This window comes from Pseudophryne corroboree, chromosome 10 (assembly GCF_028390025.1).
Source record: "Pseudophryne corroboree isolate aPseCor3 chromosome 10, aPseCor3.hap2, whole genome shotgun sequence".
NCBI classification, from domain to species: Eukaryota; Metazoa; Chordata; class Amphibia; order Anura; family Myobatrachidae; genus Pseudophryne; species Pseudophryne corroboree.
The window spans coordinates 23,221,367-23,509,724 of NC_086453.1; the positions used below are offsets into that span (position 1 = coordinate 23,221,367).

The window sequence follows — 288,358 nt, forward strand, 5'->3', positions numbered from 1 at the left end:
ATGCTGGAGAGACAGAAGGGGGCTGGCTGGCGAGACAGAATGGGGCTGGCTGGTGAGACACTGATGCTGGAGAGACAGAAGGGGGCTGGCTGGAGAGACAGAAGGGGGCTGGCTGGTGAGACACTGATGCTGGAGAGACAGAAGGGGGCTGGCTGGTGAGACACTGATGCTGGAGAGACAGAACGGGGCTGGCTGGTGAGACACTGGGGCTGAAGAGACAGAAGGGGGCTGGCTGGAGAGACAGAAGGGGGCTGGCTGGTGAGACACTGGGGCTGGAGAGGCAGAAGGAGGCTGGCTGGAGAGACAGAAGGGGGCTGGCTGGTGAGACACTGATGCTGGAGAGACAGAAGGGGGCTGGCTGGAGAGACAGAAGGGGGCTGGCTGGTCAGACACTGATGCTGGAGAGACAGAAGGGGGCTGGCTGGTGAGACACTGGGGCTGGGGAGGCAGGAGGAGGCTGGCTGGAGAGACAGAAGGGGGCTTGCTGGAGAGACACTGGTGCTGGAGAGACAGAAGGAGGCTGGCTGAGAGACAGAAGGGGGCTGACTGGTGAGACACTGGGGCTGGAGAGGCAGGAGGAGGCTGGCTGGAGAGACAGAAGGGGGCTGGCTGGTGAGACACTGGGGCTGTAGAGGCAGAAGGAGGCTGGCTGGTGAGATACTGGGGCTGGAGAGACAGAAGGGGGCTGGCTGGTGAGACACTGGGGCTGGAGAGACAGAAGGGGGCTGGCTGGTGAGACACTGGGGCTGGAGAGACAGAAGGGGGATGGCTGGAGAGACAGAAGGGGGCTGGCTGGTGAGACACTGATGCTGGAGAGACAGAAGGAGGCTGGCTGGAGAGACAGAAGGGGGCTGGCTGGTGAGACACTGGTGCTGGAGAGACAGAAGGAGGCTACCTGGAGAGACAGAAGGGGGCTGGCTGGTGAGACACTGATGCTGGAGAGACAGAAGGGGGCTGGCTGGTGAGACACTGATGCTGGAGAGACAGAAGGGGGCTGGCTGGTGAGACACTGATGCTGGAGAGACAGAAGGAGGCTGGCTGGAGAGACACTGGTGCTGGAGAGACAGAAGGGGGCTGGCTGGAGAGACAGAAGGGGGCTGGCTGGTAAGACAGAAGGGGGCTGGCTGGTGAGACACTGGGGCTGGAGAGGCAGAAGGAGGCTGGCTGGAGAGACAGAAGGGTGCTGGCTGGTGAGACACTGATGCTGGAGAGACAGAAGGGGGCTGGCTGGAGAGACAGAAGGGGGCTGGCTGGTGAGACTCTTGTGCTGGAGAGACAGAAGGAGGCTAGCTGGAGAGACAGAAGGGGGCTGGCTGGTGAGACACTGATGCTGGAGAGACAGAAGGGGGCTGGCTGGAGAGACAGAAGGGGGCTGGCTGGTGAGACACTGGTGCTGGAGAGACAGAAGGAGGCTGGCTGGAGAGACAGAAGGGGGCTGGCTGGTGAGACACTGATGCTGGAGAGACAGAAGGAGGCTGGCTGGAGAGACACTGGTGCTGGAGAGACAGAAGGGGGCTGGCTGGTGAGACAGAAGGGGGCTGGCTGGTGAGACAGAAGGGGGCTGGCTGGTGAGACACTGGTGCTGGAGAGACAGAAGGGGGCTGGCTGGAGAGACACTGGTGCTGGAGAGACAGAAGGAGGCTGGCTGGAGAGACACTGGTGCTGGTGAGACAGAAGGGGGCTGGCTGGTGAGACAGAAGGGGGCTGGCTGGTGAGACACTGGTGCGGGAGAGACAGAAGGGGGCTGGCTGGTGAGACACTGGGGCTGGAGAGGCAGGAGGAGGCTGGCTGGAGATACACGGGGGGAGCTGGAAAGAAAGGAGGGGCTGCTTGACCTGGATAAACACTGGGTGGGGGTGATACACTGTGGGGCTGCAAAACCCCAGGGGAATGAGGCTGGAGAGACACAAGTGGGGGATGAGGCTGAAGAGAACTGCAGGGAAGTGGCTGGAGATGATCAGCTACTGGCAGGATTACTGGCACATTACTTCTTCCTCAGTGGTGGTGGTGGTGGATCACCACCGTCTATTACATCTCCAGGTGCCTGGTATGAACTTACTTCCATGCCTAACACACACAATAAGAATGCACAGCAGATACAGTAACTATGGTCCAGCGACCGGCAATAGATGCAGACATGGATGCGTTTATAGCGGATTGAGAAACAGCCCCTATAAGTATAATAGTAAACTGGTAATAATAGTATATTGGTAAGCTAACTCTGGACCAGAACTGCAATCCCAAGTAGGATAGTGGGGCTAGCCTGGCATGGAGTCCCATGAAGACAGAATAAGCATGCCTGCAATGTTATGTCCCTTGCTCATTGCCCAATCTCAAACAAAGTTAATAAATTATACTTGTGTGTGATGTAGAGCAATATTCTCATCATAATAAAGTGGAAGATGTCGCCCCCTTGTGGCTATCAGCTAAAAGTACAAATATATTTCCATTATAACACAGTATCATCATTTTTTTTTTTTTTTGTACTGTTCATTTATTAAACTTTCCATACATACATCTTACATAAGGTAGCAAAGTCTATTGGCATACTTACAAGTATGAATTAAGTAATGAACATTCTCTGTAGTTTAACATTAGCAACTAGGTAAATCACTATACAGTAAATTAGCACGAAGGTCCGAAATTGTGGCATCAATCCCTTATAGCTCACAGATCCTGTGTGTCTGCAGTACCCACATGTAAAACAGGATGATGCATACGGCTCATATATAACATGCAACACCGAACATTTCCATCCCCAGAAGTATTTTTCTGTACAAATCTTTGGTAACAAAAGCTGAGGATGAAAGTTCCCCTGATCTCAGAACTCTTCTTCCTCACAAAACACATCCAGAAAAAAAAAATACACAACAATTATAAAAAGTTTACAAAATTCATTTTTTATAGATCCCATCCACATCCTGACATTTAATAGAAGGCACACAACTGATATTTAGCAGAAGATTGGAAGTTATGTCTCTGATTGCATTTGGGGCCAGATTCATGTTTGGAAGCAAAGCAAAAAAGCAAGCAACTGGGCAAAACCATGTTGCACTGCAGTTGGGGCAGGTGTAACATGTGCAGAGAGTTAGATTTGGGTGGGGTGTGTTCAGGAGCGGATTGGGAACAAAAAGCGGCCCTGGAAAAATGTGTACTAGTGGCCCCGCATGGGCAGCACAAGAGGTGTAAGGTCTAGCCATGGGCCATGGCAGCAGCACCCTCCCCCCAAGACTTTCCAGATAGTGGGCATGTCCAGCATCAAGGGGAAGTTAAAAAGAAATAAAATTAAATATTATGAGCACATTATATGATACACCTTCAGAATTTAGGAAACTATATAATTCTTTAGAAAGAAATATTTTCTTGCTTATTACACCAACCCATACTTACCGACAATCTGGCTGCCCCCTCCGGGAGGGGGCAGCCAGGTCGGAGCAGCAGGGGTGTTGAGATGCGGCTTGATGACGCTTAGGGGTGGGGTTGGGGGCGTGGCTGCACGATCACGTCATCGTGGCCCCGCCCCTGTCTAGCAATGCCGTTAATATTGGCATTGCAAGGCAGGGGGCGGGGCCAGGATGACGCAAATCGCGTCATCTGACTCCCGGACCGCGTACTTTGAACTGCACCGCCGGGGGTTATGTAGGTGATGCGGGTGGGTTGCGGGTGGTGGGCACTCGTCCGGGAGACTTGCCTTTTCTTCCGGGGGGCCGGGAGTGCCACCCGATTTTCGGGAGCCTCCCGGCCATTCCGGGAGAGTAGGCAAGTATGCACCAACCGTATCCTAATCACTATTCACTCAATCTTATACGTCAGCCAAGCAGGCAGACAGAGCATACACTAGATCATCTGCAATCACAGGCTAAGTGGCAAAGTCATTTTCATATATGCAAATTACTTTGCATCTTATTCATTATGTCTATAAAAAGGACCACATGTCCTCAAACAAAACAGGCCCCATGGGTGCGGCGGCCCACCGGGAATCTTCCCTGTGAGCCCTATGGCCAATCCGCCTCTGGGTGTGTTCAAAGTGAAATCTAAATTGTAGAAATAAAGCTGTCGAACATGTGTGGGCTACATGCAGAAGCAGCCAGTATTTACTCTGCACAGAAAAAAAATATATATGTATTTGCTCGACTGCCATGGCAACATGGGGGATGATTCAGACCTGATTGTAGATGTGCTAAATTTAGCACATCTACCATCAGCTTCCCTGACATGAGGGGACGTCCAGCACAGGGCTAGTCCGCCCCGCATGTCAGGGCCTTCCCCTCTCCCCCGCACAAGTACAAAAGCATTGCACGGTGGCAATGCTTTTGTACCGGAAGAGTAGCTCCCAGCCAACGCAGCTCCTGCACGCTGGCAGGGAGCTACTCGTCGCAGCGGCTGCATGTGATGTCACGCAGCCGCAGCCCGCTCCCCCAATGGTCCGGGCACGCCTGTGTTGCCCGGACCATGCCCCCCTAAACGGTGGCCAAATGCCACCAGCCCACCCCCTCCCGCCCAGCGACCGCCTCTGCCTGTCAATCAGGCAGAGGCGATCACAATGCTAAGACAGCCGACGGCTATCAGCGCATTCGCAGTTCAGACCCGATTGCTGCTGTGCGAAAACGCACAGCAGCGATCGGGTCTGAATGACCCCCATGGTTTGTTCCAGACGCCAAGTTACTTGCTTTACTTACAAACACGAATCAGCCCCTTGATGTGAGATGGTGAATGCAGAAGAGGGGACATTTTCAATAGTGTTCCGTCATTAGTTGGCCTCGTTCTGTAAAATTGTGTTCCACAATCACACCATATAGAAGTGAATTTATAGTACATACGTATGCATACGTATACTACATACACATTAAGCAAGTAACTTTGCACCTAGGCAAAGCCATGTTGAATTGCAGGATGGTGGGGCAGAAAAAGAGGCAGAGGATTTGATAAGAGAAGAGATCAGAGGGGTGTTTATAAGCCTCTCTGCTCGCTATATCATGTACCATATGACTGTGGTTTGCATGGTAGTCCATGAGACTGTAGAATTATAAATCATTAACAGCAGCCTAAAGAAACAAACCAAGGAAAAAATAGTAAATATCAATATTCTTCTCATAGCCACAATGATTTATAATGAAAAAAATATAATTTGTTCCTGGGATGGCTGCTTTAACAATGAACTGGACACCCAATTTATCCAAATATTCCCTTTAAAATATGTAAAAAAAAATCACTCCTAGAGTAACATCCATTGTGACTAACTAAGACCCAGGGAAACCTGCACTAAATGCAACAAAATAGGCTTGTGCACTTACAGGAGCACCAGTTGCAGATCACATAATTTTACCCGGCATATTTGAGAGAGGCAGCCTACAGCCACTACACAGGCTACACCGCCTGTCCCCTTCTCCATTCTCCTCATCCTCCACTTTTCTGCATCTTTCAGTGACCTGCGCGCAGAGTTCTGGCTCCAGATATCTATGTAAGCAGTGCCCCTCTTTTTCCATTCCCACCACTTACTCCCCCCCATTTTTGTCCCATCCTCTGTGTCTCTGCTTTCCCTTTCTGCATCTGTTGCCATCATTTTATCTCTCCACCTGTATGTGTATCGGCCCCTCTGTCTCCCCATATATGGTTTTCTGCCCCCTCCCCCTTTGTATGTATCGTATTGCACCCCCCATCCCCATATTGCCCATCCATATTCTCCCATCTACTCCCAAAATCCACTGTTGGTTCAACACCACTGGCCGGATGCAGTCCGAGTTGACCGGAAGTGCGGGTCAGGGCCGATTCTAACCCTTGTGGTTCACCGGTCAAAAATATTGGGCGTGGCTTCATACAGGGGCATGGTCAGTTATGCCCCCTGTAGAGTTGTACCCCATTTGCTCCCCTGTAGAGTTGTGCCCCCATTTGTGCCCCCTGGAGAGTTGTGCCCCCATTTGTGCCCCCTATAGAGTTGTGCCCCATTTGCTCCCCTGTAGAGTTGTGCCCCCATTTGCTCCCCCTGTAGAGTTGTGCCCCCATTTGTGCCCCCTGTAGAGTTGTGCCCCCATTTATGCCCCCTGTAGAGTTGTGCCCCCATTTGTGCCCCCTGTAGAGTTGTGCCCCCATTTGTGCCCCCTGGAGAGTTGTGCCCCCATTTGTGCCCCTGTAAAGTTGTGCCCCCATTTGTGCCCCCTGTAGAGTTGTGCCCCCATTTGCTCCCCTGTAGAGTTGTGCCCCCATTTGTGCCCCCTGTAGAGTTGTGCCCCCATTTGTGCCCCCTGGAGAGTTGTGCCCCCATTATCTCCCCTGTAGAGTTGTGCCCCCATTTGTGTCCCATGTAGAGTTGTGCCCCCATTTGTGCCTCCTGTAGAGTTGTGCCCCCATTTGTGCCCCCTGTAGATATGTGCCCCATTTGTGCCCCCTGGAGAGTTGTGCCCCCATTTGTGCCCCCTGGAGAGTTGTGCCCCCATTAGCGCCACTTACAAAAAAATTAATACTTACTATCCCCGCTCCTGATTCCCGACCCGCTGCTGACCTCCGCCGGCGCCGCTCCTCGGATCTATGGGAGAGACGTCATGACGTCTCTCCCATAGCACAGCATAGACACTAGAGGTCAATTATGACCCCTTGCATCTATGTGCCAGTCCCACAATGCTGTGCGGTGCGCGATGACATCATCGCGCACCGCACAGCAAAGGTCCTCTCCACCAAGCGAAACTAGACGGGTAGCGTAACCCGTCTAGTTTCCTTCACAGCGTCGCACAGCACCGGGGGGCACTGACAAACAGTAGCAGATCTTGCCATGGCGCAGCGCCCTCCGGATGGCGCCGGCGCCTTCTGGAAGGCGGCGCCCTGGGCAAAAATCCTGTGTGCCCGTAGCAAGATCCGCTACTGGTGCGAGTTCCCAGATGAACTCACACGTTTTTTCAAAGTAGCAACCATTTACAAGGCACGGTTTTACCTTGTAAACATTTGCCGCTTTAAAAAAACATTCGAGTTCGGCCAGGAACCCGCACCTCTGGCCAACTTGGACTTCATTACATCCAATCCATGATCCTCTCTCTTCTTTCCCTCATCTTCCACTTCTTCCCTCTTCATGCCTTTCTATCCCCCTCTCCTGTTTTATGTGACTGTCAAAACCAGCGCTGGAGACGCGCGACCATGCGCAGCACCACATGACTGTAACTAAAGATGTGCTGAGTATTGCAATAGGAAACGTTTGTGGCGAGAGTCAGTTTATCGCAAGATTAGGTCTGCACGCGCACAGCCGGTTGTTATGCTAGAAAAACCTCACTCGTTTTGCTCGCTAACCTATTGGGTGCGGGTAACAGCGGGCGTGATTTTGCTGGCGGATAAGAAATGCTGAAGTAGTGCGTGATGTTACAACGGAACATTGCTGCAAATCGACTCTCCTCTGTCTAGGGGTGCCGTGAAAAAAAAAATGTTGATGGCCTAAGGGTGCCATGAGCGGTGAAAGTCTGGAAAGCACTGCCCTAGCCAAAATATCCTCCATAAATCGCTCTTTCATGCTATCTTGTGGTGCGCCCGTTCTGCGCAGCTTATAACCTGATTGAAACTTTCCATAATGTCTAGGTTTTACTTTGCATATATTTGCTATATTCACATCAGAGTAGATATTTTTACCTTTCAAAACCATAAAGTGCTTTAGGCAATTTCGTGGCCTGGTTTCCACATAGTAGTGCCACAGAAAGTGTGACTCAACTGTGATTATATGCAGTGCTGGATTAAACCAAGTGGAGGGCCCCTAGACAGTCAAAATCTTGGGGCCCCCCTTTCAAACTATCGCCTAATAGCGTTTTTAATGTTACCAACCAACAGTCTACGATCTGGGAACTGTAATGTGAATCTGATGTCTGTGGTTTATGTCTGTATGTTTATGTAGTTGTTGATGGGTACATTACATTAATATAGTATTTTCTCTACATTGTAGAGTCTTTAATGAAACGTTTTTGTTTCTTTGAGTTGATTTTATCTTTTGGAAACAATTTAAGAAAGCGTGATTGTAATTTTTTTTTTCAAGATCAAATCAATACTATTTTGATCCATTGTCGTGGGGCCCCTAAAAGCCGTGGGGCCCTTAGGCCAGTGCCTATTTGGTAAAATGGCGCTGAATATATGCCATGCTAGACTGTAGTTATCAACGGTATCATACAATGGAGTATGGTCTGTACTCAGTAGGACGTACAGATAAAACTATATTCATTATGACTGCTATTCGTGCCCTGACTCGTTAGACCTAACTAATTAAAGAAATCCAAAAGCAAACGGGGCAAGAACCACGTTCCACCAATCCCAAAATTTCAGGCAGTAGTGTGGCCATGCCCCAAATTGCTTAGTCATACGCCAGATCCACACGCACTGTGCGGCAGTCACGACAAAGGGTCGCACGATTCGGCAGTGTGACGAGTGCGGCGCTTGCTGGAAGTATCAGAACTCCGAGATAAAATCCATTTCTACTTATGTCTGACTTTTCTCCCCTAAGCCCATTCTCCGAGGAGTAAGGACAATGTGCACTTTTTATTAATCTCCCCCCAATTTAGAATATGAAAGTAGTAAAATGTTATTAAATTAAAAGGAAAAAGTGTACAGGTGCTTTCCGATACAGCCCGCTGATTGCCACGGCTGGTAAGGTCATCAGACTCCTGAGTTCTTCTTCACCGGCACAGTAACATTATAGCAGTTTATAGAAATGACAATGATTGTAAGCACGGCCTTGGGGGCTGCTGACACACCCGCCATTGTCCCTGTGTTTATTGCTCCCTTTTATACTGCAGAAAAATGGTTGTCACGTAGCAGACACTGAATCCAAACTCAATGTTCTCTCCTGAAAGCAGTTCTCACAGTGATTTCACTGCATCCCTATAATCCCAGTGGCATCCACTTTGCTCTGCAAAAAAAACAAAAAAAACAAAAAAAAAACATGTATTTATAATTGGGATTGGTTACTTATGCCCTTATTTATCAATGAGTGATAAATTTCACTGTGAGCGATAAATTGCACCAGCCAATAAGCTCCTACTTTTCATGTCACAGGCTGGGTTTGAAAAATGACAGTTAGGAACGGATTGGCTGGTGAAATGTATCACTCACAGTGATAAATAAGGGCATTAGTTCTAAGCTTGGATTGGCAATATGGCAAATGGATAGCCTGAGAGCAGGATCATGTTTAGGGGTGGGTGACGAGCCGCTCCAACCCTTCATTGTCACTGGCCACCAGATCGAATGGGGGTGCAGTGCGCTAAATTTAGGCCTGGGCAGCTGTGCACTCTTCCAGGCGGTTCAGATGTTACTCAGCCGCACAGTGTAGCCTCTGAATCACTGGTCAGGTCGGACTTCTGGGGAGGGCTGGGGCAACTTATGTGTGTTTTACTTTTTACTGTGGGGCCAGTGTGTTTTATTTTAACTGTGGGATCCAATGTGTTTTAATTTATTGTATAGCCATATAAGCCATTGTGTTTTTTTGGTTTTTTTTTTGTTTGTGTGGGGGAGGGGGGATGACACTGTATTTTATTTACCTTTTTACCATGGGGGCCATTGTGTTTTATAAAATTTTTTTAACATGGGGGCTGTTGTGTTTCAAATTTGTTTTTATAGTGGACACAATTGCGTTAATTTTATTTTTACCATGGGGGGCCAGTGTATGTTATTTATTTATTTTATTGTGAGGACCATTGTATTTTTATTATATTTTTTTACTGTGGGGGCCAGTGTGTTTAATTTTTTTTTTTTTTTTTACTGTGGAGGCAATTATGGTTTTCTTTTTTTACATGTAGGCCATTGTGTTTTTTTTTTGTTTTTTTACCATGGGGGCCAGTGTGTGTCATATTTTTTTCTACTTTTGGGGCCATTGTGTTTCACTTTTTTATTACTGTGGGGGACAGTGTGTTTAATTTTTGGCAATTGTATTATTTTTTCACTGTAGGAGTCAGTATGTTTAATTTTTTTTTACTGTAGGGCCAATGTAGGGCCAGAATGTTTTATGTTTCTTACTGGGGGGGGGGGGGGGGGCATTGTATTTTATGTACTTTTTTTTTAACCATGTGTTTTATTTTTTCTGTGAGGACTATTGTGTTTTATTTTTTACTATGGGGACCATTGTGTTTAGTTTCGTTTTTTTCCATGGGGACCATGTGCTTCATTTTTTTTAATATGAGGGCCATTGTGTTTTAGTTTTCACTTTTATTGTGGGGACAATTGTGTTTTTTTATATCATGCGGGACACGGTGTTTTATTATTTTTTTATCATTGAGGCCATTGTGTTTTATTTGTTTTTTTAATGTGGGAGCCAATGTGTTTCAATTTTTGACTGTGGAGGCAACTGTGTCTTTTTACCATAAGGGCCATTGTGTTTTATGTTTTTCTATGGGAGCCAATGTGCTTTGTTTTTTACTCTGGGGGCCAGTGTATTGGGTTTTTTTTTTTTACTCTTGGGGCCATTGTGTTTTACTTTTTAGTATTGGGGCCAGTGAGTTTATTTTTTTCTACTGTGTTGCCAATTGTGTTTTATTTTTTCACTGTGGGGGCCCGTGTTTTTTTTTTACTATGGGGCAACTGTGTTGTACTTTTTTTTTTACTGTGGGGACCATTGTGTTTTATCTTATTTACTGTGGAGGCTAATTTTTTTTTTACCATGTGGAGCAGCGTGTTGTATTTCTTTTACCCTGGGGGGGACACACACATTTTGTTTAATTTATTTTTTTTACCATGGGGACTATTGTGTTTTTTTTTTTTACTGTGGGGGCCATTGTGTTGTTGTTTTATTTAACCATGGGAGCCAGTGTGTTTTAATAAATTAAATTTTTACTATGGAGCCAGTGTGGTTCATTTTTTACCAAGGGGGCCAGTGTGTTTTATTGTTTTACTGTGGGGGTCACTGTGTAATTTTTCTTTAATGGTGGAGGCCAGTGTGTTTTAATACTTTTTTTACTGAGAGGGAGGAAGGGGGGGGGGGCATTGTATTCAAACAAAAATTTACCATGGGTTTACCATTGGGTTTTGTTTCGTTAATGTAGGGGCCACTGTGTTTTGTTTTACTGTGGTGAGAACTGTGGGGGTTTTTTTTTACCACGAGGGCAGTTTATTTTATTTATCTCTTACCATGGGGGCCATTGTGTTTTATTTTTTAATGTGAGGGCCAGTTTGTTTATTTATTTATTTTTTACCGTGGATGCAACTGTGTTTTTTTTTTTTTTTACCATGGGGGCAATACTGTTTTATTTATTTTTTCCATGGTAACCAATGTGTTTTTTTTTTTAATGTAGGGTGCATTGTGTTTTATTTATTTACTGTGGGGTCCATTGTGTTGTTGTTTTATTTAACCATGGGAGCCAGTGTGTTTTATTAAATTACATTTTTACTATGGGGCAGTGTGGTTTATTTTTTACCACGGGGCCAGTGTGTTTTATTGTTTTACTGTGGGGGTCACTGTGTGTAATTTTTCTTTAATGGTGGTGGCCAGTGTGTTTTAATACTTTTTTTTTACTTATTTTTTTTTTTTTTTACCGTGGATGCAACGGTGGGGTTTTTTGTTTTGTTTTTCACCATGGGGGACATACTGTTTTATTTATTTTTTCCATGGGAACCAATGGTTTTTTTTTAATGTAGGGTGCATTGTGTTTTATTTTTTTTTACTGTGGGGACCATTGTGTGTGTTTATTTTATTATTATTTATTATGGGGGCCAGTGTGTTTTATTTTTTTTTACTGTGGGAGTATATGTGCTTTATTTTTTAACTGCTGTGGTCATTAGGTTTATTTTTTTTATTGTGGGTTTATTGTGTTTATTTTTTTTTACTGCAGGGACCATTGCATTTTTAATATTTACTGTGAGAGACAGTGTTTTTTTTTTACTGTGGTTCCCATTGTGCTTTATTTTTTATTTAACTGTGAGGACAATTGTGTTCTTTTTTTTTTTACTGTGGGGGACCATTGTGTGTATTTTTTTAACTGTGAGGGCAAATGTGTTTTATTTTTGCTATCAGGGTCAGTTTGATTTATTTTCTTCTGTGGGTCCAATGTGTTTGTTTTATTTCCTGTGGTGGCTAATGTATGGGTCTCAGAGTTTGTGAGTTTATTGGACTCGGAGCAGGACCTGAAGTGTGTATTTGGCTGTATGTAGAAACCTTTGAGGTTTGATGAGATTTTCACATAGGCAAAATTTGTTTACTGATCTAAGTAGTAGTTACTTACTACCAGTATGGGCTGGCAAATAGGATAACAACATGGGACTGTGGAAAGTGCCTAGAGCAGACCTAGCATAGAGAGTCTTTGAAGATATTTGTTGATATGGCAAATAATGGCCGCAACACAGGAGACAAGAGAGATTCTGAGGACACTCTTGTATAAAGGGTTAAAATAATAACTGTAAGTAGTGATGCCGAGTGTACAAAGGAACACACCGGAAACTGTGGAGAGCCACCAGTAGTACTGACTGGCACCGGGATTCTTCTAAGTTAGCCCTGTGACCAATCCGCCCCTGGACCATTTATAATCCCTTATTAATTAAGGATGACAATATTGGTTGTCAGCATATGAAACAGAATCGAAACACAATGTTGCCCAAATAGAAAAATGGCAAAATAATCACAAATGTAACCTCTATTTACAGGAAATAGAATCGGAAAATTAATAAAATGTGAAAATTTTTAAAAATAGGATTTTAATACCTACCGGTAAATTCTTTTCTCCTAGTCCGTAGAGGATGCTGGGGTCCACTTCAGTACCATGGGGTATAGACGGTTTCGCAGGAGCCATGGGCACTTTAAGACTTTTCAAGGGTGTGAACTGGCTCCTCCCTCTATGCCCCTCCTCCAGACCTCAGTTATAGGAACCGAGCCCAGGGAGACGGACATTTCGAGGAAAGGATTTACTTTTATACTAATGGTGAGATTCATACCAGCTCACACCTCAACCATGCTGCACAACATGGCATTCAACATGACGCATGCCAACAGGCATGAACCATTTACAGCAACATGCTGAAAACAAATGAAACACAACTTGTGTGACTATAAAGAACAAACTGCAGGTAAAGTACGCACTGGGTCGGGTGCCCAGCATCCTCTACGGACTAGGAGAAAATTCTATTTTCTCATACGTCCTAGAGGATGCTGGGGTCCACTTCAGTACCATGGGGTTATACCAAAGCTCCAGTACGGGCAGGAGAGTGTGGATGACCCTGCAGCACCGATTGACCAAACTTTAGGTCCTCATCGGCCAATGTGTCAGACTTATAAAATTTAGCAAATGTGTTTGACCCTGACCAAGTAGCTGCTCGGCAAAGTTGTAAAGCCGAGACGCCCCGGGCTGTCGCCCAGGATGAGCCCACTTTCCTAGTAGAATGGGCCTTCACCGACTTAGGTACCGGCAAGCCTGCCGTAGTATGAGCGTGCTGAATTGTCCCTCTGATCCAGCGCGCAATAGTCTGCTTAGAAGCAGGACACCCAATCTTGCTGGGAGCATACAGGACAAACAGAGCTGATCTTGCAACATAAATCTTCAAAGCTCTAACCACATCTAGAGACTGTGACTCAGTGAAAGTGTCAGAAGCTACTGGCACCACAATAGGTTGGTTTATGTGGAAGGACGAAACCACCTTTTGGAAGAAATTGTTGACGAGTTCTTAACTCTGCCCTATCTTCATGGAAGATCAGGTAAGGGCTCTTGTGAAACAAGGCCCCCCGACTCAGACACCAGCCTTGCGGATGCCAAGGCCAATAGAATCACCACTTTCCAAGTGAGAAACTTCAATTCTATCTCCTGCAGAGGTTCAAACCAATCTGATTGAAGGATCTGCAACACCACATTAAGGTCCCATGGTGCCACTGGAGGCACAAATGGAGGCTGGATGTGCAGAACCCCTTTCACGAACGTCTGAACTTCTGGAAAGGAGGCCAATTGTTTTTGAAAGGAAACTGATAAGGCCGAAATCTGGACCTTGATTAACCCCAATCTAAGGCCCGCATCCACACCAGCCTGCAGAAAATGGAGAAAATGTCCCAACTCAAACTCTTCCGTAGGAGCCTTCTTGGATTCACACCATGACACACATTTTCTCCAAATATGGTGGTAATGTTTAGACATTACTCCTTTCCTGGCCTGAATAAGAGTGGGGATGACTTCCTTGGGAATACGCTTTCGGGCTAGGTTCAGGCGCTCAACAGCCATGCCATCAAACGTAGCCATGGTAAGTCTTGATACACACACGGCCCCTGCTGTAGTAGGTCCTCTCGAGGAGGAAGAGGCAGAGGATCTTCTATGAGCAACTCCTGAAGATCTGTATACCAAGCCCTCCTTGGCCAGTCTGGGGCAATGAAGATTGCTCGAACTCTTGTTCTTCTTCTTATTTTGAGAACTTTTGGAATCAGTGGAAGTGGAGGGAAAACATATACCGACCGAAACACCCACTGGGTCACCAATGCATCCACTGCTATTGCTTGAGGGTCTCTCGACCTGGAACAATATCTCTGAAGCTTCTTGTTTAGACGAGATGACATCATATCTACTTGAGGAACTCCCCAAAGACTTGTCACCTCTGCAAAGACTTCTTGGTGGAGGCCCCACTCTCTTGGATGGAAATCGTGTCTGCTGAGGAAGTCTGGTTCCCAGTTGTCCACTCCCGGAATGAAAATTGCTGACAGAGCTCTTACATGTCTTTCTGCCCAGAGGAGAATCCTTGTCACCTCTGCCATTGCCGCTCTGCTTTTCTTCCGCCTTGCCTGTTTATGTACGCAACTGCTGTTACATTGTCCGACTGGATCTGCACGGGATGATCTTGAAGAAGATGTACCGCTTGTAGAAGGCCATTGTAAATGGCTCTCAATTCCAGAACGTTTATGTGAAGGCAGGCTTCCTGACCTGACCATTTTCCTTGGAAGCTTTCCCCCTGTGTGACAGCTCCCCAGCCTCGGAGACTTGCATCCATGGTTATTAGGACCCAGCCGTGAATCCCAAATCTGCGTCCCTCTAGTAGGTGAGAACTGTGTAGCCACCACAGGAGCGAAATCCTGGCTTTGGGGGGATAGGATTATTCCGGTGCATGTGTAGGTGGGATCCAGAACACTTGTCCAACAGGTCCCACTGGAATACTCTGGCATGAAATCGGCCAAACTGTATGGCCTCGTAGCTGCTACCATTTTCCCCAACAACCGAATGCATTGATAGATCGACACGCTTGTTGGTTTCAATATTTGTTTGACCATTTTCTGGATTTCCAGAGCCTTTTCCACTGGAAGAAATACTCTCCGTACTTCTGTGTCCAGAATCATCCCTAAAAAGGACAATCTTGTCGTCGGTTCTAACTGCGACTTTGGAAAATTCATGATCCAACCGTGTTTTTGGAGTATTGACAGGGAGAGTGCGATGTTCTGCACCAACTGTTCCCTGGATCTCGCTTTTATCAGGAGATCGTCCAGATAAGGAATTATATTGACTCATTTTTGACGAAGGAGGACCATCATCTCCGCCATCACCTTGGTGAATACCCTTGGTGCCGTGGAGTGTCTGAACGGCAACGTCTGGAACTGGTAATGGCAATCCTGTACTGCAAATCTCAGATAAGCTTGGTGAGGAGGATAAATGGGAACATACAAGTAAGCATCCTTTATGTCTGCTGACACCATGAAGTCCCCCTCCTCCAGACTGGAAATCACTACCCTCAGGGATTCCATCTTGAACTTGAACCTTTTCAGGTAGAGATTCAGATTTTTCAGGTTTAAAATCGGTCTGACCGAGCCGTCCGGCTTCGGAACTACGAAGAGGCGTGAATAAAACCTTCTCCTTGCTATGACAAGAGTACAAGGACAATGACTTGATCCTGACATAATTTTTGAATTGCAGTTGTTACTGCCTCTCTTTCTGGAAGAGAAGCTGGCAAGGTCGATTTGAAAAATCGGCATGGGGGGACGTCTTGAAACTCTAGTTTGTACCCATGGGACACTATTTGTAAGACACATGGGTCCAGGCCAGATTGAATCCAGATTTAACTGAAAAGTTTCAGACGTGCTCCCACCCAAACGGACTCCCGCAAGGGAGCACCAGCGTCATGCTGCAGATTTGGCAGAAGTAGGGGTGGACTTCTGCTCCTGCGATCCGGGAGACGCTGCAGATTTCTTTCCTTTTCCCCTTCCCCTACCTGCAAAAAATGGGGAACCTTTGGCCTTTTTGTATTTGTTGGGCCGAAAGGACTGCATGTGAGAGTGATGTGTCTTTTTCGCCGGTGTAGGAGCATAAGGCAAGAATATCGACTTACCTTCGGTAGCCGCCGAGACTAACGCATCCAGCCCATCACCAAACAAGGCCTCACCTTTATACGGGAGAGCCTCCATATTTCTTTTGGAATCTGCATCGGCATTCCACTGGCGAATCCACAACGCCCTCCGAGCCGATACTGCCATGGTAGCAGTTCTTGATCCCAAGAGACCAATATATTTCATAGTTTCTAGTACGTACGCAGCAGCGTCTTTGATAAGACCTAACGTTAGGAGTATCTCGTCTCCATCTATTGTGTCAATGTCTAATGACAAGTTTTCTGACCACTTCTCAATAGCACTACTCACCCACGACAATGGTAGGCCTGAGTAGTGTCCCATTGGCCACATCAATAGATCACCTCACTTACTTGCGTTCTGTCGGCTCCTTAAATGAAGCCATTCCAGGCGCAGGGAGAAACACCTTTTCTCTTTTATGACAGGGCCCTAAATGCGGGGTGACTCTCACCTTTTGGAAAAAGGTAAGCTGCCTGAATTCCTTTTGGGAATCTGAAATTTCTTTTCAGGTTAAATAAGACCTGAGGTTGAGGGAAAATGACATTACTTCTTTACTAAAGTAAACCCTCTCCTTGTGGTAAAAGAGGGGGCTTCGTAACTTCTAACACCTCCTTTATAGCTAAAACATGTTTTGAATGCATTTTTGCTAACGTAGGACCTATTCCCCTGGAATCACTAGTGTCGACACAGGAATCAGAGTCCGTGTCGGTATCAGTTTGTGCAAATTTTTATGTGACCCAGAGGGGTCCCTGTGGATGAAAGGCAGAACTATTAAAAATCACATCTTCAACAGAATATATTCAGTTTTCTGTATGAGATTCAGTAGTGATTCATACTATCATGTAACATTTCACCCAGTCAGGCTCTTGGTGTCATATTACACCTCTGTGTCTCTAACATGTCTCACACAGAGGAAGAACTCCCTGCCACAGACATGTCACACACGTGCACAACCACACCACAGACACTCCGGGACTTATAGGGGACAGACCCACAGGAAAATCTGTCAGAGGGACACAGATAGGATTTGCCAGTTCACAACCCAGCACCAGTAACACAATGTCTGTGAACACAAAATAACCACTGACATGCAGCGCTTTTATAATGTTAATCACACAATTATATAGCACCAAATTCACTGTGGCCCCCCCATTTTTGCACCCTGATACTTGTTCAGCAGTGGAGGAGGACCAGCGTTCTTCCTTGCAGTCTGGAAGAGAGAAAATGGCGCTGAGCAGTGTGCTGGCTGACTGAGGAGGAAGCTCCACTCTTCAATGGCGTGTTTCTCCTCAGCTTTTTTGAGGTAATTTTTTATACTGGCGGGGGTAGGACTGTGCCTCAGCAACTTATGCCCCTTATTTATGCCAGTTTCCATAGGTTTCATGCTGCCCAGGGCGCCCCCCCCCTGCGCCCTGCAGTGACTGTGTATGTGTGGCAAACATGGCGCGCTGCGCACCCGCCAGCCGTGCTGTACCTTTAGCCGTCACTTTCTTGATTGAAGATCTGTCTTCTAACACTCACCTGTCTTCTGACTTCTGGCTCTGTGAGGGGGGTGATGGCGTGATGTGGGAGTGAGCATCTAGGCACGGCTAGCATTCAGTTCCCTTCAGGAGCTAATGGTGTCCTGTCAGCCAGAAGCAGAGCCATGAAACTCTTTAGAAAGTTGGTTCCTACTTCTGCCCCCTCGTCCCACGAAGCAGGGAGACTGTTGCCAGCAGTTCTCCCTGAAAATAAAAAACCTAACATAAGTCTTTTCAGAGAAACTCAGTAGAGCTCCTCTGGAGTGCATCCAGTCTGCCTGGGCACATTTCTAAAACTGAGGTCTGGAGGAGGGGCATAGAGGGAGGAGCCAGTTCACACCCTTGAAAAGTCTTAAAGTGCCCATGGCTCCTGCAGAACCGTCTATACCCCATGGTACTGAAGTGGACCCCAGCATCCTCTAGGACGTATGAGAAATGGGGAATAAAAAAATCAGTATTAGCACACAATGAAATATAAATATTGATTTTTTTTAAATTAAATTCAGATGCAACCTGTTGAACTTAAAGAGTCATGACAGGTAATATTTGCCATATTCTCTTTTGCCGAGTTCCATACCCACCTTCATGGCTCTGTAGATCCAGTTTTGGTATTGATCCACCTTGGCGTACACACCGGGTTTGTTTGGCAAAGCGCAGCCTATCCCCCAGCTCACAATGCCACACAGCCGCCATCTTGAAGTGCGTGAGATGGTATCCTCGCAAACAAAAGGGCCTCCACTGTCCCCCTAGGTCAGACACATATGAGTTAGATCATAGTGAAGAACACTCTACAGTAGGTTGAATGTAGACACTTTATGTATAGGAGGTGATGAATCAATCAAGCTGTGAAAACCAAGCTGTGGACCATTAGAGATGTTGACCATAGCAACCAATCATCTTCCACCTATCATTTTATAGAATCTACTTGATAAATGCAACCTTGAATCTGATTGGTCTTTTCCCTCCTTGATACAGCTCCCTCATAGTTACTAAACACACACATTTTGTAGTTGTTTCATCACAGTTGAAAGATAATTATGTTGACCTTCATTGTGAACACTCTGTAATATTTAATTTACGGTTTGTATCTAGCTCCTCCCACTCCATAGCTGATTACACATGGACATCACAGAACAGCTAACTGGATACGACCGGGTTCACGCCCCAGTGAATCGCACCTAAAAGAGCCTAAAGTCTCTGTAAAACCCTCTATCCATGAAGAGAAATCAGTCACCTGACAAGCATCAATGCCGCCCTCTGCGTATCCGGCACAGAACATCTTCCCGGTGATCTGGTTGCTGTAATAGTCCGGCTGGTTACACACTGAACTGCTGATTATTGGCACCGATGCTTCTTGCAGGATGTCGGACTGTTGACCTGAGAAGTCAGATATGTCAGACATAAAGGGGATTAGTGCACACGCCTACAAACATGGCGGAACACAGAAACTCACCAAAAATGCAATGCCAGGATGTTATAGAGGCTATACAGTCTTGGACAACACCATGGGGGTAATTCAGATCTGTTGTGCGTTTTCGCAAAGCGTGTGATCAGGTCCAAACTGCGCATGCTACAACGGGCATCGCAGCTCAGCGACGGGATGGTGCGAAGGATCCATTCGCACGGGCGTTTACATGGTGATTGACAGGAAGAGGCCGTTTGTGGGTGGCAACTGACCAATTACAGGGAGTGTCCGGAAAAACGCAGGCGTTCCCAAGTGTTTTGAGGGAGGGTTCCTGACGTCAGCTCCGGCCCCCATCAGCCTGATTCTATCGCACTGGAGGAGTAAGTCCTGGACTGCGCAGAGACTGCGCACACTGATTTTTAGCAGCTCTGCTAACACATAGGAACGCACACTTGCACAGCGACAATACACTCCCCCTGTAGGCGGCGACTATCTGATCGCAGGGCTGCAAAAAACGCAGCCCAGCGATCAGATCTGAATTACCCCCCATGTCTTACAGTTGTGCTCACCTGCTAGTGTTTCCATGAGGTCTCATCTGCTGTTACCTGCGTGCAGCTATAGTTGAATAACTCACCCAGGTTCTGTTGCAAGAAGAACCCTTACCTAGTACTGTGGAGACACTGCTGAGGCTGCCCACAGAATTTGGAATCCATTGAAGATACAAACAACAGGATTTGTCTGACACGAGAGACAGTTAAGATACCCTAACATATTCCCTTTATATCGGACGGTTACGTCAGAGCCCAAAGTGGCTGCCAATCTTAATTACTATCTGATCAGAAACCGTACGGTTCTGAAAGGGGATGGGAGAAAACGTGAACAGATGTTGCTATGTTATAGTTTTGCCCAATGAGGTTGCATATTGGACCAGTATAGTGGATATTAGTATAATATAAATTTCCTACTGGAACACACAGAGAAGCGTATATTTCCCCCAAACAGATCTGTGCACTTTATAATGTACAATTGCAAATAATCTACTGTGAATCTCTGCTATAGACTCACCGTAATACTGAGTGTTGCCCCAACCGGTAACTGTGCAGACCTTCCCATCTACGATCTGTTGTCCCAGTGCAGGTAGACAGGCAGGCTGTACGTATTCTAGTGATACAATCAAATAAATAAACAAATGAAATACATTTATACAGTATATAGAAATAGATTTTGCAGGAGACTCTGTAATCCCAGCAATGGGTTTCTGGTGTTGCAATTTGTTAAAGTGTACTTCTATGTGTTTTTACTAATGTATTCCTATACTGGGGTTCTTCAGCATGGATTACCCTCCTATATACCTACACCACCAGCACAACATGACACAGACCAGCATACACGTACAAACAATATAGTGTACTGTATGTGTAATGCTGACATCTATGTCATACCAATTCTCTGTGTATTGTATGGCATACACTAGAATGCTCCTTGGGGTCCGGTATGAAATGCTGACGCTGGGTATTCCGGCGGTCATAAAACCAACGCCGGGATCCAGATGATGATGTGACCGACAGGGGTGAGTGTGGGGTGTTCTCCCTCCTCCCCTACCCCCTAATCCTCTTTTCCCGCAGCCTAACCCTAACATCCTCCCTTAGTGCCTTACCCTTACCAGCCCCCCGGAGGTGCCTAAACCTAAGTCCCCACCCCTGCTGGCTAAACCTAACTCGCCACTCCCCCCAGCCCTAAACCTAATCCGTCGGCTATACTTACAGTCGATAAGCCTTTCGGTGCTTCGGCGTTGGGATTCTGACTGCATCCCGCTCTGTGTACTGTATGTTGGTCCCTGGGAAATTCTTTCTTTTGCATGGTGGGCACTGGAAGGTCACTAGGATGTTCAATATACTGTATGGCAATCAGTGGGATACTCTGTGCATTATATGGCATCACTGGGATGCTCTCTATTGTATGGTAATCACTGGGATGCTCCCTCTATTGTATGGTAATTACTGGGATGATCTCTCTAGTGTATGGCAATCACTGGGATGCTCTCTCTATTGTATGGTAATCACTGGGATGTTCCCTCTATTGTATGGTAATTACTGGGATGATCTCTCTATTGTATGGTAATTACTGGGATGCTCTTTCTATTGTATGGTAATCACTGGGATGCTCTCTCTATTGTATGGCAATCACTGAGATGCTCTCTCTATTGTATGGTAGTCACTGGGATGATCTCTCTATTGTATGATAATTACTGGGATGCGCTTTCTATTGTATGGTAATCACTGGGATGCTCTCTCTATTGCATGGTAATCACTGGGATGCTCTCTCTGTTGTATGGTAATCACTGGGATGCTCAGCTCTGGGCCCCATAGCAGCTGCACTCCCTGCACCTATGGTAGCTACACCCCTGTATATAACACATGTAACTGTGACAGGGAAGGTGGCCCCTCTCAGCTCTGGGCCCCATAGCAGCTGCACTGCCTGCACCTATGTTAGCTACACCCTGTATATAACACATGTAACTGTGTCAGGGAAGGTGGCCCCTCTCAGCTCTGGGTCCCATAGCAGCTGCACTCCCTGCACCTATGGTAGCTACACCCTGTATATAACACATGTAACTATGACAGGGAAGGTGGCCTCTCTCAGCTCTGGCCCCATAGCAGCTGCACTCCCTGCACCTATGGTAGCTACACCCTGTATATAACACATGTAACTGTGATAGGGTAGGTGGCCCCTCTCAGCTCTGGGCCCCATAGCAGCTGTACTCCCTGCACCTATGGTAGCTACACCCTGTATATATAACACATGTAACTGTGACAGGGAAGGTGGCCCCTCTCAGCTCTGGCCCCATAGCAGCTGCACTGCATGCACCTATGGTAGCTACACCCTGTATATAACACATGTAACTGTGACAGGGAAGGTGGCCTCTCTCCGCTCTGGGCCCATAGCAGCTGCACTCCCTGCACCTATGGTAGCTACACCCTGTATATAACACATGTAACTGTGACAGGGAAGGTGGCCTCTCTTAGCTCTGGGCCCATAGCAGCTGCACTCCCTGCACCTATGGTAGCTACACCCTGTATATAACACATGTAACTGTGACAGGGAAGGTGGCCCCTCTCAGCTCCGGGCCCCATAGCAGCTGCACTCCCTGCACCTATGGTAGCTACACCCTGTATATAACACATGTAACTGTGACAGGGAAGGTGGCCCCTCTCAGCTCTGGGCCCCATAGCAGCTGCACTGCCTGCACCTATGGTAGCTACACCCTGTATATAACACATGTAACTGTGACAGGGAAGGTGGCCCCTCTCAGCTCCGGGCCCCATAGCAGCTGCACTGCCTGCACCTATGGTAGCTAAACCCTGTATATAACACATGTAACTGTGACAGGGAAGGTGGCCCCTCTCAGCTCTGGGCCCCATAGCAGCTGCACTCCCTGCACCTATGGTAGTTACACCCTGTATATAACACATGTAACTGTGACAAGGAAGGTGGCCCCTCTCAGCTCTGGGCCCCATAGCAGCTGCACTCCCTGCACCTATGGTAGCTACACCCTGTATATAACACATGTAACTGTGACAGGGAATGTGGTCCCTCTCAGCTCTGGGCCCATAGTAGCTGCACTCCCTGCACCTATGGTAGCTACACCCTGTATATAACACATGTAACTATGACAGGGAAGGTGGCCTCTCTCAGCTCTGGCCCCATAGCAGCTGCACTGTCCCTGCACCTATGGTAGCTACACCCTTTATATAACACATGTAACTGTGACAGGGAAGGTGGCCCCTCTCAGCTCTGGGCCCCATAGCAGCTGTACTCCCTGCACCTATGGTAGCTACACCCTGTATATAACACATGTAACTGTGACAGGGAAGGTGGCCCCTCTCAGCTCTGGCTACATAGCAGCTGCACTGCATGCACCTATGGTAGCTACACCCTGTATATAACACATGTAACTGTGACAGGGAAGGTGGCCTCTCTCAGCTCTGGGCCCATAGCAGCTGCACTCCCTGCACCTATGGTAGCTACACCCTGTATATAACACATGTAACTGTGACAGGGAAGGTGGCCTCTCTTAGCTCTGGGCCCATAGCAGCTGCACTCCCTGCACCTATGGTAGCTACACCCTGTATATAACACATGTAACTGTGACAGGGAAGGTGGCCCCTCTCAGCTCCGGGCCCCATAGCAGCTGCACTCTCTGCACCTATGGTAGCTACACCCTGTATATAACACATGTAACTGTGACAGGGAAGGTGGCCCCTCTCAGCTCTGGGCCCCATAGCAGCTGCACTGCCTGCACCTATGGTAGCTACACCCTGTATATAACACATGTAACTGTGACAGGGAAGGTGGCCCCTCTCAGCTCCGGGCCCCATAGCAGCTGCACTCCCTGCACCTATGGTAGCTAAACCCTGTATATAACACATGTAACTGTGACAGGGAAGGTGGCCCCTCTCAGCTCTGGGCCCCATATCAGCTGCACTCCCTGCACCTATGGTAGCTACACCCTGTATATAACACATGTAACTGTGACAGGGAATGTGGTCCCTCTCAGCTCTGGGCCCATAGCAGCTGCACTCCCTGCACCTATGGTAGCTACACCCTGTATATAACACATGTAACTGTGACAGGGAATGTGGTCCCTCTCAGCTCTGGGCCCATAGCAGCTGCACTCCATGCACCTATGGTAGCTACACCCTGTATATAACACATGTAACTGTGACAGGGAATGTGGTCCCTCTCAGCTCTGGGCCCATAGCAGCTGCACTCCCTGCACCTATGGTAGCTACACCCTGTATATAACACATGTAACTGTGACAGGGAATGTGGTCCCTCTCAGCTCTGGGCCCATAGCAGCTGCACTCCCTGCACCTATGGTAGCTACACCCTGTATATAACACATGTAACTGTGACAGGGAAGGTGGCCCCTCTCAGCTCTGGGCCTCATAGCAGCTGCACTCCCTGCACCTATGGTAGCTACACCCTGTATATAACACATGTAACTGTGACAGGGAAGGTGGCCCCTCTCAGCTCTGGCCCCATAGCAGCTGCACTCCCTGCACCTATGGTAGCTACACCCTGTATATAACACATGTAACTGTGACAGGGAAGGTGGCCCCTCTCAGCTCTGGCCCCATAGCAGCTGCACTCCCTGCACCTATGGTAGCTACACCCTGTATATAACACATGTAACTGTGACAGGGAAGGTGGCCCCTCTCAGCTCTGGCCCCATAGCAGCTGCACTCCCTGCACCTATGGTAGCTACACCCTGTATATATAACACATGTAACTGTGACAGGGAAGGTGGCCCCTCTCAGCTCTGGTCCCCATAGCAGCTGCACTCCCTGCACCTATGGTAGTTACACCCTCTATATAACACATGTAACTGTGACAGGGAAGGTGGCTCCTCTCAGCTCTGGGCTTACACCTACGGTAGCTATGCTCATGGTTCACAGCTACCAAAAGACATGTATGCAGTCAAGAAATAAAGGATATATATATATATATATATATATATATATATATATATATATATATATATAAAAAATGCAGCCGCACTCGGAGAACTTACACAAGTCAAAAATGTATTAAATAAGCATCATATAAGACACCAAAGTTCGGGGCCTCAACACCCCTTTGTCCAGGTGAGCTCTCTTGTTTAATATGGCTATTTTCTGCTGAGGGCACCGGAGCAGATAATGTACATTAAGGAAGTGCCGGTCCAGTAACGTCTATATATATATATATATATATATATATATATAGCTATCTGATCATCTGACAGAGGTTACGACTGCAAGCAGAAAACCCAGATAAGAGAGCCCTGGATGGCTTTATTGTCTTTTTCTCTAGTCTGCCATCTAGTGGCCAGATAGAACTGTAATTTGTAGTAATTGCACACATATCAATGTATCTACTGTATTTATGTAAAGTTCTTTATTCACGTTAATGTAACAGATCACAAAACAATAAACACATACAGCATTTACAATAGGTTTTGTATTTTATCATCATTACAGGCTTTATCACCAGAAAGGGTGAGGACCATCCACAATCTGTGTTCTGATGGACTAAGATTAAGGGGTCTATTTACTAAGCCTTGAATGGAGATAAAATACAGACCAATCAGCTCCTAACTGTCATTTTTCAAACACAGCCTGTGACATGGCAGTTAGTAGCTGATTGGCTGGTACTTTATCTCTCTCCTAGGCTCAGTAAGTAGGCCCCTAAGTCCTCTACACCGGGTAACGTAATAACATAGGGTGATACAAAGGTAAATTGTGGATTTATACCTGTGAATGTGAGCGGGGTAAGTAGGTGCACCAGTGCAATGTCATTGCTGTTCTCCTCACTGTCGGGGTTTGTAAAAGGTAAGTACTCCACGTGGTAGATGACACTTTTCACACCCTGCAGGTAACCCCGGGGTGAGAGATGCGACACCCCACCTGCAAACACTCTCCAGAGACCCATCACCCGGTTCCTCCTGCGGATATAATATTGTCTGAATGTTACGTCTCATTATCTTAGGCTGTAGGTCGTCCATGTAGTACGAAATATGCCCCACGCGTTTCATGCATCTCCAATTGTCTAGATAGTAGATCGTACTCAAATAATTTACAGTTGTTCTATTGAGGTAGGATGAACATTCCGTGATAAACTCATAGGGGAGATGTAACGTGTGCAGAGAGAGTTAGATTTGGGTGGGTTATTTTGTTTCTGTGCAGGTTAAAGCTGGCTGCTTTATTTCTCTGACGTCCTAGTGGATGCTGGGGACTCTGTAAGGACCATGGGGAATAGACGGGCTCCGCAGGAGACTGGGCACTCTATAGAAAGATTTAGGACTATCTGGTGTGCACTGGCTCCTCCCCCTATGACCCTCATCCAAGCCTCAGTTAGATTTCTGTGCCCGGCTGAGCAGGATGCACACTAGGGGCTCTACTGAGCTCCTAGAAGAAAGTATAGTTTAGGTTTTTTATTTTCAGTGAGACCTGCTGGCAACAGGCTCACTGCAACGAGGGACTAAGGGGAGAAGAAGCGAACCTACCTAAGTGGTGGTAGCTTGGGCTTCTTAGGCTACTGGACACCATTAGCTCCAGAGGGATCGAACACAGGACCCGACCTCGTCGTCCGTTCCCGGAGCCGCGCCGCCGTCCCCCTTACAGAGCCAGAAACAAGAAGGTGGTCCGGAAAATCGGCGGCTGAAGACTTCTGTCTTCTCCAAGGTAGCGCACAGCACTGCAGCTGTGCGCCATTGCTCCTCATGCACACCACACACTGCGGTCACTGATGGGTGCAGGGCGCTGGGGGGGGGGCGCCCTGAGCAGCAATAGTAACACCTTGGCTGGCAAAACTAACACCATATATAGCCCCAGAGGCTATATAGGTGTATATTAACCCCTGCCAGAAACGATAAAATAGCAGGAGAAAGCCCGCTGAAAAAGGGGCGGAGCCAACTCCCTCAGCACACTGGCGCCATTATTCCCTCACAGCTTCGCTGGAAGGAAGCTCCCTGGCTCTCCCCTGCAGTCCTGCACTACAGAAAGGGTAAAAAAGAGAGGGGGGGCACAATTTAGGCGCAGTATATATATATTATAGGCAGCTATAGGGGAAAACACTCTGTATAGTGATATCCCTGTGTTATATAGCGCCCTGGTGTGTGCTGGCATACTCTCCCTCTGTCTCCCCAAAGGGCTTTGTGGGGTCCTGTCCTCTGTAAGAGCATTCCCTGTGTGTCTGCTGTGTGTCGGTACTGCTGTGTCGACATGTATGATGAGGATAATGATGTGGAGGCGGAGCAAATGCCTGTGAATGTGATGTCACCCCCTGCGGGGTCGACACCAGTGTGGATGGACTTATGGAAGGAATTACGTGACAGTGTCAGCTCCTTACATAAAAGGTTTGACGACATAGGACAGCCGGCTACTCAGCTTGTGCCTGTCCAAGCGTCTCAAATGTCATCAGGGGCTATAAAACGCCCGCTACCTCAGATGACAGATGCAGACGTCGACACGGATACCGACTCCAGTGTCGACGATGATGAGACGAGTGTACCCTCCAATAGATCCACCCGTTATATGATTGAGGCTATGAAAAATGTATTACACATTTCTGATGATACCCCAGGTACCACAAAAAAGGGTATTATGTTTGGTGAGAAAAAACTACCAGTAGTTTTTCCTGCATCTGACGAATTAAATGAGGTGTGTGAGGAAGCGTGGACTTCCCCAGATAAGAAATTGATCATTTCTAAACGGTTAATGGCTGCGTACCCTTTCCCGCCAGAGGATATGTCACGCTGGGAAACACCCCCTAGGGTAGATAAAGCGCTGACACGCTTATCAAAGAAGGTGGCACTACCGTCTCCGGATACGGCCGCCCTAAAAGAACCTGCTGATAGAAAGCTGGAAAATACCCTAAAAGCTATATACACACACACTGGCATTATATTGAGACCCGCTATTGCATCAGCTTGGATGTGCAGTGCTGCAGCTGCGTGGTCAGACTCCCTGTCGGAAAACATTGATACCATGGATAGGGACAATATTTTGCTAACGATTGACCATATAAAAGACGCGGTCTTATACATGCGTGATGCACAGAGAGATATTTGCCGGCTGGCATCAAAAATAAGCGCTATGTCCATTGCCGCCAGACGGGGGTTATGGACTAGGCAATGGTCAGGTGATGCCGACTCCAAGCGGCACATGGAAGTTTTACCCTATAAAGGGGTGGAACTTTTTGGGGAAGGTCTTTCAGACCTCGTTTCCACAGCTACTGCTGGGAAATCGACTTTTTTGCCACAGGCTACCCCACAACAAAAGAAAGCACCGTATTATCAGGTACAATCTTTTCGGCCCCAGAAAACTAAGCGGGCTAGAGGCTCATCCTTTCTGCCGAGGGGCAGAGGAAGGGGGAAAAAGCTGCAGCACACAGCTAGTTCCCAAGAGCAGAAGTCCTCCCCTGAGTCCGGTAAGTCCACAGCATGACGCTGGGGCTGCTCAGGCGGAATCGGGAACGGTGGGGGCACGTCTCAGGTTTTTAAGCACACAGTGGGCTTTCTCACAAGTGGATACCTGGGTCCTTCAAGTAGTATCTCAGGGGTACAGGCTGGAATTCGAGACGTCTCCCCCCCGCCGTTTCCTAAAATCTGCCTTGCCGGCAACTCCCTCTGCCAGGGAGGCAGTGTTGGTGGCTATTCAAAAACTGTATTCACAGAAAGTGATTGTCAAGGTACCCCTCCTTCAGCAAGGAAAGGGTTACTACTCCACAATGTTTGTGGTACCGAAACCGGACGGTTCGGTGAGACCCATCTTAAATTTAAAAGCCTTGAACACTTATATCAAAAGGTTCAAGTTCAAGATGGAATCGCTCAGGGCGGTTATTGCGAGCCTGGAGGAGGGGGATTACATGGTATCCCTGGACATCAAGGATGCGTACCTGCATGTCCCCATTTACCCTCCGCACCAGGAGTACCTCAGATTTGTGGTACAGGACTGTCACTATCAGTTCCAGACGCTGCCATTTGGGTTATCCACGGCACCGAGGGTCTTTACCAAGGTAATGGCCGAAATGATGATACTCCTTCGCAAGAAGGGAGTTTTAATTATCCCGTACTTGGACGATCTCCTGATAAAGGCGAGGTCCAAAGAACAGTTGATAGTGGGGGTGGCACTTTCTCAGGAAGTGCTACGACAGCACGGCTGGATTCTCAATATTCCAAAGTCACAGCTGGTCCCGACGACACGTCTTCTGTTCCTGGGAATGATTCTGGACACAGACCAGAAAAGAGTGTTTCTTCCACTGGAAAAAGCCGAGGAATTGTCATCTCTGGTCAGAGACATCCTAAAACCAGGAAAAGTGTCGATACATCAATGCACACGAGTCCTGGGAAAAATGGTAGCTTCGTACGAAGCAATTCCATTCGGAAGGTTCCACGCAAGGATGTTCCAGTGGGACCTGTTGGACAAATGGTCCGGGTCCCATCTCCAGATGCAACAGCGGATAACCCTATCGGCCAGAACCAGGGTGTCGCTGCTGTGGTGGCTGCAGAGGGCTCATCTACTAGAGGGCCGCAGATTCGGAATACAGGACTGGGTCCTGGTGACCACGGATGCCAGCCTTCGGGGCTGGGGGGCAGTCACAAAGGGAAGACATTTCCAAGGACTGTGGTCAAATCAGGAGATTTCTCTCCACATAAATATCCTGGAGCTAAGGGCCATTTACAATGCCCTAAGCCAGGCAAGACCCCTGCTTCAAAACCAGCCGGTACTGATCCAGTCAGACAACATCACGGCGGTCGCCCATGTAAACAGACAGGGCGGCACGAGAAGCAGGATGGCGATGGCAGAAGCCACAAGGATTCTCAGATGGGCAGAGAATCATGTGTTAGCACTGACGGCAGTGTTCATTCCGGGAGTGGACAACTGGGAAGCAGACTTCCTCAGCAGGCACGACCTCCACCCGGGAGAATGGGGACTTCATCCAGAAGTCTTCCAAATGCTGGTCAACCGGTGGGAAAAACCACAGGTAGACATGATGGCGTCCCGCCTCAACAAGAAGTTGAAAAGATATTGCGCCCGGTCAAGAGACCCTCAGGCGATAGCGATGGACGCTCTAGTGACACCATGGGTGTACCAGTCGGTTTATGTGTTTCCTCCTCTACCTCTCATACCCAAGGTACTGAGAATAATAAGAAGGCGAGGAGTGAAAACCATACTTGTGGTTCCGGATTGGCCAAGAAGAGCTTGGTACCCGGAACTTCAAGAGATGCTTACAGAGGACCCTTGGCCTCTGCCGCTCAGACAAGACCTGCTGCAGCAGGGACCCTGTCTGTTCCAAGACTTACCGCGGCTGCGTTTGACGGCATGGCGGTTGAACACCGGATCCTGAAGGAAAAGGGTATTCCGGAGGAAGTCATCCCTACCCTGATCAAAGCCAGGAAGGATGTCACCGCAAGACATTATCACCGCATTTGGCGAAAATATGTTGCTTGGTGTGAGGCCATGAAGGCCCCGACGGAGGAATTTCACCTGGGTCGATTCCTGCACTTCCTGCAAGCAGGGGTGACGTTGGGCCTCAAATTGGGGTCCATAAAGGTCCAGATTTCGGCTCTGTCGATTTTCTTCCAAAAAGAACTGGCTTCACTGCCTGAAGTTCAGACTTTTGTCAAAAGAGTACTGCATATTCAGCCTCCTTTTGTGCCCCCAGTGGCACCTTAGGATCTCAATGTGGTTTTGGCATTCCTGAAATCACATTGGTTCGAACCACTTAAGACTGTGGATTTAAAATATCTCACGTGGAAAGTGGTCATGCTGTTGGCCCTGGCGTCGGCCAGGCGGGTTTCAGAATTGGCGGCTTTGTCTTGTAAAAGCCCTTATCTGATTTTCGATATGGATAGGGCAGAATTAAGGACTCGTCCTCAGTTTCTCCCAAAGGTGGTCTCTGCTTTTCACTTGAACCAACCTATTGTGGTGCCTGCGGCTACTAGGGACTTGGAGGATTCCAAGTTGCTGGACGTAGTCAGGGCCCTAAAAATGTATATTTCCAGGACGGCTGGAGTCAGAAAGACTGACTCGCTGTTTATCCTGTATGCACCCACCAAGCTGGGTGCTCCTGCTTCTAAGCAGTCTATTGCGCGCTGGATTTGTAGCACTATTCAGTTGGCGCATTCTGCGGTAGGCTTGCCACAGCCTAAATCTGTAAAAGCCCATTCCACACGGAAGGTGGGCTCATCTTGGGCGGCTGCCCGAGGGGTCTCGGCTTTACAACTTTGCCGAGCAGCTACTTGGTCGGGGGCAAACACGTTTGCAAAATTCTACAAATTTGATACCCTGGCTGAGGAGGACCTGGAATTCTCTCATTCGGTGCTGCAGAGTCATCCGCACTCTCCCGCCCGTTTGGGAGCTTTGGTATAATCCCCATGGTCCTTACGGAGTCCCCAGCATCCACTAGGACGTCAGAGAAAATAAGAATTTACTCACCGGTAATTCTATTTCTCGTAGTCCGTAGTGGATGCTGGGCGCCCATCCCAAGTGCGGATTGTCTGCAATACCTGTACATAGTTATTGTTACAAAAATCGGGTTTTGTTGTGAGCCATCTCTTCAGAGGCTCCATTTGTTATCATACTGTTAACCGGGGTTCCTATCACGTGTTATATGGTGTGATTGGTGTGGCTGGTATGAGTCTTACCCGGGATTCAAAAATCCTTCCTTATTGTGTCAGCTCTTCCGGGCACAGTATCCTAACTGAGGCTTGGAGGAGGGTCATAGGGGGAGGAGCCAGTGCACACCAGATAGTCCTAAATCTTTCTATAGAGTGCCCAGTCTCCTGCGGAGCCCGTCTATTCCCCATGGTCCTTATGGAGTCCCCAGCATCCACTACGGACTACGAGAAATAGAATTACCGGTGAGTAAATTCTTATTTTTTACACTGCAATTTAGATTTTAATTTGAACGCACCTCACGCACCCCACCCCACCCCACCCAAATCTAACTCTCTCTGCACATGTAATATCTGCCCCACCTGCACTGCACATGGTTTTGCCCACTAGAGGAAAATGTTATTTTGCAATCAACCTTGAAATAGACCCAATGGGGGTCATTCCAAGTTGATCGCTAGCTGAAAATGTTCGCTGTGCAGCAATGAGGCATAAAAATGGCACTTCTGCGCATGCGTATGCTGCGCAATGCGCACGCAAAACGTACTTTCACAACGGCTGATGTAGTTTCACACAAGGTCTAACGAAGCTTTTCATTCGCACTGCTGGCCGCAGAGTGATTGACATGAAGTGGGCGTTTCTGGGTGTCAACTGACCGTTTTTAGGGAGTGTTCAAAAAAACGCAGGCGTGCCAGGAAAAATGCAGGCGTGGCTGGGCGAACGCAGGGCGTGTTTGTGACATCAAAACAGGACCTGAATAGTCTGAAGTGATCGCGAGCGCTGAGTAGGTCTAGAGCTACTCTGAAACTGCACAAAATTATTTTGTAGCCGCTCTGCGATCCTTTCGTTCGCACTTCTGCTAAGCTAAAATACACTCCCAGTGGGAGGCGGCATAGCGTGTGCACGGCTGCTAAAAACTGCTAGCGAGCGATCAACTCGGAATGACCACCAGTGTGCACTAATACAGCTGCTAATTTGTGTGCAGCTAATCTGTTAATGCTGCTGCCTTGAGATGTATTGAGACGCCCGCATGCAGCTTTACAGGTCCAAGTGACTACATACAAAGATGCAGCATTGCTTGCACATCAGTCAGTTACTGAATTAGTGAGTAGCCCTGTGGTCGCGCAGCACGGTCATCGGAATTGAGACCCTTTAGCTACTGTTACTGCGTACGGGATCTCAGACGCAGGCTGACACATGCCCCCAAATACAGTCCGTTATCTCCCCTAAATGGTCCCTGACTGTCAATCACTTGGCAAATAAACCTCTCTGCAACCGCTGTTATAAGACTATCACATCATGATTCAGACACAAGTACAGATGGACGGTAATTGCTCAACTGCGAACACATGGGGTTTGGGTACATCTCAGAATCAGACCCTATACACATATCACAGACAACAAAACAGCAGCTTGCTGTAGAAAAGGGATGCAATTAAGGTTACCGGTTGTTGGGATCATGGCGGTCAGGAGACCGACGCCGGAATCCCGTCAGCCAGCGAAAATGCCGCTCGTCAGAATCTCGACCAAAGCCCACAGATCCCACCCTGGTGGTGGTCCATGCCACCACCTGAGGGGGAATCTAATAGTGTTACTTGCCACCATGCCCGAAGCGCAGCAAGCCCACGAGGGGACTCGCTGCGCTCACCATCGGGATTCCGGCATCGGTCTCCTGACCGTCGGTATCCCTACTTCCGGTATACATACTGGACCTATAGAAAGAAACTCAGAATATCAGGGCATTCGCCCGTATAATCACAGTAGGGAAAGAGGACTTGTTACCGGCATCTATACTACACATAAGCAGGGCCGGTTCTAGCCCTTGTGGCGCCACGGGCGAAAATATGGGCATGGCTTCATAAAGGGGCATGGTCAAATGTAAACAATTTTGTAAAAAATTAATACTCACCATCCCCGCTCCTGATTCCCGACCGCTGCTGCTCGCTGCCCTCTGTCTCCGGCCGCCGGCGCCGCTCCACTGATCTATGGGAGAGACGTCATGACGTCTCTCCCATAGCACCGCATAGACACTAGAGGTCAATCATGACCCCTTGTGTCTATGTGGCGTTCCACAATGATGTCATCGCACACCGCACAGCAGTGTCAGCCAGCTCTGGGGGGGGGGGGGGGGGGCACCACCAGTAGCGGATCTTGCCATGGCGGCGGCGCCCTCCGGGTGGCGGTGGTGCCCTCTGGAAGGCGGCGCCCCGGCCAAAGGTTCCGTGTGCCTGTAGCAAGATCCGCTACTGCACATAAGTCAGGCCTGTGATAGGTATGGGCTGATTAGCCGGATGTCTTACGGTGTCACTAGAGTCAGATTTCTATGTGAGAAGATAACTAACCACATAGGCAGGCAGCAGAAATATTTACTGTAGATTGTAGTTATATCTGGGGCTGACAGAAGGGATTAGCACAATTGTGGCTGAATTTTGGCCAGGGACATTATACAGGCACACAAAATTCCAACAATAAAATCTTCAAATTCCACTTTTGCATCCCTTTTTGCTATATATAATCAGTGGTTTCTCTATAACGGGTACACTGTGTGTTGTGGGCATGGGTCCCTAGGTCCAGACTGTCCCACACCCTGTACCCAGTATTTCAGGAATTACCTCTCCGGAGTCCCGCAGCAGCGGCAGTGACTGAGCATTGGGTGGTGCTCAGCTCTCTGGGAAAATGGTGCGGCGGCCATTTTCCTGGCATTTTGCACATGTGCAGTATGGATAATCGCTAGGAAAATGGCAACCGTGACATTTTCCCAGAGACCTGCGCATCACATAGTGCTCAGAGTAATTGCCGCTGCCTGCTAGAGAGGAGGAGGTCCAGACGGAGCCTACACACAGGCCCCCTACTCTTTCGTTACGCTCTTGTATATAATACTGGGGGTAGCAGTTGATTTATCGAAGGACACAGTACCGACGGTCATAATCCCTACAGCCATGGACTGACAGTCAAAATACTGACACGTTAAAAATACCGACATTCATTATGCGACATGGTCAAAATGCCGACATAGTCAGAATACCGACATGTGAAATGCCGACATGTCAACGTGTTTTTAAGGAATCTTTGCCCAAAAACAGGCTTGTTCATACTTTACCATTCCAGTGGACCTGGAGGGGGAATATAATAGTGTGCCGAGCCATACGAGGGGACGTGGTACACTTAGATGGTGTCAATGTTGACCTATGTCGACATTGACACAAAAAACAGAAAAACTCATGTTGGTATTTTGGCATGTCGCCATTTTGACTATGTTGGCATTTTGAACATGTCGCATAATGAATTTCGGTATTTTGACTGTGTCGGTATTCTGACTGTAGGTCAATTGCTGTCGGAATTATGACAGTCAGTATTGTGTCCATTGGTAAATCATACTGAACCCCACTCACCCCCCTTAGCACCTACCCCTATTAAGCTGTTCCGTTACCTGTAACCTAAGCGTATGGAATTTTTGGGACTCTGGCTGGCGTTCTCTAAGTCTGGTCCTGCCTGCAGTATTTTGTTATCCTTTATTTATATGGCGCCACAAGGGTTCCGAAGCACCCAATTACAGAGTACATATGCACATAATCAAAACAGGAAAATAGCAACTTACAGTTGAAGACAATATAGGACAAATACAGGGTAAATAAGCATAGCTACATCAGCAGATGACACTGGAATAAGGATCAGGTGGCAGAAGACTGCTGGATTTGGTGCAGTTGAAGATTATTAAAGTAAGAAAAGGATAAGTACATGAGGGAAGAGGGCCCTACTCGTGAGAGCTTACATTCTAAAGGGGAGGGGTAGACAGACAGGGGTGACACAGATGGGGTACATAGAGAGCCTGGAACAGAGGGTTAGGATGAGATTTGGCTGGGTTTGGTGAAGAAGTGGGTCTTGAGAGCCCGTTTGAAGTTCTGTAGAGCGGTGGAGAGTCTGAGGGGGAGAGGTAGGGAATTCCAGAGAAATGGAGCAGCACGTGAAAAATCTTAAAGGTAGGAGTGAGAGGAAGTAATCAGTAGACAGGAGAGACGGCGTGCATTAGCAGAGTGAAGAGTACGGGTGGGAGAGTAAAGGGAGATAAGGTCAGAGATGTAGATGGGAGAAGAGTGGGTGAGGGCTTTGTAAGTGAGTTTAAGAAGATTGAAATGGATTCTGAAAGGGAAGGGGAGACAGTGAAGGTCTTGTAGGAGAGGGGAGGTGGATGTAGTGCGTTTGGTGAGGAAAATGAGCCGGGCGTTAGCATTGAGGATAGATTGGAGTGCAGAGAGGTATTTGTCAGGAATGCCAGTCAGGAGGAGATTACAGTAGTCCAGTCTGGAGATGACCAGTGAGTGGATAAGAATCTTAGTAGCATCCTGGGTGAGAAAGGGTCTGATCCTGGAAATATTTTTTAGATGAAAACGGCAGGTTTGTGAGAGGTGCTGAATGTGTGGTTTGAAGGAAAGGGAGGAGTCAAGGATTACTCCAAGACAGCGCACTTGGGGGCTAGAGGAGATAGTGGTGCCATCAATAGATAATGATATTGTAGAAGGTGAGGATATGCGGGAGGGAGGGAAGATGATCAGCTCGGTCTTAGACATGTTAAGTTTAAGAAAGCGCTGGGACATCCAGGAAGAGGTAGCAGAGAGACAGTTGGAGATATGAGTGAGGAGAGCAGGGAAGAGGTCTGGAGAGGAAAGATAGATTTGAGTGTCATCAGCATAGAGATGATATTGGAAACCAAAAGAACTAATGAGCTTACCTAGTGAGGACGTATAGAGAGAGAAGAGAAGAGGACCAAGGACAGAACCTTGGGGTACACCTACAGTTAGTGGAAGTGAGGGGGAGGTGGAGTCATGAGAGGTGACAGAGAATGAACGGTCAGAGATGTAGGAAGACAGCCAAGAGAGGACAGTAGCATGCAGACCAATGGAGTGAAGGATTTGCAGTAGGAGAGGATGGTCCACAGTGTCAAAAGCAGCAGAGAGATCAAGAAGAATAAGTAGAGAGTAGTGGCCCTTAGATTTAGCAGCACGGAGGTCATTGCATACTTTTGTAAAGGCAGTTTCAGTGGAGTGGAGAGGACGGAAGCCAGATTGAAATGGGTCAAGCAGTGAGTGTGAGGAAAGAAAAGAAGTGCTTGATGAGAGGGAGAGAATGAGAAGGTGGGAAAGATGGGAACAGGCAGGAGAGAGGTAGCGAAGGAGGCGGGAGGGGATCGGGTCAAGTGGGGAGGTGGTGAGGGGACAGGAACGAATGAGGACCATGACTTCCTCACCAGATGCATTAGGTGGAGGTAGGATGACAAGCTCAGTTTTGTATATGTTGACTTTGAGATACAGTATCACCCTGCCATCCAAGTCAAGATGGCATGGAGGTAGTCAGACACACAACAGAGGAGTGAAGACATGGGAGGATGAAGCTACTGTAAGGATAGCAGTCCCTGTAAACTTTAGATGCAGAAAGCCAGATGTGGCTTCCTCTTGTCCCTGGTCACCCAGCAATTGTCCACAGATTTTAAAATGAAGATTGGGCTCAATAAATATTCGCCTTATGATGTCACAACGGTCTCTGAGGGATTATGTTAGAAGTAAGGCGGTTGTAGACATTACGCTCAAGGAGTTTGGAGACAAAAGGGAGAAGAGAGATGGATAGGTAGTTGGAGAGAGTGTTTGGATCAAGGGTAGGTTTTTAAAGAATAGGAGAGATGAGTGCATGTTTGAAGGCAGAGGAGACAGTGCCTGATGAGAGGGAGAGAATGAGAAGGTGGGAAAGATGGGAACAGGCAGGAGAGAGGTAGCGAAGGAGGCGGGAGGGGATAGGGTCAAGTGGGGAGGTGGTGAGGGGACAGGAACGAATGAGGACAATGAGTTCCTCACCAGATGCATGGGAGAAAGATGTCAGAGTTGGTGAGAGGGATGGGAAGGGGTGGTAAGGGATGGGAGGAGGCTGGTTGCTGATAGTCTGATGTGATGTGATGTCCTGACGTATGGAGTCAATTTTGGGTGTGAAGTAAGCGGCAAAGTCAAGAGCAGAGAGTGAGGAAGGGAGACAATGTGGAGGTGGGCTGAGGAGTGAGTTGAGAGTGGCAAAGAGGCGCCAGGGGTTGGAAGACTGGGAGGAGATGAGGTTCTTGAAGTATGACTGTTTAGCAAGAGAAAGGGCAGCACTGTAGGATGAGAGCATAAGTTTGTATACTGTGCTATTTCAGGAGACCACCATACCTTGCAAAACTGTATGGTTGTAACTTGTGAGTACTTACTCAGGAAAACAGTGGGCAGCTGTCAAAACCCATTCGCTTGATATCAGGGAGCCTCCGCACAAGTGGGCTCCATCATATCTCAGGCTGACCTGCCATGGCCACCGACCCAGAGCAGCATCTTGCCCCCCAACAATCCTATCCACAGCCATCTTCCTGCGCCCACAGTCTGGGGATCCATAGGAGAGAAAAAGTTAGGGAGGGCCGGACACCACCATAGTCCCAGTTTCAGCATTTCCCACATCGGCCTCAATACCGCCCTGTCACCCAATGACTCTCCCCTGCCCAGCGAGCTTGGGTGACTTATTGCTGCAGTTACCTTGGCACTGAACGGAGAGAAACCGGCCACTCGGACATTCACTGTGGAAGAAAAGAGAGATAAGTGAAGATCATTCAATGACCCAGTGGGGCACCCACCACCAACAGGAGCAACATGCTTGGACAGTATAACATTATGGGGGAGATGTATCAAGCATTGGTGAGAGACAAATTGGAGAAGTTTACCAAAGCAACGAATCAGATTTTGTCATTTCTCTAGCATAGGCTTTGAAATGACAGTTCTAAGCTGATTGATTGCTTTGGGCAACTTCTCCACATTATCCCTCTCTCTCCAAGACTTGATGCATCTCCCCCTTATAAGTGATATGGAACATGTGAAGATTGATAAATGGCCCCCAGAGTGCCCTTACCTAAAATAAATACTACACAGGCACTTACCACACGTACAATATGTCTGTAAGCCTTTTAGTGCTGCTTAACTGGGATTCCTGTACACAAAAATACCCTGAGCTGCCATTTGTTCCTGCTGCCTCCACTCTGAGCACCTGGTGGCTCATAGACCTTGGGAAATGACATAGAGACATTTATGTTACATGTTAGGATACAAGTGTTAGGTGCCTCTGCCATTTGTCAAAAAATACCATGTACTTTGGGTAGTGTGTAGGCCTAAGCTTAACAGTAATAACGTACAATCACAAAAGGGACAGTTATCAGCATAATTCAGTGGTTCTTGAACTGTGTGCGGTGGCTCCCTGGGGCGCCTCAGGGCACTTGCAGGGGTGCCTCAGGTTGGTGGTCCAGGACCAATTCAAATTATTTATGGTCAATGTATTAGGCAAAACCAGTGCTGGTGACTGCCAATCATAAAACATGTGGATAAGCAAAAGCAAATCTTGTCCTTCTTGTCAAAAAGCAGTATTCAAATGGACGACAGGCAAGTCAGGAAGCAGGTGATTGCAGTTATCAAAGCGAGAGATAAGAAGAGCATGGACAAGGGACAACATCCTGGCAGAGGAAACAGCGATGCTTGGAAATGTTGTGAAGTTGGAGGGGTCAGGACTAGCGACGGCCATCGACCTTTGATGGTTATCAACTGTTGATAGTATGATACCCATGGCAAATAGATTTGCCATCAATGGATATTCACCGATGATGAACATTGACAGCAGAGGTCCAAAGGCGGATGTCAGCTTTGGTCTGCGCATGTATGGCAATAATCTGTAGACCATCGATGGTTCAACCATGGGTTGAGGTTTCCCCTCAATGGTTTGATAGCCATCTTTAGACAGGACTGGGTGAGAGACTAGATATGAAGAGAGATGGTGATAGTGGAGTCAATGATTAGGACTAGGCAGTGCAGGTGTTGAAGAGAGGAAAGGGTGACATGATCTACCGAGAGAGAGATGGGAGATGGTGCTGAGACATTAGGTGGAGGTAGGATGACAAGCTCAGTTTTGTATGTGTTGACTTGGATGGCAGAGTGATACTGTATCTCAAAGTCAAGATGGCATGGAGGCAGTCAGACACACAACAGAGGAGTGAAGACATGGGAGGATGAAGCTACTGTAAAGATCGCAGTCCCTGAAAACTTTAGATGCAGAAAGCCAGATGTGGCTTCCTCTGGTCCCCGTGCACCCAACAATTGTCCACAGATTTTAAAATGAAGATTGTGCTCAATAAATATTCGCCTTATGATGTCACAACTGTCTCTGAGGGATTATGTTAGTTATAATGTTAGCTGATTAATTAACCACAAGTTTAGTAATGGGGTTGAGAATTCTTCTTTGTGGGTGAAAATGAGGCACTCGTCTAAATAAGACACCGTAGCTGATTACAGATTAACCAGAACATCAGGATAACAGTACAGAGAGATCTGCTTATCTGGGGTCCACCAGGACTGTCCTGAAATACCTGATGAAGCCCATTTCTTCACAGCTTAGAGTTGCCACTGCCCCATTGGCTACAGATGAGCAGACCAGACGCCACAGCTTTTCTTGCTCATCGTACACTGTGAGCCGATGATCTGGAGAGTTGACCTGGACTGAGACAATAGTGGGAAGGATGAGATGAACTGAGAACTGACCATTGTTTATGTATTATGCATATTACATTATTGCAGGTTAGAGAAACCTTAAAGTGGCCAAACATGGGCCATCTAATAGCTCAGCCAGAGTGTCACAGACAGGAGCCATTCCCAGCTGACCACAATCAACCAGATCACATGATTTTACTGTAAACGTTCATTATAATGTTATAGAGACATATGTTGGTAAAGAAGGTTCCTCTGACTCTGGGGACTTTATGCAAGTGTCTAACTTTGCTAAAAAATGATCCGACCAGCCTATAAGCGATTTAATGGTAATGTGTTATGGAACCCATTTTGTAAGCTAAACAAAATATCATAGTTTTAACATTGCGTTTCCCTGTATAATGTAAGCGATGTGCATTCAATTCCTATACACTACATTCCCTGGACCAGCTTGCAGATTTCCAACTTGTGTGACACAAACTTAAGACACAAAACATAGAAACAGAATTTGACGGCAGATAAGAACCTCTTAGCAAATCCAGTCTGCCCCTATTTTACCTTTTGTTAACCTCAACCCTATTTGATCCTTAGTTCTTTGTAAAGATATTCTTATGTCTATCTCAAGCAGGTTTAAATTGTCCTACTGTCTTAGCCTCTACCACCTCTGACGGGAGTCTATTCCACATATAAACTACGCTTTCTGAAGAGTAATTTTTTCCCTCAAATTTCCCCTGAACCTACATCCTTCAGCACGTGTCCTCATGTTCTAATACTTCTCTTCCTTTGAAGAATGTTTCCGTCCTGTACCTTGTTAAAACCATTGATAACGTTGAAAGTTTCTATCATGTCCCCTCTTTCCCTTCTCTGCTCCAAACTATACATATTTACATCCGATCTTATAGATTGTAGATTGGTATAACTGGCTCTAAATAAGTTGGCTATATATTTATTAATAACAAACCCTAGCAATAATCAACTTGTTCTCTCCCATCCGCAGGGGTCAGAAGGGGTCACAAAGTCAAGGAACACAACGCTGTAAGCAGCCAAACTCCGCACATTCCATTGGTCTCATGGGAAGATTGATTACCTATATATAGATTGCCGTTTTCATTCCTCAAAACATACGTCACTGGGAAAAGAGAACAGAGCAGGTGAGAGTAGGGACACAGACGCTAGCGGTGTCAATTGTTGTATTATGACTCAGTAATTGACTATCTAGAACATTCTCATATTAATCATGTAAATGGTTTGTTTTGAAATTCGATCACCAGATTCCCATGTCTTGTTATCAGGCTGGAATGGAAATCCCCAAATAAAGTTAGAACAGTTTAATTCACAATAGTCTGTGTTTTTAAGCTGGTTCAATGGCTGTCATATCCCGCTGGGTCATCTGTTAGTTACCTGTAACTGACACCTAACAATGATATTATGAATCTAGGGTTACACTGAACAGCAGGCAGGCTGAATGGTGATGATGTGTGACACAACTGAGGCTTACAGTATACCTGCTGCTTTTATTTAACATTATCATTTATATACAGAGGTGAAGAGATCTGGAAATGTTATTTTATGGAATGACTATATAAATTTACACTATAATATTATGTAATTTTTCTATTAAAAACAGCATTTTCTGAAGAAAAAGAAATTTTTGTATTTTCTGCATATTTCTGTAATATCATATGCAGCATTGTTTTATATGTTTTTCCCTAATTGGAACGGTGGTGCGCACACAAGAACTATCCCACATTCAGCCCCCGTGCAATGCTGCCTATGCCTCATTGTGGGGCACCTAAAATTAGGGGCAAAGCTGGAATTGGGACAAAGTGCTGACCCATGGGACACCGGGACTGTTCCCTCACATTGCAACAGTTGTGAGGTATGATTTTGTTATAAGTGCAGTTTCTACCCCGGGGCAACCTCTCCTGCCAGGTAAAACCCGCTACTGCCTGGAGCCCCATGAGTCTTTAGTGCAGTCCTACCGTTTATAAAGAAATTGGCACCTTTGAAACATCAAAATATTTTTTGAGTTTGAGGTTTCGGCTGGTGTAAAACTCATCTCCATTGGAGTAGTGGAAGCGGCCGTGAAACAGTAGGTTACCCTGTGGCACTAGGCAAGCAGTCTTACTACCCAGCTGGGATATTGCACTATACTCCACAGAATGAAAACCACTAGCACAAAGGTTCTCAAACGCGGTCCTCAAGGCACCGCAACAGTCCAGGTTTATCCAGCACAGATAGTTAAATCAAATTGACTGAGGTACTAATTAAGTCACCTGTGGCCAAGTATAGATATACTTAAAACTGTTGGGGTGCATTGAGGACCACATTTGAGAACCTCTGCACTAGCATATAAAAATGGGGACTGCTATATAACACAAGGGCCTGGGAGGGCCGCATGGGGTCCTGGGCCATCACTGCTTTGTATGATGCTATTGGCTGAGAACACTTTACCGTAATTACAGAAAGGCTTTCCTTACCTACTGCCCAGACTGTGACTCCGATTCCAGCCAATGCGACAAATATACAGACAGTCAGTCCCAGAATCCTCAGCGGGGTCCAGTGACAGCCTTTGCCCACTGCGGCCAGAAGGGGAGTTTAAATGTTGATATTAATTTAATCAAGCTTATCACTTTATTAGACGGCTGGGTCTATGTACTAAGCTCTGGTGAGTGGACAAAGATTAAATACCAAAGAATCAGCTCCTAACTGTCATTTTTTAAACAACCTGTAACATGAGAGTTAGAAGCTGATTGGCTGGTGCATTATCTCTGTCCAATGTATATCTTTCCAAGGTTTAGCACATAGACGTTCCATAAGACGGTGAGACGGTATAACAGGAAAGTTTGCAGGCAGAATATACGCAATGTAATAATATACACCAATAGAGTTTCAGTGGAAGAATTCAGTTGTACAGTACATAATAACATGTATTCACCAAGCCTGCAATGGGCTTTCTCTTATTCCTGTAACACCAAACCATCACTTATGCTTTCTAGAACTGGCGGTAAGCGATACCGGCTCGGCAATCTGCTGTTTTATTGGAGAGTGTTACAAGTTAATATTGCTTGGATAAGTCGGTGGGTATTTAGTAATTAATAAAGAACTGGACACTGACGTATTGTGCATGTTATACTTTCATTGTTTTCTGAGATTCACATTAAGTGGATCTGCAAACAGAGAGTACATCAACAAGAGGCACAGACAACTGGGGAGAAAGTGTTTCTTTGTAAAGGTCCAATGGAACTAAGGGCTTAATTCAGATCTGATCGCAGCAGCAAATTTGTTAGCTAATGGGCAAAACCATGTGCACTGCAGGTGGGGTCAGATGTAACATGTGCAGAAAGAGTTAGATTTGGGTGGGTTATTTTATTTCTGTGCAGGGTAAATACTGGCTGCTTTATCTTTACACTGCAATTAAGATTTCAGTTTGAACACACCCCACCCAAATCTATGCCCCCTTAACCTTGTGGCGTGCAATATTTGTATTATATGGAGTATTACATCCAATCATAATTGTGTGAGTGGTTAAATATTGCACGGACAAAGGGCGTGCAATGGTTAGGGGGTCGTAGCCCCTTGCAACGGCGTGAACAGCGCACGCAGGGCCTGATGGTTGGGGGAGTGGCAGGTGCGGGGAAGATGCGGATGGGGGAGGGGGTCCAGGGGTGCCGCGGGTGGGGGAGGGACGGTTGCGGGGCTGGTGTGGTGGTGGGGGAGGGGCAGGTGCCGCGGGTGTAGGTCCCGAGCCACAGCTGGTGGGGGAAGGGCAGGTGCGGTGGGTGGGGGAGGAGCGGGTGAGGGGGTGCTGCGGGTGGGGGAGGGGTCTGGAGCCACCATGGGTGGTGGAAGGGTGTGTGCGGGTGCCACGGATGGGGCCCCGGAGGTACTGCGAGTGGGGGAGGGGTGGGTAATGCTTCTCCTGCTAAGCTGCTGTCCTTCCTTTGGCAGTGGCTCTCCCGGAGACTCGCGCAGCAGCCAATCACTATTGTTAGCGTCAGTGTCCCTACGCGCCGCATTACAGGGAAGAAGATGCACTCAATAAACTACAGCTCCCAGCAGGCCTTAGCGCTGGAATGCTTCGGCGCCAAGGGCTGCTGGGAGCTGTAGTTTATTTAGTGCATCTATTTCCCTGTAATGCGGCGCGTTGTGACACCGGTGCTAACAATAGTGGCTGGCTGGCAGAACTGAGTGACTGGCTGAATCAATGTAAAAGGTGAGAGTGCTGTGCAGTGTCAGTGACACTGCACACCCACTGCCATGGCCGGATTAACAATGGGGCGGATGGAGCTGCAGCTCCAAGCCCCCCATTGAAAATAGGCCCACAGACCTCCCTGCAGTGCAGGTAGTAGCCAGTGCTGACAGGAAAAAAAACATTTCCTGTCAGCACATACAGCAGATCCCTCACCTCCGGCTGCACATTCACCCTCACCCCAAACTGGGTAACCTGTGCCCTGACCTCTTCGTGTTGCAAGGGGGCGGGGCTTCGGACGGGGGCGGAGCCTCGGAAATAGCTCCGAGACAGCAGCCTCCTGTCAAGACCCTTCCCCTCTTGCATGAGGCATGTTATTGTTGGGAAGCTGCAGCAGGAGTGGTATGCTGCAGCAAAAACATTTATGTTTTGATGGGCGAGGGGGCGGGGCTTCGGACGGGCATGGGGGTGGAGCCTCGGAGATAGCTCCGAGGCTCCGCCCTCGTGTCCGTCCGAAGCCCCTTAGTGTCAGTGTCAGTAAGTTTTGTATTGTGTCTGTGTCAGTAAGTTTTGCATTGTGTGTGTGTGTGTGTGTCAGTAAGTGGTGTCTGTGTAAGTTTTGTGTTGTCCCGTGTGTGTATGTTTTGCGTTGCGTGTGTCAGTCAGTCCTGCAAGTGTGGCGGTACGCTCCGGTACGGCGTACCATTAAGAATGTGTCCGCCAGTATGCCATACCCCTGTAAAACACCACCACCAAGCTCTTAGATCTTGCTCGGATTCGCCGCCAGCACCTTCTTCCTTTTCCAGGAAAAGGACTGCTGCGAGCATGAAAGTGATGTCATCACCCTCCCGCACCTGGCAGACTGGCAGAGAAAAAGTGACGGTGGGGTGCCGGGCCAGCGGTGTGTGGGTGGTATTCAGTATACCAGTTGTTGGGATCCCGGCGCACAGTATACCGGCGCCGGAATCCTGACAACCGGCATACCGACACCTTTTCTCCCTCTTGGGGGTCCACGACCCCCCTGGATGGAGCATAGCGTGGCGCTTACGCACGCCACCGTGCCCGCAGCATGGCGAGCACAGCGAGCCCTCAAGGGGCTCATTTGCGCTTGCCCTGCTGTCGTGAAGCCGGCGCCGGTATGCTGGCCGCCGGGGACCCGGCCGCCGGCAACTCTTACTACACCCCGGTGAGTAACTCTAATGGTCGGGACCCCTCCTCACAAGTACAATGAGGCGACACTCCAGAGTTTTGCTGGTGCAGTAAGATTTATTGATCCAGAATCATACTTAATAAATCTTACTGCACCAGCAAGACTCGGGAGTGCAGCCTCATTGTACTCTATCCACAGCTTGAAAAACAGAAGGAGGGAACTGGAGCAAATATTCACATTATAACAGGATGAGTGCTGGGTACACATCTTATATATAATATTTTTTATTCTATAACCAGTGTCACATCCTGCTGTCCTTGTCTCTGTAGTCCGCAGGGACAGGCGGTGTCTGTGCCATGGATTCACATAATATATAACCACTCCACCTAGTGTCACATGGTCACATCCCTTAATGACATGTGACCACGCCCACGGCACGCAAGCACAGTACCACTGAGAAAAAAATTCTGTGTGCAGCACTAGTGTCAGTAAGAAGTGTCTGTCAGTAAGTAGTGTTTGTGTCAGTACATTTTGCATGGTGTCTGTCAGTAAGTTTTGTGTTGTGTTTGTGTGTCAGTAAGTAGTATTTTTGTCAGTATGTTTTGCATTGTGTGTGTGTGTCTGTCAGTAAGTGGTGTCTGTCAGTTAGTTTTGTGTTGTGTGTGTGTGTGTGTGTCAGTAAGTAGTGTCTGTCAGTAGGTTTTGTACTGTGTGTGTCAGTAAGTAGTGTCTGTCAGTAAGTGGTGGGTGTCTGTGTCAGTAATACCCCTTTCACACCGCAAAAATAACCTGGTATAGACCGGGTATATTGCCGGGTCGACAAGTTTCGATGTGCGCTGTGAAAGGGGTCATGGGCGAATTCCGGGTTGCCTGACCCGGTAATTCAACCCGGGAATAAAGCAACCCGGGACCCGTTCACTGCATAGGGAGTGGCGGCGCGGAGATGATCTCATCTCCCAGCGCCGCCTCCGCACCCGCCCCTGATGCCGACTCCATCTCCGCCCACGGATGGCAACCCGACCCAGCAAATTGCCGGGTCGAGTTGGCGGTGTGTAGGGTCCAATGCCGGGTCCCACCCAGGAATGGACCCATTTCCAATTCCCAGGTGGGACCTGGCATTGTGATGTGAGAGCGGTATAAGTATTGTGTTGTGTGTGTGTCAGTAAGTAATGTCTGAGTCAGTAAGTTTATCTGTGTTGTGCGTGTGTGTCAGTCAGTAATATCTATCAGTAAGTGGTGTCTGTGTCGGTAAGTTTTGTGTTGTGCGTGTTAGTAAGTAGTGTCTGTCAGTAAGTGGTGATTGTGTCAGTAAGCTTTGTGTTGTGTGTGCGTGTGTGTCAGTAAGTAGTGTCTGTCAGTAAGTGGTGACTGTGTTACTCACATGGCATAGGCCACACCCCCTATTTAGACCACACCCACACCACACTGATCACACCACCACATCACTAGTCACACCACTGCAGCGCTTCACACCTCCTGCCGAGGCACACAATAGGCCCTTCCTAAATTTCAGCTCCAGGCCCATATGGACCTTAATCTGGCACTGCCCACTGCACTGCACAGCACTGTCACCTTTTACATTGATTCAGCGTCCAGACATTACCCTCCGCGATATCACCCACTCTATCCGTTACATTAGCTATCTCTGGGCTTCCAGGCCAGCAGCCCAGGTGCTGTGTTGCGGAGTCAGGACCTCTGGGGATCTGGGCGTGGCTGTGGCGGGGAGGCACTTCTGTGACATCATCTGCAGAGGAGGCTCCGGGGCTCAGAGAGTATGCGGTGCAGGGAGGGCTATGAAAGCCTTCCGCTGTGCCACTTTCAAAGACATCTATGCCGGTGGCTGCAGCAGCTTCTGTTCCACCTGTGCTGAGGCTAGGGAGTGGGGATTGTTGATGCCGGAGGGGCCAGGCAGACTGGCAGCAGGACATAGGGGGTCATTCCGACCTGATCGTAGCTGTCCTAAATTTAGCACAGCTACGATCACTTACACTGACATGCGGGGGGACGCCCAGCACAGGGCTAGTCCTCCTCGTATGTCAGGCCGCCCCCCCGCACATGTACAAAAGCATCGCACAGCAGCGAAGCTTTTGTACTTGAAGAGTAACCTCAAGCCAGCACTGCTCCTGCGGCTGGCCGGGAGTAACTCATCGCTGCCCTGGTCACAGCGGCAGCGTGTGATATCACGCAGCCACTGCGGGCCCGCCCCCTCACGGTCTGGCCACACCATGCCCACAAAACAGTGGCCAAACGCCGCCGTGCTGCCCCCTCCCCTGAGGCAGAGACAATCGCTAGGCAATGACAGGCTTCGGCTATCAGCCATGCGCAGGCACACTGAGGTGCTGGGGCATGTGCAGAACTGACCTGATCGCTGCGCTGCGATGAACTGCAGCTAGCGATCAGGTCAGAATGACCCCCATAGGACGCTGCAGTAAAAGTTTTTTCCCCCCCTATGTACAGCGCAGAGACTTGCTGCAGATGCAGTGGCATACCCTCCAGCTGCACCTTTTTGGCAGGTACAGTCCCTTTTTTATGGTCTGTACTGATTTTGGCTCTCCAAACTGCCATTGAAAGTACAGGAAAAGGGGCGTGGTCATGCCTCTGTACCCGTGGTCACGCCCCCTTTTTGAATTTGTCCCGATTTTTATGTGTAAATTGTTGGAGGGTATGTTGCTGCAGATGCAGTGGGCCTATTTTGGGGTGTGGGACTGGAGCTGCAGCTCCATCAGCCAAATTGTTATTCCTGCTCTGGAAACACACACAGCAGTCAAAGGGCAGAGCCTCCCATTGGATGTAACCTGTTTGGGAGGGCATTTCTTGCCCCATCAGCTGTGGACTGGGTGTGATAGACCTGCTGCTAAACCAATGAGAGCTCCTAGCCACTCCCAGCGTTATCCACACAGTCACAGATCTGGGCTATTATATAGGAGATTATTTCTTTAATGTCACAGTTTTTGAAGCATCAGTTCTAGTTTAACATCTAGGATCCCTGACACAACGGGAATAGTTGAAAGTGTTTTTACCAGGTCCCGTTATCATGACAGGACCAGGTCCTACTGGAAATAACTAAAGTCACCATCTGAATGGGCTTTAATTATTATAAGAATGATCCTATGGCTGTTGCAATTTTCATTTCAGAAACACATTACAGCCCGCAATATACGGGCAGGGTTGAGCGTACAAGTGGTTTGGGACTTGGTCCAACGTGCAGGTCTAATTACAAAGACCAGTGTAGATCTCTGAGGGGTGTTACATCCCTGTTACATATGTGTTATGGTACATGCATATGGGGTGACACCTAACGTCGCCCCCTTGTCTGATTCGCATTCCACTGAAATAGTTTTAAAAGAGCAGAAAGTAGCTCAAATGGGACTTTAACAATCAGTCTCGGGGTTGCACTCAAAAGAGCAAAGCAGAGGTCTTCTATTGACACAAAATGTGCACAAAAGTGACCCCCATTGCTTTGCTTTTTTGAGGATTTTGGACATAGAAATATGAAATATCTTGGTGATAATAATTTTTATATTTCTATTGAGAAACACGAAAGTTCTCAATAAGCGGTCACAAGAATGTCATGATATTATAGATAACTTTTTACAGATTTGTTATCATACACATAAGGGGGATTAAATTTTTGCGTGAAAAATGTGCTTTTATCACGATACCGCGAAACCGGAGCTATTCAATTATTCTCAAAAATTTACCAGCGATGATTCTCCATAGGTTTAATGCAAATTTCTTTCCACCTCCTCCTCAGCAGGTAAAAAGTTGGTGGAAATCCCTATTTTGAAGGCAACAATGTCAGGACTTGGTTGAGAAACCCTGGGACACCCTCCTTAATCACTAAAGAGGCGTTTTTTTATTGGGTTAATTGGGCCAATAATGGCATGTCATTTTAAGGGTGAATAAATGCAGGAAATTTGGGGTAAAGATATGGGACAGGTATATGGGGGTACTTTATAAGTGGGTCAGGTGTTTTTAGGCCTGCAGATGGGAGTTATTGGTTGTTGTTTTTTAAGTTTTTTTTTAAGTGACTTAAAATGACTCATATATACAGTAATACCAATTTTCTATGTGCCCCGAATTTAAATCTTGAATACTGTGTGCAATTTTGGGCACCATATTACAAAAAGGATATCCTGAAGCTAGAAAAGGTTCAGAGGCGGGCGACCAAACTAATCAAGGGCATGGAGACGCTGGAATATGAGGAAAGGCTTGCAAGGCTAGGCATGTTTACATTGTAAAAGAGGAGACTAAGAGGGGACATGATCAACATCTACAAATATATAAGGGGTCAATACACAGAGCTCGGGAGGGACCTGTTTTCTATAAGATCAGCACAGAGGACACGTGGTCACTCACTTAGGTTAGAGGAGAGGAGTTTCCGCACATTGATGCGAAAAGGTTTTTTCACAGTAAGGACGATACGTGTTTGGAATTCCCTGCCTGAGAGAGTAGTAACTGCAGACTCAGTCATCACCTTTAAGAATGGGTTAGATAAATTCCTATTGGATAAAGATATTCAGGGTTATGGTGCGTAGGCATGCATTATAGTTAATTTAACTAGTCCTAACATAAAAATAACTAGTCCTATAATAAGACTGCATAGGAGACCACAAATAGGTTGAACTCGATGGACAATTGTCTTTTTTCAACCTTAGTTACTATGTTACTATGTTACTAAATAGAACATTTATTTTGCAGAAAAGCGCTTGTTTACTATAATTTTTTCACTGTTTTAGAAAAATGCTTATAATAGCCAATTGGCACAATTTAAGAACCCCAAATACTTTTATTATGGCCACTAATAGACTTACAGTATATAGTGTTATCTATATATTAGTTTGTCTTTATTTGTGGGTACAGGCAGAGTTCCCCATTTTCACCTACACTTACCGCCAGTAGCATCAGCACTAATTATCGCATGAATGCCATAATGGTGAATTTCTAATTGGATTGTGCGATAAACGGGAGCACGCATTCTGGCGAAAAGCAGCATTCTCACGCGCTATGTTTGGAAAGTAAACCTGCAATAAACTACCACATTTATCAGGGATGATTGAATTCCCCCCATATGCTTTCTGAGTCCTATCACAGTAGACGCCTGGCGTGATTTAGACGCCGCGCCACGAGTAGCAGTTCCCAAAGTTCTGTACTTTTTTCTGAATGTTGCATCTTATTTGCATTGTGTCCGTACACAAAAATCGCTACTGTAGCTACTTAGGAGGAGTAATGGTGTCGCATAAGAATTGGTATAAAGTGGCAGATTGAGCCTAATGATGTGTGGCACGTTATATGGCGTGTTGCGTGACGCGAGGCTTGGTGCAGCTTTTTAATTTCTGATCTCTGTCTTTTGCCCTTTTTGACCAGATTAGAGAACATGAATTGCCAGCACAGAATTCATCGGCTATTGGTGGTCATTCCGAGTTGATGGCTAGCTGCATTCGTTCGCTGTGCAGCGATGAGGCAAAAAAAGTCACTTCTGCGCATGCGTATGCGGCGCAATGCGCACGCACGACGTACTATTACAACGGCCGATGTAGTTTCACACAGGGTCTAGCGAAGCTTTTCAGTCGCACTGCTGGCCGCAGAGTGATTGACATGAAGTGGGCGTTTCTGGGTGTCAACTGACCGTTTTCAGGGAGTGTTCGAAAAAACGCAGGCGTGCCAGGAAAAACACAGGCGTGGCAGAAAAAACGCAGGCGTGGCTGGGTGAACGCAGGGCGTGTTTGTGACGTCAATACAGGAACTGAACAGTCTGAAGTCATCGTAAGCGCTGAGTAGGTTTTGAGCTACTCTAAAACTGCACAAAAAAAAAATTGCAGCCGCTCTGCGATCCTTTCGTTCGCACTTCTGCTAAGCTAAAATACACTCCCAGTGGGCGGCGGCATAGCGTTTGCACGGCTGCAAAAAACTGCTAGCGTGCGAACAACTCGGAATGACCACCATTGGCTCATCTCATTGGTGCAATATCTATTTGAAACACAGGGTTCCTCGCCGGCGGAATCTGGAGTTTTTTACTCACCGTCCTTCTGTACCATTTCTGAGGAGCTTTCATGTAACATCACAAGAATGTTCCGATGAATGTCCAGACACCCTGAAACCAAGACATGGGTCAGTAACGTTACGACGTTCCACCTGCAATTACCCTTCTATAAAGGCTCTTTTGTCTGTTCTCCAGCACGCAGAAAGAGTCCTTGGATTATTCATCCTCAAACCATAAGTCTATCACAAAGGAGGAGAGTAAATAGTGAAATCTCTTAATACACACAAAGGATTATATTTCATATAAGGAAATGTGGTCCTAATAAACTGGTTCTAGCAGTAGATGTTGGCTTGAGTTTAGAGTATATGGGTCCTATAAATCATAACATTTGCGGCTGTTTTTGGGTGACACCCGTACAGGGTGAAAGGACCCCAGCAAATATCTCCGATAGGTTTCTATGGGGATGCAATGGTGTCAGATTTACTGGGCACTCCGGAGATTTGACCTGACGTCTTGCGTTATCTGAAGATGGCATTCGCCGCAGCAGTCTATGGGCTACATTACGCAAACAATGCCCAATGGACAAAATCTGACCACTAGTCCGATTGATCAGCCCTCTCGTGTCATTGCTGGCCGATCGTTTGTAATCTCACTTAATACTGTACTTTCCCTCTGGCTTTCTGTAGCCGATGCTTGTTGCTGATGGAGCTAAATGTTCTCCTGCCCTTATTTAATAAACTTTGGGGTCTATATACTAAGCCTTCGAGAGAGATAAAGTGGACAGAGATAAAGTAACAGCCAACCAGCTCCTAACTGCCAGGTCACAGGCTGTGTTTGAAAATTGACAGGGGCTGGTTGGCTGGTTGTACTTTATCTCTCTCCACTTTATTTTATTTATTATTTATTAGCGGTTTCTTATATAGCGCAGCATATTTTGTTGCACTTTACAATTATCTCTGTCCAAGGCTTATTACATACTGTAGACCCCTACAATAATAGATACATGTCCATGACCTTGCACATAACAGAGAGAAAGAGAGAGAAAAAACAAGTAGACAGACTTTTACCCTTATTTATCAATGAGTGATAAATTTCACTGTGATTAGAGAGGTGCAAGTGGGTGGGTACAGGTGGGTACGGCGTACCCTTAAGAATTTAGCCGTGGTTACCCCGTGCCCACGCCGACGGGCCGCCGCTCGCTCCCTTCGCTGCTGCTGCTCATCGCTGCTGCATGAGGGGAGGAGAGCACAGCGTTCGCCTCTCCTGCCCCTCAGTGTCTTCAATTCAACACCGGCCCGTGAGCCAATCAGAGCTCGCGGACCGGCAGCCAAGGCTCCTGATTGGCTGGCGGACCACGAGCTTTGATTGGTTCACGGATCGGCGCTGAATTGAAGGTAGAGACCCGCACCGCTGCCAGAGACTGAGGGGCAGGAGAGGCGCAGGCTGCGCTCTCCTCCCCTCACAGAGCAGCAGGGGAAGGGGGGGGGGGCATGTGTGCCTGGCACTGGGGGCATATCTGGCACTGGGGGCATATCTGGCACTGGGGGCATATCTGGCACTGCGGAACATGTGTATCTGGCACTGGGGGCATATCTGGCACTGCGGAACATGTGTATCTGGCACTGGGGGCATGTCTGGCACTGCGGAACATGTGTATCTGGCACTGGGGACATTTCTGTATCTGGCACTGGGGACATTTCTGTATCTGCCACTGGGGGCATATCTGGCACTGGGGTCATATCTGTATCTGGCACTGGGGGCATATCGGGCACTGGGGGCATCTCTGTATCTCTCACTGTGGGGGCATATCTGGCACTGGGAGCATATCTGGCACTGGGGACATTTCTGTATCTGGCACTGGGGGCATATCTGGCACTGTGGGGGCATTTCTGTATCTGGCACTGGGGGCATATCAGGCACTGGGGGCATATCTGCCACCAGGAGCGGTTCTTGGTGCGAAAAAGCAGTGCCTGCACCTGGGGCGCTGCGGCCTGGGGGCGCGGCCGCAGTCAACCCACAGGCACCGCCGCCTACCCACACCCTGCTCCCCGGATGCAGCAGACGCCGTGGGCTGTGTGGGCTTCTGCTGCAGCCGGCTCCAGTGACAGACACTAGAGGTCAGACACTGTGCGGCGAGAGGAGCCGTGGGAGGCCAGATGGAGCAGCTGCAGCGGTTGGGAAGCAGGAGCGGGGCAGTGGTAAGTATTGTTTTTTTTTATTTTTGCGTGTGTTTGTAAGCGGCTACTAAGGGGCACAGCGACAGGGGGCACAACTACTGGGGGCACAGCAAAAGGAGACACAGCAACAGAGGGCACAACTACTGGGGGCAAAGCAACAGGGGGCACAACTACTGGGGCAAATCTACTGGGGGCATAGCTACAGGGGTCACAGTGACAGGGGGCACAACTACTGGGGGCAAAGCACAGGGGGCACAGCGATGGGGCACAACTACTGGGGCAAATCTACTGGGGGCAAATCAACTGGGGGGCACAACTACTTGGGGCAAATCTGGGGGCACAGCTACTGGGGGCATAACTGTGGCCACGCCCCTCCCCTATAAAGTCACGCCCCTCCCCTATGAAGCCACGCCCCTATTTTTTATGCGCACCTCTGGCGCGCACTAACTGTTTTGCTGCAAGTGGGGGGCGCCATTGGAAACTTTCGCACTGGACGCCACAAGGTGTTGAATATGCCCTGTCTGCCACTGTGGGGCAATGTGTATCTGGCACTGGGGGCATTTCTGTATCTGGCACTGGGGGCATTATCTGGTACTGGGAGCATATCTGCCACTGGGGGGACATGTGTATCTGGCACTGGGGACATTTCTGTATCTGGCACTGGGGGGCAATGTATATCTGACACAGTGGGGGCATTTGTGTATCTGGCACTGTGAGGCAATGTATATCTTGCACTGTGGGGCAATGTATATCTGGCACTGTGGGGGCATTTGTGTATCTGGCACTGGGGGGCAATGTATATCTGACACAGTGGGGGCATTTGTGTATCTGGCACTGTGAGGCAATGTATATCTTGCACTGTGGGGCAATGTGTATCAGGCACTGTGGGGCAATGTGTATCTGGCACTCTGGGGGCATTTGTGTATCTGGCACTGTGGGGCAATGTGTATCTGGCACTGTGGGGCAATGTGTATCTGGCCCTCTGGGGCAATGTGTATCTGGCCCTGTGGGGCAATGTGTATCTGGCAATATCTAGCAATGTGTATCTGGCACAGTGAGGCAATGTGTATCTGGCACAGTGGGGCAATGTATATCTGGAACTGTGGGGCAATGTATATCTGGCACTGTGGGACAACGTGTATCTGGCACTGTGGGGCAATGTATATCTGGCACTGTGGGACAACGTGTATCTGGCACTATTGAGGTCATATGTGTATCTGCCCCTCCCCCCATATGTGTATCACGCCCCCATTTTCATTGGCCACGCCCCATGTGGCATTTGGTCACACCCATTTTTTGGGCGCGCGCGCACACAGTACCTATAAGACATTTTTTCTACTTGCACCACTGACTGTGAATGATAAATTGCACCAGCCAATCCGCTCCTAAGTGTCATTTTTTAAACACAGTCTGTGACATGGAAGTTGGGAGCTGATTGGTTGGTGCAATTTATCACTCACAGTGAAATTTATCACTCATTGATAAATAAGGGCATTTATGTCTAGTTTGTGGTACACACATTGACAAAAAAAAAATAAAAAAATCAAGGGCCTAATTCAGAGATTTCTGTTACTGTACATTTACATTAATGCACAATGTTTTTGGATGCGCGCATGCACAGAAACTGCGCTGAGGGTATGCAGATATGGGGCGGCAATATCACTTACAGTGCCAAAAAGTTGCAGCATAATTGACAAGCCGCTGGCATTTGGGGGTGAGGGCGGAGTGGCGTCAGGCAGCGTTGCAGTAAATGGGAGCATTGCGTTTCAGTTCTCTGGTGGAGCTGAAGCCAGTGGCTGCACCCTGGGAGCGTGAGGGTCACTCAGGTGACCATTGTCAACGCAAATGATCCCACGCTGCTTCCTTGGAGGCATATATTTACTCTAGACGCCTCATGAGAATATCATTGCACAGCCGCTGCGTACAAAGACGACGCATCTGAGGTACAATGCCATAGATTAGTCTGTAGGCCAAATAGTTACATGACCCCTTTGCCCATCCCCTGGGGACATTATAACTGTGTGGGGTGTGGGCGGACGTGGAAATTCTCTTACCTTACTGGATGTCCGCCGCCTTCTCCCCCTCAAATCTCAGCCGAGGAGGCCGGGGGTCTTTGGAGACCATTCCACTAAAAAAGACATGAGACAGAGACACGGATGAGAGGATGATGAGAGAAAAAGGAAAGATAAAGAGAATCAACAACACAGAGGACAGCTGAGATAGGGACTGCATTGTGTAAGGGGGGAGAGCACAGCAATTACAGGTGGACTGCGGAGGGGTTTCTGATAGAGAGGGTGAGGAAGACAGAAGAAAAGCCCAAGAGTGTCTAGTAGTGGGAAAGGGGATCTACGGAACCTGGGAAAGGGCGTCTCATTGCCATGAGAGAGACAAGCCACTTTGTGTCCTAGAGGAATCAGGTGAGGAAGGTATGCGCTCTGTGTCCAGAAAGGAAGGGGGGGTGATGAGAGGCAGGGCGAGAGGAAGGGAGGAGAGAATACAAAACTTCTGACAGCACCTTGCACCCATCCCCCTCGCCCTCTTATAGAGGATACGCTTCCTGCCCTGACAGTCGCTGTTTTGATAACCTTTGGCTCTCCGGTTTCTGTAGGACTACAAGGTCCAGCATGCCTTCCTAGCCTATGACTTACAAAGCACTGCAAAGTTTGCAATTCCACAAAAGCTGGAAGTCCACTGCTGAATTAGCTCAGAATGCCTGCTGGGACTGACAGTTCCACCCCAACCAAAGAGCTGCAGGTGGCCTAGGACTGTCTAGCAATGCATGCTGGGTCTTGTAGTTCCACCACAGCTAGAAACCCACAGGTTGGCTGTCTCGGGATTATTAGATAGAATAAGAAGCTCATCCAAAGGTTCCTCCATCTCTCTGTCAGATAACAATGGCTGATTGTACAGTAACGGGGATGTCTTTCACTGAGAACAGATCAGAGATAGCTTCTGGCTTTGTTAATGGGAAGGCACAATAGGGATTGTTCTGGCTGGAGGTTATTGCAGCGATCACAGTGCAGAAGCTTCATATAATTGTGCTGAAAATCTACCTTACTCATGCACATTTGAGATATTCAATGCAAACCTTGGCCCTCATTCCGAGTTGATCGGTCGCAAGGCGAATTTAGCAGAGTTACACACGCTAAGCCTACGCCTACTGGGAGTGAATCTTAGCATCCTAAAATTGCGACCGATGTATTCGCATTATTGCGATCACAAACTACTTAGCAGTTTTAGAGTAGCTCCAGACTTACTCTGCCTGTGCGATCAGTTCAGTGCTTGTCGTTCCTGGATTGACGTCAGAAACACACCCAGCGTTCGCTCAGACACTCCCCCGTTTCTCCGGCCACTCCTGCGTTTTTTCCGGAAACGGTAGCGTTTTCATACACACGCCCCTAAAACGCCGTGTTTCCGCCCAGTAACACCCATTTCCTGTCAATCACACTACGATCGCCGGAGCGAAGAAAAAGCCGTGAGTAAAAATCCTATCTTCATAGCAAAGTTACTTGGCGCAGTCGCAGTGCGACTATTGCGCATGCGCACTAAGCGAAATTTCACTGCGATGCGATGAAAAATAACGAGCGATCAACTCGGAATGAGGGCCCTTATTTGGACTAGAAAGCAGTTACATGTAGAATATATAGGTGGTCAGAAAAATACAATTCCCAGACCCCAGTTTGCAGAACATACAGAATTAGCTACTATGAGAGATATAGCTTTCCACAATTCTTTGCAATGCAGTATACTGTATAAGTATCACTGTGCTTCATGCAAACCTTTAATTAAATTTATTTACTTCTGACAGGTTCCTGCATAGTTAATTAATACTTCAGTGGATTCATATGGTGAATGGTCGTTTAAAATGACTACAGCATATTGGTTTGTTAAAAGCTCTGGTGCCGGTTTCATATTTTAACAATGGTATTTATATATTTATTTCTTGGGGGCGATTGTGGTAGCAAATGGGCTGGGGGGTGCTGGGAATTGTAGTTCCATTCAGAAATAAAGAAAAAAGCAAGTGCATACTTCAAGCACTAAGAATAAATTATACTGGCTTTACTATACTGTAAGGTTTCTTAGTACATGTTTGGCCAACAATGAAAGCCCACCTACCTGCAGCCCAGCCCCCCCCCCCCCCTTCCCCCACATACTCACCTTTTCCATCTGTATTTGTGTATGTATATATTGTACATTTGAAGATGAGACTCCTTCTATTTGGACTTTCACCCTACCCATCTGCCCTTAGGGGATTTTAATTCGTTTATAGTCCTTGCATAGCAGCTACTCATTAGAATGGGTACTATGCAAGGTAAGTCCTGGATAAATTTATATAATGTATCAGTATTTAGAGCTGGGCGGGTTCAGGTCTCAGAGAACCGAACCGTACCGAACTTCAGCATTCAAGTCCAGTTCCGAGCCCGGCTCGGGTTTTCCCGCCTGACACAGAAACTCGAACGTGGCAAAACGTCATCATCCCGCTGTCGGATTCTCGCGGGATATGGATTCCATATAAGGAGCCGCGCGTCCCCGCCATTTTCACTCCGGCATTGGAGAGTGTACAGAGAGGACGTGTCTCCGTTCTCTCAGTGTCCTCAGTGTCCGTGGCTTGTGCTGAATCTGTCCAGTCACAGTGGTGGTGTCCTCTGCTGCCATATGTCCAGTGCTGCTGTATAGGGTGCTGTGTTGTGCTGCATCAGTTCAGGGTGGTGTATTGTGCTGCATCAGTTCAGTCACAGTGGTGGTGTCCTCTGCTGCCATATGTCCAGTGCTGCTGTTTAATAAGTCCCTTACAGTGTTGCTGTGTTGTCCTGCCAGTAGTAGTGTCCTGTGCATCAGTCAGTCCAGTGACCATTCACAGTAGTGGTGTCATCTGCTGCCATATGCCCAGTGCTGCTGTATAATTAGTCCCTTACAGTGCTGCATCAGACCAGTGGTAGTGTCCTGGCCATCAGTCATTCCAGTGTCCAGGCAGTCACAGTGGTATACGCTGCTGCTATATGTCCACTGCTGACGTATAATAATAATAATAATAATAATAACAACAACAACAACAACAACAAGTCCCTCACAGTGTTGCTGTTTTGTGCTGCATCAGACCAGTGGTAGTGTCCTGGCCATCAGCTATCAGTCATTCCTGTGCCGCATATTGTGTTATATAACTCCAGAAAAATAATGGAGAACAAACAGTTGGAGGATAAAATAGGGAAAGATCAAGAACCACTTCCTCCTAGTGCTGAAGCTGCTGCCACTAGTCATGACATAGACGATGAAATGCCATCAACGTCGTCTGCCAAGGCTCATGCCCATTATGATAATAGGGGGCATGTAAAATCCAAAAAGCCAAAGTTCAGTAAAAAAAACCCCAAAAAATAAATTTAAATGGTCTGAGGAGAAACGTGAACTTGCCAATATGCCATTTACAACACGGAGTGGCAAGGAATGGCTTAGGCCCTGGCCTATGTTCATGACTAGTGGTTCAGCTTCACATGACGATAGAAGACCTCATTCTCCCACTAGAAAAATTAAAAGAGTTAAGCTGGAAAGAGAGCAGAAAAGAACTGTGCGTTCTACGATGGTATCACAAATCCCCAAGGAGAGTCCAAGTGTGTCGGTGGTTGCAATGCCTGACCTTTCCAACACTGGACAGGAAGAGGTGGCGCCTTCCACCATTTGCACGCCCCCTGCAAGTGCTGGAAGGAGCACCCACAATCCAGTTCCTGATATTGAAATTGAAGAAGTCACTGTTGAAGTACACCAGGATGAGGATATGGGTGTTTCTGGAGCTGAGAAGGAAGTTGACAATGAGGATTCTGATGGTGATGTGGTTTGTTTAAGTCAGGCACCGGGGGAGACACCTGTTGTCCGTGGGATGGAGAAGCCCATTGTGATGCCTGGGCAAACTACCAAAAATGCAACCTCTTTGGTGTGGAATTATTTATCCACAAATCCGGACAACAGGTGTCAAGCCGTGTGTTGCCTTTGTCAATCCGTAATAAGTAGGGGTAAGGACGTTAACCACCTAGGAAGATCCTCCCTTATATGTCACCTGCAGCACATTTATCAGAAGTCATTGTCAAGTTCAGAAACTTTGAGTAAGAGCGTAAGCAGTCCACTGACACCTAAATCCCTTCTTCCTCTTGTACCCAAGCTCCTGCAAGCCACACCACCATCAACTTCCTCCTCAGTCAGGAACGTCAGTAGTACTGAAGGCCATGTCACTGTCAAGACTGAGGAGTCCTCTCCTAACCGGGATTCCTCCGTAGGATCCTTGAGTGGTACGCCTGCTGTTGCTGCCGCTGCTGTTGTTGCTGCTGGCAGTCGATCGTCATCCCAGAGCGGAAGTCGGAAGACCACTTGTACTACTTCCAGTAAGCAATTGACTGTCCAACAGTCCTTTGTGAGGAAGATGAAATATGACAGCAGTCATCCTGTTGCAAAGCGGTTAACTGAGGCCTTGACACTTATGTTATTAGACGTGCGTCCGGTATCCGCCATTAGATCAGTGGGACTTAGAGAACTGATGGAGATGGTGTGTACCCGGTATCAAATCCCATCTAGGTTCCACTTCTCTAGGCAGGCGATACCGAGAATGTACAAAGACATCAGAAAAAGAGTCACCAGTGTCCTACAAAATGCGGTTGTATCCAGTGTCCACTTAACCACGGACATGTGGACAAGTGGAGCAGGGCAGACTCAGGACTATATGACTGTGACAGCCCACTGGGTAGATGTATTGCCTCCCGCAGCAACAACAGCAGCGGCAACAGTAGCAGCATCTCGCAAAAACCAACTCGTTCCTAGGCAGGCTACGCTTTGTATCACCACTTTCCAGAAGAGGCACACAGCTGACAACCTCTTATGGAAACTGAGGGACATTATCGCAGAATGGCAAACCCAAATTGGACTCTCCTGGGGAATTGTGATATCGGACAACGCCACCAATATTGTGCGTGCATTACATCTGGGCAAATTCCAGCGCGTCCCATGTTTTGCACATACAATTAATTTGGTGATGCAGAATTTTTTTTAAAATGACAGGGGTGTACAGGAGATGCTGTCGGTGGCCCAAAAAATTGTGGGCCACTTTTGACATTCTGCCACTGCGTGCCAAAGACTGGAGCGCCATCAAACACTCCTAAACCTGCCCTGCCATCAACTGAAGCAAGAAGTGGTAATGAGGTGGAATTCAACACTCTATATGCTTCAGAGGATGGAGGAGCAGCAAAAGGCCATTAAAGCCTATACATCCACCTACGATATAGGCAAAGGAGGGGGAATACACCTGACTCAAGTGCAGTGGAGAATGATTTCTGTCTTGTGCAAGGTTCTCCAACCCTTCGAACTTGCCACACGTGAAGTCAGTTCAGACACTGCCAGCTTGAGTCAGGTCATTCCCCTCATCAGGCTTTTGCAGAAGAAGCTGGATAAATTGAAGGAGGAGCTAAGATGGAGCGATTCCGAAAAGTATGTGGAACTTGTGGATGGAGCCCTTCATTCGCTTTGCCAGGATTCAAGGGTGGTCAATCTGTTGAAATCAGAGCACTACATTTTGGCCACCGTGCTCGATCCTAGGTTTAAAGCCTACGTTGTATCTCTCTTTCTGGCATACACAAGTTTGCAGAGGTGCAAAGACCTGCTGGTGAGTAAATTGTCACCTCAAGCGGAACGTGACCCATCAACAGCTCCTCCTTCATTTTCTCACGCAACTGGGGCTGCGAGGAAATGGATAAGATTTTCTAGCCCACCCACTGGCGGTGATGCAGGGCAGTCAGGAGTGAAAGCTAACATCTGGTCCGGACTGAAGGACCTTCCAACGATTACTGACCTGCCTACTGTCACTGCATATGATTCTGTCACCATTGAAAGAAGGGTGAATGATTATATGAGTGACAGTATCCAAGTAGGCATGTCAGACAGTCCGTATGTATACTAGTGATGAGCGGGTTCGGATCCTCGGAATCCGAACCCCCCCGAACTTCACCCATTTTACACGGTTCCGAGGCAGACTCGGATCCTCCCGCCTTGCTCGGTTAACCCGAGCGCCCCCGAACGTCATCATCCCGCTGTCGGATTCTCGCGAGATTCGGATTCTATATAAGGAGCCGAGCGTCGCCGCCATTTTTCACTCGTGCATTGGAAATGATAGTGAGAGGACGTGGCTGGCGTCCTCTCACTTTGTTTCAGGGGGCTGCAAAAGTGCAAATATCTTTATTCTGGGGACCAGCAATATTATAGAAGGAGTAAAGTGCAGAGTTTTGCTGACCAGTGACCACCAGTATTATACGTTCTCTGCCTGAAAAACCCTCCATATCTGTGCTCAGTGTGCTGCATATATCTGTGCTCACACTGCTTTATTGTGGGGACTGGGGACCAGCAGTATTATATAGGAGGAGTACAGTGCAGAGTTTTGCTGACCAGTGACCACCAGTATTATACGTTCTCTGCCTGAAAAACGCTCCATATCTGTGCTCAGTGTGCTGCATATATCTGTGCTCACACGTCTTTATTGTGGGGACTGGGGACTAGAGATGAGCGCCGGAAATTTTTCGGGTTTTGTGTTTTGGTTTTGGGTTCGGTTCCGCGGCCGTGTTTTGGGTTCGACCGCGTTTTGGCAAAACCTCACCGAATTTTTTTTGTCGGATTCGGGTGTGTTTTGGATTCGGGTGTTTTTTTCAAAAAACACTAAAAAACAGCTTAAATCATAGAATTTGGGGGTCATTTTGATCCCAAAGTATTATTAACCTCAAAAACCATAATTTACACTCATTTTCAGTCTATTCTGAATACCTCACACCTCACAATATTATTTTTAGTCCTAAAATTTGCACCTAGGTCGCTGGATGACTAAGCTAAGCGACCCTAGTGGCCGACACAAACACCGGGCCCATCTAGGAGTGTCACTGCAGTGTCACGCAGGATGGCCCTTCCAAAAAATACTCCCCAAACAGCACATGACGCAAAGAAAAAAAGAGGCGCAATGAGGTAGCTGTGTGAGTAAGATAAGCGACCCTAGTGGCCAACACAAACACCGGGCCCATCTAGGAGTGTCACTGCAGTGTCACGCAGGATGTCCCTTCCAAAAAACCCTCCCCAAACAGCACATGACGCAAAGAAAAAAAGAGGCGCAATGAGGTAGCTGTGTGAGTAAGATAAGCGACCCTAGTAGCCGACACAAACACCGGGCCCATCTAGGAGTGTCACTGCAGTGTCACGCAGGATGTCCCTTCCAAAAAACCCTCCCCAAACAGCACATGACGCAAAGAAAAAAAGAGGCGCAATGAGGTAGCTGTGTGAGTAAGATAAGCGACCCTAGTGGCCGACACAAACACCGGGCCCATCTCGGAGTGTCACTGCAGTGTCACGCAGGATGTCCCTTCCAAAAAACCCTCCCCAAACAGCACATGACGCAAAGAAAAAAAGAGGCGCAATGAGGTAGCTGTGTGAGTAAGATAAGCGACCCTAGTGGCCGACACAAACACCGGGCCCATCTAGGAGTGTCACTGCAGTGTCACGCAGGATGTCCCTTCCAAAAAACCCTCCCCAAACAGCACATGACGCAAAGAAAAAAAGAGGCGCAATGAGGTAGCTGTGTGAGTAAGATAAGCGACCCTAGTGGCCGACACAAACACCGGGCCCATCTAGGAGTGTCACTGCAGTGTCACGCAGGATGTCCCTTCCAAAAAACCCTCCCCAAACAGCACATGACGCAAAGAAAAAAAGAGGCGCAATGAGGTAGCTGTGTGAGTAAAATAAGCGACCCTAGTGGCCGACACAAACACCGGGCCCATCTAGGAGTGGCACTGCAGTGTCACGCAGGATGTCCCTTCCAAAAAACCCTCCCCAAACAGCACATGACGCAAAGAAAAAAAGAGGCGCAATGAGGTAGCTGTGTGAGTAAGATAAGCGACCCTAGTGGCCGACACAAACACCGGGCCCATCTAGGAGTGTCACTGCAGTGTCACGCAGGATGTCCCTTCCAAAAAAACCTCCCCAAACAGCACATGACGCAAAGAAAAAAAGAGGCGCAATGAGGTAGCTGTGTGAGTAAGATAAGCGACCCTAGTGGCCGACACAAACACCGGGCCCATCTAGGAGTGTCACTGCAGTGTCACGCAGGATGTCCCTTCCAAAAAACCCTCCCCAAACAGCACATGACGCAAAGAAAAAAAGAGGCGCAATGAGGTAGCTGTGTGAGTAAGATAAGCGACCCTAGTGGCCGACACAAACACCGGGCCCATCTAGGAGTGTCACTGCAGTGTCACGCAGGATGTCCCTTCCAAAAAACCCTCCCCAAACAGCACATGACGCAAAGAAAAATTAAAGAAAAAAGAGGTGCAAGATGGAATTGTCCTTGGGCCCTCCCACCCACCCTTATGTTGTATAAACAGGACATGCACACTTTAACCAACCCATCATTTCAGTGACAGGGTCTGCCACACGACTGTGACTGAAATGACGGGTTGGTTTGGACCCCCACCAAAAAAGAAGCAATTAATCTCTCCTTGCACAAACTGGCTCTACAGAGGCAAGATGTCCACCTCATCATCATCCTCCGATATATCACCGTGTACATCCCCCTCCTCACAGATTATCAATTCGTCCCCACTGGAATCCACCATCTCAGCTCCCTGTGTACTTTGTGGAGGCAATTGCTGCTGGTCAATGTCTCCACGGAGGAATTGATTATAATTCATTTTAATGAACATCATCTTCTCCACATTTTCTGGAAGTAACCTCGTACGCCGATTGCTGACAAGGTGAGCGGCGGCACTAAACACTCTTTCGGAGTACACACTTGTGGGAGGGCAACTTAGGTAGACTAAAGCCAGTTTGTGCAAGGGCCTCCAAATTGCCTCTTTTTCCTGCCAGTATAAGTACGGACTGTGTGACGTGCCTACTTGGATGCGGTCACTCATATAATCCTCCACCATTCTTTCAATGTTGAGAGAATCATATGCAGTGACAGTAGACGACATGTCCGTAATCGTTGTCAGGTCCTTCAGTCCGGACCAGATGTCAGCATCAGCAGTCGCTCCAGACTGCCCTGCATCACCGCCAGCGGGTGGGCTCGGAATTCTGAGCCTTTTCCTCGCACCCCCAGTTGCGGGAGAATGTGAAGGAGGAGATGTTGACAGGTCGCGTTCCGCTTGACTTGACAATTTTCTCACCAGCAGGTCTTTCAACCCCAGCAGACTTGTGTCTGCCGGAAAGAGAGATCCAAGGTAGGCTTTAAATCTAGGATCGAGCACGGTGGCCAAAATGTAGTGCTCTGATTTCAACAGATTGACCACCCGTGAATCCTTGTTAAGCGAATTAAGGGCTCCATCCACAAGTCCCACATGCCTAGCGGAATCGCTCCGTGTTAGCTCCTCCTTCAATGTCTCCAGCTTCTTCTGCAAAAGCCTGATGAGGGGAATGACCTGACTCAGGCTGGCAGTGTCTGAACTGACTTCACGTGTGGCAAGTTCAAAGGGCATCAGAACCTTGCACAACGTTGAAATCATTCTCCACTGCACTTGAGACAGGTGCATTCCACCTCCTATATCGTGCTCAATTGTATAGGCTTGAATGGCCTTTTGCTGCTCCTCCAACCTCTGAAGCATATAGAGGGTTGAATTCCACCTCGTTACCACTTCTTGCTTCAGATGATGGCAGGGCAGGTTCAGTAGTTTTTGGTGGTGCTCCAGTCTTCTGTACGTGGTGCCTGTACGCCGAAAGTGTCCCGCAATTCTTCTGGCCACCGACAGCATCTCTTGCACGCCCCTGTCGTTTTTTAAAAAATTCTGCACCACCAAATTCAAGGTATGTGCAAAACATGGGACGTGCTGGAATTTGCCCATATTTAATGCACACACAATATTGCTGGCGTTGTCCGATGCCACAAATCCACAGGAGAGTCCAATTGGGGTAAGCCATTCCGCGATGATCTTCCTCAGTTGCCGTAAGAGGTTTTCAGCTGTGTGCGTATTCTGGAAAGCGGTGATACAAAGCGTAGCCTGCCTAGGAAAGAGTTGGCGTTTGCGAGATGCTGCTACTGGTGCCGCCGCTGCTGTTCTTGCGGCGGGAGTCCATACATCTACCCAGTGGGCTGTCACAGTCATATAGTCCTGACCCTGCCCTGCTCCACTTGTCCACATGTCCGTGGTTAAGTGGACATTGGGTACAGCTGCATTTTTTAGGACACTGGTGAGTCTTTTTCTGAGGTCTGTGTACATTTTCGGTATCGCCTGACTAGAGAAGTGGAACCTAGATGGTATTTGGTAACGGGGGCACACTACCTCAAGAAATTGTCTAGTTCCCTGTGAACTAACGGCGGATACCGGACGCACGTCTAACACCAACATAGTTGTCAAGGCCTCAGTTATCCGCTTTGCAGCAGGATGACTGCTGTGATATTTCATCTTCCTCGCAAAGGACTGTTGGACAGTCAATTGCTTACTGGAAGTAGTACAAGTGGTCTTCCGACTTCCCCTCTGGGATGACCATCGACTCCCAGCAGCAACAACAGCAGCGCCAGCAGCAGTAGGCGTTACACGCAAGGATGCATTGGAGGAATCCCAGGCAGGAGAGGACTCGTCAGAATTGCCAGTGACATGGCCTGCAGGACTATTGGCATTCCTGGGGAAGGAGGAAATTGACACTGAGGGAGTTGGTGGTGGGGTGGTTTGCGTGAGCTTGGTTACAAGAGGAAGGGATTTACTGGTCAGTGGACTGCTTCCGCTGTCACCCAAAGTTTTTGAACTTGTCACTGACTTATTATGAATGCGCTGCAGGTGACGTATAAGGGAGGATGTTCCGAGGTGGTTAACGTCCTTACCCCTACTTATTACAGCTTGACAAAGGCAACACACGGCTTGACACCTGTTGTCCGCATTTCTGATGAAATACCTCCACACTGAAGAGCTGATTTTTTTGGTATTTTCACCAGGCATGTCAACGGCCATATTCCTCCCACGGACAACAGGTGTCTCCCCGGGTGCCTGACTTAAACAAACCACCTCACCATCAGAATCCTCCTGGTCAATTTCCTCCCCAGCGCCAGCAACACCCATATCCTCCTCACCCTGGTGTACTTCAACACTGACATCTTCAATCTGACTATCAGGAACTGGACTGCGGGTGCTCCTTCCAGCACTTGCAGGGGGCGTGCAAATGGTGGAAGGCGCATGCTCTTCACGTCCAGTGTTGGGAAGGTCAGGCATCGCAACCGACACAATTGGACTCTCCTTGTGGATTTGGGATTTCGAAGAACGCACAGTTCTTTGCGGTGCTTTTGCCAGCTTGAGTCTTTTCAGTTTTCTAGCGAGATGCTGAGTGCTTCCATCCTCCTGTGAAGCTGAACCACTAGCCATGAACATAGGCCAGGGCCTCAGCCGTTCCTTGCCACTCCGTGTGGTAAATGGCATATTGGCAAGTTTACGCTTCTCCTCCGACAATTTTATTTTAGGTTTTGGAGTCCTTTTTTTACTGATATTTGGTGTTTTGGATTTGACATGCTCTGTACTATGCCATTGGGCATCGGCCTTGGCAGACGACGTTGCTGGCATTTCATCGTCTCGGCCATGACTAGTGGCAGCAGCTTCAGCACGAGGTGGAAGTGGATCTTGATCTTTCCCTATTTTTGGAACCTCAACATTTTTGTTCTCCATATTTTAATAGGCACAACTAAAAGGCACCTCAGGTAAACAATGGAGATGGATGGATACTAGCATACAATTATGGATGGACTGCCGAGTGCCGACACAGAGGTAGCTACAGCCGTGGACTACCGTACTGTGTCTGCTGCTAATATAGACTGGATGATTGATAATGAGATGAAATCAATATATATATGTATGTATATATAATATCACTAGTACTGCAGCCGGACAGGTAGATAATATATTTATTAGGTATTGGTAATGATGACTGATGACGGACCTGCTGGACACTGTCAGCTCAGCAGCACCGCAGACTGCTACAGTAAGCTACTATACTATAGTAGTATGTACAAAGAAGAAAGAAAAAGAAAAAACCACGGGTAGGTGGTATACAATATTATATATATATATATATATTATATACAATTATATATATATTAAACTGGTGGTGATTGATTATTAAACTGGTGGTCAGGTCAAGTTGCAACTTGCAACTAGTACTCCGAGTCCTAAGCAGACAATCACAAAATATATTATTATACTGGTGGTCAGTGTGGTCACAACAATGGCAGTGTGGCACTGACTCTGGCAGCAAAAGTGTGCACTGTACGTTATATGTACTCCTGAGTCCTGCTCTCAGACTCTAACTGCTCCCCACTGTCAGTGTCTCCCCCACAAGTCAGATAATACACTTACAGTCACACTATCTAATCTATAAATATCACTTCAGCAAGTAGTATAGTAGTATACAGTATAATAGTACTCCTCCTAATAATGCTCCCCAAAATACTGTGTCTCTCTCTTCTCTAAACGGAGAGGACGCCAGCCACGTCCTCTCCCTATGACTCTATAAATATCACTTCAGCAAGTAGTAGAGTAGTATACAGTATAGTAGTACTCCTCCTAATAATGCTCCCCAAAATACTGTGTCTCTCTCTTCTCTAAACGGAGAGGACGCCAGCCACGTCCTCTCCCCCTATGACTCTATAATATCACTTCAGCAAGTAGTATAGTAGTATACAGTATAGTAGTACTCCTCCTAATAATGCTCCCCAAAATACTGTGTCTCTCTCTTCTCTAAACGGAGAGGACGCCAGCCACGTCCTCTCCCTATGACTCTATAAATATCACTTCAGCAAGTAGTATAGTAGTATACAGTATAGTAGTACTCCTCCTAATAATGCTCCCCAAAATACTGTGTCTCTCTCTTCTCTAAACGGAGAGGACGCCAGCCACGTCCTCTCCCTATGACTCCATAAATATCACTTCAGCAAGTAGTAGAGTAGTATACAGTATAGTAGTACTCCTCCTAATAATGCTCCCCAAAATACTGTGTCTCTCTCTTCTCTAAACGGAGAGGACGCCAGCCACGTCCTCTCCCTATGACTCTATAAATATCACTTCAGCAAGTAGTAGAGTAGTATACAATATAGTAGTACTCCTCCTAATAATGCTCCCCAAAATACTGTGTCTCTCTCTTCTCTAAACGGAGAGGACGCCAGCCACGTCCTCTCCCTATGACTCTATAAATATCACTTCAGCAAGTAGTAGAGTAGTATACAGTATAGTAGTACTCCTCCTAATAATGCTCCCCAAAATACTGTGTCTCTCTCTTCTCTAAACGGAGAGGACGCCAGCCACGTCCTCTCCCTATGACTCTATAAATATCACTTCAGCAAGTAGTAGAGTAGTATACAGTATAGTAGTACTCCTCCTAATAATGCTCCCCAAAATACTGTCTGAGTAGTATACAGTATAGTACTCCTCCTCCTAATAATGCTCCCCAAAATACTGTGTCTCTCTCTTCTCTAAACGGAGAGGACGCCAGCCACGTCCTCTCCCCCTATGACTCTATAATATCACTTCAGCAAGTAGTATAGTAGTATACAGTATAGTAGTACTCCTCCTAATAATGCTCCCCAAAATACTGTGTCTCTCTCTTCTCTAAACGGAGAGGACGCCAGCCACGTCCTCTCCCTATGACTCTATAAATATCACTTCAGCAAGTAGTATAGTAGTATACAGTATAGTAGTACTCCTCCTAATAATGCTCCCCAAAATACTGTGTCTCTCTCTTCTCTAAACGGAGAGGACGCCAGCCACGTCCTCTCCCTATGACTCTATAAATATCACTTCAGCAAGTAGTAGAGTAGTATACAGTATAGTAGTACTCCTCCTAATAATGCTCCCCAAAATACTGTGTCTCTCTTCTCTAAACGGAGAGGACGCCAGCCACGTCCTCTCCCTATGACTCTATAAATATCACTTCAGCAAGTAGTAGAGTAGTATACAGTATAGTAGTACTCCTCCTAATAATGCTCCCCAAAATACTGTGTCTGAGTAGTATACAGTATAGTAGTACTCCTCCTAATAATGCTCCCCAAAATACTGTGTCTCTCTCTTCTCTAAACGGAGAGGACGCCAGCCACGTCCTCTCCCCCTATGACTCTATAATATCACTTCAGCAAGTAGTATAGTAGTATACAGTATAGTAGTACTCCTCCTAATAATGCTCCCCAAAATACTGTGTCTCTCTCTTCTCTAAACGGAGAGGACACCAGCCACGTCCTCTCCCTATGACTCTATAAATATCACTTCAGCAAGTAGTAGAGTAGTATACAGTATAGTAGTACTCCTCCTAATAATGCTCCCCAAAATAGTATACTGTGTCTCTCTCTTCTCTAAACGGAGAGGACGCCAGCCACGTCCTCTCCCTATGACTCTATAAATATCACTTCAGCAAGTAGTATAGTAGTATACAGTATAGTAGTACTCCTCCTAATAATGCTCCCCAAAATACTGTGTCTCTCTCTTCTCTAAACGGAGAGGACGCCAGCCACGTCCTCTCCCTATGACTCTATAAATATCACTTCAGCAAGTAGTAGAGTAGTATACAGTATAGTAGTACTACTCCTAATAATGCTCCCCAAAATAGTATACTGTGTCTCTCTCTTCTCTAAACGGAGAGGACGCCAGCCACGTCCTCTCCCTATGACTCTATAAATATCACTTCAGCAAGTAGTATAGTAGTATACAGTATAGTAGTACTCCTCCTAATAATGCTCCCCAAAATACTGTGTCTCTCTCTTCTCTAAACGGAGAGGACGCCAGCCACGTCCTCTCCCTATGACTCTCAATGCACGTGTGAAAATGGCGGCGACACGCGGCTCCTTATATAGAATCCGAGTCTCGCGAGAATCCGACAGCGGGATGATGACGTTCGGGCGTGCTCGGGTTAACCGAGCAAGGCGGGAGGATCCGAGCCTGCTCGGACCCGTGGAAAAAAGCTGAAGTTCGGGCGGGTTCGGATTCAGAGGAACCGAACCCGCTCATCCCTACTGGGGACCAGCAGTATTATATAGGAGGAGTACAGTGCAGAGTTTTGCTGACCAGTGACCACCAGTATTATACGTTCTCTGCCTGAAAAACGCTCCATATCTGTGCTCAGTGTGCTGCATATATCTGTGCTCACACTGCTTTATTGTGGGGACTGGGGACCACCAGAATTCTATAGGAGGAGTACAGTGCAGAGTTTTGCTGACCAGAGACCAGTGACCACCAGTATTATACGTTCTCTGCCTGAAAAACGCTCCATATCTGTGCTCAGTGTGCTGCATATATCTGTGCTCACACTGCTTTATTGTGGGGACTGGGGACCACCAGTATTATATAGGAGGAGTACAGTGCAGAGTTTTGCTGACCAGTGACCAGTGACCACCAGTATTATACGTTCTCTGCCTGAAAAACGCTCCATATCTGTGCTCAGTGTGCTGCATATATCTGTGCTCACACTGCTTTATTGTGGGGACAGGGGACCATCAGTATTATATAGGAGGAGTACAGTCCAGAGTTTTGCTGACCAGTGACCAGTGACCACCAGTATTATACGTTCTCTGCCTGAAAAACGCTCCATATCTGTGCTACATTGTAGTATATAGTAGGAGTACAGTGCATAATTTTGCTGACCACCAGTATATAATATATAGCAGTACGGTACAGAAGGCCACTGCTCTACCTACCTCTGTGTCGTCAAGTATACTATCCATCCATACCTGTGGTGCATTTCAGTTTTTCACAGTTTGCTGACCACCAGTATATAATATATAGCAATACGGTACAGTAGGCCACTGCTCTACCTACCTCTGTGTCGTCAAGTATACTATCCATCCATACCTGTGGTGCATTTCAGTTTTGCACAGTTTGCTGACCACCAGTATATAATATATAGCAGTACGGTACTATCAAAGTCGAAAAATATTGCAGAACACACATCACGTACAAACTGCACACACATGCCCACTGCACGTGCACTGGTTCTGCCGTGCGTGCACATATCCGCAATTTGCGTATGGTCGCTCCCGCGGTACTGCGCATTGGCGCGTGGTATGGGTATTTACGGCAGTTTGTGAACGCATGGAGAGCCATCAAAACACATTACATATTTAATCCAAATAGTGCACAATGTACACATAGTCTCCCTGCACCACATCAGAAAGTAATAGCTGTTTAAATGGTAACAGAACAAAGGGATTCACCTTTACAGGATAAGAGGGGACAGACTAAGGTTATAAGGTGGTGATTGGTATCCAGCCGTAGGGTATTTTAAGGGTAACATTCCGGTGTTGGTCTGCGGAAGATCACATGTTCCTGCGGATAGTTATGTGCAGAAGCAGAATATAGATATAAACTGTATTTACTGTATATTATGTATGCGGCGGGAATCCAGAGGAGACCACCCACAAGAGCAGTTGGGAAAGACATCGCCTACCTTTTCAAATCAACCTATGACCTCTCCTGTACTGTAAAAGTGCATTCCTGTGTCCATTGTATTGCTTTTGGAAGAATTTTATAAATAAAGCCTGCTGCAGGCCTGGTCTGGAGAAGACTCACAAAGTTATCTATCAGATGACCGAGGACCGGGCCGGGTAGTGCAAGCGATTCCAATCACGTATGTACATTGACTGTAGCCATTATTCTGTTATATTGTCTTGTATTGTAGTGTATGATTTGTATTGTAAACCCCCTTTCAGAAATAATCCACTGTGGTGTCGGAACCCAGCGGTAAAATCACAATTGGTGTCGTGTCCTCATTGCCCTGCTAAGGTTTTAAGTGTATTATTATTGCATTGCTGTAGAAGGTTTAAAGTGTATCTCTGGGTGTGTACGCGCTGTGAGTACTTTGTACCGTCAGCGCGGTGTTTGTACGCTAAGTCCGTACACAGCACGGGACTTTATACACTAATAGCACATAAACTACGTAGAGTGTGTATTAAGTATAGCGGCCGCAGCGGCTGAAGGTTTAAAGTGTATTTAAGGTGTGTTTAAGGTATAGCTTTCATTCCTGTAAGATAATCAGCATTATCAATTGGGGGCTCTCCGGTTTTCCACATTTTTACTTCCTAAAGGGTCACAGCAGACTTAATCTATCAGCACAAAGGTGGACAGGGATCCTACGTATCCTTTTCTTGGTCGGTGGATGCACTGAGAAACCCTACTCAATTGCTGATTAGATGGTGTCTGCTCTGTATGGTTTGTAGGGATGCTGGTAGAACTCGTAAGGTAAACAGGAAAAAAACTATTTAAAATCTGTGAATTTATTTTTGGCGCCAAATGCGTACACAACAAAAGCGTACACCCATACTCTTTGCATACTCTCTCACATTGTTGCCATAACATTCAGATTGCTAGATTCATAATATAAATATTAAGGAAGTAAGTGTAAAACACAAACACAGTCTGGCCTAGTTATAAGGGTTTATACAGAAAAGAAACTGTGTGGCGTGTTAAGTGAGCGATTATAGTTAATATTGCTCACATTTATCGAAATTGTGTGAGTTGTTTTATTGCGTCCGCACATTAGTACACGTGGTGGTACGGAACGTGAGGACAGCGTACACAAAACGTGCACGTGGGGCAAGGCCGCACACGTGGCATAGAGGTATGCACGGTTGCGTAATTACGCAAGCTTGCGTAGCGTTGTGTGCGCATAATAAAACCACACGATAGTTCGTTAAGTTTAAAGGTGGGACAGTAGCCACGCTACAATAGCACCAATCCACCCGGTTTATAAAGAAATTTAGTATAAAAACAAAATTTAGTATAAATAATTTTCTTTTATTTAAATTGCCTCTGGGTGTAAAGCTGCCAACTTGAATGAATCCAAATTTTATGTACAGAAAAATAAAGTGTATTTGAGTGAGCAAATGCAGGAGTGAGTGGATACTGAACCCAAGAATTAAGTGGTCTAGGTGGTCTGCTAGGTGGTCTAGGTGGACATGCTGGGTTAGTAGAGGCCCGGTGGCGTAGGGTTCGCAACCCTGCATTATTAACTAAGTGGTCTAGGTGGTCTTGGTGGACTGAGTGGTATCCCATACAACTCTAGGTGGTCTGCTAGGTGGTCTACAGCAATCATAGGGCATATAGATAACTAGTATCTATAGGCTGTGCTATTGCATCACATATCCGTTTGTTCTGCATAGCACAACGTGATACTATTGTGTCATAGGTGCTGTGGAAGAGCATACGCAGACGTGATTGTATAGACAAAGGGGTTTTTCTTTGATAAACTTCAGGAAATCTCCCTGGTGGGCTTCACTGGAAAGGGTGAAGGATAGTTATCTAATTTCTCTGTTTTTCACCCTACAAACAATTCCAGTTGAAAGATACCGAAAAGGAAATTTTCACTGCCTCTCTCAGGAAAATATTCCAAACAGAACTTCCACCGAAAGAAATTACGGTGTAAGGTCTGATAGGACCCCTTAGTTGGGTACATTGCGATCCGCTATCAACAGTGTATCATTGTATTGGCCATCATGGGCGCGAGCGAGTGGAAGGCGCTCAGGTATACTTCCACCGTCTACTTATATTGAGTATTTTGGTGTTTGTGGGAATTTTTTTAAAGATATTAGAAGATACCCACAAATATAGTAGCCAGTTGCTCAAGTAAGAGACGTTTAGACAGGGTTCAGGCAGAATTGTGGCCAAAAGGCTCAGCAAGGTTTATCATGTGTGAAAAATATGGTTCACACACAGAAGGTTTATGCAATGAGTGGATATGTATGACTAACAATGATAGGGTACCATTCCCTTCGGTGGGCAGCTTTGAACCAGAGGTATTACAGAACTTAAGGTTAAGGATATGTCTGATAAAATCCAAGAAACAAAGGATTAAACATACAGACTGTTTAAATTTATGGCAACAGGAGGGGGATATGCAAAAGGAATTAGCTCGCGCAGCAGGTTCCAAACCTAGCAGGAAAACAATGGCGACAGCACCACCACCACCATATATTACTGGGGAGAAAATGGCTACAGGCAATGATACATTGGTACAGGATAAAAGTGTAATTGATAAATGTACTAATGCTAACCCTTGCCAGTTGTATCCCATTTTAAATTTTCCCCAGGACTGCGAACAAGAAGATGAGCCCAGCACGATATCGGCACTCTCTCTAGCAGCCACCATACAAGACACTCAGGTGGGCACGGTCCAACCAACAAGAGCAGTAGTCAGGCCCCCTAGCGGAGGGATAAGTGAGGTTGTGTCCACAGGTAAGTACGGTACCGTACATTATGCAGAAACCATAGCACCCCACATTGTAGAATCAAACCAGAATGATGTAATTGAATTAAATCCTGTCAGGGTGATTGCAGTCCCCAATGGGAAGACTGACGCTCAGGGAGTAACTCCCATCAGTAAAATTGCCATGCATTGTCCCTGGTCCCGGACAGAATTAAGGTCAATTATGTCAGAATTTCCTGATCCCAGAAAGGATCTAGTCGCATGCCAGAGGTTTATTAAAGAATTAGGTAACGCTACCGAACCCACAAACAAAGATTGGCAAACAGTGCTACGGGTATGTTTACCCTCCAATATTGACCCCGCAAAATATATAACTGATTGCAACTTAGAATCAGAAGTACCTCTCACTGATGAGTACACTCAGGAGACTGTACGACAAATCAATCTTCAATCAGGAATATATTTCCCTACTGTTGTCAAATGGAATAAAATCTTTTCCATAAGACAAAAGGAAGGTGAAACGGCATCCGAATATTTCCATCGAGCACTGCAGGAAATGGCTAGATACACTGGCATCGAGGACATTAGAGACAATGCACATCATAGGGAGGTTGCTGTTTCAGTATTAATGGACGGGTTGAAGGAGGCACTCAGAACAAGGGTACAGACCTCTCTACCAAACTGGAGAGGTATCTCAGTGGCTGCATTGAGAGAGTCCGCTGTTGAGCATGATAGGAACATCATTAAACACAGGTAGTCACAGGGGAAAAACTGATGACGGTAAGTATACAGGCCCTTACGGCAAAACCCCATCAGCCGAAAACCCGGACCCCTGTTGTTTGGGACAGACCTAGAACATGTTTAATTTGTAGGAAGGAAGGGCATTTTGCCAAAGACTGTAAGAGTGATAGAGCGCATAGCTAAGATAGAACCCTAGACAGAGAATACGAACCACACTACTACTCACATAATTGGGATCAGGGACCACATAGGAGAAGTTACGAGCCACATGCAGGGGAAACAAGGAGGTACCCACCAAGGAGAGATGGGCAGACCTCCGGAAATTCTCAGCTACCTCCCCCACATATCGTAGCTGCCAATGTGCTGCGGGAGGGTCTCACCACACCTGTAGTCTGCAGCCAGTGAAGTTGATTGCTAGCCTTGGTAGTGAACCTGAGGTCACGGTTGATGTAGCTGGTATGCCATTACCTTTTCTTGTAGACGCAGGGGCGGCCAGGTCAGTGTTAAATTCGACAGTAGGTATAAAAACCACGGGTAAAACAATTTCGGCAATGGGAATAACAGGAACGGTGCAACACTACCCTTTGAGTAGACCGGCAGATATTACGATAGGGCCCTTGCAAACCAAACATTCTTTCCTGTTGGCTGCATCGGCTCCGACTAACCTGCTTGGAAGAGATTTATTGTGTAAAATGCGGTGTGTCATATATTGTACTCCTGAGGGTGTCTTCTTGGATATACCCGAGAATCACGTTCAGGAAGTGCAAGATATATTAGACACCCCTCAAAGGCTAATGTCACACTCTGCTGTTATAGACAAGTGTCCATCAAAGGTAGAGGAAATGATCTCACAAATACCGGGTTCCCTTTGGACCAAAGATGGACAAGACACTGGATTGATGGCGAATGTAGCGCCGGTAGTAGTGCAAGTAAAAGACGGTAGGATAGCTCCAAAAATCCCTCAGTATCCTCTGAAGCCAGAGGTAGAATTAGGAGTGTACCCCGTCATAGAGCGGTTGCTACAACAGGGCATACTAGTCAGGACGTCCAGCACTCCCAATAGTCCCATCTTCCCTGTGAAAATGAGTGGGGGGAGGTGTTACAGGCTAGTGCAGGATCTAAGGGGGATAAATAAGATAGTTGAGAGCCAATTCCCCGTAGTGCCCAATCCAGCTGTCATCCTCATGCAAATTCCCCCTACTGCAAAATTTTTCACTGTCATTGACCTCTGTTCTGCCTTCTTTTCTGTCCCTCTGCACCCTGACAGCCAATACCTCTTTGCATTTACATACAGGGGAGTACAGTACACCTGGACTCGTCTCCCCCAAGGTTTCATTGACAGCCCAAGTATTTTCTCCCAGGCTATGCATGACTGTTTACAATCCTTTCAACCTGAGAGTGGATCAGTATTAATACAGTATGTCGATGACTTATTGCTGTGTTCTGATTCACTCGAATCGTCCTTGAAAGACACGAAACAGCTTCTGTTTCATCTTTCCCATACAGGACACAAGGTTTCAAAGGATAAGTTGCAGCTGTGCCAGACCAGGGTAAAATATTTGGGACATTGCTTGACTCAAGGACTTAGACATCTCACCGCTGATAGAATACAGGCGATTCGCGACATGACTCTGCCACAAACCCAGCAACAGATCCGCACTTTCCTTGGAATGTGTGGGTACTGCCGAAACTGGATCCCAGGATTCTCCATACTGGCTTTACCTTTGCAAGAAATGGTCTCCTCGAACAAACCAGATCGGATCTCGCACACAGATGAGTCCGAACTGGCCTTTGAGAGACTCAAACAGTGCCTATCACAGGCACCTGCATTAGGTATGCCAGATTATGGGAAGCCCTTTGAATTATACGGTACAGAAAGTGCAGGGTGCGCAGCAGGAGTTTTAACCCAGAGACATGGTGATGCCAGCAGGTCGGTAGCTTATTACAGTGCACAGTTGGACACCGTAGCGCGGTCTCTCCCCACATGCTTGCGAAGTGTTGCAGCGATAGCTCTGCTAGTAAGTAAAAGCGAAGACGTAGTGTTAGGACACAACCTGACCATCCATACACCTCATGCAGTATCAGCCTTACTGAACTCCGTCCAAACCAGACATGTCTCATCGGCACGGTTTACAAGGTGGGAATTATCACTGATGGCCCCTGTAAACATCACCATTAAGAGATGCAGCGCACTAAATCCTGGAACTTACTTGCCAAGTGTGCCTGGACAGGCACAAAGGGTGGAGGATGAGAATGATGGTGAAGGAGGATTTAGTGCAGATACTGATACGCATGATTGTATGGAATACCTGAATCAGACTTTCACTGTGAGACCTGACATCAGTGACAACCCACTGGAAGGCGTAGACTTTACCTTTTACACTGACGGTAGATGCCACAGACAGATGGACTCGGGAGACCTGTGTACTGGATACGCAGTTGTAGACGACAGAGGTATCATAGAAGCTGAACCCCTGGGCCCACCGCACTCAGCACAAGTTGCTGAGCTGGTCGCCCTAACCAGAGCGTGTGAATTGGCCAAGGGTAAGTCAGCTAATATATACACAGATTCTAGGTATGCCTTTGGAGTGGTGCATGATTTCGGGGCCCTATGGCGCCTCAGAAATTTCATGACGCAGCTGGCACACCTGTAGCGCATGCGTCCCACATAAAAAGGCTTCTAACAGCGATACAAGAACCAGACAGAGTGGCTGTTATCAAGTGCAAAGCACACACTTACAACCAAGACCCAATTTCACTTGGTAACAGCCGGGCAGACGAAGCTGCTAAATCAGCAGCCAGCACCCCCATACATACAAACAAACATCACATCACTGATGACATTCAACACAATCAGCACCCAAAAATTAATTGAAATGCAAAATTTGTGTTCTCCTCAGGAAAAGGTGGTCTGGAGGTCAAAGGGGTATGACCAGGAGTCCTCAGGACTCTGGACAGGTGGACACGGTAAGCCAGTGGCCCCCAGAGCATATCTTCCAAGCTTAGCTGAGGCGGCACACGGTCTGACTCATCTGGGTAAAGAGGGTATGTGTAAGCTGGTGAGAGCTTACTGGTGTGCGCCAGGATTCTCTTCTCATGCGGGTAAGAGAGCAATGACATGTCTTACTTGCTTGAGGAAGAATATTGGAAAGTCAATACCAACAGAGTCATCCCATATCCCTCCGACAGACGGCCCTTTTCAGGTAATACAAATTGATTTCATGCAGTTACCACCCTGTAGGAATTTAAAATATGTGTTAGTCTGTATTGATGTATTTTCCAATTGGGTAGAAGCGTTCCCTGCTGCCACAAATACTGCTACGTTCACTGCAAAGAAAATTGTGCAGGAATTTGTGTGCAGATATGGTATCCCTAGAATAATTGAAAGCGATAGGGGTACCCATTTTACAGGTGAAGTCTTTCAGGTAATGTGCAAACTGATGGGAATTAATAGCAAGCTGCATACTCCGTACCGACCACAGGCGAGTGCGAAGGTGGAGAGAATGAACAGCACTATTAAGAACAAGCTGAGCAAAGTGATGGCTGAGACTGGATTGTTGTGGCCAGAAGCTTTGCCACTAGTATTATACAGCAGCAGAACCACTCCCAGGTCCCCCCTTAACCTATCACCCTTTGAGATTCTTTTTGGCCGACAACCCCATGTAATGATAGACCCCAGGATGATTTGAAATGCAATAACGAAGTGACTGTAAAATATTTGGTTAAGATGAGCCAGCAGCTGAGGAATCAGAATAGAAATCTAAAGCTGGTGATTCCTGACCTACCGAACAGTAATTGTCATGACATTGAACCTGGGGATTATGTAATGATTCGAAATTTTCTACGCTCAGGTTGCCTCATTGACAGGTGGGAAGGACCGTACCAAGTCTTGCTAACCAGCACGACAGCATTAAAGGTTGCCGAAAGAGAGACTTGGGTCCACTCGTCCCACTGTAAGAAGGTCGCTGACCCGGAGAGAACCCTTGAGAAAGAGCGTAGAGAACATTGTATCACTGGAGTGTCTGTTCCGGGAAGGTTGAGAGTCAGTACTGTTGAGACGGCACCTGAGCGCGGAGAACAACAAGACCAGAGGCGGTTGTCGCACCAGTTTTTATTTTTTTTCTCCATCTCCCACTACCCTTCTTCCCTCCTTCTCTTTCTCCCCCTTCTTGTTTCCCTTCTCTTCCCTTAACAAGATGGACTTACCCCAAGAGACTGCATTCCGGGTTTTCCTGTTAATCCTGTTGTTGACCAGGACAGTCTATTTTGGTGAGGGTCCCAGAGAGGTCGAGAAAGGATCTGGAATGGGTTCTGATGGCGAGGATGGATTTGTAGAATCTCAAGAGCAACACATCACTCGAGCAAAGGCGAGTATCAGAAAGCGCTCTGGTAGTCAGGGAGCTCGGAGGCACTGTGAAGGGTTATTGTCTGAGGAAAATTGCATTTGTAGGAATTGTGAGAACATAGTCGAGGATGGTTGCATCCAGAGATGTCAGTCCAGCCTTAATATCGACATGGACCGTCATCCATTGAGTGATTACCACTTACTAGTGGGTAAGGTCTTAAACAAGACAGAATGCTGGGTGTGCTCACAAGTACCTCAAGGTCAGAGCAAGTCAGGATTAGTACCGTACCCTTTAGCAATAGATGAGGTACTCTAATTACGGGGTGGGAGACCGGTGGACAAGAAATTCAATATTTCTAGGCCCCCTAGTTTGAAGCTCCACCAGTATCATGTAGATAGATCCTTATTATGTTTCAATATTTCCAATTACCGAACACCGGGAAATTGGGAAGTGACGTGGAATAACCAGACAATGACCTTTTCGCACAGAGCTGATAGGATACCCATAGACTCTGAACTTGTACGCCAAATAGCCAACAGTGGAAGGTATTTCCGGTATAGGTATACTCGAGGAAGCAAGACCATGTAGGTTGGAGAAGTATCACCAGGATACTGTGCTGATATCATCCAGCCCGATACTTGTACTGAGCAGATGGGAGAACTAGGGATGGGGTTTTTCACTTGGAAAGTTTGTAATATAGTAATGTCATATTCTGTCCCCTATGTTCTCCCCGATGATGCCTATTTCATATGTGGGAGGAAGGCGTACAAGTGGCTTGCCCCGAGCTCAGAGGGATTGTGTTATGTTGGAAGAGTGTTGCCAGAGGTCATGACCATAACCCATGATAAGATGAAAGATGTTCACCGCAGTGCTCAGGCTCCTTATACTCATACTCACTATGAACACATCGTCAAGAGACACCTCATAGATAGGACAGAGCACGTAGCCTCTGATTTGATCCACGAATCCACTGGGATTCAATTGCTTCTCGCATTAGACATCACCCGTACTGCCAGAGGAATTATAAATTATAGGTATATCCATGCGCTAGCGAACTTGATAGATAATATCACTGAGATGTATGGCGACACCTTCAGGTATACGGGAAGGGAGTTACAAGCTTATAGGATGGAACTGATTCAGCACAGGATGGTCCTAAATTATATCACAGCCGTGATGGGTGGGTACTGTGTCACTTTGGCAACTCAATATGGTGTGAAGTGCTGTACGTATATTACAAACAGCACTGACGACCCCACAGAGATTATCGATCAAAATATGGACGATATCTTGCAGTTGAAGTGGGAGTTACGGAGGGGAGACAGCCTTACCCTGACGGCTGTGGGTAATGAGCTGACCGGCTGGATGTCATGGTTGAACCCACGAAATTGGTTCTCAGGATTAGGAGAGTGGGCTCAAAATGTTATTATGAGTGTAGGGAAGTTTCTCCTTTGTATCCTGGGAGTCGTCATAATTATTGGCTTGATATTTAGGTGTGTTCGAATTCTGACGCGGCGCAAGCACGGCACAAATTTGATGAGTCTAAGGAGCAAGGGCACTGTTACAGCACCACACCAGATACACCCATCCGGAAAAGAAATCATCCCTACCCAAGAATGTTTATGTAAATGTTATGTGAATGTATTTTAGATATGTGTCTTATCTTCATCTCTACAACCTTCAGTTAATGACACACATAGTCGACAGGTGATATCCACATATACTAGCACTCACATATGTTCCCCCTCCATGTATCATCAACTAAATGTGCACCCCATTTGTTGGAACAAGAAGCCGAAAAGAGCTCGGTAGTGTTTGTTGGCCCACTTACAGACCCTTAATACGGGATAAGAAGGATTTAATGTATACTTCGCAATACCTCGAAGCTTATTTAGAACATATACGGCACGATGATATATGCCCCTCAGACATGGATTCATACATACATGCTTTTACTATCCCACTAGGTCATACATTTCCCGCCTACCACTCTCCTCCGACCATCCAATCGTCTGTAGATATTGTATTGATATTTTTCTGTTTAGTGAATAGATAGTGGCAGTTATTGGAGACTGACAAAGGGTGGACTGTCAAAGTTGAAAAATATTGCAGAACACACATCACGTACAAACTGCACACACATGCCCACTGTGCGTGCACTTGTTCTGCGTGCGTGCACATATCCTCAATTTGCGTATGGTCGCTCCCACGGTCCTGCGCATCGGCGCGTGGTATGGGTATTTACGGCAGAGTTTGTGAACGCATGGAGAGCCATCAAAACACATTACATATTTAATCCAAATAGTGCACAATGTACACATAGTCTCCTTACACCACATCAGAAAGTACTAACTGTTTAAATGGTAACAGAACAAAGGGATTCACCTTTACAGGTTAAGAGGGGGCAGACTAAGGTTATAAGGTGGTGATTGGTATCCAGCTGTAGGGTATTTTAAGGGTAACATTCCGGTGTTGGTCTGCGGAAGATTGCATCTTCCTGTGGATTGTTATGTGCAGAAGCAGAATATAGATATAAACTGTATTTACTGTATATTATGTATGCGGCGGGAATCCAGAGGAGACCACCCACAAGAGCAGTTGGGAAAGACATCGCCTACTTATTCAAATCAACCTATGACCTCTCTTGTACTGTAAAAGTGCATTCCTGTGTCCAATGGACAAAGGGATTACAGTATCCATTGTATTGCTTTTGGAAGAATTGTATAAATAAAGCCTGCTGCAGCCTGGTCTGGAGAAGACTCACAAAGTTATCTATCAGATGACCGAGGACCGGGCCGGGTAGCGCATTCGATTCCAATCACGTATGTACATTGACTGTAGCCATTATTCTGTTATATTGTCTTGTATTGTAGTGTATGATTTGTATTGTAAACCCCCTTTCAGAAATAATCCACTGTGGTGTCGGAACCCAGCGGTAAAATCACAATTGGTGTCGTGTCCTCATTGCCCTGCTAAGGTTTTAAGTGTATTATTATTGCATTGCATTGCTGTAGAAGGTTTAAAGTGTATCTCTGGGTGTGTACGCGCTGTGAGTACGTTGTACCATCAGCACAGCGTTTGTACGCTAAGTCCGTACACAGCACGGAACTTTGGAGGTCATTCCAAGTCGTTCGCTCAGAAAATTTCTTCGCATCGCAGCGTTTTTCCGCTTAGTGCGCATGCGCAATGTCCGCACTGCGACTGCGCCAAGTAAATTTGCTATGAAGTTTGGATTTTTACTCACGGCTTTTTCTTCGCTCAGGCGATCGTAGTGTGATTGACAGGAAATGGGTGTTACTGGGCGGAAACTGGCCGTTTTATGGGCGTGTGGGAAAAAACGCTACCGTTTTTCGGAAAAAACGCGGGAGTGGCTGGAGAAACGGAGGAGTATCTGGGCGAACGCTGGGTGTGTTTGTGACGTCAAACCAGGAACGACAAGCACTGAACTGATCGCAGATGCCGAGTAAGTCTGAAGCTACTCTGAAACTGCTATGAGATGTGTAATCGCAATATTGCGAATCTTTCGTTCGCAATTTTAAGAAGCTAAGATTCACTCCCAGTAGGCGGCGGCTTAGCGTGTGCAATACTGCTAAAATCGCCTTGCGAGCGAACAACTCGGAATGAGGGCCTTTATACGCTAATAGCGTATAAAGTACGTAGAGTGTGTATTAAGTATAGCGGCCGCAGCGGCTGAAGGTTTAAAGTGTATTTAAGGTGTGTTTAAGGTATAGCTTTCATTCCTGTAAGATAATCAGCATTATCAGTACAGAAGGCCACTGCTCTACCTACCTCTGTGTCGTCAAGTATACTATCCATCCATACCTGTGGTGCATTTCAGTTGTGCGCAGTATATATAGTAGTAGGCCATTGCTATTGATACTGGCATATAATTCCACACATTAAAAAATGGAGAACAAAAATGTGGAGGGTAAAATAGGGAAAGATCAAGATCCACTTCCACCTCGTGCTGAAGCTGCTGCCACTAGTCATGGCCGAGACGATGAAATGCCATCAACGTCGTCTGCCAAGGCCGATGCCCAATGTCATAGTAGAGAGCATGTAAAATCCAAAACACAAAAGTTCAGTAAAATGACCCAAAAATCAAAATTAAAAGCGTCTGAGGAGAAGCGTAAACTTGCCAATATGCCATTTACGACACGGAGTGGCAAGGAACGGCTGAGGCCCTGGCCTATGTTCATGGCTAGTGGTTCAGCTTCACATGAGGATGGAAGCACTCAACCTCTCGCTAGAAAAATGAAAAGGTTTAAGCTGGCAAAAGCACAGCAAAGAACTGTGCATTCTTCTAAATCACAAATCCCCAAGGAGAGTCCAATTGTGTCTGCTGCGATGCCTGACCTTCCCAACACTGGACGGGAAGAGGTAGTGCCTTCCACCATTTGCATGCCCCCCTGCAAGTGCTGGAAGGAGCACCCGCAGTCCAGTTCCTGATAGTCAAATTGAAGATGTCACTGTTGAAGTACACCAGGATGAGGATATGGGTGTTGCTGGCGCTGAGGAGGAAATTGACAAGGAGGATTCTGATGGTGAGGTGGTTTGTTTAAGTCAGGCACCCGGGGAGACACCTGTTGTCCGTGGGATGAATATGGCCATTGACATGCCTGGTCAAAAAAATCACCTCTTTGGTGTGGAATTATGTTAAAACAAATGCGGACAACAGGTGTCAAGCCGTGTGTCGCCTTTGTCAAGCTGTAATAAGTAGGGGTAAGGACGTTAACCACCTTGGAACATCCTCCCTTATACGTCACCTGGAGCGCATTCATCAGAAGTCATTGACAACTTCAAAAACTTTGGGTGACAGCGGAAGCAGTCCACTGACAACTAAATCCCTTCCTCTTGTAACCAAGCTCCTGCAAACCACACCACCAACTCCCTTAGTGTCAATTTCCTCCTTACACAGGAAAGCCAATAGTCCTGCAGGCCATGCCACTGTCAAGTCTGACGAGTCCTCTCCTGCCTGGGATTCCTCCGATGCATCCTTGAGTGTAACGCCTACTGCTGCTGGCGCTGCTGTTGTTGCTGCTGGGAGTCGATCGTCATCCCAGAGGGGAAGTCGGAAGACCACTTGTACTACTTCCAGTAAGCAATTGACTGTCCAACAGTCCTTTGCGAGGAAGATGAAATATCACAGCAGTCATCCTGCTGCCAAGCGGATAACTCAGGCCTTGGCAGCCTGGGCGGTGAGAAGCGTGTTTCCGGTATACACCGTTAATTCAGAGGCAACTAGAGACTTGATTGAGGTACTGTGTCCCCGGTACCAAATACAATCTAGGTTCCATTTCTCTAGGCAGGCGATACCGAAAATGTACACAGACATCAGAAAAAGAGTCACCAGTGTCCTAAAAAATGCAGTTGTACCCAATGTCCACTTAACCACGGACATGTGGACAAGTGGAGCAGGGCAGACTCAGGACTATATGACTGTGACAGCCCACTGGGTAGATGTATTGCCTCCCGCAGCAAGAACAGCAGCGGCGGCACCAGTAGCAGCATCTCGCCATCGCCAACTTGTTCCTAGGCAGGCTACGCTTTGTATCACCGCTTTCCATAAGAGGCACACAGCTGACAACCTCTTACGGAAACTGAGGAACATCATCGCAGAATGGCTTACCCCAATTGGACTCTCCTGGGGATTTGTGACATCGGACAACGCCACGAATATTGTGCGTGCATTACATCTGGGCAAATTCCAGCACGTCCCATGTTTTGCACAAACATTGAATTTGGTGGTGCAGAATTATTTAAAAAACGACAGGGGCGTGCAAGAGATGCTGTCGGTGGCCCGAAGAATTGCGGGCCACTTTCGGCATTCAGCCACCGCGTGCCGAAGACTGGAGCACCAGCAAACAGTCCTGAACCTGCCCTGCCATCATCTGAAGCAAGAGGTGGTAACGAGGTGGAATTCAACCCTCTATATGCTTCAGAGGATGGAGGAGCAGCAAAAGGCCATTCAAGCCTATACATCTGCCTACGATAAAGGCAAAGGAGGGGGAATGCACCTGACTCAAGCGCAGTGGAGAATGATTTCAACGTTGTGCAAGGTTCTGCAACCATTTGAACTTGCCACACGTGAAGTCAGTTCAGACACTCCCAGCATGAGTCAGGTCATTCCCCTCATCAGGCTTTTGCAGAAGAAGCTGGAGACATTGAAGGAGTAGCTAAAACAGAACGATTCCGCTAGGCATGTGGGACTTGTGGATGAAGCCCTTAATTCGCTTAACCAGGATTCATGGGTGGTCAATCTGCGTTGTATCTCTCTTTCCGGCAGACACAAGTCTGCAGAGGTTCAAAGACCTGCTGGTGAGAAAATTGTCAAGTCAAGCGGAACGTGACCCGTCAACAGCTCCTCCTTCACATTCTCCCGCAACTGGGGGTGCGAGGAAAAGGCTAAGAATTCCGAGCCCACCCGCTGGCGGTGATGCAGGGCAGTCTGGAGCGAGTGCTGACATCTGGTCCGGACTGAAGGACCTGCCAACGATTACTGACATGTCATCTACTGTCACTGCATATGGGCCCTCATTCCGAGTTGTTCGCTCGGTATTTTTCATCGCATCGCAGTGAAAATCCGCTTAGTACGCATGCGCAATGTTCGCACTGCGACTGCGCCAAGTAACTTTACTATGAAGAAAGTAATTTTACTCACGGCTTTTTCTTCGCTCCGGCGATCGTAATGTGATTGACAGGAAATGGGTGTTACTGGGCGGAAACACGGCGTTTCAGGGGCGTGTGGCTGAAAACGCTACCGTTTCCGGAAAAAACGCAGGAGTGGCCGGGGAAACGGTGGGAGTGCCTGGGCGAACGCTGGGTGTGTTTGTGACGTCAACCAGGAACGACAAGCACTGAAATGATCGCACAGGCAGAGTAAGTCTGGAGCTACTCTGAAACTGCTAAGTAGTTAGTAATCGCAATATTGCGAATACATCGGTCGCAATTTTAAGAAGCTAAGATTCACTCCCAGTAGGCGGCGGCTTAGCGTGTGTAACTCTGCTAAATTCGCCTTGCGACCGATCAACTCGGAATGAGGGCCATGATTCTGTCACCATTGAAAGAATGGTGGAGGATTATATGAGTGACCGCATCCAAGTAGGTACGTCAGACAGTCCGTACGTATACTGGCAGGAAAAATAAGCAATTTGGAGGCCCTTGCAGAAACTGGCTTTATTTTACCTAAGTTGCCCCCCCTCCAGTGTGTACTCCGAAAGAGTGTTTAGTGCAGCCGCTCACCTTGTCAGCAATCGGCGTACGAGGTTACTTCCAGAAAATGTGGAGAAAATGATGTTTATCAAAATGAATAATAATCAATTACTCCGTGGAGACATTCACCAGCAATTGCCTCCAGAAAGTACACAGGGACCTGAGATGGTGGATTCCAGTGAAGACGAATTAATAATCTGTGAGGAGGGGGATGTACACAGTGAAAGGGGTGAGGAATCGGACGATGAGGAGGAGGTGGACATCTTGCCTCTGTAGAGCCAATTTGTGCAAGGAGAGATTGATTGCTTCTTTTTTGGTGGGGGCCCAAACCAACCAGTCATTTCAGTCACAGTTGTGTGGCAGACCCTGTCGCTGAAATGATGGGTTTGTTAAAGTGTGCATGTCCTGTTTAAACAACATAAAGGTGGGTGGGAGGGCCCAAGGACAATTCCATCTTGCACCTCTTTTTTCTTTCATTTTTCTTTGCGCCATGTGCTGTTTGGTGACTATTTTTTTTGAAGTGCCATCCTGCCTGACACTGCAGTGCCACTCCTAGATGGGCCAGGTGTTTGTGTCGGCCACTTGTGTCGCTTAGCTTAGCCATCCAGCGACCTTGGTGCACCTCTTTTTTTCTTTGCATCATGTGCTGTTTGGGGACTATTTTTTGAAGTGCCATCCTGTCTGACACTGCAGTGCCACTCCTAGATGGCCCAGGTGTTTGTGTCGGCCACTTGGGTCGCTTAGCTTAGTCACACAGCTACCTCATTGCGCCTCTTTTTTTCTTTGCATCATGTGCTGTTTGGGGACTATTTTTTTGAAGTGCCATCCTGTCTGCCACTGCAGTGCCACTCCTAGATGGGCCAGGTGTTTGTGTCGGCCACTTGGGTCGCTTAGCTAAGTCATCCAGCGACCTCGGTGCAAATTTTAGGACTAAATATAATATTGTGAGGTGTGAGGTGTTCAGAATAGACTGAAAATGAGTGGAAATTATGGTTATTGAGGTTAATAATACTATGGGATCAAAATGACCCCCAAATTCTATGATTTAAGCTGTTTTTGAGGGTTTTTTGTAAAAAAAACACCCGAATCCAAAACACACCCGAATCCGACAAAAAATTTTCAGGGAGGTTTTGCCAAAACGCGTCCGAATCCAAAACACGGCTGCGGAACTGAATCCAAAACCAAAACACAAAACCCGAAAAATTTCCGGTGCACATCACTAATGTATACTGGCAGGAAAAAGAGGCAATTTAGATGCCCTTGCACAAACTGGCTTTATTTTACCTAAGTTGCCCCTCCTCCAGTGTGTACTCCGAAAGACTGTTTAGTGCAGACGGTAACCTTGTCAGCGATCGGCGTAGGAGGTTACTTCCACAAAATGTGGAGAAGATGATGTTCATCAAAATGAATTATTAATTCCTCCGGGAAGACCTTTACCAGCAATTGCCTCCAGACAGTACAGAGGAACCTGTGATGGTGGATTCCAGTGGGGACGAATTAATACTCTGTGAGGATAAGGAGCAGAGCCAGATTAACAATGGGGCGGATGGAGCTCCAGCTCCAGGCCTCCCCTTAAAAATTGGCCCATCATCATGGCAGCATGATGATCGAAAGCCACCAACTGGCCACATGGTCAGCCATAAATCATAGCTATTAAGATTGCATTTATATTTTTCTCACAAAATTATGCATTTTTTTTTTATAGTTTTGCATATGTAGGGAAACATTGGAGCTGATAGTGTAGGGGTGTACACGCCCACATGACTCTGGCCACACCCACACAGCACTAATCACACCTCCCCCATTTCTCACAATAGGCCCTTGAATATTTTCAGCTCCAGGCCCATGTGGCCTTTTATCCGGCCCTGAGGAGGAGGATGTACACAGTGAAAGGGGTGAGGAATCGGAGAATGAGGATGAGGTGGACATCTTGCCTTTGTAGAGCCAGTTTGTGCAAGGAGAGATTGCTTCTTTTTTGGTGGGGGATTAATTGCTTCTTTTTTTGTGGGGGCCCAAACAAACCAATCATTTCAGTCCCAGTCGTGTGGCAGACCCTGTCACTGAAATGATTGGTTTGCTAAAGTGTGCATGTCCTGTTTATACAACATAAGGGTGGGTGGGAGGGCCCAAGGACAATTCCATCTTGCACCTCTTTTTCTTCTTATCATCATGTGCTGTTTGGGGACTATTTTGTTTAAAGTGCCATCCTGTCTGACACTGCCGTACAAGTCCAGTATTACTGCTATTTAATTCCAGTGATTTGGACGTATAATTCCAGTGATTTGGACGTATAATTCCAGTGATTTTGTCATTTAATTCCAGTAATTTGGACGTATAATTCCAGTGATTTGGACGTATAATTCCAGTGGGAATTGTTTGTGTCACTTGGCTTAGTCATACAGCTACCTCATTGCACATTTTCAACATCTTTGCATGAGGTGCTGTTTGGGGCCTAGTTTTTGAAAAGTGCCATCCTGTCTGACACTGCCGTATGAGTCCAGGGGTACTGCTGTATTAGTCCTGGGGTACTGCCGTATAAGTCCACCAATTGCAGAATTTTAAAAAAAGGACAGTGGCGTGCTAGAGATGCTGTCAGTGTTCCAAACAATTGCGGTCCACTCTCGACATTCAGCCACTGCGTGACACTACTTGATGGGCCAGGTGGTTGTGTCGCTTAGCTTAGTCATACAGCAACCTCGGTGCACCTTTTTTTCTTCTTTGCATTATGTGCGGTTTGGAGACTAGTTTTGGAATAGTGCCATCTTGTCTGCAACTGCAGTGCCACTCCTAGATGGGCCAGGTGTTTGTGCCACACACTTGTGTCGCTTAGCTTGGTCATACAGCCACCTCGGTGCAACTTTTAGGCCTAAAACAATATTGTGAGATGTGAGGTGTTCAGAATAGACTGGAAATTAGTGGAAATGAATGTTATTGAGGTTAATAACACAGTAGGAGCAAAATTACCCCCAAATTCTGTGATTTTAGCTGTTTTTATGGTTTTTTCAAAAATCATCCAGATCCAAAACCAAAACACTAAAGGGTGGTTTTGGCAAAACCAAGCCAAAACCAAAGCACGAAAGTGGTATTAGAACCAAAACCACAACTCTATCAGTGGGATGTTAGGGACCCACCTGATAAAGGTTTACCTTGTCGTGGTAGGTGGGCTTACAGTTTTGGACAAACATATACTAAGAGACCTTATTATTACTCCATGTGTAATTGTAGAGCTTATTATAATTGTTCTGATTATTAGTATTCTGATATTCAATTGTTTTCTCAGCGTCAGCCAGTAGATGGCGATCAGGAGAGCTATTCAATTGTTGCTCCGTACGGGCACGATCAGCTGCCGGTGTCTGTATTTCAGCTTGCATCCCCCAGGGATGATGGAGATTGGGGTGGGGGCAATTGAATATTGCCCCCACCCTAATCTCCTGTAACTTTAGATGGGAGATCGGGCACGATAAACAATTGAATTCCGCCCTTTGAGGTCTATTTACTAAGCCTTTGATGGAGAGAGATAAAGTATCAGCCAATCAGCTCCTAACTGCCATGCTACAGGATGTGTTTGAAAAATGACAGGAGCCGGTTAGCTGGTACTTTATCTCTCTTCACTTCTTCTCCATCTAAGGCTTAGCAAATAGACCCCTTACTCTAGGTGCCTAGCATCATATGCTATGCACCTAGAGTAAGATTTATATCAAATCTTGGAGAGAGATAAAGTAGAGAAGTTGGTCAAAGCAGCCAATCCAGCACAGCCTGTAAAAATGACAGAAGTTGATTAGTAGTGGTACTTTTTCTCTCTGTACTTCATCTTTCTTCAAGATTTGATAAATCTACCCACATGTGATAAGGTGTGACACGCTGGTGTTCTTCTGTATACACCTAACACTGTACACTGGATGAGACTTGCCTGTCAAATCAGTTCACTAAACAAATATTATTTCTTTCATTGCAATTTATAAGTATTCTTTCACACATATACCAATTAAGTAGCTGCATTAACTGTGCCTGCACTTGATTAATGCATAAAGTTCTGATAAGGTAATTATGTACAAGTTGGAACACGGGGGGTAATTCCAAGTTGATCGCAGCAGGATTTTTGTTAGCAAATGGGCAAAATCATGTGCACTGCAGCGGAGGCAGATTTAACATGTGCAGAGAGAGTTAGATTTGGGTGGGGTGTGTTCAATCTGCAATCTAATGTGCAGTGTAAAAATAAAGCAGCCAATATTTACCCTGCACAGAAACAATATAACCCTCCCAAATCTAACTCTCTCTGCACATGTTATATCTGCCTCCCCTGCAGTGCACATGGTTTTGCCCAACTGCTAAAAAAAAATCCTGCTGCGATCAACTTGGAATTACCCCCATGGTGAGACCCTGATAGTGCAATGTACATGGAGCATTTACAGACTACTTGGACTTGTGTTCTACAGTATTTAGGCTTAATTCAGACCTGATCGCTCCTCTGTAAACTTATAGAGGTTTGCGATCAGATAGTCGCCGCCCAGTGAACATCCGCCCCGTGCAAGTCTGCATACGCCATGAGAAAATCTCTGCGAACGCCGGTCAGCTGCAAATCCGTTCGCAACTCACTCACCATCGAATCATTTTTCCAGTCTGTGCAGTCTTTGTGTATCCCAGAACTTACTCCTACAGTGCGATGAGAACAGGCTGATCGGGGCCAGAGCTGACGTCACACACCCTCCCTGAAAACGTTTGGGAACGCCTCCATTTTTCCTGATACTCCCAGAAACGGGCAGTATTGTTGGTAAAAGAGTGACAGCAGCAGACAAACAATTGCCAATTTCAGGTAGAAATCCTATACCAAGTATAAGGGGTTACACCAACAGAACAGGTAATTAGCATAATGATTTTAATTGGGAAAAGATAATTTTGTATAATATTTTAGCTTGAGCTGAGTGCAATTACTCTTTCATTTACAACAAGGGTCTGTTGTAAGGTGATCCTAATATGCAGCTGTGCGCCCTTTATTAAAGTTATACACAGGATAAAGGGAGCGGGTCACGGTGACTCACCTGCGACAAGTGACATCACTAGCCATGAAATACAGATGATGTCATTGTTAAGAAGAATCACTCATAGGGATATGTTTTACAGGATTTTCCATATCTTATGTCACTTGTGCAGATTCACACCTGTGATTTTATTTTACTTCTTGCAGCTTTGAGACATTCTAACATTGTACACTGGGATTATTGGTGATGTGAGATTGTGGTTTTTGTTAGGAGACCCCTAAATATCTCATACATTGGTTGATCTGTCAGTCGCTTAACCACTGGCTAAATGGTTTGTTTAAAAAATAGCTCAGACATTGGGGGTCATTCTGACCCGATCGCACGCTGCAGTTTATCGCAGCGGTGTGATCGGGTCAGAACTACGCATGTACTGGCGCCGCAGTGCGCCGGCGCATGCAAGACAGCCAAAGGCCGTCGGGCTGCTACGATTGCCTCTGCCTGATTGACAGGCAGAGGCGGTCGTTGGGCAAGGGGGCGGAATGGCGACGCTTGGTCGGCGTTTTGTGTGCGCGGTACGGCCAACGCAGGCGAGGGTGGACCGAACGGGGGGCGGGCTGCAGCGGCTGCGTGATGTCACACGCAGCCGCTGTGGGTCGGGGAGCGATGAGTAGCTCCCAGCCAGCACGCTAGAGCTGCGCTGGTCGGGAGCTACTCTTAAAGTGCAAAGGCATTGCCGCTGTGCGATACCTTCGCACTTCTGCGGTGGGGGGGGTGGCGGCACTGACATGCGGGGCGGGATAGCCCGGTGCTTGGCGTCCCCCCCCATGTCAGTGTGAATGATCGTAGCACACAGCTACGATCATCTCGGAATGACCCCCATTGTTATTTTTTAAATGTAATTAAGTTTACACATTTTTAAAACTGTATTGACATATTTTATAGAGATTTGCGCAGATCCCATTTTTTGGTGTTGATTATAATTCATCATCGTGTTTTGGTTCGGATTTGGTTTTTGGTTAGGTTAAAAGTCGACAATCATTGATAAAAATCAATTAAAATCGATAAAAAAAACAATTAAATTATGTCATTTTTGCAATCCAAAACCAGAAATTCTGATTTCAAATCCAAATTCCGGACCATGAGAAGATCTGATCCGGGACTTGGTTCGGATCAGATCTCCTCAGAAGATCCGGACGGGGTTTTGGTTTGGTTCGGATCCACAAAATGCAGGTGGATTCAGATTTCTGGAGAACTTTACCGCACATCTCTAATATTTTATTGAAATTAAAAAATTTATTCCTAGGGAATGTCTCAGAACTCGCCCCCACATATCCATAGGCTGCCATTGTAACAGTACCTCTCACTTTCCCCCAGTGTCAATAGATACACAGTGGCACTACCCCCACCACCTAGTGGTGTTTCATACCCAATGTCCACAGGTCCTCACTGTGACACTTATGTATCAATATAAACATACTGTATGTATATACAGTAATAAACTAGGGGTATTACCTTCTTCCAGATCCCCACCTGTTGCCATTACACCACCATCAAGCACAGTGCAGTGGTGCACGTGTTAAAGGATATTTATCATCAGTCCCTATAACCATGTACTATAACCCACAGAAGCCAATCAGATGTCTGCTTTCATTTTCTCCTTTGAATTAGCAAAAACAGTTGCTCAGAATGAGACTATTGTTATAGAGTTGCCAGTTTTCATAAAACAGACCTAACTATAAACATAGAAACATAGAATTTGACCACAGATAAAAGCCACTTGGCCCATCTAGTATCTCTATGTACAGTACATGCACACAGTTACACATTAGGGTTAATATTTGTCGGGAGCCAATTAACCCACCAGTATATTTTTGGACTGTGGGAGGAAAACGGAGTACCCAGAGGAAACCCACGCTAGCACGGGGAGGAAATACAAACTCCAGACAGTTAGAGCTGTGGCGGGAATTCAACCCATTACCTCAGTGCTAAGAGGCAGTAATGCTAACCACTACACCATCCGTGCTCCCAGAAGTAATAACTAGTAATAATATTTGCATGAAAGTGTATGTAAAAGACAATTATATTCTATTGACCTCGGGGTGACATCATTTTTTTGTATAAAGATGGCTGATTCAGCGTAGTGCATGTTTACATTCTAAGGGCCTGAAGGATAATTCATGTTCTTGGAGACAAGAAATTAGATAAAAATCTGGTAACAGTACCAATTTTCAGAACATTTTAAGAAGAATAAATCTTGAACAAGGTTATATGAGAATTACCTTTAAAATAAATTTGGACTGCACCAAACACCCTAATCTATCTTCTGAGAGTTAGCTATTTAGGATTGACTAACTCATTAACCTCAGCAACTAGGGACCTAGAAGCTGTGAGAGGATAAGTGTGGACTACAGCCAGCTCCAGGTGTGCATTACCTTAAGGGGAGTCTAGAGACTGGTAATATATCTAACATTTGCTGATGTGGCACATTACACGACCAAGTTCACTAACTTTTGTGATGTTAGGATACTGGGTTTTAGTTCTTTTTTATTTCCCTGTGTTTTATTTTCATTAAAATTATAGCAATATAATCTGTTTGTCCATATTTGTAGTATTCTTTTTTTGTACCAACAACATTTTCTGGATTAAAATTCACTTTAATCTAGCGTATTCTAAATGTCTCTTGTGGAACTCAAAGCTACGAATTTATGAGTAAGTAAGTGTGAAATATTAATATTTGTACAGGATGTTTAAAGACCCTGTTAAAGTCTTTTGTAGTGGCAGAGGAGATTTTGTATTTATCCTAAGTGACCGAAGTGTTCAACCCTTCATGACCCAGCCGTCTTAAATTATGTTATCTGAGGGCAGGCTGGAAGTATGATAGTATGGCCCTATTATATATATATATATATATATATATATATATATAAATCCACAGTTTGTCATAAACTATATCTTTGCACACACTTTTTTTTACTCACATTTCTCCAACCATTTCTGCTTCGTCCCCTAGCTGTTTGCAGTAGAGATGAGCAAAATGCTCTGCAAAACATTTGTCGTTACAAATCTGTTTTGGAAGCTTTCATTTATTGGAATATGGCCATAAGTGCTCCAATTACTATACTATCCACACCACACAGCACAATGACTTGACATCGCCGTGTCACAGCTGCTCTTATACATCCATGAAATGTCAATTTACACCTCTGCGAAATGGCCTGTTCTGCAGCAAGACTCAATTTCCACAAAGGCTCAGTCTAAGGTTACACAATTCCAACTTGCAGCTTATTTACTTCCATGCCTTGATATTTTGCTGCCCTCTACTGGTTGATAACAATATATAACTGAGCGGTGAGGTGCATGACATATATGAAGTTCAGGTTTCTGTAATCTGAAAACAATGGGCCTAAAGAAAAACATAAACTATACTTCTACAACTGTAGCTTAAAAAACAATGTTATATTAAGACAAATATAACAAATTAGTGAAATTTACATTATGGGGGTCAATCCAAATAACTGCGAGTTCATAGTGGCGCACATAAGTGCGGCTGTTTGCTACACTTATGGTATCTCCAGACTTGCAGATTTATGTGTGCAGCCCTGTACTGCTGTGTATAAAAATCCAAGAGTAAATGGTGAGCTTGGGGCCGCGACATGTGAAAATTGTGGTGCCGTTGTTGGCGTTTCAACGTCGCTGCTAATACAACTCACCCCCTTCACCGGTAATTGGATTGACCCCTATGTTTTGTTAAACTGTTAAAAAAAAATTGCATTTTGAGTAAAAAAATGTATAATAATTCTATGTAATATATATATATACATATATATATATATATATGCTTACGGCTGCCCAATATGCTGTCAGTGTCTACCATTGTAAGAGTGGCTTCTGTGACTGAGAGTGAGCGATTGTAAGAGAACATTTTTCAGGAGCTATAGAGAAAAATGTTACTCAAATCGCTAATATTTCGTGAGGAAGACCTCCCCACCAAGTGGGCTGTTGTCATATAGCTCAACCAAGGTAGGGTTCATACCAACCTCCAAGCAACTTAACAGTGAACCTACAGTATGTGCCAGACATGACATTAACGCAGAAGTTCCACATGCCAGACCAAACTACCATATTTACAGCAGGTAAAGACTAAGTGGTTTGTCTCACCTGCCTGTTTAGCTTATACAGTAACTCCTTTCCTCCACGCCATAAGTATCCAACAACCTCAACCTCCTGGCAATAACAGAAACATGGCTCACACAGAGGCTGCCTCACTAGAGACTCTGTCACACTAGTCTCAACTTCATCAACACCCACAGGATGCAGTCAATGAGGTGGGGTTAAAATGTTACTGCCCCAATATTACACATTCACAGTTGTTCCCGATATGCCATTGCTCATAATGCTTTTATGTATTTGGTCAATAAAAGACAGGACTATAGGCTACAAATCATCGAATGGCTGAGCAGGTTCCAGTCTTACACCTCATCCAGCTGGTTTGGAATGAACAAGACAGAAAGATAGCCCCCCCCCCCTCCCCTTCCCCCACCCGGTGGGCCCTACTGCCTGGTGGGACAATCCCTTCCTCTAGGGATCAAGTTCCAGATTGTACATTTGCATTATCTATTATATATGTTACATTATATTGCACAGGACTATGGTGTATTTTCTACAGTGCATTGCTCTTATTAATATAGTACATTATAGTGCACTAGCAGTATTTACTATATATATTTATCAAGGGGCCCAGACCAAGCTAATGGTTAGCCAAGCCTGTAAGCATGGGCCCCTATCACTGCATTTCCCCAGTGGGCCCTTCTTACCCCAGTCTGACACTGATAGCAGATGTTAATATTTAGCTTGATTCAGGTAGAAATTTTTAGTGTTCTCTGCAGCCTGTAGTTTTTGTTTTTTTATTTTTTCAAGATGTAGGATGCAATGCATTTTTTAATGCATGAAGGAGATTAAACATCCAAGCCTGGGATTGCTTTCCTCCGGGCAGAGAAGGGTTAATGGTTTCTGGAAGGCTTTGTTGTGAGTTGGGGTGAAGTCTGGTTATCCTATGGAGTGGGAGATAGTGGGTGGGGTTTTAGGTCCATTTCAAGTTCGCTCTAGGAATCCATCTTAAGGAATTGTTTCCTCGTGGATTTTGACCCCCATCGCTCCTTACCATGTGTAGTCGTTATGTTGTGGTGTCAGCTTTTGTGGCAGGAAAGAATGGTTTCAGTTGCCATCTGTCTTTTGGGCTTAAGGTGCTCTTTCCTCCAATACATGTCTTAGGCTGATTTTACCCTACCGTGGTCAGCGGCACCAGGTGGGCCTCATGTTGTTGTGTCATTAGGGTGGGAGGTGGAAACCTTGGGTGTGGTTATGGGGGCTGGCTGCACACCACCCCTGTGGTAAATTGGTGTATGCAGTTGGCGATCTTGCACTGTGGGGACCGTTCTTTCTGGGCCACCATACTTTCTTTCTTTCTTTCTTTCTTTCTTTCTTTCTTTCTTTCTTTCTTTCTTTCTTTCTTTCTTTCTTTCTACCTTAAATAGTTTCGTTTTAAATAAATAAAGATGACCTAACTTTCCCCTTATGCAAGTCTCCCTGTCTTTATTTATAAGGGTTAAGGTAGTATTGTTTTGGCCTTTCTCTGTCAGGAGGAGGCATTCATCAGGTGATGGGGAGTTTAATCTTTATTGAAGCATTGTACTGTAGATAATATACAATCAAAACATAACACACAAAGTAAATCTTGTACAGGAAAATAACTTGAGGCATTCAGCCATGTGATATACATGTTTGTATCACAGTTGAATCAAATACTTAAAGGTATAAGGCTGGGCAATATAAATAAATAAAATCATGTACACTACATAAGAAAGTTATAATACAAGTTACATAGGTATAGTGTGAGGATACCTACATCTGTAAACAAATAGAATAGACATAGAATAGGTGTATAATTGTCAGGCCATTTAGGTTAAAAAAAAAAGTAAATAAAAGATAAGTAATAATGTAAGTCTCTCCCCCGTCCACCACCCCCAGCCCTGAGAAACTCTGCAATTCCCACCGCTCAGACAGCATTTAAGTTGAGTTCAATAGGTGGATCATTATCTATCAGGCATTATAGGTACCAAAAGGTATTATGGAGACAGTGATGAATCCGACATCTCATCTCAATGGACAATGTGGTATTATAACTCTCCCAAATATAAAAAAAATCCATCTTATGTTCCTTATCCAGTGTTACCTCCACTCAATCCATACACAATAAATAGAAAATTTTTGATCTAAACAAGAATAATGATGGAGGAGATGGGGAAATTCATGTAGTTTTGTTTTGCGAGCAGCTTCGCTAATGGCCAGGAGTATTCGCTTGTCTCCTTTTACTTATTGAAACATTGGCCGGCAGTAGACCAAACAATGCCCATTCTGCAGTGAAAGGGAGGTAATTAACCAAGTGATCTTCAGCATTTTGCGTGACCTGGAGCCTAACAAATGTATAGAGCCCAAACCAGTGAAACAAATCTGCGTTGTCTGCCCCCAACCTGTAGCATGATTGAGTGAGGAAACTTCTATGTGGAAAAAGATATGCATGGTGGAACATATTCAAAAACATTTCAGTGCACATGGCCGATTTCTCATCTCTGCTCAAGACTCTAACCCCAAACGACTTTTTAATACATTTAAATAACTTTTTATCCCTCCCTCACCAATCCCACCAGCCACTGTCAGTGCGCAAGATCTCGCTTCCTATTTCAATGACAAAATTGATAATTTACTAGATGAAATGGTAAGCTCTTCCACAGCCAGTGACCTGCCCAATTCCCTGCCTGAACCCTCTAACACCTTCTCTTCATTTGATCCCACAAATGAAGATGAATTATCTGCACTCTTCTCATCTGCCTAATCTACTACCTCTCCTCTAGATTTTATATCCTAACAAATTAGTAAAGCTCTGTCTGCTGTGCTCATCCCAACCTTAACTAGCCTCTGTAATCTCTCTCTCTCTCTCTCTCTCTCTCTCTCTCTCTCTGTACTGGTATATTTCCTTCTCTGTACAAGCATGCAGTGATTACTCCCATTCTGAAAAAAATAAATTCTGACCCCAAATCTCTTTCAAACTACCGTCCCATCTCTCAGCTCCCATGCCCCTCCAAGCTACTTGAGAGACTTGCCTACACTCGCCTCACACACTTTCTTAACTCACACAGCCTACTGGACCCACTTCAGTCAGGATTTCGTGCCCAACACTCCACAGAGATAGCACTGACTAAGGTAGTGAGTGATCTGGTCACTGCTAAATCTAAAGGACATTACTCTCTACTTATTCTCCTTGATCTCTCTGCTGCTTTTGACACTGTTGACCACTCTCTTCTCATACAAATACTACAATTCCTAGGTCTTCAGGACACAGCCCTTTCTTGGTTCTCATCCTACCTATCTAATAGCTCCTTCAGTGTTCGTTTCTCTGAATCTATCTCCTCTTTGCTACCTCTTTCAGTTGGAGTACCACAAGACTCAGTCTTAGGTCCTTTGCTTTTCTCAATCTATACCTCATCTCTTGGTAAACTAATCAACTCTTTTTGATTTCAGTATCATCTGTATGCAGATGATACTCAAATCTACCTATCCTCCCCTGATTTGTCACCATCTGTATTGGGCCGTGTCACTGAATGCCTTTCTGCCATTTCATCTTTGATGACATCTCACCTCCTCAAACTTAATATTTCCAAAACGGAATTCGTTATATTTCCACCAGGCAATAGTAGATACCACCTGATATCTCTATCACTGTTGATAACTCAGCAATCATCCCTATCCCACAAGCTTGCTGCCTAGGTGTCATTCTTGACTCTGAACTGTCCTTTGTTCCCCACATTCAATCTGTCTCAAGATCATGTTACATTCATCTAAGATACATTTCCAAAATACGACCATATCTTACACAAGACACAGCAAAAACTCTAATCCATGTCTCATTATCTCCCACATTGATTACTGTAATAGTCTCCTGACTGGTCTTCCCAAACATAGTCTCTCACCACTACAATCCATTCTGAATGTAGCTGCGAGACTAATCTTCCTCGCTAGACGTTCATCGTCTGCAGATCCGCTCTGTCAGTCCCTCCATTGGTTACCAGTATTCTACCATATTAAATATAAAATACTTTTACTTACATACAAGGCTATTAACCAAACTATGCCAACTTACATCTCTTCACTCATCTCAAAATATCTCCCTACCCGACCTCTCCGCTCTGCACAAAATCTGCATCTCTCATCCACACGTATTACTTGTCCCCACTCAAAATTACAAGACTTTATCCAGGCTTCACCCACTCTGTGAAATGCCCTCCCACGCATAATAAGACTTACCTCTAGTCTCCAAATCTTTAAATGTCCCTGAAAACTCATCTCTTCAGAGAAGCCTGTCCTCCAAGTGTAACTATGGGGATCGCAGTAACCCACATAACCTTTAATGCCTCCCTATCTTATTACATCCTCTCTGTACAGTCCACACATAACCTCACATATCTTGTCTTTCTTAACTCTCACACCCTCCTGACACCTGGCCAACATTGCGGGGTGATCATATCATACAACCCATTAAGAACCTAGCAATCTGGTGTACTATTATGCAATAGATAGCATCTATCCTTGTGTATCAATGCCTATTTACCTATAGATTGTGAGCAGGGCCTTCCTACCTCTGTCTGTCTGTTATTACCCAGTTTTGTCCAATTACTGTTGTTCTAATTTTAAAGCGCAACAGAATATGCTGCGCTATAGAGGAAACTGTCAACCTTCAGTCGAGTCAGCAAATAGCACATTAGCATGCCATATCCCCCTCACAGAATGGCCACCCCACACAAATCCTAATTGATGAGGAGAGAGCAATTCCAGTCGAATCAACTGTAGGTGATCCGCCAAGATCTTTGCGAGAAGTTTGGTGTCCGTATTTAAGACACATATGGGTATGTACGAATAGATAATGGGTATGCATGAATAGATTGGGCCAATTGGGGTTTGGGGAGCAAAATAGTAGTTGTGCATGTAAAATACAGGAAAAGGGTAACAATTGATCAATAAATCATTAAATAGAGCCGCCAAAGCCGGTGCCACTTGCTGCTGCAGGAGCTTGTAATAATCATTAGAGACCCCATCTGGACCAGAGGACTTGCCCAGATGTAACTTCAACATGGCCAATAGCCCCTCATCAATGGTGACATCTTCACTAAGCAACTCCCTTTTTATCTAATACTCCAGTAGTATCTACTTGCAGTGGATATAACAATAAAGAATGATACTTACTCCCACTTTCAGCAAAGCAGTGTCAGAGTGGTTAGTTCATTCCAGACAGCAAAAAAAGCAGAGTATCCCAAACATGCACATTTGCAGATTAGCAGCGATAAAACATACACAGTTTTTGCAGCTTAGAATATTCACATTGATTTTAATTCAAAAAGTATCTTGACGGATATATACTCTGAGGAACCACAGTAACTGCATTGTCTTACAATGGATCAATGAGATCAAATTATCTAGAGTATTCCACTTGGCATATTATATGCAATTTTCTAAGTTCCAGGCAACACTTTATCCCTTTTTCAGTCTTAATATCCACAGATCAAATTAAATAATTGGCCAAGGGAAGGGGAATTCCAGAATCAAGTGTCTTCGTTAAACTATGAGTATCACCACTTAAGGAGATTCCCCTGGGGACCATCCACACAGTGAGTCCAGACACTTAACACAATCCAGGTCAGAGCAAAAGCAGAACAATATGAGACACTTTAGGTACAGTTTCTCAGACCTCTGTAGTGTGGGCACATGAACAGTCTCTGTATCTATGCTTTGTGGTGGAACCTTATGGAAACCATAGCTTACTTAAAAGACACAATGAAGAGACAGAAGGATTTGAGAAAGCCTACATCCACAGAAGATCTGTGGTTAGTTCTCCAAGATGTTTGGAACAACCTCCCTGCCGAGATCATTTAAAAACTGTGTGCAAGTGTACCTAGAAGAATTGATGCTGTTCTGAAGGCAAAGGGCGATCACAGCAAATATTGATTTGATTTAGATCTCTCTTCTGTTCATTCACTTTGCATTTTGTTCATTGATCAAAATAAACTAACACCTCTTTTTTTGAGAGCATTCTGACTTTGCAGCATTTTTTCCACACCTGCCTAAAACTTTTGCACAGTACTGTATATGCAGGTTAATTTGCACTTTAGCCATTATGATTGTAAATGATCTGTTTGCACTATCTGTCTGCTTAGTTAACATGCATGATTAAGTGAATGGCAAGCAGCATTGTGCTGTATGGTATCCGGTCTCTAGGTTGACCACACTTATGTCGACAACAGTGTCGGACTGGGGTATGAAGGGCCCACCGGGGAAATGCAGTGATAGGGGCCCATACTTAGGGGTGTGGCCAGCCAACAAAGGGTGTGTGGCCAGCCTCCACAGAGGCTTGAAATACACAATAGTCTAGTGCAGTGTAATGCAACAGATCTACCATGTATAATACAAGTGCAGAGTCCGGAACCTGATCCCTAGAGGAAGGAGTTGGGGCCCTCAGGCAGTGGGGCCTACCGGTGGTTTCCCCGGTACCCCTGTGGGCCAGTCCAACCCTGGTCGACAATGTCTAGGTCGACCACTATTGGTCGACAGTAACTAGGTAAAGAAGGTTTCTAGGTCGACAGGGTCTCTAGGTCGACATGTTATAGGTCGACAGGTCAAAAGGTCGACATGAGTTTTTCACAATTTTTTTCTTTTTTTGAACTTTTTCATACTTTACGATCTACGTGGACTACGATTGGGAATAGTAACCTTGCCCGAAGCATGGCGAACGAAGCGAGCCATGCGAGGGGACACGGTGCACTAATTGGGGTTCCTGGTCACTGTATGGAGAGAACGTCACCCAAAAATAATAAAAAAAACTCATGTCGACCTTTTGACCTGTCGACCTAGAACATGTCGACCTAGAATCCCTGTCGACCTAGTTACTGTCTAACAATAGTGGTCGACCGAGACACTGTCGACCTAAGTATGGTTGCCCCTCCTTACCACACCCGTGCTGTATGGCGTCAGTATTGGGGTTTTCAGTCTGCGCAGCTGGTTTTTCTAACGCATTTCATACTTTGTGTACTTTACCAAGGTAACTTATGGCGGCAATGAGAGGTCCTTTTATGTAACCAGGCTTCTTAGAGGTGCAGAAAATATCAGAAAAGAGCTGTAACATTATCACTAATCTTATAATAGTATTGCTTTTATTCATTTTTAATGCTTTTTTTTATTGCTTTATTGATTTTTTGATTCAAGCCAGTTATTCACAACGACCTCTGCAGTCTGCCTGGACCAATATGTAATGTGTAGCGCTGACTCTCATGTGTCAGACTTCCATTTCTCTGTAGAGTGTAAGCTTGCGAGCAGGGCCCTCTTACCTCTCTGTCTGTCCGTTATTACCCTGCCTCAATTTATACCTGTTCTGTTACTAACTGTAAAGTGCAGCGGAATATGCTGGTGCTAAATATATACAGAATGAAACAATCCTAGTGACAACCTCTCACCCCCTGAATTCTGCCAAGGTCACTGGATACCTGGTAAAACCATGGTCTTAAATAGGCACCCGCAAATCTGTAGCTCTGGCTATCTCTGTACCCCTGTGTGTAGTTTCACAGTTAGCATCATAATTACTTTCACTTAGAGATGAGCTGGTTCGGTTCCCAGAGAATCCCCAAACTTCACGCTCCGAGCCCAGATCCGAGTCCGGCTCGGGACTTCCAGCCAGACTCAGAAACCAGAACCAAGCAAAACATCATCATCCCGCTGTCGGAATCTCCTGGGTTTTGGATTCCATATAAACAACCACATGTCGCCGCCATTTTCACTCCGGACTTGGAGAGTGAGGGAGACAGACCTCTGTCTCTCTGTGGGTGGTGGCGTGGGGTGGGGTTAGTGTGTGCTCTGTTGGGGTGCTGCTGTAGTCACTGTGGTGTACCTGTGCTGTGTTAGGGGTGCTGTCCTGGCTGTCACTGGTGTTTCATGTGATGTTACGGGTGCTGCAGCTGTACATGGGTGTAGCTGTCCTCCTGTATGCTGTAAAATATAGGGGTGATACTGTTAAAATAACATTACACTGGACCCGTATGCTGTAAAAATTCAGGGCTGCAGTTGTTTAAAAAAAGCACACTGCTCCTGTATGCTATAAAATATAGGGGTGATGCTGTTAAAATAACATTACACTGGCCCTGTATGCTGTAAAAATTCAGGGGAGCAGTTGTTAAAAACTAAAAGTACACTGGCCCTGTATGCTGTAAAAATATAGGGGCGCTGCTGTTAAAATAACATTACACTGGCCCTGTATGCTGTAAAAATTCAGGGGTGCTTCTGTTGTTTAAATTAAATAACACTGGTCCTGTATGCTGTAAGAATACAGGGGTGCTGTGAAAATAAAGGGCACTGTTCTGTGTGCTGTAATAATAAAGGGGTGCTGTCCTTTGAAATGAAGAACAACAATTTGGTGGAAAAAATAGAAGAAAATCAGGAACCACTTCCAGTACATAGTACTAGTGCTGAAGCTTCTGCTGCCACCTGTCATGACATTGCAATTCCATCAACGTCGTCTGCTAAGGCCGATGCCCAATGTCATAGAGGCCATGTTAAATCCAAGAAGCAAAAAATAATAATCAGAAAAAAAAGGAATTATCTGACGAGAAACGTAAAATTGGCAATATGCCATTCACGATATGAAGTGGCAAGGAAAGGCTAAGGCCTTGGCCAATGTTCATGATTGGTGGCTCAGCTTCTCATGAGGATGGAAGCTCTCCTCCATCTTGAAACATTTAAAAAATTAAGCTTGTTAAAGCACAGGAAAAAACAACTGTGTATTCAGAGATTTCACAAATCCCCAAGGAGAGTCCAAGTGTATCCGCGGTTGTGATGTCTAGGCCTGACCTTCCCAAGACTGTATGGAAAGAGGATGCTCCTACCACCATTTGCACACCCCCTGCAAGTGCTGGGAAGAGCACCGCCAGTCCAGTTGTTGATATTGAGGTTGAGGATGTCACTGTAGACGTACACCAGGATGAGGAGGACATTGGTGTAGCTGGCGCTGAGGAGGAAGTTGATGATGAGGATTCTGATGGTGATGTGGTTTGTTTGAATAAGGCACCTGTAGAGACAGTTTTTGTCCGTGGGAGGAGAAAGCCAATTTTCATGCCTAGGCAAAATACCAAAAAAGCCACCTCTTTGGTGTGGAATTATTTATCCACAAATCCGGACAACAGGTGTCAAGCCGTGTGTTGCCTTTGTCAATCCGTAATAAGTAGGGGTAAGGATGTTAACCACCTAGGAACATCCTCCCTTATATGTCACCTGCAGCACATTTATCAGAAGTCAGTGTCAAGTTCAGAAACTTTGAGTAAGAGCGTAAGCAGTCCACTGACACCTAAATCCCTTCTTCCTGTTGTACCCAAGCTCCTGCAAGCCACACCACCAACTCCCTCAATGTCAATTTCCTCCTCAGTCAGGAATGGAAGTAATCCTGCAGGCCATGTCACTAGCATGACTAAAGAGGCCTCTCCTAACCGGGATTCCTCCGGAGGATCCTTGAGTGGTATGCCTACTGCTTCTGCTGCCGCTGCTGTTGTTGCTGCTGGGAGTCGATCGTCATCACAGACGGGAAGTCGGAAGACCACTTGTACTACTTAAACTAAGCAATTGACTGTCCTACAGTCCTTTGCGAGGAAGATGAATATTACAGCAGTCACCCTGTTGCAAAGCGGATTACTGAGGCCATAACAACTATGCTGGTGTTAGACAGTTGATGGAAGTACTGTGTCCCCGGTACCAAATCCTGTCTAGATTCCGCTTCACTAGGAAAGTGATTCCTGGACTGTACAGAGACATTAAGAAAAGTGTCCTCAGTGTCCTGAATAATGCGGTTGTACCCACTATCCACTTAACCACGGACATGTGGACAAGTGGAACAGGGCAAACTAAGGACTAAGGACTGTGACAGCCCACTGGGTAGATGTATTGCCCCCTGCAGCAACAACAGCAGCGGCACTGGTAGCAGCATCTCACAAACGCCAACTCATTCCTAGGCAGGCTACGCTGTGTATCACTGGTTTCCATTAGAGGCACACCGCTGACAACCTCTTATGGAGGGACATCATCACACAATGGCTTACCCCACTTAGACTCTCCTGGGGATTTGTGATATCGTACAACGCCACCAATATTGTGGGTGCATTACATCTGGGCAAATTCCAGCATGTCCCATGTTTTGCACATACAATTAATTTGATAGTGCAGATTTTTTTGAAAAATTACAGGGGCGTGCAGGAGATGCTGTTGGTGGCCCAAAAAATTGCAGGCCACCTTCGATAGTCAGTGACTGCATGCCGAAGACTTGAGCGCCAGCAAACACCCATGAACCTACCCTGCCATCACCTGAAGCAAGAGGTTGTAACATGGTGGAATTCAATACTCTATATGGTTCAGAGGATGGAGGAGCAGCAAAAGGCCATTCAAGCCTATACATCCACCTATGATATAGGCAAAGGAGGGGGAATGCACCTGACTCAACACAGTGGAGAATGATTTCCATGTTGTGCAAGGTTCTCAAACCCTTCGAACTTGCCACACGTGAAGTCAGTTCAGACACTGCCAGCTTGAGTCAGGTTATTCCCCTCATCAGGCTTTTGCAGAAGCAGCTGGAGAAAGTGAAGGAGGAGCTAATACGGAGCGATTCTGCTAAGCATGCGGGACTTGTGGATGGAGCCCTTCATTCGTTTTGCAAGGATTCAAGGGTGGTCAATCTATTGAAATCAGAGCACTACATTTTGGCCACCGTCCTCGATCCTAGATTTAAAGTCTACGTTGTATCTCTCTTTCCGGCAGACACAAGGCTGCAGAGGCGCAAAGACCTGATGGTGAGAAAATTGTCAACTCAAGCTCCTCCTTCATTTTCTACCGCAACTTGGGCTGTGAGGAAAAGGATAAGATTTCCTAGCCCACCTGCTGGCGGTGATGCAGGGCAGTCAGGTGCAAGTTTGACATCTGGTCCTGACTGAAGGACCTGCCAACGATTACTGACATGTATACTGTCATTGCATATGATGCTGTCACCATTGAAAGAATGGTGGAGGATTATATCGGTGACAGCACCCAAGTAGGCACGTCAGACAGTCCGTATGTATACTGACAGGATAAAGAGGCAATTTGGAGGCCCTTGCACAAACTGGCTTTATTTTACCTAAGTTGCTTCCCCTCCAATATGTACTCCAAAAGAGTGTTTAGTGCAGCCGGTAACCTTGTCAGCGATTGGCGTAGGAGGTTACTTCCACAAAATGTGGAGAAGATGATGTTCAGCAAAATTATTTAAAAATTCCTCCGGGAAGACCTTTACCAGCAATTGCCTCCAGAAAGTACACAGGGACCTGTGATGGTGGATTCCAATGGGGATGAATTAATACTGTGAGGAGGAGGATGTACACACTGAAGGGGTGAGGAATCGGAGGATGAGGATGAGGATGACATCTTGCCTCTGTAGAGCCAGTTTGTGCAAGGAGAGATGAATTGCTCCTTTTTTGGTGGGGGGGGATTAATTGCTTCTTTTTTTGTGGGGGCCCAAACAAACCAATCATTTCAGTCACAGTCGTGTGGCAGACCCTGTCGCTGAAATGATTGGTGTGTTAAACTGTGCATGTCCTGTTTATACAACATAAGGGTGGGTGGGAGGGCCCAAGGACAATTCCATCTTGCACCTCTTATTTTCTTCTTTGCATTATGTGCTCTTTGGGGCCTAGTTTTTAAAAGTGTCATCCTGTCTGCCACTGCAGTGCCACTCCTAGATGGGCCAGGTGTTTGTGCCGCACACTTGTGTCGCTTAGTATGGTCATCCAGCGACCTTGGTGCCACCTTTAGGCCTAAAAACAACATTGTGAGGTGTGAGGTGTTCAGAATACACTGGAAACAAGTGGAAATGAATGTTATTGAGGTTAATAATACCGTAGGGATAAAATTTCTCCCAAATTCTAGGATTTTAGCTGTTTTTGTTTTTTCAAAAATCATCCAGATCCAAACCCAAAACCCAAAAGGGGGGTTTTGGCAAAACCAATCCAGATCCAAAACACGAGCGGGGATGCAGATCCAAAACCATAACACAAAACCCGAGAAAGTGTCCACCGCACATCTCTACTTTCCATACAGATTTCCCACAAGCACAGATAGACCATTTATCATGTTGTATAATCACCATTATAATGGCAATCCTATTACATACGTGGGTCCTGTTTATCAATTATTATTTGCAGAATATCCTCCAAAATTACCCATTCTCTGCGAGTACCCACAAATAATAAGTATCCTCTGAATGTAGCTATGGGGAACCGCAGTAGGATCCCCTGATTTTATTCACAAAAACAGGCCCCACAGAAACCTATGGCACTGCTTTGCTGCCGAATTTACAAGCACCAGAATCTGAAGATGGCATTAGCCTTTGTAGCCTTTAACCACTTGCCTGGCATGGTGGCATCAGATGTGAGTACACCAGGCTGGGCTTTACCTGACATGGTCGCATCTGATGCGACAAGTCAGAAAGTGTGTCTGCAGGAAGAGAATCTTCCTGCAGCTTCCGCTCTCCAGAGGGACCTCATGGTCTCGCTGCTTCCTGGTTCCCTCCCCTTTTTGCTTGCTGTGCTGATTGGGTAGACCGCAGGACACCCTGGCTGCAGACATCAACAGGCGCTGGGGAATGTTAAAATGCAGCCCCTTATCATCCCTCTTGACCTCCAGTGGCTACAGGGAGCAGCTAGTGTCGAAAATGCAAATTAGCGATGGTCGCAATATTACGAACATAGATGGTTGCGATGTTCCAACCATTGATGTTTGTACCAATGTTTAGTTTTTTTAAATTGTTGCTTAAAAAAAACGAATTCAATCAGTTAAAAAAAAATTAGAGCTTTTTTTGGGAAAAAATATTAACTAATTTAGTGGTTAAGCTAAATATTGCAAAAAGCAGAGGGAGAGGGTTAGGGTTCTGCACATGCCCAGTAGTGTAGCGGTCACTGGGAAGTGAAAGGAAAGTGGTCACTAATGTGATATCTTTACTTTTACACTTGGGGTCTGATTCATGGGCGTAATTCAGATTTGTTCGCACCCTAGCTATTTTGTGCAGCGCTGCGAACAGATAGACGCCGCCTATAGGGGAGTGTATTTTAGCTTTGCAAGTGTGCGAACGCCCTATACAAAAACATTTTGTGCAGTTTCTGAGTAGCTCTGACCTTCCTCAGCCGCTGCGATCACTTCAACCTATTCAAGCCCGGAATTGATGTCAGACACCCGCCTTGCAAACGCTTTAACACGCCTGTGTTTTTCCAACCACTCCCAGAAAACGGTCAGTTGACACCCACAAACGCCCTCTTCCTGTCAATCTCCTTGCGAACGGCTGTGCGAATGGATTCTTCGCTAGAAGTAAGGCACAACGATCTGCTTTGTAACCATACGGCGCGCCTGCGCATTGCAGAGCATGCGCATGTGCAGTAGTTACCTGATCGCTGCGCAGCGAAAAACGCTAGCGAGCAAACAGATCTGAATTAGGCCCCATGTTCGTAAAGATAGCAAAATAAACAAGTGACTTTTTTCTGGAAATATTTTATTAGATACACGAGCAACCAAGAAAGACATACATCTGTACAAACCAAAGACAGAATCTCTACTAAACTGTAAACATGCGCCCCAACTTTATACATCATAAAAAGAGTCCAATTTCTCATAGTCCATGGAGAAAAAGCCCTATAACAATAACAGGGCTTCAAAATAAAAGCAATAAAATGGGGCCACAACCAACAAGAAACAAAAACAACACACATTTATATATTTACAACACAAGCAAAGAAGAACTGAGCAAGAACTTCAAGCGTATGTAAAGCCATACACAAAAAAACAACAACCTTTAAACATCTAAGGGAGTGTAAAAGGATAGCAAAAGCCAAAGTCAAGAGAAGCGCCCAACTTTGGCCACCCACTCAAGGGGGTTTGAGGTGACGCCATAACCTGGACCACCCCACGGCCTCCATCTGACATCTCTCCAGATCCCTTATCTTCCAAACCTCATGCAGAATATCAGCCACCACATCCCAGGGGAATACTTTTTGCTGTTAGGGTCTCCTGCCCTGTGCTGCCACGTCGTCATGGCAACCGGGAGACAAGTGCTAGCGGAGTGACCTGAGCGCAGCTGATACTCCGGTTCGGGTCTTTTGCTGTGCAGTGGTTACAGGCTCTGTGCACGGCAGGGGATCCGGTGCTGGTTTTTGTGCCCACAGTCTGTGAGGTCTGAGTGGGGCGTGGACAGCACCTGCTTTATAAGGCCTCTTCTCAGGTTAAGCAGATGCTGCTGAATCTTTGTTGGTTAGTCAGTTCCTGAAAGTTAGCCAGTACTGTGTAGCTTTGTATTTGTTGTTGCTTACTGCAAATAGGCCTGGGGATTTGGTACTACACTCTGCCAATCCAGACCTAGCAGTAAGACTGGAGTCAGTCGTTTAGCTTGCTGGGGTTCTTTTACTACTCTGTGAACTTAGCAAGTTTGCGGCTGTATTCTGTCAAAGTCAGAAAAATATCACGATGCACACTGCCATATTTGCACCTCACACAGGTCTGCGCTGCGCATGCGTGCGCTCTCCCGTGCGTGCGCATACTCGCTGTTGCGGGCACCCGCGGGCGCGCGGTATGTGCATTTACGGTAGAGTTCATGTGTTCGTAGCGTGCGACTCAATCGTTACATATTTTCACTATATAATGTATTTTGTAGATCAGGGTCCCTTTGATAGATTCTGAAAGTTTGGTTAATGTAGAATGTTCATGGACAGAGAAATCCCTCTTTGTTTGATACGAAGGGTCAGACAGGAGTAATACAGTGGTGTTTAGTATCCATCGGAAGAGTATTTAATTAGCAATATTCCGGTGTTGGTTTGAAGCGGATTAATCGCTCGTGCGAATAGTTATGGACATAAGAAGTTTATGTCCATTTACTATTATTTGCACTTACTTATCCATGCGGCGGGAAACCTAGTTTCCCACCCACCTGAGCAGTTGGAAATCGTCACAGCCCACCTGTATGAATCAACCTATGACCTTTTGTTATAATGCGAGGAGGAATTCCTGTGTCCAATGAACAATGAGATTGTAGGGACCATTGAATTGTATTGTGTGTGGGGCATAAATAGACGAGCCGATCACATCCAGCTCACTCTTCAACGGTTATCATTGCTGAAAATCGGGAGCTGGATGTCCAGAGGCGCATGCGATCGTTTCCTTTGTGCGTAAGTTTTCTCCGCAATCATATTGTCTTTCTTGTTGTTATGGGCCATATCTCTCTCTCTCTCTCTCTTCTCCTCTTTCTCTCGTATTCTCTTAAACGTAATAGTATTGTATTGTATTTCCTGTGTAGTTATCTGGTTAGGTAGTCTATGTTATATTGTAGTGTATGACTTGTATTGTATTAATTCTTTTGCAAGTATAACATTCATAATATATATATTAGGCGTTGGACCCTAAGCACGGTATCTGTGTATTTCTCATAGTGTTAAGTATTCTCAGAGCGTCGGTGACGCTCAAACAGCTTTTAAGTTAATAAGGTTACACTGTGTTGCATCTACACCCTATCTCTACACTAAGGTTTTACAGCATATTACATTGTTTATGGTTTAGATACAAAGGTTTAACATTGTGAGCGTCAGCGCCGCTGGTGATCTCCTCGTGGTCCCGAGCGTCCGCTACGCTATAGCGAATCATTACGTTAGTCGGCAGCCAATAGCGTGCCTGCCTGTGATCTCTTGGCCGTGAGCGAACGTGACGCTTGAGCGTCTCGACTACGGCTAAGCGATTGTTACGCAACGAGCGTACCCTTACGGTACTCCATACGTAAATAGCGTACAGTGTTCTTAGACCTCATAAAGGGTTTTATATAAGATAAATATTTAGCTTTATCAATTGGCGGCTCGTCCTGTCCTTCACATATCTCTGCTAGGTAATTTCAGCAGACATTATCCATCAGCAAAGGGCGGGAGATCATATTCTTCGCAGTGCTGACGGGATAAGCGTCTGCTTCGCTTAGTAAAGGGTGCTGAAGGAATCCGGAACCGGAGGTAAGAACAACACACTAGTGTCTTTTAAAACTGTTTATTTCTGTCTTGCGTACACACGCACATATCTGCATTTCTTTTTCATTCGTGTATTTTCATATATCACTCTCCTGTTTGCCATTTTAAAATTGATAAAACGTGCTAAGAGAGATTTGTCGCTATTTCATAGTTAAAGTGTAAAAGTAATGCGTTAAGGGATAAAGTGTAAAGCACACACGCAGCTCTACCTAAAGGTAAAAGGAGAGATTGGTGTGTTGCGCGGTAGACGATCGAGGATCATCTACATTGATAAACGTGTTAGTTGTGTTACGGTGGACACTGGTTTTGTGTACGCGTGTCTCTAACAAAGGGCTGAGACTCGCGTACGCAAAGGCCGACGCACGCAGCGTAAATTACGCAACGGAGCGTCTGGGTACGCCCACGTAACTCAAGTCACACGATAGTGTTGATTTTTAAGTAACGCAACAGGCGATAAGTAACGCAACAGGCGATAAGTAACGCAACAGGCGATAAGTAACGCAACAGGTGATAAATAGCGCAACAGGCGATAAATAGCGCAAATCTATTTTAAATCCGAAATTTAAATTAACAGATCCTTCTCCAAATTTACAACACATCTGGTCTAAAGAAAAATTTCTGCGCAGAAATAGAAATAGAAACAAAAGTGTGTATGTGGTGAGTGAGTGTTTGTTTTTACAATTTTGGGGATTGAACCACAGAAATCACCGAGTTCTCGTGAAGGTACATACGTGTAAGTGACATACATGGTGGCTAGGGAGGCATCTCTGGTTAAACATAGAATTTGAGCATTAGAGTGTAGCAGACCAGGAGGTCATACTGTAACAGACCAGGAGGTCAGACCAGGAGGTCGCATAACAGACCAGGAGGTCCAGGTACAGCAGACAAGGAAGTCCGCTATAGAGACAAGGCACAACACCAAGAAGGGTTGGTGCGACACCCATATAGGACAATAAAGCTCAGGCTGAAGGAATTTGCAGCTGCTGAATGTCGATTCCACTGGTCGCTCCGTACATAAGATTAGTTGCTTATGTACTGAACGATTGTACCGCACGTAATTGTGTGCATTAGTTAGTAACCTGACCAGTACCATTTGTGTACAAACCCGGTCATAAACGCTATTTGTACATTCTAACGTGATTTGTGTAATTTTTTATTTTATCCAAAAAGGGAAGTTCTCTGGTCACTCAGGAATTATCCGACAACCCCACCTTTACTGGAAAGGGTCAATGCTCTGCGGATCACACCCACATGTTCCAGTAAACTCAGGTTAATAGGGGCCCTGGGTCGAGTACGCCAGCACTATATCAGTGTGTGGGCATATTGGTCGGCGTGGGCGAGTGAGTGAGGTGCTCGGTAAACTTCACCGTCAGCCTATCTTTGAATATTTTGGTTTTTTTAAGGGTTCGCAACACCTGCAAATTATGGGGGCCAGTTGTTCAGGAAGGGGGCGATCAACCTCGGTTCGGGTTGATTCTGTAAACCGACCAGTCGGGTCGGCAAGGTACGTAATGTGTGAAAAATACGGAAGGCACACAGAAATTTTATGTGATGAATGGGAGAAAATGACTGTACATGACGGGGAGAAATTCCCAAGAGTAGGTAGCTTCAGCCCAGAAGTGTTAATGAATTTAAGGAGAAGGATATGTCTCATTAAATCAGCAAAGAGACGAATCAAACATTATGATTATTTGCAGCTATGGCAACAGGAGGGTGAAATACAGAGAGGATTGGCTCAGGCGGCGGGATCTGGCCCTATCAGGAAACTGATAGCCACGGCCCCGCCGCCACCATACATATCAGGAGAGAAATTGGTTGCGGAGAATGAGGCATCAGGGGGTAACAAACAGGCACTTAGCAACTGTATAAATGTTAAGGATAATGTTAATAAGTTAACCCATGCAAGTATTAACCCGTGCAAGTTGTACCCTGTTTTGAACTTTCCCCAGGAGTGTGATCAAGAGGACGAATCGGCAACAATATCGGCGCTCTCTCTAGCAGCCACCATATCAGAAACAACAGTAGGCACGGCCCAACCCATAAGATTAGTAACAAAGCCCCCTAGCGGAGGGACAGGTGAGGTCGTATCAACGGGTAAGTACGGCACCATACACTATGCTGAGACTATTTCACCACAGGCTGTAGAACCTACACAGAATGATGTTGTTAGAATTAATCCTGTTAAGGTAATAGTAGTGCCAAATGGGAAAACGGACACTTCAGGAGTCACTCCTGTTAGGAACATTGCCATGTACAGCCCGTTTTCCCGAATGGAATTAAGGACCATAGTGTCTGAATTCCCTGACCCCAGAAAAGACTTAGTTGCAAGCCAAAAATACATCAGAGACCTAGGAAACACTTTAGAGCCCAATAACAAAGATTGGCAGGTATTGCTGAGGGCATGTTTACCCTCCAATGTCGACGCAGCTCAATTTTTAGCTGACTGTGGACTGGATCAGGATGTACCTCTTACAGATGTGTACAACAAAGATAACGTAAAAAGAATAAATTCACAGTTAAAGGAGTATTTCCCAGCTGTAGCCAAATGGAATAGAATTTTTTCCATTAAACAAAAAGAATCGGAAACAGCTGCTGATTATTTTCACCGGGCATTATTAGAAATGGCAAAGTACACTGGCATAGAGGACATTAGGACCAATGCAAATCATCAAGAAGTAGCAGTAACTGTGCTAATGGATGGTTTAAAAGAGGCATTAAAGACCAGGGTACAGACCACACAACCATGTTGGCGAGGTCTGTCGGTGGCTACTTTGAGAGAGGCTGCTATTGATCACGACCGGAATATCACCAGACACAGGGAGTCGCAAGGTGATAAGTTAATGTCAGTAAGTATACAGGCCCTGACCACAAAACAGCCTGTGTTTATATCACCAAACCCTGTGGGTAAGTCAAAGGTGGTAACATGTTATTTTTGTCATAAACAGGGACACATAGCACGAGACTGTAGAGCGAAAAATTCGCAAAGATCATACCAACCCCCTAGACAACGACACGACACACGACATTGGGAGCAAGGTCCGCAGAGACGGAGTTATGAGCCACATACAGGGGAAACAAAAAGATACCCCCCGAACAGAGACTGGCAAGCCACTGGTAGTTCCCATTTAACCCCTTCACAAGTAGTTGCTGCCAGCGGGATTCAGGGAGGTCACCATACCCAATAGGGGTGTGGCCATACCTGTAATCTCCAGCCAGTAAAATTGATTGCAAATCTTGGAAGTGAACCAGAAATTGCAATTGATGTAGCTGGTAAAACATTAAACTTTCTTGTAGATACAGGGGCGGCCAAATCAGTGATAAATTCGACAGTGGGCATGAGAACCACTGGTAAGACAATTCCAGCCATAGGGGTAACGGGAGTAGTCCAGCACTACCCTGTTAGCAAACCAGCCGAGATTACAGTAGGGCCTTTACATACCAAGCATTCCTTCTTGCTGGCTGCATCGGCACCGACTAATCTCCTGGGAAGAGACTTATTGTGCAAAATGGGGTGCGTCATTTATTGTACTCCTGAAGGTGTATTCTTGGACATACCTGAGAATCACGCTCAGGAAGTGCGAGACATGTTAGACTCCCCGTCAAAATTAATGTCACATACCATTATGACAAATAGGACTCCATCCCAAGTAGAGGAAATGACATCCCAGATACCAGAGTCACTTTGGACTAAAGATGGACAGGACACTGGATTAATGGCAAACGTAGCTCCGGTAGTTGTACAAGTAAAAGATGGTAGGATAGCTCCAAAAATCCCACAGTACCCTCTGAAGCCAGAGGTGGAGTTAGGAGTGTATCCCGTAATAGAGCGCTTGCTACAACAGGGCATTCTGGTAAGAACGTCCAGCACTGCCAATAGTCCCATCTTCCCTGTGAAAAAGAGTGGGGGGAGGGGTTACCGGCTAGTGCAGGATCTAAGGGGGATTAACAAAATAGTTGAGAGTCAGTTCCCCGTAGTGCCAAATCCAGCTGTCATCCTTATGCAAATCCCTCCCACTGCGAAATTTTTCACTGTTATTGACCTCTGCTCCGCCTTCTTCTCGGTACCTCTGCACCCTGACAGCCAATATTTGTTTGCATTCACATACAGAGGAGTCCAATACACATGGACTCGATTACCACAAGGTTTCATAGACAGTCCAAGTATCTTTTCCCAGGCTTTGCATGATTGTTTACAGTCTTTCCAACCAGAGAGTGGATCAGTATTAATACAGTACGTGGATGATCTACTACTGTGTTCTGATTCATTGGAAGCATCCCTGAAGGATACGAAACAGCTCCTGTTTCATCTTTCAGACACAGGACACAAGGTTTCCAAAGACAAGTTGCAATTATGCCAAACTAAGGTAAAATATTTGGGACACTGTCTAACACAAGGACTGAGACACCTGACCGCTGATAGAATTCAAGCAATTAGAGACATGACTCTGCCACAAACCCAGCAACAGATCAGAACATTTTTAGGAATGTGTGGGTATTGCCGTAACTGGATCCCAGGGTTTTCCATTCTAGCGTTACCTTTGCAGGAGATGGTCTCCTCAAACAAACCTGATCGGATTTCGCATACAGACGAGTCCGAGATGGCATTTGAGAGACTTAAACAGTGCCTAACGCAGGCACCAGCATTAGGTATGCCAGACTATGGGAAACCCTTTGAGCTGTACGGAACAGAAAGTGCTGGTTGCGCGGCAGGCGTCTTAACCCAAAAGCACGGTGATGCCAGCAGGCCAGTAGCATACTACAGCGCTCAGCTAGATACGGTAGCGCGATCCCTCCCCACATGCTTGCGAAGCGTTGCTGCGATAGCATTGCTAGTAACGAAAAGCGAAGATGTAGTGCTAGGTCACAACCTCACAATTCATACACCACATGCAGTGTCAGCCTTGCTAAATTCTGCCCAAACCAGGCACGTCTCATCAGCGCGGTTTACAAGATGGGAATTGGCACTAATGGCCCCCGTAAACATCACCATAAGGAGATGCAGTGCATTAAATCCTGCAACATATCTCCCAGGTGTGCCTGGACAGGCACAAAGGGTGGAGGATGAGAGTGGTGGGGAAGGAGAATTTAACACAAAGGAAGACACACATGATTGTATGGAATATTTGACCCAAAATTTTACCGCAAGGCCTGACATCAGTGACAACCCACTGGAAGATGTAGATCTAACTTTCTACACGGACGGTAGTTGTCACAGACAGTCAGACTCGGGAGACTTGTGTACTGGATACGCAGTCGTAGATGACCAAGGCACCATAGAAGCGGAACCGCTAGGCCCACCTCACTCAGCCCAGGTTGCTGAACTGGTCGCCCTAACCAGAGCATGTGAATTGGCTAAGGGGAAATCAGCCAATATCTACACCGACTCTAGATACGCATTCGGGGTAGTCCATGATTTCGGAGCCCTATGGCGCCTCAGAAATTTAATGACGGCAGCTGGTACACCGATAGCGCATGCAGCCCACATCAAAAGGCTTCTAACAGCGATACAGGAACCCGACAGAGTGGCTGTTATCAAGTGTAAAGCACACACATATAGCCAGGACCCAGTATCACTTGGTAACAGCCGAGCAGATGAAGCTGCTAAGTTAGCAGCTGGTACCCCCAGACAGACAGACACCACACAACTGATGGTATTTAATACCATCAACACACAGAAGTTGAGTGAGATGCAAAATTTGTGTTCCACACAGGAAAAGGCAGTCTGGAAGGCAAAGGGATATGGCCAGAAGTCCTCAGGACTCTGGACGGATGGACAAGGTAAACCGGTGGCCCCCAGAGCATATCTTCCATGTTTAGCTGAGGCAGCACACGGGCTGACTCATCTGGGCAAGGAGGGAATGTGCAAGTTGGTAAGAGCATATTGGTGCGCCCCAGGATTTTCATCTCATGCAAGTAAGAAAGCAATGTCATGCCTTACCTGTTTGAGAAAGAACATCGGAAAGGCAATACCAACAGAACCATCTCATATCCCACCTGCAGGCGGCCCTTTCCAGGTAATACAGATTGACTTTATTCAATTACCCCCTTGTCGAAATTTGAAATATGTACTTGTTTGTATAGATGTATTCTCAAATTGGGTCGAAGCATTTCCTGCGGCCACAAATACCGCTATGTTTACTGCTAAGAAAATTGTGCAGGAATTTGTATGTAGATATGGTATCCCTAGAATAATTGAAAGTGATAGGGGTACCCATTTTACAGGTGATGTCTTTCAAGGAATGTGTAAGTTGATGGGAATTGATAGCAAGCTGCACACTCCATACCGTCCACAGGCGAGTGCGAAAGTGGAAAGAGTGAACAGCACTATTAAAAATAAACTGAGCAAAGTTATGGCAGAGACCGGATTGACATGGCCAGAAGCTTTACCCATTGTACTATACAGCATCAGAACCACTCCCAGGTCCCCTCTTAATCTGTCTCCCTTTGAAATCTTGTTTGGTCGACAACCACATGTTATGATTAACCCTCAGGATGATTTGAAGTGTAACAATGAAGTGACTGTAAAGTACTTGATTAACATGAGTAAACAGCTAAGGAATCAAAATGATAATTTGAAGTTAGTGATTCCTGATTTACCAGATAGTAATTGTCATGACATTGAACCTGGGGATTATGTAATGATACGGAATTTTCTACGCTCAGGTTGCCTTATTGACAGATGGGAAGGACCATACCAAGTCTTATTGACTAGCACTACAGCATTGAAGGTTGCCGAGAGAGAGACTTGGGTTCATTCGTCCCACTGTAAGAAGGTTGCTGATCCAGAGAGGTCCCGTGATAAGGAACAGACGGTAGAAGAAGTTGTATCACTGGAGTGTCTGTTCCAGGAGGACTGAGGCGGCACCTGAGCATCGAGAATCACAAGATCAAAAGCAGTTGTCGATCCCCCGTTTCCCTTTTATTGTTTTTCTCCACTTCCCATCCCCTCTCCCTCAAATTATTTTTCCCCCTTCTTATTCTTCTTCGTTTCCTCCTAAGATGGACTTGCCTCAAGAGACTGTGATCCGGATTTTCCTGTTGACCATGCTGTTGACCAGAGCAGTCTGTTCCGGCGAGAGTACCATGGAGGTCGAGAAAGGTTCTGGAATGGGTTCTGATGACAAAGATGGAGGCGTAGTTTTCCAAGAACAACTTAACCAACAAGCAAAGGCGAGTATCAGAAAACGATCCGATAGCATTGACCATAGAAGGAATTGTGAAGGATTGTTAGCTGAAGAAAACTGTATCTGTAGGCTCTGTGACAATGTAGTTGAGGATGGGTGCATCAAGAAATGCCAATCCAGTTTTAATATCCACATGGACCGGCATCCCTTGAGTGACTATCACTCTTTAGTGGGTAGTGTGTTAAATCAAACAGATTGTTGGGTATGCTCTCAAGTACCTCAAGGTCATAGCAAATCAGGACTAGTACCATTTCCTTTAACGATAGGGGAGGTACTTGAGCTAAGTGGTGGGAGGCCGGTGGACAGGAGGTTTAATATCTCCAGTCCTCCTAGTTTGAAGCTCCACCAATATCATGTGGATAGATCCCTCATATGTTTTAACATTTCCAATCCCCGAAAGCCGGGAAATTGGGAAGTGTCATGGAGTAACCAAACCATGACCTTTTCATATAGAGCAGATAGAATGCCGACAGATACAGAGCTTATACGCCACATAGCCAGTATAGGAAAATCTTTCCGATATAGGTATACCCTAGGAAGTAGGATTACGAGAGTTGGAGAGGTATCACCAGGATACTGTGCACATATCGTACAAGCTGATACGTGTACTAGACAGATGGGAGAATTAGGGTTAGGAGATTTCACATGGAAGATGTGTAATATGGTTATGTCCTACTCCGTCCCATATGTTCTCCCCGATGATGCATATTTCATATGCGGGAGGAAGGCGTATAAGTGGCTTGCCCCAAACTCTGAAGGATTGTGTTATATTGGAAAAGTACTGCCTGAAGTAATGACTGTATCACATGCCAAAATGAAAGATATACACCGTGTTGCCAAGCTCCTTATACTCATACCCATTACGAGCACGTAGTTAAACGGCACCTGATAGAAAGAACAGAGCATCCGGCCTCTGACATGATCCATGAATCCACCGGGATTCAGTTTCTAATCGCGTTAGACATCACTCGCACCGCCAGAGGAGTGTTGAATTATAAATACATATCTGCGCTCGCAAATTTGTTAGACAATATCACAGAAATGTATGATGACACGTTTAGGTATACTGGAAGAGAACTTCAAGCTTATAAAACAGAACTAGTTCAGCATAGAATGATTCTCAATTATCTCACAGCAGTAACAGGTGGATATTGTGTCACACTGGCAACGCAGTACGGCGTGAAATGTTGCACATATATTACAAATAGTACCGAGGACCCGGTCGAGGTCATAGACCAAAAGATGGACGATATTCTCCAATTGAAGTGGGAATTTCGCAGGAGACATAATCTCACTCTTGCTGCTGTAGGTAATGAGCTGACTGGTTGGGTGTCATGTTTGAACCCGCGAAATTGGTTCTCCGGTTTAGGAGAATGGGCTCAAGGAGTCATAATGGATGTAGGGAAGTTTCTCCTATGTATCTTAGGTGTTATCATAACGATTGGCTTGATATTTAGATGCGGTCAGGCTTTAACGAAGTGCAAACGAAGTACCAGGGTGATGAGTTTAAGGAGTGAGGAAATTGTAATTCCAATGGATTTGATTTATGACCCAAATGTAGAAACAATGATGTGATGAAAATGCGATTTCTACGGTCCATTTCTTTCACCTGTTTTTCCGTTTTCTCCAAGGTAAAAAGACCCACTTGGACGAGGAATTTGATGATCCTGTATACAGACAACTGATGGATTAAAGAAGAAGTTTTGACAACCTTATACACAGATATTTGATGAACTTTGCCATAGACCCCCAGTTTCCCTAGAAATTTTAAAATTACGCTAGCCCAACACTTTTGTAAGTCTATGGACATTGACAAAGCTTTTTGCCCACACGCCTTTTGGCAAAAGCACAAAGAAGACTGCATTCAACAGACACCGAACAAGACTTCAACCGACAAATGTTCATTTACCTGACATAGAATACCACTGCATTTACCGTAATTATATCTTTTCTTCATCTCTACGACCTTCAGGTAATTACACACATAGTATAGGGAATACAGGCACAGATATCAGCAATCACATATTCCCCCATTCATGTATCATCAACTAAAATGTGCTCCCCATTTTGTTACAACCACAGCCGAAAAGAGCTCGGTAAAGTTTGACAGCCCATCCACAGACCCGTACCACGGGATAAGAAGGAATTCAAATGTATACTTCGCAATGCCTCGAAGCTTGATTTAAAACACGTACGGCACGATGATACATGACCCCCAAGCACGGATTCATACACACATGCTTCTGCTATCTCACTAGGTCATACCCTTTTCCTACCTTCTCCTCTCCTCCCCTACCCAACCATGTAAATGTATTAACCCCTGACATATATTTTTCTCTTTTTGAAATGTTTTAGGAAGTGGCAGTTATTGTTGACTGCCAAAGGGTGGACTGTCAAAGTCAGAAAACTATCACGATGCACACTGCCATATTTGCACCTCACACAGGTCTGCGCTGCGCATGCGTGCGCTCTCCCGTGCGTGCGCATACTCGCTGTTGCGGGCACCCGCGGGCGCGCGGTATGTGCATTTACGGTAGAGTTCATGTGTTCGTAGCATGCGACTCAATCGTTACATATTTTCACTATATAATGTATTTTGTAGATCAGGGTCCCTTTGATAGATTCTGAAAGTTTGGTTAATGTAGAATGTTCATGGACAGAGAAATCCCTCTTTGTTTGATACAAAGGGTCAGACAGGAGTAATACAGTGGTGTTTAGTATCCATCGGAAGAGTATTTAATTAGCAATATTCCGGTGTTGGTTTGAAGCGGATTAATCGCTCGTGCGAATAGTTATGGACATAAGAAGTTTATGTCCATTTACTATTATTTGCACTTACTTATCCATGCGGCGGGAAACCTAGTTTCCCACCCACCTGAGCAGTTGGAAATCGTCACAGCCCACCTGTATGAATCAACCTATGACCTTTTGTTATAATGCGAGGAGGAATTCCTGTGTCCAATGAACAATGAGATTGTAGGGACCATTGAATTGTATTGTGTGTGGGGCATAAATAGACGAGCCAATCACATCCAGCTCACTCTTCAACGGTTATCATTGCTGAAAATCGGGAGCTGGATGTCCAGAGGCGCATGCGATCGTTTCCTTTGTGCGTAAGTTTTCTCCGCAATCATATTGTCTTTCTTGTTGTTATGGGCCATATCTCTCTCTCTCTCTCTCTCTCTTCTCCTCTTTCTCTCGTATTCTCTTAAACGTAATAGTATTGTATTGTATTTCCTGTGTAGTTATCTGGTTAGGTAGTCTATGTTATATTGTAGTGTATGACTTGTATTGTATTAATTCTTTTGCAAGTATAACATTCATAATATATATATTAGGCGTTGGACCCTAAGCACGGTATCTGTGTATTTCTCATAGTGTTAAGTATTCTCAGAGCGTCGGTGACGCTCAAACAGCTTTTAAGTTAATAAGGTTACACTGTGTTGCATCTACACCCTATCTCTACACTAAGGTTTTACAGCATATTACATTGTTTATGGTTTAGATACAAAGGTTTAACATTGTGAGCGTCAGCGCCGCTGGTGATCTCCTCGTGGTCCCGAGCGTCCGCTACGCTATAGCGAATCATTACGTTAGTCGGCAGCCAATAGCGTGCCTGCCTGTGATCTCTTGGCCGTGAGCGAACGTGATGCTTGAGCGTCTCGACTACGGCTAAGCGATTGTTACGCAACGAGCGTACCCTTACGGTACTCCATACGTAAATAGCGTACAGTGTTCTTAGACCTCATAAAGGGTTTTATATAAGATAAATATTTAGCTTTATCAATTCTAAGACTTGCCTGCCTAAATCCTGTCTCACTGTGCAAGGTGTCAGGTGTCAGTTTAGTGGCAGTAAGCTGAACCTGTGCACTGCAAGTGAGAATTAGGATTGTGGAGACTCTCCTTGTGTCTATCATTCCATCTCTGACCAAGGAGTTTACTGCCACACCCGTTGGTAACCCTTTAGGGTTTTGCTGTTGCCCTTAGCAACAGCATTTCGGGTTCTCTACGTATTAAAACACAACATCTTGCTTTTCCCATCTGAGCATTACTAATACTAGGGAGACACCCAGTTCCTTAGCCTCTGGGCTTCTCTGTTCACTTTGTGTGTATTTTGTCACCCTATCACCTTCTGTGTCTGTCTGTGAGTTCATTTGCTTTGCATACCTATCCATTCAGACACCAGTACATTCCTGCAGGCACTGGTGTGCATAACAGTTCAAACACCAGTACATTCCTGCAGGCACTGGAGTGCATAACAGTTCTGACACCAGTACATTCCTGCAGGCACTGGTGTGCATAACATTTGCCTAATGGAGATCTGACACCGTGCATTCCATGTGAAGTATCTAACTACTACACTGACTAAAAACAAGGTGGATAACTCAAAGTAACCAACCCTCTTGAACACCCCATAAGCCCACTCAGGGTAACTCAGCCCCGAAAGGCATGGGATGCCCAAGGCCCTGGACACTCTCCTATAAACATCCACACTGAAGAGACACTTGAGCAAGAAATGGTCCATTGTCGCCTCCTCCCCTAGACACTCCTCACGTGGGCAGCCACAATCATCGGCATTTCTATACTTCAAGTTTCCCCTCACGTAGAGCCTTCCATGAAAGGAGAGCCAGGTAATGTCCCGAAATGATATCCTCTGGGAGTTAACCAGAGCAAGCCCGTCGAAGACAAACTTCCCGGGCAGTCCTTCAATGACAGCGGTTCCCAGAAGTGAGACCACAAAATCCTCCTCTCCAACACCCTTTTAGAGAAGCTTTTGACCTCTCTCACCTCCAGGCCCCATCGCCTTGTCATTTTCAAGCTAAGAATTACGCAGGTCGGGAGGTACCGGTGCCTAACTCGCAAGCTCTTTACACTTCCTCCCCTTAAACCATGCGTTGAGGAAGGGAGACATCCAGACTCTAAAACCCTTTAGCCATCGAGGAGGAGTCTCTAACTGGAGGCCTTCCAGATGTAATTTAAGATAGGTCAACAAAAAGAATAGAACTGGGTTGACCATTCCCAGGCCTCCTTCCCTCCTCGATCTGTAGGTGACAATCCTCTTGATTAGATTCTGCCTATTTCCCCAGAGCATCCAGAAAAATAAAGCATAAATCTTAGTCCACCTAGATTCCAGCAAGAGACACACGTAGCTGACATACAAGAAAATTGGGATCAGAAAGGTTTTAGTAAGATCCACCCTTTCCCTGAGAGACAACTTCCATCTCTTCCAATGCTCCACTTTCTGGCTGGCCTCATCCAGCATAAGATCCCAATTTCGGGTGGCATAATCGCCAGGGCTAAATCTGATGCCTAAAACTTTGATCTCTTGGCTCGCCTGGGGAAGGCCATCCAGAAGGTCAAAATCCTGACCCTCCTGTCCCATCCAGAAAACCTCACTCTTATCCTGGTTGACCTGAGAACCTGAAGCTTCAGAGTACTCCTGGACAGCCGACACCATACCATCTGCCTCTGATGGATCTCCTGGGGCCTTCTTCATAGACAAAGAGTCTATGGCCTTTATGACCTCTTCAACTGTTATCTCATTCCCTAAGGAATCAAGAGACCTGCCATGGCTCTCAAGACCCGGAGTCTCCCTCAGAAACCGCTCCATCCTCTCTCTGATGAGTGATTTCACAGACAAAAGGTCAGAGTAAAAGGATCGCACAACCTCCAGAATGCCCCCTCCCCCCTATCCTCACGGAGGACACCCTGGCCATCGCACAACACCCTCACCTCCTTACAGCTGACAGAGTTCCTACAGCTCTGGTAAGGATCAGGCGAGTGGTATTTACCATAATCCCTCTCCAGAACCAAGGAAGCATACCGGTCATACTGGTACTCCTTCATCTGAGCTTTCACCCGGAAGATTTCCCCACCATCCCCCTGCTCAGAAATCAAGAAATCTAGTCTCTCATGGCATGGTAGATATTCCTTTTTACCAAGTTCTTTTTGGCTACGAGGTTGCGGAAAAAGCTGCGAGCCCTTTTCTTGCATACCTCCCACCACTCTGACCTACTCCATCCCATCTCCAAAAGTGACTCCTGAGATTAAAAGAAGTCTCTGAAGGACTGTCTAATCTCTTCCTCTTTCAGAAGCTCAGAGTTTAAGCGCCACAGGCCCAACCCTTTCTGAGGGGATTCTGAGGCGTTAAAGCATGCACACAGACAAACGTGATCAGAGAACTCTACTGGCTTCAGCTCAGGGGCCAAAGTTTTTGAACTCTCCTAAACATAAAATCTATCTATTCTACTCCTACATCTACCTCTAGAAAAGGTGAACCCCGTAAGGTCTGATAAATGGCGAATGTGCACATCCACCAGACCTGCCTACCTAACCATACTATCTAAAAAATAGGAATCATAACCCAGAGCAGTCTTTAAACCCCCCGTTGTCTTTTGGCCTAAGAACGGTATTGAAATCACCACCAAAGACTATCTGCCAGGCTGAAAAACGATACATCTTTATCTCCCTGAAAAGACACTTCCTATCCCACTTAGTCTGGGGGCTTAGGTCGTGTCCTCTCAGGTTCACATCCAAAACCATACACCTGCCTACCTGAAGCTCAATAACCCAGTTATCATGCCGGTAAAAAGGACCTCCAGCCCACTGCATGACTCGGCCGCAAGAAACCAGAAAGACGGCCCATGCCTCCACTCAAGTTTTGCCTTGTGAAGGTCTGCAAGCTGCCCAATCCTGGTCTCCTGCAAAAACAAAATATCAACTTCCAGTTTGCTAAAAAAAAACTCAAAAGCCATGTGCCAAGCGCGTACTGAAAGGATTGAGGCCACATTAAGTGTGGCAAACCTTATGGGCTGAGAAGCCATCCTTCAGGGTTATTGAAGTAGGGCTTAACTCACTTCTTCTTTGCTTTCTTCGGAGACTCCTCATCTGAGGAGCCCCACCACTTGCACCTCACACTGGTCGGCAAGGAGTCCCCCTCCAAAACTACCTCCTCGTTAGAGGAAGGAGCCTTGCCAAACCCCGGAGAAGAAACCACAACTTTAATAGCTACACCTGCATCAGACACCGCAAGGGGGCAACCAATAGTTAGATCCCCCTCAGCATCTGGGGGAGCAGGAGGAACAGGGGGAAAGGGAAGGAGAGAAAAGGGGACAGGGAGTTGGTCAGAAAGAACCTGAGGGGCAGGAGCTGGTTCCCTCACAGAAACCACTGAAGAGGATACAGCATCAGGCACAGGACCCTGAAGGCCCAGACAAGGAGAAGAAGGCAGCGCCCCACCCACCCCCTGAACTTTATCATGCACCTTAGGTGCCCTACCCATTAAAGGAGCCTCCAGCTTATCTAAAACTTCCTCCACCTCCTTCTCTTTGTGTCTGCCTTTCCCCTTATCCTTAGCTGACACAATCTGATAAGGGGAAGGTACCCAATACAACATTTTCTTCTTCTTCATTATTTTAGGCTGGAAGACTAAATCTCCATTCTCAGCTCTAACAATTTCCCCTTCCTCCTCCTCATCACTGGAAAGCACGTCAAAATGATTGGAAAGAAACAATGCCCCATTCTCCTTACCCCTAGCTCTGCTAGCCCTCTTCTTATTTCTCTTCACCACCTTACAGGGCTCCTCCCCAACCACACCAGGACCACTAGTAGCCAACCCTGACGTGCCTTCACCATCCTCCACCCGATCTTCTCTATCTGCAACAGACACTTCACCTAATGTGGCCACCACAGGAGAATGCTCTGTACCAAAAACCTCCTCCTGTACTCTCTTTGCCACCTCAGCAAATTCTGTGTTCAGACTAGTATTGTGAAAGGCCATGGGGCATCGACTGAAGAGGTGCCCTTCAGAGGCACACAGATTGCAAGTGATCACACCACAATCTCTAGCTAGATGCCCCACCTTATTACACCAGGAACACTTCTGCTCCGGGCAATCTTAACTAATGTGCCTGAAATCCCCACAACGGTGGCACATCCGGGGTTGGCCTGGATAAAAACACTGTATGCGATCACGACCTATGTAGGCCGCAGATGGAACATGCATGCCATGGTGCAACTTAACAGTGGCCTCCCAGGCCCCACCCCAGACATCGAAAGCACCAGGAGCCTTCACTAACGGTGTAACCAAGGACTCTACATACCTTAATAACCAGGACATATCAACCTCGCTCAGAGATTCGTTACGGACCAATACCGTGACTTTAGCCGTCTCCTTTTCAGTTACAGCAAAAGGCCGGAAATTAACCTGCCCACTTCTCCCAAAAGGCATGTAACCCATTATAAGTCATGAAACTCACATCGTATTCATTGGAACCAACTGGGTGGATGCACACAAAAAGATCTTTGGCCACAAAACCCATATCAAAAAATGTTTAAAAAAAATCATGTCGAGTTGGAGGGGCTGCATTATCGATCCATTTGAGCTGAACCACGTTCCTGCGCTTTACAGGTTGACCCCCACTTCCTCCTGAGGTCACTACTCTATTCACCAAACCACCCGGACCACTCACCACTGCCCTTGCATAAGTTACCACCTCTGGCTCAATTGGAGGCATTGACTCCACATTTTTAATATTAACCCCTTGTGAACCACTTACTACAACTGGCATAGGGTTTGCACTGCTATTTCTATTATTCTCCCTTTCTATTAGCACTAAAGCAGCCCCCACTCTAGCAGGAACCTCCAAATTGCAGAATATTGTTTCTACCAGCTGCGTTTGGACATTGTTTAGACTCCCTTTATTCAAAGCTGGCATACCCTGTGCCAATTTTGCTGGGCTCTTACCAACCAATGCACTGACAGTTTTAACATTACCACCTGCCGGATCAGCTTCCTCAAGGCATTGTACAGGCTCACCCAACCGCTGCCCCTCAATTTACTTTCTGACCTTAGAATCAAAAGTCACTGTTGACACGGCTACTGCCGACACAGCCACCGTTTGCACAGAGACTGCTGCCACCTCTACTTTGTCAGTATCCATAGCAATAACTCCCGACGGATGAACATCATTATCCTGAACACACATTGCAGACGGCAATGCCCCCTCCAACTGCCGGATGGCCTCATAAGTTAGATTAACACCTTCCTCACTATCCATAACCTCTACAGCAACATTAGGCGGAAGCACGTCCACAGACTCCGCCTCCGACTGGCCACTCTCACTAGTGGCAGCCATTTTGGACAACAAGACCTCCAGTTCATCTTCTTTCAGCTTTAGCCTTCCTTCTTACTCCCGCAGCTCAACTGTTAAGGCAGGCCTATCTGTGCTGAATGCTTTATTCCTATGCTTCCATATCTATTTTCTCTTCAACCGACACCTCCACTATAGGAACTGAATCCGCAGCCAGGACGACCATAGCTGCCATCCCCAGCTGCTCTCCCTCAGCAGACACCAGACCACCCTCCCCTTTCATACATGCTGAGGCTTCCTGCACCTCCATTTTCTCAGTTGCAGACGCATCACCAGCATTAGGCTGCATATTTGCATTGTCCCCTGCAGACATGTTACCAGCATTTGGCTGCATATTTGCATTGTCCCCTGCAGACATATCACCAGCATTAGGCTGCATAGTTACACCATCCGCCATTAAATCTGGCGTACTCACAGTTTCAGCTTCCTGCCGCACAAACTTGCTTCCCGCAGACTGCTCACCATCCATGCCAGCCAGGGCTTGCTCCATAGTAGACGTCCCACCGTATTGCCTCCCTCCAACCTCCATATTCACCACCTTGCTGGCAGCCATTACACACTTCCCACCAGGGGCCTCCTCCAAATGCTGCTCGGCTGACTGCGTGCCATCCGCCTGTACCGCAACATGAAGCTGAGGCGGGGACAGTCTGCCCGGGGATATCAGCATCCCCCCGCTTGGCAGCAGTAGCAGTATCTCTGCTGGCTGCATCTCCTCAGAAACATTAGAATCACCAGAGTCAGCCATAACTAATATGATGCTCTAGGCAAGATTTTGGCTGGTGCCCCCTAGCACTGCCTCTAGTTCCGCCTCTGACCCTGCAACCCTTTCCCAGCACCATTAACCCTCGCCCATAGCAGTCCTCATTTTGGTGCTCCTACCCCCTATATTTTAAATAGGAACAGTGCGCAAGGGGCATGGCCACACAGCAGTACCCCCAATTCAAATTATGCCACACACACTGGCGTTTCTATAATGGGTGCAGTGTGTGCGGTGCACATGTGCCCCTGAGTCCAGAGGGAGCCCCCACTGCACACGCTGCACCCATTTTTAAAAATACTCACCCCTCCGAAGTCCAGCGCCGGCATCCGCAGCGCTATTAGAACTCCATGAAAATGGCTCAGCGGCCATTTTCACAGAGTTCTGCGCATGCGCAATAAAGAAATCTCAGGGTAAATGGCCACCGTGCCATTTTCCCGGAGATTTGCGCATGCACAGTAGAGTCTGAGCCCTCAAGTGCTCAGACTCTACAGCGCTCTGGGCAGAGAGGAGGGGGCCTGAATGGAGGAGGCTGAACACGGGACTCCTCCTCTCTTAAAACTCCCCTGGCCACACAGTAGTGCAACTTTATTCACATTATATCATGCAATAGTGTCCCTTATTCACATTACATCACACAGTAGTACTGTCAGGTTCGGTTTGGCTTGTGACCCCGGAGGGGGCGCTAGTGGGTCAGTGGAGGTAGGATGGAAGAAGTGAGGAGGCTGGATTGGGTTTCTGCGCATGTGCGCAATGGTGTTTTATTAAATAAAAAGTTCAACAGTAAGGCAGCAGAAATACTTGCAGAAATAAACAATAAGGAATGCAATGGTAATGGTGCAGCGTGGAAGCTGAGAGTCTATGGAGAAAGTAGTATGACTGTATGATTGATTAATATACTGGTATGGGAACCAGAGTTGTTTAAAACGTGGAGCCAGCAGAGATGGTGGTATATGTAGCAAACCTGGTAGCAGATGCAGGAGACTTGGTGAAAAGTTCACAGTGCAGTTGATAAGGCACAGGCAGCTTGCAAGCTGCTTCACAGGTGAGGTGATGGAATGCACCTGGAGAGAGAGTCTCTACTGCTGAGGGCTGAAGCACACTGAAGCTGTAGAAATGCGTGGAGCCAGATAACCAACGCAGGAGTTGCTGGTGCTTGTAGTTCCACGGAGATACAGGTAGGTAACCAGGAACACGGAGAAACAGAAGGTAACCAGGAACACGGAGGAACAGGAGAGCGGATCCAGACACATGGGTCGCAGGTGTGACACAAAGTTCAGGACAACCACAGACTCACCCTGCAGCTCCTGATATACCCCCTGGTCTGCAGGCATTGGCTGGAGTAGAACGAGGAGGTGCGGCCAAGCTCTGGATTGGCCGCCGCACTCAGACTGAGGGAAACTGTCATGGCGGCGCCCATGCCGCGGCCCGGCGGGAACGCGGCGTGCTCACACGCCCGCTGACAACAGGAGCGTTCCCAGGCCCAGGATGACATCCGGTGACAGGGAGACGGGTGACAGCAAAACGTAGGGACCCCGGACGGAGTCCGCACCGACGGACAGATGTAGCTGTGGTGAGTCGTTTACTGACAAGTACCACTTTACCTTATATACGTTACTCCTAACAGTAGTGCCCTTATTCACATTACATCACACTGAATTGCTCTTTATTCACATTAGATCACACAGTAGTGTCCTTTCTATACGTTACGCCACAAAGTAGAGCACCTTATACACATAATGCCACACATTAGTAACACCTTTATACACATAATGCCACACATTAGTAACACCTTTATACACATAATACCACACAGTAATGCCGATTACACATATGACACACATTATTTGTCAGGATAGGCTGTGTATGTGGATCCGTTGTACTCAGTCCACCCAAAGGAGCGGATGCCCCTGTGTGCTGGAAACAAGGATGAAGATAATTCCTTCTCATATATTTATTAAGACAACAGAACTGAGAAGCTGAGGTAAAAGTTCAGGATTAAGGAACTGCAGGGAAGGAAGTCACTAAATGACACAAGACGTGAACGAAGAACTGTAACAACCGGATCTTGGATAATGTGAAGACGTGGATGAAGAACTGTGAAAGCTGATTGCTGGATGATATGAAGACGTGGACAAAGAACTGTGAACACTGGATGCTGGATGGTATTAAGTCGTGGATGAAGAAGTGTGAGTGCTGGATGTTGGAGTTAGTGAACCGCCACGAGAATCCTGCGAAACCCGAAGGCACTGGTGTGATAGCGGTCGATCGTGACTGCCCCGTGGAGAGCTGGCAGGCGTTGTACAGTGAGAGTCGGCTGAAAATTCGGAGATCCTGATGGAACCAATTACAAGAGATGCACAGAACAGCTGCAGGAGCACAAAGCTAGGTACACAGTAACCACAACAAAGCACTGGCACAGAATGCAATAATCCCAGCCTATTTATAGGCAACAGGAAAAACAGGATTGGCTGGCACTCAATCTTCTTACTAATTGCTGCTACCCTTGGTCTCCAACATAGCCGCTCCCAGCACTGCAGACACGCAAGGGAACAGCTAGCCACTAGGTCCTCCTCCAGCCTCCAGGAAGCCGCACTCATGCTGCCCAACCCAGCCGCATCCCTGTGCAGCCACAGAGCCACCGCAGACAGCCCACCGGCAACGGCTTGAGAGCGGGTCCCGCGGCGGTAAGCACACGCTGCCTGACATCATTAATGTCTTTATAAACAACAATGTGCCACATTATGACAACTTTTATTAATGCCCTTATACACATAATGCCTCTTACACATATGCCGAACACTACTGCACAACCAACCCACCCGCACACAGAACTCACCTGGCCGCAAACACTGTAACCTCTGCCTCTGATTGGATACAGATGTGTCCTCATACATCTTGTCTCAAAATGCCATGCAGCAGGAGATGGCTGGATTGAGTCAGCTGGCAGCTCTGCTAACGTTGGGCGCCTTTTTTTGATGAAAATGCATCTTATTTGCATTTCTATATGGCTAGGATGCACATGCTGCTTCTGCTGATTAAAATGATATGCAGCATGCCTATATTCTGTGTGCGACAGTGGCTGTATCTGCATATGTTACAGTTACAGTGATTTCTAGGAATACACTGTAACGTAGCATTTCGTATGCATATACAGCTGCAGTCACACACAGAATATAGGTGGTCATTCCGAGTTGTTAGCTCGCTAGCTGTTTTTAGCAGCCGTGCAAACGCTATGCCGCCTCCCACTGGGAGTGTATTTTAGCTTAGCAGAAGTGCGAACGAAAGGATCGCAGAGCGGCGGCAAAGTTTTTTTGTGCAGTTTTAGAGTAGCTCAATACCTACTCAGCGCTTACGATCACTTCAGACTGTTCAGTTCCTGTTTTGACGTCACAAACACACCCTGCGTTCGCCCAGCCACGCCTGCGTTTTTCCTGACACGCCTGCGTAATTTTGAACACTCCCTGAAAATGGTCAGTTGACACCCAGAAACACCCACTTCATGTCAATCACACTGCGGCCAGCAGTGCGACTGAAAAGCTTCACTAGACCATGTGTGAAACTACATCGTTCGTTGTAATAGTACGTTGCGCGTGCGCACTGCGCCGCATACGCATGCGCAGAAGTGCCTTTTTTTGCCTCATCGATGCACAGCGAACGAATGCAGCTAGCGATCAACTCGGAATGACCACCATAGGCATGCCACATATCATTTTAATCAGCAGAAGCTGCTTGTGCCCCCAGGCATACCAAATGCTCTAGGCATTTGCCTAGTTTTCCTATGCCTAGGACCTGCTCTGAGAATCACTGTGATTTTCTTCCACAGACACATCACTTTTCTGGGACAGGCTCTCCAAGCACTGGAGAACATCTTTAAATCCCACCTTCCCATCCGTCTTCACTTTTTCCTGGCTACTATAATGCCCAGCTGTAAACGGGACTAGGCCTGGGCAAGGCCCAGTAGCCAGGGACCTCTCCTGGACCTTCTCCACAGGAGGCTCCATCCCTTTCAGGAGAGGCCTCCAGGAAACACTGGTGCTCTGTCTTGCCTCTGGAAATCAAGAGCTCAGCAGCACACATGCTCACACCACAGCTGAACTTTGTGTCTGGAACAAACCACGTTGCCATGCAAGGGGAGCAAATACATTTATATTTTTTTCTGTGCAGGGTAGATACTGCCTGATTTTGCATGTAGCTCACACGTTTGACAGCTTTATTCTTACACTGCAATTTAGTTTTCAGTTTGGACACACCCCACCCAAATCTAACTCTCTCTGCACATGTTACATCTGCCACACCTGCAGTGCAGCAGGGTTTTGCCCGGTTATGTGCTTTTTTCCTTTACTTACAGCTTTACTTACTGACATGAATCAGCCCTTTTGTACAGACAAGATTCTATCAAAGCCATAGCCAAATTAATGGAGGGAGGGTGGAGGGGAGGGGGGGGGGGGGCGCAGGGGATATTATATCTTCTAAATTGGGGGGAGAAGAAGGGGAGATTTCCACACAGGACCAGTACAATGGTTCAGATTAATTGAAACCAACAATCAGATATATACACATATACTGTATATACTGTACATAAATACATATGTTTTTCTGCTGGGAACGCGGGCAAACGTCATCATCCCGCTGTCGGATTCTCGCAAGAATCGTATTCTATATAAAGAGCCACACATCGCCGCCATTTTCACTCGTGCATTGGAGATTGAACGGAGAGGACGTGGCAGCGTTCTCTCCCTGAAAAGCTCCGTAATCTGTGCTCAGTGTGCTGCAAATATCTGTGCTCAGTGTGCTGCAAATATCTACGTTCTCTGCCTGAAAACGCTCCATATCTGTGCTCAGTGTGCTGCAAGTATTTGTGCTCAGTGTGCTGCAAATATCTGTGCTCAGTGTGCTGCATTTTGGTGACCAGCAGTATACATACAGTACAGTACAGTAGGCCATTGCTGTATCTTGCAGCTCCGTGTCACTGCAAGTATCCATCCATATCTGTGATGCATTTTTGTGAGCAGTATATATAGTAGTACAGTGCAGCATTTTGGTGACCAACAGTATATAGTTGTACAGTACAACAGGCCATTGCTATTGATATAATAATATTACTGGCATATAATTCCACACATTAAAAAATGGAGAACAATAATGTGGAGGGTAAAATAGGGAAAGATCAAGATCCACTTCCACCTCGTGCTGAAGCTGCTGCCACTAGTCATGGCCGAGACGATGAAATGCCATCAACGTCGTCTGCCAAGGCCGATGCCCAATGTCATAGTAGAGAGCATGTAAAATCCAAAAAACTAAAGTTCAGTAAAATTACCCAAAAATCTAAATTAATAGCGTCTGAGGAGAAGCTTAAACTTGCCAATATGCCATTTACGACATGGAGTGGCAAGGAACGGCTGAGGCCCTGGCCTGTGTTTATGGCTAGTGGTTCAGCTTCACATGAGGATGGAAGCACTCATCCTCTCTCTAGAAAAATGAAAAGACTTAAGCTGGCAAAAGCACAGCAAAGAACTGTGCATTCTTCTAAATCACAAATCCCCAAGGAGAGTCCAATTGTGTCGGTTGCGATGCCTGACCTTCCCAACACTGGACGTGAAGAGCATGCGCCTTCCACCATTTGCACGCCCCCTGCAAGTCCTGGAAGGAGCACCCGCAGTCCAGTTCCTGATAGTCAAATTGAAGATGTCAGTGTTGAAGTACACCAGGATGAGGATATGGGTGTTGCTGGCGCTGAGGAGGAAATTGACAAGGAGGATTCTGATGGTGAGGTGGTTTGTTTAAGTCAGGCACCAAGGGAGACACCTGTTGTCCGTGGGACGAATATGGCCATTGACATGCCTGGTCAAATTACAAAAAAATATCACCTCTTCGGTGCGGAATTATTTTAACAGAAATGCGGACAACATGTGTCTTGCCATGTGTTGCCTTTGTCAAACTGTAATAAGCAGGGGTAATGACGTTAACCACCTCAGAACATCCTCCCTTATACGTCACCTGGAGCGCATTCATCAGAAGTCATTGACAAGTTCAAAAACTTTGGGTGACAGCGGAAGCAGTCCACTTACAACTAAATCCCTTCCTCTGGGACCCAAGCTCCTGCAAACCACACCACCAACTCCCTCAGTGTCAATTTCCTCCTTAGACAGGAACGCCAATAGTCCTGCAGGCCATGTCACTGGCAAGTCTGATGAGTCCTCTCCTGACTGGGATTCCTCCGATGGATCCTTGAGTGTAACGCTTACTGCTGCAGGTGCTGCTGTTGTTGCTGCTGAGAGTCGATCATCATCCCAGAGGGGAAGTTGGAAGACCACTTGTACTACTTCCAGTAAGCAATTGACTGTCCAACAGTCCTTTGCGAGGAAGATTAAATATCACAGCAGTCATCCTGTTGCAAAGCGGATAATTCAGGCCTTGGCAGCTGTGTTGGTGTTAGACGTGCGTCTGGTATCCGACGTTAGTTCACAGGGACTTAGAGAATTTCTTGAGGTAGTGTGTCCCCGGTACCAAATACCATCTAGGTTCCATTTCTCTAGGCAGGCGATACCGAGAATGTACACAGACGTCAGAAAAAGACTCACCAGTGTCCTAAAAAATGCAGTTGTACCCAATGTCCACTTAACCACGGACATGTGGACAAGTGGAGCAGGGCAGACTCAGGACTATATTACTGTGACAGCCCACTGGGTAGATGTATTGCCTCCTGCAGCAACAACAGCAGCGGCGGCACCAGTAGCAGCATCTCGCAAATGCCAACTCGTTCCTAGGCAGGCTACGCTTTGTATCACAGCTTTCCATAAGAGGCACACAGCTGACAACCTCTTACGGAAACTGAGGAACATCATCGCAGAATGGCTTATCCCAATTGGACTCTCCTGGGGATTTGTGACATCAGAAAACGCCACCAATATTGTGCGTGCATTACATCTGGGCAAATTCCAGCATGTCCCATGTTTTGCACATACATTGAATTTGGTGGTGCAGAAATTTTTTTTAAATGACAGGGGCGTGCAAGAGATGCTGTCGGTGGCCCGAAGAATTGCGGGCCACTTTCGGCATTCAGCCACCGCGTGCCAAAGACTGGAGCACCAGCAAACACTCCTGAACCTGCCCCGCCATCATCTGAAGCAAGAGGTGGTAACAAGGTGGAATTCAACCCTCTATATGCTTCAGAGGATGGAGGAGCAGCAAAAGGCCATTCAAGCCTATACATCTGCCGACGATATAGGCAAAGGAGGGGGAATGCACCTGACTCAAGTGCAGTGGAGAATGATTTCAACGTTGTGTAAGGTTCTGCAACCCTTTGAACTTGCCACACATGAAGTTAGTCCAGACACTGCCAGCCTGAGTCAGGTCATTCCCCTCATTAGGCTTTTGCAGAAGCAGCTGGAGAGATTGAAGGAGGAGCTAAAACAGAGCGATTCCACTAGGCATGTGGGACTTGTGGATGGAGCGCTTCATTTGCTTAACCAGGATTCGCAGGTGGTCAATCTGTTGAAATCAGAGCACTACATTTTGGCCAACGTGCTCGATTCTAGGTTTAAAGCCTACGTTGTATCTCTCTTTCTGGCAGACACAAGTCTGCAGAGGTTCAAAGACCTGCTGGTGAGACACTTGTCAACTCAAGCGGAATGTGACCCGTCAACAGCTCCTCCTTCACGTTCTCCCGCAACTGGGGCAGCGAGGAAAAGGCTAAGAATTCCGAGCCCACCCGCTGGCAGTGATGCAGGGCAGTCTGGCGCAAGTGCTGACATCTGGTCCGGACTGAAGGACCTGCCAACGATTACTGACATGTCGTCTACTGTCACTGCATATGATTCTGTCACCATTGAAAGAATGGTGGAGGATTATATGATTGTCAGCATCCAAGTAGGCACGTCAGACAGTCCGTACGTATACTGGCAGGAAAAAGAGGCAATTTGGAGGCCCTTGCACAAGCTGGCTTTATTTTACCTAAGTTGTCCCCCCCCTCCCCCCTCCAGTGTGTACTCCGAAAGAGTGTTTAGTGCAGCCGGTCACCTTGTCAGCGAATCAATTGCCTCCAGAAAGTACACAGGGACTTGAGATGGTGTATTCCAGTGGTGACGATTTAATACTCTGTGAGGAGGGGGATGTACACAGTGAAAGGGGTGAGGAATCGGAGGATGATGATGAGGTGGACATCTTGCCTCTGTAGAGCCAGTTTGAGCAAGGAGAGATTGATTGCTTCTTTTTTTGGTGGGGGCCCAAACCAACCAGTCATTTCAGCCACAGTCATGTGGCAGACCCTGTGGCTGAAATGATGGGTTTGTTAATGTGTGCATGTCCTGTTTATACAACATAAGGGTGGGTGGGAGGGCCCAAGGACAATTCTATCTGAGGGCCCAAGGACAATTTCATCTTGCACCTCTTTTTTTTAAATTTATCTTTGCATCATGTGATGTTTGGGGACATTTTTTTTAAGTGCCATCCTGTCTGACACTGCAGTGCCACTCCTAGATGGGCCAGGTGTTTGTGCCGCCCACTTGGGTTGCTTAGCTTAGTCATCCAGCGACCTCGGTGCAAATTTTAGGACTAAAAATAATATTGTGAGGTGTTCAGAATAGACTGGAAATGAGTGGAAATTATGGTTATTGAGGTTAATAATACTATATGATAAGAATTACCCCCAAATTCTATAATTTAAGCTGCTTCTGAGGGGTTTTTGAAAAAAAAACACCAGAATCCAAAACACACCCGATTCCGACAAAACATTTTCAGGGAGGTTTTGCCAAAACGCGTCCGAATCCAAAACACGGGCACGGAACCAAATCCAATACCAAAACACAAAACCTGAAAAATTTCCGGTGCACATCTCTACTTTTTATACACTGGGCCATGTATGGAATACACTATTAATATTTAATACTAAAGATGGTCTAGGGCAAAGGTTCTCAAACTCTGTCCCCAGGACCCCACACAGTTCATTTTCCAGGACACCTGTGGATTTTTTAAATGTGACAGTTGGTGAGACACGGTGCACCTGCATGGTGACCTGGAAAACGTGAACTGTGTGAGGTCCTGAGGACCGAGTTTGAGAACCTATGGTCTAGGGTACAGGCTGTATAAAACATTTAAATAACAAGTTTTATGGTAAGAACTTACCCTTGTTAAAATTCTTTCTGTGAGGTACACTGGGCTCCACAAGTCTGGACAATGGGGTGTAGAGTAGGATCTTTATCCGAGGCACCAACAGGCTCAAAGCTTTGACTGTTCCCAGAATGCACAGCGCCGCCTCCTATATCACCCCGCCTCCCAGAACAGGAGCTCAGTTTAATTAACCAGCCCAATGCAGTAGCAGTAAAAGAGACGACAACGGTTAATAGCCACATACACCACACTCTCACGACAAGAGAAGTGTCAGCGGCTAATGCCATATCAACCCAAAGAAGCTAAGTGCGTCAGGGTGGGCGCCTTGTGGAGCCCAGTGTACCTCGCAGAAAGAGTTTTAACAATGGTAAGTTCTTACCATAAAACTCATTTTCTGCTGCGGGGTACACTGGGCTCCACAAGTCTGGACAATGGGGATGTCCTAAAGGAGTTCCCTATGGGAGGGGACGCACTGTAGCGGGCACAAGAACCCAGCGTCCAAAGTCCAAAGGAAGCATCCTGGGAAGCGGCAGTATCGAAGGCATAGAACCTTATGAACGTGTTCCCAGAGGACCACGTAGCCGCCTTGCACAATTGGTCAAGGGTCGCACCACGTTGGGCCGCCCAAGAAGGTCCAACAGACCGAGTAGAATGGGCCGTAATGTGAACAAGTGCTAACAGACCAGCCTTCACATAAGCATGCACAATCAGCATTCTAATCCACCTGGCCAGGGTCTGCTTGTGAGCAGGCCAGCCACGTTTGTGAAATCCAAACAAAACAAAGAGAGAATAAGACTTTCGAATAGAAGCAGTTCTCTTCACATAGATACGGAGAGCCCATACCACATCCAAAGACCGCTCTTTGGGAGACAAATCAGGAGAGACAAAAGCTGGAACCACAATCTCCTGATTAAGGTGGAACGAAGAAACCACCTTAGGTAAATAGCCATGACGAGTCCTAAGAACCGCCCGGTCACGGTGAAAAATCAGATATGGGGAACTACAAGACAAGGCACCCAAATCCGACACTCTTCTAGAAGAGGCAATAGCCAGCAAGTACACCACCTTAAGGGAAAGCCACTTAAGGTCAGCTGAACCAAGAGGTTCAAATGGAGGCTTCTACAATGCCTCCAAAACCACCGACAAGTCCCAAGGAGCCACAGGCGGGACATAAGGAGGTTGGATACGCAACACACCCTGAGTGAAAGTATGAACGTCAGGTAAAGTCGCAATTTTTCTCTGAAACCACACCGACAAGGCAGAAATATGAACCTTGAGGGAGGCCAGACGCAGGCCTAAATCTAGGCCATGCTGTAGAAAAGCCAAAAGTTTGGCTGTACTAAACTTGGAAGCGTCATAATGGTTAGATGCGCACCAAAGTAGGAATGCCAGACCTGATGGTAAATCCGAGCGGAGGCCGGTTTCCGGGCCCGCAACATAGTTTTAATGACCTTTTCAGAAAAACCCTTAGCTCTTAAGACGGAAGCTTCAAGAGCCACGCCGTCAAAGACAGCCGGGCTAGGTCCTGGTAGACACAGGGGCCCTTAACGAGAAGGTCTGGGCGTTGTGGAAGTAGAAGTGGATGCTCTGACGATAGGCCTTGCAGGTCTGAGAACCAGTGCCGTCTGGGTCACGCCGGAGCTATGAGAAGCAGATTTCCTTTTTCTTGCTTGAACTTCCGAATTACCCTGGGCAGGACTGACACCGGAGGGAACACGTACTGCAGCCGAAACCTCCACGGCACTGCCAGCGCATCCACAAATGCCGCTTGAGGATCCCTTGTCCTTGCTTCGAAGACCGGAACCTTGTGATTGTGTCGAGACGCCATCAGATCCACATCTGGAAGACCCCACCTTTCCAAGAGGAGTTGAAACACTTCTGGATGGAGGCTCCACTCGCCGGCATGCACGTCCTGATGACTGAGAAAGTCCGCTTCCCAATTCAGGACTCCCGGAATGAATATTGCTGAAATTGCCGGTAGATGGCGCTCTGCCCAGCGTAGAATCCGTGAGGCTTCCTTCATTGCCAAATGGCTTCGAGTGCCGCCTTGATGATTTATGTAAGCCACTGTGGTGGCGCTGTCCAACTGTACTTGAACAGGGCGGTTCTGAATCAAATGCTGGGCTAGGTTCAACGCATTGAAGACCACCCGCAATTCCAGAATGTTGATCGAGAGGAGAGATTCCTCCTTGGTCCACCGACCCTGCAAGGAGTGCTGCTCCAGCACCGCGCCCCAACCTCTTAGACTGGCATCTGTCGTCAACAGGACCCAGTTGGATATCCAGAAGGGACGGCCTCTGCACAATTGTCGGTCCTGGAGCCACCAGAGCAGCGACAGACGGACCTCCGAAGTCAAAGAGATCATTTGAGACCTGATCCGGTGAGGCAGGCCATCCCACTTGGCTAGAATCAGCTTCTGGAGGGGGCGAGAATGGAATTGACCATGTCGAATGCTGACACCATGAGGCTCAGCACCTGCATTGCCGAATGTATCGATTCTTGCGGACGAGAAAGGAAGCAACGAATCCTGTCCTGAAGTTTCAGGACTTTCTCCTGAGACAAGAACAACCTCTAGTTGTGAGTGTCCAACAGCGCTCCCAGATGCACCATGCTCTGAGCAGGGACCAGGTAGGATTTCTACCAGTTGATGAGCCACCCGTGGGCTTGTAGAAACCGAAACGTCATATCCAGATGACGCAGGAGAAGATCTGGGGAATTTGCCAGGATTAACAAGTCATCCAGATACGGTAGTATCCTGACCTCTTGACGGCGGAGTACCACCGTCAACACCGCCATAACTTTGGTGAAGACTCGCGGAGCCGTTGTTAAACCAAAAGGTAACGCCCGAAACTGGTAATGGAGGTTGCCAATAGAGAACCTCAGGTATTGTTGATGTGACACTGCTATAGGAATATGCAGGTAAGCATCCTGTATGTCCAGGGAGACCATGTAGTCCCCAGGTTCCAAGGCCAGAACTATAGAGCGAAGGGTTTCCATACGGAACTTGGAAACCTTCACAAACTTGTTCAGTGCCTTGAGGTTGAGAATGGGCCGGGAGGCAGGCTTATCGGTCTTGGCTGCTGGCTGACGGGCAGCCAAGGCTCTTTTGGGCTTTGGCTTACCAGGTTTGGAAGTGCGGGCCTGCTTATGGTACGCCTGACCTTTTGCTTTACCTGAAGGACGAAAGGGGTGAAAGGACGTGCCTTTGGCCTTCGACACAAAAGGAGCTGTATTAGGCAGACTGGCAGTTTTGGCAGTAGCCAAGTCAGCCACTATCTTATTTAAGTCCTCCCCAAACAGAATATCCCCCTTGAAAGGGAGTACCTCCAGGGTTTTTCTAGAGTCCAGATCCACAGACCAGGATCTCAGCCACAATATCCTGCGAGCCAGGACTGACGTAGTAGAGGCCTTGGCTGCTAGGATACCGGCATCAGAAGCTGCCTCTTTAATATAGCGAGAAAGCTGTGACAATATATGACAAGCATTGTCTAGCATGGTCAGAGGAGATTTCAGCTTCTAACTCCAAGGCCCATGCTTCAATAACCTCTGCCGCCCATGTAGCTGCAATAGTGGGCCTTTGTGCAACACCCGTGAGGGTGTAAATCGCTTTTAGACAACCCTCGACACGTTTATCCGTAGGGACGTGACAGTAGTGACAGGTAGAGCTGAGGAAACCACCATCCTAGCCACATGTGAGTCTACTGGAGGAGGCGTTTCCCAATTCTTAGACAGCTCTGGCGCGAGGGGATAGCGAGCCAGCATCTTCTTTTGAGGCACAAACTTCGTACCCGGGCTTTGCCAGGGTTCCTGACGTATATCCACTAGGTGGTCAGAGTGAGGTAAAACTTTTTTAATCACCTTCTGATGCTTGAACCTATCTGGTTTCTTAGGAGGAACGTATGGCTCGGGATCATCTGTAATCTGCAGAATTAACTTAATAGCCTCCAAAAGATCAGGAACATCCACATGTGAACTACCCTCCCCATCAGCCGTATCTGAGTCAGAACCTGTGGGGTCAGTGTATGTGCTGTCTTCATCAGACGAGGTGTCAGGGACAGCAGTGGATTGTGGGGAGATGAGCGCTCGCTTAGAGGACCTCTTGGACTTAGGCGAGCGTTGGTCAGATTTTTAGTAGTCAGGGACTGTTTCAACTTCTTTAATTGAGCAGATAAATCGTCCGCCCACGGCGGGTTAGCTGCAGGGACCACATACGGTTGTACCGGCATTGGGGGTCCCATAGGGGGTTAGTTTATGAACTAGCATATGCAGAAGTGTGGAAAAAACAGCCCACGGAGGGTCAGTATGTGCCACCGTTGCCACAGTCCCACTGGGGGGCAAGGAGCCCCCAGAACCAGAGCCCACAGCTGCTATATTCTCCAGATATGTGCCTGTGGCTTCAGCAACACCAGCAGTGTGTTCCGCCCCAGAACCGTTACCCTCAGAAGCAGACATGATATAACTTGCAGTATGAGGTAACACAGTACAATTATCAGCAGCACCATATCCCTAAACCCAAACCCCTGCACAGTGTAGTCAGCACTACCAGAGATAAAGGAGATATATGGTGACTAAATGACTAAATCACAGAGAAAAATACGTATTACAGTATATCTTTGTGAAAATCCTATATTAAATAACACCTGACGCACCAAGCCCCCTCAGGTTATGGAATATATGGATAGCAAGTTGAGTGAAAGACACGAAATGGACACCACTCAGCTATCAATGCACACACAGATAGTCACAGTCTGTACAATGCAGAGGTTATTACTGACAATAATACTGCACTGGACTAGCTTACACAGCTATATAGTCAATAGATATAACACTACACAGTAAGAACTGGATGTATATCACAGGGTAATTGTACTATAAACCCCTGACTAAATGCACTCTTTCTTACTAACACTGACTAAAAAGGCAGGTAGAATACTTAAGTGTCATGTAAAGTCACAGCGCTGACAACCAGGCGGCTTTACATAGGAGGATTTGCCCAAGCAGTCCCAGGAACAGTGAGCTGAGGAGTAATGGCACCGCAGACACTGACAGGGAGTGAGGAAAGACAGAGATGCAGCTCCAGGGCGGGAACACTTGCTGGAAATGGCGTCCTGGGGCTGGGGGAGGGGCTTCAGGTCTAAGCCTTATCCCCCTTGCTGGCAAAACCACCGGGTACTGTGGACGATATTAAAATCGGTTTTAAGAGAAAACCTGACCTGCGCCCATGCCCTGGTGATCTAGTGGGATCGCCTGTATCCACAGTGTCCACCGCCAGTGCGCACGGCCCGCCTCCCACTGACCACGCCAGATCGTGATAAAGACCGGGTCCCGCGAGCGGGAACCACTTACCACCTCCCGAAGCGTGGCCACGCAATCCTGGAGAGCCCCAGCCGTGTGTGTCTAACATGAAGAAAACCGGAGCCTCAGCTGTAGGTACCTGGCAACCAGGGCTCGGGAGTGTACAGCGCCGCTTGGGAGAGCTGGAGCTGCAGCAGAGAATGTCAGAAGACATTTACCCCTGCTGCTGCCCTTGAAGTCTTCACTTTTTACCTCATAAAAAGCTTTTCTCAGGGCTGCTTGGAGCAGCCCCTCTGTTAAGTGCCTGCTTACTGCAGCACCAACTGACAAACTGAGCTCCTGTGCTGGGAGGCGGGGTGATATAGGAGGCGGCGCTGTGCATTCTGGGAACAGTCAAAGCTTTGATCCTGTTGGTGCCTTGGATCAAGATCCTACTCTACACCCCATCGTCCAGACTTGTGGAGCCCAGTGTACCCCGCAGCAGAAAATACAATGAGATAAGTGGCCGGGAAAAGGTTAAACATACCTTAATATATACACAAACATAATAGAACATTTTCTAAGGACACATTCTCCCACCTCATGGTAAGGCTCCTGTCTCTTCATCCTGGTAGCTACTCTCTGGTCCAGTGTTCTGACTGAGGACTCAAACTTGGAAGAAGAAGCTGCGACCACTGGGCATGTGCAACAGCTCTGCTAGGTCCCTTAAACTGCATGATGTGACGGCAGCTCTAGTAATATTATTATATACCATTGCTATTGTTATAACTTGAGCCACATGCCAAGAGGAGGTGGGTTTCTGGGCAACCAGAACCCCCCTCTGTGCATTTGCCTATGGGCTCCTTGATGTTGGCAGGAACTGACAGGGAAGGCAGCATGGACCGCCAGGACTAGACCAAGTTACAGGGTAACCAAGGGGGCAGGGCCAGTTCTAGACCAAGCAGAACCCAGGGCAAAAATTTCCTGTGGTAGGGGCTGGCCTGTTAAAGCTCCAGACTGAGACACTCTGGGACTGGTAGTTACACTGCCACATAACACCATGCCAAATAGAAACAACAAACTTTACTGGCCAGAGGAAGCAACATGGGGCTCAGCAGCTGCTGTGGAAGTACAAAGGCAGGAAGACATGCTGGGACTTCTAGTCCCACAGCTATGGAACAAAGCGGTACTCACAGGGTGGCTTACCCTCGGAATCCCCTGAACATCGGGGCCTTGTGCGGGTGTCCCCATTGTTCCCCACTCATACAGGACCTGGGTGCTATGTGCTGACAAATATTTGCAGTATACATGAAAAAGGATAGAGAAAGAAATTGTACTCCGTGGGGTACAAAAAGAATAAGAGGAATATAAAAAATTACTTTTATTATACTTCATTAAAATATGTCATTCATTTTTTTCCGAGATAAGGGAGAAAGACCCAGTGTGTCATAGAATAGAAATGTGATTAAGTACAGGATTTCCATTCAGTGCTAGCTGTAATAAACAATAAAGAATATAGATTGTCTTGTGTCTTATTTCTGGTCTCCAAATATCATGTATATTTATTTAATATTAATATATTATCAGTAATTTATATAGTGCACACATATTCTGCAGCGCTGTACAGAGAATATTTGTCCATTAACATCAGTTCCTGCCCCAGTGGAAATTTACAAATAAATATTAAATTAAGTAAACTGTGTTTATACAGTATGTCATCCTTAGGTTCTATTGTGTGGTGAGCAAATGCGTAACTAGGGTTTTCGGTGCCCAGGGCAAGATGAATAGTGCCCCCCCCCCCAAAGTAAATAAATAAAATCAACTATGTGTGCGTGCCAGAAAAATGGGGGTGGTCACGCACCAGAAGGGGCGTGGTCACATACCAGAAGGGGCGTGGTCACATACCAGAAGGGGCATGGCCACTGAAAATGGGGCATGACAAAATGACTATCACCTGCCCCCTGTGTCACCTCTCAGCACACTTTCACCTCCCCCTGCATTGCCTCTCAGCACACTATCACCTACCCCCTGCGTTGTCTCTCAGCCCACTATCACCTACCTCCTGCGTCGTCTCTCAGCCCACTATCACCTACCTCCTGCGTTGTCTCTCAGCCCACTATCACCTACCTCCTGCGTCATCTCTCAGCCCACTATCACCTACCCCCTGCTTCATCTCTCAGCACACTATCACCTACTCCTTGTGTCGTCTCTCAGCACACTATCACCTACCCCTTGTGTCGTCTCTTAGCACACTATCACCTCCCCCTGCTTCATCTCTCAGCACACTATCACCTACCTCCTGCGTCGTCTCTCAGCCCACTATCACCTACCTCCTGCGTCGTCTCTCAGCCCACTATCACCTACCCCTTGTGTCGTCTCTCAGCACACTATCACCTACCCCCTGCTTCACCTCTCAGCACACTATCACCTACCCCTTGTGTCGTCTCTCAGCACACTATCACCTGCCCCTTGTGTCGTCTCTCAGCACACTATCACCTACCCCTTGTGTCATCTCTCAGCACACTATCACCTACCCCTTGTGTCATCTCTCAGCACACTATCACCTCCCCCTTGTGTCATCTCTCAGCACACTATCACCTACCCCTTGTGTCATCTCTCAGCACACTATCACCTACCCCTTGTGTCTTCTCTCAGCACACTATCACCTCCCCCTGCGTCGTCTCTCAGCACACTATCACCTCCCCCTTGTGTCATCTCTCAGCACACTATCACCTACCCCTTGTGTCATCTCTCAGCACACTATCACCTCCCCCTTGTGTCATCTCTCAGCACACTATCACCTACCCCTTGTGTCGTCTCTCAGCACACTATCACCTCCCCCTGCGTCGTCTCTCAGCACACTATCACCTCCCCCTGCGTCGTCTCTCAGCACACTATCACCTCCCCCTGCATCATCTCTCAGCACACTATCACCTACCCCTTGTGTCGTCTCTCAGCACACTATCACCTCCCCCTGCGTAGTCTCTCAGCACACTATCACCTACCCCCTGTGTCGTCTCTCAGCACACTATCACCTACCCCTTGTGTCGTCTCTTAGCACACTATCACCTCCCCCTGCTTCATCTATCAGCACACTATCACCTACCTCCTGCGTCGTCTCTGAGCCCACTATCACCTACCTCCTGCGTCGTCTCTCAGCCCACTATCACCTACCCCTTGTGTCATCTCTCAGCACACTATCACCTACCCCCTGCTTCATCTCTCAGCACACTATCACCTCCCCCTTGTGTCGTCTCTCAGCACACCATCACCTGCCCCTTGTCATTTCTCAGCACACTATCACCTACTCCTTGTATCGTCTCTCAGCACACTATCACCTACCCCTTGTGTCGTCTCTCAGCACACTATCACCTACCCCCTGCTTCATCTCTCAGCACACTATCACCTCCCCCTTGTGTCGTCTCTCAGCACACCATCACCTGCCCCTTGTAATCTCTCAGCACACTATCACCTACTCCTTGTATCGTCTCTCAGCACACTATCACCTACCCCTTGTGTCGTCTCTCAGCACACTATCACCTGCCCCTTGTGTCGTCTCTCAGCACACTATCACCTACCCCTGTGTCATCTCTCAGCACACTATCACCTACCCCTTGTGTCGTCTCTCAGCACACTATCACCTGCCCCTTGTGTCGTCTCTCAGCACACTATCACCTACCCCTTGTGTCGTCTCTCAGCACACTATCACCTACCCCTTGTGTCATCTCTCAGCACACTATCACCTACCCCTTGCGTCGTCTCTCAGCACACTATCACCTCCCCCTGCGTCGTCTCTCAGCACACTATCACCTCCCCCTGCATCATCTCTCAGCACACTATCACCTACCCCTTGTGTCGTCTCTCAGCACACTATCACCTCCCCCTGTATCGTCTCTCAGCACACTATCACCTACCCCTTGCGAGCGATTAGGTCTGAATTACCCCCTCAATCAAGTAGCCTACAGTAGTTTTTATATATGCATCATTTTTATATTATTATTTACCCTTTATATTTAAATAATGTATTCAATTAGTTATGATCAAATTTGTTTTTCCTAGTGCTATTAACCTTGTTAATGTGGCTTGAGATATATATATACACACACACACACACACACACACACACACACACACACACACACACATATATCCTACCTATCTTATCGCTCCTTCAGTGTTCGTTTCTCTGATTCCACCTCTCCTTCGCTACCTCTCTCAGTTGGAGTACCGCAAGGCTCAGTCCTAGGTCCTCTGCTTTTCTCTATCTATACCACATCTCTTGGCAAACTAATCAACTCTTTCGGATTTCAGTACCATCTGTATGCGGATGATACTCAAATCTACCTATCCTCCCCTGATTTGTCACCATCTGTATTGGGCCGTGTCACTGAGTGCCTTTCTGCCATTTCATCTTGGATGACATCTCGCCACCTCAAACTTAATATTTCCAAAACAGAATTAATTATATTTCCACCGGCCAATAGTAGTTTCCAACCTGATATCTCTATCACTGTTGAGAACTCTGCAATCACCCCTACCCCACAAGCTCGCTGCCTAGGTGTCATTCTTGACTCTGAACTGTCCTTTGTTACCCACATTCAATCTGTCTCAAGATCATGTTACATACATCTAAGAAACATATCCAAAATACACCCTTATCTTACACAAGACATAGCAAAAACTCTAATCCATGCTCTCATTATCTCCCGCATTGATTATTGTAATAGTCTCCTGACCGGTCTTCCCAAACATAGGCTCTCACCACTACAATCCATTTTGAATGCAGCTGCGAGGCTAATCTTCCTTGCCAGACGTTCATCGTCTGCAGATCTGCTCTGTCAGTCCCTCCATTGGTTCCCGGTATTCTACCGTATTAAATATAAAATTATTTTACTCACATACAAGGCTATTAACCAAACTGCACCAACATACATCTCTTCACTCATCTCAAAATATCTCCCTACCCGACCTCTCCGCTCTGCACAAGATCTACGTCTCTCATCCACACGCATTACTTGTTCACACTCAAAATTACAGGACTTTATCCAGGCTTCACCCACTCTGTGGAATGCCCTCCCACGCACAGTAAGACTCGCCTCTAGTCTCCAAACCTTTAAATGTTCCCTGAAAACTCACCTCTTCAGACAAGCCTATCAAATTCCAGACCCACGCACATAACCTTCAGTGCTTCCCTATCTAATTACATCCTCTGTAGAGTATTCATAACATCACATATCTTGTCTTTCTTTAGTCTCACACCCTCCTGACACTTGGATAACTTTGTGGGGTATCATCATACAACCCATTAAGAACCTAGCAATCTGGTGGACCATTATGCAATAGGTAGCATCTATCCTTGTGTATCTATGCCTATTTCCCTATAGATTGTAAGCTTGCGAGCAGGGCCTTCCTACCTCTATGTCTGTCTGTTTTTACCCAGTTTTGTTCTATTACTGTTGTTCTAATTGTAAAGCGCAACGGAATATGCTGCGCTATATAAGAAACTGTTAATAAATAAATAAATAAATAAATATATACTGTATATAATACATAAAGCTAATAAATTATAGCACATGTACAAAAATGTTGGTATGCTGTGTTTAAAGCCCGTATGACTATGAAGCATTGGTTGATTGGAGGCAGAGGTTCCTTGCCGAAGTCAGCTAGGAAGGAATCTGTCTGTGTGGTGGTCACATTCAGATTAGGCAGCCTCACAAAACTTGTGACCATGGTGTCTGAGGAAGCAGCTGATGGTGATTTTAAAGGCGGAGAAATGCGTTACACATATTAAGGAGCCCATTCACTACCGTCACGGAGAGAAACCACGGACCCCAATAAGATCGGAACCTACAGCGCATTACAGATCCCGGTAACAACTATGCTAATTGGCTAGAAATAGCAGTGAACTGGCGGGATTAAGCTGTGTGCTTTGGAACCAGGGGAAACGAGTGGACATGAGTCTTTGATTTGAAAGCTACGAATTACATGCATGTTAAAAAGTATCAATAAGCTGTGCACAGCTGTGACTTACAGAACTGTCTTTCTAAAAAATCTCTACAACAAGGACTGTGTTACATTGTACTGGACTTGTTAAACAGGATACAATAGGACTCTATATGCAAAAAACACAAGGCTCCAAGTTTTAGGATCAGTAATTTATGATGCACTGAGCACAAGTTTATATATGAACAATTCATATGTAATTTTATATTTCTGAATAATTGTGTTCTTATATGCTTAATGTACATATGGGCTGTGTATGTATGTTTTAAGTTTTTTATGTGTCTCTAGGAGAAAATAAATGACATTTATTCTAATTAAACCATATGACTGCCAAAGAGGATGAAAATCCATTTTTTATATATATAGTGATGTTTAGATATCTATATTGTTTTGTTTTTGTTTTTATTAATAAATAAAACTAAATATTTGCTAGTGGTGTAGCGCATCCCCACCAAAAAAACTATTTTTGTGACCGTTAGCTCTGGTTCACCTTCCGCTGGCTGAGAGAGGTCAGTGTGTGTAGCTGTAGCTCTATCCAGAGGGTCCGCTAATCGTGGCAAAATGCAGTGAGTGGGTGGAGCCTAATTCTGCGAGTGGGTGGAGCTACACTCGCAAGCCGCAATTAGCAATAAAATTAATTTGGTCCATCAGGGGGGGGTTTCTGGGTACTCAGAACCCCCCCCCCCCCTGGGTGTGCCACTGACAGGGCACTTAAGGCAGAGGAGCCTGTGAGGAGGGGGGTGGGGGTGGTTGTATATTAATTTGTGCATACCTTCCAACATGTCCCATCGCAGGAGGGACAAAATAGTCTAAACATGGATTTCCCTCTTAATATATGATTAACGTCATCAGTGTTGAACTATTTATTTGATAAGAAAGGTGTTTCAACACAGGTGATTGCAATCATACATTAACAAGGATGTCCAGGTAGAGAGCCTTTCGTCCCTACTGGAATGGGTCATGGTGGGAGGTATGGATTGTGTTTATTTAAATGAATCCAATGGTGTATATTAGATCTAAACTAATAGTTTAATAATGCCTGGGTACTGTTTATAGCTCCACCTAATAAATAGACCACTATTTAATACAGATTTCTTGTAGTGGAACAAAGACAACTTAAACAATTTTAAAATACACTTATAAAAATAAAATCTGTAATTTATCTTTTCACATGCATGTAAAGGACACACATGTGAAAAGGACACACCTGATGTTCTAAAAAAACTTAATGACATCAGATTGGATGATACCCACATACTTGTTAGTATGGCTGTAGAATCATTGTATACATGCATTTCACATGAATTAAGTCTTAAAGCCGTCGAATACTTTCTTAAAATGGAAGGCTTTGGCGATTTTCAAAATCTACTGTTGAGACTTCTTGATTTCATACTAAACAGAAACTACTTTGTATTTGACAATCATTTCTACCTCCAGATAAGGGGCACAGCAATTGGGGTGGCGTGTGCTTCCACTTATGCTAAACTCTTCCTCGGTTGGTGGGAGAGGGAAGTCGTGTTTGCTGATGACAGCGAGCTGCATACACAACACATCATCATGTGGTTACGCTACATAGATGATGTGTTTATGATATGGGAAGGCACTGAAGGAGAACTTGAAGATTTTGTCAGTGGTCTGAATAACAACAAGCATATCCTCAAGCTTACCATTGAGTATGATAGAAATGAGATCACATTTTTGGATTTAAAAATCTACAGGGATAAAACAATTGTCCTGGCAACTAAACTGTATCGGAAAGATACAGCAACTAATAGCATATTGCACAATTCCAGTTCCCATTTTCCACCCACTATATCCAATATACCAAAGAGTGAATTCTTAAGACTTAAGAGAAACTGCTCGGATCCTCAAGCTTATAAACAGAAACGTTATGAATTAACGAATCGTTTATGGGAACGTGGATATAGTCATAGATGCATTAAAAAAGCCAGGTCATCCCTCTTACATACAGATAGAAATACTTTACTCTTCAAAGAGAAGACGGCACAGACCCATTTGGAAGAAATGAGATTTGTAGGTGATTTCTGTAAGGAATGGAAATCACTACAAAATGGTATTCAGAAGCATTGGCATATTCTCCTATCTGATTTGGCTTCCAATCTCAATGAGAAAGTCTCAATGAGTTGAAGGTGGTCCCCCAATCTCAAAGACCAACTGGTGAGAGGTCATTATGATCAGAATCCACCCAAACTTCCCACAGTAAAAGGTACATTTCCTTGCGGGACATGCAAGGCTTGTGGATATATGAAGTCCATACAAGAAATTCCTGATAAATATGGTAAAGCATGTAAAATTTTGGATCTCTTTAACTGCAGAACCACGAATGTAGTTTATTGCATAATGTGCACATATAGCATGAAATATGTGGAATTACCACTCGAATGTTGAAAACAAGAGTTTTGCAACATCTGGGAACAATTAGAAATGCAACTAAGGATATTAACAACCACAAATCACCACAGTTGCAATACATTTTTACCAACAACAGAACAAAAGCTTGCACAAATTACAAGTATTTGGTTTGCAGAAAATTAAACTAGGCATTAGAGGTGGTAATGCATTGCAGGCGTTATTAAAAAAGAAAAGCGAGTGGACCTTTAAATTGGGCTGTTTAGTGCCTAACGTTTTGAATTAACATATCAACTACACAATATGACTTTGAGTTTTTCATATTGGGTACAGAATGGACTAGACCAGTGGTTTCCAAACTTTTTTAAATCACGGCGCCCTAGAATATCAGAATTTTTTTCACGGCACCCCTAGGCCAAAAATTTCTTATTGAGAAATTTAGAAATAAATATTACATTAAGCAGATCGCGTTTATAATATGTCATCCTTAGGGTCAGTTATGTGGTGAGGGACAAGATTTGCTTCTGTTTGGCCACATATTTTATGACTGGCAGCCACCAGCACTGGTTTTGCCTATTATATCGACAATGAATAATTTTAATTGGTCCTGGACCCTCAACCCAGGGCACCCCTGCAAGTGTCCCGAGGCACCCCAGGGAGCCACGGCACACAGTTTGGGAACCTTTGGACTAGACACCTGTTTCAAGCATGTACTCTAACTCTAAGCCAATTAATCAACTATTCCTGAAAAAATCCTATCTAAACATACCTAAATGTATTAGCCTATTTTAATTTCATCATTCACGGTTCTGTCACACAGGTTTATTAAAAATATACTATTTTCACTTCTCTTTTCTTCTTTTTTTCCTTTTTATAGTTAGGTTTTCACTTATTGATATTTATTTGCAGTGATTTTTGACACAGTAAGAAAAGTGCATAATTACAAATATGGGCCCAGTTCACAAATAACTAAGATAATCACTTTAACACAAGCATGAGAGGTTTTTCTTTTCACTGCAATATAATATATTCATTTATTATTATAGCACTGCACCTTAGGGCACAATTGTATTTATGTTTTAGGCGGATGCATAAGAGGGGATAGGCACACATGTATGTAGATGCAAGCATGTGCATATATAGGCACCTATAAGGTGTGTGTGCATATATGCACATATACGGTTGAGCATAATATTAAGATATAAGTTATGTCAGGAATAATGATCTTAGATGTGATATCAAAAATGTTAGTTTGAAACTCATATTTATGTATTAACACACAAATGGACCTGAGTTCCTGGGTAATTATACTCTTGTGGGTTAGTAAAATTGTGAAGAAAGCCCCTTTAAAAAAAATCTTCTTTCCATATCTGCAGTTCATGGGATTTTTATACCCAAACATGCCGCTAAAAAGGTAATTCTTGTGAAAAATATACAGACGGACAATATATGGAATAACCACTTACGATATCATATCCTGAGATACTCTCTGCATGCAATTACATTTTTTAAAAATTACTTTGAGCACAAAATGAGTAATTTGTGGCTGGGCACACTCATATATGCAGGTATATATGTGTGCATATGCACTTAGGCGCACGCAATATTAGACCAAAACAAAATACAATACCATCTATAGAAGAATGTGACATGGCGTGTCTTTTTAATTTTTATATGCGTACACAACCAACAAAAGACTAGAGGTTTGTTACTGATATTATGTGGGGTGCGTGCAATACTAGAATAATATAACATGTAAAATGATTTACTGAAGGATATGACATGGTGACTATTCCAATTTGAAAAGAAAAAGGTTTTATATCTTTTATTCAATTAACTACATATGTTTTCAATGTGGACTTGTATATGTGTGCGCAACCACTATGATAATATAAGATCTGGTACTAACAGAACAGGAATTCATATATATTATCTATTAATGGATGTGATAAAAATGTGTCCGTTAGTCAAATTAAATTGATGTTAAACTACATAAGTTATAAAAACTTTTATGCATGAATATGTATCCGTATATGGTTAATTAATATAAGGTAACATGGAGTTGGAAGTTTTCTCACAGGAGAAAATGTGAGAAGGTGATTACTTTAATCTTACCCCAGCGACCAATAACAGGTGATAACAATACCTGATAAATTTGACTGAGAGCGGATTATTATTATTATTATACTTTATTTATATGGCGCCACAAGGGTTCCGCAGCGCCCAATTACAGAGTACATAAATAATCAAACAGGAAAACAGCAACTTACAGTTGATGACAGTAAAGGACAAGTACAGGGTAAATAAACCTAGTTACATCAGCAGATGACACTGGAATAAGTATCAGGTGACAGAAGACTGCTGGATTTGGTGCAGTTGAAGATTCTTAAAGTAAGAAAGGATAAGCACATGAGGGAAGAGGGCCCTGCTCGTGAGAGCTTACATTCTAAAGATTGGGGGAATGATGTTTAAAACAATGGACTTTCGGAAATCACGTCAGGCAGAACTGGTGAGCAAGCCCGTGTGTGGTGAAACGTACGTCCAGTGAGTTAATTACAGGTAACGGCTCCTCACAGCAGGAGGAAGTCGCGTTCAGCAGACAGCCGACCGCCGATAGCAGCACGGCAAGACACTACCTCTCATACACCTACTTTTTTCTCAAGCGTCCACACCTCCCTGCACGCGCATTTGGACCCTGCAATGCTGGCAGTGTCAGGGTCCACCTAACACCTGACACAGGGGTACGGAGTGGAACTGCAGCTACATTTCTATCGGCCTGGCAGCTGTCCCCACTCTCACCCTCCATCCGCTCTTAGAAGATGGTGGAAAGCAGATGGGGGCATGTGTTCAACAGGCTGACTTTCTATCATCCACACTGATTAAGATCATTCTTAATTGATACACAGCACTACTGCTATTTATTTTAAGCTAAGTACCGAATGTCTTATGATATGGCAAGGATAAGTGAGCAACACTTTATGTGGCAGTAAAGAAAACAAAGTGGATATAATTTCACTTTTCACTACACTAATTTTGCTGCTACACACTATTGAGGGGTACCCCTGTTAAACAATTGATATCTGAATGATCACTTTGTGTCTCAAATTGCATTCTAAATGGTTAGACTATTTTCTTATATTATTGTGGTGATTGCCTCATATTGACTTGGAAATCTGTAAATGTTAACCATTCTGTGCTCTAAATACTCAAAAAAATCTTTAGGTATGGTTCATAGAAAATGGGCACAGAGTATATAAGATCAGCGGATTATTAAAAACTCAAAGTGATTGATCCTCTTTCGTGCTTCTCCATGTATTTATTTATTTATTTATTTATTTATTCACATACCCAACTGTGTTACAGCAGAATGATATTTGCTAATCAGGACATAGTTTACATTGGTGGGTTGTAATTCAGTGCGTTAGCATATGAAACGTGATGTTTGCTTCATGCATTAGTAAGTGCTGACAATACATGTACTGCTCAGGTCCTCTAAGAGATTTGAGTGAGCTATGAAATATTAAACTGATAGCAGCAGGTTAATAGAAAATTGTCTGCGGTTTGAGGATTCATTCTCAAAGATGATAATTGATGTATCTGCGCTGTTTAAAAAAAATAATAATAATTTTTAATGCTGAAACATGTTTAAGCAGTATTGAGTTTGGTAATTGAGACACAGTATACAGTATATCCTGGATTGAAACTCAGTATTTAAAACTCACAATATGACTGTGATAATTGCTAAAAGGAACACTGTCTCATGCTGTATTTACAGTATGTAGGGGGTCATTCCGAGTTGATCACAGCTGTGCTAAATTTAGCACAGCTACGATCATTCACACTGTCATGCGGGGGGACACCCAGCACAGGGCTATCACACCCCGCATGTCAGTGCCACCCCCGCCTCCCCGCCCGCAGAAGTGCAAAGGCATCGCACATTGGTGATGCCTTTGCACTTCAAGAGTAGCTCCCGGACAGCGTAGCTTTAGCGTGCTGGCCGGGAGCTACTCATCACGCAGCTGCTGCGGCCCGCCCCCCATTTGGTCCGGCCACGCCTGCGTTGGATGAATCAAACCCACGAAACGGCTCGCAAACGCCGCCGTTCCACCCCCTCCCGCCCAGCGATCGCCTCTGCCTGTCAATCAGGCAGAGGCGATCGCATCCTTGCTACAGCCTTCGGCTGTCTTGCATGTGCCGGCGCACTACGGTGCCGGCACATGCGCAGCAGGGACCCGTTCGCTCTGCTGCGTTAAAACGCAGCGAGCGAATGGGTCAGAATGACCCCCAGTAAGCGCTGTCATCATTTGTATCATATGTCCAAATGTGTTACAGCAGAACAGTATTTGTTGATTAAAACACAGTTTACAATTTTGGGCTGCAATCCAGAGCGTTGAGATCAGCATACGACTGTGATGATTATTGGAAGGGTCATTGGGGGTAATTCCAAGTTGCAAATTTGTTTGCAGTTAGGCAAAACCATGTGCACTGCAGGGGGGGGCAGATATAATATTTGCAGAGAGAGTTAGATTTGGGTGGGTTATTTTGTTTCTGTGCAGGGTACATACTGGCTGCTTTATTTTCACACTGCAATTAAGATTGCAGATTGAACACACCCCACCCAAATCTAACTCTCTCTGCACATGTTATATCTGCCCCCCCTGCAGTGCACATGGGGGGTAATTCTGAGTTGATCGCAGCAGCAAGTTTGTTAGCAGTTGGGCAAAACCATGTGCACTGCAGGGAGTGGGGGGGGGGGGCAGATATAACATGTGCAGAGAGAGTTAGATTTTGGTTTGTTATTTTGTTTCTGTGCAGGGTAAATACTGGCTGCTTTATTTTTACACTGCAATTTAGATTTCAGTTTGAACACACCCCACTCAAATCTAACTCTCTCTGCACATGTTATATCTGCCTCCCCTGCAGTGCACATGCTTTTGCCCAACTGCTAACAAATTTGCTGCTGCGATAACTTGGAATTACCCCCAATGGCTCATGCATTATTTAAAAATAGCAAGTACCGACAATACACGCACTGCTCAAATCCTGTAAGAGATTTGAGTTAGTAGGAGATCAATAGAAAGTTCTCTGCAGTTTGAGGATTTTCTCTTAGTGGCGATAATGAAGATGTCTGTGCTTTTTCCATACATTTTTGTAGTTTAATGCCTAACGTGTTTAAGCAGTGTTGAGTTTGATAATTGAGACACAGTATATATCCTGGATTGAAACCTAGTATCTAAAACTCACTATATGACTGTAATAATTGCTAGAAGGAACATTGGGGGTCATTCCGAGTTGATCGCTCTCTAGCTGTTTTTAGCAGCCGTGCAAACGCTATGCCGCCTCCCACTGGGAGTGTATTTTAGCTTACCAGAAGTGTGAACGAAAGGATTGCAGAGTGGCTACAAAATAATTTCGTGCAGTTTCAGAGTAGCTCCAGACCTACTCAGCGCTTGCAATCACTTCAGACTGTTCAGTTCCTGTTTTGACGTCACGAACACGCCCTGCATTCGGCCAGCCACACCTGCGTTTTTCCTGGCATGCCTGCGTTTTTCCAAACACTCCCTGAAAACGGTCAGTTGACACCGGGAAACGCCCTCTTCCTGTCAATCACTCTGCGGCCAGCAGTGCGACTGAAATGCTTCGCTAGACCTTGTGTGAAACTACATCGGCCATTGTGAAAGTACATCGTGATTCGCACGTGCGCATTGCGCCGCATACGCATGTGCAGAAGTGCCTTTTTCTGCATCATCGCTGCACAGCGAACATTTTCTGCGAGCAATCAACTCGGAATGACCCCCATTGTTTCATGTTGTAAGCGCTGGCAACATTTGTATCATTCCAACCCTCTGAGGACTCAAAACATGTTAACCCAGCAAGCCCGGACATATTAATTACTAATAATAGAGGGCAGTAGTGTGGTTACATCTCTCCTCAGTTATTGAGGGACACTGTACCACATTGTGTATGTGAAGGCGCTGTATGGAATCCGGATCTATGCTGCAGTGGCTCGTTGTTGAACTAAGAAGCATAATATTTATATGCCGGATAAATAAATAGAAGACAATCAAGCCATGTGACTTTATATATCTGTTTTATTACAGGATTGAGTAATACACTCACACTGAATAATAGTCACCACAAAGACAGTTACATGTCTATAAAATAATTTTTCTTGGGGGAATGTGACATAGATACTTATTTTGTACATGTGTATACATACATGATAGACATAAAAAATATTTATACCCCTTATATTTTAATGAAAATATTAAAAGTTACGTTTTAATATAACTAATCATATCAATGTAATATCAATTAATTTAAAAGAGTGCTTCAAAAAGGCAATCCCCTTCTTTTCCCGGCAACTGCCTTTGTTTATCTGTGTGTATGTACTGTATGTGTATCTGTGTGTATGTATATGTGTGTCTCTGTGTATGTGTGTATCTGTGTGTGTGTACTACCACAGGTGGAATTTTGTGTAAGCGTCACTACCACAGTGGGCATTGTGTAAGCAGCGCTACCACAGGGGGCATTGTGTAAGCGGCGCTACCACAGGGGGCATTGTGTAAGCGGCACTACCACAGGGGGTATTGTGTAAGCGGCACTACCATAGGGGGCATTGTGTAAGCGTAACTATCACAGGGGGCATTGTGTAAGCGGCACTACCACAGGGGACATTTTGTGTAAGCGTCACTACCACAGTGGGCATTGTGTAAGCAGCGCTACCACAGGGGGCATTGTGTAAGCGGCACTACCACAGGGGGTATTGTGTAAGCGGCACTACCATAGGGGGCATTGTGTAAGCGTAACTATCACAGGGGGCATTGTGTAAGCGGCACTACCACAGGGGACATTTTGTGTAAGCGACACAACTACAGGGGGCATTATGAGCATAAGCGGGACTACCCCTTTTTCGGTGTGCACCAAAGGCGCGCGCTGTCACTTTGTAAAGTATGGGAGGGTGCAACTGTATAGTTTGCAGGGGGGCACCAAACAGCCTAGCACCGGCCCTGTATATATATATATATATATATATACACACACACACACACACACACACACACACACACACACACACACATGTATTTATCTAAATATAGGGCAGGGCACTAATATTTATCTTGCTGGGAGGAACTTAGTCCACTGGTTAAACAACTTTAAGATCTGAATATTTACAGTAGACACATATCTGTGTCGCAACATTCCTCATCCGGGAGAACCTTGGTCTGTGATCTCTGGACTCCAGTTCCTTATTTCAGTAACCTGACATGAAAAGGACTATGAGTATCTGGATGGATTTGTGTAGACGTTGTGCTGTCAGTTACTGCTGATGGCCCCAGGGTGAATAGGGTGAGTGCTGGGAACTGACTTTTGCCTCAGGATATATTTTCCTGTCTTTATGACACAATTAAGGACAAGAAAACAAATGTGTCGCTGGAATTACTGAATTTGCTGCTCTGAACTTTTTAAAGTGACAATGGTCTCTATAAATGTACATTCTGCACCTGGCACCTGGACCCTTGATACCCTTGGGATTGCGTAAAAACTGTAACAATCTGGACCCCGGAATGGAATGATCAGGACCCCGGGAACGCTGGACCGCATCCCTGCAGCAATATCAGCCACTTTGGAGATAGTAGTGAGTGTCCCCATCCAGGGGGGCAGGCTTACCGACTTTCTGACTGCTCCATGGGGGTGGGGGTTGCCAGGATGGTATTACAGGGTGTGTGGCCTCATCGCTGGTGGACAGTTTGGGGGCGTGACCACGCACTGCTTCATCATGGCCTCACTCTTGCTATTCAATGCCCTGATTACAGGCATTGAATAGCGGGGGGCGGGACTACGATGACACGATTCAGTGCAAATCGCACCATTGGTCTCCCTGGTGTCCCTACTATGTAGGAGTGCTGTGAGGGGCTGCAAGGTGAGGCCGGATCTGGGAGACTTATCTATCTTTCCAGGGGGCCGAGAGCGCAGAGCCTATGTTGGGGTGTGTCTCGTCCCGGGGGGTGTATATGACAGCAGTCACCGGGGGGGACTGTATGATCCATGGATGTGGTAAAAAATCAAAATGGTCCGGATCATACAGGGCGGCTGTAATCTCTCTCTTCCCGTCTCCCGGTGACTGCTGACACATACATCTCACCGGACGAGACTCCCCCCGGACTGGGATGGACAGGGTCACACAGTACTATCTACACAATGGCTGAGTATGCCACAGCCTGCAGGGATGCGTTCCGGGGTCCGGACCAGTCCGGTTTTTACCAAATCCCCCTTTGTACAGTTAATCTGGGGAATAATATTCCATTTCTCAGTGTCAGAGACGTTACAGCGTCTTGCACGGAAACAATGCCTTGGATCTTGGCTTCTGGAAATAGATTGGGAATGGGAATTTATTTAAAGCTGAATGACGGATTTAGAGATGAGAAACTTCTCCAAAACTGTTGCGCAAAATGTTTCCGTGGATTCCACGATGAATGAGAAGACTCCTCTAGGTAAGATTATTCTTTATTAAGTGTAATTGTCGGCATCTTAATTCTGATTAATCAGTGGCCCAAATGTAATAGGTTCCGATTTGCAGGTCCCAGCGCAATTATGGCGAGACAGCGGCCATGTTCATAGCCAGGTTATTTCTTGCCTTAAAACGAATTGCCGCTTTAAAACTAGCAGCAATTTCACTTGAATCCCGCTGTGACCAGCAAATCAGAATGATTCTGAGGTGCAGCGTCTATTGGTGGACGCCTGCCTGTGATTTTATGTGAATGCCAATACAAACTCCTTCCATTGTGTGCATCTGTGCTGTCTAATGAGCCAGGACTGAGACACCAACTTTATGCAACCATGCACACTGTAATTCCTATAGCAGGTTCAGTGTCACCACCTCATCTCTATTACATAGGTTCTCAAACTCGGTCCTCAGGACCCCACACAGTGCATGTTTTGCAGGTCTCCTCACAGAATCACAAGTGAAATAATTAGCTCCACCTGCGGACCTTTTACAACGTGTCAGTGAGTAATTAATACACCTGTGCACCTGCTGGGTTACCTACAAAACATGCACTGTGTGGGGTCCTGAGGACCGAGTTTGAGAACCTGTGATCTAGTGGTATTCAGAGTTGCAGAATGTGTGTATTAATGGCACCGCTGTTTGGTTTGTTATGCAATAGTGCAGATCTGCATTGTGCCTAAAGGGTAAACCGGAAAACCTGTCACTGTGCTAGGTAATCTGATGGTGTTTTGTTGCAAACCTCTGAGGTTCTGATTGGACCTCAGTGTAATGTGTGCGGAGAGACTGCATGACGACTAGTATCCAAAAAATGTGATTGCGCAGTAAATATTGTCATAAATGTGTTTGTGATGTAAGTTTGGTGCTGCCATGTTACTAATGGGTACGAGACAGGATAATCATGTCTTGTAAATGTAACAACGTCTAGAGATCAGATCTACAGTATAAGAGAGGCATCCCTGAAGGAGCTTGTCTCTGTGGGGAGTTCACCTGAAGACAAACCATATATGGAGCTGAAACATTGTAACAAATTACAGTGGAGAACTTTCATTCTGTTTGTGTAAATGTGTTTTCAGTATTACTGAATGTACAGTATCTGGCTTTTCTAGCATGGTATAGTGTTACAGATCCCAGTGAAAACTGAGGCCCTAGAACAGACGTTCCCAAACGCGGTCCTCAAGGCATCCCAACTGTCCAGGTTTTAGGTATATCCCTGGCTTAGCACAGATGGTTACATTAAATTGTCTAAGGTGCTAATTAAGTCACCTGTGGACAAGCATGGATACATTTAAAACCAGGCCTTGAGGACCGCGTTTGGCTACCTCTGCCCTAGAAGGTAATAGTCTCTAATTTTGTAAAAATTGCAGGTGTGTAATTACATCAAAATTGAAAGAAAACTGCGCATTGTAGAAAAAAAAGTCACCTTCCGCAATTTTTAATGTTGCTAAAAAGCAACAGAAAAACATTTGCCGTAGACGTGACTGTGACATGGGTTTAAAAAATAAACAAATCACAATAAAAGTGACAAAGGGGTATATCCCCCACGCGGCTTTATATAAAATCCACTTTTCATGCTTGCTGAAAACAAGCAGAATGGTAGATAGAATGCACTGGTGAATAAATGTAACTAGACCGCAAAATCCAGTATTATCTATTTACTAAACATACTAATACACACCGAACACGATAGAAAAAGTAAAAAAATAAGCATCACATAACAATCATATGTAGAATATACCGCACATCACATAATAACTAACTATATATATATATATATATACATATAGTTAGTTATTATTATACATATACATATAGTGTGTGTGTGTGTGTGTGTGTGTGTGTGTGTGTGTGTGTGTGTGTGTGTGTTATACATATACACACACACATCTTCAGGATAGATTAATGGCACCAATAGCTTTACAAGAGTCTCTTTTAATTGCAACAATGGCCCTCATTCCGAGTTGTTCGCTCGCAAGCTGCTTTTAGCAGCATTGCACACGCTAAGCCGCCGCCTATTGGGAGTGAATCTTAGCTTAGCAAAATTGCGAACGAAAGATTCTCAAAAAAACCTCTTAGCAGTTTCAGAGTAGCTCCAGACTTACTCGGCATCTGCGATCAGTTCAGTGCTTGTCGTTCCAGGTTTGACGTCATAAACACACCCAGCGTTCGCCCAGACACTCCTCCGTTTCTCCAGCCACTCCCGCATTTTTCCCAGAAACGGTAGCGTTTTTTCCCACACACCCATAAAACGGCCTGTTTCCGCCCAGAAACACCCACTTCCTGTCAATCACATTACGATCGCCTGAGCGAAGAAAAAGCCGTGAGTAAAATACCTAACTGCATAGCAAATTTACTTGGCGCAGTCGCAGTGCGAACATTGCGCATGCGTACTAAGCGGAAAATCGCTGCGATGCGAAGAAATTTACCGAGCGAACCACTCGGAATGAGGGCCAATATTCAAAAGAGTATGGCAACAATGTAACACATGTCAGATGTGGTAATATGTATTCATGTGCTTTATTAAAGAGACACACTAGCAAAGTTTTTGGTTCTCAAACCATACCAGGTAATCTCAGTACTGGGACAAATAGTGAAAGCACCAGCAACTAGACCTGTGATTAATGAATGCAATGATCAACCCTCATATAGCAGCACTTGCAGCTCAGTAATGGTGACCATTGATAATTAACCTACCGATGGCCATCCCTAGCCCAATGCATATTTTTGCACCTGGGCCCATCACTCACCAATTCTGTCACTGACACACGTGGTATATACTAAACTCCAGACTCATATCAGATTTAACTTTCATACTGTGCATATGACTGTACGTAGTTGCGAATAGCACAAAGCAATACATCAAGGTATAATGTACTGTACAAAGCGGAGGCTCATCTAAATTCTAAGTAAAGAAATGGACACCTTTAGGAATTATCAAGAGGGATTTCTTTATACTGAGATATTCATTGGACTCAAATAAGATATAAGAGGAAATGAGGATTTGCATCTGAAAGACAGAAAGGTCATTTAGAAATTGCATTATGCACAGAAGCACAACTCTAGCGAGCAGCAGGGTGCAGAGACATCTAGGCACTTGTGATGTCATGGTGTCACAGAACAAACACCAGGAGCATGAAGATGGACATGTCCTGCCATAGCCAGATTAAGGAGAGGTCGCAGGGCATACTGTATGCTGGGCCCCCCTTCTGTCAGGGGGCCCCCTGCCAGAGCATACTCACATCACTAGCTCTCCCTCTTGTGCAGCAGTAGAACCAGGCAGCCAGAATGTGAGCAGTAGAGTATGCAGTACAGGCAGAGACAAAGGAGTATCGGGTTTCATGAGATAAAGACTAAACTTCCCAACCAGAGCAGAGATAGGAGGGGGCAGAGAGCTGCAAGTGACCCCGGGATCCCAGCTTCTCCTCCTCTCCACCTGGGTGTCTGGGTCCTGTGTAACCTGTTATCTAATGAGACCATTCAGGTTGAGAGAGAGAGAGAGAGAGAGAGAGAGAGAGAGAGAGAGAGAGAGAGAGAGAGAGAGAAAGAAACATACACACAGAGAGTCCTCCTGAGTCCTGTCCCAGTGTGTAAGTAGTACAGAGGCTGCTGCTATTGCATTCTTGTAAGATAAATTATAGATTTTATTTTTCTGTGTGTATTTTAAGGTTGATTAAGTGCCCTTTGTTCCCCTACAGGAAAACTTTATAAAATATTTGTCTCTCAATTAGCTATAGTTATAAACAGTACCCAAGCATTATTAAACTATTTAAATGTAATTTACACCATTAGTTAAAATGTAATATACACAATCCATACCTCATAAGAATTCCAGGAGGGACAACATGCTATCTACCTGGAAATTAAATAATTCAACACAGGTGACTCCATTTTGTCCCTCCTGGAATGGATCATGTTGGGAGGTAAGCACAATATAATATGTAATACCATTACTCCAGGGCCCCCTGTTATAAGTGCCCCCCTACACACACACACACACACACACACACACACACACACACACTACCCCCCCCCAAGGCAGCATCCATTGCACCCCCTTATGTCCTGAGTGGTGCCACCAATTACACACGTCTCCTTATGCCCCTACATAACCCAAATGCTCTGTTGTAATGTCATGCTCAAATGTCAGTGCAGGTAACTTTGGACAAGATGGCGGCTTTAGGGAAACAGCAGTGGTATACGGCTCTCAATAGGAAGATGGTATTCTCCGAATAAAGGATATGAGCTGAAAAGGGTTGTGCTTTGAGGCAACAGGCCCATACCCTCCAACATGACCCGCCCCACTAGGTACAAAATGCTCTGTTTCTGGACTTCCCTCTTAAGTTATTATTGCCATCACCTGTGAAGAAACAGCTTTCTTATCATGTAACTAGTTCAACACAGGTGATGGAAATCATAAATTAAGAGGGAAGTCCAGGAACAGAGCATTTTGTACCTAGTGGGGCGGGTCATGTTGGAGGGTTTGCAGGCCTATTATTTGGGCCCTGCATTTTTTAACCTTTACCTACAGAGGCAGAAAGCTTTTCCATGGACCATGACACTTGAAAGGCTCTTACCAATCAAGTTGGTGCACTTTTGCATAGAAGTACACAATACAACACACAGGCTAGTGAACGTGTCTGTTACACATGTCGGTATAGTAGCTTCTGCATGCTTTATGTAATGCAGCCATTCATATTTGGGGTCCCAATGTAAGTGCCACCCATTTATTAGGTTCCCAAGAATGAAAGTTCTTAGAGCTAGACTGTGGTAGCTAACGACATCTTCAGATTACACAACGAGCCCCCGCTCCTTCCTGTTGTAAGGAGAACCCAAATGCAGAGTGGTCAGTAGCTTTAGGAAACATGTTGCAAGTTCCCTTTATGTAAGAGTTGCATATTTAATTTAATTCATTTATGCAGTTTGGTTAATGGCCTTGTGTGTGAGTAAAAGTATTTTATATTGAATACGGTAGAATACTGGTAACCAATGGAGGGACTGAGAGTGGATCTGCAGACGATGAACGTCTAGTGAGGAAGATAAGCCTCCCCGCTGCATTCAGAATGGATTGTAGTGGTGAGAGCCAGGGCCGGTTCCAGCCCTTGTGGCGCCCCGGGCGAAAAATAGGGGCGTGGCTTCATACAGGGGCATGGTCAGTTATGCCCCCTGTAGAGTTGTGCCCCCATTTGTGCCCCCATTTGTGCCCCCTGTACAGTAGCGCTGCTTACAAATAAAAATAAAATTAATACTTACTATCCCCGCTCCTGATTCCCGACCGCTGCAGACCTCCTCTGGCGCCACTCCTCCCCTCGGATCTATGGGAGAGACGTCATGACGTCTCTCCCATAGCACAGCATAGACAGACACTAGAGGTCAATTATGACCCCTAACGTCTGTGCCAGTCCCACAATGCTGTGCGGTGTGTGATGATGTCATTGCGCACCGCACAGCAAAGATCCTCTCCACGAAGGGAAACTAGACGGGTAGCGTCTAGTTCCCTTCACAGTGGGGGACACAGCAGGAGGCACTGCCAAACAGTAGCGGATCTTGACATGGTGTGGCGCCCTTCGGATGGCGCCGGCGCCCACCGGAAGGCGGCGGCCTGGGCAAAAGTCCTGCTTGCCCATGGCAAGATCCGCTACTAGTGAGAGCCTATGTTTGGGAAGACCGGTCAGGAGACTATTACAATAATCAATGCGGGAGATAATGAGAGCATGGATTATAGTTTTTGCTGTGTCTTGTGTAAGATATGGTCGTATTTTGGATATGTTTCTTAGATGTATGTAACATGATCTTGAGACAGATTGAATGTGGGGAACAAAGGACAGATCAGAGTCAAGTATGACATCTAAGCAGCGAGCTTGTGGGGTAGGGATGATTGCCGAATTCTCAACATTGTATTCTAAATGAAAGATTCTTTTACTATTATTCTTTATATCATTTGATATCTCATGAATATGAGTCATTATGTTATGGTGTAAAAATAAAGGTATCCAGCATTTGTAGGCTACATGCAAAAGCAGCCAGTATTTACACTGCATGCAAACATTATAAAAGTATTTGCACCCCCTGCTGTGCCGCATGGTTTGTCCATTTGCTTTCTTTTGATTTGTTCCATACTCAGGATCAGCCCTATAACAAGGGCCTGTAAGGAGGAATTTCATAAGATATTTTAATAATAAAAGTAGTCTTGACTTTTAACTTTTTCATAGATGTATTTTGGTCTGGGGTCTCTGACTACTAGACCCATATACAAGTGACCCACTTCATGGCATAATGAGCGAGGGCTAAGGAGTGGTAACCCCCCCCCCCCCAATACTGGGCAGTTTTAGAATAACCCAGGACTCAAAGCACCAGCACAAAGGTCCGGAGCACTTAGCAGTAAAGCAGTGTTTCCCAACCTCGGTCCTCAAGGCACACCAACAGTCCTGGTTTTAGTGATATCCAGGCTTGAACACAGGTGACTTAATTAGTACCTCAGTTATTTTGATTTAACCACCTGTGCTGAAGCCTGGATATCACTAAAACCTGCACTGTTGGTGTGCCTTGAGGACCACGGTTGGGAATGCCTGCAGTAAAGTGACCACATAATGTATCAGATGTATTGGAGTTGGAGAGTACAGAATAAGCATTGAGGTTAATTGAATGTGCCATTCACAGTGCACCCAGCATCTGCATTACTAGGCAGCTCTACAGATGTGCACCATGGGAGATGAGTGGGTGTATTTATTACCCAGTAAGCATGGCTGGATTGTAGCCCAAGGTGGTGCAGTAAGAGGGCTGAGACCCCTATTACAGCACTCGTACTCCCATAGTAAATGTCACTCATTCTGCCAGAGTGGTCTGTAGTTTCCTGGTGATTCACCCAATTCTCACCTTAACACATCTAAACTATATTGGATGGTTTTCTCATTGTTTTGTACATACAATTTTCTTTGTAGGTTGGAATTTTGAAAGAGGATGAAAGAACAAAATAATATTATTTATATTACAACCTTATAGTTATGTTCAGGGCATACTGTATGTCACAATATAGACTGACAGGGTCGTAACTAGGTGTGGGTGGACGGTGCGTGGCACACAGAGCAGTTTCCCTCTGGGCGCAACCGTCCGCATCTATCTGCTATCCTCTTTGCATGCTGCTTGGCCATTACTGCAGGGATCAGAGCCGGGGGGTCTTAACAGCTGCCGTTGCGCCGGCTCCCTGCACTGGACTGCGGGGACCGGCGCAGCAGCTGTTGTTTTCCGGCTCCCAATCCCCACACTTCGTATGTGGTTCAGGGTGCAGGTTCTTCCATTGATTTAGGTAGTGAAACTTATAGCTAAATAAATGTAATTTCAGACTTTTGCATGAGTGGAAACACCCACTTATCGTGCTGGACTGAAACGTTCACTGTTTGTCAGCACAAAATAAACCATGTGAATTCAACACTGCAGTTCAATAACTTAGTTTACCTACCTTTAAAATAAAATACTAGCTGGTATATTGTATACTGTATGTCATTTTTATCTGTTTTCCTGAGATTGATATTATCTATTGCAGCTATGAACTTAAAATAGTGCTACTATACACTTTCTTAAAAGAGTACTCTTGTTTGGGAAGCCTACTTGGGCTAATTTTAGGCACAAATACTCCGTGGTCCCTGTCTGCTGTGATGCACATGCTCTTAGCCGTGGCTTTTGCATATTGAATCAGCACATTACTGGCTAACGTCTATGGAATTTGACTGCAGAGCCTTAAGTTACAAGTATGCTTTACAAAAACACTTTTTTTGTAACTGTGTGAATTGCTAGTCCCCTTACAAATGTGCCTGATTGGGGTGCAGAAATAACCTTAATTTCTGTCGTAATGTGTTAAAGGAGGACTCTGACTTCCATAATGTCTAAAAAGGGGACTCTGCTTGCCATAATGGGGGTAATTCTGAGTTGATAGCAGCAGCAAGTTTTTTAGCAATTGGGCCAAACCATGTGCACTGCAGGGGGGGGGGGGGGGGGGGGGGCAGATATAACATTTGCAGAGAGAGTTAGATTTGGGTGGGTTATAGTGTTTCTGTGCAGGGTAAATACTGGCTGCTTTATTTTTACACTGCAATTTAGATTTCAGTTTGAATACACCCCACCCAAATCTAGCTCTCTCTGCACATGTTATATCTGCCCCCCCTGCAGTGCACATGGTTTTGCCCAACTGCTAACAAAATTGCTGCTGCGATCAACTCAGAATTAGGCCCAATGTGCAAAAGGGGACTCTTCCTGCTGTAATGTCTAAAAGGGCACTTTGCCTGCCGTAATGTCTAAAAGGGGACTCTGCCTGCCGTAATGTGTAAAAGGGGACTCTGCCTGCCGTAATGTCTAAAAGGGGACTCTGTCTGCCGTAATGTGTAAAAGGGGGCTCTGCCTGCTTTAATGTGTAAAAGGGGACTCTACCTGCCGTAATGTCTAAAAAGGGGGACTGTCTGCCGTAATGTGTAAAATAAGGCTCTACCAGCCGTAATGTGTAAAAGGGGATTCTGCCTGCCGTAATGTGTAAAAGGGGCTCTACCTGGTGTAGTGGTGCAACTGTGCGGCGTAATTTGAATAATGGAGTCTACTGTGCACTGTAATATGAATTGGTATTATTTGGTGGTCACACCCCTTCCCCATGAAGCCACGCCCCTATATTTTTTGCGTGCCTGATGCTGTTCCTTGCACACAGCGCTAAAATGTCTAGTTACAGCACTGGGGACTGCATTGTGCCAAAGGCCACTTATACCGCAAGATGCGCTTCGTCCGCCTGCGGAAAAATAAGGATTGCCAGCTCTCCTGGTCTGTTCATCCATACTCTTTCCTATTATCGCCAGGTTCATTAGCTCCAATTTCTCATTGTTGATACATTTTTGTGTAAGTTTTGGGACGGCAGCAATAACATATATTTGCCTCCCTGATCCGGAAAGATCAAAGACCCTGGACTGCCAGTTCATACTGTCATGCTTGTCGCAGGCTGGTTTGCAAAATGCCAGCTGAGACCAGTGGCGATGACAGGTAGACAGACTGCAGTATACAGACACTGTGATGTCTAGTTTGTTCCATGGATAATTATTAGCTCAGCATGAAGAGTTTCTCGAAGGACTTTACCCCTAATTTTCGGTCACTTTGCCATTTGTGCACACAATAGAACATCACACAAATTCCAGGCCATTCCCAAACCGCAAGAAGAGGCTGATAGGCCAGAGATGAGTATAATAACTGTGTATAATAATTAACAACTGAGACTGTAGACTTCGCACAATTCCTGAATTAAATATCAGCAGAATTCTAAATTGAGCGGATGCTGTATCAGTTCTGCCACCATTGGTATGTATTGCCGGTGTTTGTGTGGGCTTCCACCTGGTGATATACGGTTTCCCCCCACATGCCAAAAACATACAGATAAGTAAAATGATTACTTGCAAAAATTAAATTAGTGTCTATGCAGTGCTATAACAGGACAGCAGTGCGCCCGGTGCCGGCCCTGCTCCCACGCCCTGTACTGGCCACGCCCCCTGCTCTGGCTCCGCTCCCCACACCCATGCCCTATGCCAGCCCTGCTCCTGCTCCCTGTACTGTTTCCGCTCCCCACACCCATGCCCTATGCCAGCCCTGCTCCTGCTCCCTGTACTGGCTCCACTCCCCACTCCCATGCCCTATGCCAGCCCTGCTCCTACGCCCTGTTCTGGCTCCGCTCCCCACTCCCATGCCCTATTCCAGCCCTGCTCCTACGCCCTGTTCTGGCTCCGCTCCCCACTCCCATGCCCTATACCAGCCCTGCTCCCGCTTACTGTATTGGCTCCGCTCCCCACTCTCATGCCCTATGCCAGCCCTGTGCCAGCTTCACTCCTGCTTCATGTACCGTCTACGCTCCCTGTTCCCATGCCCCCATGCCAGCCCATTCCAAGCACCATGCAACCCACATTCAGGTGCCGTGGGGCAGCAATGACGCCTCCCCTGGGCTGCCCCCTGTGCGTTGGCACCACTCGCACACATCTAGCTACAGTCCTGCGTGTATGTTTACCCATGTGATAGGGAATGTAGATTGTAAGCTCCACTGAGGCAAGGACATCACTGTACAGCGCTGTGTAATATGTGTGCACTATAAATAGCTATTACTTACAGCATGACATCACTACTCCCCTCCCACTCGTTATACATCTCGCCCGTTATTCACATGTGAACTGGGAAAGCGACCTAATGCCCGCAGTCCTATCCACAAGGGAGGTACTCTCAGCATTGTATCACCTTTTTAAAGGTTGTATATAATTAAGACAGAAATAATATTGAACTATGTTATTTACTGTAAAATGCTTTAACATGAAGTTATACTCAAAATCCAACTGACATTGGGGGTAATTCTGAGTTGATCGCAGCAGCACGTTTGTTGGCAATTGGGCAAAACCATGTGCACTGCAGGGGGGGGGGCAGATATAACATTTGCAGAGAGAATTAGATTTGGGTGGGCTATTTTGTTTCTGTGCAGGGTAAATACTGGCTGCTTTATTTTTACACTGCAATTTAGATTTCAGTTTGAATACACCCCACCCAAATCTAACTCTCTCTGCACATGTTACATCTGCCCCCCCCCCCTGCAGTGCACATGGTTTTGCCCAACTGCTAAAAACGTTCCTGCTGCGATCAACTTGGAATTAGGCTCATTGTAACAATCCAATACAAATGAACATCATAATTTAGTATTTAATTCCGTTTATTCTAGAATTCTGAGGCTCCTCCTCTTCAGTCACAGACTAAGCCTATGTATACACTGAGTGACTGTGGTGCCCATGAGTTATACACAATATAGACACTTAACAGTTTCACAAATAAAAAATTGCAACATTAGATGTTCCATGTATACATTGTAAGATACAATAAAACCACAAACATAGAACCACATTGGGAAATTAGGGGGTCATTCCGATTTGATCGTAGCTGTGCTAAATTTAGCACAGCTACGATCATGAACTCAGACATGTGGGGGGACACCCAGCACAGGTCTATCCCGACCCGCATGTCAGTGCCGCCTCCCCCCGCAGAACTGCAAAGGCATCGCACAGTAGCAATGCCTTTGCACTTCAAGAGTAGCTCCCGGTCAGCGCAGCTTTATCGTGCTGGCCGGGAGCTACTCGTCGCTCCCCGGCCCGCAGCGGCTGCCTGTGATGTTACACAGCCGCTGCGGGCCACTCCCCGCACGGTCCGGCCACGCCTGCGTTGGCGGGACCGCGGCCACGAAACGGCGTCCAAATGGTGCCGTTTCGCCCCTTCCCACCCATCGACCGCCTCTGCCTGTCAATCAGGCAGAGGCAATCGTAGCGCAGCGACGGGTGGCCATGCGCCGGCTCATTCGCAGTTCTGACCCGATCGCTATGCTGCGAAAAACTGCAGCGTGCGATTGGGTTAGAATGACCCCCTTAGGGTCTTAGTCAGGTTTGTTAGCAAACCAAAAAAGCAAGCAATTGGGCAAAACCACGCTGCACTGCAGGTGGGGCAGGTGTAACATGTGCAGAGAGAGTTAGATTTGGGTGGGGTGTGTTCAAACTGAAATCTAAATTGCAGTGTAAAAATAAAGCAGCCAGTATTTACCCTGTACAGAAACAATACAACCCACCCAAATCTAACTCTCTCTGCACATGTTACATCTGCTTCACCTTCAGTGCAACATGGTTTTGTCCATTTGCTTGCTTTTTTGGTTTGCTAACAAACCTGAATAACCCTCTTAGACTGTGTGGGGCTAATTCAGGTTGGATTGAGAATCGCGATCCAACCAAAATTTTTACGATTTCCCCATGGGCGCATGTGCAGCACCCGTCCTGTGCATGCACCCGCACTTTCTGCAGGGGGGGGGGCGCAGAAAAAGCGATTGCCTCTGCCTGTCAATCAGGCAGAGGTGGTCGCGGGGCGTAGTGGTGGTGGAGGGGCTACGCTCCATTTTCAGGGAGGATACGGAGCATTGCGGTGGCGAGGCCCTATATCCAGTTTGCCCCTAAATAATTACAACTCACTCTAATTTTGTAGAACAATATCTGTCAGTGGATGGTGAACGCGATTCTGATGGCACCCTAGCAAAAAGGATTAAAGGATGTGACATAGCAAGTGCCCCAGTCAATTTGATTATACCATTTGTGCACAATTATGGAAATCCTTAAAACCTGGACTGTTAGGGTATGTTAAGGGCCAGGGGGAAAATTTACTAGGATGGGAGTTCTATTTAAGATAGGATGTTGCCCATAGCAACCAATCACATTCCAGGTATTATCTTCTAGAAGGTGCTAGATAAATGAGAAGTAGAATCTGATTGGTTGCTATGGGCAACATCGTATCTTAAATAGAACTCCCATCTTGGTAAATTTACCCCCAAGTTTCAGAAACCCCGATGTATGTACCGGATATGATACAGGTGTACTTGTTTTTGGCAATATTTCTCAGCGTAAATTGTTACTAAGGGGTCTATTTACTTAGCCTTGGACGGAGATTAAGTACCAGCCAATCAGCTCCTAATTGTCACATGCTGTGTTTAAAAAATGACATGTAGGTGCTGATTGGCTGGTACTTTATCTCTGTCCACTTTACCTCCATCCATGGCTTAGAAAATAATTTTTAAAGCCCATAAACAAAAATAAAATGCAGAATAAAATGAATTCTACTTGTGTGCTCCTTCTTCATCTTCTTCACAGAGCAGAACTTTGTCTTCTTTCTGGGCATTTACTCTCAGAACCTTTATAGCGTCTGTGTGTTCTGATTCTGGGTATGACACAACAGTATTCCGTATGTCACCAAAAGCAAACAGCTCTCCAGTGCTGTGTACAGGACAGCCAGTACAAACCAATGCGATCTGGTCACTTCAGCTGGAGACCATCTTTGTGTGAAACAAATGACTCGCTAACATGTAGCTCCACACAATATCATCTTAAAATAGTTTTTCTTTGTAACCAATAGCTAATCCCATATTGGTCCAGATATCTAGAGATTAATTTTATTGCTAAAAACAGGTAATAAAAATCACCTTCTGATTTTATTATCATTTCCAGCAAATCTCAGAGAAGAAAACTCACTTCAAAAAACAAAACATACTTTCTCATTAAAACACGCTATATGCTATACTTTTTACAAAGATATATATATCTATATCTATATATATATATATATATATATATATATATATAGCTATATCTATCTATCTATCTATCTATCTATCTATCTATCTATCTATCTATCTATCTATCTATCTATCTATCTATCTATCTATCTATCTATCTATATATATATATAGTGTGTGTGTGTGTGTGCCAATAGGTAACAACATGTGGTTTGGTGCTCAGAACACCTAAAGGACAATTCCGCCCAAAACAGAAAATTCTATTCTTATTACCCTACCAATGGGTCACCAACATCTTTTTCATGCCCGCGGCCGCTCAGCGCCATACTACGTCCTTTCGCTGGTATTTAGTTGTCACTGGACAACATTCCTCCAGTATGGATAAACCTGAATTTTCATACTGAACACTTACTTGGTATAATGTACAACAAAACACCTTTTTCAATTTAATAAATGATTTTCAGTACAGGTGGGCACTACAACACCACCCAACTGCAAACTCTCCTGGTCACGTGACTGGTATATTTTCTATGATAGCATAATACATGTCATATCCTTTCCACCCAGTTCAGCCATTGTTCGATCACCTGGGAACAGTCCAATTAGCTGCAGATCTAAGATCCTATTTCCGTCTGAGTTAGATCGTGGTCAGTTCCTTATGCTCAGGCATCTGGCACTTACCAGGGGAGGGTCTCCAGTCAGACTCAGCAGCAGGAAGGGCCGGTCGGGAATAACAGGACAGGTGGTGCGCACCTATTCTCTGCCTCATACAGGGACTTTGGTGTATCTGATGGGAAATCAGCGCTGACCCTTCAACCGGCCTCTCTGTCACTGATTAACCAGCTGGGGCTGCAGCCAGTGTCCTCTGCTCTTACTGACTTTATAACTAACCTTTAAGGGATGATGCATTTCATTTCAAAGACTTCCAAGAGATGCCAGCGGGAAGGAAGGAAGGAAGCTTTTATGTCTCAGACTGGTGTCCATGGCTCTTGTGTACTGGATGTTACAAACCAGATATTAGATTTTCCCTTTTGCTCTACCAATTTGGAATCACTCTATCTCCTGAGTCACGGCGGTGGCCTCCATGCAAGCTAACATTGTACACACGAAAGTGGCCATATTGTATGACGCCTGGACATTGAATGCGCAAATATCACCATCACTGGGGCTTGTAAGTGTGGTCGGGAGGCCGGGCCGGACTGGCCATCTGGCACTTCTGGCAAATGCTAGAAGGGACGATAGCTTGATGGGCCTGTTTGACCACACTGAGACCAAGGGCCAGCCGGGCAGCTCCGCCTCCCAGTGCACTGCTTGGCTGCCCGGCATACAGAAACATGGTGCGTGCCGCAAGGTCAGACCCCCATGAGCCATGACCGTGTCCCCTTTGTGGATTGCACTGGCAAATAAAATGACAGGACTATTATAGAGCCCCAGCCTGTCCCTATTGGGAGGTGACTTCATGTGCCAGAATATAATGCGCATGCGCAGGTATCCGGGAACATGGCACCCGCTATGTTCCGGAGACTAGTCACTACACTGCATGTGCGGCGGCCATTTTGCCAGTGATTTTTGCAGCGGCTGCAGCGCTGATGTGGAAAAGGTAAGTAATAAAACGTGGGTACAGTGTGTGCGGTGTGGGGCCCCCTGTACTTAGAGACACATATGCACCGCTTACACTGCACCCATTAAATAATATGCCAGTGGCCTCAGCCTGTATTTATTGGGGATAGTTCCAAAGACCAGAAGTTCATCAAATATGTTGTACATCCTGCTACTATGCCCAATTATTATTATTATTATTATTATTATTATTATCCTTTATTTATATGATGTCAAAAGGGATCCTCAGCGCCCAATTACAGAATACATAAATTAAATAATAAAAACAGGAAAATAGTGACTTACGGCTGAAGACAATATAGGAAAAGTACAGGGTAAATAAACAGCTACATCAGCAGACGACTCTGACATAAGTATCAGGTGGCAAAAGATGGTTTAAGTAAGAGAAGGATAAGCACATGAGGGAAGAGGGCCCTGCTCGTGAGAGCTTACATTCTAAAGGGGAGGGGTAGACAGACAGGGGTGACACAGATGGGGTAGACAGTGAACGAAGAACAAAGGTTTAGGATGAGATTACGCTGGGTTTGGTAAAGAAGTGGGTCTTCAGAGCCTGTTTGAAGTTCTGTAGAGAGGTGGAGAGTCTGAGGGGGAGAGGTAGGGAATTCCAGAGGAAGGGAGCAGCACGTGAGAAAACTTGTAGGTAGGAGTGGGAGGAGGTCATCATTAGGCAGGAGAGTCAGCGTGCATTAGCGGAGTGAAGAGGACGGGTGGGAGTGTAAAGGGAGATAAGATCAGAGGTGTAAAAGGGAGAGGAGTGGGTGAGTGTGTTGTAAGTGAGTGTGAGAAGTTTGAATTGGATTCTGAAAGGGAAGGGAAGCCAGTGAAGATCTAGTAAGAGTGGAGAGGTGGACGTAGTGCGTTTGAGGAAGATGAACCGGGCAGCAGCATTGAGGATAGATTGAAGTGGAGAGATGTAATTGTCAGGGAGGCCAGTTAGGAGGAGATTACAATAATCCAGTCTGGAAATGATCAGTAAGTGGATCATGGTCTTGGTGGCATCCTTGGTGAGAGTGTCTGATCCTGGAAATATTTTTAAGATTAAAATGGCAGGTTTGTGAGAGGTGCTAAATCTTTAGTTTGAAGGAGAGGGAGGAGACAAGGATTACTCCAAGACAGCGCACTTAGGGGCTAGAGGAGATAGTATTGCCATCAATGGATAATGAGATTGTAGGAGGTGAGGTTGTACATGAGGGAGGGAATATGATCAGCTCAGTCTTAGACATGTTGAGGAAGAGATAGCAGAGAGACAGTTGGAGGTACGAGTGAGGACTGCAGGGAAGAGGTCCGGGGAGGAAAGGTGGATTTGAGTATAATCAGCATAGAGATTATATTGGAAGATAAAAGAGCTAATGAGTTCACCTGAAGAGAACGTATAGAGAGAGACAGAGAAAAGGAGAAGACCAAGAACAGAACCTTGGGGGACATCTACAGTTAGTGTAAGCGTGGTGGGGTGGAGTCATGAGGTGAGACAGAGAAGGAATGGTCAGAGAGGTAGGAGAACAGCCAGGAGAGGGCAGAATCATGCAGACCAAGTGAGTGAAGGATTTGCAGAAGGAGAGGGTGGTCCACAGTGTGTTAAGCAGCAGAGGGGTCAGGAAGAACAAGGATAGAGTAGTGGCCCTTAGATTTGTCAGCATGGAGGTCATCGTAGATTTTTGGTATATTGGTTTCATACAGCAGTCAGCAATGATTGGCACACTCTGATAGCCAATGATGTAGCCAGAACTTTGTGGGCTCTACAGCAACATTTTTAAGGGTACCAATGCATATAGACAGACACCTTTCCGAAGCATTTGTCAGTGTTATGCCCCATAGTAGTGCCTTAGTTTACATGATGTCACATTGTAGGGCTGCCAGTACACATTATGCCACACAGTACCCCCAATTCACATTTTGACATAGAGTCCCCATAATATGCCACATTATAGCGCCCCCTACTCATACTGTGCCACATGAACGTGATTCCACTTCATATTATATAACATTATAATGCCCCTCAGTTCATTTTATACCACATCACAATGAGCAGGTCCAGTGGCATAAATAAATACAGTATATTCTAGGCCCCAAGGCAAAAGTTTGTAAGGGTCCTTATGTATGACCCACTGGTGAAAAATATATATAACACATGTAACTGTGACAGGGGAGGTGGCCCCTCTCAGCTCCGGGCCCCATAGCAGCTGCACTCCTTACACCTATGGTAGCTACACCCTGTATATAACACATGTAACTGTGACAGGAAAGGTGGCCCCTCTCAGCTCCGGGCCCCATAGCAGCTGCACTCCCTGCCCCTATGGTAGCTACACCCCTGTATATAACACATGTAACTGTGACAGGGAAGGTGGCCCCTCTCAGCTCCGTGCCCCATAGCAGCTGCACTCCCTGCACCTATGGTAGCTACACCCTCTATATAACACATGTAACTGTGACAGGGAAGGTGGCTCCTCTTAGCTCTGGGACCCATAGCAGCTGCACTCCCTGCACCTATGGTAGCTACACCCTGTATATAAAACATGTAACTGATATGGAAGGTGGCCACTCTCAGCTCTGGGCCCCTTAGCAGCTACACTCCTTGCACATATGGTAGCTACACCCTGTATATAACACATGTAACTGTGACAGGGAAGGTGGCTCCTCTCAGCTCTGGCCCCATAGCAGCTGCACTCCCTGCACTTATGGTAGCTACACCCTGTATGTAACACATGTAACTGATATGGAAGGTGGCCACTCTCAGCTCTGGGCCCCATAGCAGCTACACTCCTTGCACATATGGTAGCTACACCCTGTATATAACACATGTAACTGTGACAGGGAAGGTGGCCCCTCTCAGCTCTGGCCCCATAGCAGCTGCACTCCCTGCACCTATGGTAGCTACACCCTGTATGTAACACATGTAACTGTGACAGGGAAGGTGGCCCCTCTCAGCTCTGGCCCCATAGCAGCTGCACTCCCTGCACCTATGGTAGCTACACCCTGTATGTAAGACATGTAACTGTGACACTATTCCTTGTTATAGATTAGGCACATTATTTTACTTACTGTAAATAAAATAAACTTTAATAGTCGTACCTGTTTTCTCCTTTTCGACTTCCTTTATGTCTTCACAGATTTAGTGTGGCAAGTAATGAATGGCACACCGATTAAACCACTTACCAGTAAATATCTATTTTATTACCACATATCAAACTTTAATGGATATTCAGCATGGCTAAATCTGTTACTCTTTAGAACAAACCTTAAAATGTATTCTGACAATCACTGACTTATAAGAATAAATTTATTATACTATACGCAACAATATTACAAAGGTGAATAGTAATACTTATGCATGTAACTATTTTAAGATTTTTAGTTATACAGTTTAAATAATATAGTATATAGTGTACACTACAAATCTTTAGTTAAATGTTACTGTATCTATCCTAAGAATAATTTTCCTATCTCAAGTATCTATTTTATTGTCTATACTGCGCAGTACCTATAGGCCTTTGCGTTGGTGCACATGAAGTTCTTCCCAGGTAACCCCTTTAAGGAATAAATCCAGTCATTTGTAATCCAGGTATAGCTAATGTTGCTGCACTATCTCCTTTTTATACTATAAATATTAAGAGTGTTGGTGTTAGGTCCGAGGCTTCCAGATACTAATCAACGCTGCACTATGTTCCCGTTTTCTCAAATTATATATCAACTGAAGTATTTCTGTAGTAACTGGCATGCAAGCGTCTCAGCTGTCCTGAAATCTGCTATGCTAAGAGTTACTTTATTACTTCTCCTGAGGATTCCTGTTTTCTCAAATTATATATCAACTGAAGGATTTCTGTAGTAACTGGCATGCAAGCTTCTCGGCTGTCCTGAAATCTGCTATACTGAGAGTTACTTTATTACTTCTCCTGAGGTATGCCTGCAAATTTATGCAAATAATTAATACTTCAAGGTTCACTTTTATTTGTGGTACCCTGTAGGAGGAATTATCTTTACAGAACTCCGGATGACAGCTGAGTTAATATATATAGAAACACTTCAACTGTTAACTTCGGTATAGGCACTGCTGCTGTGGTAAGTCTATCACTTAAAAGGAGTTAACAGTGTGGTGTGAGGTGCTTAACTATGGCTCTTGCCGGGGGGAACGGTACTCAATACTGTTGTCAATTAGAGCCCACCTCCTTCCTTTTAGGGGAACATCCGGGGCCGCCTCCCTCACCAGCCTCCTAAATACCTCAACCTCTCTGCAGCACGGAAATCCTAGCTGGGTTGATCCGGAGTGGCTATATAAGGAGGTCTTCTACATGTGTCTGTCAGGCCTCTCCCCGGTACCTCTGTCTCAGCTGCGGCTACCTCTCTCCGTCGTTGTCCGACTGCTAGAATGGGCGCCTCTGTTACACTCCGGTCCTTCACTGCCACTGGGAAGCGCCGTCTTGATCGTCGTCTCCTCTCCGGCAGGGGTTTTCACTCGACACTCCGCGGCTGAGGTAAGGTCGTCTCTCCTACTGCGCAGCAGCTCCGTTCTCTTTGCTGTCGTCCCGAGACCTCCGTCAACGGTCCCGCGGGTCTCCCTTTTATCACTCCATCCTCAGTACCCGGATTAGTCCCGCCAGAGCATTGCCGCACGCGCCGGCATTGTCAGTTACCTGCTCTCGTTCCCCTTTTCCATTGGTACCATGCTATCCGTCCCTTGTTCAGTATTCAGGCAGCTGATTCTGATTTCCCTCCGTGAGGGAGATATACCTGGTATATATCTTCTCTCTATGAGAGTGTCACACTAGGGTATAATTTTTCCCTCTGTGAGGGTCATTTATAGACAACAAATCATTACTGATTTTCTCTCACCAATGCAACTATATATATATATATATATATATATATATATATATATATATATAAACGTTTGTAGAAAAGGGCACTCAATCCAGCTTTGAAAAAAATTCTTTTAATATCACCCCACCATGGGCATTTAAAAGGTGAACAACAAATTGCGGTGGCTCGGCATGAAATAACTTGAAGAATTATCCGCAAAACATTTGGCGTATCAACGCCTAAAAATCATATCCATAAAGTGAGTTTCATAGTCATAGGGATACAAATGGTAACTTAGCTGTCCGTCGACCTCGGTCACTAAATGACCGTTCAAGACCATAACATCATGTCACTGTCACCCCGCCAAAGTGTAGAGCCATCAATGCATGAACACCACCAAATCACACTTAATATATCACCCAAAAAAAATATTGAAAACGAGAAAACTACTTACAGGTGGGCTAGCCGCAAGGTCCACTGCTCCCGGCGTGCGTTCCACCCATCTGCGCATGCATCACCATGCATGCCGGTATTGCTCACAGGGAGTGGAAACCTCTGCGTTCCACTACATCCATTGCTTCCCCAGTGTGCGTTCCAATTGCCGTCACGTCACTTCCGGTGACGTGCGGTGGGCGCAACACTAACAGGAGGATTATTACAGTCACTATGGTAACAGGGCGTCATGAGAGACAAGCTACCGCCCGCTCATCACCACCCTGTCATCCAAACCGTGACTACACAATATACCACTCGGGACAACTATACCCTATGAGCAAACAGGACCAATTAAAACATGCTCACCCTGTGTATAAGCACTGGGAGGATGAATCACAGTAATCATTCCTACCAACAGGTAGTGCGCAAAATGGGGGTCAATATAGTTAAGAACTTGCCAGGGACCGACCAGACACACACCTGTAGTAGTTGTTACTACCTAGTAAGTGCTTAGTAAACACAAAGACCAATAACAACTTGTGGTGTTCAAACAAAGATGCTCCCACTAAAGCAGTCCACCATCAAATGCCCGGTACAATTTCGACAAGAAAAACACAAATAAAAATAATAACAATAATAATAATAATAATAATAATAATAATAAAGCAAAATAAAAATAATAATAAAAATAAATAATAAACAGAAAATAACAATAACACACTTATATAAGGTGCGTTAAAAAATGAATCAATGAAAAAATGAAAAAATGACCACCTGTAACAAATGTTACAGGCCAGACCTATATACATATTAATATATTACTTAAACTAATAATGTGATCTATGGTTAATACATGGTCAGTGAAAAACCTAATTGATGAATAAGCAATATTACAGAAAGCATTTCATGTTAATATTTTCATTCAACCCCCGTGGGGATTTAGTGTCCAACCTGAAAATCCATCTGGACTCACTTTGAAGGAGTTTTTTCCCCCGGTCACCACCCCTCGGTAGATTAGGTACATGATCTATAATCATACATTTAAGCGTTGCCAGTTGGTGTCCATTCGTCAAAAAGTGCCGAGCCACCGGTTTATCGCTTTGTTTGTTGATCATTGCTTGTCTGATCGAAAGGCGATGGTTAGCCATTCTTTCTCTGAAGGTGGTAATCATCTTCCCCACATAATACAACCCACAGGGACACACTAAGATATAAATCACGTGATCCGTGGTACAAGTGACATGATGTTTAATAGAAATTTTCTTGCCAGTGTGTGGGTGGGAGAAGACTTTACCAGAGAGCATACTGTTGCAGGTAGTGCATCCCATGCAGCGGAAACAACCATGTTTTTTTGAACGTAACCACGTTTCTTTGGCTTTAGGGGTAAAGTTCTTCATTGGCTGCATAAGGAGCTGTTTTAGGTTTGGTCCACGTGCAAATGACACTAATGGTTTCTTAGATATATTCTTAAATGCAATATCCGAGGCAATTATCGGCCAGTGTTTTCTAACCGAACTGGCAAATACAGGGGCGTTAACATCAAAGTGAGTTGTAACCACCATTCTATCTGCTGTCCGTGGTTTAGGTTTACTCCTCCCAGCAGAAAAGATATGTCGTGCCCGTTTCAATGCCTTTTTCACCAAACCGGTACCATATCCCCTCTCCTCAAACCTTGTCATCATCTCAGACAATTGTTGCTCCCTCAAGTCATCCTGTGAATTGTTTCGCATGACACGTAAAAACTGTGAGATCGGGAGTCCATTTTTGAGGGCCCGGGGGTGGTGACTAGTGGAATGCAGGAACGTATTCCTATCCGTATTTTTTCGAAATAAAGTGGTCCCTATTGAATCCTCCTTTCTAAAAATGCGTACATCTAAAAACTCTATTTGGTCGGTCTGAATGTTGTGCGTGAAGCGAATCGGGCTATCAAGGCCATTCAATTCCGTTACCATCTGTAGAAAACTCTCGCGGGAATCACCCCACAGGATGAACACATCGTCTATGTATCTATAATAGTGCAGAATGCTGGGACCAAACTTGGGATAAATATTAACACTCTCGTATTCCGTCATATAGATGTTAGCATATACCGGCGCCAAGTTTGATCCCATCGCGGTCCCAGCATTCTGCACATAATATGCTTCTGCATACTGAAAATGATTTTGAGTAAGGATGACCTCAATCATTTCACATACATAATCAATTGGTGGTCCTATAAAAGCAAAATTCGACAAAGCCAACCTAACTGCTGAGATGCCACTATCATGGGGAATCACAGTGTATAACGATGACACATCCATCGTTGCAAACAAGAAGTCTTTTGGAAGTGTATCAACAGAGGCGAGTTTATTTAAAAAGTCACCAGTGTCCTGTATATAGCTCTTGCTGCATCGTACCACTGGCTGCAGCAGGAAATCTTTATATTTGGCTAAGGGTTGTAAAACAGATTTCTCTGCCGACACAATTGGGCGACCAGGGGTCTGTCCAGGGACTTATGGATCTTAGGGATACAGTATAGTATTGGACATACTGGATGGTCCACTGTCAGAATTTTCACCAACCGTTCATCCAACCAGCCACCCATTAAACCCTGTTCCAATAAACGATCAACCTTAACCTTAATTTCATACATTGGGTTGTAAGTTTTCTTGGTATAAGTTGTTCTATCATTCAACTGAGTTCTAACATCCTCATCATAATACTGTGAATCTAATATCACAACACCCCCACCTTTGTCCGCCATGCGGATAACGATATCACTGTTATTCTGGAGTGACTTGATGGCGTCCCTTTGTTCATGAGTAATATTCTGATAATATCCAGATTTTTTAGAGGACCTTTTAAGGTCATCGTCCACCATCCTCAAAAAAGTTCTAATACTAGGATTGGCGGACGGGGGGTCAAATTCACTAGATCTTTTAATCGAAAACGTATTATCAACAACCTTGGTGTCCGTAGAATCCTTAAAGAATTCACGCAACCGTAGCTTTCTACCCAATTTGCACATATCTAGTTGTACATCAAACTCCTCACGTACATAAGTGGGTATGAAAGACAATCCAAGGGATAATACTGACTGTTCAGCCGATGTCAACAAATGTTTGGATAAATTAAAAATATTTTCAGTGCTCACTTCCTTCTTCTTCCCCTTCTTCCCCTGGCCCCTCCGCGTACGGCCCTTCTTTCTAAATTGCCACCTATCCCTCTGGGGTCTAGCTGGGTCCCTAAAAAATTCTGGCCACTAGGGGGTAGTGTGTCATTATTTTCCGTTTCAGAAGAGGAATATGAAGAATCCACAGAGTAAGGTACCCTATGTCTTTTGTCAAAAAATCTTTGTCTCGGGAATCTTGATGTTTCACCCGTTAACCACCTATATACCGTGTGATTCCTATAGTCACTCTGAACCGTTTCTAATTTATTTTTCTTAAAGGTTATAAGCTCCTTTTTATATCGATCTATCTGTGTGGTTAATTTTTCAATCCATTTTTCAGATTTATCCTCAATTAATTTAGGTTGTAATTGTACCCGGAACTCCTCCAGGTCAGCCCTTGTCTGTTGTAGCTCAGTTCCAACCTCCTCGACCACCAATAAAATGAGGTCGAGGGAACATTTGTTTAAGACACCGCACCATTTGCTACAAAAACTGGGGTTGGTGCGTCCTATGGTGGGAATATTGTGGATCCTGAAACCCCTAGGGATTTTTTTCTGTCGATAGTAGTCAGACAAGAACTGACCATGGAGTACCAGGTCAATTTCACGTTTACTTAGCCTCAACAGTTTGTAATAGAGGTCAACCGCATTATCAGCTGGTAGCTGATTAAATTCCTCTTGTTCGAATAATACCTTATCCGCATCCTCGTCTGTGAGGCTAACCTGAGCGTTTTCTGCTAGGTTCAGTAAATTTTCGTCAAGTAACCTGGCCCCTTGTGACATAATTCAACTTATGCCTAATGGGCAATGAATTAATAGTTAAATACTTTACAACCCAAATCAATCTTAATGGAAGAGACAAAACTTCAAATGGGAAAAGTAATAGATCAAACTAATATAGACATATATAATGGCATCGCAGTTAATCACAGCCAACCTATTCTCCAGTATGCTATATATTAATACAATCTGTGTTCAGCCTAACTCTTAAGTAGACAACACGCACAACATAGACCGACCAAATAAGTGCTATATCACTGACCATGTATATCATACATACAAAAATACATTAAATGAATTTAAATTGAACAAACAAAAAAACAAACAATTTGTCAAAATATTTGTACCACAACAAAAAGGGGTACCATGAACAGAAAAAAGATAATCTATATAGAAAAGACAATACTCCGAGGTGCTAAGTATAAAGAGCTGAGTACCAGAATCAGCTCATAGAAAGATCCTGTACATAAATACTTGCACACCCTAATATTTAAATGTATGGTGCTCCTTAAGTTCTGTTCCATTACAGTCCAGATAAATATAAACGTTTGTAGAAAAGGGCACTCAATCCAGCTTTGAAAAAAATTCTTTTAATATCACCCCACCATGGGCATTTAAAAGGTGAACAACAAATTGCGGTGGCTCGGCATGAAATAACTTGAAGAATTATCCGCAAAACATTTGGCGTATCAACGCCTAAAAATCATATCCATAAAGTGAGTTTCAAATGTATGATTATAGATCATGTACCTAATCTACCGAGGGGTGGTGACCGGGGGAAAAAACTCCTTCAAAGTGAGTCCAGATGGATTTTCAGGTTGGACACTAAATCCCCACGGGGGTTGAATGAAAATATTAACATGAAATGCTTTCTGTAATATTGCTTATTCATCAATTAGGTTTTTCACTGACCATGTATTAACCATAGATCACATTATTAGTTTAAGTAATATATTAATATGTATATAGGTCTGGCCTGTAACATTTGTTACAGGTGGTCATTTTTTCATTTTTTCATTGATTCATTTTTTAACGCACCTTATATAAGTGTGTTATTGTTATTTTCTGTTTATTATTTATTTTTATTATTATTTTTATTTTGCTTTATTATTATTATTATTATTATTATTATTGTTATTATTTTTATTTGTGTTTTTCTTGTCGAAATTGTACCGGGCATTTGATGGTGGACTGCTTTAGTGGGAGCATCTTTGTTTGAACACCACAAGTTGTTATTGGTCTTTGTGTTTACTAAGCACTTACTAGGTAGTAACAACTACTACAGGTGTGTGTCTGGTCGGTCCCTGGCAAGTTCTTAACTATATTGACCCCCATTTTGCGCACTACCTGTTGGTAGGAATGATTACTGTGATTCATCCTCCCAGTGCTTATACACAGGGTGAGCATGTTTTAATTGGTCCTGTTTGCTCATAGGGTATAGTTGTCCCGAGTGGTATATTGTGTAGTCACGGTTTGGATGACAGGGTGGTGATGAGCGGGCGGTAGCTTGTCTCTCATGACGCCCTGTTACCATAGTGACTGTAATAATCCTCCTGTTAGTGTTGCGCCCACCGCACGTCACCGGAAGTGACGTGACGGCAATTGGAACGCACACTGGGGAAGCAATGGATGTAGTGGAACGCAGAGGTTTCCACTCCCTGTGAGCAATACCGGCATGCATGGTGATGCATGCGCAGATGGGTGGAACGCACGCCGGGAGCAGTGGACCTTGCGGCTAGCCCACCTGTAAGTAGTTTTCTCGTTTTCAATATTTTTTTTTGGGTGATATATTAAGTGTGATTTGGTGGTGTTCATGCATTGATGGCTCTACACTTTGGCGGGGTGACAGTGACATGATGTTATGGTCTTGAACGGTCATTTAGTGACCGAGGTCGACGGACAGCTAAGTTACCATTTGTATCCCTATGACTATGAAACTCACTTTATGGATATGATTTTTAGGCGTTGATACGCCAAATGTTTTGCGGATAATTCTTCAAGTTATTTCATGCCGAGCCACCGCAATTTGTTGTTCACCTTTTAAATGCCCATGGTGGGGTGATATTAAAAGAATTTTTTTCAAAGCTGGATTGAGTGCCCTTTTCTACAAACGTTTATATTTATCTGGACTGTAATGGAACAGAACTTAAGGAGCACCATACATTTAAATATTAGGGTGTGCAAGTATTTATGTACAGGATCTATATATATATATATATATAATGTAGTTTTCTTCAACTGATATCACTTTAATAAATTAATTTATTCATTATTCTCCATCATAATAGACAGGATATTATACTCCCTGCACCTATGGTAGCTACACCCTGTATGTAACACATGTAACTGTGACAGGGAAGGTGGCCCCTCTCAGCTCTGGGACCCATAGCAGCAGCACTCCCTGCACCTATGGTAGCTACACCCTGTATATAACACATGTGACTGTGACAGGGAAGGTGGCACCTCTCAGCTCTGGGCCCCATAACAGCTGCACTCCCTGCACCTATGGTAGCTATGCCCTGTATATAACACATGTAACTGTGACAGGGAAGGTGGCCCCTCTCAGCTCTGGCCCCATAGCAGCTGCACTGCCTGCACCTATGGTAGCTACACCCTGTATATAACACATGTAACTGTGACAGGGAAGGTGGCCCCTCTCAGCTCTGGGCCCCATAGCAGCTGCACTCCTTGCACCTATGGTAGCTACACCCCTGTATATAACACATGTAACTGTGACAGGGAAGGTGGCCCCTCTCAGCTCTGGCCCCATAGCAGCTGCACTGCCTGCACCTATGGTAGCTACACCCCTGTATATAACACATGTAACTGTGACAGGGACGGTGGCCTCTCTCAGCTCTGGGCCCCATAGCAGCTGCACTCCTTGCACCTATTGTAGCTACACCCTGTATATAACACATGTAACTGTGACAGGGAAGGTGGCCCCTCTCAGCTCTGGCCCCATAGCAGCTGCACTGCCTGCACCTATGGTAGCTACACCCTGTATATAACACATGTAACTGTGACAGGGAAGGTGGCTCCTCTCAGCTCTGGGCCCCATAGCAGCTGCACTCCCTGCACCTATGGTAGCTACCCCCTGTATATAACACATGTAACTGTGACAGGGAAGGTGGGCCCTCTCAGCTCTGGTCCCCATAGCAGCTGCACTGTCTGCACCTATGGTAGCTACACCCTGTATATAACACATGTAACTGTGACAGGGAAGGTGGCTCCTCTCAGCTCTGGGCCCCATAGCAGCTGCACTCCCTGCACCTATGGTAGCTACCCCCTGTATATAACACATGTAACTGTGACAGGGAAGGTGGCCCCTCTCAGCTCTGGCCCCATAGCAGCTGCACTACCTGCACCTATGGTAGCCACACCCCTGTATATAACACATGTAACTGTGACAGGGAAGGTGGCCCCTCTCAGCTCTGGGTCCCATAGCAGCTGCTCTCCCTGCACCTATGGTAGCTACCCCCTGTATATAACACATGTAACTGTGACAGGGAAGGTGGCCCTTTCAGCTCTAGGCCCCATAGCAGCTGCACTCCCTGCACCTATGGTAGCTACACACTGTATATAACACATGTAACTGTGACAGGGAAGGTGGCCCCTCTCAGCTCTGGGCCCCATAGCAGCTGCACTGCCTGCACCTATGGTAGCTACACCCTGTATATAACACATGTAACTGTGACAGGGAAGGTGGCCCCTCTCAGCTCTGGGCCCCATAGCAGCCGTACTCCCTCCGTCCATGTTTATAGTAATTATCTGCTAACTGGAATTAACCTCTGTTATGACTGGGCAAAAGGTTTAGGATTTAACTAATTTGGGGGAGATTTATCAAAGCTTGGAGATAGATAAAGTGGAGAGATATAAAGGGGTCTATGTACTAATAAGCCTTGGAGAGAGATAAAGTACCGACCAACAAGCTCCTGTTACAGGCTCCAACACAGCCTGTAACATGGCAGCTATGAGCTGATTGGCTGGTACTTTACCTCTGTATGCTTTATCTCTTTCCAAGCCTTAGTACATAGACTCCAAAATTACCAACCAATCAACTCTTAATTGTCACGTTACAGGCTTTGTTTGAAAAATATAAACACAGAAAGAAAAGAGTTTAAAAAGTAAGGGCACTAGAGGATTACATATAATGATAACTATTTTTAAAAGCATAATACTTTATTAGCAATTTATTAAAAATCCTATTAATTGAGGATTAGCAATAGTTCTTTAATTGTAGCAATACTATCAGTGTGTTGCTTAGGCCCATATTTATCAAGCCTTGGAGAGTGATAGATACAGTAGCATGGTGATAAAGTACCAGCCAAACGGCTCCTATCTCCCATGTTACAGGCTGTGTATGAAAAATGACAGTTAGGAGCTGATTGGCTGGTACTTTATCACCATGCTGTTTATCACTCTCCAAGGCTTGATAAATCTGAGCCTTCATTTCTACAAATCTCCATATCCCTCAATTATATTGATGTGTTAGAGGAAATGTAACTGGCAGTTGAGGAGAATATCACAATATTATTATTTAGTTTCAAGTTATTGTCACTTCCCGTTGAATCAGGTTACTGCCTTGTGAACGCTTATTAGTGAAACGCGTGTCGGTGTAATGCTTTGCACAGCCCACGTTACCTGTTAATTGATTTATGCTAAGATCGGTGTAGCTGTCACTGAACTAACAGTATGTTCATGGAATAATATGTTTAAGAATCAGTCCAGTGACACAACTAATTTAACGGAAAGTTGATAAAGCACTGTGATATTATTATTCAGGTAATTTCCCATGAGGAAATTGGAGAAAAAAAATTGGAGAACAGCCTGTACCCCCCAAAAAATGCATAAAAGAGGTGATTTGGGGGTAATTTGCGGCCATTGTAAAGTGAAAACAAATGTGAATTTTTTTTTTAAGTCATTGTTTTTCATATAAATGCTTTTATCGAATTTGGGGTACATAAACATTTATAAAGTTTATTTTGGGGTAATTTAACTGCTTAACTGACAATCTATTTTGCCGAAAACCGCTCCAAAATTGTCGGGTTTTTTTTTATGAGTGAATTAAGTGAAGAACATGACTTTAACCCTATCCCAAATGATTTTAGTTAAAAAAAGGAAAAAAATGTGTCGTCGTCCCCCAAACATCGAAACATTAGGAACATCGCAACTAACGCAGATTTTTTCAAACATCTAAACATCGGGAACATCGCAACTATCGCGGCTTTCATTTTGAAAGCCGGGACAGCCTGCAGGTATCCAGGGGGGGTCTGGGGGTGGCTTGGGAGGGTTAATTTACTCTCCCCAGTGTCTGCCATTGTCTGCAACCACTGGAGGGGGGGGGGGGAATCCTGCTGCGCAGTGATCGGCATCACGGCAGACACAGGGAGAGTGCAGGGAGGCAGAGGTACCTTCCGGTCCCTCTGACAGCAGCAGCGGAGGGAAGTTTCCCTTCCATGTCGCTGCTAACACTCTCTATCTGACTGGTCACATCCTGTGCGACCAGGTCAGATAGATCACTTGCAGGCATGGTCACATCTGATGCCACCATGCCAGGTAAGTGGTTAAGGAGATTTTTTTATTTTTCACCCCAATAATGACATGTAAATATTGGACCAATTAGGCTAATTGAAATCTTCCAATTGTCTAAAAAGTCATTAGTCATTGGGTTAGTGGAGGGGGGGGGGGGTGTCTAAAGGGTGCGTTAGGGGGGAGGGGGGTGTCTAAAGGGTGCTGAAGGGGTCTGCAACATTTTTACCTTAAGATATAGATTTTATATATTTTTTTAGCCCTGCTCTGGGGCTGAGGGAAGACAGCAGCAGCAATTCCTATAGAAATTACCACAACTGTTTTTTTAGCTGGCAACTGAATAGGAAAAACCTTGCTGCTGAACAATATGCCTATATAAGTATATTTATCAATGTATTTCACAATAGGGGGAATGTACTGTTAGATAAAGGCTCATACAGTACAGACGGCATTAAGTGAATGTGGACTTTTATCCTATCTCCTACATAATAGCCCAGATCTGTGACTTTGTGCTTCATTTGCTAATGCTGGGCGGAGTCAAAACACTGGGCGGAGTTAGTCAAATGAGTCACAGATCTGGGCAAATCTATAGGAGACTTGGAGCAGGAGCAGATGGTATGGGCATGGCACAGGCAGGGGTGCATACCTCCCAACTTTCTTCAGGCAGGAGGGACACACACACAGCAAAAAGGAAGCATGGCTAACAGGAAAGGGGGCGTGGCTTCGCGGGTGGACCCGCGATCGCGAGCCACGCCCCTGTTTTCGTCAGTGAGGGGGCATGCCCAGCGCTCTGTGAGCAGCTGGCATGCCCCCAGCGGCGGATTATGAGTCCGGGGGGCCCAGGGCACTTGAGACAGGAACCCTATCTCATTGCTGTGCCTGCCGTGGGTTTGGGGGCGTGGCCTAATTGATGTCCTCGTGGCCACGCCCCCTTATGCAAATTCCAAGATTTTTTTTTTTTTTTTTAATGGGATTTTGGCCCCTCAGCTAGGGGTAAATCCAGAAGGGGGGGGGTCGCTCCCACCTACACACCCGCACAGGCAGAAGACAGCAGAGAGGCTGCTGCCTCCCTGCAACACCACAGACCTGCCAACACGCAGTAGCACAATGCTGCTGCTGTTACTGGCAGGACGGGGGAGCTTCAGAGCTGGGACAGATCTACTCCTGCCGAGGGGCCCCCTAAAACTGTGAGGCCCGGGGTACGTACCCCCTGGGCCCACCCTTAATTCGTACCCCCTGATGCCCCCTCTCCCTCTGTCTCCACTAAATAGACGCTGTGTGCATGCTAAGCAGAACAGCGAGAACAGGAGCTTCCCAACTGCCCCTCCCCCCCCACAGCGGGATAGTGGGACAGACCCGAAAAAATGGGACTGTCCTGCTAAAATCGGGACAGTTGGGAGGTATGGGGGTGTGTGAGGGGGTACGCCATACAGACAGACGGGCACCGGCTCACTGTGTGCTTGACCCCCCACATCAGCATACTCAGGAGGGTCTCTCTGATGCGGAGGAGCGTCACTTTCTGGCACACTCCACGCTTCTTAGCTGCAGTTTTGTGGGGCACCTGCCGCTGTGCTGGTTCCGTACTGCCTCTGTTATCTCCAGCCCCGGCAACCCCACCGCTAGCTGCAGCGCTGCCACCCGCAGTGAGGTGCGCCCAGCTCCTTCACACACTTTAGCCGGCGGGCAGCGCTGCAGAAGTCCGCGCTGCTTGCAGGCTCCGACCCACTCCTCCCTCCAGCCACAGCGTCTCCTGGGGGCTAACCAGTCACTCCCAGTCTCCCCTTACCACAGTGCCAGGCAGCCGCGAGGTCCGCGCCGCGTGCATTCTATGACCCCTCCTACCTCCAGCCTCAGCATCTCCTGGGGGCTAACCAGTCACTCCCAGTCTCCCCTTACCACAGTGCCCGGCAGCCGTGCGAGGTCCGCGGTGTGTGACTGAAGAGTGGGGGGGAGGGATGCGGACGGGCAGAGGAAGCAGGACTCCAGCCTGAGAGCGTCAGCCATGCCAATTCTCCACCAGCAGCAGATCCCAACAGGTTGGAGTGGAACAGCAGCAGCCAGCAGCAGTGACTCCGATAAGACACATCTGTCTGTCACCACTGTTTTGTCCCTAATACCAATCTCTCCCGTGCCCTGTGTTCTGTCATGTCCCTGTCACCCCTGGCCTTGCCCTGTCACCCCTGGCCTTGCCCTGTCACCCTTATCCTGGCCCTTTCACCCTTATCCTGGCCCTGTCACCCCTATCCTGGCCCTGTCAACCAAATCCTGGTCCTGCCGCCCCTACCCTTGCCCTGTCACCCCTATCCTGTCCCTGTCATTTCTGTCCTGGCCCCGTCACCCATGTCCTTGCTCCGTCACCCCTGTTTTGGCCCCGTCACCCCTGTCCTGGCCCCGTCACCCCTGTTCTGACCCCGTCACCCCTGTCCTGGCCCCGTTACTGCATATCCTCCAACTACCTTTTTGGCAGGTACAGTACCCGCAGTGCCTCCAGACCCCTCCCCAATGCGCCACACCTCTGCACCTTCCCCTCCACCACATGCGACACTCCACCCCTCCCCCACACGCTGTGCCTCCAGACCCCTTACACCACCAGCGGCTCCCACTCCCCCACCACCCACAGCACCTCCAGACCCCCTCCACCATCCACCCCCCATATATGTCTACCCCCACACCTGCCCCCCTCCACCCACAGCATCTGCAGACACCCTCCTCCATTTGCGGTCCCCCCCTCACCCACCCACGGCACCTCCGCACCTGCCCCTCCACCACCTGCAGCACCTCCGTACCCCCTTCCCCGTCCGCCGCACCACCCGCACCTGCCTCTCCCCCACCGCGGTGCCTCCGGACCCCCTACCCCACCCCCGGCACCCCCGCCCCTTCCCATCCCACAGCACCTCCGGAACCCTTCACCCATCCGCACCATCCCTGCACCTGCCCCTCCCCAGTGGCACCCTTGCCCCTCCCCCACCGGCAGTGCCTCCGGACCTCTCCCCCATCTACAGCCCCCACTCTTCTGTCTCTCCCCCACCCGCAGCACGTCCCAACCCTTCCCCATCCGGGCCCCCCCCCCGCATCTGCCCCCCCTCCACCTGCAGCATCTACAGACACCCTTCCCCATCCGCAATCCCCCCCCGCACCCGCTCATTCTGCACATCGTGCCCTGCAGGTGCTGTTCACGCCATCGCAAGGGGCTGCGCCTCCTTCACCATCGCACGCCCTTTCATTGTGCAATATTTAACCACTAACAAAGGAATGCAGGTAATACTCCATATAATACAAATATTGAACCCCATATAGGCATGCAAGGGTTAAAGGGGCATAGCCCCTTGCGACGGCGTGAAGAGCGCCCGTAGGGCGCGATGAAGCACCTAGTATGTTAATAACCTAACAGGATTTTATGGGGCTTCTTGGGAAACTCCCATTGAACTGTGTATGTAAATAGCCGACGACACCAAAATCACTGTTCTCCCTGACAAATACCGGTTACTGATTCAGATCATGTGCCTGATACTCGCAGATAAAAAGTAACAATAATTTTAAACTATGTTGAGACATAATCATAACAACAACAACAACAACAACTACTACTATCATTATTATTATTATTATTATTACTACTATTATTATTATTATTTAATCCCTTCTACTGACAGTTTTGTTTTCCTAGGAATGTGGAGATTGGCAGAAGCAGCACAGTGGTAGTATTGCTACAACTGTACGTAAGATCTGCCTAAATATATCTGCACAGACTTGAACTGAAAATTACTTTGTCTGGATAAATCACTCTACTTACAACATAAGCAACATAAGAATATTATTACATATCAATAGGAATCGCAATAGTCACACAATCAAAATGTGTGTATATATAAAGATAGTATATGTGGACAGAGGTTATGACAAGAATGATGAGAGTGCAATAATACCCACATACTATTTGATAATATATCCAAATTATTGATAAAGCCGCCGGGGGCATAAGTTCATACTAGGAGATCGGAGGAGAGGGGCAGTTGATGGTGCGGCCCCCACGGATGCCCATTAGAGCCCAGATGCACCTGGATCCCGGATCTCCAGCAGCAAGCAGCACCTGACTACATGTCTGCACCCGCAGTGTCACTGTAATGCTTTCCATCTGTAAGATGAACCCTACCAATTACAAGGGAAAACAAGGAAACAACTTTTAGGTAGTGCAGATCTTACAATCCGTAGCGGATCTTGCTACGGGCACATGGGATTTTTGCCCGGGGCGCCACCTTCTGGAGGGCGCCGCCGCCGTAGCAAGATCCGCTACTGGTGGTGCCCCTTGTTGCTGTGCTGTGACTGCTGTGCAGTGCGCGATGACGTCATTGCGCACCACACGGCATTGTGGGACCAGCACATAGACGCTAGGGGTCATAATTGACCTCTAGTGTCTATGCTGTGCTATGGGAGAGACGTCATGAAGTCTCTCCCATAGATCCGAGGAGCGGCGCCGGCGGCAGGAGACGGAGGTCAGCAGTGGTCGGGAATCGGGAGCGGGGATGGTGAGCATTAATTAATTAATTTATTTATTTTGTATTTATTTTTTTGTAAGCGGCACAACTCTACTGGGGGGCACAAATGGGGGAACAGTACATATGGAGGAGGGGGGCCAGTCATGAACTTGCAGATGGGGGATGGAGCTCAATAAGGAGTATACAAATATATGTATGTGTGTATGTATGTATCCTCATATAATTAAATATCCCCACCAGGCCCCATATGCAGATGCAGTATATATATATTAACCCAGCACTGTGAAATTTGCCTCAGTGTCCTATACAATTCCTGACATGTTGGTTGGCGTGTATACATACTGTAGGCAGATAGAATGGTCGTCACGCAAGGATTTGAAAGTGAAAGTATATTGTGACTGTTTACAATATACTTTTTCACTTTTAATGTCCTTAAGTGTCCATATTGACCTAGAAATCATGTTGACCTAATGCATGTCGACCAATAGTGGTCGACCTAGAGACTGGATACCATGTTTACTGAAGCAGTTCACCCTAGCCCGCCTAATGGCCACCTGCATCTCCCCCCTGAGAGGTGGTGGTAGTGGGGTCTGCAGGTTAGGAGGTGCTAAGTTCAAGCTTTTCCTAAGGTCCTGAGAGACCTTACACCGGCTCTGACTGAGGGCCTAATTCAGACCTGATCTCAAAATCAAATACTTTCTCTAATGGGCAAAACCATGTGCACTGCAGGTGGGGCAGATGTAACATGTGCAGAGAGAGTTAGATTTGGGTGGGTGATAATGTTTCTGTGCAGGGTAAATACTGGCTGCTTTATTTTTACACTGCAATTTAGATTTCAATTTGAACACACCCCACCCACATCTAACTCTCTCTGCACATGTTACATCTGCCCCTTCTGCAGTGCACATGGTTTTGCTTATTAAAGAAAAAGTTTGCTGTTGCGATCAGGTCTGAATTAGGCCCTCAGACACACACTGCTCCCAGAGCTGTACCAAGACATTTTGATACCCTGTGCGAGAAAGAGAATTGGTGCCGCCCCCCTAGCTAAAATTGTGACAGTGTGCACCAAAGGTGTGCGCAAAAATATAGGGGTGTAGTTTCATGGGTAAGGGGAGTGGTCACAAAATAATACCAATTCATATTATGCCACACAGTAGCTTCCATTATTCAAATTACTCCACACAGTAGTGCCCCCTTTTACACATTATGCCATAGAGAGACCCTTTTACACATTATGCCAGACAGAGCCCCTTTTACACATTATGCCAGACAGAGCCCCTTTTACACATTATGCCAGACAGAGCCCCTTTTACACATTACACCAGACAGAGCCCCCTTTTAAACATTATGCCAGACAGAGCCCCTTTTACACAAAATGCCAGACAGAGCCCCTTTTACACATTATGCCAGACAGAGCCCCTTTTACATATTACACCAGGTAGAGCCCCTTTTTACACATTTCTCCATGTGGTGACCCTTTTTACACAATGAGCCAGGTTGGGCCCATTACACACATTACGCCAGGTAGAGCCTTTTAGACACATTACACCAGGTAGAGCTCCTTGCACACATTATGCCAGTTAGAGCTCATTACACACATTACACCAGGTAGAGCCCCTTTTTTACAAATGACATCAGGTAGAGTTCCTTACACACTTTACACCAAGCAGAGTCCCCGTTTACATATTAAGCCAGGTAGAGCCTTTCTTTACACATTACGCCAGGCAGAGCCCATTACACACATTACACCAGGTAGAGCACCTTTATACACATTACACCAGGTAGAGCCCCTTACACACATTATACCAGGTAGAGCACCTTTACACACATTACACCAGGTAGAGCCCCTTACACACATTACACCAGGTAGAACCCCTTACACACATTACACCAGGTAGAGCCCCTTTTTACACATTACACCAGGTAGAGCCCCTTTTTACACATTACACCAGGTAGAGCCCCTTTTTACACATTACGCCAAGTATGGCCCCTTACACACTCTACACCAGGCAGAGTTCCATTTTACATATTATGCAAGGTAAAGCCCCTATTTACACCCCAGCAGCACCCAGACACACACTCTCCTCCCACTGCATTCACTGCCAACACCTCAGCAGCACCCAGACACGCACTCTCCTCCCACTGCATTCACTGCCAACACCTCAGCAGCACCCAGACACGCACTCTCCTCCCACTGCATTCACTGCCAACACCTCAGCAGCACCCAGACACGCACTCTCCTCCCACTGCATTCACTGCCAACACCTCAGCAGCACCCAGACACGCACTCTCCTCCCACTGCATTCACTGCCAACACCTCAGCAGCACCCAGACACGCACTCTCCTCCCACTGCATTCACTGCCAACACCTCAGCAGCACCCAGACACGCACTCTCCTCCCACTGCATTCACTGCCAACACCTCAGCAGCACCCAGACACGCACTCTCCTCCCACTGCATTCACTGCCAACACCTCAGCAGCACCCAGACACGCACTCTCCTCCCACTGCATTCACTGCCAACACCTCAGCAGCACCCAGACACGCACTCTCCTCCCACTGCATTCACTGCCAACACCTCAGCAGCACCCAGACACACACTCTCCTCCCACTGCATTCACTGCCAACACCTCAGCAGCACCCAGACACACACTCTCCTCCCACTGCATTCACTGCCAACACCTCAGCAGCACCCAGACACACACTCTCCTCCCACTGCATTCACTGCCAACACCTCAGCAGCACCCAGACACACACTCTCCTCCCACTGCATTCACTGCCAACACCTCAGCAGCACCCAGACACGCACTCTCCTCCCACTGCATTCACTGCCAACACCTCAGCAGCACCCAGACACACACTCTCCTCCCCCTGCATTCACTGCCAACACCTCAGCAGCACCCAGACACACACTCTCCTCCCACTGCATTCACTGCCAACACCTCAGCAGCACCCAGATACACACTCTCCTCCCACTGCATTCACTGCCAACACCTCAGCAGCACCCAGACACACACTCTCCTCCCACTGCATTCACTGCCAACACCTCAGCAGCACCCAGATACACACTCTCCTCCCACTGCATTCACTGCCAACACCTCAGCAGCACCCAGATACACACTCTCCTCCCACTGCATTCACTGCCAACACCTCAGCAGCACCCAGACACACACTCTCCTCCCACTGCATTCACTGCCAACACCTCAGCAGCACCCAGACACACACTCTCCTCCCACTGCATTCACTGCCAACACCTCAGCAGCACCCAGACACACACTCTCCTCACACTGCATTCACTGCCAACACCTCAGCAGCACCCAGACACACACTCTCCTCACACTGCATTCACTGCCAACACCTCAGCAGCACCCAGACACACACTCTCCTCCCACTGCATTCACTGCCAACACCTCAGCAGCACCCAGACACTCACTCTCCTCCCCCTGCATTCACTGCCAACACCTCAGCAGCACCCAGACACACACTCTCCTCCCACTGCATTCACTGCCAACACCTCAGCAGCACCCAGACACACACTCTCCTCCCACTGCATTCACTGCCAACACCTCAGCAGCACCCAGACACACACTCTCCTCCCACTGCATTCACTGCCAACACCTCAGCAGCACCCAGACACACACTCTCCTCCCACTGCATTCACTGCCAACACCTCAGCAGCACCCAGACACACACTCTCCTCCCCCTGCATTCACTGCCAACACCTCAGCAGCACCCAGACACACACTCTTCTCCCACTGCATTCACTGCCAACACCTCAGCAGCACCCAGACACACACTCTCCTCCCACTGCATTCACTGCCAACACCTCAGCAGCACCCAGACACACACTCTCCTCCCACTGCATTCACTGCCAACACCTCAGTAGCACCCAGATACACAAACTCCTCCCACTGCATTCACTGCCAACACCTCAGCAGCACCCAGATACACACTCTCCTCCCACTGCATTCACTGCCAACACCTCAGCAGCACCCAGACACACACTCTCCTCCCACTGCATTCACTACCAACACCTCAGCAGCACACAGACACACTCTCCTCCCACTGCATTCACTGCCAACACCTCAGCAGCACCCAGATACACACTCTCCTCCCCCTGCATTCACTGCCAACACCTCAGCAGCACCCAGATACACACTCTCCTCCCACTGCATTCACTACCAACACCTCAGCAGCACCCAGACACACACTCTCCTCCCCCTGCATTCACTGCCAACACCTCAGCAGCACCCAGACACACACTCTCCTCCCACTGCATTCACTGCCAACACCTCAGCAGCACCCAGACACACACTCTCCTCCCACTGCATTCACTGCCAACACCTCAGCAGCACCCAGACACACACTCTCCTCCCACTGCATTCACTGCCAACACCTCAGCAGCACCCATACACACACTCTCCTCCCACTGCATTCACTGCCAACACCTCAGCAGCACCCAGACACGCACTCTCCTCCCACTGCATTCACTGCCAAGACCTCAGCAGCACCCAGACACACACTCTCCTCCCACTGCATTCACTGCCAACACCTCAGCAGCACCCAGACACACACTCTCCTCCCACTGCATTCGCTGCCAACACCTCAGCAGCACCCAGACACGCACTCTCCTCCCACTGCATTCACTGCCAAGACCTCAGCAGCACCCAGACACACACTCTCCTCCCACTGCATTCACTGCCAACACCTCAGCAGCACCCAGACACACACTCTCCTCCCCCTGCATCCACTGCCAACACCTCAGCAGCACCCAGATACACACTCTCCTCCCCCTGCATTCACTGCCAACACCTCAGCAGCACCCAGATAAACACTCTCCCCTATTAACTACTAACACCCCAGCACACAAACACTACCTGTTGCTGATCTTGATCTTCTGTTCTTATTATTTGCTGCTCCCACAGCAACAGCAGAGGCAGAGGTCCCATGTGTGAGGGGGAAGAGCCAAAGGAGGGAGGGGCCATGCATGCTAGCCTGTGCCCCTCCCCTTTATGCATATTGGTGGTGGTTGCTTGCTGGAGAGCCATCACTAGACAGGCCTGGATTCCGGGGTGGGGGCCCTGGGAGTGGGAGGACTGCAGCACATGCCCCCTGCTTATTCATACTCTGGGGTGACAAAGCAGTAACTGGGGCAATGAAAGAGGTCAAGGTGCCCCATTCACCGCTGGCGCCCGGAGGTGACCGTCTTCCATTGTCTCCTGTATTTATGCCCCTGATAGTATTAGTACTTACTGTAGCTTTGGTTTTTATGCTGACCTCACAAACCTTCACTCTTTTTATGTATTTCTTATGTTGCTGTTTGTGACAGATCCTGTCCTCACATAGCAGATTTGTGATAAATTGATAATAAAGTATTATGCTTTTAAAAACAGTTATCATTAGATATCAATCCTCTAGTGCGATGTCTACAAATGTGTGCGTCAGCTGAGACTATTCGCACCCACAGTCACACAATGCAATGTCTGCAGGTTCCTGGCTACATCTGTATGTTATCTAGTTATTCCGTCTGAACAGAGACTAGCAGCACATCCTATTAGTCACATATAGATATATTTTGAAATAATCATTTATTTGGGTTAAGAGGACAAAATATAATAAATGTAATTCACTGCAAGAATACTTTTGCTTTGGATTTTGGATTTGAGAAAATGACAGGAGCTGATTGGTTGCTATTTTACCTCTCTCCACTTTCTCTTTCTCCAAGCTTTGGTAAATCTCCCCCATTGTGAGTTTATTACCAAGCATTCCAAGTATATGTAAAACATAATTATTGAATTGTATGAAATTCTTGTAGTCATCTGTGCTCCATTATATTCACAGGAAATAACTGTCCTTTATTGAAATGCTACGTAATGTTATAATAACACGCCACCAGGTGGCAGCCTTGTACTTGTCATTTATTGCAGTAGAAGTCAGGAAACCGTGAACCATCTTCTAGGTTTAAATGTTTAAGAGTCTAATTACTAAGATGAGAAAATGCTATTTCCTCCAGGAAAGGGTGTTAGGACAATCCATGTTTACCAGATTTCCCAGGTGAAGACTGCGCTATGATCTGCATGGACATCCCTTGTTAATAGGAATAGTGGCAGTCCATGTATTGCTGTAATATATGTTCCTATGTTCTTGGTAAATTGGAGTGATAACTGGTATTATACTGCTTCAATGAGAAGATAATTTGTGTAATAAAATAAATAGGAGAACTAATCTAACAATTTCATATGATAACCCTGAGGGTGTAAAAGGTCTAAGATCCTGTCGTCTGGATGTAATGGAGTCTCAAATCGCCGGATGTGCAGGATGCCAGCCGACCTCAGATGTTTGTTTGTTTGTTTTTTAAAGGGGCACACACTAACAAAACCATGTCTTCTAAGTGATTGCCCCTTCAAAAAATCCACAAAAAACTCTGTTACATCCCGCCGTGTATGTCAGCACATCCTGTGTAGAAATGATCAATATCATATTAATAAAGGAGCTAATTAAGCTAAAGCTCCAGGCCCATTTGATAAATAGGCCCTAACCCCAACGTAGGTCACCTCTGGATCTGTGCACTGGCCCATGACTGGTGACAGCAAAGGTGATCACTGATCTCTCACAAATCATAGAAACATAGAAACATAGAATGTGACGGCAGATAAAAACCACTTGGCCCATCTAGTCTGCCCCTTTTTTTTTTATCCATTAGGTAATCTCAGCCCTTTTTGAACCTTAATTCTTTGTAAGGATATTCATATGTCTATCCCAAGCATGTTTAAATTGCTCTACAGACTTAGCCTCTACCACCTCTGATGGGAGGATATTCCACTTATCCACTACTCTTTCTGTGAAGTAATTTTTCCTCAAATTTCCCCTGAACCCCCCCCCTCCAGTCTCAATGTATGTCCTCGAGTTCTAATACTTCTCTTCCTTTGAAGAATGTTTCCCTCCTGAACTTTGTTTAGACCCTTGATATATTTGAAAGTTTCTATCATGTCCCCCCTTTCCCTTCTCTCCTCCAAACTATACATGTTAAGATCTTTTAGCCTTTCCGGGTAAGTTTTGTGATGTAGGCCATGCACCATTTTAGTTTCCCTTCTTTGTACACTCTCTAATGTATTTATATCCTTCTGGAGATATGGTCTCCAGAACTGGACACAGTATTCCAGATGGGGCCATACCAATGACCTATACAGTGGCATTATCACTTCTTTTTTCCTGCTACTGATTCCTCTCCCTATGCAACCAAGCATCTGACTTGCCTTTCTCATTGCTTTGTTGCATTGCTTTCCTGCCTTCAAGTCACTTGAAATAGTGACTCCTAAATCCCTTTCCTCCTCAGTAGTTTCCATTATAGTACCCTTGATACTATACTTAGCCTTTGGGTTTTTGAGACCCAAGTGCACGATTTTGCATTTTTTAGCATTAAACTGTAGTTGCCACGTTCTTGACCATTTCTCAAGCCTACCTAGGTCATCAATCATTTGTTTTACCCCTCCCGGTGTGTCTACCCTCTTGCATATCTTTGTATCATCTGCAAAAAGGCATACCTTCCCTTCAATACCATTTGCAATGTCACCAACAAAGATATTAAAGAGAACTGGACCAAGTACAGATCCCTGGGGTACTCCACTGGTAACATTTCCCTCCATAGATTGCACTCCATTAACTACAACTGTCTGTTTCCTATCCTGCAACCAGTTTCAAATCCATTTAACTGTTTTATAATCCACCCCCACGCTTTCATGTTTATTTAGCAGTCTGCGATGTGGGACAGTGTCAAATGCCTTACTAAAGTCTAGATATGCTACATCTACAGCTCTCCCTTGATCTATTATTTTCGTCACAGAGTCAAAAAAGTCAATAAGATTTTTTTGGCATGATCTCCCACCAGTAAATCCATGCTGTTTTGGATCCTGTAAGTTGTTTGATTTAAGATATTCCACAACTCTTTCTTTTAGTAGTTTTTCCATTACTTTCCCTACTACTGATGTAAGGCTTACTGGTCTGTAGTTACCTGCTTCTTCCCTGCTTCCACTCTTGCGCAGTGGAACTACATTTGCTCTTTTCCAGTCCTCTGGAATGGCACCTGTACTTAGAGACTGGTTAAATAATTCTGTTAAAGGTGTCACCAGCACATCTTTTAGCTCTTTTAGTATCCTTGGGTGTATCCCATCTGGTCCCATTGATTTATCCACTTTTAGTTTTGAAAGTTCTGCTAGGACCTTCTCTGTAAATGTACTTTCATCTACCATATTTTTATGAATGTCCTTGCAACTTAACTGTGGCCCCATCCCTTCTTCTGTAGTAAATACTGAGCAAAAATTATTATTTAGGTGATCTGCTGTTAGCTTATCTCCCTCCACCGAATGCTCACTCTCTGTCTTAAGTCTTATTATTCCTCCATTTGATTTTCTCCTTTCACTTATATACTTAAAAAAAGTTTTGCCCCCTTTATCTACTGACTGGGACATTTTCTCCTCAGCTTCTGCCTTTGCACGTCTGATCACTTTCTTAGCATCCTTCCGTCTGTCCAGATACACCTCTTTGTCGTTATTATTTTGAGTCTGTTTGTATTTCCTAAAAGCCATCTTTTTGCCTTCACACTAGTTGATACTTCTTTTGTGAACCACGTTGGCTTCCTTTCCCTGGTGCTTTTCCTAACCCTTTTGATACAAAGGTCTGTTTCCCTTAGTATTTCACTTTTCAGTTTTTCCCACCTCTCCTGCACTCCTTCCAAGTTCCTCCAGTCTGCCAATGACTCACTTAAACATCTCCCCATTTTTGCAAAGTCAGCATTTCTAAAATCCAACACCTTTGTTTTTGTGTGATAGGAGTTGGATCCTGTCTTTATATTAAACCATACTGCTTGATGATCACTGGATCCCAGGTGCTCACCCACATATGTGTCGGATATCCTATCACCATTTGTAAGAATTAAATCTAATATTGAGTATTTGCGAGTGGGCTCCCTCACCAATTGCTTGAGAGATGCTCCCTGTAAGGAATGTAGAAATTTGCCACTTGTAGCTGAACTTGCAAAAAAACCCTCCCAATTTACATCAGGTAAATTAAAGTCTCCCATGATTATGACTTCTCTCTTTAAAGCCATTTTAGTGATGTCCAACAATAGGTTCCTGTCCAAATCCTGCCCCTGGCCTAGTGGTCTATAGATCACCCCAATGCGAATAATGTCCTTCTCTGCGGTTTCTATGGTGGCCCAAAGGGCCTCAGTTTTGTCTGCAATATTTTGTATTAAAGTATAATTTATGCTTTTTTTCACATTCATTGCTACCCCTCCTCCTATTCTTCCTATTATATCTTTCCTAAATAAATTGTATCCTGGTATAACTATGTCCCAGTCATGATTCTCATTGCACCATGACTCTGTAATTGCCACAAAATCCAGTTTATCCCTTGTCATTATTGCAATTAGCTCTGGAATTTTGTCTCCTAAGCTCCTAGCATTTGCACACATAGCTTTAAGAATTTTGTCTGTGCATTTGTTATTAGTAGCCATGTCCAGACAGTACAAAATAAATGACAAGTTTAAAGTTGAAATTACCTGTTTGGGGATGTTGCTCAGTGTTTGGTTTTGTTTTTTTTTTACTAATCAGGAATCACACTCTGTCCTGTACACCACGACTACACCTCAGTAAATGTAAAGATATAGTACCCTGACCACAATGGCCAAATGATCAAAGGAGGTAAACACCAGAGAGCATGCAATAATAAACTGTTTCACTGTGCAACTTCCCCACACATGCAATGCCAATTACAAGGCAATCACTACACATATACATACAATAGAAGTCGCAAAGAAGTAAATTTGTAGTTGTTGTTGGTGCTTGTTGTTTTCTTTCAATTTTCGTACAGTTTAAGTACAGGCTAAGTACAGTAAAGGCTGATAAACCACTTACAGTATATTTCTCCACTTTGATATCTACACTCTATCTATGTCAGCCTGGATTGTCAGCCGTGTATCCCTTAATATGTAGACCAAATACCAAGTGTTTGCATTTCCTCTGATTAAGGCCACACCTCACTACCCATCACCCACAGAGGGTCAGTGAGGAGAGCAATAAAATTAAAACAAACAAAATGCTGAGGGGGGCAGATACCATCACAAAAGTACAAAACAATAACAGATAAAACTGCTTTTTTACACATATTATAATTACCTAAGAATGCTGTTATATTATCTAAGCCCAATGCAACAGTGTCTGCTGGGAGCAGTAGTTCAAATTAATTACCTAAGAATGCTGTTATATTAGCTAAGCCCAATGCAACAGTGTCTGCTGGGAGCAGTAGTTCGAATTAATTACCTAAGAATGCTGTTATATTAACTAAGCCCACCACCATCATCATCATCGTCATCATCATCATCATCATCATCATCATCATCATCGTCATCATCATCATCATCATCAGTGATTTCAGCAGCACCAAATAATCCTCTACCACAGTGATGGGAACCCTTTGGCACTCCAGCTGTTGTTGAACTACACATACCAGCATGTCCTGCTTCAGTTTTGCTCCTTAGCTATGCTAAAACTGTTGCAGGGCATGTGTAGTTCAGCAACAGCTGGAATGCCAAAGGTTCCCCATCACTGCTCTATGATATACAGAAATATATTGATCATTACCTGTCATTCCCCATGTCCCAAGCAGATGCCTATTAAATGTGGACATAAGTAGTTACTTGTCGCTGAAGACAGGATGACTGAAGCTTAAGTTGCAGAATTGCTTTAGAACATCCTGTTTATTATTTATTTAACTGTGATCTTAATCTTTATTATTTAGTATTTGTGTCATGACAGTGTCCATGCAGAGTCACACATCTAGTTTCAGGCGCATGCAGGGAGACGTGTATTGAAAATGTATTCGGTGGTGTCTTTTCTTTTTTAATATATACTATATACAGAATCTGTTAGAGCCATACATCTTGTAACATGTTTATTTAGTGGGTAGAGATGTCTTGTGCACAATGTTTTGCATTATCTGTTCATCAGTGAGGTTTTAGTTTTACTTTGACTTGGTGACAGCATTTTGTGTGGGGAAAAGACAACATAAAGTTGTCCATAACTATATACTGGAGATGGTAAATGTGTTGCACAGTCTGCTACAGTGTGACCTTGCCTTTTATTTGTAGTCATGGTGAAATTCATGCCCTTATTTATCAATGAGCGATGACTTTCACTGTGAGTGATAAATTGCACCAAGTAGAGCCCTTTTTTACACATTATGCCAGGTAGAGCCCCTTACACACATTATACCAGGTAGAGCCCTTTACACACATTACACCAGGTAGAGCCCCTTACACACATTATACCAGGTGGTGCGCCTTACACACATTACACCAGGTAGAGCCCCTTACACACATTATACCAGGTAGAGCCCCTTACACACATTATACCAGGTACAACCCCTTACACACATTACACCAGGTAGAGCCCCTTACACACATTATACCAGGTAGAGCCCCTTACACACATTATACCAGGTAGAGCCCCTTACACACTTTATACCAGGTAGAGCCCCTTACACACATTACACCAGGTAGAGCCCCTTACACACATTATACCAGGTACAGCCCCTTACACACATTACACCAGGTAGAGCCCCTTACACACATTATACCAGGTAGAGCCCCTTACACACATTATACCAGGTAGAGCCCCTTACACACATTATACCAGGTAGAGCCCCTTACACACTTTATACCAGGTAGAGCCCCTTACACACATTACACCAGGTAGAGCCTCTTTTTACACATTACGCCAAGTAGAGACCCTTACACACATTACACCAGGTAGAGCCCCTTACACACATTACACCAGGTAGAACCCCTTTTTACACATTACGCCAAGTAGAGCCCCTTACACAATTTACACCAGGCAGAGTCCCATTTTAAATATTATGCAAGGTAAAGCCCCTATTTACACCCCAGCAGTACACAGACACACACTCTCCTCCCCCTGCATTCACTGCCAACACCTCAGCAGCACCCAGACACACACTCTCCTCCCCCTGCATCCACTGCCAACACCTCAGTAGCACCCAGATAAACACTCTCCCCAATTAACTACTAACACCCCAGCACACAAACACTACCTGTTGCTGATCTTGATCTTCTGTGCTTATTACTTGCTGCTCCCACAGCAACAGCAGAGGCAGAGGTCCCATGTGTGAGAGGGAAGAGCCAAAGAAGGGAGGGGCCATGCATGCCAGCCTGTGCCCCTCCCCTTTATGCATATTGGTGGTGGTTGCTTGCTGGAGAGCCATCACTAGATAGGCCTGGATTCCGGGGTGGGAGGACAGCAGCACATGCCCCCTGCAAATTCCTACTCTGGGGTTTACAAAGCAGAACCTGGGGCAATGAAAGAGGTCAAGGTGCCCCATTCACCGCAGGCGCCCGGAGGTGACCGTCTTCCATTGTCTCCTGCATTTATGCCCCTGATAGTATTAGTACTTACAGTAGCTTTGGTTTTTATGCTGACCTCACAGATCTTCACTCTTTTTATCTATTTTTTATGTTGCTGTTTGTGACAGATCCAGTCCTCACGTAGCAGATTTGTTATAAATTGATAATAAAGTATTATGCTTTTAGAAATAGTTATCATTAGATATCAATCCTCTAGTGCCATGCCTACAACTGTGTGCATCTGCTGAGACTATTCGCACCCGCAGTCACACAATGCAATGTCTGCAGGTTCCAGGCTACATCTGTATGTTATCTAGTATTCCGTCTGAGCAGAGACTAGCAGCACATCCTATTAGTCACATATAGATATATTTTGAAATAATCATTTATTTGGATTAAGAGGACAAAATTGGATTTTGGATTTGAAAAAATGACAAAAGCTGATTGGTTGCTATTTTACTTCTCTCCACCTTCTCTTTCTCCAAGCTTTGATAAATCTCCCCCATTGTGAGTTTATCACCAAGCATTCCAAGTATATATACAACATAATTATTGAATCGTATGAAATACTTGTAAACAACACTGAGTAGTCATCTGTGCTCCATTATATTAACAGAAAATAACGGTCCTTTATCGAAATGTCACGTAATGTTATAACACGCCACCAGGTGGCAGCATTGTACTTATTATGTACTGACGTGCACCAAATTCTGTGGTTTCTGATGCCCTGATACTTATGTCAGTGTCATCTGCTGATGCAGCTATATTTATGTACCCTGTACTTGTCCTATATTGTCTTCAACTGTAAGTCGCTGTTTTCATGTTTTGCGTATTTGTTCATGCACTCTGTAATTGGGCGCTGCAGAACCCTTGTGGCGCCATATAAATAAAGGATAACAATAATAATGCTAATAATAATAATAATAATAATAATAATAATTGCTGTAGAATCCACAAAACTGTAAACAATCTTCTAGGTTTAAATGTCAAAGTGTCTAATTACTAAGATGAGAAAGAGCTATTTCCTCCGGAAAGGGTGTAAGGACAATCCATGTTTATCAGATTTCCCAGGTGAAGACTGCGCTCTGATCTGCATGGATATGCCTTTCTAATAGGAATAGCTGCAGTCCGTGTACTGCTGTAATATATGTTCCTATGTTCTTGGTAAATTGGAGTGATAACTGGCATTATACTGTTTCGATAAGAAAATAATTTTGCGCAATAAAATAAATAGGAGAACTAATCTAACAATTTCATACCAATGAAAAATAACCCTGAGGGTGTGAAAGGTCGAAGAACCTGTCGTCAGGAGTCCGTGATTGCCAGAGGTGCCGGATGCTGGATGTTCTCAGATTTTTTTCTTCTTCAGATTTTCACACTCACTGCTTGACCCATTCCAGTCTGGCTTCCGTCCTCTCCACTCCACTGAAACTGCCCTCACAAAAGTCTGCAATGACCTCCATGCTGCCAAATCTAAGGACCACTACTCTCTACTTATTCTTCTAGATCTCTCTGCTGCTTTTGACACTGTGGACCACCCTCTCCTACTGCAAATCCTTCACTCCATTGGTCTGTGTGATACTGTCCTCTCTTGGCTGTTTTCCTACCTCTCTGACCGTTCATTCTCTGTCTCCTCTCATGACTCCACCTCCCCCTCACTTCCACTAACTGTAAGGGTACCCCAAGGTTCTGTCCTTGGTCCTCTTCTCTTCTCTCTCTATAGGTCCTCACTAGGTAAGCTCATTAGTTCTTTGATTTTCCAATATCATCTCTATGCTGATGACACCCAAATCTATCTTTCCTCTCCAGACCTCTCCCCTGCTCTCCTCACTCGTATCTCCAACTGTCTCTCTGCTGTCTCTTCCTGGATGTCCCAGCGCTTTCTAAACTCAACATGTCTAAGACCGAGCTGATCATCTTCCCTCCCTCCCGCATAACCTCACCTCCTACAATCTCATTATCTATTGATGGCACTACTAACCCCTCTAGCCCCCAAGTGCGCTGTCTTGGAGTAATCCTTGACTCCTCCCTCTCCTTCAAACCACACATTCACCACATCTCACAAACTTGCCGTTTTCATCTAAAAAATATTTCCAGGATCAGACCCTTTCTGACCCAGGATGCTACTAAGACTCTTATCCACTCACTGGTCATCTCCAGACTGGACTACTGTAATCTGCTCCTGACTGGCATTCCTGACAAATACCTCTCTCCACTCCAATCTATCCTCAATGCTGCTGCCCGGCTCATCTTCCTCACCAAACGCACTACGTCCACCTCTCCTCTCTTACTAGACCTTCACTGGCTCCCCTTCCCTTTCAGAATCCATTACAAGCTTCTCACACTCGCTTACAAAGGCTCCGACTCTATGGAACTCAGTGCGAGAGGCCCCAACTATAGAATACTTCAAAAGTAGACTCAAGACTTTCCTGTTTACTCAGCATTTCCATAATGTCCCTTTTAGTATCATCATGCTTCTGTATTTTATGAAAAGCTTTTCTGTACGTCATTGTTTCTGTACTATATTATGCTATGTATCTGTTAAGCGCCTTGAGTCCTATTGGAGAAAGAACGCTATGTAAATAAAATTATTATTAATTAATATTAGAATTATTACAAAGCCCTCACCCACTCCTCTCCCATCTACATCTCTGACCTTATTTCCCTTTACTCTCCCACCCATCCTCTTCGCTCTGCTAATGCACGCCGACTCTCCTGTCTACTGATTACCTCCTCCCACTCCTACCTCCAAGATTTTTCACGTGCTGCTCCCTTTCTCTGGAATTCCCTACCTCTCCCCCTCAGACTCTCCACCTCTCTACAGAACTTCAAACGGGCTCTCAAGACCCACTTCTTCACCAAACCCAGCCAAATCTCATCCTAACCCTCTGTCCCACGCTCTCTATGTACCCCATCTGTGTCACCCCTGTCTGTCTACCCCTCCCCTATAGATTGTAAGCTCTCACGAGCAGGGCCCTCTTCCCTCATGTGCTTATCCTTTTCTTACTTTAATAATCTTCAACTGCACCAAATCCATCAGTCTTCTGCCACCTGATACTTATTCCAGTGTCATTACCCTGTACTTGTCCTATATTGTCGTCAACTGTAAGTTGCTGTTTTCCTGTTTTGATTATTTGTTTATGTAATTGGGCGCTGCGGAACCCTTGTGGCGCCATATAAATAAAGGATAATAATAATAATAATGCTGTGACTGTATTTCTACATCATCATTCACCGGTGTTGCGAATGATGTATCAGAACTTTTCTCTTCACCCTGTCCTGTATCTTTTGTGGCACAGATCTCATACTTAATTACTTTCCTGGGAGGATGTGCTGTCCGAGGCCCCTTCCCTGTAAGAGAATAGTGTGTCTTCTTCCAGGTAGTGGTGAATGCTTGTGTATCCCCACCTTTGGCTGACTCCTCTTCTCCCCACCCTGTGTTATATAGCACCAGGGCCATCTTAACAGCAGTGTAGGCCCCTGGGCACAGCAATGCACTGGGCCCCCTACCCATCCTCCAGCATTATGGGTGGGGGTTGCTATAAGCGGCAGCTTTGATGTCCCATGGGCGGTAGAGGGTGTTCTATCTTCATGTAGGACCTGGAGCAGTAATTTCTGCTAATTACTCCTTTACTGCCCAGATGGGGCTAAACTGTAGAAGGGGGCATTGGGCTGAATGAAGGGGCCCTGGTACATGACTTCCAGGGTGTTAGGGGGTGTTTAATATGTAGGGGAGGGGTGGATAGTGGAGTGGGCTTAATATTTATCATTTTCTGGTGGGGGGGGAGGGGGGCAGATTGCTTGACTGCAGATATCTCAAGTTCCTGAAAATATATTTCTTATCTTAGATTGGGGGAAAAAATCTAGAGAGTTCCACCTTTCAGGAGGTACTGGGGACTTGGGGATCAGAGTTCAGGAGCCAGAGCAACTCACCAACGAAAATATAAAACTGCATATTAGTGGTGTGGAGCTGAAGCAGGGACCAGCTGCTGGAAGGCTGATATCTTTGGTTCTGGGCATAGTAGAGACAAGCTGCCAGTGTCCACCAAAACGGGAGAGTCACAGCTTTTGGATTATACCCTCAGACAATCTCTAAATCAGACAGAACCTGAGATATCTGACTGGAAAGAGCAATTAACAGGCTTGGATGGGGACCTCTGCTTTCAAGTCAGATATCACCAGTTCCCCAGGGCCGATTTTCAAAAATCTGGTACCCCTGGAAAGAGGGGACCCTCAGCTATCAACCTTGGGCCCTTAAACTCCTGGGGCCCTTGGGCAAGAGCCCATTGAGCCCATACGAAAAGACGGCCATAGCACGATCTTTGCTTTCTCATAGGGTGAAGGAGGTACTGCAGGCGGGACTGAAGGGACGAGGCTTTCCTGCACTTCCTCATCCACATCACACTTAGCTATTTGCTTGGTATGTTAAACACACCAGCATTCAGTGCATCCTGATACATCCTTCCCTGCGAGACTTTACACTGCCCAGACACATCTTTCTGCATACCTCCCAACTTTGTCCTGGCCCAAGGAGGGACACGTGCGCGGCAAAAAAGGGGCATGTTCTGTGCAAAAGGGGGCGTGGCTTTGCAGGGGACCCGTGATCGCAAGCCACGCCCCCATTTTTGTCACTGAGGAGCATGCACAGCGTCTATTCACCGCTGCTCTGCTAAGCAGTGCAGCGAGAGACAGAGCCTCCCAACTGCCCCCCCCCTACCGCGGGACACTACAGCCCGTGGGTGGGACAGCGGGACAGTCCTCAAAAAACGGGACTGTCCCGTGAAAATCGGGACAGTTGGGAGGTGTGTTTCTGTGCTAATACAATTATCTCCTCTTTAGCAATATCCACATTCAATGAATCAAAAATCATTTGTTTCTCAGGTGTTTCATAATGGACAGGGACTTTGCCTAACTTTTGTATAACCTGTCCCTGAAATGTTCTGTCACCACCCTCCTCCTGATCGCCTAAAGCTGCCAGTTCCACAGACTTGCACACATGCAACACTCTCTGTGCTTCTGCTTGCTCAGTGAACAATGGTATATTGGCCCTCATTCCGAGTTGATTGCTCGCTAGCTGCTTTTAGCAGCATTGCACACGCTAGGCCGCCGCCCTCTGGGAGTGTATCTTAGCTTAGCAGAAGTGCAAACGAAAGATTAGCAGAAGTGCTCGAAAAAAATTTCATGCCGTTTCTGAGTAGCTCCAGACCTACTCCTACCTTGCGATCACTGCAGACAGTTTAGTTCCTGTTTTGACGTCACAAACACGCCCTGCGTTCGGCCAGCCACTCTCCCGGAGTTCAGAGACGTATCGCGTTGGCCGCGCAGCACAGCCGATGGCCAATATATCTACCGATATATTGGCGCGTCGCTGTGTGTGTACGGGGCGGTCGGCCGACTGCCCGTATACATGCTGCGGCGGCCGGCGGTGATTGACAGCTGAACTGGGCGGGCACCGCACAGATCACATAAATAATAATGTTGAGCCAATCAGTTATCTCCCATAATTCATAAACTAAAATTCATTAACTTATTAGCAATCTTATTTTTTGTTGATTTTGGGTGCTCCCTGGAATATATTAAATCATATAAAGAACAAAGAAGAGAAAAAGTATTCCACAATGGGGCTCTCATTTGTAACTAGTTGGGCTGGTTACACCTATGTGTCTGATATTTGGACTGGACAAACAGACAGCGGTAGTAAGAGTATTTAATTAATTAGGGATGACAGGTGTTCTTCTCCTGTGTGTTGGATCGGCAATATGCATGACATATAAAAACAGCATAGGAGTATAAGGGATCAGGGCCATTGCTAGGGTGTTCGGGGGGGTTACACAGTGACAGGACACAGGGGTTGACACAATGACAGGACAGTGACAGGACATGGGGGTGACAGTGACAGGACGGTGACACAGTGTCAGGACACGCGGGGGTGACAGGACACAAGAGGGGGGTGACACAGTGACAGGACATGGGAGGGGGGTGACACAGTGACAGGACACAGGAGGGGGGTGACACAGTGACAGGACACGGGAGGGGGTGACACAGTGACAGGACACGGAAGGGGGTGACACAGTGACAGGACACAGGAGGGGGGTGCCACAGTGACAGGACATGGGAGGGGGGTGACACAGTGACAGGACATGGGAGGGGGTGACAGAGTGACAGGACACAGGAGGGGGGTGACACAGTGACAGGACATGGGAGGGGGTGACAGAGTGACAGGACACGGGAGGGGGGTGACACAGTGACAGGATATGGGAGGGGGGTGACACAGTGACAGGACATGGGAGGGGGGTGACACAGTGACAGGACACAGGAGGGGGGTGACACAGTGACAGAACACGGGAGGGGGTGACACAGTGACAGGACACGGGAGGGGGGGTGACACAGTGACAGGACACGGGAGGGGGGTGACACAGTGACTGTTAGAAAACTGGGGGGCAAGAGAGACACAAGGCTGAAACAGAACACAGAGAGGAAAGGGAGGGGGGGTGACACATTAAGAAGAGGGCCAGGGATCCGCACCCCTTGCGATTACCAATGAGTCCCTTGTTGTGTCCTTATCTCCCTGAATCCAAAATGGTAATAGTGGCAGAACACGGGGGAAGGGAGGGAGGGGAAGGCGGGGTGTGACACAATGGCTGGGACTGAACGGGGGGGGATGGGGGGGAACACTGGCTGAGAATGAACAGGGAGGGGGGATGGAATAGTACAGAACATGGGATGGGGTTTACACACAATGGCTAGGGCAGAACATGGGGGTGGGGTGTGTGTGTGTGTGGGGGAGGGGGTGTTTGTACCAGTGACAGAACATAGAGACCACTGATGACACAGTTTCAGTGGTTATGCTAATTCTCCCAGCCCAGTGACTTGAAGTGCTGCACAGCTCAGAGCTGGGTCCACGCACTCAGGATGCTCAGTTACTGCCTCCGGCGCTGCCTGACTCACTGTGACTGGGGGCCTGGGAGAGCGCGCTTTTTCATATGCACTTCTTGGGGCTGCGCTGCTGAAAAGGGAGTGGGACTGTCGGGGCAAGTTGGGCCGCAGCAGCAGTATGATGACGCGCTGCAGGTTATAAGGGGGCGGAGCTTACCAGCGTTCCACACGCTCCGGGGGGGGAGGAGGAGGGGAGGGGGTTTGCTGAGTCATGGGTCACTCCATTGTAGTGCCGGAGAGGAGCCGCACTTAATATCCAGTTTCTACACAGCTGCCGACACTGCCTGTCATACAGTATGACAGGCACCGCGGCAGCTGGCAGCATCAGTCGTACAGCAGCAAGGATGCAGAGCAGGTAGAGCACCTCTCCCCCTGGCGCCTACCTGCACTGCATCCCTTTGCTGAGCGGGTACCGCCGGGCCTGTAAGGGATCATTCACTTCTTGTTTCGATGTTGGTTACATGTGTATGCATGTTACTCATATTGTGCTTCATACATGTTTTTCCTCTGTATAGAGAGAACTGACTGTGTTTAATGGATAGGTGTCATTTCTGACAGCTGATACACCTGATTAGAAGCAATCGCCCAACGAAGGGGCGGAGGTAGCATTATAAGAGAATGCTCTCTGGAGGACATGAGTGTGAGCTGTTCCCCCTGTGAGCAAACCATCCCAGCGAAACGTACGTTAGGAAGGAGCCCCCCCAGGCACCCCGGTGATAGCGCACGGCAGGCTGCCCGTTATGTACTGGTAATATTCTTACATTAAGGGGGACATTTACTAAGCAGTGATAAGAGTGGAGAAGTGAGCCAGTGGAGAAGTTGCCCATGGCAACCAATCAGCACTGAAGTAACATCTATAATTTGCATACTATAAAATGATGCAGAGCTGCTGATTAGTTGATGGGGAAATTTCTCCACTGGCTCACTTCTCCGCTCTTATCACTGCTTAGTAAATGTACCCCTATGTGTTATTAGTTATTCATACTGGCATGGTTACCTGAAGGTGAGATTCTTTCTATGTGCAGATGAATATGCCTTTGATATCAGAGCCTATTAGATGAACTAACATTGAGAGGACGTAATGCTCACTGACCGCTGTCTTCAGACCTAATTTTACATGCTGACACGATGTTTAGAGATTATGACTAATTTATGGCCAGGAGCAGTACCTAATAAGACAGAGAGAAGCTGTGACATTGGAGTATCAATCTTTTATTTACAAAATATGTTGAATGTAAGATATATCTCTGATGAGTCATGCTCCAAAATGTGATACTGTTATATTTTGTTGAATACTGTGCAAATCTGTATATCCTCATACTATCAGTGAATGGTGTGTAATTATTATAATATGCTCATTTGATATTTTCACACCAGGGTTTGGGTCTTCCATCTGTTCTCTCATTGGCTGCACTGATATATTCATTAGCCAAAAGCAGAAACGAACAGGGAAACCCTTGGACCCTGGCACTGTCTACATGTCTAGAGGCTGGCGATTTCTGGGGTCTCTCGCCACGCATATAATGCATAGCACACGTGCGGCAGCAGAACCCCAGTGTGAACCTTAAAGCCTTGTCTATTCTATTGTTTTAGCCGAGTCAGCAAAATATAGTTCCAACACTGCACACCGGCATCTACCACTGATAGAGATTCATGTTTTGACATACAAAGGCTCTACAACTTCTTCCGTGGGTAGTGGGTATTAGTCACATAGTACCACCTAGGGTCAATTCAATATGCGAGTTATAGAACCGGTGAGAACATGGTTAGAGTGATATGAAGAAAATCACCCCTTCTCTTGCCAATACGGTAACTATGCATTAAAGAGGGAGAGACAATACAAGAGTAATTGAATTAGTTTCATCACCTTAGTATCTCTCTATACATAACATTTCTCTCCTAACCTTTCATTCTTGGCATGGGGGTGAGGGAGTGCCGATAAGGGACTAACATCTGCTGCACTGACTTCTGTCATCAGCCATAAGTGGGTAACAGACGGGCACCCCTATACACATCTCTTTGTCATGGGTTGGTATTAGTAAGGGTCTCTCACCCCGTATTCGATGCACAGCAGATACGGGGAAGCAGAACCCAGAACCGTACCATGAGACCTTGCCTTTTTCTATTCTCTTAGATAAGAATATCAGCAGGATTTTCTGCCTATATTTAATGGTTAGAGGCTGAGGCCAGAAAACCAATATACGATACCAGTACATTTTTAATCATTTCTGTTTTATGTTTATAGTTATTGTCTGTCATATTTCGCCTTTTAACAACACAGGAGTTTTTAACTCCTTTTTAATTTGCATATATGATAAAAGTTAAGTATTAATTGTTTGACACAACATGGTAAGCATAAAGACATACAAGTACCTGAGTGCCCCATAAGGAGAGTCTTTGCCATAATTTTATGGGGTTTTTTCACATTGTATCTTTACTCTTAGGGAGCACCATCCGCCCTGCTTTAATATATGATTACACGTTTAGCATAGGAAAGGATTGGGTAATGTTCAACACGATGCATGCTGATTGATCAGCGCTGTTAGTCCCTTCCTTCTTTTCTGTTACAGTTATACAGGATAATCAGAGTCCTAGCATAAGGTGTAGTCCCAGGGAGCTTCCTATCGCTGCGTAGCGCCTAGGTCTTCTCAGTCATAGGAACCCGATTTCCAATCTCAGGTCTCAATGGAGGCTGCCATCAGTCTGACGTGACCCTCTATTTAACCCAGAATTCTAGGAGGTGGTCAAATGATCATGGGGGTCATTCCGAATTGCTCGTAGCCCTGCAAAATTTTGCAGGGCTACGATCATGACCATAGACATGCGGGGGTACACCCAGCACAGGGCTAGTCCGCCCCGCATGTCAGTGCCGCCCACCCCCCCACAGAAGGGCAAAAGCATCACATAGCGGCAAAGCTTTTGCACTTTAGGAGTAGCTCCCGGCCAGCTCAGCTTTAGCGTGCTGGCCGGAAGCTACTCATCGCTCCTCGGCGTATGCACAGTTCTGACCCGATCATTGCGCTGTGATAAACTGCAGTGTGCGATTGGGTCAGAATGACCCCCTATAGCTCCATACACGTCATTGGAGTCCCTGGTCACTCGTACAATATTGTGAAATCTATTGTTGTATTGAATTCTAATGTAAGACAAGTAGCCTTTTACCTTTTGCATATTTTAGATGTCTAGGCCACTTTATCAAAGGTAAACATCTATTTTTTGACCACGAATAGACCTATTGTCTGGCCTATTATGTAAGCTAAAAAGCAGAACAATTTCTTATAACATACTATAAAGAACAAACAGCTTGTTCCTACAAAGATGGACAATGAAAGTCTTCCAATATAATATATGGCTATGTGTACACATTTTATACATAGAAGGTAAGTAGTAGGCTTTAGGTCAGAAAGCAATATTGTTACAATCCACCCTTGGCTTCTATGTATTATTAAGAGTTTTATGGTAATATTGTCCATTAACATCATACTGACCCGTCAACCTGAGTGGCAAAACCTTTTTGCATTCTATATAACCTTACAGCATTTAAACAATAATAGAGAGGGATCAATACGAAATCCCGCAGGTCGGGATCCCGGCAGTCAAAATACCGACACCGGATTCCCGACCAGCACAATCCTGACAGGTGTGGCGAGCGGAATGCAGCCCCTTGTGGGCTTGCTGCGCTCGCCACGGTGGCTCGCTACACTCGGCACACTATTTTATTCTCCCTCTATGGGTGTCTTGGACACCCACGGAGGGAGAATATGTCGGGATTGTGCCAGTCTGGATTCCGGCGTCGGTATTTCGACCGCCAGGATTCCTTACGGCGGGAAATTGACCGCATCCCAATAGAGATACTATTTTAATCACAGTATACATAATAATTATTAAAAAAATTACATGAACTACAGTATGTATAATAGTTCCAAACTTTTGATCGGTCAAATTTCCATCCTTTCTCCCATTGGCTTAACTCTCTCCAGCTAAAAGAGGTAACTACATATGGAAAAGTTTTTGATGAAATTGGGGAGTGCAGATCCAATATTCTTTTTCTCCCAAACTGAATCCAAATCATAGACTGATCTACTGGATCTTTTTACATTCGCTTTCAAAGTTAATGTCTGGTCTGCTGTATGCTGTTCAAACACGATCCAAAGGAAACAAAAAGATGAATCCAACTATCATCAAGGATGTGCCTGATTCATAGCACCATACTCCTTGGTAAGGGCGAGATCCCCTCAGGCCAGCATAGATCTTGGTTCAACCTGTTGGGAAATATAAACAAGTGTTATATTATATAACATGCCCTGGGGTACAAATGATAGGCAGGAAAATACACTGGGTTAGCATCAACTTCAACCAGAACATGGTATGTTTTTCCTGGCCCTAATGCTACTATCTCCCCCTTCTTTTTCCCAACCTGGTTGTCACTAATGATCTTATCAATTTGGAGCTTGGACTTAGCTCTGAGTATGATACAGTGAGGTGGCCTGGGTGGCAGGGGCTCTAACAATCTCTGAAAGGGGATAATGGTTTCTGTAAGGACCTTTTCATTCAAACAGCATACTGCCTCATGTAGGACACTATCCCAACCCTTTAAAGTGTGCATGGGCATTCTATTGCGTATTTGTTCCTTAAGGAGGCCATTCATTCTTTCTATTAATCCTGCTGCATTTGGATAAAATGGAGTATGGTACACACAATACACATGGTTCTCCTTTGCACAATCATAGGTTCTTTCTGCTCCACTATGTCCACATTGTTCAAGTGCCCACCGACCTAGCTTGCTTGTGTAAATTTTTTCATCTTCCTCCACTGGGGATTGAGTGGCTGATTTGATTTGTACAAGGGCATCAGCTGCATCATTATGTGAGAAACCTGTGTGTGCATTTACATGACCAATTGAGATAGACCTGGATGAGTTTTGGTTCTAAATTTGATTACATATTTCAGGTCCAACCCATAAAGGCTTGGAATGGATTCTCCAATCTTCTTCTTTCCATAAGGGCATCCAAATAGTGAGACCTTTATACGGGGCCTAACTGTCAGTATAGATTATCAAAGCACCATCTGTCTCTTGTAGAAGCATCAGTACAGCATGCAGCTCTGCATATTGGCTGGATCCCCCTTCTCCATTCTCATATATAACTTCCTCCAGTACAGATTGGAATGCTGCGGCAGTCCAAGTTCGGCCCCTTTGTGTGAGAGTAGAGGAGCTGTCTGTAAACCAAGCAATCTTCTGCTCTTCATTTGTTAAACTGGAGTAATATTAGCAGTTGAAGCTGGAGATTCTTCTTTCAACGGTGAGGGTAGCTGTTTTGTGCTATCAATTGGAAAGTAACAATTCCTGTAAGGTGGCAGGTGACTTGAGATGGCTCTTGAGAAGCTACTCCTCCCCTCTCTGATAAGTACCACTTCCTGTTCTGTACCACGGGCTTTTGTGCAACAGCAGAATGTGATTCAAATCCTTCTTGCCTCAGCCATCCTGCAATAGGGAGGTCTGTACGTATTGTGACTGGCTGTTGTTTGGTTGTGCTCTCTACATGCTGTCACGATCTAGGTAATTCCTTATCAGTATTTACCTTCCAAATGCCTCCTGAGACTGTCCCAGTGTTCCAAGCCTGGATTCCATCTGCATTGTCTGTGTGCAGCACGCTGCATCTCATTGTCTCAAATCTCTTTACTGTGATTCTGGCAGCTTCATGGTTAAAGCTCACATTCAAGTTACAAACAATCTTTCCCTCCAAAAGCTACCATGGGCGCAGCCATGTTTTCCTAATCACATGTTACCTTTCAGCTGCACTCTGCTCCCAGCCTGATTAACCAGAGACCAGAGTGCAGCTGCTGTGTAATCAGCCAGCCAATCCCTGCTTCCCAGCAGGTATAAATATCCTGTTCCTGGGGTGGAAAGATGTCAGTGCTTCAATTGTCTTCAGTGATTCCAGTGTGCAGTTCTCCCATGGACTTTCTCTGCAGTACAGCCTGACTCCCTGGTGATTATACTCTGCAGTGTAACCCGACACTCCAGTGATTAACCCTCTACAGTCTACCCTGATTCACCTGTGTCTGAACTCCGGCTTCCCAGCAGCGATCCCCAGCATCACTTCATGCTTCACCTGTGCTTCTAAGTACAATAGTGCATTTCTATCTGCGGACCCCAGCTTCACTCAAAGCTTACCAACGATCCCAAAGTAACCATCGGTGTTCCATCATCGATTCCAAGTCACCATCGGTGTTCCGTCATCGATCCCAAGTATTTCTCTGAACTGTGTTTCCTATTACCAGTACCAAGTCATCAGTATTCCTCTGAACTGTGTTTTAATAAAACCTTTGAACTTTCCCTTGTTGTCGTGGTCACGCCTTCGGGCATTTGTTCTAAAGGTTCCCTGCATGTCCAAGAACCCTGTACTGCCTCCCAGGTACACATATACCTCAGCCCCTACAACTGAGGCTTCCCCCTGGTCAGCACCAGCCCTCAGTTGTGACAGTAAGCACTGACCTAATGGATCCGGCCGGAGACCAGGTCCAAGCGACCAGGCCGATGCAAGAACTTGCAGCCTGCCTTGAACTTCAGGAGACTGCACAGGGCCATGTGATCCGCTGTCTCCAGGACCTCTCCTCTCGACTGGATGGAATACAAGTAACCCTCCGTGGTTCAGGGGCGTCCAGTGTGCCGACTGCAGTACCTTTGGTGGTATCCCCACCCACCATTCCCGTTTCTGCTCCTTGTCTCCATTTACCGACACCTGCCAAGTTTGATGGTTCCCCAAAAGCCTGTCGGGGTTTCCTAAATCAGTGTGAGATATGTTTTGAGTTACAGCCTGGCAGTTTCCCAACTGACCGCACCAAGGTTGCTTACATCATCACATCATCTCCCTCCTCAGTGGCTCCGCCCTCGATTGGGTATCACCTCTATGGGAGAAGTCTGATGCCCTGCTCTCTTCATATGCAGATTTCGTGGCAACCTTCAGGCGCATCTTTGATGAACCAGGTCGTGTGACCTCTGCCTCCTCTGATATCCTCCGGCTACGTCAGGGGACACGAACAGTCGGTAAATATCTGGTACAGTACCAGATCCTAGCGTCCGAACTTTCCAGGAATGATGATGCTCTTTACTCAGCCCAAGGAGGGGCGTCTGTGTCTACAGCCCTAGGAGGGGTATCCAATGTTCAAGCTCTAGTAGGGGCATATGAGTCTTCTCAAAAAGGAGTTTCTGATCTGTCAACCCCAGGAGGGGTGCTGGAGAAAACAACCCTAAGAGAGGTGTCTGATTCATCAACCCCAGGAGGGGTCACTAAAGTTTCAGTCCCAAGGGATGTATCCAGAGCCAAGTTCCCAGATGGAAATTTTTGTGCTACAGATGCAGTTATGAACTCCTGTTTGCCGTCTTCAGAGAGCACCACCCTGTTGGCATCCAGCATGGACCAGGTCCAGGATGGTCTAACTGAACACTCGGATACCACTCATTCCCGTTCTAACCGGATTCTGACTCCTTCAGTTCCAGCTGATTCAACTGTCTTTAGACTCAATCCGGTTCCATCCGTCTGTCTAAAGACTCCTTCGGTTCCAGCCGATTCCAATATCTCTGGACCCAATCCGGTTCCATCCGTAGGTCCAAAGACTCCTTCAGTTCCAGCTGATTCAACCGTCAATCCAAAGACTCCTCCGGTCCCAGCCGGTTCAAGCTTTTCTGGACCCAATCCGGTCCCATACGTCTGTCCGGATCAGCCTCCTTCGGTTCCAGCCGATTCCAATACCTTCGGATCTAATCCGGTCCTATCCGTCGGTCTAAAGTCTCCGCCGGTCTCAACCGGTTCAAGGTTGTCTGGATTTAATTTGGTCTCGTCCATAGATCCGGTACAGTCTCCTCTGGTCCCAGCCAGTTCAAGTTCATCAGGATTCAATCTAGATCCTTCCATTTGTTCAAGTAAAGAACTTATAAGAAGTGTCCTGGGGCCACTCCTAAAGGAGGGGGTGCTGTCACGATCTAGTTAATTCCTTATCAGTATTTACCTTCCAAATGCCTCCTGGGACTGTCCCAGTGTTCCAAGCCTGGATTCCATCTGCATTGTCTGTGTGCAGCACGCTGCATCTCATTGTCTCAAATCTCTTTACTGTGATTCTGGCAGCTTCATGGTTAAAGCTCACATTCAAGTTACAAACAATCTTTCCCTCCAAAAGCTACCATGGGCGCAGCCATGTTTTCCTAATCACATGTTACCTTTCAGCCTATCAGCTGCACTCTGCTCCCAGCCGGATTACACAGCAGCTGCACTCTGGTCTCTGGTTAATCAGCCAGCCAATCCCTGCTTCCCAGCAGGTATAAATATCCTGTTCCTGGGGTGGAAAGATGTCAGTGCTTCAATTGTCTTCAGTGATTCCAGTGTGCAGTTCTCCCATGGACTTTCTCTGCAGTACAGCCTGACTCCCTGGTGATTTAACTCTGCAGTGTAACCCGACACTCCAGTGATTAACCCTCTACAGTCTACCCTGATTCACCTGTGTCTTAACTCCGGCTTCCCAGCAGCGATCCCCAGCATCACTTCATGCTTCACCTGTGCTTCTAAGTACAATAGTGCATTTCTTTCTGCGGACCCCAGCTTCACTCAAAGCTTACCAACGATCCCAAAGTAACCATCGGTGTTTTGACATCGATTCCAAGTCACCATCGGTGTTCCGTCATCGATCCCAAGCATTTCTCTGAACTGTGTTTCCTATTACCAGTACCAAGTCATCAGTATTCCTCAGAACTGTGTTTTAATAAAACCTTTGAACTTTCCCTTGCTGTCGTGGTCACGCCTTCGGGCATTTGTTCTAAAGGTTCCCTGCATGTCCAAGAACCCTGTACTGCCTCCCAGGTACACATATACCTCAGCCCCTACAACTGAGGCTTCCCCCTGGCCAGCACCAGCCCTCAGTTGTGACACATGTTGGGGAACAGTATATGCAGCTAGCAAAGTCTTTTCTAAAGGAGAGTATTGTATTTGTGCTGAGGAAAACTGATTTGCCCAGAATCCAATGGGCTTCTTCTTTTGTACAATGATTGCATTTGTCTGCCATAGGCTCCGAGATATTCCATGCTCTGTGGTAGTTACATCCAGAAAGAATGTCTGATTTTACTGTAGTGGACCAAAGACTTATACACCTGGATAGCTTGCTTCGCAGTTTGAAAAGCCTCTTCCTGTTCAGCAGGCCACATAAATTCTTGACTGTCTGCTGCAAGGGGTACAGAAAGGAAAGCATTTCCTAAATCCACCCCATGTATGTATTTGTCCACTAGTGTTTGAGATTTCTTCTAACAACGTTATCATGCCAGGTACTGCTGCAGCTAGGGGTGGTGTGACTTTGTTTAGTCCCCAATAGACAATTGTTAGTCCATATGAGCCATCTGGCTTTTTTACGGGATACACTTGATCATTATAGCTTTGTGCTTCATGGAACACTCCATCTTGTGACAGAGCCTGAACAGTCTCCCCAACCATTTTGCACTCCCTCTATCTACCGGATTTAGTGCAGAAACTGTGAAGGCTCTTACAGAACCCCCAAAAACATAATTACCAGAGGATGTGTCTATGGACTGTCCTCTCAAGATATCCATTCCAATGATGTTGTCGAGGAGCTCAGAAACCAACACTGAAGCATCAAAGTAGGGACCGTCCCCTATTTGGAGTCTGCACTGTATCCGGGCAGCCCATGTCTGCATACCTATAGAAGAAAAAGAAAATGTACTGGCGCCGGCTGGAATTCAATAACAAAATGTATATATATAATATAAAATATATTTTTAATAATTCAATTAAGAGATTCAGCTTGTCTCTCAAAGATAAAACAACTACATTAAAAAATGAATGAAGTGAATCACATAAATAAAATGGACGCTGTAGGAGATCACAGAGTATTAACCCTTTCAATTCAAATGTCCACAGTTCCTGGCTAGGACACTAATCCACATTTGCCCACAAGTTGTTTTGTATAAACTTTTTACCAGACTTGCTTCCGGATAAGGTCCCCTAGGAATCCCAAGCAAATGGAGTCCAGATGGCAATTGGGGATAAGTCCGGGTCTGTTGGAAAACTTGTGTCGGAATTTAATCCAGTGGATGCTGATAAGTCCAGATAGCGCCAGGAAGTGGATAGGGTGCTGGTACCTGTGGTCCTACACGGAAAGCTCAACGCGTTTCGCTGGTCTAGTGGGTGCCAGCTTCCTCAGGAGCAGCCCGACGTTAGTAGAGCTGCCAGCTGTCTTATGCCAGGCATCTCCTGCAAAACTAGCAGCGGTGCTAGGGGGCACCAGCCAAAATCTTGCCTAGGGCATCATATTGGTTAGGGCCGGCTCTGGCTTCATGCATACATGGGGTCCAATGTCCGTATCGCGACACCCAAGATGGTAACGTTACACCCTTAACTTTATCAGTTTTAGCCTTAAACCATGCCATCATTTTGTTGATTTATGCAGAGCAGTTCTTTTGTTTTATATAAGCACTCTTATATATCGTGATCCTGTATCTGATCACATATATGGGGAAGGCAGACAGTACAGGACAGACAAACATACACTGTGATTTCCTACTGCTAAATCCCAAAACCTCTCTCATATGGATGAGACAGAGGGAAACAGACAAACATACACAGATTTTCCACTAAATCACCAAAAAAACTCTCTCAACTAGCAAAGAATCAGAGAGAAACATACAATGTGATACCTCCCTCATACGGCAGTGAGACAGAGGCACACATAAAAACAACTGTATTGGGTCCACTGATCACTATTAATTCTTCCGATCCCACTTCTGACACCAAATTTTGTTCCCAGTGGGGCTATTATATCAGAAGTATAGTAAGAGTCAGGAACACTAATACAGTTTAACAATCATTTATTTACAATGTCATTGACAAGAATAAAAATATACTTATCCACGTTCCTTAAGGCAGTTATACAGGATGATCAGAGTCCTAGCATAAGGTGTAGTCCCAGGGAGCCTCCTGTCGCTGTGTAGCGCCTAGGTCTCGTCAGTCAAAGGATCCCTATTGCCAATCTCAGGTCTCAATGGAGTCTGCCATCAGTCTGACGTGACCCTCTATTTAACCCAGAATTCTAGGAGGTGGTCAAAGGATCATATCTCCATCCACATGTCATTGGAGTCCCTGGTCACTCGTACGATAATTTGAAATCTATTGTTGTATTGAATTCTAATGTAGGACAAATAGCCTTTTACCTTTGCGTATTTTAGATGTCTAGGCCACTTGATCAAAGGTAAACATCTATTTGTTGACCACGAATAGACCTATTGTCTGGCTTATTATGTAAGCTCAGGGGTTGGGTATCTGCACACTCAATATATACAACTAGGTGATTCATCGCGTCCTACGGGCGCTCTTCACACCGTCGTAAGGGGCTACGGCCCCTTAACCCTTGCGGCGTGGAATATTTTTATTATATGGAGTATTACATCCAATCATAATTGTGTGAGTGGTTAAATATTGCACGGACAAAGGGCGTGCTATGGTTAAGGGGTCGTAGCCCCTTGCAACAGCGTGAACAGCGCATGCAGGGCCTGGTGAATCACCTAGTAGGTGCTTTGGTTGGGGAAGTAGGGGGTGCAGGGAAGAGGCGGATGGGATCCTGGGGTGCCACGGGAGGGGCGGTTGTGGTGGGGCTGCAGGTGGGGGAGGGTGCGTGGGTGCTGCGGGTGGTGGCCCGGACCCGCTTCAGGTGGGGGAGGAGCAGTTGCGGGGTTGCCCCAGGTGGGGGAGGGGTGGCTGCGGTGGTGCAGCAGGAGGTACGGGGTCGCTGCGGGTGGGGGAAGGGGTCCGGAGCTATCGCGGGTGCTAGAGGGGGAGTGTGGGGGTGCTGCGGATGGGGCTCGGAGGTACTGTGAGTGGGGGAGGGGCGGGTAATGCTTCTCCTCCTGTCAGCAGCTAAGCAGCTGTCCTCCCTTTGGCAGTGGCTCTCCTGGAGACTCGCACAGCAGGCAGTCACTATTGTTTGCGCCGGTGTCCCAACGCGCCGCATTACAGGGAAGAAGATGTACGCAATAAACTACAGGTCCCAGCAGCCCTAAGGGGGACGGAATGCTTCGGCGCTAAGGACTGCTGGGAGCTGTAGTTTATGTAGTGCGTCTACTTCCCTGTAATGCAGCGCGTTGGGACATTGGTGATAACAATAGAGACTGGCTGGCAGAACTGAGTGACTGGCTGAATCAATATAAAAGGTGAGAGTGCTGTGCAGTGTGTGTGTGTGTGTTTGTATATATATGTGTCTGGTGTGTGTGTGTGTGTATGTGTGACTGTCTGCATAATGTGTGTAAGCGTCACTGGTACAGGGGGCGTTACGTGTGTAAGCATCACTGGTACAGGGGGCGTTATGTGTGTAAGCGTCACTGGTACAGGGGGCGTTATGTGTGTAAGCGGCACTGGTACAGGGGGCGTTACGTGTGTAAGCGGTACTGGTAGAGGGGGCGTTATGTGTGTAAGCGGTACTGGTAGAGGGGGCATTACGTGTGTAAGCGTCACTGGTACAGGGGGCATTACGTGTCTAAGCGGCACTGGTACAGGGGGCATTACGTGTGCAAGTGTCACTGGTACAGGGGGCGTTACGTGTGTAAGCGGTACTGGTAGAGGAGGCATTACGTGTGTAAGCGTTACTGGTACAGGGGGGGCATGACATGTGTAAGCGTCACTGGTTCAGGGGGCATTATATGTGTAAGTGTCTCTACTACAGGGGTCATTATGTGCGCTGTGCGTTTGTAAAGTATGCGAGGGTGCAAATTTATAGTTTACAGGGGAGCGCCGAACACTCGAGCAACGGCCCTGACTGCACACCCACTGTACTGCACAGCACTGTCACCTTTTACATTGATTCAGCGTCCAGACGTTACCCTCCGCGATATCACACACTCTATCCACTACATTAACCATCTCGAGGCTTCCAGGATGGCAGCCCAGGTGCTGTGTTGCGGAGTCAGGGCCTCTGGGCGCGGTTGTGGCGGGGAGGCACTTCTGTGACATCACACGCAGGAGGCGGCTCCGGGGCTCAGAGAGTATGCGGTGCAGGGAGGCCTATGAAAGTCTTCCGCTGCGCCGCTTTCATACACATCTATGCCGGTGGCCGCAGCAGCTTTTTTTCCACCTGCGGCACGGCTAGGGAGTGGGGATTGTTGATGCCGGAGGGGGCAGATGGACTGGCAGCAAGACATTGGTGGTCATTCCGAGTTGATCGTTCGCTAGCAGTTTTTAGCAGCCGTGCAAACGCTATGCCGCCGCCCACTGGGAGTGTATTTTAGCTTAGCAGAAGTGCGAACGAAGGGATCGGAGAGCGGGTCCAAAAATATTTTGTGCAGTTTCAGAGTAGCTTCAGACCTACTCGGCGCTTGCGATCACTTCAGACCATTCAGTTCCTGATTTAACGTCACAAACACGCCCTGCGTTCGCCCAGCCACGCCTGCGTTTTTCCGAACACTCCCTGAAAACGGTCAGTTGACACCCAGAAACGCCCTCTTCCTGTCAATCACTCTGCGGCTGCCTGTGCGGCTGAAAAGTATCGCTAGACCCTGTGTAAAACTACATCGTTCGTTGTAATAGTATGCCGCACGTGCGCATTGCGCTGCATATGCCTGCGCAGAAGTGCTGAGTTTTTGCCTGATCGCTGCACAGCGAACGAATGCAGCTAGCGATCAACTTGGAATGACCCCCATAGGACGCTGCAGTAAAAGGATGTTTTCCCCCTCTCTACAGCAGAGACTTGCTGCAGATGCAGTGACATACCCTCCAGCTGCACCTTTCTGGCAGGTACAGTCCCTTTTCTTTATGGTCTGTACCGTTTTTTGACTCTCCAAGCTTCCATTGAAAGTATAGGAAAAAGGGGCGTGGCCACGGCGCTGTACCCGTGGCCACGCCCCCTTTTGGAATGTGTATCAGTGTTTATGTGTAAATTGTTGGAGGGTGTGATGCTGCAGATGCAGGGGGACTATTTTGGGGTGTGGGGCTGCAGCTGCAGCTCCATCAGCCCCATTGCTAATCCTGCTCTGTGAAAACACAGCAGGCAAAGGAAGAGCCTCCCATTGGATGTAACCTGTGTGGGAGGGCGTTTCTCACCCAATCAGGTGTGGACTGGGTGTGATAGATCTGCCACTAACCCAATGAGAGCTCCTAGCCACGCCCAGCGTTAGAGGGCCAGGCACAGAAAATCACAGGGCTATTATGTAGGAGATATTCTAATACTATGGGTGCAGGGGAATCATCACCCTACAACCCCATAAGTAGTCCCCTTTCTTATATCTCAGACAATGCTGATTATGTTCAGGGGGTGCTGACAATTACAGTATATATACATCAAAATTGGGAGAAGAGAGAAGGAAACTGTATGGTTGACGCACTAAAGAAAAATTAATTATTCATAAAATTTAACCTTTATTAAGTATACATTAAAATATATTACGTTTATTCGACCCAGACTACAGTGAAACATAAGAGTTAAAATCAAACAAACTAACATGTATGTGAATCCTAATAGGTTGAAAAATGTGAATAAAAAATTAAAAAGCGTATCCGCGTGTGTTTCTTATATTTAGCACTTATAGGGTTACTATGTCTATTCCAGTGCTATGAAAGATCGATCACTTCCGATATTCACAGTCAGTTATGTGTCAGCTATCACAGTTGGTACTGGTAGTTCACTATTATCACTGTAATTCCCTAAAATGTATAATCCTAAATAGGATCACCTCGGAGATGAACTTCTATGTAACACAAGTATCTTGCACCCGCTATCCACATTGATGCACACTCCACAGTGGAAAATTTAGTCATGCATGTGGGGAAGGATTATCCGGGGAACATGTCCATTCCAGTACTAGTGTGGGACTTTGAGGGATATAGCAATACCAATTTTATTATCTATCAGCCCACATATATCGGACCTTTCTTGGTCCTGTTTTAACAGACTGAAAATAGAGAATGTAATTTCCCTTAGGGGTATAGCAACCCCACTTATAGTATAATGGGGGTCATTCCGAGTTGTTAGCTCGCAAGCTGCTTTTAGCAGCTTTGCACACGCTAAGCCGCCGCCTACTGGGAGTGAATTTTAGCTTATCAAAATTGCGAACGAAAGATTAGCAGAATTGCGAATAGACACTTCTTAGCAGTTTCTGAGTAGCTCGAGACTTACTCGGCATCTGCGATCAGTTCAGTCAGTTTCGTTCCTGGTTTGACGTCACAAACACACCCAGCGTTCGGCCAGACACTTCCCCATTTCTCCAGCCACTCCCGCGTTTTTCCCAGAAACGGTAGCGTTTTTTCGCACACACCCATAAAACGGCCAGTTTCCGCCCAGAAACACCCACTTCCTGTCAATCACATTACGATCACCACAATGAAGAAAAAACCTCGTAATGCCGTGAGTAAAATACCTAACTGCATAGCAAATTAACTTGGCGCAGTCGCACTGCGGACATTGCGCATGCGCATTAGCGACTAATCGCTCCGTTGCGACAAAAAAATAACGAGCGAACTCGGAATGACCCCCAATGTTTGTCTATATAGATCGAAATCACATTCTACTAGAATGTACACTTCACTATATCAAAACAGATTGGTCATACTGTCTGATGTTAAATTCATTAGAAAATATAAAGAATTTAGGGATATAGCAGTCCCAATAAAAATATAGAACAACCCCCATGCATCTTAATCTTTCAGGATATACAATTACCACTATGTAGTTCAACAAATAATATAGGTTGGCGCTATGTATATTGTGTTAGAAGTATCTCAAAAATATCTTCTATAGTAATATATGTATAAATAACTTCACAGTGATATGCTGAATCCAATGAGCTATAGTGTCTGTGTCTCCCACCAAATAATGTCTTTTCTTACACCATGGGAAAATTATATATAATTCCCACACTATAAATATTGCTGTGTGTCCTGATCCACATGGATATTAACAATATTTGCAGTCTTTATGTCTGAGTGTATTCTCTCAGACAAGGCAGTTTCTGCATCCTATTGAACCATGCAGCTGCTAATTGGCTCTTTACTATTTCCAGTTGGTGCTATAGGGGTATATGCAATAGCGGGCGAATCGCGTCATTTAATCCGCCCCTGTAAAATTCGCCCGCACTCGCCAACCGCAGCCCTGTCGCCGGGACCCTGAATTCACCATATGCAATGTAAAACGGATTCGACCCACCCCCAGGCGGATAACGGCCAATCGGCGAGTAGTGGGCGTCCCGAATTCGCCTTCCCGCCGAAAGCAGCCCTTTATTAGGGCTTGTTTGCTGCGTGCTCTGCAGCCATTTTGTGAACCTGCAGAGAGGTGTGAGGAGGTGCAGAGCTAGCAATTTGGTTGTTTGCTGTGGATATCGTTTGGACACCCCAGCAGGCTTTATTCCAGGACAGTCAGGAGGATTCCTGTTACCCCGGAGGAGAGCCATTTTAGGAGCTTTTACAACATTTGTAGGTAAGTACCACATGTGTGTCTGGTGTTGCATGTATGTGTTTGTGTAGTGGGGGTTGCCATGAGGTGTACATGGGGTGTTTGTGTATGTGTGCATGTGTGCAGGTATGTGTATAGCCCCTTGCTTGTGTTGCTGCATTTTTTGGGGGAGACTTGTGTTTTGGGGTAGTTTTTCACGTTTTTTTTTTATTCTTTAAATGACTTTTTGGGTCTTCTATTAGCATTGGTGTACCTCCTGAGTGTGCTGGGATGCTTTCTGGCCATTTTGGGGTGATTTGGAGCAAGTTTGGTGGGTCACATTGCTGACATGTGCTGTCGGCTGTTTGGCAAACATGTGTTTTCCCTCCTAATTTAGCTGTGGCGTACCTCCTGAGTGTGCTGGGATGCTTTCTGGCCATTTTGGAATGATTTGGAGCAAGTTTGGTCGACAGTCTGGTCGACATGTGCTGTCGGCTGTTTGGCAAACATGTGTTTTCCCTCCTAATTTAGCTGTGGTGTACCTCCTGAGTGTGCTGGGATGCTTTCTGGCCATTTTGGAGTGATTTGGAGCAAGTTTGGTCGACATGTGCTGTCGGCTGTTTGGCAAACATGTGTTTTCCCTCCTAATTTAGCTGTGGTGTACCTCCTGAGTGTGCTGGGATGCTTTCTGACCATTTTGGAGTGATTTGGAGCAAGTTTGGTCGACAGTCTTGTCGACATGTGCTGTGGACTGTTTGGCAAACATGTGTTTTCCCTCCTCATTTAGCTGTGGTGTACCTCCTGAGTGTGCTGGGATGCTTTCTGGCCATTTTGGAGTGATTTGGAGCAAGTTTGGTCGACAGTCTGGTCGACATGTGCTGTCGGTTGTTTGGCAAACATGTGTTTTCCCTCCTAATTTAGCTGTGGTGTACCTCCCGAGTGTGCTGGGATGCTTTCTGGCCATTTTGGAATGATTTGGAGCAAGTTTGGTCGACAGTCTGGTCGACATGTGCTGTCGGCTGTTTGGCAAACATGTGTTTTCCCTCCTAATTTAGCTGTGGTGTACCTCCTGAGTGCGCTGGGATGCTTTCTGGCCATTTTGGAGTGATTTGGAGCAAGTTTGGTCGACAGTCTGGTCGACATGTGCTGTCGGCTGTTTGGCAAACATGTGTTTTCCCTCCTAATTTAGCTGTGGTGTACCTCCTGAGTGTGCTGGGATGCGTTCTGGCCAGTTTGGGGTGATTTGGAGCAAGTTTGGTCGACAGTCTGGTCGACATGTGCTGTCGGCTGTTTGGCAAACATGTGTTTTCCCTCCTAATTTAGCTGTGGTGTACCTCCTGAGTGTGCTGGGATGCTTTCTGGCCAGTTTGGGGTGATTTGGAGCAAGTTTGGTCGACAGTCTGGTCGACATGTGCTGTCGGCTGTTTGGCAAACATGTGTTTTCCCTCCTAATTTAGCTGTGGTGTACCTCCTGAGTGCGCTGGGATGCTTTCTGGCCATTTTGGAGTGATTTGGAGCAAGTTTGGTCGACAGTCTGGTCGACATGTGCTGTCGGCTGTTTGGCAAACATGTGTTTTCCCTCCTAATTTAGCTGTGGTGTACCTCCTGAGTGTGCTGGGATGCTTTCTGGCCAGTTTGGGGTGATTTGGAGCAAGTTTGGTCGACAGTCTGGTCGCCATTTTGTGTGGGTCAGCCATTTATACATGCATGCATGCATGCATGCATGTATGTATGTATGTATGTATGTATGTATGCATGCATGCATGCATGCATGTATGTATGTATATTTTATTTTTATTTTATTTTATAACAGAGATGTCAAAGGACAAGCAGACCCGATCCGCCCCTTCCCCCACCCCCTCGGATCTATCCCTGCATAGCAACGAGGAGTGGGAGCCAACCCAGGAGGCAGATACGACCGACCAGGCATGTAGTGACCAGCCGCGGTCGTCAAGGGCCCATGAGAAGTCCAAGAAAAAGCCTAGTAGAAAGGTACTAACCACACCTGCAGACACAAATAGCATCAAACTTTACCCACTGTAGTTTGTGCAATGCCATGCACACCTACTGGAATATGTGCGCAATGCCAGGGATACTGACACTCACAGGTACATACCGATCTTATTAAAAAAAATTTTTATTTTTTTTTTAATCCCTAAAGGCAAGAAGCCAGCCAGAGGAGCAGTCGGAGGAGGAAGCCTCTGGTGAAGATGCAGGACCGAAAAAGCCGCGTGGACCCAGATACACTAAGGCGGAAAACTGTACCCTAGTGGATTGCGTCGACAGGTCCTACGACGTTTTGTATGGACCAAGGGCACAGACAACAGCAGCTAGGACAAAGCGAAGCATCTGGGAATCCATTGCGAGTCAAGTCACTGCAATTTCTGGAAACCGCCGGAGCACCAGAAACTGCATGAAGCGGTACAGTGATTGCCGCAGACAGACCAAGAAGAAGATGGGGATTCAGCGCCGACATGAGACAGCTACGGGAGGTGGCCCGGCTCTCAACCTGAAGTGGCTATCCTGGGAGGATGTTATTAGAAGGCGCATGAACCCTGCCATGGTCGAAGGAGTTCGCGGAGGTGTGGACTCTAGCCGTCCTGCTGGCTTTCCCCAGGAGGAAGAACCGCCCAGAAGACGGAAGAAGGCAGGAGATAAGCCGTCCAAAAGGAGGTCTGATGGTAAGAATACATTCACATGAGCTGTAGTTCCCTTTAAAATTTTTGTATGTGCTAATGTGCTTTTTTTTTTTTTTTCAGACAGGCCTGCCCAGAGGACATCACCTGCGCACAGGACATCGCCAGCGCACGGACCATCACCTGTGCAGCAGGCATCGACAGCAGCGCGCGGACCATCAACTGCGCCGCAAGCATCGCGAGCACACAGATCATCACCTGTGCGCCACAGTTCGTCATCGCGCAGTTTGTCACCTGTGCACCAGACGACGTCAGCGCACAGACTATCACCTGTGCGCCAGACACCGTCGGCGACCACACCACAAGATGGGCGCCAAACTACAGCTCCTGCGCGCAGGCCATCACCAGATCGTCGTCTCTCCAGGAGCTCTGGGACTGTGACTGAAGAGCCTCAAGACACAACCCTTGTGGACCCATCACCCGATCTGTTTGAGTCTACAGGGTTAACAGACGAAACTTTTCTTGGGTTTGAGGACAGCCGTGCAGACGTATCCAGCCAGACCCTTGAAAAGTCTTCTGAAACGAGGACAAGTGGAGCTCCTGGAGCAGCGGCATCACAGGATGGAGAAGGTTTGTATTTATTTTGTGTGTGTGGGAGGGTGGAGGGGGGGGGGGGGGGGGGTCAGCAGTTGTGTAAAGTTTATTAACTTTCCCAAAAAAATTATTTTGCAAACAGTGGTGCCACGGACCAGCAGCGGACTAGCTTCGGGGATTGGTTCCTACTTCAGGCCGGATCTCCTCCTACAGGAGTCGTCAGAGGATGACGAGGTGGAAGTGCAGGAGGCTCCAGTTGCTACATCCCTGTGTGAGTAAATTGAATTGTGAGCCTTTAAAAAAATGTATGATGAATGTGTATAATATTTTCTAATTTTCTTTTCAGCTGCCCAAATCCAAGTGGTGGCAGACATCCAGGAAGGGCAGAATCCCTCAACTGTTCAGAGGGTTCACACCCTGGCATCGGAGATTGGGACCCACCAGGATACGTACACAAATGTCGTGGGAAGCAGACTGGACAACATTGAGAGGACAATGGAGAAGATGTCAAACAGTCTGCTTGAACTGCAGAAGACTCTTTCCGACAGCACGGCCACAATACTACAGGTCAGAATGCAAGATCATAGGGAGAATATGAACGTACTTCACATTCTGGCCGAATCCATGACCCGGCTCGTGGACAACAGCTCATGTCTGGCAGAAAGCAATAAAAACATGTCGGAGAGTCATCGACACTCCTCATCCAGCCAACAGGTCATCGCAACCACACTGCAGATGATCTATGATAAGCTCCCAGGACCAGCTCATCAACACGCTGGTGATCCACCATATCCGCCGTCGCAAGCCACAAGGACGCCTCGTACCCTTCCTCAAGTCCCATCCCAGTACAGACAGTCACAGATGTACCAGGGATATACAGGGATGTACCCCACCCCCCAGATGCCTCCACCACCGGCCACACAATCTTCAGCCTCATGGGCACAGAGGCCCAGTCAACATACTACCCAGCCTCCCAGGACATCCACGCCCTATCAGGGGGAAGAAGATAATCCGGACAGACTTCCACCATAAACCCGGTCGTATTGTTTTATTTACTTATAAATGTTTTTCATGTATCCCTTTCTTCCCCTCCCATTAGTTTTTTTTTTTCTTACTATTGTTTTCTGTGTTGGGCTTCCCCACCCGTGACCGGGTACTACCAAGGAGCTTTGTGTAGGCATACATGCGCGGGCATGTATGCGGGCGCGTGTGGTAACGGATGAAAGCTCCTTGTGGCTACATGTATGATGGGCCAAAGAGCTATTCTGATACCACTTTTTTCTTCCAAAAATCCTTTTTGTAATGGTGTACAGTAGGCTTTCATTGTGTGAATTTACTATTCACTAGTCTGTGTTTTTGACTTATTCATAGGATTGGTGGGGAAAAATGAAGTGGACGGCATAAGTTCGTGTTGTGCGTACCAAGGTGAGTAGAACCATGTTTCAATGTATCTATTCAAGAAACTTTGAACCGCATGCCTTTGTAGAACCACACAGTCCAGCAATGGGTCATGCTGGGCTGTGTTGTTCCACAAATGTTAGCGTTTCAAAGTGCTGACCACTGACGCCACTATTTCACTTTGAACCGCTTGCCTTTGTAGAACCACACAGTCCAGCAATGGGTCATGCTGGGCTGTGTTGTTCCACAAATGTTAGCGTTTCAAAGTGCTGACCACTGACGCCACTATTTCACTTTGAACCGCATGCCTTTGTAGAACCACACAGTCCAGCAATGGGTCATGCTGGGCTGTGTTGTTCCACAAATGTTAGCGTTTCAAAGTGCTGACCACTGACGCCACTATTTCACTTTGAACCGCATGCCTTTGTAGAACCACACAGTCCAGCAATGGGTCATGCTGGGCTGTGTTGTTCCACAAATGTTAGCGTTTCAAAGTGCTGACCACTGACGCCACTATTTCACTTTGAACCGCATGCCTTTGTAGAACCACACAGTCCAGCAATGGGTCATGCTGGGCTGTGTTGTTCCACAAATGTTAGCGTTTCAAAGTGCTGACCACTGACGCCACTATTTCACTTTGAACCGCATGCCTTTGTAGAACCACACAGTCCAGCAATGGGTCATGCTGGGCTGTGTTGTTCCACAAATGTTAGCGTTTCAAAGTGCTGACCACTGACGCCACTATTTCACTTTGAACCGCATGCCTTTGTAGAACCACACAGTCCAGCAATGGGTCATGCTGGGCAGTGTTGTTCCACAAATGTTAGCGTTTCAAAGTGCTGACCACTGACGCCACTATTTCACTTTGAACCGCATGCCTTTGTAGAACCACACAGTCCAGCAATGGGTCATGCTGGGCTGTGTTGTTCCACAAATGTTAGCGTTTCAAAGTGCTGACCACTGACGCCACTATTTCACTTTGAACCGCATGCCTTTGTAGAACCACACAGTCCAGCAATGGGTCATGCTGGGCTGTGTTGTTCCACAAATGTTAGCGTTTCAAAGTGCTGACCACTGACGCCACTATTTCACTTTGAACCGCATGCCTTTGTAGAACCACACAGTCCAGCAATGGGTCATGCTGGGCTGTGTTGTTCCACAAATGTTAGCGTTTCAAAGTGCTGACCACTGACGCCACTATTTCACTTTGAACCGCATGCCTTTGTAGAACCACACAGTCCAGCAATGGGTCATGCTGGGCTGTGTTGTTCCACAAATGTTAGCGTTTCAAAGTGCTGACCACTGACGCCACTATTTCACTTTGAACCGCATGCCTTTGTAGAACCACACAGTCCAGCAATGGGTCATGCTGGGCTGTGTTGTTCCACAAATGTTAGCGTTTCAAAGTGCTGACCACTGACGCCACTATTTCACTTTGAACCGCATGCCTTTGTAGAACCACACAGTCCAGCAATGGGTCATGCTGGGCTGTGTTGTTCCACAAATGTTAGCGTTTCAAAGTGCTGACCACTGACGCCACTATTTCACTTTGAACCGCATGCCTTTGTAGAACCACACAGTCCAGCAATGGGTCATGGGCTGTGTTGTTCCACAAATTTTCATTGAAAAGAAATGAACATGAATTTAGTGTGTCTTTACTTTAATATACTTTTTTTCTTTTCCCCACAGATATCTATATACACAAGAAAAGAATGTAAAGAAGAACAAACTCCTTTTTTGTTTTAATTAACTTTCAAACTTTATTTAAAAAATAACATTTTTCTTCAATAAACTTTTAAAAATAGAAGTTTCCTGTGGTTTTTATTAAAATTTGTAATGCAGTTGAATTGTACGTAAGTAGATTGCCCAGGGAACATCAGGGGAACTGTGTCTCTTCACATCCACGCCACTTAGGAAGGATACACCGGAAGACCTGTGGAAGAGAACAGTATGAGCTTCCAGATATGGGTGATAGTGTCACCCTGGGACTGGGAAAAAGAGGTACATACAACAGTCCACACAACACAAGCGGGTTACAGCGGCCCAAATGCAACCCTCCGGCACTTGCATCACTACACATCCAAACATTCCCTGACTAGCATTGCTGTTTCAGGGAATGTTTGGATGTGCAGTCTTGCAAATGCCGGAGGGCTGCACTTTGGACATGTCGGGGTGATTTTGGACAAGGGAGTTTTGGCCAATACATCTCACCTGAGGGGGGGTTATCTGCTACATGGCAGAGGGTCAGGTCCACATCACCAGTAGGGTCACCCATGGTAGAGTTGGATAAAAGGATCAAATATTTGCGGTAACCCAACAGGATAAAACAGGGGGTAACGAACTGTACAAACATGGCCTGGGGATATACATCAACAGGATGTAAAACTCTGAAATACATAAATGAAGAGGTTTTTTAAAAAATATTCCAATGTCAGTTTACACGATAATACAAATGTTGTCAGTATACTCACAGGCAACTGCAAAATAATTTTGGATCAATGTCCGCCGGGAATCCTCTCCTTCGTCCATACCCACCGGTAGAGCAGAAGACCGGTTCCCGCGTCGGAAAGCACTGCGACGAAGAGTCACCGGCAAACGGTTTGCGACACATATGTTGTGTAAAATACAACATGCATTTACCATGCCGCAAACCTTCGCCGGTGAGTACAAAAGAGCACCGCCGGAAGTGTCTAAACATCGAAACCGGCTTTTAAGTACACCGAAGGCACATTCAATTATTTGCCTCGATGCAATGTGTGTCTCTTGGTAACGTTTTTCTGCTCTACCGACAGGATTAGACAATGGGGTCAAGAGCCACGGTTTGTTTGGATAACCCGCATCTCCTATAGAAAATATAAAAAAAATGTTAGGTACTTGTAAAAAATAAAAATAAAATAATAAAAATCAAAAAAATTGAAATACATACCTAACAGCCAGCCACCAGGCATGTTTCCTGTTTCAAACTTGTCAAACAGCGATGACTGGTTTAGGATGAAGGAGTCGTGAGATGATCCAGGAAATCCCACAAAAATGTTCAAAAATCTCATGTTTACATCACAGACCGCCTGCACGTTCAGGGAATGGAACTGTTTTCGGTTCCGAAAACATTTCTCCGAATTCCGTGGCGGTCTGATCTGCACGTGGGTACAGTCAATCGCGCCCAGCACATTGGGAAATTTGTATTTGTTGAAAAAGCCTAATTTTATCTCACGACATTCGCTGTCCGTCTCTGGAAATGTGATGTACTGGATCGTCAATTTGCGGAAAGCCCTAATGACCTGGGTTATACAGCGCGACAGTGTCGACTGTGAAAAACCGCATGTTTGAGACAGTGTAGGCTGGAATGTGCCTGACGCCAAAAAATGTAACGTCCCCAGCAGTTTCTGAAAACCGCTGATTGCACGATTTGTCCGTGCCAGAGGTTCCAAGTCGGCCTCCAACAGAGCGTACAGCGAATATATGTCGCGAGTCGATAAGCGATAATTTTGTATCACCTCGAACTCGCTGAGATCCTCCAGTACACGCCTAGTGCGATACTGGCGTGGACGTGGAAATGAAACCCGCAATACTGGCTCACCCAATGCAGACATTTGCTGACCTGGATCCTGATGTTCATCAGCACTTTCTTCCTCCATCATGCTTGCAGCCAGCATGAACACAATCTGGTCAGAAAAAGGCTCCATCATTGTAGTCAGTACAAAAATAGGAATGTGTTTTAAAACGCTGGAATTTTCCTAAAAAAACGATTCCACAGAGCTGACTGTAAAATGGCTCCTTCTCCCTGTAGTCTCAAACCTGGGAGTGAGGAGATAGGAGGGGCTTTGCAGAAGTGTATCCTGGGTAAAACTGTGGAATCATGGGTAAATTTCCCTCAGGAGATTGAAGAAAAAAAAAATCCTTTAAAAAATCAATTAAATAATACTTGTGAAGCAAAAAAAGACAAACCAAGTAGATAATCCTTTCAAATATAAATAGATATGCTACTAGCAATCCTCAAATATTAAAAAAAATCATGTACTAAAAATTTTTTTTAAGATCCCGCCAGCCAACTGAGGCGGACTGAAATAGTCGAATTTGCGGTCGAAAAGCACTGCTGTCGAATTTCCAAACTTGAATTGAATATGCTTGGGGCGAATTGCAGCATTTGTACCATTGCAGAAAAGTCGAATGCGGAAAAAGTCGAATTTCCTAAAGTCGAATTTTGAATGTCCGTTTTTTTGCGAAAAAGTACTGTACTGCATAGGCGAATTTATTTTTGGGGCGAAAAAGTTCCGGAATTCGACTATTTCTGAAATTCGACTGCAATTGCATATACCCCATAGTGTGCTTTATTTAATATTATTCCTATCAAGGCTATTTAGACTATGAAGGAAATTACACTGTGTCAATATTATATGGACACTGTGAACTAAACAGCCATGTCGAAATTTACAGAAGTAGCTACTTCAATAACCTGCTGGATCCTGCAGCTGCCTTATGACTCATGGATGTTGACACTGTCTGTTACAATGTAACCAGACTTACGCTGTTCCTATCTGAACCATTTACTTTACTATGAGGATCACAGTCTATCAATAGACATGGTGGAATAAAAACAGCATTATTTGTGGCTATGGCAGCTAATACTATGTATCAGCTTATGTGGACACAGTTACATTAAACAGCGCTATTGGTATCTGTGCCAATTGATAGAATGTATCAATCTTGTGTGGGCATAGTAACACATACGCAGTACTGTCGATATCTACGATAATTAGCACAGGATCTAATTTTCAAATTGAGCTCTGGCTATTTGTTGTTTATATAAGCTTAGACAGTTGAAAATATATATAATCCAATTATATCATAAAGGGTGACTACTAGACACTAATATGAATATCTCATTATTAGTTATGTAAGTTGGATTCACTGAGGCTCAGTGTGATTTCTCTATCAATGGGATCTGACAGCTATCGTCACACAATGTTCCAACATTTATATCAAGCATTAAACATTAATCCATCAGGTATGTATGACCGATATTCTGCAGCTTAAAGTTTTCTCTCCATCAAAAGTAACTAACAGCTGACACTGAACATTGTAAATGCATTTGTATCATAACATTATTGTACTAGACACACGCGGACACGCTGTGCCCTACACGCGTGTTTCACTGCACTAACGGCAGCTTCGTCAAGGAGCAGCAACCCCACTTATACTATAAGTGGGGTTGCTATACCCCTTTTATTATCTATCAGCCCACACATATCGGACCTTTCTTGGTCCTGTTTTAACAGACTGAAAATATAGAGAATTGAATTTCCCTTAGGGGTATAGCAACCCCACTTATAGTATAAGTGGGGTTGCTGCTCCTTGACGAAGCTGCCGTTAGTGCAGTGAAACACGCGTGTAGGGGTGTGTGGTATTGAAAGTCGACAGTAACTAGGTCGACCACTATTGGTCGACAGTAACTAGGTCGACAGGGTGTCTAGGTCGACAGGGTCTTTAGGTCGACGTGTTCTAGGTCGACAGGTCAAAAGGTCGACATGAGTTTTTAATGTTATTTTGGTGTCGTTTTCTTCGTAGAATGACCGGGAACCTCAATTAGTGCACCGCGTCCCCTCGCATGGCTCGCTTCACTCGCCATGCTTCGGGCATGGTGCCTTCGCTCCGATACCGCTTCGCTCGGCACAGATTACCGTTCCAATCGTAGTCCACGTGGATCGTTAAGTATGAAAAGGTTCAAAAAAAGGAAAAAAATTGTGTAAAACTCATGTCGACCTTTTGACCTGTTGACCTAGAACATGTCGACCTAAAGACCTGTCGACCTAGACACCCTGTCGACCTAGTTACTGTCGACCAATAGTGGTCGACCTAGACATTGTCGACCTTGTTACTGTCGACTTTTAGTCCGGATCCCATAAAATTGGTATTGCTATATCCCTCAAAGTCCCACACTAGTACTGGAATGGACATGTTCCCCGGATAATCCTTCCCCACATGCATGACTAAATTTTCCACTGTGGAGTGCGCATCAATGTGGATAGCGGGTGCAAGATACTTGTGTTACATAGAAGTTCATCTCCGAGGTGATCCTATTTAGGATTATACATTTTAGGGAATTACAGTGATAATAGTGAACTACCAGTACCAACTGTGATAGCTGACACATAACTGACTGTGAATATCGGAAGTGATCGATCTTTCATAGCACTGGAATAGACATAGTAACCCTATAAGTGCTAAATATAAGAAATACATGCGGATACGCTTTTTAATTCTTTATTCACATTTTTCAACCTATTAGGATTCACAGACATGTTAGTTTGTTTGATTTTAACTCTTATGTTTCACTGTAGTCTGGGTCGATTAAACGTAATATATTTTAATGTATATTTAATAAAGGTTACATTTTATGAATAATTAATTTTTCTTTAATGTGTCAACCATACAGTTTCCTTCTCTCTTCTCCTCCCAATTTCTATTATGTAAGCTAAAAAGTAGAGATGAGCGGGTTCGGTTTCTCTGAATCCGAACCCGCCAGAACTTCATGTTTTTTTTCACGGGTCCGAGCGACTCGGATCTTCCCGCCTTGCTCGGTTAACCCGAGCGCGCCCGAACGTCATCATGACGCTGTCGGATTCTTGCGAGGCTCGGATTCTATCGCGAGACTCGGATTCTATATAAGGAGCCGCGCGTCGCCGCCATTTTCACACGTGCATTGAGATTGATAGGGAGAGGACGTGGCTGGCGTCCTCTCCATTTAGATTATAAGAGACTGAGAGAGATTTACTGGAGCTGACTAGGAGGAGTACTGTTACTGTAGAAGTGTAGAGACTGAGTGGAGAGAGTTTACTAGTGAGGACAGTGCAGTTTACTTTATAATCCGTTCTCTGCCTGAAAAAAGCGATACACAGCACACAGTGACTCAGTCACATACCATATCTGTGTGCACTGCTCAGGCTCAGGCCAGTGTGCTGCATCATCTATTATCTATATATAATATTATATATATCTGTCTGACTGCTCAGCTCACACAGCTTATAATTGTGGGGTAGACTGGGGAGCACTACTGCAGTGCCAGTTATAGGTTATAGCAGGAGCCAGGAGTACATAATATATTATATAGTGAGTGACCACCAGACACACAGTGCAGTTTATTTAATATATCCGTTCTCTGCCTGAAAAAAGCGATACACACAGTGACTCAGTCAGTCACATACCATATCTGTGTGCACTGCTCAGGCTCAGGCCAGTGTGCTGCATCATCTATTATCTATATATAATATTATATATATCTGTCTGACTGCTCAGCTCACACAGCTTATAATTGTGGGGGAGACTGGGGAGCACTACTGCAGTGCCAGTTATAGGTTATAGCAGGAGCCAGGAGTACATAATATATTATATAGTGAGTGACCACCAGACACACAGTGCAGTTTATTTAATATATCCGTTCTCTGCCTGAAAAAAGCGATACACACAGTGACTCAGTCAGTCACATACCATATCTGTGTGCACTGCTCAGGCTCAGGCCAGTGTGCTGCATCATCTATTATCTATATATAATATTATATATATCTGTCTGACTGCTCAGCTCACACAGCTTATAATTGTGGGGGAGACTGGGGAGCACTACTGCAGTGCCAGTTATAGGTTATAGCAGGAGCCAGGAGTACATAATATATTATATAGTGAGTGACCACCAGACACACAGTGCAGTTTATTTAATATATCCGTTCTCTGCCTGAAAAAAGCGATACACACAGTGACTCAGTCAGTCACATACCATATCTGTGTGCACTGCTCAGGCTCAGGCCAGTGTGCTGCATCATCTATATATATTATATATCTGTCTGACTGCTCAGCTCACACAGCTTATAATTGTGGGGGAGACTGGGGAGCACTACTGCAGTGCCAGTTATAGGTTATAGCAGGAGCCAGGAGTACATATTATATTAAAATTAAACAGTGCACACTTTTGCTGCAGGAGTGCCACTGCCAGTGTGACTGACCAGTGACCTGACCACACTGACCACCAGTATAGTTAGTAGTATACTTATATTGTGATTGCCTGAAAAAGTTAAACACTCGTCGTGTGACTTCACTTGTGTGTTTTTTTTTTTTTTATTCTATAAAAATAAAACTCATTCTGCTGACAGACAGTGTCCAGCAGGTCCGTCATTATATAATATATAATATATACCTGTCCGGCTGCAGTAGTGATATATATATATTTTTTATATCATTTATCATCCAGTCGCAGCAGACACAGTACGGTAGTTCACGGCTGTGGCTACCTCTGTGTCTCTGCACTCGGCAGGCAGTCCGTCCATAATTGTAATACCACCTAACCGTGGATTTTTTTCATTCTTCTTTATACATACATAGTTACATAGACATCTTCTCTTTATCAACCAGTCTATATTAGCTGCAGACACAGTACAGTACGGTAGTTCACGGCTGTGGCTACCTCTGTGTCTGCACTCGGCAGGCAGTCCGTCCATAATTGTATACCACCTAACCGTGGTTTTTTTTCATTCTTCTTTATACATACATAGTTACATAGACATCTTCTCTTTATCAACCAGTCTATATTAGCTGCAGACACAGTACAGTACGGTAGTTCACGGCTGTGGCTACCTCTGTGTCTGCACTCGGCAGGCAGTCCGTCCATAATTGTATACCACCTAACCGTGGTTTTTTTCCATTCTTCTTTATACATACATAGTTACATAGACATCTTCTCTTTATCAACCAGTCTATATTAGCTGCAGACACAGTACAGTACGGTAGTTCACGGCTGTGGCTACCTCTGTGTCTGCACTCGGCAGGCAGTCCGTCCATAATTGTATACCACCTAACCGTGGATTTTTTTCAGTCTTTTTTATACATACATAGTTACATAGACATCTTCTCTTTATCAACCAGTCTATATTAGCTGCAGACACAGTACAGTACGGTAGTTCACGGCTGTGGCTACCTCTGTGTCTGCAGTCGGCAGGCAGTCCATAATTGTATACTAGTATCCATCTCCATTGTTTACCTGAGGTGCCTTTTAGTTGTGCCTATTAAAATATGGAGAACAAAAATGTTGAGGTTCCAAAATTAGGGAAAGATCAAGATCCACTTCCACCTCGTGCTGAAGCTGCTGCCACTAGTCATGGCTGAGACGATGAAATGCCAGCAACGTCGTCTGCCAAGGCCGATGCCCAATGTCATAGTACAGAGCATGTCAAATCCAAAACACCAAATATCAGAAAAAAAAGGACTCCAAAACCTAAAATAAAATTGTCGGAGGAGAAGCGTAAACTTGCCAATATGCCATTTACCACACGGAGTGGCAAGGAACGGCTGAGGCCCTGGCCTATGTTCATGGCTAGTGGTTCAGCTTCACATGAGGATGGAAGCACTCAGCCTCTCGCTAGAAAAATGAAAAGACTCAAGCTGGCAAAAGCAGCACAGCAAAGAACTGTGCATTCTTCGAAATCCCAAATCCACAAGGAGAGTCCAATTGTGTCGGTTGCGATGCCTGACCTTCCCAACACTGGACGTGAAGAGCATGCGCCTTCCACCATTTGCACGCCCCCTGCAAGTGCTGGAAGGAGCACCCGCAGTCCAGTTCCTGATAGTCAGATTGAAGATGTCAGTGTTGAAGTACACCAGGATGAGGAGGATATGGGTGTTGCTGGCGCTGGGGAGGAAATTGACCAGGAGGATTCTGATGGTGAGGTGGTTTGTTTAAGTCAGGCACCCGGGGAGACACCTGTTGTCCGTGGGAGGAATATGGCCGTTGACATGCCAGGTGAAAATACCAAAAAAATCAGCTCTTCGGTGTGGAGGTATTTCACCAGAAATGCGGACAACAGGTGTCAAGCCGTGTGTTCCCTTTGTCAAGCTGTAATAAGTAGGGGTAAGGACGTTAACCACCTCGGAACATCCTCCCTTATACGTCACCTGCAGCGCATTCATAATAAGTCAGTGACAAGTTCAAAAACTTTGGGTGACAGCGGAAGCAGTCCACTGACCAGTAAATCCCTTCCTCTTGTAACCAAACTCACGCAAACCACCCCACCAACTCCCTCAGTGTCAATTTCCTCCTTCCCCAGGAATGCCAATAGTCCTGCAGGCCATGTCACTGGCAATTCTGACGAGTCCTCTCCTGCCTGGGATTCCTCCGATGCATCCTTGCGTGTAACGCCTACTGCTGCTGGCGCTGCTGTTGTTGCCGCTGGGAGTCGATGGTCATCCCAGAGGGGAAGTCGTAAGCTGAAAGGATTTGACCTTATTTTCTTTAACCCTCGATGTGATGGCCTTACAGACGTCTGGAGTGTAAACTTTTAACCACAAGGTACATGCACAGACAAGCAGTTAAAATTCACACTGTTTATTATAAAGTTAACAAGAGTATATAAGACAATGCATATGGGTGGAACTGACAAGTGTAAAAGGGCTCATTGGCTTAGGGGTAGGTGCCTGGGTGGGGTACGTAGGGGTGGTTAATACTTGACATAACATAATTGGATATAGCAGTTGCCAGGCAGATGTTATATATGTTGCATCAGGCGAAACTTAACAAAGGATCTTTTAGTAACACACAGAAGTAGAAAAAGCAGGTTTCATCTAGTAGAGAGCTGACCTTGGATGCCAGACCCACACAAGCCTGGTATCTGTATGAGAGACAAAGGCATCTAACACAGGGCAGCAGCATCCATTGCAAACACATAAGAGTTCATAAAGCATGTTTTAACCCTTCACTAGGGAAATAGAAATATTCACTTTTACACTGTAATTATTATAAGGAAACTGATCATATAAAAAGTAATATGTACAAAGACAGAAGAGGTAACCCTTCAATCCCCTCTTAGAATCATGATTATTATATGACATGATTCTTGAGTGAGGCTCCTTTCTTGTTCCTCCAGTTCTTGAGATATTGGACATAATCGTCGGGTCCCTTACTATCAGAGGAGGTGACAGGACTGGTGGTTATGTCATAATACATCAGGGCCTTATCAATGCCTTTGGAGGTAAGTTTCTTTCCACAGGGAATTACACAATAAACTATAATGCCTAAAAGAATTAAAGTTATGAGTTTAAATATGCTTATTTGCACAAGAGCCTGTTTCCAATTTTCAAACCACCCAAAATATTGGCTCCATGGGTTATCAATACCTGAATTTTTCTTAAGTTCTATGGATAAGGTTTCTAACTTGTTTATGGCTAAAGTAACCTTACCATTGGGACCAGTGTTGTCAGGAATATATGTACAACAGCCTTCCACCTTACTAATGTAAACACATGTACCGCCTTTTTCTGCTAGGATCATGTCAAGGGCCATTCTATTTTGGAATGTCATTTGGGAAGTGGCTTCTAGCTGTTCAGCTATACCTTTAAGAGCATCTTTGGTATCATTAACAAATCTTTGTTGATTATAATATATATAATTAATCCAGGCTACGTTTTTATTTACAGTTTCCCACATATGTAATAAATGTCGCCTAATGATCTAGTTTGGTTGACTAAAACAGTTGTTCTTTTATTTGCACAATACCCTGGTGGGAAGGTTTTTAAATTTCTCCCTGGGGTGATGTTAGATGTATAACAGGTATAGTTTCCAGGATATATGGTTATGGTGCTTCCTGGGTTGGGATTTTTTGACAATATGGGATATTCCCTTTTCCACATTTCGCACTGACTGTCATTTGTTTTGGTGTCATTAAAAAGGCTGAAAAAAACAATTTTCTTGTTCTAGGGGTATATTAAGGGGCACTGTACCTAGGTGGGGCCTAGATTTGCCACAGACATAACAGTTGCTTTTATTGTGTTTGTTAGCACTATACTTCATCCATTCCAACCAAAAATTAATGTCAGAGAAACCAGTTTCAATAGCTAGGGTGTCTTCAAAGGTAGGGTTAGTAATAGCCACCATATCTTTAAAAGTGGCAATATGGGGCTTTAAAGGTTTGTTTTGGGGAGCAATTTTAGGCTGGTATTTTGGGTTTTTATACATATCCCATAAATAAAACATTTGCCTTGCACTATAATACCCTGCTTGCCACCATATACCAAGTACATAAGTCTCATTGTCGCTTCTGCTAGGGTTCACTATGTTTAGTCTAAACCTGTATGAATTTGGGCCTTCATCCATCTTATGAATGGATAGTCTAGAAAGTAGGGGTACTCCATATTTGCTCCATCTATTCTTTGCAAACGATGGGCCATATTTCCAATCTACTCCTGTATTCCACCCCACAGCTTCCCAGGAATTACAATTAGATCCATAATATCTATTGTCATAGTACCATTCGTCAGTAACACAAATATATACTGTCTCAGACATTCCTGATTTCCTCCTTTGTTGTATATAATATTTGTCATCAGCAATTTTGGGGAACATAAAATAGTCAAGGATATATGTGGCTACGTGTGTATTGGAGGAATTGTACCACAAGGTGGGGATCCCATTAGTCTGTGTAATATCAACCTCACATATTGTGTGGTGAGTGAGGGCCAGTAGGGCTATCAAGGTAGTCCCCAGGATAAAGATAGGGGACAGGTTCCTCATCTTCTTCTGTTCTTCTTTCTTCGCTAGGTGGGAGGTCAGGGCTGTCTGCCCCGGTTCGTACCTCACTGGAATCACTTGCTTCCCTCTCTAGGTCTGGTCTAGGAACCTTTTTTTTTACTCGGGATGCATGGATCCAGGTAGGACTTTCCTCTGTCAGGACTGCTGTTCGGGTAACTGCTACGACCTCTGTCTCTGGACCATAGGTGAAGTCTCCTGGGCTCTTGTTCCTGGGGAGCACCTTCACCACGACTCTGTCTCCGACTTTAAAGGGGTGTGTAGGTTCCTGTGGATTCAAAGGGTTTTTACAAACAACCTCATGTTCAATTTCATTCAGTTTTGTTATCAGGGACCTGACATACTCTTCTCTGATGAGTTCTAGATCTCCTTCCTGTATTACTAGTGGTTTCCTAGCCCAGGGTGTAGGAAAAGGGTCTACCCATTAGTATTTCAAAGGGTGAGTATCCTAGAGTTTTCTGTGGGGTATTCAAGATGCTGGCGCTTAGCTTTATTAGGGTTGTTCCTGAGGCAAGTGATGCATCTGCTAACATACTGGTCCACAAGTGATTTGGCATTAGTAACATAAAAATCACTGGTTAGTAGGAGGAGTGTTGTGGCTTCACCACGGTGACCAACACCACGGCACTGGGCAACGAGCAAAGGGGCACTGGACTGGGGTATACAGGGTTTCCCCTCTTTGCAGATTAATCCTGATTTAGGATTTTTTCTGCAGAATTGGGTAAGTCCAGTCGGAGAGATCAGTATTAGTCGCAGCAGCTTGAAGTTGAGTGAGCAGATGGACGTTGTCAAGGGAGGGACATGCTCTAGTGAGTGCAATGAGTTCTGCAGCTTGCGCGGACTGATAAGGTATTGGTAGGGTTTCCAACACAGTATCAGGGAGGGTGACAATGGCATAGCCAGCCTGGTATGTATTGTCATTGGGCCTACTACATGAGCCGTCAACAAAAACTACGTCTGCGCCTGGTATGGGAACGGGAGACATGTCAAGTCTGGGAGAAGTTTCAGCTTCAATAGAAGCAGCACAGTCATGTAGGTCGGGTGGTTCATCCTCGGGACCTTTCAAGCCTAAAAGGGCATTGAGAATGGGTGCAGGGCCAGAAGAACCAGCAGTGTACTTAATGGTAAGGGTAGGGTTACTCAAAAGGAGTACTTCATATCCACTAAGGCGTTGTGCTGACATGTGCTGTGTGTAAGCCTTTAAGTATTGCCAGGACATCATGTGTGGTGTGGAGTACTGTGATGTGGCCTAAAGTGAGGGTAGTGGCCATTTCTGCAACCATTGCACAGGCTGCCAAAGCCCTGAGGCAGGCAGGCATACCTTGCACAGACACTGGCATGACTTTGGAAAAAAAATGCCACGGGGCGCAACTTCCCTCCATGAAACTGTGTGAGCACCCCCGCCATGGTTTTACAATTGTCCCTTGCATATAGATGGAAAGGTAGTACATAACTGGGGAGGCCAAGTGCCGGACTTTTCATCAACATACATTTTAAACTTTCATATGCAGTTAACATTTCTTGTGACCATTGTACAGTTTTAGGTTTGTCCTTCAGTGTGGCTTGTCTCAAAATGTTATCACAATAAGAGCAATCAGATATCCACTGTCTGCAGTAATTTACCATACCCAGGAAGGACAGTAGTTCCTTCTGGGTAGTTGGGGTGACCAGGCCCAATACAGACTGTATGCATTGTGGACTGACTTTTCTCTCTCCCTGAGTGAGCACAAAACCTAAGTAATCAACATGCTTTTTACACCATTGCATTTTTATTTTGGACACCTTGTGTCCACATTCACAAAGCCAGTTTAGTAATGAAACACCATCCTCTCGGCAGGCCTCCTCAGTTTTACTACAGAGCAGCAGATCATCTGCATACTGTAGCAGGACTGAACCATGGTGAGGTTGCCAGGGCCTCAATGTGGCCTGGAGACAACAGGTGCGTCAATAATCTGCACCAGGCAAGTTGTTTACCCTCAAAAGAAAAGGCAAAAAGTAATTGTGTCTGTGAATCTACAGGTATGCTGAAAAAAAAGGCATTCTTCAACACTCAGAAAATCTGTAAGAGAAGAACGCAGCATCTGCAGGGATTGCAGAAATGAGTGAGTTTACATCTGGAACAATTGGTGCAATTGGGACAATTAACTGATTGATCGCTCTGAGATCCTGTACAAATCCCATACTACCATCAGCTTTGGCAACAGGGTTCACAGGAGTACAGTATGGTGATACAATATGTCTGAGAATACCCTGTTGTAAGAATTGCTGTATCATGGGGCGGAGACCTTCTATCTTTTCTGGTGAGAGGGGGTATTGCATAAGTCAGAACACAAAACACTGGCTGCTGCACCGCTGTCCACTAAAAAGGGAATTTTACTTCCATTTATAATAAGTGGCAGCAGAGGTGAATCTCACTATGACGGGAGAGTTGAATAAAGGCTGGGATACCCTCCTCCGGGCCCCGTCAGTGCGCGGGGTCTTTGGAATGTTCCCTGACTGCGGGGTTGGTTCTGTCTGTCAAAGCGTCTGGAGCTCTGATAGTTATGAGTGGGCGCAGGTTTCTTTTTACAAGCTACAGCGACAGGCAAAAAAAACACAGGCAAAAAAAACTTCCTTCATATGTGTATAGCTGCGTCCTTTGCAAGTTTTGCGTAAATAAGATATACAGCCATCGAGGGTAATGGTGGGCTTGGGACAGTGTTTTACTATTATCTAAACTCTGGGTTATTGGTGCGTTAGGGATAGAGCTAGTGGACGCACCCTCCAGCAGTGAAGTTGGAAGCGATCCCATTTAGTGTGAAAGGGTTACTGCTGCCAAGAGATTTGTGTCTCTGAGCGCAGGATACATTGGAATGCAAAAGGGGGGGGGGGGGGGCGAGAGGGATTTCAAAGACTTACAATTCCTCTGCAGCTTCGCTTCTGTGCTATTGGAAACTGACATTTTTTCTTAAATCTCCATATAGAAAAGGTAATTACTGCCTTCCCGTAGGAATGGGTCCCGTCCTGCTTTCTCTGTCCATCCCGCTAAATTATCCACCCATGGGTTAACTAAATAATACTCTGAGGTAGAGTTACGGGCAACATACATCCTGCATGTCTCACCAGGGAGGGGCGGGGGATATGCAGTTTTTTTACTCTGACTAGAGCCCATTGTCAGACAGTAATATAAATCAACAGTACAACTTTTTAAAAGAAAATTATCTAAAATATACGACACTCTACTTATACATAGGTCCCTCCCATAGTAAAAATGCAATCTACACCAGCTTTCTACGCAATTTCCACAACAACCCACAACAACTGTCTATGCAATATCACAACAAAAATGCAGTTTACAAAAAAAACCTTCTATGCAATTTCACAACAAAAAGACTTTCTATGAAATTTCACAACAAAAAAAATGCAATTTACAAAAACTTTCTATGCATGCATTAGCTAACACCAGTTAATTAGTCGTTGACAATATCACAATATTATCTGTATAATGAGAACATGAAATCTTTTGACGGGTACGCTTACCTTCGTACAAGATGTCAGAAAAAATACAGCGTTTTAGACAGGAAGCAAGAAAAGTGTTTGAGTAAAGATATCTGGCAGACGAAAACTTACCAGCCGTCTGGACCAAATATAAGAACTTATCTCACTACAAACATACAAAAATATATAGGCGATCAAATCGGGGTATTCTCTACGTTACGTATAGACTCCCAGGTCTATTTTTAAGTATCCCAGATACTAACGTCTTTGGAGAAGTGCGCTCGGACCCCTGGTCCCTTCTCAGACGTATCTTTAAGTCCCAGACATTAAAGATTCTATGGTATCCCTGATACCTGTTTTAAAAACTTCGTAATATTAAGTCCCGGACTTAAATATTACCTTGTCACGTGTTCCCGGAACACTGACACGGATTCAGCTTCAGTGTATGACCGCAATCCCGCATAGCAAAGACAGACAATAAATCTTCTATCTTTATTATTCGGGGACGATCACTGAATCCCGGACGAGCCCCCAGCTGAAAGGATTTGACCTTATTTTCTTTAACCCTCGATGTGATGGCCTTACAGACGTCTGGAGTGTAAACTTTTAACCACAAGGTACATGCACAGACAAGCAGTTAAAATTCACACTGTTTATTATAAAGTTAACAAGAGTATATAAGACAATGCATATGGGTGGAACTGACAAGTGTAAAAGGGCTCATTGGCTTAGGGGTAGGTGCCTGGGTGGGGTACGTAGGGGTGGTTAATACTTGACATAACATAATTGGATATAGCAGTTGCCAGGCAGATGTTATATATGTTGCATCAGGCGAAACTTAACAAAGGATCTTTTAGTAACACACAGAAGTAGAAAAAGCAGGTTTCATCTAGTAGAGAGCTGACCTTGGATGCCAGACCCACACAAGCCTGGTATCTGTATGAGAGACAAAGGCATCTAACACAGGGCAGCAGCATCCATTGCAAACACATAAGAGTTCATAAAGCATGTTTTAACCCTTCACTAGGGAAATAGAAATATTCACTTTTACACTGTAATTATTATAAGGAAACTGATCATATAAAAAGTAATATGTACAAAGACAGAAGAGGTAACCCTTCATAAGCCCACTTGTACTACTTCCAGTAAGCAATTGACTGTTCAACAGTCCTTTGCGAGGAAGATGAAATATCACAGCAGTCATCCTACTGCAAAGCGGATAACTGAGGCCTTGACAACTATGTTGGTGTTAGACGTGCGTCCGGTATCCGCCGTTAGTTCACAGGGAACTAGACAATTTATTGAGGCAGTGTGCCCCCGTTACCAAATACCATCTAGGTTCCACTTCTCTAGGCAGGCGATACCGAGAATGTACACGGACGTCAGAAAAAGACTCACCAGTGTCCTAAAAAATGCAGTTGTACCCAATGTCCACTTAACCACGGACATGTGGACAAGTGGAGCAGGGCAGGGTCAGGACTATATGACTGTGACAGCCCACTGGGTAGATGTATGGACTCCCGCCGCAAGAACAGCAGCGGCGGCACCAGTAGCAGCATCTCGCAAACGCCAACTCTTTCCTAGGCAGGCTACGCTTTGTATCACCGCTTTCCAGAATACGCACACAGCTGAAAACCTCTTACGGCAACTGAGGAAGATCATCGCGGAATGGCTTACCCCAATTGGACTCTCCTGTGGATTTGTGGCATCGGACAACGCCAGCAATATTGTGTGTGCATTAAATATGGGCAAATTCCAGCACGTCCCATGTTTTGCACATACCTTGAATTTGGTGGTGCAGAATTTTTTAAAAAACGACAGGGGCGTGCAAGAGATGCTGTCGGTGGCCAGAAGAATTGCGGGACACTTTCGGCGTACAGGCACCACGTACAGAAGACTGGAGCACCACCAAAAACTACTGAACCTGCCCTGCCATCATCTGAAGCAAGAAGTGGTAACGAGGTGGAATTCAACCCTCTATATGCTTCAGAGGTTGGAGGAGCAGCAAAAGGCCATTCAAGCCTATACAATTGAGCACGATATAGGAGGTGGAATGCACCTGTCTCAAGTGCAGTGGAGAATGATTTCAACGTTGTGCAAGGTTCTGATGCCCTTTGAACTTGCCACACGTGAAGTCAGTTCAGACACTGCCAGCCTGAGTCAGGTCATTCCCCTCATCAGGCTTTTGCAGAAGAAGCTGGAGGCATTGAAGAAGGAGCTAAAAGGGAGCGATTCCGCTAGGCATGTGGGACTTGTGGATGCAGCCCTTAATTCGCTTAACAAGGATTCACGGGTGGTCAATCTGTTGAAATCAGAGCACTACATTTTGGCCACCGTGCTCGATCCTAGATTTAAAGCCTACCTTGGATCTCTCTTTCCGGCAGACACAAGTCTGCTGGGGTTGAAAGACCTGCTGGTGACAAAATTGTCAAGTCAAGCGGAACGCGACCTGTCAACATCTCCTCCTTCACATTCTCCCACAACTGGGGGTGCGAGGAAAAGGCTCAGAATTCCGAGCCCACCCGCTGGCGGTGATGCAGGGCAGTCTGGAGCGACTGCTGATGCTGACATCTGGTCCGGACTGAAGGACCTGACAACGATTACGGACATGTCGTCTACTGTCACTGCATATGATTCTCTCAACATTGATAGAATGGTGGAGGATTATATGAGTGACCGCATCCAAGTAGGCACGTCACACAGTCCGTACTTATACTGGCAGGAAAAAGAGGCAATTTGGAGGCCCTTGCACAAACTGGCTTTATTCTACCTAAGTTGCCCTCCCACAAGTGTGTACTCCGAAAGAGTGTTTAGTGCCGCCGCTCATCTTGCCAGCAATCGGCGTACGAGGTTACATCCAGAAAATGTGGAGAAGATGATGTTCATTAAAATGAATTATAATCAATTCCTCCGCGGAGACATTGACCAGCAGCAATTGCCTCCACAAAGTACACAGGGAGCTGAGATGGTGGATTCCAGTGGGGACGAATTGATAATCTGTGAGGAGGGGGATGTACACGGTGATATATCGGAGGGTGAAGATGAGGTGGACATCTTGCCTCTGTAGAGCCAGTTTGTGCAAGGAGAGATTAATTGCTTCTTTTTTGGGGGGGGGTCCAAACCAACCCGTCATATCAGTCACAGTCGTGTGGCAGACCCTGTCACTGAAATGATGGGTTGGTTAAAGTGTGCATGTCCTGTTTTGTTTATACAACATAAGGGTGGGTGGGAGGGCCCAAGGACAATTCCATCTTGCACCTCTTTTTTCTTTTCTTTTTCTTTGCATCATGTGCTGATTGGGGAGGGTTTTTTGGAAGGGACATCCTGCGTGACACTGCAGTGCCACTCCTAGATGGGCCCGGTGTTTGTGTCGGCCACTAGGGTCGCTAATCTTACTCACACAGTCAGCTACCTCATTGCGCCTCTTTTTTTCTTTGCGTCATGTGCTGTTTGGGGAGGGTTTTTTGGAAGGGACATCCTGCGTGACACTGCAGTGCCACTCCTAGATGGGCCCGGTGTTTGTGTCGGCCACTAGGGTCGCTAATCTTACTCACACAGCTACCTCATTGCGCCTCTTTTTTTCTTTGCGTCATGTGCTGTTTGGGGAGGGTTTTTTGGAAGGGCCATCCTGCGTGACACTGCAGTGCCACTCCTAGATGGGCCCGGTGTTTGTGTCGGCCACTAGGGTCGCTAATCTTACTCACACAGCTACCTCATTGCGCCTCTTTTTTTCTTTGCGTCATGTGCTGTTTGGGGAGGGTTTTTTGGAAGGGACATCTTGCGTGACACTGCAGTGCCACTCCTAGATGGGCCCGGTGTTTGTGTCGGCCACTAGGGTCGCTTATCTTACTCACACAGCGACCTCGGTGCAAATTTTAAGACTAAAAATAATATTGTGAGGTGTGAGGTATTCAGAATAGACTGAAAATGAGTGTAAATTATGGTTTTTGAGGTTAATAATACTTTGGGATCAAAATGACCCCCAAATTCTATGATTTAAGCTGTTTTTTAGTGTTTTTTGAAAAAAACACCTGAATCCAAAACACACCCGAATCCGACAAAAAAAATTCGGTGAGGTTTTGCCAAAACGCGTTCGAACCCAAAACACGGCCGCGGAACCGAACCCAAAACCAAAACACAAAACCCGAAAAATTTCAGGCGCTCATCTCTACTAAAAAGCAGAACACTTTCTTATTAACATACTATAAAGAACAAACAGCTTGTTCCTACAAAGATGGACAATGAAAGTCTTACAATACAATATATGGCTATGTGTAAACATTTTATACATAGAAGACAAATAGTTAGCTTTAGGTCAGAAATGAATACTGTTACACATGTGATTACATTATCTGATCGATATGATGCATCTACACAAGACAGATCATTTGCAATAAATTGACATGACTTCATAAAATCACATATACATTCAACATAATTTCGAACTTCTGTCTCACCGTTGTCACAGCTGCAGCTCTGTAGGGGGGAATCACACCCACCCTTCTCTTTGCAGCATGTTACAACTTCGCAAGATTTATTATCAGTATCTGCTTGTACAATCAGAAACCCCCCCCCCCTTCTTCAACATTTTCTAAAGGGAGACTATAGAACAGAAGAACTTTATCATCTTGTTGTTCCTTATTCGCAAGAGCAAACATTTCATCCTATATGCTTATATCAAACTAGGTGCTTCATCGCGCCCTACGGGCGCTCTTCACACCGTCGCAAGGGGCTACGCCCCCTTAACCCTTGCATGCCTTTCTGGGGTTCAATATTTGTGTTATATGGAGTATCACCTGCATTCCTTTGTTAGTGGTTAAATATTGCACAATGAAAGGGTGTGCGATGGTGAAGGAGGCGCAGGCCCTTGCGACGGCGTGAACAGCACCTGCAGGCCACAATGTACAGAATGTAGCGGGTGCGGGGGGTACTGCGGATGGTGTCTGTAGATGCTGCGGATGGAGGGGGGGCGGAAGTGGGGGTGGGGCCCGGATGGGGAAGGGTTGGGAGGTGGTGGGGGAGGGGCAGAGGAGTGGGGGATGCAGATGGGGGAGGGGTCCGGAGGCACTGCAGGTGGGGGAGGGGCAGGGGTGCCATGGGTGGGGGAGGGACAGGTATGGGGATGTTGCAGATGGGTGAAGGGTTCCGGAGGTGCTGTGGGATGGGAAGGGGCGGGAGTGCCACTGGTGGGGTAGGGGTCCGTAGGCGCCATGGGTAGGGGAGGGGCAGGTACGGGTGTTGCGGCAGATGGGGAAGGAGGTCCGGGAGGTGCTGCAGGTGGTGGTGGGGCAGGTGCGGGGGTGCCATTGGTGGGGGAGGGGTGGGTGAGGGGGGGACCGCGGATGGAGGAGGGTGTCTGCAGATGCTGCGGGTGGAGGGGGGCAGGTGTGGGGGAGACATATAAGGGGGGTGAATGGTGGAGGGGGCCTGGAGATTGCTGGGGGTGGTGAAGGGGCAGAGGAGTGGGAGCCGTGGGTGGTGTAGGGGGTCTGGAGGCACAGCATGTGGGGGAGGGGTGGAGTGCCGCATGTGGTGGAGGGGAAGGTGCGGAGGTGTGGTGCATTGGGGAGAGGTCTGGAGGTGCTGCGGGTACTGTACCTGCCAAAAAGGTAGTTGGAGGGTATGCAGTAACAGGGCCAGGACAGGGGTGACAGGGTCAGAACAGGGTTGACTGGGCCAGGACAGGGGTGATAGGGTCAGAACAGGGGTGACAGGGTCAGAACAGGGGTGACGGGGCCAGGACAGGGGTGACGGGGCCAGGACAGGGGTGACGGGGCCAGGACATGGGCGACGGGGCCAGGACAGAAATGACAGGGACAGGATAGGGGTGACAGGGTCAGTGTAGGGGCGGCAGGACCAGGACAGGGGTGTCAGGGCCAGTATAGGGTTGACAGGGCAAGCACAGGGGTGACAGGGCCAGGATAGGGGTAGCAGGGCCAGCATAAGGGTGACAGGGCCAGGATAAGGGTGAAAGGGCCAGGATAAGGGTGAAAGGGCCAGGATAAGGGTGGCAGGTCAAGGCCAGGGGTTACAGGGACTTGACAGAACACAGGGCACGGGAGAGATTGGTATTAGGGACAGAACAGTGGTGACAGACAGATGTGTCTTACCGGAGTCACTGCTGCTGGCTGCTGCTGTTCCACTCCAACCTGTTGGCATCTGCTGCTGGTGGAGACTTGGCATGGCTGACTCTCTTAGGCTGTATTCCTGCTTCCTCTGCCCGTCCGCATCACTCCCCCCCTCCTCAATCACACACCGCAGACCTCGCGCAGCTGCCGGGCACTGTGGTAAGGTGAGACTGGGAGTGACTGGTTAGCCCCCAGGAGATGCTGCGGCTGGAGGGAGGAGGGGGTCATAGCATGCACGTGGCGCGGACCTCACGGCTGCTGGGCACTATGGTAAGGGGAGACTGGGAGTGACTGGTTAGCTCCCAGGAGACGCTGATGCTGGAGGTAGGAGGGGGTCAGAGCCTGCAAGCAGCGCGGACTTCTGCAGCGCTACCCGCCGGCTAAAGTGTGTGAAGGAGCTGGGCGCAACTCACTGCGGGTGGCAGCGCTGCAGCTAGCGGTGGGGTTGCCCGGCTGGAGATAACAGAGGCAGTACGGAAAGTGCACAGCGGCTGGTGACCCACAAAACTACAGCTAAGAAGCGTGGAGTGTGCCAGAATGTGACGCTCCTCCCTGCCAGAGAGACCCTGCTGAGTATGCTGATGTGGGGGTCAAGTATGGCATACCCCTCACACACCCCCATACCTCCCAAATGTCCCAATTTTCGCGGGACAGTCCCATTTTTTGGGGTCTGTCCCGCTGTCCCACCCGCGGGTCGCAGTGTCCTGCGGTGGGGGGGGGGGGGGAGCAGTTGGAAAGCTCCTGTACTCGCTGTTCTGCTTAGCAGAGCAGCGGTGAATAGTGGAGACAGAGGGAGAGGGGGCATCAGGGGGTACGGATTAAGGGGGGGTTCCAGCAGCAGAGCCGGATTAAGGGGGGTGGGGGGGGCAGGCGGTACGTACCGTTGGCCCAACAATTTTAGGGGTCCCCCCGGCTCGAGTAGCTCTGTCCCAGCTCAGAAGCTCCCCCGTCCTGCCAGCAACAGCGGCAGCATTGTGCTACAGTCAGCACACGCTGCTGTGTATTGGCATGTCTGTGGTGTTACAGGAGGCAGCAGTCTCCCTGCTTTCTTCTGCCTGTGCGGGTGTGTAGAGGGGAGCGACCACCTCCTCTGGATTTAGCCCTAGCTGAGGGGCCAAAATACCATATAAAAAAAAAAAAAAAAAAAAAAAATCCCGGAATTTGCATAATGGGGCGTGGCCTCGCGGGCCGCGATTAGGCCACGCCCCCAACCCACAGCAGGCACAGCAATGAGATAGGGCTCCCCTGTCTCAAGTACCCTGTGCCCCCTGGACTCATAATCAGCCCCTGGGGGCATGCCAGCAGCTCACAGAGCGCTGGGCATGCCCCCTCACTGACGAAAACGGGGCCCTCCCGTGAAGCCACGCCCCCTTTTCGGTGTGTGTGTGTGTGTGTGTGTGTGTGTGTGTGTGTGTGTGGTGTGTGTGTGAAAGCTTGGAGGTATGCACCCTGCCTGTGCCATGTCCATACTATCTGCTTCTGCTGCTGCTCCTAGTGTCCTATAGATTTGGCCAGATCTGTGACTCATTTGACTAACTCCGCCCACTGTTGTGACTCCGCCCAGCGTTAGCAAATGAATCACAAGATCACAGATCTGGGCTATTATATAGGAGAAAGCATTTCCTCTGATGTTACATCATTTTGTTTCTCACTCTGTTCATTTAAATAAGACTTTAACCTTTCATTTTGCTCTCTGAGCGTGTCACATTCAATGTTCACCTCCTCAAATTGAATCGGAAGATCATTAACAGATTGAATGGTAAAAATCACAATTTTACTGACAATTTTACTCTATCTTTGTCTAAAAAGAGATAAATACACTTTTTGTAAAAAAAATCAATTCTTTGCATAACATCAATTGGATTCTCAACTTGTAAAGTCTGAATGTCTTTACAACATTCATCCATCAATGGTTGCCACCGGCCGGGTCTTGCAAACCATGATGCATGCTTGGAACTTTTTTTTAGAAGCTCCCCGATCCATTTATTAAACAAATTCATGTTAAATACAGTCATAATTTAACTCCTTGTATCCTGCCGACTACACCAAAATGTTGTCAGTTGAAAAGCTCAAGCGACCTGGTTCTGGGATAGAAGGGGGTAAATTTAGTAAGATGGGAGTTCTATTTGGGATCGGATGTTGCCCATAGCAACCAATCAGATTCTACTTCTCACTTATCTAACACCTTCTAGAAGATAATACCTGGAATCTGATTGGTTGCCATGGGCAATATCCCATCCCAAATAGAATTCCCATCTTAGTAAATTTACCCCAATGTGTTAAATATGAAGACTGACACAGAACATATTAAAAAGGATAAGCATTTATTTCTCTAAGTTACAATAATGAAACATGAAAGTAACAAGTTATAATCAGTTACAATAATAACAAGAACAAATTAGAATACTCAGCTCTTATCTCATATGTTTTAAGATCTGTCCCAGGTGATGGTCATCGATTGAGAAGTTTTAATAATGCTGTAGTTCAGTCGCCCTCAGGGTCCTTCTTTAATAACTCTGTCTGAACTTATTAAACTGAGGTGGGTTTATAGAAGCCTAGGTCCGCTGCAGACAGACTGTGCTGAAAATATCTGTGCTCAGTGTGCTGAAAATATCTGTGCTCAGTGTGCTGAAAATATCTACGTTCTCTGCCTGAAAACACTCCATATCTGTGCTCAGTATGCTGCAAATATCTGATCAGTGTGCTGCATTGTGGGGACTGGGGACCACCAGTATATAATAATTATAGTAGTACAGTACAGTAGGCCATTGCTGTATCTTGCAGCTCTGTTTCATTGCAAGTATCCATTCCATATCTGTGCGGCATTTTTGGTAGCAGTATATATAGTATTACAGTGCAGCATTTTGGTGACCCAACAGTATATAGTTGTGTACAGTAGGCCATTGCTGTATCTTGCAGCTCTGTGTCACTGCATGTATCCATTCCATATCTGTGCGGCATTTGTGAGCAGTATATATTGTATTACAGTGCAGCATTTTGGTGAACCAACAGTATACATATATAGTACAGTACAGTAGGCCATTGCTATTGATATATTACTGGAATATAATTCCACACATTAAAAAATGGAGAACAAAAATGTGGAGGTTAAAATAGGGAAAGATCAAGATCCACTTCCACCTCGTGCTGAAGCTGCTGGAACTAGTCATGGCCGAGACGATGAAATGCCATCAACGTCATCTGCCAAGGCCGATGCCCAATGTCATAGTAGAGAGCATGTAAAATACAAAAAACAAAAGTTCAGTAAAATGATCCAAAAATCTAAATTAAAAGCGTCTGAGGAGAAGCGTAAACTTGCCAATATGACATTTATGACACGGAGCGGCAAGGAACGGCTGAGGCCCTGGCCTATGTTCATTGCTAGTGGTTCAGCTTCACATGAGGATGGAAGCACTCATCCTCCCGCTAGAAAAATGAAGACTTAAGCTGGCAAAAGCACAGCAAAGAACTGTGCGTTCTTCTAAATCACAAATCCCCAAGGAGAGTCCAATTGTGTCAGTTGTGATGCCTGACCTTCCCAACACTGGACGGGAGAGGTGGTGCCTTCCACCATTTGCACACCCCCTGCAAGTGCTGGAAGGAGCACCCGCAGTCCAGTTCCTGATAGTCAAATTGAAATGTCACTGTTGAAGTACACCAGGATGAGGATATGGGTGTTGCTGGCACTGGGGAGGAAATTGACAAGAAGGATTCTGATGGTGAGGTGGTTTGTTTAAGTCAGGCACCCGGGGAGACACCTGTTGTCCGTGGGACGAATATGGCCATTGACATGCATGGTCAAATTACAAAAAATAAAAATAAAAATCACCTCTTCAGTGTGGAATTATTTTAACAGAAATGCGGACAACAGGTGTCAAGCCGTGTGTTGCCTTTGTCAAGCTGTAATAAGTAGGGGTAAGGACGTTAACCACCTAGGAACATCCTCCCTTATACGTCACCAGGAGCGCATTCATCAGAAGTCATTGACAAGTTCAAAAACTTTGGGTGACAGCAAAAGCAGTCCACTGACCACTAAATCCCTTCCTCTTGTAACCAAGCTCCTGCAAACCACACCACCAACTCCCTCAGTGTCAATTTCCTCATTAGACAGGAAAACCGATAGTCCTGCAGGCCATGTCACTGGCAAGTCTGACGAGTCCTCTCCTGCCTGGGATTCCTCCGATGCATCCTTGAGTGTAACGCCTACTGCTGCTGGCGCTGCCGTTGTTGCTGCTGGGAGTCGATCGTCATCCCAGAGGGGAAGTCTGAAGACCACTTGTACTACTTCCAGTAAGCAATTGACTGTCCAACAGTCCTTTGCGAGGAAGATGAAATATCACAGCAGTCATCCTGCTGCAAAGTGGATAACTCAGGTCTTGGCAGCTGCGTTGGTGTTAAACGTGTGTCCGGTATCCACCGTTAATTCACAGGGAATTAGAGAATTGTTTCAGGTACTGTGTCCCCAGTACCAAATACCATCTAGGTTCCATTTCTCTAGGCAGGCGATACTGAGAATGTACACAGACGTCGGAAAAAGGCTCACCAGTGTCCTAAAAAATGCAGTTGTACCCAATGTCCACTTAACCACGGACATGTGGACAAGTGGAGCAGGGCAGACTCAGGACTATATGACTGACAGCCCACTGGGTAGATGTATTGCCTCCCGCAGCAAGAACAGCAGCGGCGGCACCAGTAGCAGCATCTCGCAAACGCCAAATCGTTCCTAGGCAGGTTACGCTTTGTATCACCGCTTTTCATAAGAGGCACACAGCTGACAACCTCTTACGGAAACTGAGGAAGATCATCGCAGAATGGCTTACCCCAATTGAACTCTCCTGGGGATTTGTGACATCGGACAACGCCACCAATATTGTACGTGCATTACATGTGGGCAAATTCCAGCATGTCCCATGTTTGGCACACACATTGAATTTGGTGGTGCAGAATTTTTTTTAAAAATGACAGGGGCGTGCAAGAGATGCTGTCGGTGGCCCGAAGAATTGCGGGCCACTTTCGGCATTCAGCTACCATATGCCGAAGCCTGGAGCACCAGCAAACACTCCTGAACCTACCCCACCATCAGCTGAAGCAAGAGGTGGTAACGAGGTGGAATTCAACCCTCTATATGCTTTAGAGGATGGAGGAGCAGCAAAAGGCCATTCAAGCCTATACATCTGCCCACGATATAGGCAAAGGAGGGGGAATGCACCTGACTCAAGCGCAGTGGAGAATGATTTCAACGTTGTGCAAGGTTCTGCAACCCTTTGAACTTGCCACACGTGAAGTCAGTTCAGACACTGCCAGCCTGAGTTAGGTCATTCCCCTCATCAGGCTTTTGCAGAAGAAGCTGGAGACATTGAAGGAGGAGCTAAAACGGAGCGATTCCGCTAGGCATGTGGGACTTGTGGATGGAGCCCTTCATTCGCTTAACCAGGATTCACGGGTGTGGTTAATCTGTTGAAATCAGAGCACTACATTTTGCCCCCCCCCCTCCCTCCCCCCCCCTCCAGTGTGTACTCCGAAAGAGTGTTTAGTGCAGCCGGTCACCTTGTCAGCAATCGGCGTACGAGGTTACTTCCAGAAAATGTGGAGAAGTTGATGTTCATCAAAATTAATTATAATCAATTCCTCCGTGGAGACATTCACCATCAATTGCCTCCAGAAAGTACACAGGGACCTGAGATGGTGGATTCCAGTGGGGACGAATTAATAATCTGTGAGGAGGGGGATGTACACAGTGAAAGGGGTGAGGAATTGGACGATGAGGAGGAGGTGGACATCTTGCCTCTGTAGAGCCAGTTTGTGCAAGGAGAGATTGATTGCTTCTTTTTTGGTGGGGGCCCAAACCAACCAGTCATTTCAGCCACAGTCGTGTGGCAGACCCTGACACTGAAATGATGGGTTTGTTAAAGTGTGCATGTCCTGTTTATACAACAGGAGGGTGGGTGGGAGGGCCCAAGGACAATTCCATCTTGCACCTCTTTTTTCTTTAATTTATCTTTGCATCATGTGCTGTTTGGGGCCAATTTTTTTAAGTGCCATCCTGTCTGACACGGCAGTGCCACTCCTAGATGAGACAGGTGTTTGTGCCAGCCACTTGGGTCGCTTAGCTTAGTCATCCAGCGACCTCAGTGCAAATTTTAGGACTAAAAATAATATTGTGAGGTGTTCAGAATAGACTGGAAATTATTGGAAATTATGGTTATTGAGGGTAATACTATGGGATCAAAATTACCCCCAAATTCTATGATTTAAGTTGTTTTTGAGGTTTTTTTGGAAAAAAAAAACACCCGAATCCAAAACACACCCGAATCAGACAACATTTTTTAAGGGAGGTTTTGCCAAAACGCGTCCGAATCCAAAACACGGCCACGGAACCGAATCCAAAACCAAAACACAAAACCCGAAAAATGTCCGGTGCACATCACTAATTTAAATGTTTGTTTATTTTTCACATGATTGTTCACTTGTGTATCTTGAAGACGGGGGCTTGTACCAGTGACGTGCGGTGAGGTCAATGGCTGGGGAGGCACTGGCTTCTCCAGTACATCCCCAGCAGCACAACGTAGTGCCCCCTGTAGTGCCAGCTACACGTAGTGCCAGCTGCACATAGTGCCCCCTGTAGTGTCAGTTACATTTAATGCATCCTGTAGTGCCAGTTACAAATAGTGCTCCCTGTAGTGTCAATTACACGTAGTGCCCCCCCTCTAGTGCCAGTTACATGTAGTGACCCCCTGTAGTGCTAGTTACACGTAGTGCCCCCCTGTAGTGCCAGTTACAAGTAGTGCCCCATGTAGTGTCAATTACACGTAGTGCCCCCCCCCCCATAGTGCCAATTACACGTAGTGCCCCCTGTCACGGATGTGGGGATGAGCTACTCTGCCCACACTACTTCAGGTCACCTTCCTCCCCACCCAGCTCCTCTCACCTGAGTCCTGGTAGAGTCGCTGGTGGGACAGTGCAGCAGGCTCGGTGCTGCTGCTGAGTCTGCTGCCTGAGAGGAGGAGGAGAGTGCCGGCCACTGCTGCTCTGGTCTTCCCGCTGCCACCTCTGGGCCTGCTGCCGCATATTAGATGCTGCTCCTGCGCTTTGCTCTCCCCGGTGCTGTCAGCTGCGCCTGCGGGGTAGCCATTGACCTCACTGCACGTCACTGTTGTATAGTGTACAACATCCTGCTGACCCCTCACAGAGAGAGGCAAAGCCTGGTTTATAGCTCTTCAGGAAGGAATTCGGAGGAACCACTGTGAACACCACCAGAGTGTAATGAGGTTCCAAATCATACAAGACATGCCTAACTTTATATACCCCTCCATGGTGCATATTGCTAGAGACACATGCTGACACAGATTCTATGTACAGAACAGTATTTGGAAACATCTCTTAAAGAATTGCACAATCTGGATTATAATGTGAAGCTATCATGCAGACGGTACTTGTAATAGTGTGTTAGCTGCAGGGCAGTGTATTATTGTGGTACATGTTTCAGAGTATTGTGATACTGTTCATATTATAGAGATGCCTCTGTGAGTGTTATGTTCACTATAGAGCTCCAGTAAAGAGGCACACACACAATCCCACACACTGTGTACTGGGAGCTGTCCACACAGGATGGTTCTGTGAAACATGTACACTGCATGTGGACACATTTGCTTACCCTCATATTAGGCTGCTGTTAGATGTAATACATCGGAAGGGCAAAAATGAGACAGGCTCCAAGATCCCACCACAAGCTTAGAGATTAACATGGGTAAATACTGACTGGGAAAGTGAAAAAACATTTCATGGTGATATGATGGTGGGAGAGAGACTGTGTGGCGGAGAGAGAGAGAGACCGTATAGTGGAGGAGGAGAGTGCCGGCCACTGCTACTCTGGTCTTCCCGCCGCCACCTTCATGCCCGCTGCCGCATATTAGATGATGCTCCTGCGCTTTACTCTCCCCGCTCCCTGGTGCTGTCAGCTTTGCCTGCGCGGTAGATCAATGTCTACCCCGCATGTCCCCGCCGGGGAGAGCAAAGTGCAGCAGCAGCAGCAGCATCTAATATGAGGGAGCGGCCACGGAGGTTTACCGAAACAGAAATCACCGGGAGCGGGAGGCTACTACATGCTCGCAGCAGCAGGTGAGGAGTCAGGGTTCAGGGAAGCTGATAATCATCATTGATTGGCAGCTTCAAGACCCTTGTCCCGCCGCCGCTGATGGGTGATTGGACAGCGGATCCAGCACTGGATCCACTGTCCAATCGCATGTGCCTCATTGACAGGGGCGTGCTTCTTGTCAAGGAGGCACTTCGATAGGTGCCGCTTTTTACAGTTTTTTCAATGGGCTTTTACAGCCCTCTGCTTGGCCCCGCCCCCATCTCTCTATCCCGTTCTCATTGTCTATGGGAGGCACTGCTATCAGTGCCTCCCAAACTACTTTAATGAATTTGAATAATTAGAATAATATAAAGAGGATAATTATGACACAGAATATGTGTCATAAGTATCTTCTTTGTATTACCTTAATCCATAATGACAGGGGAATGACAGGGGAGGCACTGCCTCCCCTGACTGCACGTCCCTGGCTTGTACCCCAAAATGTCGATAAAGTCTCACTTGACAACGTTCACCATTTATCTACAGTCTCCAGAGTGCCGCCTCTTTGTATATTGCATCTACCACGTAGTGGAGGGTGGACTCTCGCAAGGACCAGTCTTTGAGATAAGTAGATGTGCCAATATATTTAATTAGGATCAAGAGTGATGCCGTCAAAGTCGACCTGTCGGTCCATTCGCGGACCTTTATCAAGACAGGCAGTTCATGACATCTAGAAAGTATCAAACATTCAATTAAAGTAAACAAAAATTAAAAAAACTAGATCACATGCACAGTCACCACCAGTGCCTCCCAGGCCCCTATAGCAAAAATGTGGCATTGGTGACAAAATAGTAGCATGCATGTGTCATATAGCAAGGAGCAAGCCACCACCTCCTCAAACAGCAAGCTGGTGAAAACTTTAGAAGTATTAGATCATTTTTATCTCCACAGGTTTATAAATAGGGTCAACATCAAAGACAATTACCTGAGGTAATAATAGATAGCAGTCAAGAGATATTAAGGAGTAGAACACAAGCAACTCCCTTTAAAACCGTCCACTGGAATTGAAATAGAAAACAAAACCTGTCAGATAAGCACCCATGGTGGTCTATGTACCTCAAACAGGGAGACCACAGGGAAAAACTCATACCCGAGAGCCTCTAAATTAAACAACACGATTCAGCTACAGTCCATTCCGCTGGTGCCTGGTTAGTGCACTGTCTACAGGTCGAGAACATACAGTGAGATAATTAATGACCAATAACAAAAATATCCAACAAAAGGAGCCTAAAGAAAACCAAGTACTCACAGATCATAACGCCAGGGGACTGCTGATATCTGCAATGCTGCACGATCACAGCTGTCAGCTATTTATGTGTATATAGCAGGAAGTACCAATTAACAATAAAAAACGTATGACAAGTTATATCGGTTATGCTATATAAGCTAAACGCGGCCTCAATACCACAGGACAATAGATTAATTCATACCAACGTGCGGAAGATATTCAAAACGTACAGGTAATCTGTAAAACATTAATCGCGGCCGCCCGTGAATACAGGACCAGATGTATTAACCTGGAGAAGGCATAAGGAAGTGATAAACCAGTGATATGTGCAAGGTGATAAAGGCACAAGCCAATCAGCTCCAATATGTAAATTAACAGTTAGGATCTGATTGGCTGGTGCATTATCACCTTGCACATATCACTGGTTTATCACTTCCTTATGCCTTCTCCAGGTTAATACATCTGCCCCACAATTTGAACCATTCCTATTGCCACGAACCATATAAAAACAACTTGCTAGGATTATCAACAAAATCTACACTGGCTCCCATTCCCCTACAGAATCCTCTTCAAACTCCTCACCCTCACATACAAGGCCATCTCTAATTCCACTGCTCCCTACATCTCCAACCTCCTTTCCCTTCATACTCCCTTCCGCCCCCTACGGTCAACTAATGACCGTCGCCTCTCCACCGCCCTGGTCACTGCTTCCCACGCACGAGTTCAGGATTTTGCACGTGCTGCACCCCTTCAGTGGAACGCACTCCCCCGCTCCATTAGACTCTCCCCAACCTTGCAAAGCTTCAAACGGGCTCTAAAAACCCACCTATTCATCAAAGCGTACCCTTCTAATGCATAACCCAGAGCTGAAGCCGCGCCTCCACCCCCTGCCTCATGCCGTGAACATCTCAGCTTTGCTTGCATACTGCCATCAGGCTACCTCCCGCTTGCCTGCACCTCTTGTCATCTGTCTGTCGCCCCTCCCCAATAGATTGTTAGCTCTTTAGAGCAGGGCCCTCTTTCCTCTTGTTATCTAAGCCCTCGTCTCAACACATTTCACTCACAGCTCTCCCCTACTCAACGACCATTTTTATCCTGCTAGTAAAGGCTCATCTCCATCTATGACCACCAGCCTCTAGTAGTACGATGATCACTCCAACAATACTTACATCTTAGCTGTATTATGTCTTGAGAATGTGTGGTGCTCTGTTACCTGTACTCTATTTCTGTTATTTATTTACTGTAATGCAATGTTTTGTCCCCTGTACTGTCCTTTGTACGGCGCTGCGAAACACATGTGGCGCCTTATCAATAAAATGTAATAATAATAATAGGCAAAAAATGTAAATCCTTTTATCATTCCTATGCTGAAATGCAGTGAAAAGTATAAGAAGGGTATTGAATAAGACGCCAATTATATCCAATTAACAAGGAGCACCCTGCAAATTGAATAATAGTAGAAATAAGGTTTATAATGTAATGAGAAATAATCACAGCATTTTAGCTCAAAAAGCGGGCATATATACCAACAAAAAATGATTTTCTCACAGCACAAATAATCCACACAGAATAAAAATCAATCATTAAGTGTAAGAATACCAGTAAGTAGGTTCTCCGTTAATAAAAGAAAGAAGGCACAGGTGCTGTAATTTCCAATTTGTCTATAGTTCTATATTGAGAGAGGCTATGCAGACGCACCAGATATAGATCTTTTTTGCTTGAACATCTGTCCCATCACAGGAGATACCAAGGCAGAGAATTTCCAATCACATTAGCATTTATGTTATAGGACCTTTATCAAATAATCATATCCATATACACATAACATATAGTGGCATTTATAAAATTCAAAATAGTTCTAAATGTAAGCAATATTGAATTGTGTGACACATTTGAGATAATTAGCAAAATCTCCAGAACCACCTTAAGAAATTATATATATGGGCTGAGAGATAAAGAGTCCCCGGAGTGTAATGATGGTTTCCCTTTCTGCTGTTGCTCCATGTGCCCAGGTTAATACCCAGGGCAGTGAATGAAAGCAATAAGAGCAGGGGAAGAGCCGTCCACCTAAAGACTGAAAGGAAAAGAGCAGTGCAAACCGCTTCTGCTGTCCACGCTCTAGGGAGCCAAACGCCGGGCCGGGTGGGCTTCCCGCACCTCCGTGGATAATGCACATCCATGTCCCGCTGATGACGTACGTTTCACAAACAGCTTGATCACATCAGGGACGCCATGGGGGGTGGAGGCGATATTTAAAGCAAGTGCAATGCATGATCTAATTAGATTTCTAATGAGATCGTATCACTGAAACAATTGATACCAAATAATAATGCTTGGCCACATTTATGATACATTTATCATAAGTATAATAAAAATGACATTGAAGTATTGTAGGTGGTCCAAGTCTAATTAGTGAATTCATATCCCTTTTACATATATTGTTAAACAGAGATAATGAGCTGTAATGGAACCCGACACGGTAATTAGACAAAAAACAAATAATAGTTTAACCATTTCATTCCCATATGAGTGTCAATTAATCAAAGAGAGAATTATGAAATTAATATCTAAATATATAATATAATAACGTGGAGACTATATAAATTCATAACACAAATGTAAATAATCAGAGAAGGGTTTATATAGATTTATAGCATGGATGTAAATAATCAGAGAAGGGTTTATATAAATTGATAACACGGATGTAAATAATAAAAGAAGGGTTTAAATAAATTTATAACACTGATGTAAATAATCAAAGAAGAGTTTATATAAAATGGATGTAAATAATCAGAGAGGGGTTTAGGTATTCCAGGAGGGTAAGTCCGCAAGTATTATTGGTAGACATAACCTTGTCCTGGAATAGGAATATATATATATATATATATATATATATCTATAAAAAAATATCCATATTGTCTCAGCATTATGAGATCCATTTTAATAAATCAGTCTGGATGTTCATGATGCGTATACTATACATTTGCATGTGTTCAATTGATACAATAAATACATATGTAAATAGCCATAAACTGACACACCAGTATATATTGTAAATTAATAATATTATTAATAATATGATCATATCTGAAAATGTAATAATTAATTAAAAAATGTAATTTTATTTTAATATAATGAGTGAAGACTAATAAAAAGAGTGATATGAATAAGTAGAGTGATGTGCAGAAATGTGTGAAATAAACATGGGATGAAAATAAATTTGTATAATGATGTAGGGTGTGATAAAATGTGATATGAAGCAGTGAATGGTGCAGTGATAATAAAGACCACATTAAAAAATGTGTGTACAACATGAGATAGAGATGACCAATAGGTTGAGAGAAAAAATATGTCTAATTAATTAAAAGTGCCGTGAACGAATATATGCACGTATATACATACATACACATATATCATTACTGTGATTAATCAAATAAATTAATAGAAAAAAGTAAGTTTAATGATTGTGTCCTATATAGCCTAAAACATTGTGAAATAGCTGAGTAAAGAGTAAATAAGTGTATGATAATGAAGTACTACATAATCTATCATAAGTGTATATGTGTGTTACATTATATTATATAAATAATAAATAAAATAATCCTATGGATTAGAACCTTAGCGGATATGTGATAGTGATGAATAGCTGTCTGGTAGTTTAAACAAGATATACCTAAATATTGTATCGTAATAAATAGAACGGTTAACATGTATTCCGTTGAGTAAATGGTAGCATAGAAATCCCCACAGAAAGATAATAAATAGTTAGGAAAAGTGAGTATTGATAACAGGATACACAATTAGGTGTGTTTGGATAGGGGCAGTAAGGTATCTAATAGATTTTGGTCGTATTCAGATGTGTAAAATCACTCTCATATGAGATGGAGTGAAAGCAATATGAGGTTAAGTAGATTTTGCTCTTATTGCAAATGTCTTATCTATATGTCTTGCTCATGTAGAGTAGAGGGAGGAGAGAGGGAGTAGAAAAAGGTGAGGGACCGCAGAGTTAAGACCCTAAAGATGTAATTATGTAGGAAGAAAGGCTCTATAATTAATGTATTAATTTAGACCTTTTGGAGTCATGGTGTCCAGTTTGAAAATCCATTTGCTTTCCAATTTTTGTAATCCGTAGTGAACCCCTCTAGAGGAATTACCTCCCCTAATGCCCATCCGCAATCTCTCAAGACAAAGGAATTTAAGTTCACGGGGAGATTTGGAGTGTTTACGTTGAAAGTGCCTTGCTACTGATGTAATTTCCCTGAATCTCATGGAGTCTGTTTCAACATTCCTGATATTACTCATGTGTTCCATGATGCGGGTTTTGACCATTCTAGTGGTCATTCCCACATACAACATTTTACATGGGCATTGAATGCAGTAGATTACATTCAATGTTTGGCAGTTGGAAAACTCTTTCATTTTCAGTTCTTTCCCATCCCTGTCCAATATGACAGGTCTTGTCTCCACCAGTTCACAGACTGCACATGACCCACAGGGATACCTGCCTTTGATGTTATCATCACGTCTAGGGAGACGGCAGAAGTGGCTCTTAACCAGTTTGTCACCAATATTAGGTGACTTTTTCCAGCTCATTGCCACTACTGGACCCAGATTATTAGCCAATTCAGGATCATTCAACAGTAGAGGCCAATGTTTTTTAATGATGTCCCTAATTTCTTTCCACTCTTGGCAGAAATCTCCCACAAATCATATCATAGGTTTATTTATTTCTTTCAGCTGTTTTGAGCTCTTGCTTTCTTGAAAGATGATTATCTCTTAGCCCATACATATAATTTCTTAAGGTGGTTCGGGAGATTTTGCTAATTATCTCAAATGTGTCACACAATTCAATATTGCTTACATTTAGAACTATTTTGAATTTCATAAATGCCACTATATGTTATGTGTATATGGATATGATTATTTGATGAAGGTCCTATAACATAAATGCTAATGTGATAGGAAATTCTCTGCCTTGGTATCTCCTGTGATGGGACAGATGTTCAAGTAAAAAAGATCTATCTCTGGTGCGTCTGCATAGCCTCTCTCAATATAGAACTATAGACAAATTGGAAATTACAGCACCTGTGCCTTTCCTCTTTTATTAAATGAGAACCTACTTACTGGTATTCTTACACTTAATGATTGATTTTTATTCTGTGTGGTTTATTTGTGCTGTGAGAAAATCATCTTTTGTTGGTATATATGCCCGCTTTTTGAGCTAAAATGCTGTGATTATTTCTCATTATATTATAAACCTTATTTCTACTATTATTCAATTTGCAGGGTGCTCCTTGTTAATTGGATATAATTGTCGTCTTATTCAATACCCTTCTTATACTTTTCACAGCATTTCAGCATAGGAATGATAAGAGGATTTACATTTTTTGCCGATAATCCTAGCAAGTTGTTTTTATATGGTTCGTGGCAATAGGAATGGTTCAAATTGTATTCCTTACCTCCTCTCTCTTTCCACTCAGTTACATTTGTGTCTTATAGATACATTGTGTATCTTTATTCATCAGATATTTTCTACACCTTTTCCTATTTTACAGCTATACCTTTATGCATCAGACACATTATGTAAAGAGACAACATATCTCTCATCCTTTCCCCTTATCCATTGCTCTCTGAACTATATTTGTTTTGGATACAACAATGTATCTAAATATATCTGTACAGCTATTTTGTAGCTTTTTTGAATAACAACCTGACAGAATAGATTACTTTTCTCAAAGGCACAAACATGGGCCAGGATCGCTTCTTTAGAGGTATGCAAATCTTTCACTTTCTTGAGACAACACAGATTGTGAACCCTACCTAGTGTATTGTTCTACTGCATCAGAGGCTATATATCATTCATTGTGAATAATTTCTGTCAAACTCGTGTCTGGGACAGCTAATAAGCAACGTCTCTTGAATTGATAATTATAGGAGCCGCTTTAATATTAATAGTTTTAATTAATATATCACTAAGCTCAACACGATCTCTGCCCTCACCATATTAGAGAATTTGGACATTATTAAATATTCCAAACTTTGGGCAATTCTGTCATTATTTTGTACTCTCAGGCTATCAAAACAGATCATTATGCCTGGTTATAGAGATTTATTTTAATAAAAGTAAAATTTTAAGTTCATAGAAACATATCAGAAGAGTGCGCCACACACTAAGCCCTTCTTTTAGTGATAAATCCACTAGAGGTTTACACTAATAATTACACTAATAACCTTTACAGAAAACCGATATAACTTGTCATACGTTTTTTATTGTTAATTGGTACTTACTGCTATATACACATACATAGCTGACAGCTGTGATCGTGCAGCATTGCAGATATCAGCAGTCCCCTGGCGTTATGATCTGTGAGTACTTGGTTTTCTTTAGGCTCCTTTTGTTGGAGATTTTTTTTGTTATTGGTCATTAATTATCTCACTGTATGTTCTCGACCTGTAGACATTGCGCTGAACTAACCAGGCACCAGCGGAAGGGACTGTAGCATATAGATAGAGATATATATTTATTTTTTGGGCTCCGATATATAATCCCCTGCATACTCCCATATTTACCCTTACATACTACCAGTCTCCTCTAGGTTGACTGCGGTGTGATCATTACATGCACAGGTGTGGAAAGGTAATTCTCAAAAATTCCATTACCTGGTGGGCATGTTTCTATACTGGAACTACAGAGGGGGTTGAAGAATTCCTGCTACACTGGTGCTTTGTGTATCTGCCCTGGATCATTTTTCTCCTTCAGATGTCATCATACATCACAAAATCTACATAGAAAAAACAGCATGGGGAATATACAGCCCTGGGCGCTTGTGTTACAATAAACAGAATAAATGTGATACAATATAAACATAAAAAATGAATGTCTTGTATACAATTTTTTTAGGAAGTTTTTCCAGTGTCTGTTTCCACACCCATCCAGTGCTTGATTCTCATTGAGAATGGCGTGATGCGTATGAAAAACAAAATGCAAATACAAAATAGTGTAATAACGTTTTAACCACAGAGTTATATTATATGTGTGATTGTCCTTTCTAATAAAAATCTTCAGTGTATTTTTTATATTTGTACATTGGATGATGCCCCTTCCGTTTGGGGAATTGTGCATAATTAAAAAAAATGTGGATTTTATATCATGCTGTGGATTATACATCATCTTGAGCCATTACACTGCACACACTAATTGAAAGTCATCTCATGAAGATTTAAAGTGAAATATACCTTGATGTGCCTTGAAACCTGCTCAACACTGTGAGTAGGGTACGCTTGCTATATCCATTAATATAGAAAGCCACTATGATGTGCCCATGATTTATTAATAAGAGGACACTACACATCGGTTGTCTCTTTCTGTCTTCTATACATATATGAGATTGGTATGCTGATTTAACTTGATTGACTGACTGTTTATTGATTCTCTAGACTTTGACGGGCTTCAAACTCTCCGCATCATTGTGTTTGTGTCTCACCATACAAGTTAAAATATACCTTTTATGAGTCTTCTGCATGTTCCAACTAGAGTGAGTGGGGTACGCCCCTCCTTTTCCCCCGTAATATATCATTCATCTCATCAATTTTGGAAACATCGCCATTGTTTTAAGGAAAAAAAAGGAACCTTTTCACAGTCTCAACTCATTTATTTTTACACGGAAGATTTTTATTAGAAAGGACAATCACACATATAATATAACACTGTGGTTAAAACGTTATTACACTATTTTGTATTTGCATTTTGCCATTCTTAATGAGAATCAAGCTCTGGATGGGTGTGGAAGCGGACACTGGAAAAACTTCCTAAAAAAGGAACGTCTTGTATACAACAATTGTTTTATGTTTACATTGTATCACATTTATTCTGTTTATTGTAACACAAGCGCCCAGGGCTGTATATACATCAAGCGCAATACACGTTCTATATATCTCTAATTTACAGCATATAAAACCATACCTATAAACTTCTTTATATTGTATATAAAGAACCTATGAGATTCTTTTTGCTTCGATCTTACATATGGTATTATAAAAGTATGCAAAACAATTTGTATTGCTTTAATTAGATAATTAATATGATGTGATCGGTCTGTCCCCCTCTTATAGATGATAGGCTCTCTGATCTGTCTATCATTTATTTAACAAGGGATATGGGCATCGGGTCGGAAATGATTTGAATAATACCACTTCCACCCTAACTGGCGCTGCCATTATACATATATAAACTGTGGCTCTCTCCTGCCGCTATGTTGCTTCCACCCCTGTTTTTTTTTTTTTCTTCCTTTTTTTACAAAGTCCCAAAATAACTTGCTAGGATGAAACTCTGTGTAATCATACCCACAGATGATATGAAGTGATTAATCCTCCAATTCTTTCACATCCACATCAAGGGCGTTCTGCTGCAATAGAACAGCCAATCTTATCTCACCTGGGATGTACTTTCTGTCTCTCCGCCTGGAAGTGACACAGTATATATAAAACTCTTCAGGAGGTTATAGGAACCTGCAAATCTCCTGCCTGGGGATCTGGTATGTGCTGAGGATCTCGCAGCTGCTGAGCCTGGAGCCTGGTCCTCATCGCATCACTTTGGAGAGATACAAGTAACCCCGGGTAATGACAGGGAAACTTTTCTGTGTTTATACTTTTATTGTAGCGCGATCTTTATACATGTATCTAGTGGTGGATTCAGGGGGGAGGACACCGGGGCAAGCTATTATTATTATTTATAGGACGCGGTCACTGCTCATAGGCGCACATGGAGCGCACTCGGTACATACAGCGCAGCAGCAAAACGCTACCTACCAGGCTGCAGACTGTATGTGACAGCCGGGGCTGAGTACCGGGGAAGAGAGGGGGGTGCGGCCGGGGCTCAGTACCGGGGTAGCGAGGGGGGTGCGGCCGGAGCTGGGCGCTTGGTCCCGGCACAGTCAGAAAGTATAGCTGGGAGAGCCGGACCCGCCGCCCGGAATCAGATCCCTGCACAGCGCCGGCAGAGGTGATGGAGAGGGGGGCGGCAGAGGATGCGGGTACGGCCGCTCAGGAGGCTGCAGTGAGAGCGAGTGTGCGGGGCAGGAAACAGCAGCAGATCAGTACTCCCAACCCCGTGTCTGCTCCTCTCCTGCCCAGTGTCCCTCACCATTACTGCCCCCAGCCCAGTGTCCCTCACCATTACTGCCCCCAGCCCAGTGTCCCTCACCATTACTGCCCCCAGCCCAGTGTCCTCCATCATTACTGCCCCCAGCCCAGTGTCCCTCACCATTACTGCCCCCAACCCAGTGTCCTCCATCATTACTGCCCCCAGCCCAGTGTCCCTCACCATTACTGCCCCCAACCCAGTGTCCCTCATCATTACTGCCCCCAGCCCAGTGTCCCTCACCATTACTGCCCCCAGCCCAGTGTCCCTCACCATTACTGCCCCCAGCCCCGTGTCCCTCACCATTACTGCCCCAGCCCAGTGTCCTCCATCATTACTGCCCCCAGCCCAGTGTCCCTCACCATTACTGCCCCCAACCCAGTGTCCCTCATCATTACTGCCCCCAGCCCAGTGTCCCTCACCATTACTGCCCCCAGCCCAGTGTCCCTCACCATTACTGCCCCCAGCCCAGTGTCCTCCATCATTACTGCCCCCAGCCCAGTGTCCCTCACCATTACTGCCCCCAACCCAGTGTCCCTCACCATTACTGCCCCCAGCCCAGTGTCCTCCATCATTACTGCCCCCAGCCCAGTGTCCTCCATCATTACTGCCCCCAGCCCAGTGTCCTCCATCATTACTGCCCCCAGCCCAGTGTCCCTCACCATTACTGCCCGCAGCCCAGTTTCCCTCACCATTACTGCCCCCAGCCCAGTGTCCCTCACCATTACTGCCCCCAGCCCAGTGTCCCTCACCATTACTGCCCCCAGCCCAGTGTCCCTCACCATTACTGCCCGCAGCCCAGTGTCCCTCACCATTACTGCCCCCAGCCCAGTGTCCCTCACCATTACTGCCCCCAGCCCAGTGTCCCTCACCATTACTGCCCCCAGCCCAGTGCCCCTCACCATTACTGCCCTCAGCCCAGTGCCCCTCACCATTACTGCCCTCAGCCCAGTGTCCCTCACCATTACTGCCCCCAGCCCATTGTCCCTCACCATTACTGCCCCCAGCCCAGTGTCCCTCACCATTACTGCCCCCAGCCCAGTGTCCCTCACCATTACTGCCCCCAGCCCAGTGTCCCTCACCATTACTGCCCCAGTCCAGTGTCCCTCACCATTACTGCCCCCAGCGTAGTGTCCCTCACCATTACTGCCCCCAGCCCAGTGTCCTCCATCATTACTGCCCCCAGCCCAGTGTCCCTCATCATTACTGCCCCCAGCCCAGTGTCCTCCATCATTACTGCCCCCAGCCCAGTGTCCTCCATCATTACTGCCCCCAGCCCAGTGTCCCTCACCATTACTGCCCCCAACCCAGTGTCCCTCATCATTACTGCCCCCAGCCCAGTGTCCCTCACCATTACTGCCCCCAACCCAGTGTCCCTCACCATTACTGCCCCAGCCCAGTGTTCTCCATCATTACTGCCCCTAGCCCAGTGTCCCTCATCATTACTGCCCCCAGCCCAGTGTCCTCCATCATTACTGCCCCCAGCCCAGGGTCCCTCACCATTACTGTCCCCAGCCCAGTGTCCCTCATTATTACTGCCCCCAGCCCAGGGTCGATCACCATTACTGACCCCAGCCCAGTGTCTCCCATCCTGCCAGCCCAGTGTCCCTCACCATTACTGCCCCCCAGCCCAGTGTCCCGCAGTAGCACACGCAGAGGGGGTTTCTGAGTCCCCAGAAACTCCCCCTGATATAGTGCAAAATCCTGTTTTCAGAGACGTAGACAGCCGAGTCTCCGTCTCAATAGAAACCGCTGCTACTGCAGGGAGCTCTGGTAATTAGAGCAGTCTACGTACAGAATATACCAGGGGGAATCGGTGAAATCCGGACCGGACCAAATTCCGGAACGCCGGACCGGATCAGCTCCCTGCAGCGACCTCTGCCGCTGGGGAGCTGTGAAAGCGCGTCCCCGTCCGGGGGGCGGGTCCGCGGACGGGCTGTCAGTGGGGAGGGAGAAATCCCTGCCGGCTCCCGCACGAAGCTGCTGCACTGCTAGGAGGCTGTCAGCCTTGCACATTTGTTCTGTCTGTGCTCCGCTGTTACACAGGGAAGCCTTACAGAACACTAGTCTCAGTCACACCCACATAAAGGGCGTTCTGCTGCAATAGAACAGCCAGTCTTATCTCACCTGGGATGTACTTTCTGTCTCTCAGCCTGGAAGTGACACAGTATATATAAAACTCTTCAGGAGGTTATAGGAACCTGCAAATCTCCTGCCTGGGGATCTGGTATGTGTTGAGGATCCCGCAGCTGCTGAGCCTGGAGCCTGGTCCTCATCGCATCACTTTGGAGAGATACAAGTAACCCCGGGTAATGACAGGGAAACTTTTCTGTGTTTATACTTTTATTGTAGCGCGATCTTTATACATGTATCTAGTGGTGGATTCAGGGGGGAGGACACCGGGGCAAGCTATTATTATTATTTATAGGACGCGGTCACTGCTCATAGGCGCACATGGAGCGCACTCGGTACATACAGCGCAGCAGCAAAACGCTACCTACCAGGCTGCAGACTGTATGTGACAGCCGGGGCTGAGTACCGGGGAAGAGAGGGGGGTGCGGCCGGGGCTCAGTACCGGGGTAGCGAGTGGGGTGCGGCCGGAGCTGGGCGCTTGGTCCCGGCACAGTCAGAAAGTATAGCTGGGAGAGCCGGACCCGCCGCCCGGAATCAGATCCCTGCACAGCGCCGGCAGAGGTGATGGAGAGGGGGGCGGCAGAGGATGCGGGTACGGCCGCTCAGGAGGCTGCAGTGAGAGCGAGTGTGCGGTCAGGAACAGCAGCAGATCAGTACTCCCAACCCCGTGTCTGCTCCTCTCCAGCCCAGTGTCCCTCACCATTACTGCCCCCAGCCCTGTGTCCCTCACCATTACTGCCCCCAGCCCAGTGTCCTCCATCATTACTGCCCCCAGCCCAGTGTCCTCCATCATTACTGCCCCCAGCCCAGTGTCCTCCATCATTACTGCCCCCAGCCCAGTGTCCCTCACCATTACTGCCCCCAGCCCAGTGTCCTCCATCATTACTGCCCCCAGCCCAGTGTCCCTCACCATTACTGCCCCCAGCCCAGTGTCCTCCATCATTACTGCCCCCAGCCCAGTGTCCTCCATCATTACTGCCCCCAGCCCAGTGTCCCTCACCATTACTGCCCCCAGCCCAGTGTCCTCCATCATTACTGCCCCCAGCCCAGTGTCCCTCACCATTACTTCCCCCAGCCCAGTGTCCCTCACCATTACTTCCCCCAGCCCAGTGTCCCTCACCATTACTGCCCCCAGCCCAGTGTCCCTCACCATTACTGCCCCCAGCCCAGTGTCCTCCATCATTACTGCCCCCAGCCCAGTGTCCCTCACCATTACTGCCCCCAGCCCAGTGTCCTCCATCATTACTGCCCCCAGCCCAGTGTCCCTCACCATTACTTCCCCCAGCCCAGTGTCCCTCACCATTACTGCCCCCAGCCCAGTGTCCCTCACCATTACTGCCCCCAGCCCAGTGTCCTCCATCATTACTGCCCCCAGCCCAGTGTCCCTCACCATTACTGCCCCCAGCCCAGTGTCCTCCATCATTACTGCCCCCAGCCCAGTGTCCTCCATCATTACTGCCCCCAGCCCAGTGTCCCTCACCATTACTGCCCCCAGCCCAGTGTCCTCCATCATTACTGCCCCCAGCCCAGTGTCCCTCATTATTACTGCCCCCTGCCCAGTGTCCTCCATCATTACTGCCCCCAGCCCAGTGTCCCTCACCATTACTTCCCCCAGCCCAGTGTCCCTCACCATTACTTCCCCCAGCCCAGTGTCCCTCACCATTACTTCCCCCAGCCCAGTGTCCCTCACCATTACTGCCCCCAGCCCAGTGTCCCTCACCATTACTGCCCCCAGCCCAGTGTCCTCCTTCATTACTGCCCCCAGCCCAGTGTCCTCCATCATTACTGCCCCCAGCCCAGTGTCCCTCACCATTACTGCCCCCAGCCCAGTTTCCTCCATCATTACTGCCCCCAGCCCAGTGTCCCTCACCATTACTGCCCCCAGCCCAGTGTCCTCCATCATTACTGCCCCCAGCCCAGTGTCCTCCATCATTACTGCCCCCAGCCCAGTGTCCCTCACACTGGCGTGCGCAGCACATTTTATTAGGGGGTGCACCGTCGGATGGGTGTCTAGCACTGCCTTTTGGGCGTGTCTAGCACCATATATTTATGGTCAACGCATATAAAATATTCACCTTTGTACCAATCCTAATAAAGCAGATACATTGCCAGATGTTGTAGTGTGCACCAAACAAACACCCCTGATGGCACTCACTGCAGTTACACTGCTCCTCCTCAGCCTGGTCTGGCTCCCCCTGTCTTTCCCCTGGAAGCTGCTGCAGCAGCTTGCTTACAAGTCAGTCACTCACCGACAGTCGCAGACTAGTACTGCTGCTGCTGGAAAAACGAGTAACGTGTCAATGCTGCTGCCGACCGCCTGCCAGTATTGAATTTGTCTTCCTAAGAGGAACGCTGGCTGCATGCTTCTCTCCTCATCAGTGGTTGGCGTTGGCATAGCATAGAAGGAGAGAGGTGTGTATGTGGCGGGTGTGACGAGTGGCCATGCGAGCAGCATGACGTAATCACATCACGCTGTTTTTGTACATGGAGGTGGAGCCGGGAGTTTGAAATCTGGTGTCAGTGGCACTCTTGATTAACCCAGACGTCTGGTCAGTAATACAGTCCTGACAGGGTGCAGCACAGAGGGGACAATAATCAGCCTGCTCGGCGATCGTTGCACCAGGCATGTGAGATTGGGGTGCCAGACATTAGGGGGTGCCTGTGCGCACCAGGCACCCCCCCTGCGCACACCTATGTCCCTCATCATTACTGCCCCCAGCCCAGTGTCCCTCATCACTACAACCCCCAGCCCAGTGTCCCTCACCATTACTGCCCCCAGCCCAGTGTCCTCCATCATTACTGCCCCCAGCCCAGTGTCCCTCACCATTACTGCCCCCAGCCCAGTGTCCCTCACCATTACTGCCCCCAGCGAGTGTCCTCCATCATTACTGCCCCCAGCCCAGTGTCCCTCATCATTACTGCCCCCAGCCCAGTGTCCCTCACCATTACTGCCCCCAGCCCAGTGTCCTACATCATTACTGCCCCCAGCCCAGTGTCCCTCTCCATTACTGCCCCCAGCCCAGTGTCCCTCACCATTACTGCCCCCAGCGAGTGTCCTCCATCATTACTGCCCCCAGCCCAGTGTCCCTCATCATTACTGCCCCCAGCCCAGTGTCCCTCACCATTACTGCCCCCAGCCCAGTGTCCTCCATCATTACTGCCCCCAGCCCAGTGTCCCTCACCATTACTGCCCCCAGCCCAGTGTCCCTCATCATTACTGCCCCCAGCCCAGTGTCCCTCACCATTACTGCCCCCAGCCCAGTGTCCCTCACCATTACTGCCCCCAGCCCAGTGTCCCTCACCATTACTGCCCCCAGCCCAGTGTCCCTCATTATTACTGCCCCCAGCCCAGTGTCCCTCACCATTACTGCTCCCAGCCCAGTGTCCCTCACCATTACTGCCCCCAGCCCAGTGTCCCTCATTATTACTGCCCCCAGCCCAGTGTCCCTCATTATTACTGCCCCCAGCCCAGTGTCCCTCACCATTACTGCCCCCAGCCCAGTGTCCTCCATCATTACTGCCCCCAGCCCAGTGTCCCTCACCATTACTGCCCCCAGCCCAGTGTCCTTCACCATTACTGCCCCCAGCCCAGTGTCCCTCACCATTACTGCCCCCAGCCCAGTGTCCCTCATCATTACTGCCCACAGCCCAGTGTCCCTCACCATTACTGACCCCAGCCCAGGGTCCCTCACCATTACTGACCCCTGCCCAGGGTCCCTCACCATTACTGACCCCAGCCCAGTGTCCCGCAGTAGCACACGCAGAGGGGGTTTCTGAGTCCCCAGAAACTCCCCCTGATATAGTGCAAAATCCTGTTTTCAGAGACGTAGACAGCCGAGTCTCCGTCTCAATAGAAACCGCTGCTACTGCAGGGAGCTCTGGTAATTAGAGCAGTCTACGTACAGAATATACCAGGGGGAATCGGTGAAATCCGGACCGGACCAAATTCCGGGACACCGGACCGGATCAGCTCCCTGCAGCGACCTCTGCCGCTGGGGAGCTGTGAAAGCGCGTCCCCGTCCGGGGGCGGGTCCGCGACGGGCTGTCAGTGGGGAGGGGGAAATCCTTGTCGGCTCCTGCAGGAAGCTGCTGCTGCTCCCGCACTGCTAGGAGGCTGTCAGCCTTGCACATTGGTTCTGTCTGTGCTCCGCTGTTACACAGGGAACCGCTGCGCAGGGCTGACAGCCTACCTACCCCGCTGATACTACGCTCGTGCAGAGGGAGGGAGGGGGGAGAACGGACATTGGGGGTCATTCCGAGTTGTTCGCTCGTTATTTTTTTCTCGCAACGGAGCAATTAGTCGCTAATGCCATGCGCAATGTCCGCAGTGCGACTGCGCCAAGTAAATTTGCTATGCAGTTAGGTATTTTACTCATGGCATTATGAGGTTTTTTCTTTGTTCTGGTGATCGTAATGTGATTGACAGGAAGTGGGTGTTTCTGGGCGGAAGCTGGCCGTTTTATGGGTGTGTGCGAAAAAACGCTACCGTTTCTGGGAAAAACGCGGGAGTGGCTGGAGAAACGGAGGAGTGTCTGGGCGAACGCTGGGTGTGTTTGTGACGTCAAACCAGGAACGAAACTGACTGAACTGATCGCAGATGCCGAGTAAGTGTGGAGCTACTCAGAAACTGCTAAGAAGTGTCTATTCGCAATTTTGAGAATCGTTCGTTCGCAATTTTGATAAGCTAAGATTCACTCCCAGTAGGCGGCAGCTTAGCGTGTGCAAAGCTGCTAAAAGCAGCTTGCGAGCGAACAACTCGGAATGAGGGCCATAGCTGCAGCTCAGCTATTTTACACACTGGCTTCATAGGTAGGGGGATTTCCCTATACCAGGGAGCTGTTGTTACATTCTCACATACTCTGCGACGGCAGCTCCCTGTGTGATTCATCCTATCATCTACAGTGACCCAGCCACCTGTTTCCTCAGCCAGGGGTACTGTATATATGTCTCAACCAGGGGTATGTGTGTCTGTGTGTGTTTATATGCATGTATAGTGTGTGTGTGTGTGTCATATATAGATATTTTTATACACACACGCACATATATGTAATAAATAGATAGATAGACATATATATGAGTGTGTGCATGCATATGCAATAGAGATGAGCGGGTTCGGTTTCTCTGAATCCGAACCCGCACGAACTTCATGTTTTTTTCACGGGTCCGAGCAGACTCGGATCCTCCCGCCTTGCTCGGTTAACCCGAGCGCGCCCGAACGTCATCATGACGCTGTCGGATTCTCGCGAGACTCGGATTCTATATAAGGAGCCGCGCGTCGCCGCCATTTTCACACGTGCATTGAGATTGATAGGGAGAGGACGTGGCTGGCGTCCTCTCCATTTAGATTAGGGTTGAGAGAGAGAGAGAGAGATTGACCTGAGGCTGTGATACTGTAGAAGAGAGTGCAGAGTTTAGTGACTGACGACCACAGTGACCACCAGACAGTGCAGTTGTTTGTTTTATTTAATATATCCGTTCTCTGCCTGAAAAAAACGATACACACAGTGACTCAGTCACATACCATATCTGTGTGCACTGCTCAGCCCAGTGTGCTGCATCAATGTATATATATATCTGACTGTGCTCAGCTCACACAGCTTATAAAATTGTGGGGGAGACTGGGGAGCACTGCAGTGCCAGTTATAGGTTATAGCAGGAGCCAGGAGTACATAATATTATATTAAAATTAAACAGTGCACACTTTTGCTGCAGGAGTGCCACTGCCAGTGTGACTAGTGACCAGTGACCTGACCACCAGTATATATAATATTAGTAGTATACTATCTCTTTATCAACCAGTCTATATTAGCAGCAGACACAGTACAGTGCGGTAGTTCACGGCTGTGGCTACCTCTGTGTCGGCACTCGGCAGCCCGTCCATAATTGTATATACCACCTAACCGTGGTTTTTTTTTCTTTCTTTATACATACATACTAGTTACGAGTATACTATCTCTTTATCAACCAGTCTATATTAGCAGCAGACACAGTACAGTGCGGTAGTTCACGGCTGTGGCTACCTCTGTGTCGGCACTCGGCAGCCCGTCCATAATTGTATATACCACCTAACCGTGGTTTTTTTTTCTTTCTTTATACATACATACTAGTTACGAGTATACTATCTCTTTATCAACCAGTCTATATATTAGCAGCAGACACAGTACAGTGCGGTAGTTCACGGCTGTGGCTACCTCTGTGTCGGCACTCGGCAGCCCGTCCATAATTGTATATACCACCTAACCGTGGTTTTTTTTTCTTTCTTTATACATACATACTAGTTACGAGTATACTATCTCTTTATCAACCAGTCTATATATTAGCAGCAGACACAGTACAGTGCGGTAGTTCACGGCTGTGGCTACCTCTGTGTCGGCACTCGGCAGCCCGTCCATAATTGTATATACCACCTAACCGTGGTTTTTTTTTCTTTCTTTATAGTCATACTAGTTACGAGTATACTATCTCTTTATCAACCAGTCTATATTAGCAGCAGACACAGTACAGTGCGGTAGTTCACGGCTGTGGCTACCTCTGTGTCGGCACTCGGCAGCCCGTCCATAATTGTATATACCACCTAACCGTGGTTTTTTTTCTTTCTTTATACATACATACTAGTTACGAGTATACTATGGCCCTCATTCCGAGTTGTTCGCTCGGAGATTTTCATCGCATCGCAGTGAGAATTCTCTTAGTGCGCATGCGCAATGTTCGCACTGCGACTGCGCCAAGTAACTTTACTATGAAGAAAGTAAGTTTACTCACGGCTTTTTCATCGCTCCGACGTTCGCATTGTGATTGACAGGAAATGGGTGTTACTGGGCGGATGCACGGCGTTTTAGGGGCGTGTGGCTGAAAACGCTACAGTTTCTGGGAAAAACGCAGGAGTGGCCGGGGAAACGGTGGGTGTGCCTGGGCGAACGCTGGGTGTGTTTATGACGTCAGCCAGGAACGAAAAGCACTGAACTGATCGCACAGGCAGAGTAAGTCTGAAGCTACTCAAAAACTGCTAACTCGTTTGTGATAGCAATATTGCGAATACATCGGTCGCACATTTAAGAAGCTAAGATTCACTCCCAGTAGGCGGCGGCTTAGCGTGTGTAACTCTGCTACATTCGCCTTGCGAGCGAACAACTCGGAATGAGGGCCAATCTCTTTATCAACCAGTCTATATTAGCAGCAGACACAGTACAGTGCGGTAGTTCACGGCTGTGGCTACCTCTGTGTCGGCACTCGGCAGCCCGTCCATAATTGTATATACCACCTAACCGTGGTTTTTTTTTCTTTCTTTATAGTCATACTAGTTACGAGTATACTATCTCTTTATCAACCAGTCTATATTAGCAGCAGACACAGTACAGTGCGGTAGTTCACGGCTGTGGCTACCTCTGTGTCGGCACTCGGCAGCCCGTCCATAATTGTATATACCACCTAACCGTGGTTTTTTTTTCTTTCTTTATACATACATACTAGTTACGAGTATACTATCTCTTTATCAACCAGTCTATATTAGCAGCAGACACAGTACAGTGCGGTAGTTCACGGCTGTGGCTACCTCTGTGTCGGCACTCGGCAGCCCGTCCATAATTGTATATACCACCTAACCGTGGTTTTTTTTTCTTTCTTTATACATACATACTAGTTACGAGTATACTATCTCTTTATCAACCAGTCTATATTAGCAGCAGACACAGTACAGTGCGGTAGTTCACGGCTGTGGCTACCTCTGTGTCGGCACTCGGCAGCCCGTCCATAATTGTATATACCACCTAACCGTGGTTTTTTTTTCTTTCTTTATACATACATACTAGTTACGAGTATACTATCTCTTTATCAACCAGTATATATATTAGCAGCAGACACAGTACAGTGCGGTAGTTCACGGCTGTGGCTACCTCTGTGTCGGCACTCGGCAGCCCGTCCATAATTGTATATACCACCTAACCGTGGTTTTTTTTTCTTTCTTTATACATACATACTAGTTACGAGTATACTATCTCTTTATCAACCAGTCTATATATTAGCAGCAGACACAGTACAGTGCGGTAGTTCACGGCTGTGGCTACCTCTGTGTCGGCACTCGGCAGCCCGTCCATAATTGTATATACCACCTAACCGTGGTTTTTTTTTCTTTCTTTATACATACATACTAGTTACGAGTATACTATCTCTTTATCAACCAGTCTATATATTAGCAGCAGACACAGTACAGTGCGGTAGTTCACGGCTGTGGCTACCTCTGTGTCGGCACTCGGCAGCCCGTCCATAATTGTATACTAGTATCCAATCCATCCATCTCCATTGTTTACCTGAGGTGCCTTTTAGTTGTGCCTATTAAAATATGGAGAACAAAAATGTTGAGGTTCCAAAATTAGGGAAAGATCAAGATCCACTTCCACCTCGTGCTGAAGCTGCTGCCACTAGTCATGGCCGAGACGATGAAATGCCAGCAACGTCGTCTGCCAAGGCCGATGCCCAATGTCATAGTACAGAGCATGTCAAATCCAAAACACCAAATATCAGTAAAAAAAGGACTCCAAAACCTAAAATAAAATTGTCGGAGGAGAAGCGTAAACTTGCCAATATGCCATTTACCACACGGAGTGGCAAGGAACGGCTGAGGCCCTGGCCTATGTTCATGGCTAGTGGTTCAGCTTCACATGAGGATGGAAGCACTCAGCCTCTCGCTAGAAAAATGAAAAGACTAAAGCTGGCAAAAGCAGTAGCACCGCAAAGAACTGTGCGTTCTTCGAAATCCCAAATCCACAAGGAGAGTCCGACTCCAATTGTGTCGGTTGCGATGCCTGACCTTCCCAACACTGGACGTGAAGAGCATGCGCCTTCCACCATTTGCACGCCCCCTGCAAGTGATGGAAGGAGCACCCGCAGTCCAGTTCCTGATAGTCAGATTGAAGATGTCAGTGTTGAAGTACACCAGGATGAGGAGGATATGGGTGTTGCTGGCGCTGGGGAGGAAATTGACCAGGAGGATTCTGATGGTGAGGTGGTTTGTTTAAGTCAGGCACCCGGGGAGACACCTGTTGTCCGTGGTAGGAATATGGCCGTTGACATGCCTGGTGAAAATACCCAAAAAATCAGCTCTTCGGTGTGGAAGTATTTCACCAGAAATGCGGACAACAGGTGTCAAGCCGTGTGTTCCCTTTGTCAAGCTGTAATAAGTAGGGGTAAGGACGTTAACCACCTCGGAACATCCTCCCTTATACGTCACCTGCAGCGCATTCATAATAAGTCAGTGACAAGTTCAAAAACTTGGGCCGACAGCGGAAGCAGTCCACTGACCAGTAAATCCCTTCCTCTTGTAACCAAGCTCACGCAAACCACCCCACCAACTCCCTCAGTGTCAATTTCCTCCTTCCCCAGGAATGCCAATAGTCCTGCAGGCCATGTCACTGGCAATTCTGACGATTCCTCTCCTGCCTGGGATTCCTCCGATGCATCCTTGCGTGTAACGCCTACTGCTGCTGGCGCTGCTGTTGTTGCTGCTGGGAGTCGATGGTCATCCCAGAGGGGAAGTCGTAAGACCACTTTTACTACTTCCACCAAGCAATTGACTGTCCAACAGTCCTTTGCGAGGAAGATGAAATATCACAGCAGTCATCCTACTGCAAAGCGGATAACTGAGGCCTTGACATCCTGGGTGGTGAGAAACGTGGTTCCGGTATCCATCATTACTGCAGAGCCAACTAGAGACTTGTTGGAGGTACTGTGTCCCCGGTACCAAATACCATCTAGGTTCCATTTCTCTAGGCAGGCGATACCGAAAATGTACACAGACCTCAGAAAAAGAGTCACCAGTGTCCTAAAAAATGCAGCTGTACCCAATGTCCACTTAACCACGGACATGTGGACAAGTGGAGCAGGGCAGGGTCAGGACTATATGACTGTGACAGCCCACTGGGTAGATGTATGGACTCCCGCCGCAAGAACAGCAGCGGCGGCACCAGTAGCAGCATCTCGCAAACGCCAACTCTTTCCTAGGCAGGCTACGCTTTGTATCACCGCTTTCCAGAATACGCACACAGCTGAAAACCTCTTACGGCAACTGAGGAAGATCATCGCGGAATGGCTTACCCCAATTGGACTCTCCTGTGGATTTGTGGCATCGGACAACGCCAGCAATATTGTGTGTGCATTAAATCTGGGCCAATTCCAGCACGTCCCATGTTTTGCACATACCTTGAATTTGGTGGTGCAGAATTTTTTTTAAAACGACAGGGGCGTGCAAGAGATGCTGTCGGTGGCCAGAAGAATTACGGGACACTTTCGGCGTACAGGCACCACGTACAGAAAACTGGAGCACCACCAAAAACTACTGAACCTGCCCTGCCATCATCTGAAGCAAGAAGTGGTAACGAGGTGGAATTCAACCCTGTATATGCTTCAGAGGTTGGAGGAGCAGCAAAAGGCCATTCAAGCCTATACAATTGAGCACGATATAGGAGGTGGGATGCACCTGTCTCAAGCGCAGTGGAGAATGATTTCAACGTTGTGCAAGGTTCTGATGCCCTTTGAACTTGCCACACGTGAAGTCAGTTCAGACACTGCCAGCCTGAGTCAGGTCATTCCCCTCATCAGGCTTTTGCAGAAGAAGCTGGAGACATTGAAGGAGGAGCTAACACGGAGCGATTCCGCTAGGCATGTGGGACTTGTGGATGGAGCCCTTAATTCGCTTAGCAAGGATTCACGGGTGGTCAATCTGTTGAAATCAGAGCACTACATTTTGGCCACCGTGCTCGATCCTAGATTTAAAGCCTACCTTGGATCTCTCTTTCCGGCAGAAACAAGTCTGCTGGGGTTCAAACACCTGCTGGTGAGTAAATTGTCAAGTCAAGCGGAACGCGACCTGTCAACAACATCTCCTCCTTCACATTCTCCCGCAACTGGGGGTGCGAGGAAAAGGCTCAGAATTCCGAGC

At 46.2% G+C, this 288,358-nt stretch overlaps 1 protein-coding gene and 2 long non-coding RNA genes across 5 annotated transcripts; 1 reads left to right on the forward strand and 2 right to left on the reverse strand.

Annotated features, from left to right (window-relative positions):
• Positions 1-6,220: 6,220 nt before the first annotated feature.
• Positions 6,221-174,195, reverse strand: HPN (hepsin). 3 transcript variants are annotated; one of them, XM_063942226.1, is made up of 14 exons: positions 174,108-174,195; positions 55,426-55,499; positions 51,234-51,305; positions 42,350-42,448; positions 40,957-40,998; positions 39,752-39,881; positions 38,279-38,401; positions 37,881-37,921; positions 37,565-37,730; positions 25,471-25,661; positions 20,240-20,335; positions 19,004-19,146; positions 18,351-18,515; positions 6,221-8,872 (listed from the first exon to the last, which is right to left on the reverse strand). In XM_063942226.1, the coding sequence occupies exons 3-14, from the start codon at positions 51,271-51,273 to the stop codon at positions 8,834-8,836; spliced, it is 1,275 nt and encodes a 424-aa protein (XP_063798296.1). In that variant the 5' UTR covers positions 51,274-51,305; positions 55,426-55,499; positions 174,108-174,195; the 3' UTR covers positions 6,221-8,833. The 3 variants fall into 3 exon arrangements, with proteins under 3 accessions (XP_063798296.1, XP_063798298.1, XP_063798297.1); XM_063942228.1 differs by lacking the exon at positions 174,108-174,195 and adding an exon at positions 94,793-94,812; XM_063942227.1 differs by lacking the exon at positions 174,108-174,195 and adding an exon at positions 55,727-55,813.
• A 55,639-nt stretch (positions 174,196-229,834) lies between these two features.
• LOC134966896 (uncharacterized) lies at positions 229,835-232,228 on the forward strand. Its single transcript, XR_010188723.1, has 3 exons — positions 229,835-230,041; positions 231,810-231,988; positions 232,158-232,228. It is a non-coding gene; the product is annotated as an uncharacterized LOC134966896 (long non-coding RNA).
• Positions 232,229-244,974: 12,746 nt separating this feature from the next.
• Positions 244,975-251,780, reverse strand: LOC134965846 (uncharacterized). The gene is made up of 2 exons (XR_010188522.1): positions 250,085-251,780; positions 244,975-247,454 (listed from the first exon to the last, which is right to left on the reverse strand). It is a non-coding gene; the product is annotated as an uncharacterized LOC134965846 (long non-coding RNA).
• Positions 251,781-288,358: the final 36,578 nt, after the last annotated feature.

What these genes read in the sequence shown, in the direction of transcription:
- HPN (XM_063942226.1), bottom strand. Translation starts at nt 51,273, where the DNA reads ATGTTACATGAAAGCTCCTCAGAAATGGTACAGAAGGACG. An exon ending in GAAGAAATGGGCTTCATCAG is followed by an intron (nt 38,402 to 39,751) that starts GTATTTCAGGAC and finishes TCATTTCCCAAG; the next exon opens with GTCTATGAGCCACCAGGTGC. An exon ending in TCTCTCCGTTCAGTGCCAAG is followed by an intron (nt 37,731 to 37,880) that starts GTAACTGCAGCA and finishes ATGGATCCCCAG; the next exon opens with ACTGTGGGCGCAGGAAGATG.